We start from the raw sequence: 288,358 nt of genomic DNA, 5'->3' as shown, positions 1-288,358 counted from the left end.
CCAAGAGGAAATGTGCCAACTTAGAAACGGATGAAACATAGATGTTGCATGGACCAAAATTAACATTGTCTCTCTCACACACAGGTCAACGTCGTGGTTCACCCCCCAACACTGGGGGGGAAGACTCACAGGACCCGGATCTGCAGGAGCCCGATCCCACCGGCAGCGACCACTCTCACCACTCTGTGGACGACCCCGACCGACCTGGCCCCTCTGGTGTCCAACCACCTGCAGCACCTGCGTCAGGTACAACTGTGCCAACCACCACCCCCACTCCTGCCACATCCCAGGAGACACCCAGGATCCCTGCCCCACCACCACAATGCAGCCAAGCTGGCCAGGAGGGACACGGTGTCCCGGGCACCCAGGAGGAGGCAGGCGACAATGCCAATGCCACCCCTCAGGGGTCCCGGAGACCCGATGTACCCACAAGGGCAGGCCAGGTGCAAGTGGGCAGGGGTGGTGGGAGTGGAGGCCGGCAGAGGCGCCAGCCTGACCAGTTGGCTGGGGAACCGGTATTTTCCCATGTCCGTAACATCCTGGACACATACCGGCAGGACACCACGGGCCTGGCCCAGGTTGTGTCCGTCCTCGAGGGATCAAGACCCAGCAGGCCCAGCAACATGCGGAGCTACATGCCTGTCTACTGCAACACCAACGGAGGATGGAGGACGGACAGGCTGAGCTCGTGACGGCGTACACGGGAATTCACCATACACTCCGTCGGATGGCCGACAACATGGCCGACCCTCCCTGTGCCAGAAGGCGGAGAACATCACCACCCACAGGGAGGGAGCAGGAGGAGGAGGAGGAAACATCCGATGGAGCATCCCAGACGTCGTCACGGCCTGCTTCTGAGGGTCCCCGCAGGAGGGCGGGTCGTCCACGGAAAAGACCGTGAGGGTCGGCGCAACATCACCATCTCCCAGACACCTGGCCTGGCACCTGGCCCACTGGAGCAACAGCATCACAGCATCAAGAGACATTCTCTGCCACATGGCCCTGCTGGTCACTGTCTGACCAATGTTGACAAAGACTGTGGCATGGACTCTGAGGATTTCAAATGGCAAGGACACCAACTCCCCTACTGAACTTTGGATTCCAAACTCCCGGAAAGCCCCTCACTTTATCCCCCCCCCCCAAAATAAAATGTCACACCATGAAGAGAAGATGCCTGCTGGTTGCATTATTACCTTACACGTGTGTTGTAAAGACCAAACATGCCTGAGTTCTCTTTTGACTTCAACCATCCACATCCTGGGGCCTGAGTCTGGCACAGGACACACGGGTCACAGTGTATTAGGCAAGACAGACATGGAGCACCATACACACCCATGATGGGCCCAACCATCTGAGGGGAGGGCCGCACAACCGTGCTGACAGACACATTGAGTACAGAAACAGTCATGCGCAGAGGTCAGGGATCATGTGGAGTGTCCTGGGGGGCACCCAGGTATGTGTAGACAGGTGGCAGAACCATGTCCTGCAAGCTTGAGTCCGGTGGATGCAGAGAATGGGGGCCTGGCCAACGTTGGATGCATGGGGACGGCACATGTCACAATACCCACACAGTCATGGACATCATGCCCAATACACAGTCTCAGCCCACACACACAGCTTGCATCTTGCTACTCGACACATAGCCACTATCTGGGAAAACCATGCCAGACATGCTGGATGCACCGTGACAACACACCAGCATTGACTGAGAAGAGGCACCTTGGAGGCATAGGGACACCTTATTAGTCATGTTTTCGGGATTGCAGAGGCAACTTGAAGTACACATGAACACTTCTTGTGGAGTAACATGTGGGTCCAACACTGGCACCCCCCATCTGCAGCACAAATGCGTGATAGCCATGGAACTGGAACACAATTGTCGGCTAACAGCTAAACACCCACAGCTGCTCACGGAGAGACTGCCATACACCATAGATTCGCTGATGTGGAAGTCACACACCATGTCAAGCCAATGCTAACCGTATGTGTCCGATAGCAGTGTCACACACATTGATGCCATCATCACAATCCACTATCCCATCACTGATGACTGTCAACCAGTCAGACCATCTATTCAGGTGTACACAGCTGCATGTCGTGTCCCATGGTGATGCTACATGTCTGCAGAGGAACCAAACATCGACAGGGGCAGTGTGCATACATCATGAACAACTGCCACACCCAATACACCCCTGATGCATCCCTTACCCTAAGGAGACTTCCAAACGTGTCCGTGCCTGTAACGCTGAGTCAGCCCACGATGACGTGTCCATGAGGAATAGCAGTGCCACAACAATGCAAGCAGCAGACGGCATGCGCAAGTACCTGGGGAAGAGAGACACACAAGAAGTCAGCCACAAAAAGCACAGCCACTTGCATGTGCATGTACTCGACACATGTATGGATGACAACATGCTAGGTCACAATTATGACTGGGGAATTACAACCATCACTGGCACCATCACTCCAGTGACACACCCACACGCACCTCTGACTCACGTGCCATTCATGCAGGTGGAGACACACATCACAACACATGCCACACGGGGACCAATGCGTGCACACTCAGACACTGGTACTCACCACTAAGCGAAGAAGTCGCGTATGAGCCGAGTCCGGATGTCCTCTTGCGGCTCCACATCCTCCACATCACTAGCCCCATTGCCAAGCCCTTCGTCCTCCACGGGTGGATGGTCCTGGTCATCTTGATCCAGGATGAGTGGCACAGCTTTCTCAACTGCCATGTTGTGCAGCATACAGCAGATGTTGGACTTGGCCCTTCTGGCAGGTTCACCCCTGGACTTTTTGGCTTTTTATTGGTGACTTGGTGTGGTAATTTTTTTGGTTTCTGCGCACTTTCCCTGGGTGAACCTGCCAGAAGGGCCAAGTCCAACAGCAGACCATGAAGATTTTGCAGACCTTCGCAGGGGCATATGGGAGGGCGCCGCCGGTCTTGTGGAGGCACCGAAAGCGGCTCTTCAGCAGGCCAAACGTCCTCTCTATCACTCGCCTTGTCCGGCCATGGGCGGTGTTGTAGCGGAGCTGGGCCGGCGTGATGGGGTTGCGGAGAGGTGTGATCAGCCATGGCATGTTGGGATAGCCAGCGTCCCCTACATGGGAAGCACATGGACATCGTTAGAACAGGAGAAGCGGTCGTGCTGGAAGTCTACACAAAATACAGGACAGACAGACTGTACCCACCAACAACACATGCTCGTTCGTTGCGCAGCTGCATCATCATTTCAGGCATCCTGCTGCGCCTCATGATGTAGGCATCGTGTGCTGATCCTGGAAAACGAGCACAGACATGTGAAATCACCATGTTGGACAGACACACCACAAGGGCATTGATGGAGTGGTAGTGCTTCCGATTGCGGTACGCTACCTCCCGTGCGTGTGGTGGTACCAAAGCTACATATGTCCCATCTATGGACCCAATGACATGGTGTATCCCTCCCAGGGCATAGAAACCACGCTTGACCACAGTCATCTGTTCATGGGTTGGGAACTTGATGAAGTCATCCAGGTGAATCAACATGGCCTCTAAGAAATCATACAGCACACGGCAGAACATGCTCTGGGACATGCCACCAACATGAGCTATGGTATTTTGAAAGGTACCCGTGGCTAGAAAATGTAGGGCTGCCATTACCTTCAGCTTGGGTGTCAGTGCCGTAGGATACCTGTGCAGCGGTTGCAGGTGTGGTGCCAGTCTCGCCGTCAACTCCAGAATCAACCGTCGTGGGAAGCGGTAGCACCGGATCCGATCATTCTCCCGCATGGCAGCCAAGTCCGGCATTGCTCGGGGAAGAGGCGCCGCTCTGCAGTAATTTGGAAGTGACAAGGAAGAGTGAGTGCACCACAACAACAAATTATTTGTACTGAGCACATGTTATTCTGTCTATACACATATGCTACATACAGAGTGAGGTATGTGCCACATGCCCTGGACACGTATGCCTGCCAGGTGACACTCCTACCAAGAGCCAGCTACACACGGAGATTGAGAACCTCCCCATGCCATGGCATGGGATTAGCTGTGTCCCAGTGCAAGTGAACAGCCAGACGCAAGACAGGAGGGACATACACCCACACATCAGCAGAAGTAGGAGGCCGATTGCAGGGACTGGTAGCGGAACACTAGAGCCACAGGTCACATGACATTACACTAGGACAGCCCACACACCTTGCCATGAAGGTGCACATGTTATGACTCACCACACATTCATAGAGAGGATGCAGACATGTCCTTGTCACGCTACTCCGTGTCCCATGCATACATGCGCACCTCACATCCGAAACCACATGTGGCATGGTGTGCGGAACAGTGTGCAATGTCAATCTACACACAGACACATGTTGGTTGCTGCAACAGCTGCAGCTTTTGAGGGTGCTCCAACATCAACCAAATGGGAAGCCCCCACACATACATGACATAGTCACATCGTGCACCGCGGGTAGTGACAACTCAGGTGTGGTAAGCCCTGTTCCGGCCATCTGGGGACACTTGCGTGTGTTGGTGTCCGTGCCATGTCAGTGACGCTCATCCCAAGTGTGCAATCCGACATGCACACATGTCCAAGGAGTCAAGGGCATGCCTGGCACACATTGCACCGTCACACATCACATCTGTACACATCTCATCATACATCTGGTGCCTTCTCGACTCAGGAGTAATGTGCCACATCACAGCCTGTCACACGTGTGCCCCACACATGTAGTAATGCACAGACAATGCCTTGATGTCCATTCATGGACAAGTATGTCTGCCATATTCATTCCTGTGTGCTGCCTGTCACCACTGTGATGTGTGAAAACCATTACTGCTGCTAAGAGGGCCTGTGTACGTTCCCATATCACTATGGGAGTGCTGCCGTATGTGTACCCATCGTGATGGCGAGCGTACAGGCATGTGTACGGTCCGTACCACTACGAGTACGCATACGCAAGAACACCCATAGTGATATGGGAACGTACACAGGCCCTCTTAGCAGCAGTAATGGAGGCAGGAGGGGTGGGTGCAGAGTCCTCCCAGCAGTGCCCTGAGACAGGAGGGGTGTGTGCAGAGTCCTCCCAGCAGTGCCCTGAGACAGGAGGGGTGTGTGCAGAGTCCTCCCAGCAGTGCCCTGAGACAGGAGGGGTGGGGGCCTATCACTCCTAGCAGTGCCCTGAGACAGGAGGGGTGGGGGCCTATCACTCCTAGCAGTGCCCTGAGACAGGAGGGGTGGGTGCAGAGTCCTCCCAGCAGTGCCCTGAGACAGGAGGGGTGGGTGCACAGTCCTCCCAGCAGTGCCCTGAGACAGGAGGGGTGGGTGCAGAGTCCTCCCAGCAGTGCCCTGAGACAGGAGGGGTGTGTGCAGAGTCCTCCCAGCAGTGCCCTGAGACAGGAGGGGTGTGTGCAGAGTCCTCCCAGCAGTGCCCTGAGACAGGAGGGGTGGGGGCCTATCACTCCTAGCAGTGCCCTGAGACAGGAGGGGTGGGGGCCTATCACTCCTAGCAGTGCCCTGAGACAGGAGGGGTGGGTGCAGAGTCCTCCCAGCAGTGCCCTGAGACAGGAGGGGTGGGTGCACAGTCCTCCCAGCAGTGCCCTGAGACAGGAGGGGTGGGTGTGATGCACAGTGTGAGCCTGGAGCATTGCTTGTGTAGTTGCCCTCATTCCACCTGTGTCCTTTAAATGGCACGTACTGCTTCTGGCCTTCCCCCAGAGGATCATGTCCCTATGACAAAGGTGCAATGCGTTGGATGCATACTATGCCTTGTTGGAAACAGCAAATGTGTTATGATCTGTGTCCCTGTGACATGTGCCAGGTGTATTGAGGTAGTGTCACTTGTCCATCCTCACAGGTAGATGCCTCTGCCAAGGAGAAGATATGGCTGGACGCCGTCAGCGCCGTGAGGAGTGCGGATGGTCGAAAGCGGCGCCTGTCCCAGGTGAGGAAACGCTGGCAGGATATCCGGTGCTGGACGCGGAGGATCGCATGGGTCCTGCTGGGGGACTCACCTGAGAGCCATAAGAACCGCGGGCGCCGCCGTCTCTCCCACATCCAGAAACGTGTGCTGGCGGTGGTCTTTCCTGACTTGGACAGGCGCCTACAGGAGATGCAGCAGCCGGAAGGGGGTAGGTACATGTGTGTGTTTGTTGTGTTTCACCAGCATTTGTAAGTGCACTGTTCCATGGATACACTTCCATGGTTTATGGTGCTGTGCAGCTCCTGTTACCCACAGTGTTGCAGGCCTCTCCTGCCTGCCTTCCCCACCTTGCAATGTGTTCCCTGGTCTCTGTGTAGTCACTCCATCACAAAGGTATGTAGCCTGACACCTTCTCCAAGTGTACAATGCCTGCAGCATCATGTGTGGGGGTGGTGTGTAACAGGTTTAGTGACCTTGCCTGTGCCCTGTCCATTTCTGGACTTGTGGGTTCCACGTCAGTTGGCACTAATGCTGATTTCAGACATGGGAGTTAATCTCTTGAGTGCGAGGCCTTCCAGCAGGCATGTCCCATGTGGTGGCCTGTGACATGATGTGCATGAGTGTGCGTTACGCATAGTGCAGGGATGTTAGCGTGTGTTGCAGTCATTTCCATTCAGGAGCATGGAGTTGTGTGGCCACTACTGTCCCCAGGGGCATCTTTTCCTAGGTATCATGTGTGTAATCCGAGAATGTCGACAATCTCTGTGTACCACCTCGGTATTTTCCGATTCGGTAACTACCACCTCGGTATTTACCGATTCGGTAAATACCACCTCGGTATTTACCGATTCGGTGAATTCCGATTCGTGATTACCGAATGTTACCGAATCGGTAACTGTTACCGAATTTTTACCTACATATAACTTTCCGATTCTAATTTACCGATTCGGTACGGCTCGGTATTTAAGAAACGGTAAAAAATTTTTACCTACATGAGGCCCTCAGTGTGGGAGGGTATGCTCAGACGTGAGTCCCTTGCTCATTGCACCATCAGGATTCAGGCAAGCCGGGCCGACGAAGGCTGTGATGCCAGAAACCGGTCCCCGGAAGCTTGTTTCCTTCCCAGTATAAGAATTGGCTTGGTAGTTTGGTTTGCCCTGTTCCCATCATGCACTGGGACAGGTACAGACTAATTTGCATGTAGCCAGGTTCTGAGCTGGGATGGTGCAGTGAGCTAAAAAACGGTGATGGATTAAAACCATGATCTCTTGACTTGGTAAGAGTATTCTGCATCATTCAGAAACTCTGTCCATCACCACCCCCTTTTTCCCAAATCGATTTTATCCACACTCAGTGTGGGAGGGTATGCTCAGACGTGAGTCCCTTGCTCATTGCACCATCAGGATTCAGGCAAGCCGGGCCGACGAAGGCTGTGATGCCAGAAACCGGTCCCCGGATGCTTGTTTCCTTCCCAGTATAAGAATTGGCTTGGTAGTTTGGTTTGCCCTGTTCCCATCATGGACTGGGACAGGTACAGACTAATTTGCATGTAGCCTGGTTCTGAGCTGGGATGGTGCAGTGAGCTAAAAAACGGTGATGGATTAAAACCATGATCTCTTGACTTGGTAAGAGTATTCTGCATCATTCAGAAACTCTGTCCATCACCACCCCCTTTTTCCCAAATCGATTTTATCCACACTCAGTGTGGGAGGGTATGCTCAGACGTGAGTCCCTTGCTCATTGCACCATCAGGATTCAGGCAAGCCGGGCCGACGAAGGCTGTGATGCCAGAAACCGGTCCCCGGAAGCTTGTTTCCTTCCCAGTATAAGAATTGGCTTGGTAGTTTGGTTTGCCCTGTTCCCATCATGCACTGGGACAGGTACAGACTAATTTGCATGTAGCCTGGTTCTGAGCTGGGATGGTGCAGTGAGCTAAAAAACGGTGATGGATTAAAACCATGATCTCTTGACTTGGTAAGAGTATTCTGCATCATTCAGAAACTCTGTCCATCACCACCCCCTTTTTCCCAAATCGAATTTATCCACACTCAGTGTGGGAGGGTGTGCTCAGACGTGAGTCCCTTGCTCATTGCACCATCAGGATTCAGGCAAGCCGGGCCGACGAAGGCTGTGATGCCAGAAACCGGTCCCCGGAAGCTTGTTTCCATCCCAGTATAAGAATTGGCTTGGCAGTTTGGTTTGCCCTGTTCCCATCATGCACTGGGACAGGTACAGACTAATTTGCATGTAGCCAGGTTCTGAGCTGGGAGGGTGCAGTGAGCTAAAAAACGGTGATGGATTAAAACCATGATCTCTTGACTTGGTAAGAGTATTCTGCATCATTCAGAAACTCTGTCCATCACCACCCCCTTTTTCCCAAAAAGACAATCTCTGTGTCTACAGCATAGGTTGTGCTCTGTGCCATTGTCCCCTGGCACCATGTATATTGACGTGAGATGTATTACAAGTGTCCACTGTACAGCCTGACCTGATTTTCCTATTACATAATCACGGTGGCCATTGCCTTTGTGTCTAGTTGCAATCATCTGATGATGACCATTTGTACATGATCATTTGCACAGCCGCACCTTGGGTAGTTTGTGTGCAATATAGAAGTTTTGCATCCCATGTGTATTTCACCCTGACTAAGAGATGTACGTGCTTCCTGTGTCTCCATAGATTTGTCTCATGTAGGGGGTGGGTGGTGCGGGCATGTCCGATATGTCAAGGCCTGATATCTCCTTGCTAGGACTGGCCAGTGTGTGATGTTTGCCTGGACATACACTCAAGGTGCAGTGTGCCAGTCAGGGTGGGCATGTTATCAGTATTACCTATGCTGCATGTGCCTCTAGTTCCTGCCTATGGTCCCTGCTCATCCCTATTTGCTGCCACGCTGTGTGGTGCAGATGCAGTGCTGGATTGTCCCCAGGGCCTTGCTCCTCAGTCAAAATTCCATATCATCTCATTTGCTATTGTGTCATGCTCTCCATAGTTTTTCCATGGCATGGTGGGTCAAAAAACTGTGTCTTGCATGCCCTACATATGTACCTTGTTTTGTAGATGTAACTCTTCCTTTGTTTCAGGCTATGCACTGTAACCTACGTAGATTTGACTCATGTGACATATGTATACAGGTGTATGATTACTTTCTGTCTCTTCACCCTGCCCACAGCATCGTCGGGGGACACGGAGGGAGACATGGACACAGACGGCGCGGAGGGACCGAGCACCAGTGCCAGCGGTGACATCGGGGCTGGCACTTCGAGTGGGACTGAGGCGGTGGAGAGTGAACCCGGGGACCTGTCGACTGGCACAACAGAGTATGAAGCTGACGGGTCCGAGGATGATCTCTCCGAGTGGGCGGTGGCTGCACCACCATCTGACAGCAGCCCTACATCTGGCACCGCCCCCTCCATTGGCATCAGCCGCCTCCCACGTGCTCGTGTCCCTTCCCAACATGCCCGGTCACCACATGTCTCCTTCCTGCCAGGCACTGCACCCCCTGCCCCTGTCTCCACTGCTGCCGCCAATGCTGAGTCTGTGGACATCCAGCGGCAGTTGCAGATTGGTCAGACTGCGATCCTTAATGTCCTCCACGGCCACAGCCAGGTCCTCAACAACATGGAGGCATACTTGGAGGGCATTCATTCATCGCAGGCTGACCAACGCAACTTGCTGAGGTCCATAGACTCCACACTGACTGCAGCAGTGGGTCTCCTGCAGCGCTACGTCCCACCCCCTACCCCTGCTCCTTCCACAATTCCCACTCCCATGCCTGTCCCACATACACCCAGACGTAAGCATGCACCCACCACAACAGACACAGGCACCACACCAGCAGGGAAGGTCCGCCGCACACCTCCTGACACGCACACACAGGGTGCAGTAGGCACACCCACTGGGTCGGGGGGCAAACGTGTGACACGCAGCCAGAGTGGGAGTCCGCATTCCACCCAATCCACTCCCTCCAAATCCCCTCCCCTCAGCTCTCCTGGCCACATCTCCCCCAAAGACTCGTTCATGGCCGCTCTGTCCCTGAGCCCCACATTGACACCACCCCGCAAGCGGTCAAGGAGGTCCCCGGTCAGGGTGCTTGAGTCCCCCCCCCTGTCCACATCCTCCCCCAGTGGCGCTGCGACCCATCCCTCTGACCCCCCCCTCCTTGGGGCCTGTGGTTCCTTCGGGTGCAGGGGAGTCCCTGGAGGACCTTGCTAAGGTGTGCAGCGAGATCCTGGCCTCCGCCTTTGGCCCTGCCCCACCCCCTGTGGTGGAGTCCTCCATCCCTGCACCCACGACGCCTACCCTTCACCCTCCTGTCCCTGCGGTGCCTGTTTCTTCACCCCCACATGATGCCCTCACCCCTGTGGAAGACAACGGATTGTAACTGTGCAGGCAAGCTAGGGGACACGCATCCCACTGTGTCCCCCATCCAGCTGGGACTCCTGGACTGCCCTATGGCCTATGTTAATATTGGACTTACGTCATACTAGTTTTTTGCTCATGCTGAATAAAGCTATTTATTTTTTTCCCTTGGAACACTCCTGCATTGCTGGCATTGCTGTTGTTGGGGCTGCTACATGGTTGTGGGTGTTGGTCATGTGTTGGGTGTGTGGGAAATGTAGTAGTGTGCTGCTCATAGGGGGGACCCTGGGATCTGTGTGCCATCACACGGTGTTAGCTACCTTTCTCCATTCATGTAAGCAGTTGCTGCATGTTGCAATTGTCCCAAGGTGTAGTCCTTCCTCTGTGTACCCTGACAGCTTCCCTGCAGGGTGTTCCCAATATGTGGTGCTGAGCTGTGTCAACATCAGCTGGGTGTGTGAGGGACTCCTTCAACTTTGCACATGCATGCTGAGCGATGTCTCCACCTGCATCATTCGTGGCATCCTTGGTAGTCATTGTACTTGTGTATGTGGCCTATTGACATGACTTCATGTGTACATGTTTTCTTTTCTGCGCTATGCATGTGTATACTCCCAGCCTCGCACACATGTGGTACATCTACTGCAGGGTCTTTGTGCACCTGACTGACATTTGTGGGCATGGTATCTGTGGCTACTCCACCCTTTGCATTCCATGGGCACTGCTGGGAGTGATAGGCCCCCACCCCTCCTGTCTCAGGGCACTGCTGGGAGGACTCTGCACACACCCCTCCTGTCTCTGGGCACTGCTGGGAGGACTCTGCACACACCCCTCCTGTGTCTGGGCACTGCTGGGAGGACTCTGCACACACCCCTCTTGTGACTGGGCACTGCTGGGAGGACTCTGCACACACCCCTCCTGTGACTGGGCACTGCTGGGAGTGTTAGGCACCCACCCCTCCTGTGTCTGGGCACTGCTGGGAGGACTCTGCACACACCCCTCCTGTGTCTGGGCACTGCTGGGAGGACTCTGCACACACCCCTCTTGTGACTGGGCACTGCTGGGAGGCCTCTGCACCCACCCCTCCTCTGTCTGGGCACTGCTGGGAGGACTCTGCACACACCCCTCTTGTGCCTGGGCACTGCTGGGAGTGTTAGGCACCCACCCCTCCTGTGTCTGGGCACTGCTGGGAGGACTCTGCACACACCCCTCCTGTGACTGGACACTGCTGGGAATGATAGGCACACACCCCTCCTGCGTCTGGGCACTGCTGGGAGGACTCTGCACACACCCCTCCTATTTCACAATATGTACGCTCATGGCATACACGGATGTGGGTACGCTCCATGCATTCGAGGTGGGGGTACGGGTCGTACTTACACTGTTGGGGTGGGGGTACGCTCCATTCATACGCGGGTGGGGGTACGTGTCGTACTTACACTGTTGGGGTGGGGGTACGCTCCATACGTACGCGGGTGGGGGTAGGGGTCGTACTTACACTGTTGGGGTGGGGGTACGCTCCATACGTACGCGGGTGGGGGTACGTGTCGTACTTACACTGTTGGGGTGGGGGTACGCTCCATACGTACGCAGGTGGGGGTAGGGGTCGTACTTACACTGTTGGGGTACGCTCCATTCGTACGCGGGTGGGGGTACGTGTCGTACTTACACTGTTGGGGTGGGGGTACGCTCCATACGTACGCGGGTGGGGGTACGTGTCGTATTTACACTGTTGGGGTGGGGGTACGCTCCATACGTACGCGGGTGGGGGTAGGGGTCGTACTTACACTGTTGGGGTGGGGGTACGCTCCATTCGTACGCGGGTGGGGGTACGTGTCGTACTTACACTGTTGGGGTGGGGGTACGCTCCATTCGTACGCGGGTGGGGGTACGTGTCATACTTACACTGTTGGGGTGGGGGTACGCTCCATACGTATGCGGGTGGGGGTAGGGGTCGTACTTACACTGTTGGGGTGGGGGTACGCTCCATTCGTACGCGGGTGGGGGTACGTGTCGTACTTACACTGTTGGGGTGGGGGTACGCTCCATATGCACGCGGGTGGGGGTACGTGTCGTACTTACACTGTTGGGGTGGGGGTACGCTCCATTCGTACGAGGGTGGGGGTACAGTCCGTACATATCCATCCCCACGCTATGTGATGCTTGTGTGGCCCGTACCCAGGCCTTTGCCACGTGGGTACGAGCCGTCCCGCCATTGTTGGGGTGACGTAGGTGTGGGCGTGGTACGACTCATACCCACGCTCTTCAGGCGTGGGTACGGGACGTACCTGTCTGGTTGTGTTGCCGGTTCGCGTCGTGACGGACTTCCGTTGTGGCGGTCGCTGGCTTAGCTGGACACGCCCCCACCCCCTCGTAGTGACCAGGACCTGGGAGTCAGGTATGTCCAGGGCATGTGTGCTGTGTGGCTTTGGTGGGGGGTTTGTGGCCTTCCCTGGTCCTGCCACCCCCCCACCCCACTTTCCCCCCTCCCTTAGTTGTTCTGACCTTCTGCGGCGTCTGCGTCGGAACCTGTAGAGGAGGTCGACTGCTATGAGGGCCGGGATGACACGTAGGTTCGGGTCCATGTCTGTCCGTCGCGTACAGGTCCTCCTTGTTCGCGTCGTCCTGTATGTCCGTCGCGTACTGGTCCTCCTTGTTCGCGTCGTCCTGTGTGTCCGTCGCGTACTGGTCCTCCTTGTTCGCGTCGTCCTGTCTGTCCGTCGCGTACTGGTACTCCTTGTTCGCGTCGTCCTGTCTGTCCGTCGCGTACTGGTAGTCCTTGTTCGCGTCGTCCTGATTTCCCGGCAGTTTTTGGCTGCCGGAAAATATTCACCGTGCGGGATGACGTCGGTGCGAATCATAATTCCTGGTTCGTGAATGGCAGGCTGCGAGCGTCCCGACGTCAGGTCGGCGCTTTCCCGGATCGCATTTGTAGGTTTATTTTGTTCGGTCGGGGTTTTTTACGATTCGTACGGAAATGGTGTTCCCGTGCGAATCGTAATTCCATGTTTGTATATTTTGACGACCGGGTACGCGTACCCGGTTTTTACAGGATCGTGATCGGCGCCCTAGCTGTACACTTCTTCATTCAGTCAGGCACTACTCTTACATTCCTCCAATCACCCAGGCACTACTCATGCACTCCTCCAATCCCCCACATACTACCCATGCACTCCTCCAATCAACCAAGCACAACTCATCCACTCATGCAATAACACAGACACTACTCATACACCGCTCAAATCAGCCATGCACTACTCATGCACTTCCTCCAATCAGCCAGCCAGTAGCCATGCACTCATCCAATCACTCCACCACTACCCAAACACTCATAAAATCACCATACACTACCCTTCCCCTCCTCCAATCACCCAGGCACAACTCATCCACTCAAGGAATAACCCAGACACTACTCATGCACTGCTCCAATCACCCACGCACTACTCATGCACTCCTCCAATCAGCCAGCCAGTACCCATGCACTCATTCAATCACTCTACCACTACCCAAACATTCTTAAAATCGCCATGCACTACCCTTGCACTCCTCCAATTACCCACATAGTATCCTTGCTCTCATGCGATCACTCGGGTAATTTTTCTTTTTTTAACCAATAGATGTGGTTCCGTAAGAACCGTTTTTTCAAACAATTTTAATTTTTTTTGTATTTTTTTAACCCTTTTTGGGTTTTTTGTGCTTTTCAAGTTTTTTAAACAAAACAAAATTGAAAACTACAAATGAACTGTTTAAGAAAAAGAAAAGAAAACGAATTTTGGGAGCACATTATAAAAAGAAAATAACATTTATGTCCTTTGATGGCATTGGTGGCAACGTCCATGCACAGTTCCCCGATGCACAGTTTTGTATCACATTTCTTACAAACTATGGCCACTTCCAACCGCTCTGGAACAATATGAGGTATTGGTGCTGCAGAAACTGGTTGAGAGGATGTAGAAGGGGCATTCAGGTCTTGTTCTGCCGCTTGTTTAGCTGTCTTTGTCTCTCATCTCTGGCCAGGTGTACAGGATGGAGAGTTTCCAAATGTGTTTGCATGCTTGAAGTCCCGCATGAATATTTTTTATCTGAGCCCCTTGACAAAATTCTCTTGTAGATGGTACATGTGACTTTGCGCATGTTTACTTTTTTTTCGTCCTCTGGCACTGTAAAGAAGGCCCATACTACACTCTTCTTCCTTTTTTTGACTGGCTCCACAATGTCGTCATCCTCCAGATCCAATGGATCAATGTCTCCATGACTAGATGCCATAATATTAAAAGAAAGTGAAAACACACACAAAAATTGAAAAAAGGTAGAGAGGAACTACAAGCAGGTCTTGTCAGCAAGACACACAAATAATAAGAGGAATATAACAAGATGGATCCTCCCTCTTACAGAATGAAAATTATTTAAACCAATCAGATTTTTTCTTTTTCTGCTGACATGAAGTCACGTAGGGTACCCGCACCCATCGCTTATGCAACGCACACCCGTAAAATATTGTATACATAATTATAAACTATAAATAAATGTTTATACAATATTTAAAAAAGCATATTAGTGAAAGTGTTTATTCCAATATGATATTCTAACTTTCTATAGTGATATTTCAAACTTTGAAAATACGCTGAAGTCGCGACCCCGTAGCGATCCAGGCGCGACACCATAAATATGTGCAGGGAGGGGTCACGCCCCATACGCGCAGACGTCACACAGTCATAACATTTCGTATCGTTAATAGTAAACTCAAAAAACTGTTTATAAATAGTTTTCTAAATTCTATCAGTCAAACACCTTAACCAAAACTTTTATTTATAATTTCTTCAATGATATTTTATACTTTTGAAAGTATGCCGAAGTCGGGACTCCAATGCGACTTCTAAAATGCGCGCTAGCAGGGTGCGTGCACCCATCCAGTAGGTTTGCTTAGGGTGCGCAACTCCTTTGTAATAATTAAAAAAATAGAAAAAAGAAAGTATTATAATACAATAAAACATGATAGTAACTTGTACATATAAAAAACAGTGTTATGCTTGATGTTGATATTTTATATTTCGTGGATGTAACATTCTGGGCACTCAATAAAAATTAAAATTTCAAGAGAGAAGTGAGATTTAAGACATCTTCAGAGATAGATTACTGATTAGGGTACTTTGTATGACTGTGTTGTAAGATATAGTCAAAGTAGGCCCATTTCTGCACCTCTGTTGGTTCATTCTGCACAATGGTTGCTTATTTTTGCACTTTTTTAATCTTTCTGATCATCTGTTGCTTGTTTGTGCATTTCTTTTTATTCTTTCTGTACCTTTCTTTCAGTTTCTGCACATGTCCTACCTCTGTAAGCATAGTTTGTAAATAGCATTTAAAAAACTTTACAAATTTGCTAAAAAAAACTATAGGTTTCAGGGAGGTTATAGTTGGAAATTAGCATTTAAAAAACCTTAAAAATTCACTGAAAAAACCATAGGTTTCAGGGATGTTATAGTTATCAATTTGCATTTTAAAAACCTTTGAAATTCACTGAAAAAACCATAGGTTTCAGGGACGTTATAGTTAGTTTGACATTTCACTCGTTCAAAACCAGAGAAATTTGAATGTTATAGTTAGCTGAGCTAACTATAACTCTCACCCCCGCAATGCACTGCTGATTACATCACTCATGACATGGTCAGTGACCTCACTGATGACATCTTAACTGATATAACTGATGACATCACTGATGGCATCATCCCGTGAAAATCTGATGCACCTGAACACAGTCTAATATACCCTTTGATACACCCACTCTAAAATACAGACTGCCATTCTCGAAAGCATAGACACACCAATACCAGTTACTACATACCCACTCATTGATTCATTGGTCTACACACAGCTACTATCATACGTACTCATATACCCATACAGACACTCACACATTGACACTCACCCATAGAGTTACTCACACACCTAGTCAATCATGTAAAGAATCAATCACACTCCCATTTACTCACCTATACAGTTATATACACACACCACTTCACTTATTCATACACATACTAACACATAATTATTCTCTTCTACAATCACTGACACAAGCACACACGCAGCCATACAGCCACTTTCACAATCACTCACTCTCACACATAGTGATTTATATACTCCAACACTCACATATACTGCCTTTCACATATGTAGTTACTCACACATGTACCACTGATATATCCATTCATTCACCTACACACCCATACACACAATCACCAACCCATACAGCCCTTCACAGATGCACTCTTGAACCCATGCACCCAGTAAATCACCTACTCACACATCTATGCATAGAGTCACACACCCCACACCCACCCTCAGAGACACTCAGGTACCCATTCAGATACTCAGACAACCAATCAATAACCCATATAGACACTCATGTAGCTACTCACCAACCCATGCAGCCACTTACACACCAACTGACAGGCTACTACAGACATTCACACAGTTTAGTCACTAACCCATGCATTCAGTAAGACACGATTAATCACTCACTTATACAGTCAGTCACGCACCTAATAAATCATCTATTCAAACACTCATACACCCACTCATTATTCAATAAACCTTGGCATATATGTATAAAACATATTTATCCTTTTAGAAACACTCACTCACTGGATGATGTCATCAGTGATGTCACTGACCATGCAATGAGTGATGTAATATATGACATCATCAGCAGTGCATTGTAGGTACGTGAGTTATAGTTAGCTCAACTAACTATAACATCTGAATTGCTCTGATTTTGTACGAGTGAAATGTCCAACTAACTATAACGGCCCTGCAACCTATGTTTTTTTCTGTTTTTTGCATATATATATATATATATAGATAGGTAGATATACTTAGGACCTATTTTCCATAGGAAATCCGCAACATTCTATTTGGAATAACGTTGGCGCCGATTGACGAATTTTCGTAAAATTTTCCAAACTTTTGGCCAGCTCCAGTTCGCTCCTATCCTGAAAATTTCACGGTGATTCGTCAAGTGGGGGCCAAGAAAAAAGGGGAGTCCCAAAACACGTTTTCCCCATGCATTTTTCCCATAGGACCTTTTGACGCAGCTACAGCCCGAACTGCTGAACGGAATTACACCAAATTTGGCAAAGAGGTAGTCCTCAGTTTAGACTCGTGCCTTTTGCTTAAATGGTGTAAATCCGTTCAGTAGTTCCTGAGAAAATCAAAAGTAAAATCATAGATATATCTATGGCCTCGGAGGATCCGCGCACCCAATGCGCACCCAACGCGCACCCTGCCGTGCACGAGCTGTATTCTAATTGACTGTCAACATTCCAGATCAGGAAGTGTTGGCAGCCATCTTGTGCCTTGGGAGAACCGAGGCACAAGAAACCTATAAAACAAACTCGAAAAACGCAAAAAGTGGGCAGGGTAGAAACACCCTGACCCCCTAGGCCTGCTCAGGGGGTCCCACAAGGCGCATACTGGAGGAACCTGGTGGGCTAGTTGGCCCCTAGGGGACCTCTGGATTGAAGAAGAATTAATTCCCCAACTTAAAACGCGCCACAGGGCGTATTTGCACACGTCACCTCAGGCCCCGCCCCCTTCCTTCACCATTGTACAAATATTCCTCTAAAATCAGCTGGACTACGAATTCCAATTTACTCACCTGTTATCAGGAGAGGACCCAGGGCTGCATCTTTTAGCCCAGCACTGACCCTGAAAAGTAATTGTAAGTGTACTAACCAGTAACTTGTATTTCCTTCCATAGGAATCCATTGTGTGGTTTTCACCAGAAAAGTTTCAAAGTGTCCAATTTTGAAATGTACAAATATTCCTCTAAAATCAGCCGAACTACGAATTCCGTTTTACTCACCTGTTATCAGGAGAGAACCCAGGGCTGCATCTTTTAGCCCAGCACTGACCCTGAAAAGTAATTGTAAGTGTACTAACCAGTAACTTGTATTTCCTTCCATAGGAATCCATTGTGTGGTTTTCACCAGAAAAGTTTCAAAGTGTCCAATTTTGAAATGTACAAATATTCCTCTAAAATCAGCCGAACTACAAATTCCGATTTACACACCTGTTATCAGGAGAGAACCCAGGGCTGCATCTTTTAGCCCAGCACTGACCCTGAAAAGTAATTGTAAGCGTACTTACTAGTAACTTGTATTTCCTTCCATAGGAATCTATTGTGTGGTTTTCACCAGAAAAGTTTCTACGTGTCCATTTTTGAAACATACAAATATTCCTCTAAAATCAGCCGAACTACGAATTCCAATTTACTCACCTGTTATCAGGAGAGAACCCAGTGCTGCATCTTTTAGACCAGCACTGACCCTGACAAGTAATTCTAAGCGTACTTACCAGTAACTGGTATTTCCATCCATAGGAATCCATTGTGTGGTTTTGACCAGAAAAGTTTCTAAGTGTCCATTTTTGAAACGTACAAAAATTCCTCTAAAATCAGCCGAACTACGAATTCCGTTTTACTCACCTGTTATCAGGAGAGAACCCAGGGCTGCATCTGTTAGCCCAGCACTGACCCTGAAAAGTAATTCTAAGCGTACTTTCCAGTAACTTGTATTTCCTTCGATAGGAATCCATTGCGTGGGTTTCACCAGAAACGTTTCTAAGTGTCTATTTTCACAAACTAAAAATATTCCTAAAAAATCGTCTGTATGACTTAAACTCATTCTTTCAACTGTTTACAGGAGATTGCCCAGTGCTGGATCCAGGATCCACCACTGAGTAAGAAAAAGTAACGATAACACTACTTACCTGCTAAGTGAATTTTCTGCCATAGGATAACATTGGTGATTCTATGTGAAAAATGTTTCAACTTTTAAAATACAATAATATTCCTTAAAAATCACTACTGTAACCAAAAGGTTTTTTGCTAAACTGTTTACAGGAGATGTCCAAGGACTGAATCTAGGATCCAGTCCTCTGGTTAGAAAAGTAATCCATAAAGTAACTAATTGCATTTGACTATAAATTCACATTGAGCTCAATGTTGCATTGTGTTTGAAATTGTGTTGCCCATTGCAACAACTGTACCTACTGTACTTAAAAGTCTATTGCCTATTTGTAAAGTATTTAAACTAAAGTAATTCATTCTGAGAAAGTATATTTTGCATTGTAATGTACAATGTAATTAAAAAAATAAAATATCTAAAAGTAAACAGTTTACAAAATGTAGTAAATCAGTATCAAAATAATCAGTATAACAATTAATACATTAAAAATCGTCATTTACAAAATGTTTGAAATTCACTGAAAAAACCATAGGTTTCAGGCCTGATATAGTTAGGAATTAGCATTTAAAAAACTTTTGAAATTCACTGAAAAAACCATAGGTTTCAGGCCTGATATAGTTAGGAATTAGCATTTAAACAACCTTTGAAATTCACTGAAAAAAAACATAGGTTTCAGGCCTGATATAGTTAGGAATTTACATTTTAAAAACCTTAGAAATTCACTGAAAAAACAATAGGTTTTAGGGGTGTTATAGCTAGCTGGACATTTCACTCGAACAAAACCATTGAAATTCCTCCGATATAGTTAGTTGTACTAACTACATCTCGCGCGCCCGCAATCCACTGCTGATGTTGTCACATATTACATCATTCATGACATGGTCAGTGACATCACTGATGACATCTCAAATGACATCACTGATGACATCACTGATGACATTTGACATCATCCACGTGACAATCAGATACACCTCATCATACACTAGTATAACCTTTCATCACTCACTGTAAAATAGAGTGCCAGATTTAAAACCATTGACACACCAATACAAGTTTCTAAACAACCACTCAGTGATTCCTAGATCGATACACACATGTAATCACTTACCTATAGATTCACTCATACATGCTGTCAATGATCAATAGAACAGTATCAAATATACTTGTACACCTACATCGACATAACACACCAGCACACATCCTAATAACTTATGAAGTCATCCTACTCACTTATGCAAACAATGGATCATACTTACTTTTAATTACCTATACACTTATAAAAACACCACTTCATCTATTCATATAGATAATAACTCATACATAGTGTGTTATAAAAACACTATTACAAGTATACAGTTATCCATACAGTCACTCATACAATCACTGAGTCTTATGTATACTTATTTATATATAACAACTCACACATACACTGGCTTTTATTTTTCTAGTTTGTTGGACATGTACCATTGAGACATATATTTGCTCATTGCCACACAAATAAAGATATTCACTCACCCAAACAACTGTTATAACATGTAGTTTTAACTTCATATACCTACTGAATCAACTATTCACACATCTTTGGGCAGTTACACCCCCCCCCACCGAACCACACACATTCACTCTCCCATACAAATACTCAGTTAACTAATCAATACATTATATAGACTTTCACGTAGCTAGTAACCAACTAGTGCAGCAGTTTACACAACAACTGACAAAGTGATACAGATATTCATACAGTTTAGTCACTATCCAATATATTTAGTGAGACACTATAAATTAGTCAAGTAAACAGTCAATCACACTGCTACTAAATCCTCCATCCAGATATTTATATTTATATATCCACTCATTCTTCAATGCAAATTGCTAGATATATAATGCATATTTAAATAACGAACCAAACCACATTCACTGGATGATGTCATCAGTGATGTCATCAGTGATGTTATTTGAGATGTCATCAGTGATGTCACTGACCATGTCATGAATGATGTAATATGTGACATAATCAGCAGTGGATTGCAGGTGCGCGAGACAATGTTAGTACAACTAACTATATCGGAGGAATTTCAATGGTTTTGTTCGAGTTAAATTTCCAGCTAGCTATGACACCCCTAAAACCTATTGTTTTTTCATTGAATTTCAAAGGTTTTTTAAATGCCAATTCCTAACTATATCAGGCCTGAAACCTATGTTTTTTTCAGTGAATATATATATATATATGTATGGTAGCCACAATCCTGAAAACGATCCTTTTTCCGATCCAAAGCAGGTACGGACCACAACGTGGAGGTAAATCCTTTTTCTTTTGCAGATTCAAACGTGCAAGTGCATAGCAGTTTGCAAGCAAGTGCCCAGTCTGACGTGTTTTGACTGACCAGCAGCAGTCATGATCATATATATATATATATATTACCTACTGGCGGTCGCCAGTAGGTAGTTATAGTTAGGACCACGTTTCCATAGGAAAACCTCAACATTCTATTTTGAATAACTTTGGCGCCGGTCGACGAATCCTCGTGAATTTCTCAAAATAGGTGGGGCGCTACGCTCCGCTCCTACCCTGAAAGTCTCGGGGGGATCCGTCAAGCGGGGGATGAGATAAAAGGGGGGTCCCAAAACGCGTTTTTCCCATGCATTTTTCCATAGGACCTTTAGAACGAGCTACAGCCCGAACGGCTGAACAGAATTACTCAAAATTTGGCAGAGAGGTAGTCCCTAGGTCAAGGAAGTGCCTTTTGTAGGTTTGGTGTAAATCTGTTCAGTAGATTCTGAGAAAATAGCCTTTAAATCAATATATATATCTGAGCCCGCTTACGGTACGCTTACCGTACGCTTACGGTAAGCGTACGGCGGCGTGCGCGAGCGCGATTCTGATTGGCTGTTAGATCTTAGTAAACATTCGAATCGGCCGAAACCAGGAAGCGGCGGCCGCCATTTTGTGTATTTCACTCTGAAAAAAAAGAGTGAAAACAAGGAAAGGGGGCAATGAGGAGAGTTACAGACCCCCTAACATTTGTAAGGGGGTCAAAGAAGGACAGAAAAGTACAAAAAAAACATTTATTGATTTTAAAAAAAATCACGGGGTACACGTACGGTAAGCTTACGGTAAGCGTACGGTAAAAAAAATAAAAATAGATAAATGAAAAGCAGATTTAAGAGTTTAGAAATTAGGGAGCTCTAAAAAGAGCTGTTGTGTTTATGAAGTCATTTTTTTAGTGGTACCTACAAGTAAGTACCGATGCAGAGTCTAAGGTTCAAGAGGAAGACTCTGTTCCCTTCATCATTGAAGTGCACACCATCTCCTCTATAAATGTCTTGCATGTCATAACGCAAGTTGTTGTGGTAAATGGCACCCATACCATAGTCACGGAGGAAAGCAGAAACAGATTTGTTGACGTGCTTTCTTGCTTTGTCAATCTGTGGACAGAAATGATTGGACCAGTTCCATTTTTGCCTTTGGCATATGTTGGAAAACACAAAGGCAGTTTTAGGGAAAAGTGTAAACAGTTGTGCAAAGGTGTCCTTCATAAGCATTTCCAGACCTACCCCAGTCAAAGTGCCTAGGTCATTGCCACCACAGTGCACTATTATGAGGTCAGGGTGTTGGATTTGAATGAAGGATTTCACCAATGGCATCAATTGGTGCCACTTTAACCCTCTCTGACCAATCCATTTAATGTCTACATTTGGCAAAGCAAGGTCTCTCACCATATCTGTTTTCTCTGCAAACTTTTCACTCCAGAAGACATAGCTGTGCCCTACAATCCACACTGTGAACATCTTCAAAGGAGAACTGGATGCACTCAGGAGGTGTCTTTCAGTAGAATGGCAATATGAAAAGAAAGACAGTTTGGAAATGGAGGCATACATATTTTTTTAAAACAAAAAGAACTGATTGGCTGTTTCATACCATTCTAGAATAAAAACTAGGCTGTATGTGAAAATTAATAGAAGCATGTTTTGTATTGGTACAAAAAAATGTGTAACCAAAGAACAGTACTATGGATTTGCTGTAAGGTTTGAAAAGTCAAGCACTCTTGCTCTGTGGAATTGAAACATTGTGTGTCGAACTTCTGACCTAACTGCACACAGCAGTGTTCCATGAGCTGTTGCTATGGTAGCAGGCAGAAGTCAAGTTGGGGGAAGGGTACTAGGCAGAAGTCAAGTTGGGGGCAGGGTACTTTTGGAAAAGGGTTGGTTTTCAACCAATAGAAATGTGTGATTACATTTGAAAAAAAGGGGGAAGCACTGAGATTTGAAACTTACATGTATATGTGTGGAAAAATAGAGGGAAAGTTTGCCATTATCTGGTTCTGCTGAGAGGAGAGAGGTGAACACAACAGAGATCCTGGCTCTGATAATCTGCTGTTTGAGTGTCACATTTCTTTCACAACTAACTAATTTTAAAGGTGAGTTTAGAGTTTGAGAGGGGATGTATGTGGTAACTTAAGAAATGAATAATAGAAATGGGAATTGTTTTTGTTGTAGTTACACATGGTGGTTTCATAATGTGACAGTGTGTAAAAGTGATTTACACTTGCCCCGAAAAAAAAAAGAGCAGTAAGTGTGCTTTCAAATTGGCAAAGAAATTTCGTTTTGGGACTAATGTGAAAACATGACTCTGTGTGCATAGAAGAATTATAGGCAGAGATTTATTGCGTCTTGCTCTGGTGATTTCACAGTTGCATTAGATGGAAAGGGGGAGCGAATTTTTTGGGGAAGAAGCAGAGGCTTAGCACACACCCATGTGCTTGCCATGTATAGTCATGCACAGTATTTAGAAGCCAGTGGGGTTTTCAGGTTTAAGTCTGTAATGCAAATACATTCAGCATCACTAAGGCTGGTTGCCCTTGGTGGAGTGTAGGCAGTCACAGAGAATGCACATGGTGGTGGTCTGAAAAAAAAACAGCTTGGACACGTGCAATTAAATAAATCAAAAATAGTGGTTTCATAATGTGTCAGTCTGTAAAAGTGATTTCAAATTGTAAAAAGAGATTTTCACTTGGCCCGAAAAAAAAAGAGCAGTAAGTGTGCTTTCAAATTGGCAAAGAAATTTCGTTTTAGGTCTAATGTGAAAACATGACTCTGTGTGCATAGAGGAATTATAGGCAGAGATTTATTGCGTCTTGCTCTGGTGATTTCACAGTTGCATTAGATGGAAAGGGGGAGCGAATTTTTGGGGGAAGAAGCAGAGGCTTAGCACACACCCATGTGCTTGCCATGTATAGTCATGCACAGTATTTAGAAGCCACTGGGGTTTTCAGGTTTAAGTCTGTAATGCAAATACATTCAGCATCACTAAGGCTGGTTGCCCTTGGTGGAGTGTAGGCAGTCACAGAGAATGCACATGGTGGTGGTCTGAAAAAAAAACAGTTTGTACACGTGCAATTAAATAAATCAAAAATAGTGGTTTCATAATGTGTCAGTCTGTAAAAGTGATTTCAAATTGTAAAAAGAGATTTTCACTTGGCCCTAAAAAAAAAGAGCTGTAAGTGTGCTTTCAAATTGGCAAAGAAATTTCGTTTTAGGACTAATGTGAAAACATGACTCTGTGTGCATAGAGGAATTATAGGCAGAGATTTATTGCGTCTTGCTCTGGTGATTTCACAGTTGCATTAGATGGAAAGGGGGAGCGAATTTTTGGGGGAAGAAGCAGAGGCTTAGCACACACCCATGTGCTTGCCGTGTATAGTCATGCACAGTATTTAGAAGCCACTGGGGTTTTCAGGTTTAAGTCTGTAATGCAAATACATTCAGCATCACTAAGGCTGGTTGCCCTTGGTGGAGTGTAGGCAGTCACAGAGAATGCACATGGTGGTGGTCTGAAAAAAAAACAGTTTGTACACGTGCAATTAAATAAATCAAAAATAGTGGTTTCATAATGTGTCAGTCTGTAAAAGTGATTTCAAATTGTAAAAAGAGATTTTCACTTGGCCCTAAAAAAAAGAGCAGTAAGTGTGCTTTCAAATTGGCAAAGAAATTTCGTTTTAGGTCTAATGTGAAAACATGACTCTGTGTGCATAGAGGAATTATAGGCAGAGATTTATTGCGTCTTGCTCTGGTGATTTCACAGTTGCATTAGATGGAAAGGGGGAGCGAATTTTTGGGGGAAGAAGCAGAGGCTTAGCACACACCCATGTGCTTGCCATGTATAGTCATGCACAGTATTTAGAAGCCACTGGGGTTTTCAGGTTTAAGTCTGTAATGCAAATACATTCAGCATCACTAAGGCTGGTTGCCCTTGGTGGAGTGTAGGCAGTCACAGAGAATGCACATGGTGGTGGTCTGAAAAAAAAACAGTTTGTACACGTGCAATTAAATAAATCAAAAATAGTGGTTTCATAATGTGTCAGTCTGTAAAAGTGATTTGAAATTGTAAAAAGAGATTTTCACTTGGCCCTAAAAAAAAAGAGCTGTAAGTGTGCTTTCAAATTGGCAAAGAAATTTCGTTTTAGGACTAATGTGAAAACATGACTCTGTGTACATAGAGGAATTATAGGCAGAGATTTATTGCGTCTTGCTCTGGTGATTTCACAGTTGCATTAGATGGAAAGGGGGAGCGAATTTTTTGGGGAAGAAGCAGAGGCTTAGCACACACCCATGTGCTTGCCATGTATAGTCATGCACAGTATTTAGAAGCCAGTGGGGTTTTCAGGTTTAAGTCTGTAATGCAAATACATTCAGCATCACTAAGACTGGTTGCCCTTGCTGGAGTGTAGGCAGTCACAGAGAATGCACATGGTGGTGGTCTGAAAAAAAAACAGTTTGTACACGTGCAATTAAATAAATCAAAAATAGTGGTTTCATAATGTGTCAGTCTGTAAAAGTGATTTCAAATTGTAAAAAGAGATTTTCACTTGGCCCGAAAAAAAAAGAGCAGTAAGTGTGCTTTCAAATTGGCAAAGAAATTTCGTTTTAGGACTAATGTGAAAACATGACTCTGTGTGCATAGAGGAATTATAGGCAGAGATTTATTGCGTCTTGCTCTGGTGATTTCACAGTTGCATTAGATGGAAAGGGGGAGCGAATTTTTGGGGGAAGAAGCAGAGGCTTAGCACACACCCATGTGCTTGCCGTGTATAGTCATGCACAGTATTTAGAAGCCACTGGGGTTTTCAGGTTTAAGTCTGTAATGCAAATACATTCAGCATCACTAAGGCTGGTTGCCCTTGGTGGAGTGTAGGCAGTCACAGAGAATGCACATGGTGGTGGTCTGAAAAAAAAACAGTTTGTACACGTGCAATTAAATAAATCAAAAATAGTGGTTTCATAATGTGTCAGTCTGTAAAAGTGATTTCAAATTGTAAAAAGAGATTTTCACTTGGCCCTAAAAAAAAAGAGCAGTAAGTGTGCTTTCAAATTGGCAAAGAAATTTCGTTTTAGGTCTAATGTGAAAACATGACTCTGTGTGCATAGAGGAATTATAGGCAGAGATTTATTGCGTCTTGCTCTGGTGATTTCACAGTTGCATTAGATGGAAAGGGGGAGCGAATTTTTGGGGGAAGAAGCAGAGGCTTAGCACACACCCATGTGCTTGCCATGTATAGTCATGCACAGTATTTAGAAGCCACTGGGGTTTTCAGGTTTAAGTCTGTAATGCAAATACATTCAGCATCACTAAGGCTGGTTGCCCTTGGTGGAGTGTAGGCAGTCACAGAGAATGCACATGGTGGTGGTCTGAAAAAAAAACAGTTTGTACACGTGCAATTAAATAAATCAAAAATAGTGGTTTCATAATGTGTCAGTCTGTAAAAGTGATTTCAAATTGTAAAAAGAGATTTTCACTTGGCCCTAAAAAAAAAGAGCTGTAAGTGTGCTTTCAAATTGGCAAAGAAATTTCGTTTTAGGACTAATGTGAAAACATGACTCTGTGTGCATAGAGGAATTATAGGCAGAGATTTATTGCGTCTTGCTCTGGTGATTTCACAGTTGCATTAGATGGAAAGGGGGAGCGAATTTTTGGGGGAAGAAGCAGAGGCTTAGCACACACCCATGTGCTTGCCGTGTATAGTCATGCACAGTATTTAGAAGCCAGTGGGGTTTTCAGGTTTCAGTCTGTAATGCAAATACATTGAGCTTCACTAAGGCTGGTTGCCCTTGGTGGAGTGTAGCACTGTGGACATGGGCTTTTTAAAAAATCTGAAAAGTGGTTTCATAATGTGACAGTTTGTAAAAGAGATTTTCACTTGCCCAAAAAAAAGAGCAGTTTGTGTGCATTCAAATTGGCAAAGAAATTTTGTTTTATGACTATTGTGAAAACAAATGTAGTAATATATTTAAATACAATAAAGGATTTTTTTTTAGTTTTTTTCAGGTATTGCTGAAGAACAGTGAACAAAATTTAAGATGCCTACAAAATCTCGAGCTCAAAAAACGCTAAAAAAAAAACTATATTTGAAGACAACTGGAGGACCAAAGTTAGTAGAAGATGCTCATGTTGGGAAAAAGAAAAAATCTTCTGGTAAGCAGAAAAAACAATTTCTTAACAAAATATTCAAAACAAAGAAAAATGTACAAAATGTCTGTCCTCGGAAAAATGTAACAAAACATAGAGAACAGCAAAAAATTGAGAATTTAGTTAATGCAAATATACCTTCTGCAATTGAAAAGTTTAACATAAACAGAAAAACAGCGTTTAAAGAGATACGTAGAAAAATGTTTCAGAGAAGAGTTATGTCCAATTTGATAAAGGATGTAAAGAAATATAAGCAAAAGGCAAAATATTACAAGAGAAAAAAAGAAATTGAAGCCATTGCAGCAAAAGCATTAGAATTAAAAAGGAAACTATTCATATTAATTTTGAATAGGATGCGTACATTAGATAAAATGGTTAATGTACTGAAATCACAAAGCAAAAGCAAAAGAGTAGTGAACAGAACAAACTTTTGTAAAGTGTTTTTAGGAAAGTGGATGCATAGTTCAAGTAGTGAACCTTTTTTTAATGAAGAGAGCTATTTTCAAAGTAATAGTTTGCTGCATGCAGTTGACACCAGAGGTCGTTCATACGAAGTAAAAAATGGTTGCATAATGGAGAAGGAGATAATGGTTCCAAGAGATGAGGTACAAGTGATGGCAGATGAGGCAATGGGGAGACGTCCTAAAGCCCCAGTGTACACTTGGAATTGTAGTAGTATTTGCACTGTGCGTCAGGAATCTATTGACAGATTTCGAGAGTTTCTAAGAGAATATAGTAAAAAAAGTGTAAAACAAAAGATTAAGGTGCTTCAAAGTCTGGATCCATGCAGAGTGAGAGAGAATACTGGTTTGCAGGGTCATTCTCTTGCTTGTCTATCTAGAAAAGTGTGCAATAGTGTTTTCCATCATTTTAGGATGCTGGCTGTTCATCATACTGAAATGAGAAAGTTTGTGAGACGGTTGTATTTTGCCAAAAGTCCAGCAATAAAGTTAAATGAATTGAATAGGGCTCTGTTCCGAGGAACGGTATCAGATGTAGAGAAGGTTGTTGATGAAATTCAGTTTTGTTACTTTGGTCCTGAACAAAACAGTGCAGAGAAGGACACAGTAAATGAGGCAGAAGTGGAAGAGAATGTAGAACCCTCTGTAAGTAACACATTTAATGATCACATAACAAAATTTGCAATAGTCTCTAATGAAAGACCAAATGTTACTTGTATTTGTTGCCGCAGAACTCATTATAGAAAACAAACTAGGAATGTTGATCTCTACAGAAAGAGTGAAAATGAAGATAATTATAAGTGGATGGATTTTGCCACATATATATTTCTTGAAAATTGTTTTGAATTGGGTGAAGATCAGCGTATTTGTAAATACTGTTACAACAAGTTAGAGGAAAATAGAATGCCGACCAGAGCTGTACATAATAATTTAGAATTGGATGCTATTCCTGCTGAACTTTCTGAATTAAATACATATGAGTCTATACTCATTCAATGTGTTCATCCGTTCCAGACCATAGTACGTATGGAGCCCAAAACTGGTAAATTACCTCCTTCAGATTTACTGAGAGGTTTAAAAGGTAGAGTGGTGTATTTGCCCTTGGATTTGAAAAAAAATATGGAAACTATTGATGCGGATACTTTGGAAACTGAACCATTAATTATTCTGGTTAATGGTGTACCTACAAAGAATAAGAAGATTTGGCAGGAGCTGGTAGATGTGCGGAAAGTACAAAGAGCAAATTTGTATTTGAAAAAAAATAACAAATGGTATGAATCAATTTATATAGAAGAAGAAGAAGAAGAAGAAGATTTTCAAGAACACACAGAAACACCAACTGGACAAATTGAAAAAGTGGACAAGTCAAAGGAAGAAGAAATTTATGAACATTTTAGCATACATCCTCTCCATTCGAAAGAAGTTATGGGAGACAATATTGATCTCTTTCAGATGAAGAAAGCAAAAGGAAATCCCGTGAGTGTATGGGAGGAGAGCTTGGAAGCTCGATGTTTTCCCCAGCTGTTTCCTAAAGGAAAAGGAGGACGATACGATGAACGTCCAGAACAGATTCCAGCTTCAGAGTATCGGACTACAAGACTATATGCTGAAGATCCCAGATTTCGACAAAGTATTCCTTATTTGTTCCATCTTTTATTTGAAAGCGACTTGTCTGCACTGTCTTATGCAGTAAATCACATTTTAAAAAGTGGAGTACATTTACAAAATGTGTCTGCTAAGGATTTTATGGAGAAAGTGCAGCACCGAGATGATCATTTGGAAACACAACTGATCAATCTGATGGCTTGTCAGCGTGGGACAAATGAATATTGGTACCGACGCCATGGTGAACTAAAATGCATGTTACGCAATTTAGGAACACCAACATGGTTCCTTACCCTAAGCTGTGCCGAGTACGCTTGGGATGATTTACTGGATTTTCTACGAGAGGCCAATTCAAACATTAAAAACATCGAATACAAGACAGCAGGAGAACTGTGCTCATTGGATCCGGTTAATGTTTGCAGATATTTCAATCATAGATTTGAGGCTATGATGTCCTTCATCTGCAATAAAAAAAATCCACCCCTTGGAGAAGTAGTGGATTTCTTTTGGAGAAAAGAGTACCAGGCAAGAGGTGCTCCTCATATTCATATGCTGCTGTGGATCAAGGATGCCCCAAAGTTTGGAACAGATACTGATGAAGCAGTGTTATCTTACATTGAAGAATATGCAACATGTGGTATACCAAAAAGCAAAGAAGAGAACAAGTTAAAGGAGCAAGTTCTACGTTTCCAAAGTCATCGGTGTGGAAAATACTGTCGACGGAAATACAAGAGCAAAGAAAAATACTACACTAAATGTCGATTTGGATTTCCTAGACCTGTTCTTTCAAATGGAAGAGTCAACAGTTTTATGTCAGCTGTGAGACATACTATCACAAGAAAATCACCTAAGAATACCTACAACCTTAAAAGAAAAGAAGAATCAAAAAATATAAATGACTACAACCCAGTCATTTTATCCATGTGGAACGCTAACATGGATATACAGTATGTAGCTGACAATTCCATTGCTGTTGCACGATATGTAACGTCTTACATTACGAAATCAGAAAAAACAGAATTGAAGGAAATGTGGGAAGAGATTTCTCACGAGAAGACTGTCAGTAAGAAGCTGTACAGTTTCAGTTTGAAGATGTTATCGCATCGAGAAATTGGATCCTACGAATGTTCAGATAGGTTATCTTCTGCAAGTCTCTACTCGAAGTCAAGAAGAAGAATTTGGGCAAGTTTAGGCCTTGCAGCAATGAGAAATCGGGTACTGAAATCTGTTGGAGAAATTGAATATTTGGCCGAGAATGACCCAGAAAGTACAGATATATTGAAAACAAACATGTTGGACACATATTATCCCAAGAGAAGTCATCATCTGGAGAACATGTGTCTCTATGAAGTGCTGCAGAACTACATTTATTCACAGAAAGCTGCAGAAGACATCAACAGTGGAAAATATAAAGTTGTTGGTGAAGAAGGATGTTTGGTGAAGCAAACCAAAGGAAGTTTGATAAATCACCGGAAGCTGAGTTGCGACACAACCGACAAGAAAGAATTTTACTACTTGGCTCTTTTACAGTTGTTTAAACCATGGCGTACAGAGGATGAACTACTGGGAGAATTCCAGAGCTATGAAGATTCTTTTAATGCTTGCAAAGACAGCATACAATGCAGTACATTCTCAACTTATCTGCAAATGTTAAATGAAGAAATTGAACAGGAAACTACAATTGCAGCAGAAATAGCTAGAGACAGTTCTCAGGACAGCCAAAGTTCAGGAACATACAGTCAAGATCCCCTAGGACAACCAATCGTTGAAAATGAAGCATCAATAGCCATGAATGAAGTGGAAACGGCTATGAATCAAGCTCAAGAAGAATTTATAGACTTACAAAATTTGGAAAGACAACTGAATCAAGAGCAGCAACACATTTATGAAGAGATCAAAAACAAAATTGATCACGGATTTCTACATATAAAAAAAGAGTGCTCATGCACATCATTTCATCCAATCAGGATGTATGTAAGCGGACAAGCTGGCACTGGAAAAAGTTTCCTAATTAAAGTCATCAGAAGCTACCTAAAGCAAAAAACGGATTCTACTTTGTCTTGTGTGGTTACTGCTCCAACTGGGTTAGCAGCATATAACATAAAAGGAATCACCTTACATCGTTTGCTAATGTTACCAGTGGAGCATGAGAACAAAATACAATTCAACAAGCTAACTGGAGAAGCATCCTTGGAAGTTTCAAGAGTATTGAAGAAGATGCAAGTTCTCATTATTGATGAGGTGAGCATGGTATCAAACTTAATGCTTGCCTTTGTGCATTTAAGAATGCAGCAAATTTTGAAGACAGACTATGACGTGTTATTTGGTGGAAAACACGTCATAGTTTTTGGGGATCTTTTGCAACTTACTCCAGTTAAAGGACAACCAGTGTTTAATACTGTGACACATGAAGACACGAAGAAGTCATTGGGAAGCATTGGAAATACAAATATTTGGTCCTTCTTTGAGTACAAGGAACTTACAACTAATATGAGGCAAGCAAACGATGAAGAATATGGAAGTATTCTGAAAGATATCAGAATTGGACTACTCACAGAAGTTGGGAAAAAAGCATTACAGAGTCGGCTGCTACATAATTTATTTCCAAAGGAAGAAATAGTTGCAGAGAAAATATACAAGAATATTGCAGAAAACAAAAGTGTCATCTGCTTAATGCCAACTCTACGTGAATGCTCAATATTTAATGAGGAGCTTTTGAAATTGGAAAAGGAAGAGATCAGGAAATTGGAAGCAGTGGACAAAATTGAGGATGGAAGAATTACTGTCACAGTAACAGGCAAACTGAAAAATAAATTGGACTCACTAGAGAAGAACATCTCCAAAACAGCAGGATTAGAAAAAAATCTATATGTTTGCATGAACTGTAGAGTATTTTTAAGGAGAAATTTGGATGTTGAGAAAGGCTTAGTGAATGGAGCGATGGGAAGAGTTGTGGGTTTTATTAATTATCAGAAAAAAGAAGGAATTGAATGTTTACAGATAAAATTTGATCAGATAGATGAAGTTAAAGATATTTGTCGTTGTACAGTTCGTTTTATGCTTGTGAAAGACTTATATGTACGTAGGAAGCAGTTTCCGTTTTCTCTAGCATATGCTGTAACTATCCACAAGTCTCAAGGATTGACTGTAGATTGTGCATTTGTGAACATTGGTTCAACTGTGTTCAAAGAAGGTATGGCATATGTAGCTTTGTCACGAGTCAAAACATTATCAGGTTTATTCATGATAGACTTTGATGACTCAAAAGTTAGTGCTGATACAAACTGTGTAAAGGAGTATAATAGATTAAGAAGAAGCTATGCTCCTCATTTAGGTCAGTATCCTGTGTTGGAGAAACGTGTAGTTTCTCGTAAAAGGAGAAATGAGAATATCTGTAATGAAGATATAGAGAAGAGGAAAAAAAAGAGGAGTGATGTAATTGCAAGCAAAAAGAAAAAGGACAATGAAGAACAGGTTGTAGGATGTCATTTTGAAAATAGCTCTGGTGTCAACTGCTACGCTAATGTAGTGCTGAATGTTGCATTTTATCTGGAAAGTTTGCAAGAGCAGATAATAGTAAATCAGGGAAAAAGATTCTGTTCAGAGCTGAGTCTCCTTTTTCAAAAGCTGAGTAAAGATAAAACTCAAATAGAAAGTGCTACTGATATTAGAAAACTTTTAGATGTATGTTCAGGACGAACACAGTTTTCACAAAATGAACAGCAAGATGCACACGAATTTTTGATGTATTTTCTTCAGGTAGTGGAAGAAGAAGGAGTTCCCATTGACATTTTTTTTGGTCTCTCTTATAAATGGGAACATAGTTGTGATAATTGTTATAATATATGTGGCTCTATTGTTGATAATGAAAGGTTTATTTATTTGACATTGCCAGAGAGTAAAACAGTCACTTTTGCAAAATTAGTTAAAGATGCTAATCATAGCATGAAATGCGGTGAGTGTAAATCTGACATGTTTTCAACATTAATTTTAAGGGAATACGGACAGTATGTAATTTTAATGATGCAACGATGTAGAGCTGATGGTTCAAAATTGGATACTTTAATAAAGAAGTTTACAGGACAGCAATTATCAATTTCAGGAAAAACTTTTGTAACTGTTGCAATAATTTTCCATGATGGACCTACTGTTACTTCTGGACATTACACAGTTTATCTAAAATGTGAAAAAGGCTGGACACTGTGTAATGATTCCCAATTGATTTTCAAACAACGTTTGCCTTTTGATTTAGCAAATTCCTATCTAATCTTCCTGAAACCTAAATTTTAGAGAGACTTGGCAAGATCTGGACAAAATAATTTTACCATTTTACTGGATTACCATTGCAATTTTGTAGAAAAAATATTTTTAAAATTATCATTTGGCCTAAAGGAAAGATAACCAATTGTAATGTGGACTTTTTTAATTTTTAATGCAATTTTGAAAAACCAATAATTTATAGATAATCGGTAACTTCTGCACATTTTAAATTTTGGAATGCTATTGGACTGCCATTGGAAATTTTTTCAAAAATGATTAAAAAAATTACTATTTGGCCATGTGGAAAAGTAAGCAATTCTATTGTGGACTAAATAAATTATTCAAAAAATTTTCGTGAACCAAAATGTTACAGAGAATCGGTGAGATCTGGACAGATTAAACTTTAGAATTTTAATGGATTTCCCTTGGAAATTTATTCCAAAAAAAAAAAAAAAAATACTATTTGGCCTAAAGGAAATGAAATCAGATGTATTTTGGAGTTATTTGAGATATAATATTGTGATTATACTTCTGAAACAAACATATCAGACGGTATTTTAAAGAAATAAGTATTGTTTTTAGATGATATTTTTTTAGAATAATATGCATTTCTGTAATGATAAGTTTAAGTGAGAAGAGATTCTGGGCTTTTTTAATACAATCTTTGAGATTGTTATTTTTTTTTGCCCGCTGTAAAATGATGAATGCAATTGCTTTCACAATTTATAGTGAAATGCAATATATTCTGAAAACAGCAAAAATAAGGCAAAAATATTTTTTTGAAAAAAATGTAAATATGTATACTGTATTATAAATTGTTAAAAAAATATTAATACTTTTTTCTTTTTTTTCAGATCGATATAGAAAATTTTCGAAAACTACAACCATTTTTAAAACTATTTTTTAAAAAAACAAATGAATAAATATTTTTTTGAGTGAGTATGGTAAGTCAATAATAATAATTGTAGTCTCTCAAGGACCTTGTAATGTGATAATTGATTTTTAGTGTTTTTTTTAAAAAATAAAAAAAAGGTACGCGCACCGTACGCGTACGGTAAAAAAAAAAAAAAAAAGGTTTTAAAAAACATATGTAAAAAAAAGATGAAAGATAAGGTTGGCTCTTAAAAGAACCGTTGTGTTCATGCAGGGACAGAGGAAAGGAAGCATGGGAAAATCATTCAAAGCTACAAATGTGCTGATCTATTTTGTTGTTCACTAGGGAAACACTGGTCTCCCTATGACAAATTAGACCTTTACAAAATGTGCAATGAATATCAACCTTCCGAAATCGAAGGTTCATTTCCAGAGGGCCAGCAAAAGGAGATTCTCCCCCCACAGATGAAGGGCTCACCTGACCTGCAGAAGAAGGAGTCAGCCCTGCAGATGATGGTCCAGGCTGAGCTGCTGTGGATGTACTGGCTCGTCTTTCTGAAGAGTTACCTCCAAAAAGATGACCATGTGTCCTTCCGTGTACATCCTGGAGGTGCCTCTTCATGGTGTGATTCCCAAAGGAATACTTCCTGTTAGGATTACCTCTAGAAAGTACACGCTTACACAGACAGCAAGTAACTAAGGGTGCATTCACCTTTTGCTGGCCTTCTGGAAAAGTAAAATAATCCCAAACATAAGAAGGCTTTTGTTTCCTCAATCTCTGCCTCAAGACAGTGCTGCTGGTGCTAGGCTCACTCTCAGAAGAGCTCTGCTGTTCTGCCATCGTATCCCAAAGACAAACCAGCTCCTTCTCCCAAGGGATCACAAGCAGAAATGAGGGGAATGGGTGTGGTGTAGGAGAGTAATAGAACTGAAAGTAGTTTCAACCAATCAAAAGTTGTGTTTCATGATCACATGACCTACCGTACGCTTACGGTACGCTTACGGTACGCTTACGGCAAAAAGTACGCGTGCGCGTAAAAAAGACACGCGCTTCCGCGCATGCGCATAACAGTCACTCCCCGGCACTTCCGCGTAACGTGCGCGTGTGGCGTAAGCGCGCACGCGTCCCACGCGCAGTACGCGCGGCTACGCAAATTGCGTAACTATACGCAAGCAGCGTAGATAGATTACGGACGTTGCGTAAACCGTACGCTTACCGTGAGCTTACGGTACGCGTACTAAAAAAAAAAAAAAAAAAAAAAAAAAAAATCTGGTAATAAATTTTACATGTTTATTTTAAAAAATATATTAAAAAAAAATATTTAAGGATTTTAAAAATTTAAGCATAGTCTTTATAAAATGAAAGAAAATTAAATTAAAAATATGTTTGAAAAAAATGAAGAATAAAAAAAAAAATTAGAATTTAAAAAACCTTGCAAATTCACTGAAAAAACCATGGGTTACACACACGTTATAGTTAGGAATTAGCATTTAAAAAACCTTGCAAATTCACTGAAAAAACCATGGGTTTCACACACGTTATAGTTAGGAATTAGCATTTAAAAAACCTTAGAAATTCACTGAAAAAACCATAGGTTTCACACACGTTATAGTTAGGAATTAGCATTTAAAAAACCTTAGAAATTCAGTGAAAAAACCATAGGTTTCACACATGTTATAGTTAGCTGGACATTTTACTCGTAAAAAACCAATGAAATTGCCCCGTTATAGTTAGTTCAGCTAACTATAACTCACGCGCCCGCAATGCACTGCTGATGACGTCACATATTACATCACTCATGACATGGTCAGTGACATCACTCATGACATCACTGATGACATCTCAAATGACATCACTGATGACCTCACTTATGACATCATCCAGTGAATGTGTGTTTTTCTGAAAATTAAATATGTTTTATATATGTATATCTCAAGGTCGATGGAAGAATAAATGGGTATATAAGTGTCTAAATGGATGATTTGTTTTTAAAAAATTGATTGTGTAACTGACTGATTAAGTGTATCTCTCACTTTGTGTATAAGTGGCTGCATGGGTTGGTGAGTAGCTACATGGGTGTCTATATAGGTTAGTAGTTGTTTTTTTGAGTATCAGTCTGAGTGTCTGTATGGTTCGGTGGGGGGTATTACGTAGTGCATAGGTGCATGAATGAGTGACTCACTGTTTGTATGTGTTGAAGACAGCATGTGTGCAGGACTGTATGGGTGGATGAGTGTGTGTATGGGTGTGTTAGTGAGTGAATGACTGTCCCAATAGTGTCTTCAGGAGTAACTACATATGTTTTAAACTAGTATATGTGACTATTGGTGTATATATGTGAGTATATGTGAGAGGGACAGATTGAAAGAGTTCCTGTATGAATAAGTATGTGTTTCTATAAGTGATTGTTTAAAAGACTAAGTATGTGTAAGTTTCCGTAGAAGTAAGTGTGGTGGTGTGTGTATAACTGTATATGCAGGTGAATGTATGTTTGATTCTTTATTAGCATGAGTGACTATGTGTGTGAGTAACTCTATGGATGAGTGGCATTATGTAACAGGATGTATAGGTGTATGAGTACATATGATGAGTGAGTACATGTATGAGTGACTGTATAGGACTGTTGGTGAATGAGTGGATGTGTATGTGGATCTTAGAATTACTGAAGAGGTTGTTGTAACTGGTATTGGTATGTCCATTGTTTTGAAAATGTTAGTCTCTATTTTTGAATGTGTGTATCAAAGCTTATATTAAGGTGAGAGGAGGTCTGCCACTCTATCACAAGGATGATGTCATCAGTGAGGTCATCAGTGATGTCATTTGAGATGTCATCAGTGATGTCATGAGTGATGTCACTGACCATGTCATGAGTGATGTAATATGTGACGTCATCAGCAGTGCATTGCGGGCGCGTGAGTTATAGTTAGCTGAACTAACTATAACGGGGCAATTTCATTGTTTTTTTACGAGTAAAATGTCCAGCTAACTATAACATGTGTGAAACCTATGGTTTTTTCACTGAATTTCTAAGGTTTTTTAAATGCTAATTCCTAACTATAACGTGTGTGAAACCTATGGTTTTTTCAGTGAATTTCTAAGGTTTTTTAAATGCTAATTCCTAACTATAACGTGTGTGAAACCCATGGTTTTTTCAGTGAATATATATATATATATATGTATTACCTACTGGCGGTCGCCAGTGGGTAGTTATAGTTAGGACCTTGTTTCTATTCAAAAAGCGTTTTTTGTTTTTCCAATAAGTTTGGCGCCGGTTGACGAATCTTCATGAAATTTTCAAAACATATGGCCCGCTACAGTCAGCTCCTATCCTTAAAGTTTCGGAGTGATTCACCAAGTGGGGGCCAAGAAAAAAGGGGGGTCCCAAAACGCGTTTTCTCCATGTTATTTACCATAGGAAACTTTAGACACGACTACAGCCCAAACTGCTGAACGGAATTACACCAAATGTGGCAAAATGGTAGCCCTTGGTTCAGAAAGAGACCTTTTTTTTTTAAATGGTGTGAATCCATTCAGTAGTTGCTGAGAAATGCAAAAAATAAGAGTAAAAAAATCAATTTCCCATAGGAAACTTTATGCAAGGCTACAGCAAAAACTACTGAACAGATTTACCCCAATTTGGCAAAAAGGTACTGCTTGGCTCAGAAAGCGACCTTTTTAAAAATGGTGTAAATCCGTTCAGTAGTTGCTGAGAAAATAAAAAATAAAGTTTCGATATTTAGAGGCGCGGAGGATCCGTGGACCCACGCGGTGGATTCGCGCACCCTCCCGACCACGAGCTTTATTCTAATTGGCTGTCAATATTCCAAACCAGGAAGTGTTGGCAGCCATTTTGTGACTCTGTAAAACCAAGTCAGAAGAAAACAGGGAAACAAAGGTGACAAAGGGGCAGGGTAGAAACACCCTTAGCCCCTAGGCCTGCTCAGGGTGTTTAAGCGAGGGCTTCCTCGCTTCGTTACTTTTAACCCCCCGGGTGGGCCACGTCCCGGGGGGATTTGCACAATGAAAAGCTGGGACCACCACCTCCCCGGGGGCTCTAACTGTTAAAATGCGGGGGTGCTTTTTGGACCCCCATGCCCCGAGATCGCCACCTCCCCGGGGCTTTGGAATTCTTGGGAGGGGGGCTGCGCGGCCCACCTCCTGGAGCCTGTGATGGCACTGGGGACCACCAACCCCCAGGGCCGGTTCCTACAGTGTCCCGGGGTGCCCACTGTTGTTTGCTACGGTAGGGTGGGAGCATGGTCTCCCGCCCTATCCTAGCAAACTCTGGTTTGGATTTTGGAAGAGAGAGCAGGGAAACCTGCCCTCACTTCCAAAATCCAAAGCAGAATTGCTTTTCCACACGGGTAGCGGCATGTTACAGCTCCCCGTGTGAAAAAGCAATACCGTTGGGAGCCAGCCGGACAGTGGGGGCATTGGGGCTCCCCCCCGGTCCCCTACAAAGTGCATAGGCCCCAGGGGATGGGGTCCCCGGGGCGAATATAAATTACTGGTAGGAGCCGTTTTTAGTTATAGAAAAATTTGGAGTCGCAACCCTAGCGCGGTGCTCAGCACGGCCCCCTCGTGTGCACACGAGGGGAGTACGACTCCCAGCGTGGCCCCCTGGTGTGAACGCAAGGGATGCTTGACTCCCAGCCCGGCCCCCTGGTGTGAACGCAAGGGGTGCGTGACTTCTAGTGTGGCCCTCTGGTGTGAATGTGAGGGGTGCACGACTCCCAGCGCGGCCCCCTGGTTTGAAAGCGAGGGGTGCGAGACTCCTAATCGTGCTCGGTGCGCGACTCCTAATACAAAAAAATAAGATTTTTTTAATTAAAAAGCTATATTATATGTTTGCATCGTGGGTGGCTCTAAAAAAGAGCCCTTGTGTTTATTGGGAGATGTTTGTAGCTACATGTAAGTGCCGATGCAGAGTCTGAAGTTGTTGAGAAAGACTCATCTGTGAAATGTACACCATCTCTCCTGTATATGCCATCCATATTAAAACGCAGATTGTTGTTGTATATGGACCCCATACTATGGTCTCTGAGATAAGCAGAAACAGCTTTATTGACATTTTTTCTAGCTTTCTCAATCTGAGGACAAAATTGATTGGACCACTTCCATTTCTGTCTTTGGCATATGTTAGAGTAGACAAAGGCAGTTTGGGGGAAAAGCAACATCAATTCTGCAAAGGTGTCCTTCATTAGCATTTCCAGACCTACCCCAGTCAATGTGCCTAGATCATTGCCACTACAGTGCACACTCATGAGGTCAGGGGGTTGGAAGTGCATAAAGGATTTAACCAATGGCATCAATTGGTGCCACTTCAATCCATTTAATATCTACATGTTGTAAAGCTAGCTCTTTGTCAATACCTCTGCTTTCAGCATACCTTTTGCACCAGAAAACATAGCTGTGCCCAACAATCCACACTGAAAGCATCTTGAAAGGATCTCTGTATGTAATCAGAAGATGTCTGTACCTGAGGTGGCAGGTGGTAGAATGAAATCTATCTAAAATGGTGATCAAGATGCTGTTTTTAAGACAGTAGAGATTTGATTGGCTGTTTAAGAAAGCTCTACATTCTAGTTTAGGGGGCATTTTACTTTGTTTAGAAAGCAGGTTTCTTATTGGTTATTTTGAAATGCTTGAAAGGTACAGCAGAAAGGATAAGGGCATGCTTTGCAAAGCCAACCACACCTGTTGTTGTCATTTGCAGCATTGTGTGGTGAACTTGTGACCTGGCAACTAAGTTGAATGTTGCATGACCTGCTGCTATGTAAACTGATATTAAGGACAACGGGTGAAGATGTCAGTTGAAAAGTATTATTCTCTATGACCAATGGAAATTCGTTTTTCAATTTGAAAAACACTGGGAAGCAATGTCATTTGTGGGTTATGTGTATGTATGGAAAATTAGATGGAAGGTTTGCCATTACTGGTTTTACATTGGAGAGTGTGCTCATCTACATTCTCTGTGTGAAAAAGAAAATCCTGGTTGAGTGTGTGAGATTTTTGATTCAACAGATTTATTTAAAAGGTGAGTTATATTTTTAAGAGATTTATGTAATATAAATTTGACATTTTTATGAAACTTTGCTTGGTTAAACTAATTTATTAAATGTACAGATACATTTTGGGATAATTTCTATTGTACTTGAAGTTTGTTTAAAAAATAGTATGTGCACTAATATATATATTATTAAGTGTCTTGAAAGGTGTTGGACTTGGCCTTTTATTGGCAGGTTCACCACTAAACTTTTTGCCTTTCCTGTGACCTGGTATTGGTGGTCTAGTGTAAAGTGTGTGCGCTCTCTGAGTGCATGTGGTGAGATTGGCCTGCCCTCCCATAGGAATGCATGGGGGATATGTGTGTCCATGGTAATTCCTGGTGTGAGAGGAGTGCAGGGTCGAGTTTAGTATGTGCGAACTCGTGAGAATAAATGCTGCGCAATGGTGTGCGCAGATTTATTGTAACTGGTGGAGACGTGCCACTTTTAGAAGTTGCCATTTCTGTGTGCTGTGTGTCTGTCTGCCTGATGTGGAGTGCATGTCTGGCTTGTCATTGAGAGGTGTTGGATGGTGTGGGGAATTCCAGGAGCCAGGGTGAGTCAGCCCAGTGGTGCGTCTGATCCCTGAGCCCCCACCTGACAAAGGAGAGAGGAGCTGAGCAAAACAAAGTGCTCCAAAGCTCCCCCAAACCAGTTGTATCTGGTTTCCCAAGCCCTGTGCTGTGACAAAGGGATTTGTTGATATAAATATAGGGGCTGTGACCCCATGAAAATGTTCTCTGGTGTGCTTTTCTAACTTGAGGGGGGCCTGCTGCTGCTGGGCTCCAGGAGGAACCGCCACTAGGGACTGCCTCCCTGATGGAGGGCCCTGTGAGCTGGCCAGCCTGGGCCCAGCCCTTGCCCCCTTCCTCCTAAAGGACCTTTCTCTGGACTGAGCGCATACCTGGATTTTGGCTGAAAAGCGCTACGTCCTTACTGAGGAACACTGTGCTTCATAGTTCATTATTTTGTCCAGGTTTCCCCTCTGACCTTTTGCTGAATTGTGGGCCCTAGCGCTTTGAGGGTGCTTCTATTCGTAATTTGCAGCACGGAGAGGCTGCCTGGGGATTCCCCCGTATTCTATCGTCTGGCGGGAGCCCACCCCACATCTTGGCCGTTTGTTTTGTATATTTAAAACAGCGGGTGCCCACCCCGCTGTTTTCTGCCTCCAAGCGGGAGCCCACCCCGCTTGTGACTTATTTAATCAACGGGAGCCTACCCCGTATTGCCCACAAGGAAGAATCACCGGGTGCTGTGAAGGGTGAGACAGGAAGTCAGGCGCCCGATGTTGGAACATGTGCGGGGCCACAAGAAGACAGGAAGCAGACGGGAGCCTACCCCGTGCTCCTGTGTTTGTGAAGCCAGCCATAAGGTAGCGTGTGAGCCAGCAGGGCTCCCGTACTCGTGGAGAGCCCCGCCGACTGCCGAGCCTGACCCACTGATGAGGGAAGCCCTGAACATACCAGGCGAAGTCCCGGGTCCCAGGAGGGGGCCCAAGTGAAGCTGTGAAGCAGAGAAGTGCTTCCGATGTCAGAAGGACGCCCGGCGTGGAAGGAAGCACTTCAGCCCACCTCCAGCCAGCAAGAAGAACAGAGCTGCCTAAAGGACCGAGCAGACACAACGCGGGAGTCTCAGGTGAGTGGGACTCCACGTGGTTGGTGTTTGTGCCCGTTCTGCCTTTTGCTTCATAGCGGCGCCACAGTTGCGGGCCGCTGCAGCGTTCTGGGGGGCATTTCTTCAGTTAGAGTCCCCAAAGGGGGGGCTCCCCCAAGCCCCGTTGGTGGATGCGCAATTCTTCTACAGCTGTCCCACCAGACAGTGGGCAGCTGCAACGTTTGGGGCATAGTTGATCTTCAGAGTCCCAGAGCGGGACTCCCTCGCGCACAGTGCCCATGCTCATTTTCACAGCTGCCGAGTAATTAGTGGGCAGCTGCCATGTTTAGGCCTGATCTTTGCGCACTTTTACTCCACTGTATGCGCAGCCAACCCTGACATTCTGGACACAGGGCATTTGAGCCCCTGAGAGAGGCCAGTGGCCTGGGGCCAGTGTCAGTGCCTTGCGCCCCCGATTGGGGCACCCTGGCTTGATGCCCATTGTTTCCTAAAGTGTTTATGCTTGCGAGGCCTAAGGCCTCACATGATTATGGCATAATGTGTGATGTTAATATAGTTTCATGCTCAAGGTGATTTATGCCTCCTCTGTTTTACATTGCAGGATCTCATACTAAGTTCCTAACTTAATCAGTAGTTACTGGTTGTGCGCTACATTTACTATTTGTGCTACATTTACAATTGGTGATTTGGGATGGTTTTGACAGTGGCCCCATTGGCCCTATTGTGTGTAAATAATCCCCTGTGAATATTGCCTAGTGCCAATTGGCACAGTGTATATTATATGATTATGTTTCTAATGTATTTATGACAATACAAAAGCTATATTTATATAAAACCGTGTGTGGAGTTGCTTTTGTGGTGTACCTAGTGTGTTGCTGCTGTGTGTGTTGCGCAAACGCTTTACACATTGGCTCCGGGATAGGCCTGACTGTTCGTGCCAAGCTACCAAGGGGGTGAGCAGGGGTTATCTTTGGCCTGTAACTCCCTTGCCCTGACTAGAGTGGTGGTCTCTGCCTGGCTTTGGCGCAAGCCTTAGCCAACCAGAGATCCCATTTCTAACATTGGTGATCAGCTGTGGGATAGGACTTGCGTTTGCGCAGTACCACAGTGACAACTGGCTGCACTACAAAGCTCTGCATTTAGATAATCACGTGTTTGGGAATTATTGTTCTGAGATTTATTTTAATTCTTCTCCTAAAAGTGTCATTTTTGAATTGTGTACTTTTGCTTCAGCTCAGACACCTAGGTCCCTTGTGTTGCACATGTCCCTGAGCATCCTGCCAAAATGGAGTCAGCTTATAATTTTTGTGGTCTGTTTAGATACAGTATGTGGGAGTTGGTAGAGTTCTGTGAAGAGAGAGACATAGCAGTGAGTGGGTCAGACTCCCAGTCAAAACTTAGGGAGAACCTGATCCAATGGCAAAAGGATGAATGGGAACGTGAGCTCAATGAGGAGAAGAGGGCCCTGGCCGCACGCCAAGAGGGTGGTGGGTCTGAGAGGAGCCCTGAGGAGTCTGAAGAGGAGGAAGGAAGTGATAGGACAGGGACGCCAGTAGATAGGGAGGATCCCAGTGTCGGGGGCAGCGCCCCATCCCTTTCTCTGTCCCCAGAGGAGTGGGTAGATAGGAGGGAAGAAAGGGAGCATCAGCTGGATTTAAAGAAACTCCAGAAGGGGAGAAATGAGCATATGGAAGCTCAGAAATTGGAGTTGGGGCATAGGAAGTTAGCCTTAGAGGAGAAAAAGGCATTATTGACTCAGGAGTTGAGTCTCAAGGCGTTGAAGAGCAAAAGCTAGAGACTGAGAGGGTCCTAGCGCAGGAGAGGATGGCGGAGGCTGAGATTGCTTTCGCCAGGGAATAATTAGCTTTGGAGGGTAGATTATCCCCTGAGCGCAGTTGTGGGTTTCTGGATTCACCAGTGAGGGTGGGGTCCTGTGGTGGCAGCGATATAGAGTCCAGTGCAGGAAGTCCCATTCCCAGTTCCCAGAGTATGGTACCTGTTTCCCAAGAAGAGGAGTATAGGTTGAAGTTCAGGGGCAGTAACTGTCTCACCAGTCTTGGGCGCATTTTTCGGATGTATGTCATGATGTACTGGCTGATTGGGTGACGGTTAACACGGAACAGGATTATCACGAACTGTTCGATCTGATTATCAGAGAGCACCTGCTCAGTTGTTTTGTGCCAGGGTTGCGCCAACACCTGTTGGAGGGTGGGATTTCTGATCTATGGGAATTTATACTAGAAGCGGACCGCTGGGAGAGTGCCCGAGGTTATGAAGAGGCATTGGGGAGTGATCCCAAAAGAAGTGGCTCAGGTATCTTCCCGTCCTGTATTGGGGAAGAGGTTCAGAGTAGCCCAGCTAGGTCCCAGAGTAGTGAGAGGGGTGTAGGGGCTCACGCCCTGTCTCAGTGGAGTAGGATTGAGTGTCGGACTGAGTGTCCCCAGGTGCACGAAACCCAGTCTCAGAACCTGGATGGTTTCTTCAGGGAACACCAGGTTGGGAGCCTAGGCTGTCCTGTTAGTCCATTTGAGGAGGATCACCTAGTGTCTGGAGAACCTGGAGTATTGGTACATAGAGCTTCAGTGGTTCTGGTGTCTGGCGGTGCCGCTTCAGTTTGGAGGGTACAGAAGTTCAGAGAGAGGGGTGACATGGGGCTGTGTTCCCCAGTAGAAGAGCCAGTGGGTCAGGGACCAGCCAGAAGGGGTGAGACTCCTAGATGTGACCATGGTGACACCACGTCTGTCCTGGGAGATCTTCGCGCACTGTCAGATGGACAGGGGCCGGGAGATCTGTGCCAGGCAGACTGTCACACGACACATGAGTCATGTGTTACCCTCAGGGGGCTACTGTGTGAGTCCCGAGAAGTCCTAGCGTGCCTGGCAAATACTCAGCCAAAGGGTTTAGACCCAAGGTTGGGAGGCCAGGTTCAGGATCTGCCTGACCTGGAGGGAAGGACGCCTGTAACCAGTGTCCTGACCGGTTCATCTTTCAGGGGTACCCCTCCAGTTGGGAGGGTGCAGAACTCTGGAAGGGGGTGCAGAGGGAGGGAGTCCTCTCCTCTTACCCCGGTGCAACTTGAGGGGTTAAACCCTAGGTTGGGAGACCAGTTCTTGGATAGAGGTCCTGAACTGGTGGGAGAGTTGTGTTATGAGGGTGCCTCTCAGAGGAGGAGAGGGCGGAACCCTAGAAGAAGAGGTAGGGGGAGGAGTGCCTCGCCCGTGACTTTTGGTCAGCTTGAGGGTCCAGACCATAGGCTGGAGGATCAGTGGCAGCTTAGAACTGCCCTGATGAGGGGTAGAGTGGAGAATGGTTACTATCTGGCCAGGGGCTACTACCTCCCCACTCTGTGGATGGGCAAGGACCAGTGGCATCTGGATGGCTTAGGGCCTGGTCCTGGCCGCGGACAACTAAGGAGTACCAGTGGCGTAGCCCAGTTGGTTCAGTGAGCTTCTACAAAGGGAACCACATGGGTTCAGAGTGCCGTAAAACCAGAGGGTGTCCCTGCCGTTGCGGGCCCGCGTCCATGTTCTATCACCCAAAGCAGGGAAGCCCATCACAGTGGTGATTGGTCTACCCTACATTTTGGCTGGAAGGGGTTTGTGTTGGACTTGGCCTTTTTTTGTCAGGTTCACCCCTAAACATTTTGCCTTTCCTGTGACCTGGTATTGGTGGTCCAGTGTAAAATGAGTGCGCAGATTTATTGTAACTGGTGAAGAAGTGCCACTTTTAGAAGTTGGCATTTCTATGTGCTGTGTGTCTGCCTGCCTGATGTGGAGTGCATTTCTGGCTTGTGATTGACAGGTGCTGGATGGTGTGGGGAATTCCAGGAGCCAGGGTGAGTCAGCCCAGTGGTGAATAGAGAGATGTGCATCTAGATGGGAGGGAGGAGTTGCACCTGGAACCTGAATAGGGCTGTGCCTTCCCTCCACAATGCCGGCTCCGTTCCCTGTGGTGCGTCTGATCCCTGAGCCCCCACCTGACAAAGGAGAGAGGAGCTGAGCAAAACAAAGGGCTCCAAAGCTCCCCCAAACCAGTTGCATCTGGTTTCCCAAGCCCTGTGCTGTGACAAAGGGATTTGTTGACATAAATATAGGCCATACAACAAAACAAGACCTACCCCGGAAAAAGGTTCTAATTAAAATTTGTATATATTCTAGGTACCCAATATCTGTAGTGCCTATCTCGCTGTCACTCTCTGGTGTTTCTGCCACTAAAATGAAAAGATTGCTGTTAAGCACCGCCTGAATATATATTCACAGGGTGTGACAGCAGCAACACGACCCTAGGTGTCAAAGTGTTTCCCTACACTGTGGTGCTGTAAAAACCTGCTGGTAATCAGGCCAAAACCAAAAAAGGTGTGATAGGACGGCAGTGCCTCACGGAAGCAGCCCCACCGAGGTTTATGTAGACAGGTACTCGCCTACTACCTCCTGTTGTCATCATCGGTCACTGCCGCCCAAACAGAAACAGAAAAGGAGGAAAATGATAAAAAGTGCTGAAACCCTCGTGCTAGTCCTAATGACTGGTGTCTACAGGGTAAACTATATAGTGGGATGTGTCTGGTAATCTAAAGAAAAAAGAGGAAGTGTCGACCCAACTGCTGGGGAACTGAGTCTGATCAGGACTCGAGTCACTCCAATTAAAACCGAGCAGCACTACACTGGCTATGTGGAACTTTATTCTAAGCTGTGTCGCTGCTCATTAAAACCGACATGTTTCGTTGCCCAGTTCAATTTACCGGCAACTTCATCAGGGCTTGGGTCGACTGGTCTCTCTGCGACGCTAGTACAGACCAGCGATTACTTTTAGTCAGCACCTGGGGGAAACACAATTAAAAACACACATACTCAGTATCTCACCCATCCGGTCAAGACCAGTCCATCCGAGCATCTGCTCGTCATCCAAATTACCAGCTTCACACCTGACATGTATATTTACCGTCAAAGTGGCTATCTTTCAGCATACCTGCACCTTCAGTGTATCAGTATCTGTGATGTCTTAAAAAAACCCTTTGGCTGTTTCTTCAAAGGCTGCGGAACTGCGTTTCTATAAGTGCACACAAAAAATGTAACAGTTAATGGAATAGCATAGTGTATACACTGTTCAGTCCCCTCTGCTCGAGTATCGTGTGTCAACTCCTTCGTGAATGACTACAATGAAGTGTAAGCAGAGCCCTGCAATAATGCCTGTGTTCGAAAATCACCCTGGATTGCATTATTGCTGCTGTCTATTTTCATAAATGGTCAAATGTCAAATGGTATTTTAAACACTGCGCTGCGGGACGCTGTTGCCGCGGCTGCCTAAAGTTTGAAAACCATTGGCTACCCTGATGTTACGCGGCAATTCAGCAGGCGCTTGTCATGCGCTGGCACTGTGCTGAGAAAACTGCCCTCGTCGGCCTGTGTGAGAGAGTCACACTGCTCTGCTCGCTACAACGGGTCTTACCTCGTCAGCCTGTACGTCGGGAATTGACTCGTCCTCGATCACTAGGGAGAAGCCTGCTTCCTGTTTAAATGCGTCATGCGCGCGGCAACCGCGCATGTGCACTAGTTTACTGAGGAGATTGGCGGCCATGTTGTGTAAACCGCCGCTATTGGTTGCACTGTGCCTAATGTCTCCCTGATTATTTTAAAAGGGCATGGTATGGTGTGCCAACAACCTCCCTGGTTGATAAATATGTGGTCTACACATTCCATTAAGGAAATACGAAAAATCAATGTATTTAAATATTTAAACTGGTATAATCCTTATCTGGATAGTGCAGATTATGGAGGTGCTTATAGAGGCGCTAGAATCCCGCACCTAAGCTCGGCCCCGATCAGTTCATGTGGGTTTATAGGCATGCCTGACTCCGCTGGATTCTGTAGTTGATGATGCGAGGTCAGCAGCCTCATGTATTAATGCCTATCCCTGGCGATAGAAATCTTATATCACAGTGCCACCTTACCCTATTCAATGAAATCGTTGAGGCCCTGTTGGTCTGCTTTCTCCTGGTAAATCCAACGGGCCTCTTTAGTCGAGAGCCTTGCTTCCATATTATGGGAGTCACCAACCACCCGTTCTAGTACTACCCAGTGTAAATCTCTAGGGTTATGTCCGGTTGTCAGAAAATGCTGAACCAGCTTCGTTGTTAATTTACCCACCCTGATAGTACTAAGGTGTTCCTGTACTCTGATTTTTACCTTGCGTGTGGTAAGACCAATGTACTGCAAACCACATGGGCATGTTAGCCTGTAGATGACATTTTGTGTGTTGCAGTTGCTAAATGAGTTCAAGTACCAGGTCTTACCGTTTGTCAAGGTAACATTTTTAGTAGGGGTGGTAAGCTCACACACTGTGCATCCGCCACATTGGTAATGCCCCGGCGGGATGCCAGTGTCCCTGGACTTAGGCTGGGGTCGTGAGTGCACTAAACGGTCACGCAAGTTAGTGGACCGCTTAAAGGCAAATCGCGGATGTGGCATCGTCATGGTCGGAGTGTTGAGCAGGGGCCAGCGTCTTCTAATTACCTGTCTGATTTTGGTAGACAGGGGGCCAAAGGTGGTGACAACCGGAATACAATCTCCCTTGATTTTGGGTGTTCTTTCTAGCAGGGCAGCTCTGGGAGTGTTGAGGGCTCGTTTCCGTGCTTGTTTAATTATCTTTGTGGGATATGATCTTTCCTCCAGTTTGTTGGATAAGGCTTCAGCTTGTGTGATAAATTCCTCTGTGGAGGAACAGTTCCTGCGGTACCGCAAGAACTGCCCCACGGGCAGATTGTCTCTCAAGGCCCTAGGATGGTATGATCTGTAGTGCAGCAGGGAATTCTTGTCAGTAGGCTTTTGATGGACATTGGTGACAAGTTTACGATTTTCCGCCCTGATGTCCAAATCCAAATATGTGGCTGCCACATCACTGATGGTCCAAGTGAATTTCAGGCATTCATCCAAGTTGTTAAGCCACACGAGGAACTCGTCCAAATCGGTCCTGGGTCCCGTCCATATACACAGGACATCGTCTATATATCGCCTCCAGAGGGCAATGTTCCTCTGGAAGGGATTATCGTGATGTAGGACGTACCCGGTCTCGAATTGACCCACATAAATACAAGCTAAGCTTGGAGCAAATGTAGCTCCCATGGATGTCCCGGACACTTGCAAATATAGCTGGTCTTTGTAAGCAAAGAAGTTTTTTGTGAGAGCCAATTCAACACACTGGAGCACAAATGATTGAGGAACATCGTAGAACCATTCACAGGTCCCCAGGGCATGTGCTGCTGCCACCAGCGTGGCTGCCTGGGGAATGCTCGTGTATAACGATTCTATATCGATTGTCACCAGGAATTGATGTTGCGGGTCATACTCGATGTCATTGAGGATCCTCAGAACGTCGGTGGTGTCCTGGACGTATGATGGTTGCGTGATCACACATTCCCTGAGGAAGAAGTCGGCGTACTGGGACAATGGTTCCAGTACTGATTGAATGCCCGAGACTATCGGCCGCCCCGGAGGGGGCCTTTGTGCTTTGTGAATCTTCGGGACAATGTAGAAAGCCGGAACCCGAGGCTTCTCGTTGATAAGGAAATCAGCCTCCTTAGCCGTCAACCATTTCTTTTCTTTGGCCTCTGCGACCATTGAGTGAATGGTCGTCTGGAGGTTCTTGGTGGGGTCCCTCATCAAGGGTTGGTAATTTTGGCGAACACCCAGCAGCTTGGACACCTCGGTTTCGTAATCAGCTGTGTTGAGCACTACCACTGCTCCGCCCTTATCTGCAGGCTTGATAGTGATGGTGTTGTTCTGCTGGAGAGATTGTATGGCTAGCCAGTCAGCGTGTGTCATATTACTGCGGCTATAACTATGTTGCTGTTCCTCGAGGGCGGTGATGTCCTGCATCACCTTCTGTTCGAAAACCAGGACCTCGGGGCCGATGGAGTGCATGGGGGGGCAGAACAGTGAAGGACGTCTAAGGTTGGTTGAAAAAACCGAAGGGGCTTCGACCTCCTTTCCCTCAAAGAATTTTTTGAGTTTGATTTTCCTCATTAGGCCATGCAGTTCGCCCCTAAGCTTGAAGCTGTCATGTTTGGGTGTTGGCACGTATCCCAAGCCCTTGTTCAAAACCCTGTGTTCATCAGTTGTTAATACATGTGATGATAGATTGACCACAATGTCGTTTTCCTTTCTTATTAGAGTGGTGTTCTGCCCCTGCTGCGTGTGATCCTGGGTGAAGAATTCTGCCATTGTACATTGTTGTTGTGGCGTGCTCTGCCTCTGCCCCTGCCCCTGTGGCTGATCCCTCTCTGGTCCGGAGGGCGCTGTTCTAAAAAATTCCTCAGTAAGACACCAAGGTCTTCATTGGACCTGTCTGTGGTGTTAAACCTCACTCTTTGGTTGGTAGTTGGAATAGAGCCTGAGGTAAAAGGTTGTTCAGTGGTATCATCGTCCTCACTGCTCGTGTTGTCAAACGTCCAGTTGTTGAACGTACGTCTACCTTGGCGTCTGCCACCCCTGGACCCTCGTGAATAAAGTGGTGCTTCTGGAGGTTGCTGGTAATGGCTGTCCTCAACATAAGGGAAAGCCCATTCATGGCTGAACCTTTCAAGATTCCTTTTGAGTCCCTTGATCTTTTGGTTCACCATGTAGATCTGATATTCCGCCACATCATTCTGAATGATTGTAAGCTGCTCCTTGAGATCTTTTATGGTGGTATCGGCTTTCAGAGCTGTTTCTAGATCATATCCCACAAAGATAATTAAACAAGCACGGAAACGAGCCCTCAACACTCCCAGAGCTGCCCTGCTAGAAAGAACACCCAAAATCAAGGGAGATTGTATTCCGGTTGTCACCTACCAAAATCAGACAGGTAATTAGAAGACACTGGCCCCTGCTCAACACTCCGACCATGACGATGCCACATCCGCGATTTGCCTTTAAGCGGTCCACTAACTTGCGTGACTGTTTAGTGCACTCACGACCCCAGCCTAAGTCCAGGGACACTGGCATCCCGCCGGGGCATTACCAATGTGGCGGATGCACAGTGTGTGAGCTTACCACCCCTACTAAAAATGTTACCTTGACAAACGGTAAGACCTGGTACTTGAACTCATTTAGCAACTGCAACACACAAAATGTCATCTACAGGCTAACATGCCCATGTGGTTTGCAGTACATTGGTCTTACCACACGCAAGGTAAAAATCAGAGTACAGGAACACCTTAGTACTATCAGGGTGGGTAAATTAACAACGAAGCTGGTTCAGCATTTTCTGACAACCGGACATAACCCTAGAGATTTACACTGGGTAGTACTAGAACGGGTGGTTGGTGACTCCCATAATATGGAAGCAAGGCTCTCGACTAAAGAGGCCCGTTGGATTTACCAGGAGAAAGCAGACCAACAGGGCCTCAACGATTTCATTGAATGGGGTAAGGTGGCACTGTGATATAAGATTTCTATCGCCAGGGATAGGCATTAATACATGAGGCTGCTGACCTCGCATCATCAACTACAGAATCCAGCGGAGTCAGGCATGCCTATAAACCCACATGAACTGATCGGGGCCGAGCTTAGGTGCGGGATTCTAGCGCCTCTATAACCACCCCCATAATCTGCACTATCCAGATAAGGATTATACCAGTTTAAATATTTAAATACATTGATTTTTCGTATTTCCTTAATGAAATGTGTAGACCACATATTTATCAACCAGGGAGGTTGTTGGCACACCATACCATGCCCTTTTAAAATAATCAGGGAGACATTAGGCACAGTGCAACCAATAGCGGCGGTTTACACAACATGGCCGCCAATCTCCTCAGTAAACTAGTGCACATGCGCGGTTGCCGCGCGCATGACGCATTTAAACAGGAAGCAGGCTTCTCCCTAGTGATCGAGGACGAGTCAATTCCCGTCGTACAGGCTGACGAGGTAAGACCCGTTGTAGCGAGCAGAGCAGTGTGACTCTCTCACACAGGCCGACGAGGGCAGTTTTCTCAGCACAGTGCCAGCGCATGACAAGCGCCTGCTGAATTGCCGCGTAACATCAGGGTAGCCAATGGTTTTCAAACTTTAGGCAGCCGCGGCAACAGCGTCCCGCAGCGCAGTGTTTAAAATACCATTTGACATTTGACCATTTATGAAAATAGACAGCAGCAATAATGCAATCCAGGGTGATTTTCGAACACAGGCATTATTGCAGGGCTCTGCTTACACTTCATTGTAGTCATACGCGAAGGAGTTGACACACGATACTCGAGCAGAGGGGACTGAACAGTGTATACACTATGCTATTCCATTAACTGTTACATTTTTTGTGTGCACTTATAGAAACGCAGTTCCGCAGCCTTTGAAGAAACAGCCAAAGGTTTTTTTTAAGACATCACAGATACTGATACACTGAAGGTGCAGGTATGCTGAAAGACAGCCACTTTGACGGTAAATATACATGTCAGGTGTGAAGCTGGTAATTTGGATGACGAGCAGATGCTCGGATGGACTGGTCTTGACCGGATGGGTGAGATACTGAGTATGTGTGTTTTTAATTGTGTTTCCCCCAGGTGCTGACTAAAAGTAATCGCTGGTCTGTACTAGCGTCGCAGAGAGACCAGTCGACCCAAGCCCTGATGAAGTTGCCGGTAAATTGAACTGGGCAACGAAACATGTCGGTTTTAATGAGCAGCGACACAGCTTAGAATAAAGTTCAACATAGCCAGTGTAGTGCTGCTCGGTTTTAATTGGAGTGACTCGAGTCCTGATCAGACTCAGTTCCCCAGCAGTTGGGTCGACACTTCTCCTTTTTTCTTTAGATTACCAGACACATCCCACTATATAGTTTACCCTGTAGACACCAGTCATTAGGACTAGCACGAGGGTTTCAGCACTTTTTATCATTTTCCTCCTTTTCTGTTCCTGTTTGGGCGGCAGTGACCGATGATGACAACAGGAGGTAGTAGGCGAGTACCTGTCTACATAAACCTCGGTGGGGCTGCTTCCGTGAGGTACTGCCGTCCTATCACACCTTTTTTGGTTTTGGCCTGATCACCAGCAGGTTTTTACAGCACCACAGTGTAGGGAAACACTTTGACACCTAGGGTCGTGTTGCTGCTGTCACACCCTGTGAATATATATTCAGGCGGTGCTTAACAGCAATCTTTTCATTTTAGTGGCAGAAACACCAGAGAGTGACAGCGAGATAGGCACTACAGATATTGGGTACCTAGAATATATACAAATTTTAATTAGAACCTTTTTCCGGGGTAGGTCTTGTTTTGTTGTATGGTCTTGAGAGGGGGGCTTCCTACCCTTTAACCCCCTAGGCTCCTTTGTTTGAGAGATATAAATATAGGGGCTGTGACCCCATGAAAATGTTCTCTGGTGTGCTTTTCTAACTTGAGGGGGGCCTGCTGCTGCTGGGCTCCAGGAGGAACCGCCACTAGGGACTGCCTCCCTGATGGAGGGCCCTGTGAGCTGGCCAGCCTGGGCTCAGCCCTTGCCCCCTTCCTCCTAAAGGACCTTTCTCTGGACTGAGCGCCTACCTGGATTCTGGCTGAAAAGCACTACGTCCTTTCTGAGGAACACTGTGCTTCATGGGAGCAGTGCTTTTATTTTGTCCAGCTTGCCCCTCTGACCTTTTGCTGAATTGTGGGCCCTAGCGCTTAGAGGGGACTTCTATTTGTAATTTGCAGCATGGAGAGGCTGCCTGGGGATTCCCCCGTATTCTATCGTCTGGCGGGAGCCCACCCCACATCTTGGCCGTTTGTTTTGTATATTTAAAACAGCGGGTGCCCACCCCGCTGTTTTCTGCCTCCAAGCGGGAGCCCACCCCGCTTGTGACTTATTTAATCAATGGGAGCCTACCCCGTATTGTCCGCAAGGAAGAATCACCACCGCGACTCTGGTCCCGTGGTGCACAAAACAGGAAGTCAGGTGCCCGGTGTTGGGACATGTGCGGGGCCGCAAGAAGACAGGAAGCAGATGGGAGCCTAGCCCGTGCTCCTGTGCCTGTGAAGCCAGCCATAAGGTAGCGTGTGAGCCAGCAGGGCTCCCGTGCTCATGGAGAGCCCTGCCGACTGCCGAGCCTGACCCTCCGACGAGGGAAGCCCCACGCATACCAGGCGAAGTCCCGGGTCCCAGGAGGGGGCCCATGTGAAGCTGTGAAGTAGAGAAGTGCTTCCGATGTCAGCAGGGCTACCGGCGTGGAAGGGAGCCCCGCAGCCCGCCCCCAGCCAGCAAGAAGAGCAGAGCTGCCTAAAGGACCGAGCGGAGACAACGCGGGAGTCCCAGGTGAGTGGGACTCCACGTGGTTGGTGTTTGTGCCCATTCTGCCTTTTGCTTCACAGCGGCGCCGCAGTTGCAGGCCGCTGCAACGTTCTGGGGGCATTTATTCAGTTAGAGCCCCGTTGGTGCCTGTGCAATTCTTCTACAGCGGCCCCGCCTGACAGTGGGCAGATGCAATGTTTGGGGCATAGTTGATCTTCAGAGTCCCAGAGCGGGACTCCCATGCGCACAGCCCCATGCTCATTTTCACAGCTGCCCAGCACTTAGTGGGCAGCTGCCACGTTTAGGCTTGATCTTTGCGCACTTTTACTCCGCTGCATGCGCAGCCAACCCTGACATTCTGGACAGAGGGCATTTGAGTCCCTGAGAGAGGCCACTGGCCTGGGGCCAGTGTCAGTGCGTTGCGCCCCCGATTGGGGCACCCTGGCTTGATGTCCATTGTTTGCTAAAGTGTTTATGCTTGCGAGGCCTAAGGCCTCATATGATTATGGCATCATGTGTAATGTTAATGTAGTTTCATGCGCCATATGACTCATGCCTCCTCTGTTTTACATTGTAGGATCTCATGCTAAGTTCCTAACTTAACCAGTAGTTACTGATTGTGCGCTACATTTACTATTTGTGCTACATTTACAATTGGTGATTTGGGATGGTTTTGACAGTGGCCCCATTGGCACTGTCATGTATCTAAATAGTCCCCTGTGAATATTACATAGTGCCAGTTGGCACAGTGTAAATTATATGATTATGTTTCTAATGTATTTATGACAATACAAAGGCTGCGCAAATTCTTTACACATTGCCTCCGGGATAATCCGGACTGCTCGTGCCAAGCTATCAAGGGGGTGAGCAGGGGTTATCTTTGGCGTGTAACTCCCTTGTCCTGACTAGAGTGGTGGTCTCTGCCTGGCTTTGGTGCAAGCCTTAGCCAACCAGAGATCCCATTTCTAACAAAAGGTATAGTTGAATAATGCTTTTTATTTATTAATAATTGGTTTAATATGGATAAAGAATGTGTATTTTCAAAAAAGTTTATATAAGGTGCAGTTTATTAAGCATGCATATTTTGTTCTCAGTAAAAAAGGTACAGGTGAATAAAATGGCATTAGTATAGATAGTTTGGTAAAATGAGGTACAACTGTGCAGTTTGCAAGATGATCATATAAGGAGTTAATGAATACAATTCTGTTATTAGTTTGTAAAGTTTGTGTGGTTTTAGAAATCCTCATAAAAAAGGTGTTATTGATTACTTTTTTAACTTAAGTCTGTTGAGAGGTACAGTTTGATGATGTTGCATATTTCTAGTTCTAATGGGCAATATGTATTTCAAAAGAAAAACACTACATTTTACTCTTTCTGGTATGTAGTAGTTGTCTCCTTAAAGAGAATAGTACGTCATGAGTCATGTATTTGTTTAGATTACATTTACATAGTTGTAGCTATATTTAATGAATTAATGAGAGGTACCTGATAGATTACAGGAGTGCAAAGGTAGTGAATATGTGATTTTATAAGTGCATGAGAAGTGTTTTTGTGGTTCTATAATGTCTAATTTCGTAGTTAGTATGTAGGTAAATGTGCACTACCTATACAGTCCCATAACCTCCTGCAGTCTACTAATTCACTCCTGCAAAAAACACAAGAATTAGCCATGCAGTTTAGTAATCACAGTGTCAGTCTCTGCACACTCCTCCTATCATACTGACAGAAAGATATACTTATGTAATCTCTGTGCCAAAACAGAAGCTCTTATCAACTCTCCCTGCTTTCAACTACCAGCAGTCTACCTACCCAGTCACTGTCCATGCACTTGTACAATCACTCAGGCATAAAGAGACACTGTGCTACAGTCAAATGTGCACAATCTATGCAGGCCCCTAACCCCCTGTAGACTACTGATTCAGTCCTACAATAATACAGATAGTACTCATGCAGTGCCCCAATCACACTGCCACTCTCTGTCCACTCTTGCAATCACCCTGACAGAAACACGTCCTTATCTAATCTCTCTGCCAAAACACAAGCACTTATAAACTCACTCTGCTCTCAACTACCAGCATTCTATCTACCCAGTCACTGTGTATGCACTTGTAGAATGACTCTTGCATTAAGAGATACAGTGCTACAGTCAAATGTGCTCAATCTATGCAGGCCCATAAACCCCTGTAGACACCCCCTGTAGACTACTGATTCAGTTCTGCAATACTCCAGATAGTACTCATGCAGTGCCTCAATCACACTGTCACTCTCTGTCCACTCTTGTAATCATCCTGACAGAACCATGTCCTTATCTAATCTCTGTGCCGAAACATAGGGATTTATAAAATCACCCTTCTCTCAAATACCAGCACTCTATTGACCCAGTCACTGTGTTTGCACTTGTAGAATGAGTCAGGCATTAAGAGATACATTGCTACAGTCAAATGTGCACGAACTATGCAGGCCCCTAATCACTTATAGACTTCTGATTCAGTCCTGCAATAATCCAGATAGTACTCATGCAGTGCTCCAATGACACTGTCACTCTCTCACCACTCTAGCAATCATCCTAACAGAACCATGTCCTTATCTAATCTCTGTGCCAAAACACAAGCACTTATAAACTCACTCTGCTGTCAACTACCAGCACTCTAACTATCCAGTGACTGTCCATGCACTTGTAGAATGTCTTAGGCATTAAGAGATACAGTGCTACTGTCAAATGTGCACAATCTATGCAGGCCCCTAACCCCATGTAGACAACTGATTCACTCCTGTAATAATCTACGTAGTACTCATGCAGTGCCCCAATCCCACTGTCACTCTCTGTCCACTCTTGCAAGTATCCTGACAGAACCATGTCCTTATCTAATCTCTGTGCCGAAACACAAGCACTTATAAACTCACCCTGCTGTGAACTACCAGCACTCTAACTATCCAGTCACTGTCCATGCACTTGTAGAATGACTCAGGCATTAAGACACACAGTGTTACAGTCAAATGTGCACAATCTATGCAGGCCCCAAACCCCCTATAGACTACTGATTCACTCCTGTTAAAATCTAAGTAGTATTCATGTAGTGTCACAATCACTCTGTCATTCTCTCTCCACTCTTGCAATCATCCTCACAGAACCATGCCCTTATCTAATCTCTGTGCCGAAACACAAGCACTTATAAACTCACCCTGCTGTCAACTACCGGCACTCTGTCTACTCAGTCACTGTGCATGCACTTGTACAATGATTCAGGCATGAAGAGACACTGTGCTACAGTTAAATGTGCACAATCTATGTAGGCCTCTAACCCCCGGTAGACTTCTGATTCACACCTGTACTACGCATGCAGTGCTCCAATCACACTCTCACTCTCTCTTCACAGTTGCAATCTTCCTCATAGAACCATGCCCTTATCTAATCTCTATGCCGAAACACAAGCACTTATAAACTCACCCTACTGTCGACTACCAGCACCCTATCTACCCAATCACTGTCCATGCTCTTGTAGAATCATTGAGTCAGACATTGAGAGATACAGTGCTACAGATAAATGTGCACAATCTATGCAGGGCCCTAACCCCCTATAGACTACTGATTCACTCCTGTAATAATCTAAGTAGTACTCATGCAGTGCCCCAATCCCTCTGTCACTCTCTCTCCATCATCCTGACAGAACCGTGCCCTTATCTAATCTCTGTGCCGAAACACAAGCACTTATAAACTCACCCTGCTGTCAACTACCAGCACTCTATCTACTCAGCCACTATGGATGCACTTGGACAATGACTCAGGCATGAAGAGACACTGTGCTACAGTCAAATGTGCATAATCTATGCAGGCCCCTAACCCCCTGTAGACTACTGATTCACTCTTGCAATAATCTAGGTAGTACTCATGCAGTGCTCCAATCACACTGTCACTCTCTCTCCACTCTTGTAATTATCCTGACTAAAGATATACATATAGAGTGGCCTAGCTACTAACACAAGTACACCTACAGCATTCACTGCACTATGCATGCACACCTCTAACCACATACATAGTATTGGAACACTCCTGTAAATACTAAGGTACTACCCATGCAGTCTAGCAATCCTCCTGTTACTGCTATGCACTTCCTCAATCATCCATCCAGCACTATGTACTTATTGTATTACTCTGCCAATCCGTAAGCTCTTATGGAGCAGATTTACAAGCCCCCTGCGCCACTAGTATATCACTCTTTGTGACGTAGTGGTGGTGCTGGGGGCAGCTCCATATTTACAAGCAGAGGAAAAGCCACCCTGCATGGCTTTTCCTATCCTTGTAAATACAGCCCCTTCATTCGCAACACTTTCTGTTGAAGGGGCGTTCCATGGCTGTTGCTGTGTGTGTTCCCACACAACACCCATGGAACAAAATATATCTCTAGATTTACAAGAAATCATAAATCTAGACATGTTTGTGAATGCTGCACCACTCTAGAGGTGGTGTAGCAAGACACAACGAGGAGAAATGTTTTACTTTTGCCTCATTTTTTCCTCTTTCAATGCGTGCTGCATTCTACACCACACATTGAAGAATGAAAATGCCTTTAGTGATTGTTTTTGTACAAGAACGTGTCCCTTCCTGCACAAAAACAATCTCCCCATAATGCAGGCATCCTTGCACCATGGTGCAAGGGTGCCTGTGCCAGCACATGGCAACAGTTTCTGCACCAGTGCAGAGGGAAGCACCGAGTTGCGACATATTCATGTAAATATGTCGCATCTCTGTGCTTCAGAAGTGCTGCAGCGCAGTACAGCAAAAAGTCTTGCAGTGCGACACTACAGCACTTCCTCATACATCTGCCCCTATACATTCACCATACATGACTAATGCATTCTTTCAGTCAATCATGCTCTACACATTTATTCAACCCAACTTTCACACATTACCATGCAAATATAGTTCTTTTTTTTTAACCAGATAAGGTAGTTCAGACAAGAACTTTTTTTTTCTTGTATTTTTTTAACAATTTTGTATTATTTTGAGGTGTTTTTTCAAAAACTGAACAAAAAAGGAACAATGTAAACAGGTAACTTTTGGAATTAGTTTTCATTCCAAAAACAACGACAACAAAAAAATTAACAGCGGTGGTTGCGTTGGGCAGCACAAACTGCATCCACCGACTGCTCGCCGTAGCAGATAATTTTCTTGCACTTCACACAGTGCTGTTCCAAAAAAGAAAATTCTGCCCTAATGTCCATAGGAGGTGTTGGTTAAGATGCTCCTGTGGTGCTTGCAACCGCTGGTACAGGATTTTCCGCAGCTCGCCTCATTTCCTCCCGAGCAAGATTCCGTGGGTGAATGGTGCGCAAATGTTTGTATATACTTGCTGTACCACAGGAGTATTTTTTCTCACTGCCTCGTGACAGGACCCTCCCACACAGCAAGCACATCACCTTTCTGGCATTCACCTTCTTCTCTCCATCTGTAAAAGTGAAGAATTTCCAGACAACATACTCTGGTCTCTTCTTGGGTGGGACTTCCTCCAACACTTCTTCTTCAGAAAGTAGTACTACCTGCTGCTCTCCAGATGCCATTTTTTAACAGACTTCAGAAAGAAACACCCAAAAAAAACAAAAAGGTTCAAGTTGGAGAGGAGATGCTTCTCTGAAGATGGTCCAAGAAGAATGATTAAATAGGTGGGGTCCTTCAATACTTACAGTGGGAAATGTTATAAACCAATCAAATCTTTTTTTTTAAGGTCACATGGGAGTCGCGCACCCTGCACTTATGAAGAACGCACCCGACGCGACTCCGCGAAAATATATTTAAAAATAATATTTGTTTATTACAAGTACAAATATATTATTTTTATGAATACCTTAGATAATCTCTTGCCCTAATATGTACATTAAAGACACTTACATATCATTTTAATATATAAAAAAAGTGTGGGAACCGCGCACCCAGCGCCCCACATATGACATTACATGGGGCCTGCCATCGTGCAAGCGTCGCGTACGGTAATGCGCATGTGTTGAGAATTAGTGGGAGCAGGAGTTGCGCATCGGTCGCATACCTATCGTGCACAACACGTAATATTATATGTAGATCACGTAACTGGAAAACACGCACCTGGCGCACACCACACGCGGATCCTTCATGACTTTTCCAATATGGCGGATATAATACACACATCCGTCGCGTTAGGTACGCTTTGGGTGCGCGACTCCAAAATTTCTTTTTTTTTTTTAAAGAAAATAATATAAATATATTAGAATAAAAAAATAAATAATAATTACAGTATATTTCAGTTTTAATTTTAAAAAACAATTTTCTGAAAAGTATATAATATTGTTTAATAAATAATATATTTACATATTAACAGTTTAAAAAAATCTTCAAATGCAGTACAAAAAAATAGGTATAACTACTTTTATATTTAAAAATTAGCATTTAAAAAACCATTGAAATTCACTGAAAAAAACATAGGTTTCAGGCACGTTATAGTTAGAAATTTGCATTTAAAAAACCTTTGAAATTTACTGAAAAAGCCATAGGTTTCAGGTACGTTATAGTTAGAAATTAGTATTTAAAAAACCTTATTAATTCAGTGAAAACACCATAGGTTTTACGGAAAGTTATAGTTAGTTGGACATTTCACTTGTATAAAACCCTAGAAATTCCTCTGTTATAGTTAGTTCAGCTAACTATAACTCGCGCCCCCGCAATGCACTGCTGATGATGTCACATATTACATCACTCATGAAATGGTCAGTGACATCACTGATGACATCACTGATGACATCTCAAATGACATCACTGATGACATCACTGATGACATCATCCATTTGATAATTTGATGCATCTTCTCACACCCTAATATTACCTTTGATACACCCACTCTAAATTACAGACTGCCATTCTCAAAACCATAGACATACCAACAGCAATAACTACATACACACTCACTGATTGTTAGTTTTACATACACATCCACTCACTCACCCGTACAGTCACTCATACTTATGGTCACTCAGTACAGGACTATCATATGCACTCATACACCTATATAGAAACTCACACACCACCACTCATCCATAGAGGTACTCACACACCTAGTCAGTCATGCAAATAATGAATCACACTTCCATGTACTCACCTATACAGTTATACACACACCAGCTCATTTACTCATACAAATACTAGCACATACTTACACTCTTATACAATCACTGATACAAGCACAGACTCATCCATATAGTCACTCTCACAATCACTCACTCTCACTTATAGCCATTTATATACTCTAACACATACATACTGCCTTTCACATATGTAGTTACCCACACATATACAACTGAGATATACATTCACTCACTAACACACCCATACACACACTCACCCACCCATACAGTCCATCACAGATGCACTCTTGAAACCATGTACCCAGTGAATCACCCACCCACACAAACACTCAGGCACCCATACAGATACTCAGACAAGCAATCAATAACCCATATAGACACTCATGTAGCTATTCACAAACCCATGCAGCCGCTTACACACCAACAGACCGACAGATACAGACATTCACACAGTTTACTCACTAACCCATGCATTCAGTAAGATACGTTTAATTACTCACTTATAGACTCAGTCACGCACCTACTAAATCATCCATTCAGATACTTATACACCCACTCATTCTTCAATACGCCTTTCCCTATATATATTAAACATATTTAAACTTTACAGAAACACACAGTCACTGGATGATGTCATCACTGATGTCATCAGTGATGTCATTTGAGATGTCATCAGTGATGTCATCAGTGATGTCACTGACCATGTCATGAGTGATGTAATATGTGACATCATCAGCAGTGCATTGCGGGAACGCGAGTTAAAGTTAGCTTAACTAACTATAACAGGGGAATTTCTATGGTTTTATATGAGTGAAATGTCCAACTAACTTTAACTTTCCCTAAAACCTATGGTTTTTTTCACTGAATTTCTAAGGTTTTTTAAATGCTAATTTCTAACTATAATGTACCTGAAACCTATGTTTTTTCAGTAAATATATATATATACACAAACACATATATATATAATACTTATTTATACATATATATGTTTATAAATGTGTGTAATTTGAAAGATATTTTTAGTAAAACGTATCTTTATATATTGTAAACTTTTTATGTATCATTAAAATGGAAATATTTTATTTTCTTAGTACTTTATTTGTAGCACTTTTTGATTTTTTATGTGTATATAAATATATATTCGCATAAAATAATGTACATTAAATATAGTTATATATTTTAAAATATATATAAATATACACTAGTTTAAACAAATACACACACTTAAAGTTTGTATGTGCATATACACATATATAATGTACAACTATTTCACAAAATATGAATTCTAACTTATAATATTATTTTATAATTGTTTCTAAATTTACCAATATAACAATTATATTTATATGTGTGTATATATATACATATATATATATATATATATATATATATATATATATATATATATATATATATATATATATATATATTATCTACTGGCGGTCGCCAGTAGATAGTTATAGTTAGGACCGTGTTTCCATAGGAAATCCGCAACATTCTATTTGGAATAACTTTGGCGCCGGTTGACAAATCCTCGCGAAATTTTCAAAACTAATGGGGCGCTACGCTCCGCTCCTACCCTGAAAGTCTCGGGGGGATTCGTCAAGCGGGGGCTGAGAAAAAAGGGGGGTCCCAAAACGCGTTTTCCCCATGCATTTTTCCATAGGACCTTTAGACACAGCTACAGCTCGAACGGCTGAACAGAATTACTTGAAATTTGGCAGAGAGGTAGTCCTCAGGTCAAGGATGTGCCTTTTGTAGGTCTGGTGTAAATCTGTTCAGTAGGTCCTGAGAAAATAGCATTTAAATCAATATATATATCTGTAAGCGCGCTCCGTGCGCTTACCGTAAGCTTACCGTACGCGTACGGTGCCGTGCGCGAGCTCAATTCTGATTGGTGGTTACATGACTGTGAACATTCGAATCGGTCGAAATCAGGAAGTGTCGGCCGCCATTTTCTGTCTCTCGCACTGAGAAAAAAAGGTGGGGAACGTGAAACGGGGGCAACGAAGAGAGTTGCAGACCCCCTAGTGTTTGTCAGGGGGTCCAAGAAGGACCCAAAAGTACGAAAAATAAATTTAATAATTTCAAAAAAAAATCGCGGGGTACGCGTTCGGTAAGCTTACCGTACGCGCACGGCAAAAAAAATAAAAAAAAATAAATAAAGAAGTAACAATCACATTTATTAAATAAATTAAAGGACCCACAAGGGAGAAAAAAACAAATGTTACTGCGTAAAAAAGGCGAGGTGCGCACGGCATTGACTGCTTAATATGGGCGCTCGGTGCACGCAGGCAACCGAGCGCCCACAGCGCGCGCACGGTGCGCGAAGTGCACCTTGCGCGCAGGGTGTGCGCATAGTGAAAAACCAGAAAAAAAAATAAAATATAAAAACATAACTTAGCATTTAAAAAACCGTACAAATTCACTGAAAAAACCATAGGTTTCACACACGTTATAGTTAGGAATTATCATTTACAAAACCTTGCAAATTCACTTAAAAAACCATTGGTTTCACCCATGTTATAGTTAGCTGTACATTTCACTCGTAAAAAACAATGAAATTCCACGTTATAGTTAGATCAGGTAACTATAACTTGCGCGACCGCAATCCACAATGTGTAATTTCAGATGTCATCAGTGATGTCACTGACCATGTCATGAGTGATGTACTATGTGACGTCATCAGCAGTTTATTGTGGGCGCGCAAGTTATAGTTACCTGATCTAACTATAACGTGGAATTTCATTGGTTGTTTACGAGTGAAATGTACAGCTAACTATACCATGTGTGAAACCTATGGTTTTTTAAGTGAATATATATATATATATATATATATATATATATATATGTGTAAACACATGGTAACTCACATGAGAGGCACTCGAGAAAAACGACAGGTTACCAGCCTATTATTTCAGGTACAGTTGTGCGATGAATGCTGGTACATTGAAGCAGCTTTCCAACCAGCCTGACGCGTTTCAGGTTTCCTCTTTCTCGAAGGCTTGTGGTAAGTTCGTGCTGTGGCGTGCAGCAACTCCCATAAATGCGATAATGTCACGCCCCTTAATTTGGCAAATTTAAGACCTCTGGGAGTTGTAGTGCACAAATATTCACTCCACGTTTGCAGTAGGTATCTAACATCTGCATTTTACTGGTATAAACCAGGACGACTACCTACAATGTGAAAGGGATTGCAGCCCAGAATCACATCTGAAGCGCTACATATGTCATAGAGTTATTGATCACGCAGCTCAAACACCCATGAAGGCCACAGCACTCACTGGCACCAGCCTCAGGACATCCCCCCCGGATCACCCCCATCCCTACTACCACTGAGGCAGCACAGAACAGGACAGCGGACCTTCCAAATACGGCATGGTCCCTCGGCCACACAATACTTGAATGTTGGCGGATATGGCAAGCAAATATGTGTGAAGAACACAACTCATCCATCAATAATAATAATGCACACAATACCAAGTGTAGCGGTGATGTGCTGGACAGACCTCACTATACAGATCATAAACCCCTCCATCTGTACATATACTGCTGGTGCTTGTAATGTTGTGTACAATAGACGCAACCATGTTACCTCAGGCAGTGGGGAAGATCTCGGACATGTAGCTGTGTTGTCCTCCCCTGGAAGCGGAAGCGCAGTGGGCTGGTCCAACGTACGCCACTCCAGCATAGGAGTATGAATAAATAAGCCGGGGCTCTGGGCGTGGTTCACTTGTGAACTGTGAAGACCAACAAATCTGCCAGAGCGGCGGGCCTCACCCTGCCACGTGGCTGCTGCCATGACCGCGGGTCTCCTCGACACCGGCCCCATGCAAACCCAGCGGCACAGCACCGCAGACTTATGTCTGTATAGACTACTGCCTTTGATCTCCACTGCGGACAGCAGGCATCACAATTCAGATGGAGTAGCGATTGCAGATGACACAGTCCAGTACACAAGATACATTGCTCCAAGTGCGGCCCTCTCGGACCACGAATCATCGCGGGGTGCATACACGCTAAGTGCTTCAGGTGCCACTAACTCAGTGCACCACAAGTCATCACCATGTGGCCCTATTAAGGCAGAATTCAAAAGACATTGGTCCGAGTGAGGCCCCCCGGACCATGCATCATCGCAGGATACGTGCACGCTGAGCGCCAAAGGTACTACTAACTCAGTGCACCATAAGTCATTGCCACGTGGCCTTATTGAGGCAGAATTCAATAGACAAAAGATATTGGTCCGAGTGCGGCCCCCCCGGACCACGCATCATCTCAGGGTATGTACACGCTGAGTGCCAAAGGTAGTACTAACTCACTGCACCATAAGTCATCGCAAGGAAGAGTGAACTGTTTTATGTCAGGAGTGAGGCATACTATCACTCGAAAATCACCCAAAAATACTTATAATATAAAAAGAACAGAAGTACATTAATGATTACAATCCGGTGATTTTGAAGATGTGGAATGCAAATATGGACATACAATATGTTGCAGATAACTCAATTGCTGTTTCTCGCTATGTAAGAAATTTCACAGGAGAAGACACTTAGCAAGAAATTGTACAGCTTTAGCTTAAAGATGCTTTCACATCGAGAAATTAAATTGTATGAATGTTCAGATTGATTGACATCTGCAAGTTTATATTCAAAGTCAAGAGGAATCATCCGGATAAGTCTAGGTCTTGCTGCAACACGAAATCGTGTTTTGAAATCGGTCCAAGAAATTGAATACTTGGCACTGAATGAACCGGAAAGTACAGATTTTCTGAAAACAAATATGTTGGATACGTTGTATTCAAATAGAAGTCCACACCTGGAAAAGATATGTCTATCTGAAATACTGCAACATTATAGTTTAAAAAAAACATGTTACGGAAAAGTTACATGAAGGAAAATACGCTGTAATTGGATCTGGAGGATGTTTTTTAAAGCATGCCAAAGGAAATCTGATTAATCACAAGAAACTAAGTTGCGATACTCCAGACAAAACAGAGTTTTTCTATTTAGCTCTTCTACAACTCTTCAAACCTTGGCGGACTTAAATGGAGTTATTTGGAGATTGTGATTGCTATGAAGATTCTTTCAATGCATGTAAAGATAGCATTGAATGTACAATTTTTCAAAAATATCTCCAAATGTTGAACGAAGAAATTAATCAAGAAAGTACTATTGCAGCTGAAATAGCTAGAGATGGCTCTCAAGATAGTCAGAGAATTTCCTGCTTATCTGATGGTTGAAGCTCGTTTTAAGTTACATACTGTACAATGTATTTGTAAATATTGTTACAATGAATTAAAACAAAACAAAATGCCAGCTAGAGCTATCCATAATGGCTTATAATTAGTTGCTATACCTCCCAAACTTACAGATTTAAATACATATAAGGCCATGTTTATACAATCTGTGCACCCTTTTCAGGCTATAATTCGTATGCAGCCTAAAACAGGAAAGCTGCCTTCTACAGATCTATAAAGAGGTTTAAATGGAAGAGTTGTGTATTTACCTTTAGATTTTAAGAACAATGTTGAAACTGTTAGTGTAGAAAAAGACGATACAGAACCTGTAGTCATTCTTGTTAATGGTGCACCCACAAAGAGTAGGAAAATATGGCAAGAGTTAGTACATAAGCTAAACAAAAAAGGGCGAACCCACTATGTGGATGTGGTACAATCACTAGTCTGGTTAGTACATGGACCCATTAGGTTTATTTAACAGACGCCTCACACACCAACCTAGTTGGCGTCATGCTTCATCATTGGGGTCCCAACCGGGTGGCCGAATGCCCCCTGGTTATGCTACGACACCTGATTACAGCGGAGCTGATGTGGTGTGAATGTGTGATGTGATGTGAATTATGCTTAAAAATACCTCTGAGAATCCTTGCCTGTAAACTTTATCAGTGGCGGCTCAGGATATGGTTAAAATAAGTGTATTGCAACTAGATGGGAGTTATTGTCTTTAGTTCACTATGTGAATGGTCTACATGTTTCAGCCCGCAAAAGTATATGTTGGGGGCTTTCTTCAGGACCGTATAGTGAAACTGTGAGTGGCACAGTGGAAAGTGCCACGTGAAAAAAAGAGTGAAGTACCTACACACGCGCTAAGGTGTGTGGACTGAGTGTCAACGTACTTACGGACACTTGAAATAAACACTATGTATGTATTTTGGCAGCTGGTCGGGGCTCGGGTGGGGTCTCATCCGATGTCAGAATTTGGACTCGGTGTGGAACCCGTCAGTAAACCTACTGTGGTCTCCCATCGTCCCAGCTGGGATACATACATACATAGTGTTTTTTTCAAGCTTATCATTATACTGGGGATACAGACGCACCCCATATTTCCCTTGTTCTCCCATTCTTTTGCTATAAGAGTTAGTAAATGACATGAAAGTCCAAAAGGCTACATTATATCTGGTGCAAAACAATATTTACTATTAAATTGTAAATGTAGAAGGAGAAGAAATGACTTTAGAAGATGAAACACATATTTCAAGTGGACAATTCAAGAAATAAGAAATTTATGAACATTATACTATACATCCTCTATATTCAAAAGAACTGATAGGACATACTATTGAATTGTTCCATATGTAAAAAGCAAAACGAACTCCCAAGAGTGTGTCGGAAACAAGTTTGGAAGCTCGTTGTTTTCCACAGCTCTTCCCTGCTGAAAAAGGTAGACGATATGATGAACGACCAGTTCAGATTCTAGCTTCAGAATATCAGAATACCGTACTTTACAACTGTACTCAGAACTACCAAGATTTCCTCAGTGTATTCCATAAATGTTTCATCTTTTGTTCCATACACCTACACTGCAGTCAGCAGAGCTCACAATTTAAATTGAAACATTAATTATTTATTAGAGAGAATTGTACCCTATGTCCTCGAACTTTGTCAAGAGGAAGTGACTAAAAACATTCCTCGATGTCTGTGCTGACTACTGCCTTCGATGTACACTAGCGATAGCAGGGCTCACAATTCACATCAAGTTGCAATTCTGTGGCTCGCCCGCACCACGCATCATCGCTGGCTGCACAGACGCTAAATGCTTCTGATGCCCCTATCTCAGTGCAGCACAACTCATGCACCCTTTCTGATACAATATTTTGTGTATAATTTCACATCTGCTGTCCTACCTCAGTGTATCACAAGTCATGAACCCTTTACGATAGAATCTTTTATGGATGATTTCCTATCTGGTACCCGTAACTTAGTGCAGCACAAATCATTGACCCTTTATGATTGAATATCTGTGTCTGATCCAATTATTACTGTTGTACTTGTTGCCAGCACCAACCATTCCCGGAGGGTTGGCTTACAATCACCCCACACACATCCACCACAGACGTCACTGGACATGTGACCCTGGTAATAAAAAGGAGTTGAGCGCACATGCCCGTTCCCAGTTCCACTATCTATCTGTGTCCATGTGCTCATTATGTATGCAACATGCTGCCCCTAGGCCCTACATACATTACATAGTGCTCTGGACAGCATATGCAACCATCTTACCTTTGACAGTGGGGAAAAACTTTAGGTATGTAACTTTGTCTCGGTCATTGTACAAGTGCGTTCGTAGAGACTGCATCATTAGAGTACTGCAAGCAGAGTGTATAGTGAATTTATAAGTGCGTGAGGATCGTTGCAGTGATTGTATTAGTACATAGGTTGGCATAGCCTAACTCCGACAACAAGCTTGTCTCTAATTGGCTGCCCTCCATGTGCCAAAAACTGAAACTTCAACTTTCCATGCACCTGTATTGCTACAGCTGCAACACTCCACTGAATGTGCAATAAACATTCATATCGACACAGATGTCTCATGTCCACCATCTTTCTTGTGTGGAACTATGGATGAATGTAGGGTCAGTAATTCCCCTTCCCTTCCATGTTGGCCATATTGTTGGACTTGGCTCACAGAGTGACCCTTTGGCTTTTGCAACCAGGGTGACGGTAGCACTACAACACTGACAGCCGTATCCAGTGTTGTCAGATTTGTAAGCTTTCTATAGCCCAAAGCCAACCAAAAGGTAGCACAAAGTAGCCCAATATTGCTACTTTAGGGAAGGAGGGGCAGGGACAGCGTCAAAGTAAATATTTGTCTAATAAAGCTTTTTAACATACTTCTTTGCTGGAGCGCTGTATATATATTTATAATCTGGCAACTAGCACAAACCAAAATTTTACCACACAACCGGCAAAATATAGCCCAATTGTGCGTGATCTAGCCCAATTTGGAAACACTGATGCCACAGCCACTCCCTCACGGCTGGTATACACCTACACCGCACCCATCCAGCACAGGCATCACATGACACGTGACCCTACTAATAAAAAAGATTGGGCGCACGTGCTCTACACCATTTTAGAGTTGCTCGCAATGCATGCACTGCGGCTGGCACAGTCACACTGCCACGGTGATGGCCCGTCCCGGTGGGCCGGACACTTGATGTTTTGTGTGCTCTGCTGCACAGCAGTGTAAGCTTGAGCCCAACAGCGAGGCCCTACTGCCATGTGCGTGGCCTCACATCTCACTGAGTTAGTAGCACCGCAAGCACCGAGCGGGTGTGCAACCTGCAATCAATCAATCAGGGTACTTGTAAAGCGCGCTACTTACCCGTGAGGGTCTCAAGGCGCTGAGGGGTGGGTGGGGGGTGCTGCTACTGCTCGAAGAGCCAGGTCTTGAGGAGTCTTCTGAAGGTGAGTAGGTCTTGGGTCTGGCGTAGGTGGGTTGGGAGGGTGTTCCAGGTTTTGGCGGCGAGGTAAGAGAAAGATCTGCCACCAGCGGTCGTACGTTGGATGCGGGGAACATCTGCGAGGGCGAGGTTGGCAAAGCGGAGCTGGCGGGTGAGGGTGTAGAAGCCGTGTCTGCTGTTCAGGTAGGCTGGTCTGGCTTTGTGGAGTGCTTTGTGTGCTTGGGTGAGGAGCTTGAAAGTTATCCTCTTGTCGATGGGTAGCCAGTGCAGGTCTCTCAGGGCGGGGGGGGGGTTGACGATCAGTCGGGCGGAGGCGTTTTGGATGCATTGTAGCCGCCATTGGTGTTTGGCTGGGATTCCTGTGTAGAGTGCGTTGCTGTAGTCCAGTCTGCTGCTGACGAGGGCCTGTGTCACTGTTCTTCTTGTTTCGGTCGGGATCCGTTTGTAGATTCCGTGGAGCATGCGTACGGTGTTGCAGCATGAGGAGGAGACGGGGTTGACTTGCTTTTACATGGAGAGGGAGGAGTCGAGGATGAATCCTAGGTTGCATGCATGGTCGGTTGGTGTCGGTGCTGTCCCCAGAGCGGTCGGCCACCAGGAGTCATCCGAGGCTAAGGGGGTGGGTCCGAGGATGAGGACCTCCGTCTTGTCCGAGTTCAGTTTCAGACGGTTGCTCCTTATCCAGTCGGCGATGACCTTCATGCCCTCATGAATGTTTGTTTTGGGGGTGTGAGGGTCCTTGGTGAGGGAGAGGATGAGCTGGTTGTCGTCGGCGTAGGAGATGATGTTGAGGTTGTGGTGGCGGGCCACTTGTGCGAAGGGGGCCATGTAGATGTTGAACAGCGTCGGGCTGAGGGATGAGCCCTGGGGGATGCCGCAGATGATGTCGGTGGCTTCTGACCAGAAAGGTGGGAGGCAGACGCTCTGGGTTCTGCCGGAGAGGAAGTACGAGGTCCGGTCAAGGGCCTTCTCTTGGATTCCGGCTTCTTGGAGGCGTGTCTTCAGGGTGCGGTGGCAGACCTGACAGGTCCAGGAGGATGAGGGCTGATGCTTCGCCGTTGTCCAGTTGGCTTCTGATGTCGTCTGTGGCGTCGATGAGGGCTGTCTCGGTGCTGTGGTTACGTCTGAATCCGGATTGGGACGGGTCCAGGATGTTGTTGCCTTCGAGGTGGAGGGTCAGTTGAATGTTGACGATTTTCTCGATGACCTTTGCCGGGAACGGGAGCAGGGAGATGGGTCGGAAGTTCTTGAGGTCCTTGGGGTCCGCCTTGGGCTTTTTGAGGAGGGCGTTAATTTCGGCGTGCTTCCAGCTCTCCGGAAATGACGCTTTTTCGAAGGAGATGTTGATGACCTTCCGTAGCTGGGGTGCGATGGCCGCGTCTGCTTTGTTGAATACGTGGTGTGGGCATGGGTCTGACGGAGATCCTGATTGGATGGAGTTCATGATCTTGCGTGTCTTGTCATTGTTGGTGTTGGCCCAGGAAGTCAGGCGGTTGGCGCTGTTGGTGATCACGGGGCGGGTGGAGTCGTGCGTCGTTGGTGCGGTCGTGGAGTTGAAGCTGTCGTGGATGTCAGCGATCTTGCAGTGGAAGAAGGTGGCCAGTGAGTTGCACAGTTCTTGTGAGGGCGGGATGTCATTGGCGCTGGCGTCGGGATTGGAGAGTTCTTTCACGATGCGGAAGAGCTCTTTGCTGTCGTGTGCGTTGTTATCCAGGCGGTCTTTGAAGTAGGATCTCTTGGCAAGTCTGATTAGGTGGTGATGTCTGCGGGTGGCATCCTTGTGGGCTGCGTGGTTTTCTGGCGTTCGTTTGTGGAGCCATTTCTTCTCCAGCTTACGGCAGGCGCGTTAAGAGGTCAGGAGCTCGTCGGTGAACCAGGTGGCTCTCCTGCTGGCGTGGCTGTTAGATGGTCTCTTGAGTGGGGCGAGGGTGTTGGCGCAGTCGTCGATCCACTGTCTGAGGTTGTGGGCTGCGGCGTAAGGGCAGGTGGGGTTGATAGGTGGGTTCTGGGCGAGGGTGGTGGTCAGCTGGTCTTCGGTTACTTTGTTCCAGCAGCGGCGCGGAAGCTGTTGGGTGCGGTGGTGTGTGGTTGCAGCGGTGGTCGGTCCAGTAGGGTTCGGAGGTGTGGCAATGATGATAGGTACACTTGTATGTCCACTGCCATGCCGATATCAAGACTCAGTAACAAATGTGAGACCTATTAGCTTGCAGAACGGAGCTGCATGATGTGGAGGGTGCCGTGACCGCGAAAAGGTGAGCAGTGAGGCCTTGGTGCGCAGCGTCGGGCAGATACCTCTGGGCGGCGGGAGTGGATGGGGTACAGCAGCCTGAATGCAGAAAGACAGTAGAGCGATTTAGGCGTACACACTCGTATATACTCTGCCACAGCATTAGATTGGTAACGCGGGCACTGATGTAATGTCTGAAGGAGCTGGTGCCGAGTTCCAACTGTGGGCTGCTTTTTGAAGCTGTCTGGGGGCAGATTTGGGCAGTGTCACCTGTTGTTTGCATACAGCCAGCGGCCCAGTGGGTCTCTGAATGGCCTTTCTGGAGGCAGATGGGCATCATTACCTCACGTTTAGCAGCAGGGAAAGGTGTCACTTTCTTTCTCTCGCAGGGCCGCCCATTAATGTATGCATGCCTAGCAGGATAGGGGGCCTGCGTAAAAGTGGCCTCACTTGTTTTTAAGTCACCAGGATAAACAAATCTGTGCATTTTTTGCATCTCCCCCCGCCCCCTTTTTTTTAAATAAAATTTCGCCGAAGCAGTATTTTGAGGAAAGGCAATATGCAAATGTGGCCACTTTTTTTTTTTAGCGTGCCCGGGCCAATTTTGAATCCTCATCCAACCCTGCTCTGCCATTACTAATTATGTACTACCTTTCATATGTGGGAGCTTGAGAGTTCCACTAGGTTGCGGCACATGGTTGGAGACAGAGCGGTGGCGTAAAGGTAAGCTGTGATGGTTTTGTACACAGTGTGGTCTCCAGTGTCCCTCCTCATCTCTTCCTTTCGCTCCCTTAAACTCATTCTATCTCCCTCTTCCTGTTACACTGTTTGTCTCTTTCTCTCTCTCTCTTCCTCTCTCTCTCTGTTTCTCTCTCTCTCACTCATACTCTGTTTCTCTGTTTCTCTGTCCCTCTTTCTCACACTCTTCCTCTCTCGCTTCCTCTCTCTCACTGTTTCTCTCTCTCTCTTCGTCTTTCTCACTCTTTCTCTCTGTCTTCTTCTCACTTTCTTTCTTTTTCTCTCTCTCTTTCTCTCACTCTCACTGTTTCTCTCTTTCTCTCTGTCTTCTGCTCACTCTTTCTCTCTCTCTTCCTCTCTCCTTTGATGGACGCATGACGCACAATCTTATCTTGCTTTTTATCTAACAGGCTGTAAATCATGAATCAACGTTCACCCCCCCAAAACCAACATAGCTGAACGCGTGAAAAATCTGCGATGATGCATGGCCATCCTGAACGCATGACAAAGTTGCTTCGGCACGTGGTGGACCCTCTTACACACACGCCCGTGGCAGAAGGTGAGCAGAGAGACTTCTTTCCGCAGCAGCGGGCAGTCACCTCTGGGCGGTGGAAGTGGATAGTGTGCAGCAGTCTGGGTGCACAAGAGCGCACAGACACCTCTGAGCAGTGGGAGTGGATGGGGTGCACCAGCCTCATTGCGCATTAGCAAAACAGAGAATTACGTGTGTGCAGTTGTATTTACTCTGCAATTACTAATTCTATACTATCTTTCAGATCACTAAACTTGAGGGCTGCACTATCTCCCAGCACGTGGTTAGAAACACACCGGTGGCATAAAGGTGAGCTGTGAAGATTTTCTCCAGTGTCAACACTCCCTCTCCATCTCTTCCTTTCTCTCTCTCACACTTTCTCTCTTTCTCTTTCTCCTACTCTCTCTCTCATTCTTTCATTCTCTCTTCCTCTCTCTCACTCTTTATCTCTCTCTTCCTCTCTCTCACACTGTTTCTCTCTTTCTATCTTTGTTGTATCTTACTCTTTCTCTCTTTTTCTCTCACTCTTTCTCCTCTTCTCTCTCTCACTCCTTCTCTCTTTGTCTGTCTTCCTCTCTCTCACTCTTTCTGTCTTCTTCTCTCACTTTCTCTCTCTCTTCCTCACTCTCACTCTTTCTCTCTCTCTCTCTCACACTGTTTCTCTCTTTCTCTCTTCCTTTAAACATAGCTCACTAAACTTGCTGCTGCACTATGTCCCGGCACGTGGTTGGAGACACACCGGCCTCCCCTCTCTCACTTTCTCTCTCTCTCTTCCTCTCTCTCAGACCTTTTCTCTCTTTATCTCTTTCTCTTCCTCTCTCTCACACTGTTTCCCTCGTTGTCTTCCTCTCTGTCTCACTCGTTCTCTCTTTGTCTGGCTTCCTCTCTCTCACTCTTTCTCTCTTCAACTCTCACTCTTTCTCTCTCTATTCCTCTCTCTCACACTGATTCTCTCTTTCTCTCTTCCTCGTATCTCACTCTTTCTCTCATTCTCTCTCTTTCTCTGTCTTCCTCTCTCTCACACTGTTTCTCTCTTCCTTGTAGCTCACTCTTTCTCTCTTCCTCTCTATCACTCTTTCTCTCTCTCTCTTCATCTCTATCACTCTTTCTCTCTCTGTCTTCCTCTCTCTCACACTGTTTCTCTCTCTCTCTCTTCCTTGTATCTTACTCTTTCTCTCTCTTACTCTATTTCTCTTTCTCTGTCTCTCTCTCTCTCACTCCTTTCTCTGTCTTCCTCGCTCTCTCACTCTTTATCTCTTCCTCTCTCTCTTCCTCTCTCTCACTCTTTCTCTCTATCTCTTTTGCTGCACGCATGATGCACCAACTTATCTTTCTTTTTGGCTTGCAGGCTGTGAATCACAAATGGACCAGCGATGACACGCCACGGATGTACGTAGTTTTATTTGTTGTTATTTTGTTTTAATAAAATGTTTTATATGTAAATCTATACATGACTAAGATTCTTATTTCTCCAACCTCACAAGCATCTTTTTTTTTGTAAGTTCGTAGAGGGACACTTCCAGGCCCAAGAAGGTTGTTGGGGGTATGCTGGTGATGTGGGAAGAGGGTGTGTTACCTGCTAATGTAGGGAGACGCAGCATGAAAGGGGTATCTCTCACAGACAGAGCTCTGGTATGTTTTCAGAAATGCTTCGAACAGATGCCAGCTGACAAACTGAATCACAAAATGGCTTTTCAATGCTCATATAGTGTGACTTATAAACAGTTCGTCCCCAGGCTCTCAGAGTGACAACTGCGGACCGTCCGCTCGACTCACAGAGGCAGAACTACAAGCCGTCTGCTCCCAAAGGAAAAGCAGCGTAGTAGCTCACAGAGGTAGAGGCACAGCAGCGTAGTAGCTCGCAAAGGTAGACAGCTGTGAGCCGACGGACTGGCTTCTAAAGGCATAGCTGCGAAGTGGTGATGTTGGGCACAGGAAGCGTGAAAGGGTAATCTTCCTACTGGTGTCCTGGAGGGGAAGTTGTGCTGCCTGATGCTCACCTGTTTCTTCTTTATTGTTAAAAAATCTTGAACCTTCACTTTGTCCAAATCATCATTACACAGAGGTCCGCTATATTAAATTGCCCCCGGAACCTTTCTTTTATATTTTCACTCGATGCAAGGCACAAGATGGCTGCTAACAGTTCCTGGTTTTAAGTGTTAGCAGCTAATCAGAGGACTCTTCCTGCTTTGAAGTGTTAGCAGCCAATCAGAGGCAAACTCGTGCTTGGGAGTTAGGCACCGACCAGATATATATATATATTTTCCTTTAATATCTCAAAAACTATAGAACAGATTTACACCATTTCTACAAAACCGCGCTTTCTGGACCAAGACCTTTCTCCCCGCCAAATTTGGCATAATTCCGTTCAGCAGTTTGACCTGTAGCCTTGTCTAAAGTTTCCTATGGAAAATGCATTGAGAAAACACGTTTTGACACACCCCTTTTTTCTCAGCCCTCCCTTGACCAATCATCTCTTAACTTTCAAGATAGAAGCTGATCAAAAAAAGAGAAACTTTTTGTAAAATTTTGTAAAGAATTGTCAAACAACACCAAAGTTATAAGCAGATGGATGGCTCCAGGAGGGGGGCCGCGCAACCCACTTCCCGACATGAGTGAAGCCCCAAGCCTGCGGGGACCCCAGCGGGCCCCCGCAGCCCCAGCGAGCCCCCACTACTATTTTTTTTTAAATGCCCTGGGTCCTAGCCCACCCCGGGATCTCATTAAAATAAAACACGGGAAGCCGCGACACCAGCGCCAATTGCGCCGATTTAAAAAATAAAAAAATGTTTTTTTGGGCCCTGGGGGTCCTTCTGGGACTCCCTGAGCAGGCCTCGGGGTAAGGGTGTTTCTACCATGCCCCCTTCTCTTGTTTTCTACCTTTGTTTCTATGTTTTCTAGCGACTCGCTTCTACCGAGCCACAAGCTGGCTGCTAACACTTCCTGGTTTGGAGTTTTGGCAGCCAATCACAGTGAAGCTCGTGCACGGGACTTAGGCTCCGCCCAGATACCGAAACTTTTATTTTTCTAATCTCTCAGCAACTACTGAACGGATTTACAACATTTAAAAAAAAGGTCGCCTTCTAACCCACGCACTACCTTTCTGCCAAATTTGGGCTAATTCCGTTCAGTTGTTTCAGCTGTAGCCTTGCACAAAGTTTACCATGGGAAATTAATTTTTTAACTCTTATTTTTTGCATTTTTCAAAAACTACTGAATGGATTTACACCATTTAAAAAAAAGTTGCTTTCTGAACCAAGCTCTACCTTTCTGCCAAATTTGGGGTAATTGTTTTCAGCAGTTTGTGCTGTAACTCGTCGCAAAATTTCCTATGGAAATTAACATGGGGAAAACGCGTTTTTAGGACCCCCCTTTTTTCTCAGCCCCCCCTTCACGAATCACCCCCAAAATTTCAGGATAGGAACTGACCTGGATAGACATTTTTGGGGCGAATTTCACAAAGATTCGTCTAACGACACCAAAGTTATTAGCATATCAAAAAATGTTTTCCTATGAAAACTAGGTAGTATCTATAACTACCTACTGGTGGTCGCTTAGGTAGTTATCTCTCTGCTCACCTTCCGCCACCGGCATGTGTGTAAGAGGGTCCACCACGTGCTGAAGCAACCTCCTCAACCGGAGCGTGCACATGGTCCAACTGAACTCACAATTCAGATTAGGTGTTGATTGTCAGGATGGCCACGCATCATCACAGATTTTTTACGCGTACAGCTCTGGTGGTGTTGGGGGGTGAACATTGATTCGTGATTCACAGCCTGTTAGATAAAAAGTGAGATAAGATTGTGTGTCATGCGTCCCTAAAAGGAGAGAGGAAGAGAGAGAGAAAGAGAGAAATAGTGAGAGGAAGAGAGAGAGAAAAGAAAGAAAGTGAGAGGAAACAGAGAGAAAGAGTGAGAAAGAGGAAGCGAGAGAGAGAGAGAGAGAAACAGTGTGAGAGAGAGAGAGAAATAGTGAGAGAGAGAAGAAAAGAGAGAGAGAGAAAGAGGGAAACAGTGTGAGAAAGAGGAACATAAAAAGAAAGGAAGAGTGAGAGAGAGAAACAGAGAGAGAGGAAGAGAGAGAGAGAAAGAGACAAATAGTGTAAGAGGGAGATAGAAAGAGTGTGAGGGAGAGAAATGAAGAGATGACGAGGGATACTGAGAGCGCACACTGTGTACAAAATCGTAACAGCTCACCTTTTATGCCACCGCTGTGTCTTCAACCATGTGCCGTGACCTAGTGGTATTCTCAAGCTCCCACATCTAAAAGATAGTACAGAATTAGTAATGGCAGGGTTGGTTTAGGATTCAAAATCAATCCGGGCACGCAAAAAAAATGGCCCACATTTGCATATTGCCTTTCCTCAAAACACTGCTTTGGAGAAATTTTATTTTAAAAAAATGGGGGGTGGGGGAGATACAAAAAAATGCACACATTGGTTTGCACTGGTGACTAAAAAACAAGTGAGGCCACTTCTGCTCAGGCCCCCTGCTCTGGTAGGTATGTATACATTAATGGGCCGGCCCTGCGAGAGAAAGAAAGCGACACCTCTGCCATGAGGTGATGACGCCCATCTGCCTCCAGAAAGGGCATTTAGACATCCAGTGGGCCGCTGGCTGTATCTGAATAACAGCGATATTGCCCAAATCTGCTCCCACAGACTGCTCCAAAAAGCAGCCCACAGTTGGAACTGGCCAGCGGCCCCTCGGGCATTGCAGACTTAATTATAAAGGCTTAATTTTAATTGTGAGCCCTGATGACCGCAGTGTAGGCCAGAGGTAGTGGTCAGCAAGAGCCCATAGCCACGTGGCATTGAGTTGAGGTGCACAGTTAGTGGCACCAGAAGTATTGAGGGTGTATGAGCCTGTGATGATGCGTGGTACAGACAGGGCGCACTGGAGCAATGTCTCTTGTCTACTGGACTACGTCATTTGTAATCGCAACTCTATCTGAATTGTGAGCCCTGCTGATCGCAATGTAGGCCAGAGGTAGCGGTGAGCAAGGGCCCACAGCCCTGTGCATTGGCTGGTGGCCCCACCGGCCTGCGCAGGTCAGGTTCAGTGGCACCACCATGTATCGCCGGCCTTCCATATGCAAATACGCCTCACTAATCGAAGGGAGTCTGGTGCTGTGGTCACTGCCACGAAGTTGGGGTCACTGCCATTCAGGACTCAGGACACAGTTCCACATGTGGGATCGGTTTGTGTTGAACAGGGTTAGTGGCACCACGTGTCGCGCCTTGTGTTGTACAGGGTTAGTGGCACCACATGTTGCCGGCCTTGCATATGGAAATATGCCTCACTGATCGAAGGGAGTCTGGTGCTGTGGTCACTGCCACCGACTTGGGGTCATTGCCATTCAGGTCTCAGGACACGGTTCCACATGTGGGATCGGCTTGTGTTGTACAGAGTTAGTGGCACCACGTGTTGCCGGCTTGTGTTAAACAGGGTTAGTGGCACCACGTGTCCAAAATTCGAATTGCGAGCTCTGCTGCCCGCAGTGTAGACTGCTATTGAGTGTTCGTTTGCACTTGAAGATGAATTTGGTGATTTTACTAAAGCTTTAACTGATATAAAAAAAGTTCTTGAAGCAAGGATACTAAAAGGATATTATGTAGGTTTTAGGCCTGTGATAGTTACTTGCCCAGTGGACTCTGTAATGAATGAATCAAGACTTAATTTTAATTGTGAGCCCTACTGACCCCAGTGTAGGCGTATCATGAAAAGATGAAATATGTATATAATACACTGTTGAAGTGTTGTATTTTCTGAGTACAATCTTGTTGTTAGAAACTAGCATTTAAAATTCGAATCTCGAGCTCTGCTGCCCGCAGTGTAGACTGCTATTGAGTGTTCATTTGCAATTGAAGATGAATTTGTTCATTGTACTAAAGCTATAACTGATATAAAAAAAAGTTCTTGAAGCAAGGGTACTAAAAGGAAATTATGTAGGGTTTGGGACTGTGATAGTTACTTGCCTGCTGGACTCTGTAATTAATGAATCAAGACTTAATTTTAATTGAGAGCCCTGATGACTGCAGTGTAGGCCAGAGGTAGCGGTCAGCAAGGGCCCATAGCCAGGTGGCTTTGAGTTGAGGTGCACAGTTAGTTGCACCGGAAGCATTGAGAGTGTATGAGCCTGTGATGATGCTTGGTGCGGACGGGGCGCACTGGAGCAATGTGTCTTGTCAACTGGACTGCGTCATCTGCAATCGCTACTCTATCTGAATTGTGAGATCTGCTGACCGCAGTGTAGGCCAGAGGTAGCGGTGAGTAAGGGCCCACAGCCACGTGCATTAGTTAGTGGCCCCACCGGCCTGCATAGTTCAGGTTCAGTGGCACCACGTGTCGCTGGTCTTCCATATGCAAATACGCCTCACTAATTGAAGGGAGTCTGGTGCTGCCACGAAGTTGGGGTCACTGCCATTCAGGACTCAGGACACAGTTCCACATGTGGGATCAGCTTGTGTTGAACAGGATTAGTGGCACCACGTGTCGCCAGCTTGTGTTGAACAGGGTTAGCGGCAGCATGTGTTGCGGCTTGCGTTGTTCAGGGTTAGTGGCACCACGTGTCGCCGGCTTGTGTTGAACAGGGTTAGTGGCACCACGTGTCGCCGGTCTTCCATATGGAAATAAGACTCACTGATCGAAGGGAGTCTGGTACTGTTGTCGCTGCAACGGACTTGGGGTCACTGCCATTCAGGACTCAGGACACAGTTCCACATGTGGGATCGGCTTGTATTGAACAGGGTTAGTGGCACCACATGTCGCTGGCCTTCCATATGGAAATACACCTCACTGATCGAATGGAGTCTGGTGCTGTGGTCGCTGCCACGGATTTGGGGTCACTGCCATTCAGGACTCAGGACACAGTTCCACATGTGAGATCTACTGTGCCAATGATGCGTCATCCGGGCAGGCCGTACCGGTAACAATGTCTGTTGCCTACTAGACTGCGTCATATGCAATCGTGAGTCGCTCTGCATTGTGAGCCCTACTCACTGCAGTGGAGGCAGGAGGCAGCGGTGAGGAAGGGCCACAGGCACGTGGCATTGACTTGAGCAATGTCTGTTGCCTACTGGACTGCGTCATCTTGAATCGCGACTCGATCTGAATTGTGAGCCCTACTCACTGCAGTGTAGGCCGGAGGCAGTGATCAGGAAGGGCACACAGCCATGTGGTGTTGACTTAAGCAATGTCTCTTGCCTACTGAACTGCGTCATCTGCAATCTCGACTCCATCTGTATTGTGAGCCCTACTGACCGCAGTGTAGGCCGGAGGCAGCGGTTAGGAAGGGCCCGCAGCCACGTGGTGTTGACTTGAGCAATGTCTGTTGCCTACTGGACTGTGTCATTTGCAATCGCGCCTCGATCTGAATTGAAAGCCCTACTCACCGCAGTGTAGGCCAGAGGCAGCGGTCAGGAAGGGCACACAGCCACGTCGTGTTGACTTAAGCAATGCCTGTTGCCTACTGGATTGCGTCATCTTGAATCGTGACTTGATCTGAATTGTGAGCCCTACTCACCGCAGTGTAGGCCGGAGTCAGCGGTCAGGAAGGGCCCACAGCCACGTGTTGTTGACTTGAGCAATGTCTGTTGCCTACTCGACTGCGTCATCTGCAATCGCGACTCAATCTGAATTGTGAGCCTTGCTGTCCGCAGTGTATATCGAAGGCAGTAGTTTGTACAGACATATGTCTGCGGTGCTGTGCCGCTGGGGGCCTGTGTGGCGGAAGCCAGTGATCGGCTGAGGAGGCTGGCAGTCACAACGGCGGCCTCATGGCAGGGTGAGGGGGTCCGCCCTGGCACGCTTTGGCCTTCCCACAAGTGAACCACGCCCAGAGCTCTGTCCCATTTCTTCACACTCCTACGCTGAAGTGGCGTACGTCGGACCAGCCCACTTCGGATACGCTTATGCTTACAGGGGGGAACGACACAGCTACATGACTGAGATCTTCCCTAGTGGTTGACGTAACATGGTTGGGTCCACTGTCCACAACACTACAAGCACCAGTAGTATTTGTGCACAAGGAGAGGTGTGTGTTCTGCATACTTAGATGTGTCCAGCACATCACCGCTACACTTTGCATTGTGTGCATTGTTATTCATGGGTGAATTGCTTCCTTCACATATAGTTTGTTCACACCTGTCCCAATATTCAGCTATTGTGTGGCTGAGGGGCCATGCCGTTTTCAGAAAGTTCGCTGTCTTGTACTGTGCTGCCTCAGTGGTAGGGGGGGTCCTGAGGGTCGTGGTGGGTGTTGTGGCGTTCTTGGGTGTCGGAGCTGCTTGATCATTAGGTCTATAACATGTGTTGGTCTTCAGATATGGCTCTGGGCTGGGCTCCCTTTCATACAAAAACTATTTTTAGGATACTAAAGGTACAAAATATCACTTTTTTTAAAATTACTGAGAAATTCAAAAGTTTTATGAACATTTTAATTAGCAATTAGTATTTAAATAACCTTTGAAATTCTTTGAAAAAACCATAGGTTACAGGCATGTTATAGTTAGAAATTAGCATTTAAAAAACCTTAGAAATTCACTGAAAAAACCATAGGTTTCAGACATGTTATAGTTAGTTGGACATTTCACTCGTACAAAACCATAGAAATTCCCCTGTTACAGTTAGTTCAGCTAACTATAACTCGCGCCCCTGCAATGCACTCCTGATGACGTCAAATATTACATCATTCATGACATGGTCAGTGACATCACTGATGACATCACTGATGACATCTCAAATGACATCACTGTTGACATCACTGATGACATCATCCACGTGAAAATCTGATGCACCTCTCACACTCTAATATAACCTTTGATACATCCACTCTAAAATATAGAGTATCATTTTCAAAACCATCGACACACCAATACCAGTTACTACATACGCACTCACTGATTCCTAGGTCTAGACACACATTCACTCATTCACCCATACACGCAGTCACTCATGAATACAACACTATCATATGCACTCATACACCTATACAGACACTCACACAGCACCAATCATTCATGGATTTACTCACACACCTAGTCAGTCATGCAAAGAATCAATCACACTTCCATTTACTGACCTATAGAGTTATACACACAACAGATCACTTATTCAAAGAGAAACAAACACTTAATTAATCTCTTATATAATCACTGATACAAGTAAACACTCATCTATACATCCACTCTCACAATCACTGACTCTCACATATAGTCATTTATATACTCCAACTCTCACATACACTGCCTTTTACATATGTAGTTACTTGGACATGTACCACTGAGACATCCATTCACTCGGTAACACACCCATACACGCACTTACCCACCCATACAACTGTTTTCACATGCACTATTGAACCCATACAGCCAGTGAAACAATCAATCAAATATGTATGCACAGAGTCACACACCTCCCACGCACACACACACACACACACTCAGGCACCCATACAAATACTCTGGCAACCAATCATGACTTTGTTTCAACACCAATTTCATCTAATCTCGCCGTGGATCGGGATAACTCTAGAGGGAGTACTAGCAACCTCGTATAGGAGGTTGCTAATTGCCGATCCACGGCGAGATTAGATGAAATTGGTGTTGAAACAAAGTCAGGATTGATTCAGTTATATACTGTATAATGAAATGTGAATTTATCGTAATCAATGATTTAAAAACATGATATTTGTGTACAACAGCATTAAATGGTCAAAGAATGTAAACCATTACAAAATGGCGTGCACGATAAGCTGGCCGCCATCCCTCTTTTGTTTCAATGCCCAATTATGTGACGTTTAAAAACATGGCGCCTCTCAGTGCAATATGTAAAACACTGACGAAGGATTGATTTAGAAACGTGTTTGTTTAGCCACGCTAAGAAATACATCGAAAACTGCTGTAACTTAACCCCGTGAGTGCTGGTATCCTTTCTTGACAAGAGAGGAACTTTGGAGCGAGAATAGTTTGCGGAGCACTGCCGCGTAAGAGCACCCGCCCTAAGAGAGACCCACTACATCGGTGCATGGGAGCAGAATATATATATATAAATATATATATATATATATATATATTTATTATCTACTGGCGGTCGCCAGTAGATAGTTATAGTTAGGACCGTGTTTCCATAGGAAATCCGCAACATTCTATTTGGAATAACTTTGGCGCCGGTTGGCGAATCCTCGTGAAATTTTCAAAATAGGTGGGGCGCTCCGCTCTGCTCCTACCCTGAAAGTCTCGAGGAGATTCGTCAAGCGGGGGCTGAGAAAAAAGGGGGGTCCCAAAACACGTTTTCCCCATTTAATTGTCCATAGGGACCTTTAGTCCAAGGTACAGCCCGAACGGCTGAACAGAATTACTTGAAATTTGGCAGAGAGGAGGCCCTCAGGTCAGGAAGTGCCTTTTGCAGGTCTGGTGTCAATCTGTTCAGTAGTTCCTGAGAAAATCAAAAGTAAAATCATACACATATGTGGGCAGAGCCTAACCACACATCTCATCCTGAGATCTGATTGGCTGTCAGCACTTCATCCAAGAAGTGTTGGCAGCCATCTTGGGACCAATATACATGATAGCACCTCATTAAAAAGCATTGCAGTTAATAGAAGGTTTTAAGACTTTAGTTACATTATAAATCATTTGTTGATGGTACCATACTCATTTTAGGAATTGTGGTATGTTCTAAGGTGATTTCACCATGTGAAAAAGCCTTCTGCTGGGATATCATGATTGAGAGAAAAATATTTTCTCATGCTTTTCCCACAGAGGTTTGGAAGGTGATCTATAAGCTAAACTGCGAGCTTCTTTTCTGTAAATTCACATTATCTTTCTCGGTCATGTGAGAATGAAGTCTGACATTCTCAGTAAAACATGTACATCCAACAAGGGCAGAGACTGTCAGTTGATTCCTTTGTGTTCTACTGCAGCTTCCCAGAGTGTTCCAAAGAACAACTAGAGCGCTAACAGTCCTACTTATGATAAACATATGGCACACCTGAAGCCATCTTGCTTGGATTAAAGTGGTAACTCTTAAAACATTTAATTTAAAAAGGAACAAAATGAGGGGGTTCATTTTTCCATAAAAAGTATGATTAGTGCTGCAGAAAGAAAAATTAGGGCACATTTTGAGTGACTTCTCAAATCCTCTTCTATTTCATTAAAAAATTCTGACATGCAGACTGAAACATGCACTTTCAATACCAGCAGCAGTTTTCCCTGGTGAGCAGTAGCTTTACTACAGTGATTTAATGAGCAAAAAGAGTGCTAACATTCTGAATTTATGGCAAATGTGTGACACATCTGAATGCCTACTTGATGGAATCAAAGTAAAAAACTGAAAGTATTTCCTACTGAGGAGACTGCAGTAAATGAGGAAATTAGGAAACTTCATAACAAATAAGTCTCCCAAGATGGCCACCAGAGACAAAAGAGCCCAAATGTAGCTCAAATATCACCCAGATGTAGCCCAAGTATAGCCCAATGACAGAATGTTGCAGAGTGTTCTTAAAAACAACTAGAGCGCTTACTGTCTTCATTATGACAAAAGTATGGCACACCTGAAGCCATCTTGATTGGAATAAACTGGTAACACTTAAAACATTTAATTTAAAAAGGAACACAATGAGGGGGTTCATTTTGCCATAGAAATTATGATTAATGCTGAAGAAAGAAAATGAGGGCACATTTTGAGTGACTTCTCAAATCCTCTTCTATTTCATTAAAAAATTCTGACATGCAGACTGAAACATGCACTTTTAATACCAGGAGCAGACTTCCATGGTGAACAGTAGTTTTACTACAGTGATCTAATGAGCAACTAGAGTGCTAACATTCAAAATTTATGGCAAATGTGTGACATATCTGAATACCTTCATGATGGAATCAAAGTAAAAAACTGAAAGCATTTCCTACTGAGGAGACTGCAGTACATTAGGAAATTAGGAAACTTCATAACAAATAAATCTCCCAAGATGGCCACCGGAGACAAAAGAGCCTAAATGTAGCCCAAAATCACCCAGATGTAGCCCAAATATAGCCCAATGACAGAAGTGGGCAAAACACTTATTATTTTGTGTTTTTGCAGTGTTATAAAGTGCAGACTTGTCAGGTATTGGAGTGCTTTACATGAGCATTGGTTACATCACACAAGAACAAATTCATTTTGGTTGTAGACATGGGGAGACTAAGTGATTTGACCAGAATCACAGAATGTCGAGCTGAAGCAGAAACTCCAACCTGGTTCCCCAGTTGCAAAGTCTGCAGTTCTTGAACTAACACCACATCCTGTCCCCTAAGTGCAACATTTAATCAAGTGGTCAACTGGATAAAAAAACATAAAGATAACAAATAATTTAAAAGTGCTTTGTCGCTATTTGAAAACTCAGAAAATATGTCCTTATTTTCGTCTTTTAGAGCACTAACCATAATTTTGATGCCAATAAGACCCTCTCATATATGTAATTTCTAAAGGAAATGCTCTAGGTATTACAGTTTTGATTACATCAAGATGACGTCAGGCGTTCCACACTTTTGTAATAAATATAGAATGTTAGCAATCTAGTTGTTCATTAGGATACTGTTGAGAGGCAGAGGCCAGGGGCACGGACTCTGAAAATTGAAGGCAGGTTGGAGGGTGCAAAGGCAACAATTTAACCACACTGAGCAGGCAGGAAGGGCCGTGGCAGCACAACAGACTATGGAGGGCAGTGGAAAGGGGGGCAGGGGCAACAAACCAACAATACAGGACTTGCAAGAGAGGCTGTGGCAATGTAATAGACCATTGTGGGCAGAAGGAAGAGGCAATGGTAGTACAACCATACATAGCAACAGACCCGATTCAGCCAGGAAACGTCCAATGTTTTTAAGCTCAAATGGGCTTTATTTGATCTGTCTCCTGTCTACAATCTCCTCTTTTTCAATGTAACTCAAAGGGGAAAATCAATACCCCAGTTTTTTTTCAAAATCTCCCTCTTATCAAGTTCAAAATGTTCGCAAGTATGGTACATTGGATCATGGAAGTAAATGGGGTAGGGACATGGACTTGGATAACAGAGGGCAGGAGGGACATGGAAAGGTGCACCAAACTGACCCTGCAGGGCAGGCATCAGGGTTTGCAGCAGCACAATACACCACACAGGGCATGCGGGACGGGAGTGCAGCACAACAATCCATAGAAAGCAAGAGGGAGGGGACAGGACCATGCACATGGACAACAGAGAACAGAGGGGCAAGAGGCAATGGTAGCTAGCTGACCATAATGGACAGACAGGAGAGAAAGCTGCAGCATAACCATAAAGACCATAAAGGGCAGGAGGGACGGTTCAGGGGCATTACAATGGAACCGACAAGCCAGGAAGGAGGGAATAGGGGTCTGCATATGGAAACAGAGGGCTGGGGGCCAGGGGGCAGGGCAGGCGCAGCAAGATGACCATGGAGGTCAGGCAGGATGGGCACTAGAAACAATACACACCATGGAGAGCAACAGTGAGACTATGATGGCATACACACAGACCATGGAGGGAAGGTGGGAGGGGGTCAGGAGCAGCTAGCTGACCACACAGGGAACACTTTTATTCAGGAAGAAGAGGACGTTTGTGACTGTGACTCCGGGCTCACTTGGAAGAAACACCCCCTGACCCACCACCCCCTATCGCAAAATGTAATGCCCGTGAAAAGGGTAGGTGAACACAGTGTTATATAGAACATAGTCCTGAGAGCACGATAGAAAATGAAAACTAGATATAGTGTATGGTATAAACTATGCACCAAAAAGTGTGATATAAGATGAACCATGCGTGAAATATAATATGCAATACATTGTGCGCAGTTACAGATTCATTGGAGAGCGCAAGATAGCACAGGCACTAGCGCATGCTATGCGATATGCGCCTTGGAGTGTAATATGCACAGGGCAGTGTTGTGTAACCTAACTAGTCTCTAAAGCTGTAATATAAAATATGTGCTGGGGAGTGTAACGTTGCATATGCACTGTGACAAAGATATGGATCCCAGATTGTAATATGTATGGCATAGCACTGTGCGTTATGACATAGGCATCGAGGAAGGCACGTTAGATAGGGCAATATAACCCGTGTGAAGACAAGTGTGGCATGACATATTCACGGGGTGGTGTTACAGTGCACATGGGCTAGAGAGTGTCATAGCATATGCACTAGCTAGTGGAATACAACACAGAGGTGTGTGGCACTCAGCAGGCAATGGTGGGTGTAACACAGCATTGGGCTCTGCCAGGAGCGCGCTGTGACTCTCAAGTGATGTTCGTCCCCTTTCCAGAGAGTAAAATAAAAAGTATTACACATCCGGCAGTGGATGTGTGTTTTATTAACCGTGAGGGGGGTTTCTTGCATAGTTTTGGTCGAATTTTTGTCGAATCTCCTTTGAATGGCTTGCTGTGCATGTGTATTAAATGTGCCCGTCAAAAGCTACCCATGTTTGTATAAATAAACGACAAGGGTGTCTACCGGGATTAGGCACGGTAGGGCATCAGACATGTCAGAGCTTCACTAGTGGTGTAAATACATTCCACGTGGATTCATTGTATGCATAGTCGCCTTTTAATGAATATCACGCAAATCGTCATGGTGATAGGTACGTACGGTTTGTCCAGCATGTCCTAGGTGTCTATAAATATATATTTTTTTAAAATAATAAAAAACAGTGGCTGGCCCTGGGGATTGGGGTCAAAAAAATATAATTAGGAGACAGGCCCTGGGGGATGGGGTCATCAGGGCCAATACATTAGAATAAGAAGGGGAACCACACAGCCCCACTTCTTAAAAAATTTAAATAAATAAAAGACTGGCATCGTGCCGGAGGCCACGCCCCCTCCTTGCAGCACTCTGCAAACGCGCCCCCTGGCGAATTGTAAGTTGGGGAATTAATTCCTCTTCAATACTGAGGGTCCCTGAGGGCCAACTAGCCCAACAGGCATCTCCAGTATGCGCCAGGGAGCTGCGCTGCAGACAGGTGTTCTGAGGCCAAGCCCCTTTTTACACCTCTCTGCAACGTAGCTCTGTGGCGCTTACTGGAGGTACCTAGTGGTCTAGTTTGACCCTAGGGACCCTTAGGATTCAAGGGGACTTAATTTCTCAACTTAGAACAGCCACAGGGCGCGTTTACACAGTGGTGAAGGGAGGGGACGGGGCCTGAGGTGACGTGTGCAAACACGCACTATGGCACGTTTTAAATTGGGGATATAATTTCCCTTCAATACTGAGGGCCCCTGGGGGCTAACTAGCCCACCAAGTGCTTCCAGTAAGCGCCACTGAGCTGCATTGCAGAGAGGTGGTCCAGGCCGTGCCACTTTTTACACCTCTCTGCAACGCAGCTCTGTGGCACTTACTGGAGGTACCTAGTGGGTTAGTTGGACCCTAGGGACCCTCAGGATTCAAATGAACTTAATCTCCCAACTAAAAACGGACACAGGGCGTGTTTACACAGTGGTGAAGGGAGGGGACGGGGCCTGAGTTAACGTGTGCAAAAACGCCCTGTGGCCTGTTTTAAGAGGTAGTTTTAATCCCCCTGCCCTATTATATACTAGGGGCTTACAGAGGAGGTCATGCTAATCACAGGGGGACCCCAATGCATAATGTTCCCTAGTGTATGTAGGTGTTTTCACTGTATTCTAAGTGTCTTTTAACATAGCACTGGCTCTAGGACTGGTTAGTCAGACTCGGTTACCACCAGTATCCGTCTGAAAAAGTTGAGGGTACAGGATGATTTTGCAACAAGGCTTCTTTCTGCTCTTCTTTTTGTTCTTTCTGCACGTTATCCTTCTTCCTGCACTTTTCTTCGTCTTTGAGGACTTCTGTTGTTTCTTTCTGCACTTCTTTTTTTTCTTTCTGTGCATTTTTTCTTCTTTCTTCACATGTCCTATCTCTGTAGGCATAGTTAGAAATTAGCATTTAAAAAACCTTTGAAATTCACAGAAAAAACCATAGGTTTCAGGCACGTTATAGTTAGGAATTAGCATTTAAAAAACCTCAGAAATTCACTGAAAAAAACATAGGTTTCAGGGGTGTTATAGTTAGCTGGACTTTTCACTTGTACAAAACCATTGAAATTCCCCCGTTATAGTTAGTTCAGCTAACTATAACTCGCGCGCCCGCAATGCACTGCTGATGACGTCACATATTACATCACTCATGACATGGTCAGTGACATCACTCATGACATCACTGATGACATCTCAAATGACAAAAAACTATGGTTTTTTCTGTGAATATATATATATATATACACACACACACATATAAAAATAATTGTTATATTGGTAAATTTAAAAACAATTATAAAATAATATTATAAGTGAAAATTCATATTTTGTTAAATAGTAGTACATTATATATATACACATACATACTTTAATAATATGTATGTGTGTGTGTTTGTTTAAACTAGTAAATGTATATATATTTTTAATATTTAACTACATTTAATTTACATTATATTAATGTTATGTGTTAAAATATTTATGTTTTACTAATTTAAACTACATATATAGTAAAAAATGATAAAAAAATATTTTTACACTTACCATTATGTGTATAGAAAAACAATATTTTTGTGATTGATATTTTTGACATGATATTTTTGTATCACGATATTTATGGTTTCGATATTGTGTCAGGGAACCATAGTATAGAGCTGGAGCAACACTGAGGGCCTTATTACAAATTTGTTGGTCCTGTGGACCGCTGTATCTGGGGTAGCAGTCCGAGCGCGGTGAGATCTGTGGTCCGGCCTCCATAGTACAAGTTGAGTGGATCAGCTTTGAGAAGACTACCACTCGACCACCTCGACTGCCAGCAGGCCGCCGACCGCCGGGTTTGTGGTCAAGGAAAGGCAGCCACCATAGGGTGGTACAGGGGAGCTGCACTGCCGCCCGTATTACAAGTTGCCTGTTTCACGAGCGGACCACAGGATCCGACTGCCTGCTTCAAGGTGGCAGTGGCAGGCAATTTAGGTTGCATACTCATCCCTTTCTTCTTCTTCTAGGCAGATTCCAACGTGGATCATTTTGCAGGTCCCCCTTCACAGCAGGATTTTCACACTGAGGATAACAACCCTATTTGCGGCGATCTACAGGTGAACCCTTTTGAAATCCTATACCCATTGCCAGGACTGCCCACATATGGGCTGGACCCAGGTAATGGGTATATAGTATTTTTCTACATATATCATGCATATGTGTGCATACATCACATCTGCAGTCGAAATGCACACAAAGGCATCAATAGATTTGTGAAAAATACTCACCACCACTGCACCACGGACCAGTGGTCAACTTGTGATATAGTGGTCTTGGGATCATAAATGCAGTGGCCTGCTGGCGGGAACAGACACAGTCCTATAGCGGGCGGACAACAAAACTCGTAATTTGGTCCTAAGTCTAAAAGACCAGTAAAAAGCTGCCAACTAGAGCCCTGGTGTGCTAGGAAGCCAGTGTCCAGTCTAGCTAGCAAGGAAACCTAAAGGCATGTTGCCGTCCAAGCGTGCTGGTGACAGAAGTGAATAGAAATATAAAAATTCATGAGCAGGTCCATGGAAGTGTTGCAGGCAGGTTTGTAGAGAAGGCCAACAATTTGTGGTTTTGAGAATGGCTATATGGTTCAAGCCCAGACTATAGCATGAGCTTGGGAAAATATCCATATCAAGAGGAGCTGTGGCAACAAACAGGTTGACACGGAAGTAAAATCAAAATTAGATTACAAGAGTGTGCGTACAGGAATATCATGCTATAGATCCCTAAAAAAGTCATGCTATTTGACAGGGGAAACGTTGGAGCTATGGACGTTTTATAGACATCAATTCTAACATATTGGGAGCCCCCTGACATATCTACAAAGGAATCCTGTAGCCCTAGTATATCACGTTCAAAAACAATATAAAAAACCTAAGCAAATAGCAGCATCTACGAGGAACGTGGTGAACATACTGCAACACTAACTGCTTTATTAAATGGAAGTGAGTGGAGCAGAGCTCAAGGGTCCAGCTGCAGCAAATAATCGAAGACTTGTCCCCTGCCAAACCACCAGCCACCATTAACTAGGACCACACTTTCACACAAAGAGCATAAATAAGCAATTGCTGGTTTGCATAAATAAAAGATTGTTTATTTATTAAATTACATTTGTAAAGCTAAAATAAAGAACGAACAGTTTATGAATATTTTTATTTAGCTTGGCTCTGCATGGTTGCTCTCAAGGAAAACCAGAAATGACCCGTTATAGAGAGAGCACCTTGTGTACAAAACGGGCCTCTACGCAAGGTACTATTTTATCACTCATGTAAAGGACGTTTATAACACTAATTAATGCTGCTCTGTTGGCACCCTGAGCTGCTAGACATTTTAGTCAAGGATAAACAGAGGACTGAGCCTAAATCACAGATATCCCCTACACATCTATGGTCTCCATATTCAAATGCAGATCTGCTGCCAATTTCACAACAGTTCATCACCAAAGTGAAGGTATTGATTGATTTTCGATCATTCTGAGAGTGCTTTCTCATCGGAGATCAAGTTTTTGGGCCAAGTTTTATTGACTGGGTGTTCCATTTTCCTCATCCCAAGAATGTTGGACACTGCAGTGTGTAAAAAACCCTGAAAGGAGAATCATGGTTGTCCAATTTAAGGCATCAACAATTCTCAAGCATTTTTCTCTGATGATATAAAGTTGATCACATTGCTACACGTCGTATCTGCTAGGCCACTTCATGATTTAAGTGCATCTAAATCAATATAGTACATTCAGTTCGCGTATTTTTGAGTTAATCTAATCTCAAATCCCAAATTCCTAACTAAACAACTATAAAGAAGGGTATACTGAACTCATGCTGTGAGTGGTTGCGTTGCATCCCTTTGAGTCCATGTAGTCATATGTAAAACTGTTCACATAACCTATTGTATTTAACTTCAAAATAATTTTTCAAAACAACTATGATTTTTAGATGGAGAGTTTCTTTATTATTATACATACAAACAGAAACATTGCCTCACCACTGGGTTAAAAAAAATAGCCGAAAAATAAGGCTCTAGAATTTACACGCTTTTAGGAACTGACATTATCAATCCCTATTTCTAAAGCATTTTCAATGGGCAACCAAATTATATTGTTAATCCAATAATAAACCATCAGAAGCCTTCTTCTCACTTGAAAATCAAAAATACAAATATTGATCGGAGAGCTTGACACATTTTGCATAATGGAAGGATATTTACGAGCACACCGATGACAAAGTAATTCGCATTTTTTTTTAAATGGCAGATTATGGTTTTGAATAATATCGCTGGCATGAATTTCCATTTTGGCAAGCCCACATATAGCTGCCATCAAAATATAAAAGCTGTTCTGTGTGTGGCACGGGAGAATCCGTGAAATGTGTAATACAGTGTGGTACTCAGGACAATGGTACAATCAATTGGGCTCCCTGGGATTCCATTGAGACTCATCACTCGTCTCCGAGTTCCGGTTTCAGCCTACAGCTTGGAGTGCTTGCACTTGGGGGTGCGGAAATGGGAGGGGAAGGGGCCCATCCTCAGCGACGTTGAAACGGCATTCAACTTTAGAGTTTGAATAAAAAATGTTCATTCAAAATGATCAAGAACATAAACATATGAGGTCATAAATACAGTCATCTGCGTGTCCCTTTGTGGGAAGCAAAATGGAACCCCTTCTACTTTTAGGTTTTCCCTTGTCACCCATCCTTCACATTCACAGCTCACCATAGCCCTTCTTTTTACCCACTGATCGCTTTTCAACAGGCATTGTCCAGACTCAATTTATGAGGGCACAGTAAGCCTGGGCAAAGCACTACGCTATGCTCGCGTAGTTTACGAAGTTTGCGCTACTTCGCACTACGCGAATTGCACGTAGCACAGTGCAAATACGCGTAGCGTAGCGTAGAGCAGCGGTCATTTTTTGCTTGCTCGCAGTCCTCAACGTCAAGTTGGCGACCGCGAGAAAGCAAAATGACATCCCGGCGAGACTTTTTCCTCATTCGCGATCAGCAACATCAAGTTGCCGATCGCGAGCATGGAAAATAAACCTCCAGGCAGGATTCTCAACGCGGGGAGGTCAGGTTTCTCAATGCGAGCGGTCGCATATGCTCGCGACCGCTCATGATGAGAAACTACCAGTCCGCGTTGAGAAAGCTGCCGCTCAAGTAAAATTCTACTCGAGCGGCAGAAAACTATAGCTCGCACTATGCAAGATGCCTTTTTCAATGATTGCACAGTGCCGGATGCTTGTCAGCACTGTGCAATCATTGAAAACGGCATCTTGCACAGTGCGAACAGGGTACTACGCAGTTCGCGAAGTGCGACGCGTAGCTCGCGAAGTGCACTTTGCGTAGCTACACGTAGCGCTACTTCGCGAACTACGCCCAGGGTTAGGGCACAGCGACAATGCAATGGAAGAATTCAAGGCTATCACCACTCCTGAAACAACCATCCTTTTCCACTGTATTGAAGGAAGCCATAGATGCAACAGTAATATCTAAATTCCAGGGAAATATGTTAGAAAGAGGTTATTTTTGTAAGTTTACAAAAATAGATCAATAGTAATGTATATTATGCAGTATTTGTGTAGCAAACAAAAGCCACATGTGTGGCACTGTGGCACTTAACAGTCTGGAGCAATTACAGGGTACATTCTACATTTGTTTGGAGAGCTTCAAGTTATAAATACTGACGTTTGCCATATTTCCTGCTCATGTTAACATCTGCTCACTGGGTGTAAACATCTTTGAAGAAAGTTGAGATGCTTCTAGTGAGAAATTAGGTTACTGCTTGACTGGGGTGTGAGCCCTTGTCAAGCTGCAACCATAATTCTCATCAGAGTAAGGCACAAGCCAACCCTAAATGCTCAACCCTCCGGTAGCTGAGCACAGAGAAATCAGGCTTAACTTAGAGACAATGTGTAAAGTATTTGTGCAACACGTCAAACAGAAATAAAGTTAAAAAAACACACAAGAAGGAACCCACAACAGGTTAGACTAACAGAACAAACTTTAATAAATAAAACAATACCAGAATGGCAAAAATCCAAACAGTAGATCTGGAGATATTAAATTTTAAAGATTTGGGTTAAAACAGCACATATGAGTACAGTGGTTATCTGGTCAGGCTGGACCAGTAAAAAGTCATAAGGTCAGGCCGACCACGATGCAGCACAGGTTTGCTGTGGGGACCCAACTATGTCTGCTGAACACAGTACATTAAATCCTGGTGCACAGTGAGTGCGGCGCTGCTTTGTGAGACTTCGCATCATCTGGCGGCAGTTCCATGGAAGCTGTGCAGTGAAGTTTGGCAGGGCCTTGTGCTGCTTAGCAATGGTTCTGAGGAAATTGTGTGGTGAAGCTTTGCGAGGTTTGGCATTGCTTCGTGTCAATTCCAGGGAGCTGTGTGGCAAAGCTTGGTAGGGCCTTGCATTGCTTTGCATCAGTTCGGTTGAGCTGGCATCTCTGAGGTGAGGCTTTACGGGGCTTGGAGTCGCTCTGTGCCGATTCTGATGAGGCTCACATCTGTGCGGCGAGGCTCTGCAGGGCCTCGCTTTGCTTCACATTAGTTCTGATGAGGACCACAGCTGGGTTTGCCAGGAGCACTTTCAGTCCCATTGTCACGGGTTTAGGACCGAGCTTGCACACGCTGCAGAGTAAACTCACCGATGGCAGTGTCCAACTGCAGATGCAATGTTGTTGGAAGCCTGTTGCGTCCCTGAGACTTCAGATCAGGAGGCCAGGAAACGAGTCAGTCTGGGTTCTGGGTTCAAGAGAAGCAGGTCCAGTCCTTCACACCCAGGCAAGATTGCAGCAGGCAGGATGACAGAAAAGCATAGTAATAGTTCCTTCAGACCATCAGTCCATCAGAGAGGCAGGCCTTTCAGCAGCACTGCAGTCCTTCCTGGCAGAGTATCCACAGGTCCAAAAGTGTACTGAAGAGTTGGTGTCTGAGGTCCAGTATGCATACAGAGTTGCACCTTTGAAGTGGGGAGAAGCTTTTAGAGGCTTGCCTTTGAAGTGCACAGATGCCATGCCTTCCTGGTCCTGTCTTAAGACTAACTACAAAGGGTTATTAAGCCCTTTGTTTGGAGACAGGACAGAGCCTATTCAAGTGTAAGTAGGGCTGGCCCCCCCTCTTCCTCCCATCCTGCCAGTGATGACCAATTCAGTCACACCTAAGCTCCCGATTGTGTGTGGTTGTATAGCAGGAGTACACAAAATCCAACTGCCAAGCACACCTAGTCATGTGACCCAGACACAGGCACCAAATGGCTACGGCAAGAAAATTCCAACTTTCTAAAAGTTAGCAAGTATGTGTGCCTACAAGCACACTTATTAAATCATGCATTAGTAAGAATTAATTCTGCATTCAATGTTGGCAAGCTCTATCCAGTAGCTCACACTTTAATCTTTTCAAAGTTTGAATGAATCAGATTCATTTAAATTGAAATAAGTGAATTTGATTTTGAAATGATTAAAGTGTGAGCTACTGGATAGAGCTTGCCAACACTGAATGCAGAATTAATGCTTACTAATGCATAATTTAATAAATCCCTTGTAGGCACACTTACTTGATAATATTTAGATTGCCCAAGCCTCTAAGGGTATATTGGGTTCCCCACTCTTTTTTACATTAACTTTGTAAAGTGGCGTTTTCAAAATTGAAATTTAAAATACAACTTCACCATAAGTTGGGATTTTAGATTCCAAGTCCAGAAACTCCAAACATGAACGGATCGCCTGTTCCCATTTAGAAATTACACTTATAAAATGTAAAAAGGCAACTACAATGTTATCCTATGGAGAGGTAGGCCTTGCAGTAGTAGGACACGCAAAACTTAAATGTCTATGTTCTACTTTATAAATACATTGCACCCTGCCCTCTGAGCTGTCCAAGGCTTAGCCTATGGGTGACGTATATATATTAAAAATGAAGGCTTGGACCTAGCAATGGGTTTACTCTGCCAGGTCAAAATGGCATTTGAAAACTGCACACACAAGATGCAATGGCATTTAAAGTGCTACTTAAGTGGATGGCACAACCAGTGCTGCTATTTTACAGGCCCTGGGCACAGGTAGTGTAAATTTACTAGGGACTTATACCTAAATATGCCAATTGAGTATAAGCCAATTAGATGATGTTTTAAGGAGAGAGCACAAGCACTGTAGCACTGGTTAGCAAAGGTAAAGTCGCAGAGTCCTAAAAGCCAACAAAAACAGGTTCAGAATACAGGAGGGTGAAGGCAAACAATTTAGGGATGACTGCAGAAAGAGCCAAGTCCAACACCCCTTGGTACCCAAGACATAAGATTAGCAAAAATATAGTGCTAAAGTGAAACTATTTACATTGTTCCTACTCTTGAAACTCATCTACTAGCTCTCTCATGAACTTAGCAAGGCACCAACTTATGTTCTTTGATGAGACTTCATGGTCATATTTAGATTCTGGTGGGTTCTACTACACCATATTTAGAGATCTTCGCTTGTCCCAGTGATTACCATTTTGGTCAGTCAGGATGGGTGTCTTGGACAGGGTGTGGGAGAGTGCAGTGCAGCTTGATACTAATGCTGCCCTCTCATAACCAAGTGCTCAGCTACTCAAAGGCAATATCGCTTTTGGGCCTAAATAGTCATGTTAGCCTGTTTGCATGATGACAAAACAAGCTGGGCCTAGGGCAGCCTGTGTAGCTGTTTCCATGATAATCATGACATCTAATCAGCCACAGGCCCGGCTTTCTGACTGCTTGGGGCTCCGGTGAAAAGCTTGAGTTGTGCTGGGCCTTGAATGATTGAACAATGTATTTGCCTGTGTAGACCTGGCACCATTGGTGTGGGTTTCCCCTATATTTCTGCCTTTGCCTTCTGCGTTTTTGCTGTGTGTTGGACTTCGTTTTTGCTGGTCTAGATGCTTTGGGCACTTTGCCACTGCTGTTCAGTGCCAAAGTGCAAGTGCTCCCTTTGTAAATTATTGTTATGTATTGGTGTTTCTATGATTGGCATGTTTGATTTACTAGTCAGTCCCTAGTACAGTGCACTGTGTGTGCCGAGGGCCTGTAAATCAAATGCTGCTAAAGGGCTTGCAGCACTGATTGTGCTACCCACATAAGCAGCCTAAAATGTAACTCAGGCCAGCAATTGCAGAGCCTGTCGGCAATCTAGGGCTGCTTTGTTGACTTGGCAAGTGCACCCACTTGCCAGGCCCTAATCTTCTGTTTTCTTACATGTTAGTCACCCCTAAGGTAGGCCCAATGTACCCCTGTGGGCAGGGTGCAGTGTATGTGAAAGGTAGGACATACCCTGATGTGTGTGGAATGTCCTGATAGTGAAATCCTCCCTATTTCTTTTTTCACTATTGCAAGGCTGTCTGTTCCCATAGGATAGAACGGGGAGGTTGCTTATAACATCTTATAAACATAACTACCCCTGGGAACCAGGTAGGAAGATGAAATTTAGTATGCCTGGACTCAGAATGTTAAAATGCATCTTTTAGTGAAGCTGATTTTTACGTTCTGTGTTGGAAAATACCACTTTTAGAAAGTAGGTATTTTCTTGCTTAGCCATTCAGTGTGCCTCTGCTAGGATGTGTATTGACTGTCTGGCTTTCGATTGACAGGGGCTGGGGATGAGCAGTGGCTTCTTAAAAAGTCTAGATGAGTCTAGGCTGGGCTGTATAGACCTGGGCTGCATTTAGAGTAGGGGAGGAGATTTCCTTTCACCTTAATGGGCCAGGTCTGCCTGTCACAATGCTGTCTCCACCTCCTGCCAGGAAGATGCACCAGAAAGGACAGAGCTAGTTTTGACTAAGCACAGGGCTTCTCTGCCTTCAGAAAACAGGATTTTTCTGTATAAAAAGAGGGGCCCAGACCCTAGATTTTTAGATTACTTTTGGACTGCAAGAGGAACCTTTGCCAAGGAGAAGAGCTGGAGAAACTGGAGGAGGAATACTGCCCCTTTGCTGTGTGCTGTCTGGGGTTGGCCTGTCGTAGCTGTTTCTGCCCAGGAGAGGAACTGTGTGTGTTGCAAAGTGTCTCCAGGGGCTTGAAATGGAACTTGCCCCCTGTTCAAGAGGTCTCAGGAACGCAAACACCTCACTAAGCTTCTGGGCACCCTCTCAGGAACCACTGGTTTCAGTTGCCATAGAAGAAAAGGGTAACCGACTCTGTCACTGAGTCCTTCGCAGGATTCCATGTCCTGAAGGACCGTATAGAGCACCATTTCATTTTGCAATGCAACCTTGGTCTCACCGACTTCGTCAACGAGCCGCTGCTTACACAACGTCCTGTGGGCATCGCACTCCGCACCGCTTTGCTACATGCTGCACTGACGTCATCGACTCCGTCGCTGCAGGTCTCGAACATCAACCGGCTCCTTCGCTGCATCGTGACCTGCCAGCACCGCATCGGGAACCAACTCACCCTGCAATGCATGCCTTGGTCTCACCGACTCCGTCAATGAGCCGATGCCTGCACTGAGTTGTGAGGACACCGCACGCTGCAACGCTTCCATTTCACCTCGCAACCGTGACGGTTGCCCCAGACTGGCTGGTACCATTGTGTTGGCCACAACAACAAAAGGCACTGTCTCCGAGTCTGTCGACGCTTTTGCTAACCCGTATCAATGTGGTTGGCTGGAATTGTTAGACTCTGTTGTATACAGTATCGCAGTAGCCCCAGACGTAGCTACAAAGTCGTAGGAAGTGTATTTTCATGTTTTTCCAGTAATTTAAAGGTTATTTTGCACAGTAACTATTTTCAAAACTATTGTATGTTGGATTTTTGTCATTGTTGGTTTAGATAAAGATTACTTATTTTTCTAAACCGGTGTGATGTCTATTTGTAGTGTTTTCATTGTGTTACTGTGTGCATGCACAAATGCTTTACACACTGCCTCTGAGATAAGATTGTCTGCTCAAGCCAAGCTACCAAGGGGGTGAGCAAGGGTTATTTTAGGAGTGTATCCCCCTTACCCTGACTAGAAACAAGATCCCTAGTTGGACAAAGGTACCTACCCCTTCCAACTAGAGAACCCCATTTCTAACAGTCTGTAATTCTGATATTGGGAATACTGCTGAAACTACACAGGAGGCAGTGGTGGCAGCTTCTGTTTAAGGTTTGTTACAGAAAGTACAAGAACAGACGAGAATGATAAGAATGAATTGACACAGTAAGAATTTGCCTGAATTGTTTTCAGTGGCTAGTCATTGGGGGGCTGTTCAGAAAATAAAATAGAACCTATCAAAACAAAATTGATGCCTTTGCAAGCCTTTCTACGAACATTCAGAGGGTCAGTAGAAGAGGCCAAGGAGGCATAATGACTGTGAGGGACCACGGGCGGGATTGGGGAGGGTTTGCGCCACCTGGTAATTTAACCTTCTATTTAAATTCTGGTCAACTGGCAATTTAGAAACGGAACTTCTCAAATTAATCCTAGAGGGTCCATGATACATACAAACAGCCCAAATAGACTCCCTCCTCCTCCAAAAAGGTGCCAGACATTTTAGGAGAAGCATTATACAGTTTGATCTTTGCAGAAAAGAATATGCCATTTGTTTGCCATCCCATTAATGAAAAGCCCGCTTCATCCCTTATTGATATTGGTGTTAACCGACCAGGTTTGAAAACCTCTTAGTTCCCCTCTCTTCATCTACTGGAGAAAACAATGAATGAAGTTGGCATTACAAACACACATGTTCCTCACCCTGTTATTCCTTGGGTTCGATTACAGACTAACACAGCTGTATTCTGAACCTCACCTATCGGGCAGACCTGTTGGATAGCGGCAGAAAAGTGGGTTTCTGTTGCAGTACACCCCCACACTTTTTGCCTGGCTCTTAATGCAACATTTACTGTAGAGTAGAGGGTCCCTGCTAACCAGATTCCCAGTACCAGTTTGATTTCCCTAAAACTGTACCAAGATTGGCACAACTTCAGACTGGCCAGTAAGTCCCTAGTAAGTGGTATCCCTGGTACTTAGGACATTGGCACTGAAGAGGGTCCCCTGGGGACCCCTCACCAAGGCCATGCAAACTGCCACTGCATCCTGAATGCCTTGGTTTGTCCCTGCAGAGCACAGAGGTCTGTTGGGAGAATACCATTTCAAGGACTGTCTGAGGAACTGAGTTCCAGTGTCATATAAGCCTTGTAGGTGATACACAGGGCCTTAAATCTGATGCGGCTTCTTACCGGAAGCCAGTGCAATTTCTGAATTTCCTTTGCTACAAATTGGATTTTGGGAATGCCTAGAAGGAGCATCACTGCTGCTTTCTGAACTGTCTGGAGCGTGTTAAGATGTTTTTTTCCTGAATATTCAAGTAAAAGACATCACATTAGTCTAACTTAGATACAATTATGGTGGTAATCATAGTCTTTTCGGTGTGCCTAAGAATGTAGGGCAAGATTTGTTTTATTGATTTGAGCAGATAAAAACTAGGGGAGGTGATAGCGCTGACCTGCTTCCTGAAGTTCAATTTTTCATCAATTAACACTCCTATGTTTTCTGCCTTGGTCACCGGGATGGGTAGGGGGCCTAGATCGTTCGGCCACCAGGCGGGGGACCAGGCTGGGAAGATGTTTCTAAACAGAACCACCTCCGTTCTACCTGAGTTTAACTTCAGGCAGTGCTTAGTCACCAAGTACTGACAGCTAGCATGCAGTCATGGAATTGAGCCGGGATTTTGGTGCCATTATTGATGGCTAATAAGCAGCTTGAGGTTGACAGTGTTGGATGCTGCTGACAAATCAAGAAGGAAAAGTGCTGTCACTCCACCGCTATCCATTGCAGTCCTAATTTCCTTGGTGGCTTTGATCAAGGCCATTTCAGTGCTGTGCCCTGACCTAAAGCCACATTTAGTCTCATCAAGAAGTTGATTGTCTTGTACATAATTGGCTAATTGAGTATTCATAACTTTCTCAATTATTTTAGCAGGAAGTGGGAGGCATGAGATTGGGTGGTAGTTGTTAGGTTCTGCCGGCTTCAGGTTGTGTTTCTTTAAAAGAGGTGGTACAGAGGCCTTTTTACAAAGGGAAGGGAAGACTCCTGTACTAAACATGGGAGTTAAAAAAAGTAGGGATGCCTATAAGTTCAGGGGCCTATTTAAGAACTGAAGTAGGACAAGGGTCATGTGGAGAGCCGGACTTGGCGAGGTTAGTCATTGTGGCTATCTGATGCACGGTTACTGGAGAAAATTCTGTGAAAGAGGATTGAATGGAGTTGGTCTGAAAGCTATTCATACTAGCAACAGATGAGGTAAATAACTTGAATTTAGAATGTAGTCCTTTACAAGGTTTTTGCAATACTAATGTAGAAAATGAGAAGCACCATAACCATCATTGCAAAAGCCTTGTGATTGTGGAAAGGTTACACTGCCCAATAGGAGGTGTGCTGTTTTTCTGAATAACCAAAATCTGAATTTATCAATATTCTCTGTAATTAGATACCGTAAAGACTCCCTGATTGACAGTAAGTCCTTGATTACAAGGTGTGCCTAATATACTGGGAGAGTTATCACACCTGGTAAATACGAATACCCCGGTGAAGTACTTCAACTTGGAAATCGGCATAACATGCAGAACGGATTTTATCCTTCAGTTTTTAAACAAGGACTAAAGCGTAAAGAGGATTATGAAGGATGTTCCTAGAGTACAAATAATTGATAATGCAAGGACTATTTTAAATAAATGTGTAAACATTTACCGAGGGCAAGAGAGTCTGTGGTGGACGGCCGCCATTGCACCTTCCTTTGGTTCAGGGAAACATGTTGATTCTTCTCAAATGCACCCTGGTGAAACTTTCACTGATGATCTGAGTTGAAATTGCAACAGTAACAGTATATAGCAAACCTACACCTCCCTCCCCATCCTCGCCCTCACCATTTCCATTTATTTATCAAGAGACTTTGGTGAACTTATGTTTCAAAAAGAACACTCAGCTGTGCTGAAATATGGCAATATTGTCTACTATTTCATAGACTGCAGAGGGGATGCACACCATCGTTCCCAGTAACCTGCGAGCTTGTGCGCGCATGCGCAGAGCATTTCACCAGCGCACACAGACTATTGCAAAGCGCGCACTTAGTGGATTAACCACGGCCACGGCCTTTAACTTTGAGCGCCGTGAAAGGTGTGGTATTCTTCTTAACTTTGCAGTGATATTACGGCACAGGCTACTCAGGTTACTCTTGCCATCGGCCTGTGGTGTGGAATGTCTCAGGAGGGGTGGAGGAGCGGGGGGCCTAATTCTTCTAGCCATAGGTGGAGTGGGGATGCAGGGGATCTAAGAAGCGGAGAAAAAACAACAAAGCCTCATTAACACGAGAATGGCCTAGTAAAGACCTGTGAAGTACTCGGTGTGGCTGGCAGCTCAAGAACGTTCTTTGTACCCGGGAAGCTGGCTCAGCCCGGGCTAGCACACACGACGGGGAGGGGGGGGGGCGTTTAGGGGCTAGGGGCAGAAGCACTTTGAGCACTATGGGTGTTGCTCGCCTGCTCACAATGCAGGATCAGGGCTGCTTTTCACTTACATTTTTGAAAGTGTGCTGTACAAATGCCTCTCTCTGGTCGATACTGCTACAAATAAATAATAAAATTGTTATGTTTCCCATCGGACTGGGAGCTGGTTCCATGCACTGACCAGCAGGAAGACGTTGGTGAATAGTGCGGTTATTCAAAAGCTCACAACTGATTTTTTTAATGTTTTCTTTGGTTCACATTACACAGGATGGATTAATGCCGTTGCTGTGTGTGTGTGTTCAATCAGTGCCAGCTTTAGGACGTTAGTGCAGTCACCCCTGGCACTGACCTTGTGAGGTGTGTGGGGTGGGGGTCACTGTGTTTTTACTATAACTTTTGAGTTTGAAAGCAGGTGCTGCTAGTTTCCTTGGGTGGCCATCAGTAATGAGGCAACATTAAAAATTTCAAGATAATGACAGTGATGAATGCTCCTGCTGGAACTCTCAAAGGTTCATGTGCCTGCTGCAAAGAACGTGTGACTGACGCACCATGATCAGAGAACTGACTGTGAATGAACAATGAGTGAGTGAACAATGAGTAGACCTATAAAAAAAAATGTATGCCAAAGATAAGTTTTGGAGATGTGAAGGGTACTGTTAAAGGATGGTAGTAAGGGAATTCAAGGAGAAGGTGGTCAGTTGGGGGCTGACAAAACGATTGTCACACTGGGTTCCAGCAGTGCTAAAGCCTACCTGTTTTTCAGCCTCATCCAATAATCCCTGCATTACATAACCCACCACCATTTGCAGAAGAATGAATAGCTCTTACCATAGTTTTCAGGGTAGCAGGCATATTTTCCCATATTCTTTCATTCTTTTAATGGGAAACCGTGTTGTGACACATTACGTCATCAGACTAGAAGGTCTGCTTGTTCCTAAGCACATGGCATATTGCAGCATCACAAGTATAAGGTATTACCAGGGCCACTGGAATTATGCTTTATATTTGCATAATTATGGATATGCCACATAATCCATCATCTGAAACAGAAATCTGTAGATTTAAACCAAATAAAAATAGTTTCTAGTTTAAACAAATCAAAAGATCAAAAGTTACTAAACAAAGTTGAGACATATGTTTGCGTGTATGGAAGGCTCCTCGCAAAGGTTGGCTGGGCATCTTTCAGTTGCTTACGTCTGTATTTGGTTTCTAAACCGGTCCTAAGGAGGTGAAATATTCACGCAGACAGGATTACCATGCATAAAAAAATGTATAAAAGAATGAAGTAACACTAAGAAAGCATGTCCTCTAGTATCACACGTAATTTACCTATTCTTATTCCATAATTTAGCCAACGCTGCTGCATAATTTGGTGCTTTCCTCTGCTGCAGAATTCTAGTGGCCCTGGGTATTTTTGTTCAGCTTTTGTACAGTACACAATGTGCCATTACTATAGTTTCATTGAATGTATAGACACTGACAAATGTTCTCTCACTCATTTTCAATCACCTTCTCCTACAGTCTTGCATCACATACACACACCTTCAGGTCATATATTGACTGTGTCCTGAAATGCACCCTGCATTCAGACAACTCACTCCTCATTCTCGCCCTTCACTTTCCCACTCACCCTGAACTCACAGCGATCACAATACACTCACAGCGATCACAATGCACTCACACTGATCACCATGCACTCACACCATTCACTCGCTCACCCAGCGCTCACATTGATCACTCTGCACTCACAATACACTTGTGCTGTTCACCCTGTATATCACCCTGCAGTCACAGGAACACACTACTCACCATGCACTCATGTGATACTTCACTCACCTGTGCCTCTCACTGCTCAATCTGCAATCTCACTCAAACAAGCCCTTCACGAGCAATGCATTCATTTGTCCCACTCTGCACTTACATCCACACCCAAATTCATATGATCTCCTCACTCACCCTGCAGTCACTCCTCTTACCCTACCTACTCTTACACTGTTGCATCACTCACCGTGCATTCACATGGGCATGTCTGCCACCCACGCAGCGCAGAGGGTTAATATGCCTGCTACAAAGAACGTGTACCATGCAGATCACAGACCTGAGTGTGAGTAAACTAGGAACAGCGTTATTAAAAAATTTAATGTTTGTTAGAAAGGTGCTATAGAGAGATGAGGTGCATTGTTGGTGAGTGGTAGTGAGCTAATTCATGAAGGATGAGGGAATGGGTGTCAAAAACAAAAAAAGACTGTTGCACAGTGTGCGACCAATGCAGCCCTGGCTGGGAGTGTTAGCCACCGAAGTTCAGGACTAGTTGCTCCCCTACTCACAGCGTCCGTCATGGGCTGCATTTAACATAAATTCTTTCAAAAAGCAAACCATCAGCCCCACAATTAGAAAAGAAATGCAGCAATTTTTATATAGTGCAAACTCAATCCAAAAGTATTGGAGCGATTTAAATGATTTATTTATTTTTGTATGCATGGGGTGATTAATTGATTTGCTGAGAATCACAGGATGTTAATCTGACCGAGACTCAAAACCCATCTCCTAAATTAGCAGCTCGAGCATTAAGCCGCAACCTCTACCACAAGAGCTGAAGCATTTTCAATATTATATACAATTTTATGCAACAAACAACCATTGCCAAGGCCAATAGTCCTGGCATCTTGTAGGTGTAATGTTACTTGTATTATATATTTGGGTGCAATGACAGAAGAAGCAAAACATCAGTCAGGTGTCACACTATGCTAAACACAGATTTTTTGCTTAATTGCTTTAAAGCCATGCCCTTAATTGCACCAGGCACGCCCCTTTGAGAGACCCCCCTCCCCCCCCCCCTAGTTGTTTCATCCCACTTAAAGCCCTGGTCTACATGTGCGGTCGAGTTCTTGGCGCACGCACATAGCCTTGGCTGCAGCGCACAGAGACCTTACTCTGCCGCACACAGAGGAAAAAAATTAGAGGGAACATTGATGCACACACATGACAGGTCGTCTTGCTCTACTGACCATGTATACCTATTTTGGCCTGAATCAGAAGGCAAACGAACCAAATACGAGTCACGAACTATTGTCAGTAATTAAATATACCATGTTTTATTTCTTCATTCCATATCAATTCCAGTTCACCTGCATGCAGGGGTGTAAGGCAGGCTCCTGCAAACCTTTCGGCGCGGGGAGGGGGGAATGGGAATTCTCTTGTTTCATGTGGCCCTAATTCAGGTCAATTAACATCTGTGAGACATTGAAGACTCAGGGGCCCCACTCCACATTTCACAGGAGAGGCCCATCATTTTTGCGTTGTGCTACTGCCTGCAGTATACTGCTTTCCTCCCGTGTCCCAGCGAAGCTCTTTCCAGGAATGCATATGGAAAGAAATGTGCTCCTTCCCAGAATCCTCAGTAAGTGGCTACAGGACGTCTGGAACGGAGCAGGGTTTTGTCCGCTTCCCCACTACGCCGCGAAATGAGTCTGGCCTGAAACCAAGTGTTGTACCAGACCGTCTCTGGAAACAGTGTTCACAGGACGTCAGACCTCGGGGATTTGGCTAGGAGAGCTCGGATTATGTCATTTTTCAGGGACGTCAGCCCCTGTACCTTGATCCAATAATCTGTTTAAATCATTCACTTCTGCTTTCCTTCTGTGTATTGTAAGGCCCTTAGCGGCGTCGTGCACAGAATTCGCCTCACGCCGATATTTCCTTCTTCAGGGGCCATATCTTTCTCGATGGCATCCAGTGGAAAGAAGGGCGCTTTTGTTCTACCTGTCACTGTGCAAGCAGTGAGCCTTCTGACTGCGAAGGGCTGGCCAAGTGAAATCGGAGTAGAGCCAAAAACCTGAAATCTTTTTTTACCCAGCATCCGCACCTTTCAAGAACATGAATGTGCATTTGTTCCTACAATGGAATATATTATACCCCATCTGCTCTCTTAAAGTGTATGATTTTATGAAGAGGACCATAAAATTCTAGTAGAGAGCCATTTAGTAAGGATATAATCTGACCCTTACACAGCTCCAGCTGTTCTTGTAAAGACTAAGTATAAGAAGCCTATACAAAGAGCGACATTCACTTTCGCCGGGCAGGAAACACCCAGGGAGGTGAATTTGTGTGTTATTCATTGGAGGGAGATGGGTGATTCGAGCTATCGCTGCCTTATTCATTGATGGATCTGTAAGAATTATAAAAGAATTCCAAGTGAACTCTGAGGGCCTGCTTGCGAGTGTTTCCTGTGGGATGTGATAGTGATCGCATCTGATAAAAATCTGACACCGAGGTTGTCGTGTTGGGCCTTAGGCCCCCATTGCGGCAATCATGGACACAGACACTGGGAGAGGTATAGTGGTAAACTGGCCACGAGCATGTGCACCCGGGCCTTTTTATTAGCAGGGCCACGTCACTCGTGACACCCGTGATGGATGGGTGTGGGGTGCCGTGTGACCAGCCCTCCAGGGAGTGGCTGGAAGTGCAACTTCCTGCGGGACACTAGACCGTGTCTCGCAGGACACTACATTCCTCCCCAACTTTATTGAAGGACAAACAAAGTGTCAGTCCAACCTGTGGGGAAGAAAACACACAGTTGATTAAATACCACAGGGTCCATCAGCTTCTCGAGTCAGGTGGCAGGACGACATCAGACGTGGGCTGGTGAACTTGGCTTGCAGTAGGACCTTCTCGGCGGGCACCCGTAATTTAACCTGAGGGACTCAGGACACGACCACTGGCTTGGAGACGCCCGCTGCGTACCGTCCGTTCGCTGACAATGCCATGTCTGGCAGTCTTGCCGGGCTTCATCTTGACTGACGTCGGTGATGGTCTGTGGTGGGTTCTAACAGTTCTTATTTGTGTGCTGCGTTGTGACCATGGATGGAGTCTCACATGAGGATTCACAAAGGGTGTTGCTGGACCGACTGTCCCTGTTGAAGCGGTTGGCTGTGACCGGTACCCTGATGGTGGGGCAAAGTCTCTCCTCACTCTCCCACCTGGGGAGGCCCGTCGTCGGGGTTGCTGCGGGACTGTAGGAAGGCTGCGCTGGAGCCGCTGCTTGTGTGCCATCTAGTGGCAGCTGCAGGACCGCCGAGGAGCCGTTGCTTGGTTGCACGCACAACCCTCACAGGTGGATGATTGTTGGTCAAGACTTGCACTCGCTGACGCGGTTCCGGTGTAGGCCAGGTTCACAGATGGCTTCTGATTTTGTTTAGTCGGCTTGTGTGGCAACGGTTTCAGACTCCGGTCCATGGGTACTCGGGGAGTGATGTTTGACGCATGTGCTGATGGCTGGCATGGTGATGGTTGCCAGCCAGGTGGCGAGTCAGAATGACAGGTGGTGGTGACTTGCTGGTATAGTTCGGATGTCAGGATAGACCTGGGCAGCCACGTGCCTCCGCCTTGCCGATGTTGAGTGTTTGTGGCGGCTTAACACGTAGAGTGCGTTGACCCTCTCTTGCCGGATTTGGGGCCACTGCCGACTCCATCTTGAGGCGGTGTGAGGAAGGACACTCAGAGCTGATCTTCACCCGTGGCATCTGCGGACAGGAGCAGGGATGCCACTTGACTTGGACTGCCGACGCTTGGGGATGGACGGTCGCCTGGGGAAACGTAGGGACGAGACGCGGCTTGCGCTTGCTGCGGCTTATGTTCGGTTCACCCGTGGGATTTGTATCCGGGGACGTCGGTCCGCCTCGGTGGCCGTCTGGTGTGTCAGGGTGTGCTCTTGGCTACTAGGCGAGTCCTTGGTCTACTCCTGTTGCTGGTCTGTTCGGTCTACCTGTGTCTTCCGCGTTTCAGGGTGACAGGGCTGTCACTCTTCTTTCTTGGAGGGCGTTGCGCTTGGACCTCGAAGCGGCGCCGTCATAGCGCTGGTTTCTGCCTTCGCTTCGGTGCGCTCCTTGCTTGCTGGGCGACGTGACGTCCAGTCGCGTGTCGCTTGCGTTGGAGCGTCTGTTGCTGTGGCGGCCTGCCACATGGTGTGTGCGACTCCTCTCTTGCCTGTCGTGGGTCACCGCCGACTCCATCTTGAGGCAGTGCTGAGGATGACACTGTGTGGCTTTCGGGCCGCTGCAGGAGCAACTCCTCTCTTGCCTGTTGTGGGTCACCGCCGACTCCATCTTGAGGCAGTGTTGAGGAGGACCCTGTGTTGCTTTCGGCCCTCTGCGGGGCTTCGCTGGTGCAGTGGGGACATGGTCGCTCTCTGTGCTGCGCTCAGCTGTGTTCCTTTGTGGAGACGTCTCGTTCTTGGACGCTGTCTTCTGGCACTTGGGGTGCCTGTGGTGTGGTTGGCGGTTGTGCCTGTTCACAAGTGGGGGTGGGTGATGTAACCTCTTCACTGGCAGTGGCGTCGGGCAGCCACGTGTGGTGCGTGTTCTGCACTATTCGCTTCTAGCACTGGCGTTAGCTCCCCGCCGACTCTTGGCAACACCTGTAGCCGTGATCAGTTTGGCTTTCTCTAGTTCTTTGCTGTGTGGGCGTTCGGAGTTTCTCCCCTTTTAACCATTTGGCAGCGCCTTGAGCCCATCTCTGCTGTGGAGTTGGGATCCGTGCTCGGTCTCTTTGGCTTAGCGTGACTGCAGGCACTTGCCACGACCATGCTTTTACTTCCTGTTACTCTAGTGAGCTGATGAGGGTGGTTGTAGCATGCAGCAAAGTCATGCTGGCTGTGGCTTGGAGCTTGACTGGCTGTGGTTCTACTACTTAGGCTGGGCTTCAAGATTTCTGAGGGCTAGGCAGCCTGGGGCTCTCTCTGTGGGCTTCTAGTCTCTTCCTGTTGTCGTACAGTAGGTTGTTCCAACAGGGACATTGCAGCCTGTGATTTCCTTTTGCTTTACCGGTGCAGCTGACGCTTTTGGAGTTGACTTCTGGACGGTAGTTTCTTTTATCCCCTGTTGTGCTTGTCTTGCCAGTCCAGCTGAATGATGCTGGTCTGAATGATGCTGGTAGTAGGGGAGTGGCTCTGTAGTTGCCGTGCTACCTTTGTCTGCTGAGGCTGTTGGCACTTCGCATTGGAAAGTATTCCCTTTCTCTTCTCAGACGTTTACACTCGGTAGGCCTTTGCTGGGGGAGAACAGATCGATGGCTGTAGGCTGCGACAGTGTTGCTTGCTGTCTCTCGCTGTCTCTGTAGATGCGCTCTAATTTCCTCTGGGGATTGGGGCAGCCTTGCTGAGGTTGTGTAAGGCGGCGTTTATGTAGTTAGGAACCGTACGGTGTCTATTCCACTGGGGTTGGGATAGGTGTATTGCTCTCGCAGGGAGTGCGCACTTTGCCTTGGATTGTCCTTTACAACTGTGTCTGGCATACAGGGAGCAGCTCACTCTGTGCCGAGATTGGTGCCTGCGCAGCTTTCCTCTTCATTGTGACTGCTGTGGTCCGTGGCAAGGCTCTTGCAGGTGTAGCCTTAGGTTAGTTATGTGCTGCCGTTCCCCTGCTGCTCAGACCTTGGCAGCCTTTATGTGTTTTGCTGGGGCGTGGCTCCTCTTGATGACCAGGGGGGTCTCTTGTGCAGTTGCCAGTCTGCAGGGTATTTTCTCGTGCTTCTGCCGGCAGTGTACACTGGCGTTGGCGCGGTTTGTTTCATTGGCCCCCAAGTGGTGCTCCAGCCGGGGCCTTGCAGTGCTCACGTTAGGCTGGGCGACTTTTCTATGTCTTTTACCTCTTCTCTCTCTTTCTGCCGTGGTGACAAGGGGCCATTAGGTGGATTTAGCCCGACTGTTCTTCTGGGAGCTGGCCTTCTCCAGCATCCTTTTCCCCTTGCTGGGAGTTTCACAGCTTTGTGGCAAGTAGATGCAACACAGCAACCTGCCACCAGGTGGCACCTTGTTCGCTGCTCTTGGGCCGCTGCCAGTCAGTAGTTTCACTTGACCAAGGAGTGCACGGGGGATTGCCTTGCGTGATTGACTGTCCTTAACCTGCGCCGTTCCAGTTCCCCGCGTATGGGTGAGTGTCCTCCTCAGCTGCTCAGACGCTGTCGGCAGGGAGGTGCTGACGGCCGTCCCGTCTCCTCAGGATATGCGTATCCCTGCGTTACTTTGGTGGGGTTCTGTGGCTCTGCCACTAGGAGGCGCTGCAGCAGTCTCGCGTGTGCTGCGACGATGTTCTGTAGTGGCAGGAAGGCCGAGAACCGGAGCGCTTCCTGTCCTCGCTAGGCCACGGTACAGTGTCGCATGTCATCTGCACTCCGAGGAGAGTGCAAAGGTGAGTGCTGGTTGGTGTGCCTCAGTGGTCCACCAGGCTGCACCGGGCTGGTATTGCCGGTGTGGGCTTCACAGTGCTGGGGTTAGCGTGATCTGTAGTGCGGGCCGGTATAGCCACTTCGCTGGGGGCAGCAGTTTCCTTGCTTGTGCCTGTACATCTGGTCCGCCTCGAGCCGGTGTGGGAGCGTGGGGCATACGCGTGTGGGCTGCTATCTATGGACGAGTTGCGGCCGTGCTATGCCTGGACAGGGGACTCCGCCTCACTGCGAGGGGGCACCAGGATGTTTCCTCTCCTTTCTCGGTGCAGAGCAGGCCGGCAGGGGCAGCCCATGAAGGCCTCAGGGCTGCGTGCTTTGCGGACCAGAAGCACAGCTGCCTCGGCGCAGCGCTAGCAGAGGCGCTTCCTCTTGCGCCTGTTCGGTATCTTTCACTGACCTCTCACGGCAGAGCTGGCTGGTGATAGGGCTGCAGCGAAGGTAGTACGGCTGCGGCACTGATGTGCACACTGGGTGACCCTTGTCTGCTCCAGCACGGCCTCAGCTGTCGAGCCAGCAATATGTCCGTAGAGACCTTCCGGCGGGCTGCGATGACGCCTCAGGGTCTATAAGGTGGCGATGTCGGGCTCATGCTCATTCCTTCCCCCTGAGGGACGATGCTGCGCGAGTGGCAGGTACGCGGGGTCAGACCCGCCTCGTCGCCATTGTCGTGTTGGGCCTTAGGCCCCCATTGCGGCAATCATGGACACAGACACTGGGAGAGGTATAGTGGTAAACTGGCCACGAGCACGTGCACCCGGGCCTTTTTATTAGCGGGGCCACGTCACTCATGACACCCGTGATGGATGGGTGTGGGGTGCCATGTGACCAGCCCTCCTGGGAGTGGCTGGAAGTGCAACTTCCTGCGGGACACTAGACCGTGTCTCGCAGGACACTACAGAGGTGTTTGAAATCTATCAATGATCCTGGTAGTTGCAAACCAGGGCTGAACTGGGAACCCAAAGCAGCACTGGCAATTTTCTTGGACCAGCCTTTGCTGAAGCATGGCCTGGCCCGGGAGGCTGGAAATGCTTGCTGGCTGCTTTTGTTACTGGGGTCCGTTATTGCATTACTGCTGCAAGACCGCCCCCCTCACCCAGTAACAAAACAGGCCCCCAGCACTGCAAAACCGTCCCCCAGTCTCCCAGAGAAACGCCCGATGCCCAGTAGAGCCAGTACGGCCCTGGTTGCAACCCCCATTCGGGCCTACCATGCTCCTATCAAGTCAGGCAAGCCCCAGTGCTGCAGCGAGAGATAGTGCAAGGTGCAAATTCAGGCAGCAGATAGGTTGCCAGGAGGGCAGGAAGTGGGGTAGAAGCAAGGGGAACTGAACAGTCACATGAACACTTTTGGTCCTGGTGTGCAACAAAGTCTTATATACTGGAGAACAGCTTTGCAAAGTTTTGAGGCAGAGACTTAGGGCCTCATTTATGAGAAGTGTTGCATCGCTGCGTGGAAGCTGTGATGTGACATTTCTCAGTGCGCCCTCCTTGCGACACCATTGATAGTATGACGCATCATGTCACAAGGAATGACAGATTCGTCAGTATTACTGACATATCTGTCGGCGCAAAAGTGGTGCATTGCTGGAGTTGTGTTGGAAGCTTGACGCAACTCTAGCCATATTCCTTTCACATAGGGCAAGCCCCATGTGTAAGGGCCTGTGTCACCCCTACACCTGCCATGAGGCAGGCATAAGATATTGACGCAGTTCTGTCCTAGAAGAGGCACACTGAAATCTGATAGATTTCACTGCACCACTTCTATGAGGCTTGGATGTGGAAAAACGCCCACCGTGCATACATTATACCTGACGTAGTTATAATGTTGGGCAGGGGGTTATGTAGTGACACATCTGCCTAGATGTGTCACTCTGTAAATACGGCGCATTATTTAAGTCACTGCTGCGTCACTAAAAGTGACGCAACAGCGGCACAAAAGTGATGCAGGGGCTCATAAATAAGCCCCTTAATGTCTCTCGGCAGACACATGAAGGGGCGGACCTCTTGGGATGAGTTACAAAATTGTAGGACCCCTGAGCCGTCACTGGTAGTATGGACAAAAAGAAAACACTTACTTGTTCAGTAGTCATTTCTGCATTGTTGCTGAGTCAGCGAGAGTGATGCAGTGAGAAACTGATAACTTCAAGTTTCCCAGTGCTGATACAGTCATACAGTATGACATAATCAAGAGTTAGTTTCTCCGAAGGGAACCTCTTAGGTGATGCGGTCATCAGCACTAGGTGCGGCCTAGCCATTCTGTGCAGATAACTGGAGATAGGGATACCTTTAGAAATTCAATGAGGCTTTTCACTATCAAGCAGCTTCGGATTAGTCTTCCTGGGAATTGCCATTTGGTGAATGGTAGGGGTGAGAGGTTGGAAGTGCAGTTTCTATTGAGAGGTGAGAAAGCAGGATCTCTGCACAAGTCTTCACTCCAGGTACATCAACAAAAAAAAGAGGAAACTCTTAACAATAGAGACCCCTTATACCTTCCTTGCTCCGGAGATGACTGTCAACCAGAAAAAAACAGCCTCAAGGAAAGGCAGGCATTTACAATCCAATTGCATTCGGAATACCACACATGAACTCACACCCTCTGTACCAAAAAACTACAATGTGATCAGAAGATGGTTGGGTTCCAGGGTTGGTTGACCAACTGTTCTAGAGGATGCTAAAAACCTGCCACTAGTGTCATGATACGTGGTCCTGTCTAAACAATTTTCAAGATTTTATGTGCAGAAGACCCCAAATTCCCCCAAAATGACAGATCTCATGATCAATTATTGCCTCAGGATGATTTGCTGAAAGGAAAAATAATGCATATATAATAGACAATAGCGTAAGCAATGCTCCCAATGGAATTCGAGAATATGAGGTCTGAAAATTGGGGCCTGATCTCCAAGAAAAAAACGACACAGCACGGTGTCGCAGGCCATTTAGCTGTGCTTTGCTGTGTCATTTTCAAAGCACCGGGATGTGTCATATTAACAACAATAGAACGCATCTCTTAGTGATTCCCTTGCGCTTGCACTCAATGGGCTGCCATACCCATCTCACATAGAATGAATAATGCAAACAAATGATGGACTGAATGCTGAACAAATCAAACATTCACCGAGTCAAAAGATATAGCTTGAATCAATCGTTCTTTTGCTCACCATGCCACTGCAGCTTGGACCCATCAATATGTAAATCAGTCTTAACCCTGCTTCCCATGGGCACAGTGCAGCTCGAACTGCCAGGCCAGGTCTTCCCAGGGCCCGAAAAAGGCATCCTGGGACCTATTCAGCGGTATAACCCCTCATCAGCCAAGCGGAGCAGCGTCAAGACGGATTTGCATATGGCTGGTCCCAAACCGGGGTGACGCAGTGAGCCAAAAAACAATGGAACTAGGCCTAAGATCTCTGTACTGGGGTGAGTGTTCCGCATTCCATCCATCAATTGTTCTTTTTGCATTGTCACCCTGAGTGGGACTAGTATGCCCAGACGTGGGTCCCGTGCTCGCCTTGCCACTGGATTCAAGCTATCCTGACTGATAAGGGGTGATACCCCAAAATCGTCCCAGGATGCTTGTTTCTGGTCCAGGATGACCTGGCCGGGCAGTTAGGGCTGGACTTTTCCCATGGGGAGCAGGGTCAAGACTGGCTGGGTCCAAGCTTGGGTGGCATGGTGAGCAAAAGAACAATGGCTTTAACCCAGATCTCTTGACTCAGGGTGAATGTTTGATTAGTTTATCATATCGTACAACATTTGTTTGCACAGCATTTTTTGCCCTAAGTGGGATTGGTATTCGCAGACGTGGGTCCCTTGCTTGATGTGCCACTCTATTCAGGCAATCCTGGCTGATACCCCAAAACTGGTCCCAGGATGCTTATTTCTGGTCCAGGGAGGACATGGCCTGGAAGTGTAGGCTTAACTGTACCCAGGGGGAACAGGGTTAAGACTGATTTGCTTATGGCTGGGTGTAAGCTGGGGTGGCATGGTGAGCAAAAGAAAAATTGATTTAATCAAGATCTCTTGACTGGAGGTTAATGTTTGATTTGTTCAGCAATTCCTTCATAATTTGTTTGTGCAGCTTTTTTCCCTTTAAGTGTATGTACACGTGGGTCCCTAGCTCTCTGTGCCACCGGATTCAAGCTAGCCTGGTTGATAGGAGTTGGTACCCCAAGACCTGTCTTAGGATGCTTGTTTCTGGTCAAGGGAGGACCTAGCCTGGTGTTAAGGATGAACTGTTCCCCGGGGGAGCAGGGTCAAGACTGATTTGCACATGGCTGGGTCCAAGCTAGCCTGGCGTGGTGAACAAAAGAACAATAGATTTAACCCAGATCTCTTGTCTGGGTGTGAATGTTTGATTTGTTCAGCATCTTGTCCATCATCTGTTTGCACAGCATCTTTCTAAAAGTGGCATTTTTTTAAAGGCTAGTGATAAATTCATCTTTACCAGTAAAGAGGATTTATCATTACCATTCCAGTGATATGAAACACAGCAGATCTACTCCTTCTCAATCAGGAATTACAGCTTATAAGTGTAATAAGGAATCCCCAAAGTTAACCTATGAGAGGGGTGTTGGAAAGTGGGTAATAGAAAGTGGTAGGTAGGCACCTAACACCAGCAATAAGGCCACCAACATTTTACTGCGTCCTAAAAAGGGTCTCTATCAATGAGTCCCTTGCTCAATTCTTGGTAGCTGACACCAAACAATAAGGCTTAACGTAGGAGACAGACATGAAAGGAATTTAAAAGCACCAATTTTTAAAAATAGGAAATAGTTTTATCTCTAAAATGACACCAACATGATGACAATCCAATGTAGGGAGCCAGAGATATTAATTAGTGAAGAATAAACACGTTCTGGTGCTGAGAAACCAATGGCGCCACTTCTGGACATCTGTTCTTGCATGACCGGGACAAAGCCTACGTTTGAGACTGACTGCGATGGAGTCCTGCTTGGTTACCCCACACGGTAGGCCTCAGTCAAAAATGTACCTTCAAACTTAAAAATGTATCTGGAGCTTTTTCCACCAAGGGTTCTTGCTGCTCTCCACCAGCCCAGATCCGGTGAGGGTTCACTAGCTTGACTTTCAAGGAGCTTCTCGTGAAATTCTGGAAGTTGAGTCTCCAGAGCTGTTCAACAGGACAAACCTAGAATCCGGACCAGATCTTGGTTGAAGGTGGCTGGCTTTTGCAGTCAGGTAGGGGTGGGTGGCAAACTCGGCTCCGCCGGCTGACTTTTTGCAACTTTGCGTTCTGCTTGGAGCACAGAGTAGGGGTGGGTGGAGTTCACAGAGTCCCACTATGTGGAATTCTGCAAAATTGCAAAATAACTACACCACGCTACGCAGAGTTCCGTGTTGAGGTGGAGTTTGCTGGCGCTCTCGTTAGCTTTAAAACCGCACAGGAATGGCACTACGCGGTCCTGAAGTGTGCTTGTGTTCTAAATCACGCAGGAACAACACCACGTGGTCAGCATGGGTGCGGCCATCTTGTTTTTCTGCTGTCTGTTATAGTGCTGGGCCTAATTTTTAATCTCTTGTTAATGTTTGTCATCCTCCTCTTTTATTTACTTTTTTACCCCTAATTTTTACTTTTTACAATAGTGTGCATCTTTGTGTTTGTGTATTTTACGTTTTTGTTTACATTTCTTCTTGTTTATTTCCCCTTCTTTCCTAATGTCTTTCTTCTTTACTTTCCCTTACTTTCCCTTCTTAGTTAATTATTTCCCCATGGCAAAGGGACGGCTTCCATGCGTGTAGCGCCGCCTCCCAAGTGTGCAGCCCTAGTGATATTTGGAGGGGAGGAGGTGGCAGCACTAGTTTTTTTTGTTGCAATGCCACCTCCCCTCTCTGCTGGCAGCAGGCGGCAGGCCCGGTAGCGGCAACACCCTGCGGGTGCGTTGGTGGTGCTGGGGGGCAGTGCACCAGTACGTGTGGCTCCACAGTGAGGTTCGGCACACCGCCAAGCAGCTAAGGCACCGCTGGGCTGACATTCTTGACAGGGAACAGGACCTGCTCGACTTGCTAGGCATTGAGATTCCAGGGCTCGGTGACTATTAATTTTTTGTTGTGTTTGTGTTCTACAATACTAAAAAACTAATTTCAATAGCATGCTGCTCATACTCAGAGGTAAGTTATGTGTTTAGTAAAGTTCACGCTGGTATATATTGTGTGATCCAGTTTTTAGTTTCTGCTAGCAGGTGTTGCTACCTAATCACATTTATCAGGCCCTCGCTTTGGCTGATTAATTAAGAAGCCATTGCAGACTGTTTCTTCTGTCACAAAAGTGAATCACTGAGTAGCACATTCTCTCTGTGACTTTGTTCATGTAGCTTGTACAAGTACAGATTATTTAATGGAATACACAGTGATGATGTGAAGTGTGCATCTATGCATTGCAAAAAAAGGGAGACTGAGTTGGCTCATCAAGGGTGTTGAGAAATGGGAATAGAATAAAATCAAAGATCATTAACTGCAATATGTAGTTTTTGCTAAGGAGATTTGGAATATGGATTTAACAACAGTCGATAGACTAGAGTAAAAAAAAACTGGTAGTAGTGTAGGTGATCTGTTTTAGCAACTGCGTTTGCTTTTCATAAAACATTTTGTGGAGATTAATATCAGCATCACTAATTTAATTTGTATTTATCTTCTTAATTCTTTTATCAGCACCCAAGGGGAAGAAGAGGAACAACTCTGAGGGTTCTGGACAGGCTGTTCAGCCGGTGCCGATGTCAAGGGCTTTGCAGAAACCAGTAAGTCCTTTCATGATTGTTGTGGACTTCTTAGGGTAGAACCGTAGAATCTTGGAGTACTGTGTCTACTGGAATGTTGGTGCTATCTATCCTGATTTGTGAAGATTCAGATAGAAGGCCCAAGCAAGCTAGTATTTTAAATTTTTAAAAATCCCCACGTATATTTGTTCAGAAGGCTTAACTGGGATCTAAATTATGTGTAATGTTTTATATTCAAGCCACACAAAACATTGGTGATGCAGGCTCCAGTGCTGGTGCAGGAAGAGACGGCGTCAGCGGCAGCATGGACGGGCACTTGAAGTCACATATTTCTTGCAATTACTATGCTCATTATCTTTTGCCATGGTGTCGCTCGTCGTCATTATCAAAAATGACTGTGAGGTGAAACCTCCCCGCCCCAGCTTTACCAGCCACAGCAGAGGCTGAGTTATTATGGACTCTTCTATCTGCAATGCAGCAAAACCTCACATAATGCGCTTTGATGGCTTGAGGGAGACAACTGCTGACATCCACCACCAGAATGGCAACAGGCCATTGCTGTGCCACACCCTACAGCGGCTGGACACTATCGAGTGCCAGCTCACCTCGATGGAGCAGAGCATGGACCAGCTCTAGACCGACATCCATAATGCCCTTTTCTAACCATTTTAAAAATATTTTGTTTTGGTGGGAGGGATTAGTTGTTTATTGGGGATGGGTGGAGATGTTGAAAAGAGAGTTGGGAGTGAAACTAAAGAGACTTTCATGAACATTTTGAGTTTTGGGACATGGGTCAGTTTTGTTTGGGAAAGGGGTGGGCATGTTGTTTGGGTGGAGAGTGTTTTTTATTTCTTCCTTCAAGTGGTTTTACGCAGCCTGTTTATATGCCTGTAGCTTTAGACTAGAGCTAGCTTAGCACTTAGTTATAGAGTCTAGGCTTATACTTCTCTACCTATCTTGACCTTTATGGGGAATGCTGCCATGATGAGATGACATAGACTATATTGTGTCGAGGGTCTATCAAGATAAAAAACAGTAGCAGGTAATTTATTTCTTACTAAGTTAAATTACATCCATACTAGTTGTCTTACCTGAATATACGTGCAGCAATAACAGGGGAGGCATCAAAATTCACAAGTGAGGTCCCACTTCCAGTTCCACCTAATTGTACTCCAACAGTAGGATTGTTATGAATGGTTGATTGATGATTATCTATCGTAGGCAACTATATGGAAGTAGAAAGACTGTGTGAGTGGATCATATATATTTGTCATATAATTACAAACAATTGACATCACCTGAGTACTAGGTAATGATGAGGACACAATGAGAATGCCTGATAGTGTTAAAAAAGAAAAATAGCAATACAAGTAATTTTTGCCTAATGTGGAGCTAGCAGTATTATTTGTGAAATCCACAAATTATCAAAAATGTACTCAAAGTCCGAAGTTGACAAGCTTAGTTTAGGCATTTACGGTTAGGAAACACAAAGCTTTAATGATGATGCGGACGACTGATGTTCTTCATTCTATATCTAAAAAATGATGGATAATTTTTAATGTGCGGGTTGGTAATGGGCTGGTGTGGGCTACTGCTTCAAAGATTCTACAATAAGTTGGTGTGGCTTTCACCACTTCTGCCCAACCAAGTGTGTGATGTAAGCCACAGCTCAATAAATCACACAGGAAGAGGGTTATGGGTTTGATGAATGGATGGGTAATTGGATTTGGGAAAAGGTTTTACAAAGACAAACACTACAGCACAAGGCCACTATTCATCTGGGGAAATAAGCAGCAGCACATCATTCACCATCAATCTGTTGTTAGAAGGAAACAAAGAAATGAGTATGCCAGAGTACAGATACATGCATTGCAAACAGTACTTTTGCCCCCGAGACCTAATTTACCATCCATCCAAATGTTCTGTCTTCTAGATTAGGAAGTGAACCCACCCACCCACTTCTCTTAGTTAATATGACTGTTAAATGAAAAATACTGTATTGCAAATTTGGGTGGTGCGTCTGCATTCTCCTTCCGAATGACCACTTTTTATGGCCTTTCTGCACTGGTACGGTAGGTAAGCAGGAGTGTTGTTGAGCTCAGCTAGCTTTCACCTTTTATTCGAGAAGGAGACTTCAATAAATCCTGCGGATTGTAAAAGAGAAACAGTATTTTTTAGTTGAGAAGGACAGAAGGAAGGTAAGCTTCATGAGGGTATATCAAGTTATGAAGTGTCAGAGACAGAGCAAAAAAAAACAAGAGGGGGTCTCAGAGTTTCACTTTTGCCACAAGTCCAACACACACACACACATGCACACACACACGCACACGCACACACAAACACACACACACACACACATAGAGCAGCATTTCACAAACACACCTCTCTAAAAATAGCTGAGTAGTACTAGTCCTCAGACTCTTGGTTTACCTTTGAGCTGAAGCCGATACTTGAGAACTTCTGCTTCGTTTTGTGGATGAGGTAGTCCTGCCACTCCCAGTCCTGCCCGGAGCTCTTCCATGATACTCCTCCAGTCCTGAGTGCCTCCGAGTAACTCCGTACCAAACCAGTCATCATCATCAGCATAAATTGCGAGGACCCAAGCAAGATAGACGTGGAGTGCAGTACAGTGCTGTTGAAGAACAAGTAGAGATTTAAACAGAATTGCAGTATTTTGCCTAGGCTTTTGTTACGCCCCAGATCGAAATTCACCCCAACAACATATCATCGTAATATCGATATATTCACCAAACGTATCAGTGAGGGCATGTATCAATTAGAGAAACAGAACAGGTGTAAATACAATGTACGATACAACCTTACATTTGGAGAGAGACAAGCACTCAAGAGACTTAAAAATGATAGAGAAATTGTCATAAGGGAAGCAGACAAGGGCGGAAACATCGTTGTCATGAATACTACCGATTACAAGAGGGAAATTGAACGACAAATAGGAGATACCCAATGTTATGCTAAACTAGATTACAATCCCACACAAGAACTGACCATTGAGATTAATTTGAAGCTAAGAGAGTGGAGGGAAATTGGTCTACTCAGTGAGCAGGAATTCAGATACCTTAAAGTAGAAAACCCTAGATTTCCACGCATTTTTATCCTCCTAAAAATTCATAAAAAGGGGGATTTTCCCCCTGGAAGACCTATTATTTCAGGGATAGGTTCAGCTACTGAAAAACTATCTGAATTTATTGACCTCAAATTAAACAAACATGTCCTGGATTCGCCATCTTATATCCAGGACAGTAAGGACATTTTGGCAAAATTTTATGATTTTGACTGGTCAGATGAGTTGCTCTTTGTGACACTGGATGTCACAAGTCTATACACGTGCATCCAACATGAATTTGGTCTTAAAGCTTCTCAATTTTACTTAGATAGGGATGGGGCAGATCACTTGGAGCAAAACCGGATGGTTATTGAAATGATGAAACTGGTTCTTAACAGAAACAATTTTTTGCATGATGGAATGTGGTACCACCAGAGAAAAGGTACGGCCATGGGATCCAGGTTCGCCCTCTCTTGTGTCTGCCTCTTTATGGGGTGGTATGAGAGGGGGCACGCATGGAGCAGATGTGCCTTCCCCTGGACAGAACACATTGTGTTCTGGGAGAGGTACATCGACGATATTATTTGCCATTGGTCTGGTACTATTTGATTACCTGGAATATCTTAACAACAACCCCTATAATGTTAAGTTGGCAATGGACTATAACAAGGATAGTATCAACTTTTTAGATCTTAATTTTTATGTGAAGGATGGGCAATTACACAGTGCCTTGTATCGCAAACAAACCGCCTGCAATGCGGTTCTACATGCCGACAGCGCGCACGCTAGCTCAACCATTAAAAACATACCTTATGGAGAAATGGTGCATGTTAGACGCAATTGAAGTGAAGAGAGCAATTTTAATAACAATATCCGACTTGTCAAAAATAGATTCCTGAAAAGAAGGTACAACAAAAAGATTGTCAATACAGCAGAAACGAGGGCACGGGCATTAACAAGAGAATCCACTCTGAGCAAAGGAAGAAGAGCACTAGTCAGGAAGGATGAAAAAGACATTAGATTCACTACCCAATACACTATGTACAGTGATACCATCTTCAAACTATTGAAGCAAAACTGGAACCTATTGGTAGAAATGCCCAGTTTACAAAAAATGATTTGAAATGATCCTTCAATCACTTACAGAAGAGGGAGAACATTGAGAAATGATCTCTGCCCAAGCTATGTAGTCACTGATACAAAAAATAATACCATGTGGTTACCAACGAAACCTAAAGGTTTCTATACATGCAGAACTTGTAACATCTGTGACTTAGGGGTTGACAAAATTAAGATCTTTGCATACAATGGGTCGGTGAACTACAACATCATTAGGTTCATCAACTGTAACATCACGTATATGGTATATGGTTAATCTATATGGGCAGCACCAAATGAAGTCTCAAAATACGAATTCAGGAACATAGAAGGGCTATCCTAAAGAAGGACTTGAGGTACCCCTTACAGAACTTTTTATAAAGAATCATAATGATGATGGTAAGAGGTGGTGATCGAGAGTTACAGCTAAGGCAATGTGAATCCCAATCTGCAAACTACGGTGGATTACTAATGGCTTTAATGTTGATCACGAAATGCACTATTTCTTAGAAAATGGCTGATTAGATATAGGCTGGGATCAGTTTTTGCTTTTCACCTTGTGGACATATTTGATATCGAACATGTGTATTCAATAACGGGTCCCCTCTAATACTAAATTGTGGTGCCTCCGCCTGTGTACGTTTGTTTTGTTTGAACTGTCCCTCCCCCCCTTTTTTAGTTTAGGTCGCTCTTTTTCAAATGACTAGGTAAGCGAGGGGTAAATAAGAAAAAAATATCTCATTTGTGTCTCTGAATCCCTGCTGTAATGAGATTGGTGCTTTGGGGAATACATTATTGGTAAGGTTCACATTGGGAATAATACATCCTTGCTAATGTTTTTGGGTAATTATGAATTTCCCATGTTTTTAATATGGGGTAATCCCCCCTTCTGCGTATGGTACATGTGTTGCCTGCTCATTGACACATATCACTTGTCTTTCTTTTCTTTCATATAGCCTTGAGGTAAAAGTCCCTTCTTTATGTCCACAAATATCAACTCAAAACGGCGTATGCGCAGTGGGATCAGACAGAATAGCACAGCTCCTTTTAGGTCTCGCCTGACCCAGCGCATGCGCTGGGCTGGCGAGACCTATTGAGAGGGCTCCAAAGAGTGCTACCAGGCCAGCCTAGAGCTACAGTGCATGTGTGTGGGCGCGCGCGCCGCGCTTGACCGCAATTACTTTCACTTTCACGCTGGTCCGCAATTACTTTCACTTTCGCGGCCGCTTTGATGTTTGATCGCGATCACTTTCGCGGCCGCACGGTCGCTTGGCATAGCCAATAGGTCTCACTTTTGGGACCTTCTAAGTATTTAGTTATGCAACTGTTGCATGGCTAAACACTTATAAGGTCCCAAAGGCGAGACCTATTGGCTATGACAATGCTTGTTGTGGATGAATGTAGTTCATTATATGACTCAAACACCGGAGTTTGTGCTATGTACATGTGTCAGCCTATCTTTTGAACTACAAATGTACATTTAAAAAAAAACTCTTTTCTGATTCTGAATCTAATAATTACAACAATAAGGAAAATCACGGGGACAGTCAAAATATTATTTTCACCAAATTTTATATTTCCCCCTTATTTCAAATACGGTGTATATATATCAGGTACTTGTAGTCACTTATGGCTAATCAGTTGATTTGTCTGCTTATATATGGCGGCGATTTTGTAATAAAACTTCTGCTACTTCCGTGTTTTAAGGGCTGATTAAGGGCTGAACTATAGAACAGCAATGATTGGCTGCCCAAAATCTATTGGGGATTGAGCTCCGTGTATTTGTAGTAATGGCGGAACACACACCCGCATGGACGGGTAGAAACAGTAACGAATCGTTGGAAATACGACTGAGGTAAGGAGTTTTGATCATGGAACAGCAGCGGGTGGTATCAGAATTTAACACCAGTAGCACTCGGGCACCTCGGCGGCAATATGTACTCTGAGCTGGAGTAAGGATGGAGCGTTTTCTTAAAATATCTTTCCGCTCCTTACCTGAGTTTTTTGTTTACTTCAAAAATATGTGATCTTCTGTGGGGAGAGATACCTATCTGCATTCACTCCCCTTAGCTGACACACAGCATTTATGTTAAAAAATTGAAATGGTTACTATTGAGGACATCGCTTAATGAACTACTTTCTGGTGACTGCTGGGACGTGTAGTTTCTTGTAATGCTGCAAGCAATATGCTTGGAATCAAAACGGGGTTATGTTGTCTGCTGTGTCAAATGTATAAATCAGAGTGGGGCAAGGGCATTTGCGCTCCTCCCTGCATTTTTTAATTATTTTGAAAGAATGTGATTCCGTGTAGGGTGAGACATCTATCTGCACCCACTCCCTTTAGCCGATACATAACGCTTTCTTAAAGGAAGTTGAATGGTTACTATTGAGGACATCATTTTATGAACTGTGACTACTGGGATATGCAATTCCTTGCTAACAATGCTGTAAGTTACTTGTATGGAATCAGAACGGGGTCATGTTAACTGTTGCCTCATATGTACAAATCAGAGTGAGGCAATGGCAATTGCTGTCTGAAATGGATGGTGTCCTTTATAATTCTTTATAACCATTGGTGATGTCTAAGGCACAGCCTTTTTGCTAAAAACCTTGTTTTCTGACATGGGATACTATATTTATCAACTGGATATGGGGTTTAAGTGTAATACACTTAATTCTTTGAATTATTGGAAACCTTGCAAGAGATGTATAGAGAACATAAAAGGTACGATCTTTAATACATATCTTCTTTTAGCTATAGAGTTACAAACATATATTTTCTGATAATCTTAGATATGTGGACTGGTTCTTGTGTGTGGGTCAGTCCCAACTTCTGGCTTATAAAATGAGGAATCAAATATTTCTTTTTATCTAAATGTACTGGACGGGATCATCATCATTCAGATCTATTGACAGCGCATGCTGTTTGCAATATAACATTAACTGATTTTCTGCAATGAGATTGTAGCGAAATAGCCATTAGTACGGTACATTCGAAGTTATACACAGATTTTTAAAAATCTTTTGTACACTCAGTGTATACAGGAATGTTGTATGCTTAAAAATCTTTGGTCTCAATTTTTATATACTGTTCATACTATGGTGGAATAATAATGAGCTCAGGGATTCCACTCCTGGCAGATTATCACAGTCGGTTTAACTCAAAAAAACTTGTGCTTCTCCGCAATTATAATGTATAGTGATCACCTGTCGTATCTATGTCTCTCTGAACCTGCATACTGTCATACATAGCAATGCTATATTATCTTTTCTTTGATATAGTGTCATTGTGTCCTTTCGGAAGAATTCTGCTAATTTAATAACATGGATCCTTAAAATTGTGTAGTATAATGAATACTGCCACAACGTACATATTTCTTGGTAAGATTTGTTGTATACTACTACCGATGCCTTTTAGAGTATGTCTATTTATACACTGATTGTTTATTTATTGTTCTATACTTAGTGTTACTTTTGGCCTTTACTTGAGAAGCACTGTTTTACCTATATTTAATTCTACTGTAGATACAAGCTAGAAGGACAGTGAATAAAATATCACCATTAGGCTTTCCTAAATTCCTTTGAATTTATTGCTCACTGGCATTAGAGATTATATATATGAATGACGCGATATAGAAATGGTGCTGCTTTTTGGTTGTCAATGTTATTGTTAATGCAATATTTATATGGTGTCCCCCTTTTTCTCTTTCTTTTTCGTTTTCTCTTTTTTCTTTTTTTTTTTTCTGATGTTTACATATTTTTTCATACATGTCTGTGGTTTTAAGTCCTGTGCCGTAAAATTTTAATGTAATATTTATGTTGTTTTGTCATGTTTACAGCCTTGATGAAGTTCCCAATAAGAGAATGAAACGCGTTGGCTGGACGGTTTTATAACTAGGGGTGGGCGGAATTTGCGAAATTCACTTTCGCAAATTATCGCGAAAATGTTAAAAATCTAAGCAAACACGGGGAAATATCGCGAAGATGCGGAAGTTTTTTCCCGCCTGTTCTTTGTATTTTCTGCGTGGTCGCGACTCTCCAACTTACCCATGCGGTTGCTCGTGGGCGCGGCCCTCTTGTTTTCACTTGTCTCGCGGTGCATGATCGCAAGAAGAAAGACGTGATCGCGCGACGAATGACGTTACTGCGGGCGCGAACTGTCGCGAGACAGCGCAAATGGCTACCAACAATCAAACATCTCGTGGAGAACGCGACCGGATCGGGAAAACTTGTCGGCGATCGCTGGGATTCAGGTAAGGCGATCGCGCGCACGCGAGAATGTATTATTTTACAGCGCGAGCAAGCAAAAAAGTTCCGGTAAAATGCAGGTTGCGGAAATTTTGACATTTTCGTGCTCTCCGCGGAACGCGAAAATGTCAAATTATCGCAATTTCCGCGAGCGGAATGGAATTTTAGCCCAGGCCTATTTATAACAGATGATTTTTGCAATATTGGAATAAAGAACTTACTTTTCTACTTATATTTGCTTATTGAACTCTTTGAACTGTGCAACCCCATCTAACCCAATTTTTTTTTGCGTGATCTGCAACACAGTGACACCAAGTAACGGCTGGCGTTGGGGTTGACTGCATGGCGAATTAAATTACTGGAACTGGTGTGAGGTGCTGCATTGGATATTTAATTAAAGGGACTGTTCTGGTGTCTGAAGACCCAGAAAAAAAGGAGAACACCCCTGCAATTAATTAAATCTGGCAAATTGTGAAGGTTTTTGTTAATCTTTATTTTCAATGCAGAATAATCCCTAAATTATCCTTCTTAGTTATAAAAATTCTCTTTATCTTTAGGTATTTAAATAAAGTGCATATAGACTTCTGAATTCATAAAGGCAGGAGATCTATTAACATGAAAAGTGCATCAAAGTTCATACAAAGTTCATAATATTAATAATAATAGGTAGTAACATGCTAAAAGCATTTTATCGAATTCATACATCATAAATCATTTTAACTCACGACTGATGTAATTCAATTCCAATTCTTCCATATTCCTTTCAGCTTCACTACCGACCCCACCCGTTTTGAATATAAACATTCCCACCTGAAGATTTTCTGCATTTTAATCAGCCATTGGGAGATTTTCGATATCGTCTCGGATTTCCAATTGGCAAAGAATTATGATCTTGCTACCAAGGTGGCGATGAAGACGAACTGTTGTTGGCCATTAGTGAGCTCGTCCCGTACCTGTATTCTGCCTGAAAGGACAACTAAGACATTGGGAAAGAGATCAAGTGACAGACTTCTTCCAATTTCTGCATAGACATTCTGCCCAAAATTCGTTAGCTGGGTGCACGTGAAAACTACATGCATCCATGCATCTAAAACACCTGGGATTGTAGTGAAGACAGGGTTTTGCCTGCACACATTGCTAGGTTAGCATAAGCGTTTTAGAAGTTAAACGCCATCTTGCCACTTTGCTGCTTTTGCACACAACACTACAGGTAGATGTTATTATAAGTAAAACTACTTGCTTGCTTTTCTTCACGGAGAACGGTCTATTTTTCACATCCGTAGATGTGCACCACGACCTTAGTCTGAACACTGCATGCAGAAGCCGTCATGAATAAATTACAATGTATGCTGTTGACTTCAGGTTGATCGGCCCACGCTCTAGACACAACAAGCACACAGCTGCAAATATGTGAAACTCGGGTGCCTTTAATATAGCATTGCATGAACGATGCTGACACACTTGGAGAAAAACTTTTCCAGACACAGAGAGCAGTGCTGATCCTGTGATGTGATTCACCTAAGCTGATCTTTGAGGTATGGGGTTCCCCATTCAAACCTAGAGACCTTGTATTATAATAAAACTAGCTTATTAGCCAGGGGAGGGTGGTACACAAGGTATTATAGGACCTGTTTCCACTATCAGTGTAATAAGATTTCTCCCTTAGAATTTTTATGGAATTATAACAATGCTGATGGTTTTATTTCTAATCGTTTGTTTGCTTATGTTAGCCAAAGTACTGCATCTTAGAGCACGTAGTTAAAAATAAACATTTTAAACTTTTCTGTGTCTCTGATTACTCACCTTGTGGACTGATATGAGAATAACAATGAAAAGGTGTTTCTGATTCCCACCATTCCCGAGAGTATCCTAAGTAGCTTATTCTGGGTTACCTAATCATTGGTAGCTTCGATATGATACGGAGAACGAATGAGACACTGATGCTTGTCGGATTAGGGTTCTAGGTTCTGAGGTGAGTTTTTTGGTACACCACAATTCACTGAGGTCCTGGTTTCCTGCGCATAGTTCTGTACATGAGCAGATTCCCTGCAATATGGCGCCCAACATTTTGGTCTTATGATTGAGATGCCTTAGTAATGCTTATATTTGTCCATAGCACCCTCACTCTTGTTTCCGGTTGACGAGAGTGACGTTTTAAACCTACCTATATAGTTGACTTATAGGTTCATTCAAGCTTGACAATTAAAAAGGTTTCATTTTGAATTGCTCACCCTTTTTGTACTACGGTTGAATATAGATTGTTTTTCTTTTCTGTGTCCTTATGGCTGACGTTGCTATTGCAGCACAAAGTCGCGCACCTCTTCGGCGTCATTTGACGCAGTTCAGGGTGCCAGACAATGGAATGTCTATTATATTTGTAGTGAGTGCCGATGCATCGTTCCCCTATGAGCTGTTTTACTCTTGGGTTACTTTTCCCGGAGGTGAATGCGGATGATAAAAGTTTCACTCATGCACTCCAACGGCAGTTCCAGCGAATTATATAGGATGCAGGAAATTCCGATTTCTGCTTGGCAGCATTGTATTTGGTTCAATGGCACCCTCCCACACACCGTAACTTCGGTTCGGTTAGGTCCCTTGTCCATTCCTGGGGCCACTTGGCCAGTCTTGGCCGGGTTCACACCTCATCCACGATATTTGCAAGCCCCGGTGGATGAATTGCCTCATCTACAAACCGCCTTGATTGCTGTGCATAAGGTTTTTGTAATACGTCTCACGCAATGTCCAGGTGGGGGCACCTGGGGATGCGATGCAACCAGTTGGACCGGCCGGGATCACTATTAGTCCTGTCATGGTTAATTCGGTAATGGGCAAGCGCCCCCATAATAAGGACGATATGCCTTATTGGCTTGCTGAAAAATTTGACCAGCTGGAAGCAGTATTCTTAATTCTACTCCTCTGGAGAAACACAAGATTCTTACAAAAAGTTTGCAGAAAGACTTAGTCCCAGGGGTAACAGATTGTGAGAACTGGGGTAAAGTGTTTGCAGCGGTCTATGCGAAGGGCTTCGGCATACCGTCTATGACTGAACGGCCCTCCGTGATTAAGCATGTTCAGGATGACATGGTCCGGAGGCAGTGGTCGAGCTGGGAATGAGGCTTGTCAGTGTGCAACTTTCAAGTGTTGAATGAACTGCGCCTCATCGCCGACATCGATAACCCCGGCAGTTACTGAAAATTATTGCAGAGGCTTATAAGACCATTGGCCGCAATAGTTTGGGGGTTAAGCCTTTTGCTAAAACAACAGTGCAACCCCAAACTCAGACGGTTAAGTCTACTAAAGACGACTGTCCTGTTTTTCCTAAACAAAATTGGAAAGGTAAAAAACAGGGGAAGCAGCAACACAAACAGGGGTTGTGTCCCGCATCGCCAATACCAGTGGCTACTGAACGCACATATGAATTGCGCGATCGCACAAGAATTAGGTCTCCTGATAGATTTCAGGTTCCTGATCAACGTTCTCCTCGTTCTTCACAGGAAACATTGGTCTCACAGTCCGGTAAAGGTGAACGTGGCAGAGGTCGGCGTGCCACTCAAGGACATGAGCAGCCCTGCCGGGCTGATGGTAAAGGCAAGCAGGACGACTTTGCACGTCAACGACCTCCGGTTCAGAAAAAGAAAGTTGCTGCACTAACAGCGAGGTATGCCACAGATAGTGAGAACACATCTTTGGAACCTGACATGGGCACTAACGCTGCTAGAAAGTGCAGCGGAGGTTACAATAGTGCGGCAAGCACTGCATCCATATCTGAAGGCGACAGCAACTGACACATTTATTACTGTAGAAACTGCTGATACTAAAGTGGCTCCCCCTGACAGACTATATGACATAGTCCTTTTAATTGAAGGTGACATACAACATACCATAAAAGGGATTTTTTGGGGAAAATCTGACCTCTGCACCTGACATTTTTTTAGCAGAAGCGGACTGGCCCCCATCTTTTGTTTTGGCCGCTCCCAGAGGGGAGGAGGTAATCCTTCCATCTTTCACGCACACAGTGCAGAAGGAGCAAGCTCAGAACTTTGCAAAAGAGTGGGCTCAAGTGCTTGCTCCAGCGTTGTACCGTACTCAGGTTGGGTAGGATAGATTATCGCAGAGCCATGAGATTCCGTTACGGTCTATGCCACAGCCACAACCCCAATATCCCATGCGCCGAGAAGCTAGATCTCACGTCGCAGAAATCCTTGAACAATTGGAGTATCAAGGTGTTATTGAAACATGTGTGTCACCCATGAATAATCCTCTTTTCACTGTAACCATGATGGGTCGTATCGCCTAGTTTTGCATTATCGGCAATTGAACTCTCATTGTCGGACGTGTGCAGCACAAAACACCCACAGTTCTTCCCTCGTTGATAGTCTCATGAGAAAAAGGTTTAAGACCACTCTTGACATCTCCAATGGCTTTTACAGTCAAACCTGTCCTCTGTTAGTAGTCAATGGACAGCCTATACTTCAGGCAGCAAACAAAAACAGTTTAAAAGATTAGCCATGGGCTACAAAAACAGTCCAGGTGTCTTTGCCGCATGTGTAGTCTCTCTGTTAGAGAGCATTTACCCTGATGCGCACTCGTATGTTGATCATATTTATCTCACAGATGACGAATTATGGCTGCATCTGTGTCGTGTTGACTGCATCATTGCCATGTTTGCGGACTTCGGTTACAAATTTAACTTTGCAAAATCACACATTGCAGAGTATACAGTGTTGTTTTTGGGCTATGAACTCAACAACGAAGGTTGAGGTTTAGCACCTCACTGAAAAAATGACAATGTTTGCTGGGTTTTTTGAATTTCGGGCGTACTTATATTCCCGATTATGCCCAGCATATCAAGCTGCTAAATGCCTTGGTACAACCTACTTTTATCAAATCTTGCTGGCTGCCTGAACATTCAGCTATCCTGCACTCTTTGCAGGCTCATCTTCTTGCCTCTAAATACTTATTGACACGTGATAACCACACAAACCTCGTAATCAGAATTGTGCCTGGCGCAGTGGGTTTCACGTACTTGACATTTAATGAGGGGGACACTGTCCCTATTGCTTACAAGTCACACTTGTATACGTCGGCTGAAATGCACTTTTCCACCGTCAAAAAAGTTTTGACTGCACTGCAGATGGCGATTCTAAAAGAGAGAGCGCTGTAGTAAGGGAAACGCATGTTGGTTGTCACACCGTATCCTGCCCTTGAGGCAAAGACGAAGGCCAGGGTACCTAATTCTAAAGCTTTGCATCCACGTTGGATACAATGGGCCACTTCTTTGACATCTCCGGATGTCACTTTCATCTTTGATGCCTCATTGCAGACTTCGGAGTATTTGCAGTATGATTTTTTTCATCCAGCTCCTCTGTCCTTGCGCCCGCTTGAGGATTGCCATTGTATCATTTACACTGACGGTTCGGCACAACCAGCGACAGGATCTAAGCATGCTTTTTCAGCGGCCTGCGCAATAGTGGCTGGTACTTTTGTGAATGGAGAATTCAAGTCTGATGTTGTGCATACGCAGACATTGGGTGATTGTACCGCCCAGTTGGCAGTGCTACGTGCTCTGGTGCTTGCACTGGAGTTTGCTGATCCTCGATTTACTACTCTTATTGTGAGTGACTTACTACTGTGTTCAATCTTTCAACGACAATTTATTCTTTTGGTCTGAAAATGAATATCGTGATTCCAAAGGTAGCACACTCAAACATAAAATGCTTTGGGTTCTAGTCGCAGAACTTAAACAACGTCTGCGGCTCGTGAATGTAATTCATACTCTTGGTCACCAGCGCGTAGGGGTACACGCTGTTGGCAACAGTTTAGCTGACGAAGTAGCGAAAACGGCAATGGCAACATATCTAGTAGTGGCAGTTACAAGATCCAAAAGTAAGATTGATGATGACATCTTGGCAGCCATTGCTGCAACAGAGAAGGGTGATAATTACCCTAGAGGTTTCCCTTCTAAATACTCTTATCATTTAAGTCCTGATAAAGTTCCCTATGTGAGAATTAATGACGTTGGTGACAGATTGATTACCAACGCGGACCTCAGACTTACGTTGATAACAGCCGCTCACAAAGGTATGGCTTCAGCCCATGCAGGCATCTCAGCGACTGTTACTATCTTACAACAACGCTACTGGTGGCGCGGATTATATAAATAGACTCGTGATTATGTCCTTAATTGTGACATTTGCCAGCAGATTAAACCTTTGACTACTGCATGTCCACCTCAAACACAGTTGTATAGATCTAATAAACCACTTGGGTGTGTTTATTTGGATCACTGCGGTCCTTTCTCCTCTGATACTGCGTATAAGTACATCTTAGTTGCAGTGGATTTGTGCACACGTTTTCTGTGGGTCTGGCTACAAAGGAGTGCTGGTGCTCAAACTGTCATTAGGGATTTGCGTGTCTTTCTGGGAATTTTTGCGTGTGGTACCCTCCATTCAGACCAGGGTCCGGCATTCGCCTCTAAGGCATACAAGGATGCAATGCGGTCTTTGCAGGTCCAAGTCAAATTTTCGTCTCGATACCAGCATGCGGGCAATAGTGTTGTGGAACGAATGAACCGTGAGCAATCCTTAACAGCTAGGGTTTTAGGCACTGGCAGGAACTGGTTGGCCCATTTGTATAGCGTTCAATGTGCACTTAATAATCTCGCTAGAAGGTCTCTGGGTGTGCGGACCCCATACGAAATGCTCTTTGGCATAAAAATGTTTTTCCCGGACCTTGATGGTCTAGACATGGCAGCGTCGGCCGCACCCTTTGATGTAGATGATCATTCTGCTGTATTACAGAATCTACAAGCGGCTCAAAACAGTCTTGCAAAGGAAAACTTGCCCTCCACAACTGATGCTGCACTTCAGATTCCGGTACTTGGCTGGCTACCTCGAGTTGGTGATCTGGTCCGTAAGAAGGCGGAGAACAAGAAGGAGTCCAGCCCCTCTTATCATGCACCTGTTCCAGTGCTTGGCGTGCTGGGTACAAGAACAGTCATTTTACCTCCACTTCCTGGTCGCAAGTATAACAGGTACATCTCCAATGACAATTTCAAACTACAACTAGTGGCCGATTCCTCTTAGTATGACTCCAGCGTTCTCTTGTCCAGTGATGCTGAGAAATTCTGTTTTGGCTCCGGCAAATACGAACAGGCCTGACATTGCCATCGATATGCATACAGTTACTAATCCTTTATTGACTCCACCGGCTGGTGGTCCCCATGAAGATACTGAGTATACCTATCCCACAGATGTGTCGTTGCCTAGTGTGCAATCAAGTGCAGTTGACAAGTCACATTTTTCGTTTGACACTAACTCTACAACATCGAATGCTCCATCGAAAATTTCTATTTTTGCTGTTTGGTTTAAAATACATTTTTTAATTCCCCCTTGGATTTACATTTGCCTGGTGCTCATATCTATTTTCTTGTTTATGTCGATTGGATTTGTGGTTGTATTTTTTTGTCTAATAAATGGACATTATCTTACCGAAAGATCTGCAATTAGATTAATTGATGGAACTTTGGCACCCTACTCCTCATCACACATCATGAAGAGGGACCAGACTTTTGTTAATATTACTGCCTGGCCTGTGTTAGATGGGATTGTATGGGATGCTGTAAAATGTCAAATTCATGGCCCCACAGAGGTGATTAATGTCCCCAATGTGCCTTGTGTTTCTATGGGGGATGTTGTGAAACAAAACATACGCTCTGATGATTGGGATGTCCAAGCATAGAGGCTCTTTTTTCTGATTTGAAATATTATGCCGCTTTTGATGCTGAAGATTTGTATTTAGACTCAGCGAAATATGGAGAGTTGTTTTGCTGCCAACACTATGGCGATCATTTCCTGCATAAAGCGAATACATTTAGTAATATTGTTAATTATACACAATGGGAACATTGTCCAGCTCCCATTGAAGGTAGTTCCAAAACTCTAGTGAAAACATTTACATATTTTACTGATTTCAGTGTATCCAAACCTGAAGCCTTTTATTTTAAAATGTCTGCTGAGTCAGCTTCCAAAGATAGACTGACACATACTAAATTACTGTATTCAAAATCCTTTATGGATGAATTAGCTATAGGGGGGCTATGAGCTGTGGAAAGATACCATTGATCTTAAATCTGTTTGGGGTTCTAAAACCTGGCAGGTGCTAGGCTCTGAGGCTTTGCATTGTGCGTGCCTTATCCCGAATCATATGTTATTTTTGAATTCTACTATTTTTCAGACCACTTGCTTTGGATTGGCCACTTCTAAAAAGATGAATGCCTCTACTGTTCCTGATCTAGGCGATTATCCAACCTGGGCTAATCACACAGATATGTCTCTTGATGAATTGCAGTGTCTAATTAATAATACATCTTTTAAAATGTCCACCCTTCATCCTCAAGGATGGTTATTGTGGCAGAAAAGTTCAAATTCCTGTCAACATCGTTTTCGGGGTCCGATCCCTGGATGTACACAAGTTAGATTAGACCCCCGATTTGAATCTTCCCATTCTGTTGCTACCTATTCGGTAGGTAAATTATGTCAAAGCTGGCTTAAACATTCCACCTTGGCGTCAGTTAAACTTTGTTTGTCCAAACTAACTGACGATGTAGATCTGAATGCGTTTTTGTTAAGGGCCCTGTGGGTGGCAGGTCCAAAAGATGGGTGTATGCTGTTTACAATGAAGTTTGGAAATTATCTCAAATTGAAGCTGCTTCTAGGTTAAGAGCTATTGATCAAGCACATTTGAAAAAAGTGCTTGCTGTCATTGATAATAGCATTAACACTCTTTCTTCCAGAATTTACACATTAGATAATATTGTTTCATCTGTTGTGGATATTGTACAGGATGACATGTCTGTCTTATACCATGGTCAGAATCAATTGCGTTCTATAATGCAGTTTGCATGGACTTTACAAACATTGAAGGCTGGGAAAGTTCCCTGGGACTACATGAATACATCATCTTTATTCCTACCGTTTAATCTGACAGATAAACAATAGTTCATGTCCATGAAGGATGTGACATATTCACTATTGCATACCATTCTCTGTAGCCAAATTGAATTCAGCTGTGTGGCTTATCCATGGGTTAATCACTTTACCTTTTCCATTGTTTAAGTTCAGTTCATGTATGAAACACTATGCCTTAGGCAGATATGAACCACTAGGTACCGCTTTCCTACGTGAAGTTTGGTCAATCCCATTTACATACAGGTGCATGAGAGAGGGTACAGATGTTTATTTAAAAGGAGAGGATTGCACTTCAATGCCTGATCACTCAGCAGTTTGCAGGAACATCCAATTGCATGGCGCTTGCAATGTTCAAATCCCGAATTTAGCTTGCATTTTGAAGGGAAATCCTGTGCCAGCAATTATTCCAACTTTCACGTTATTAGCTAACGGTAAGTATTTGCTTTTAAATAATGAGGCGTGTTGCGGGATGCTAGCAGGGATTCTGTACATTGTAACTGTCTCCCAACGAGTAGTCTGTTGTAAGAATGTACTTTTCCCACCCCCGCATGGGAGACTCGATGTATCCATCTGACCTTCCGTACCAACCTTGAAAGCAGAGTTCAAAAAGATGAGCAGAATAAGGGCTCTATTGTCTCAAAAAGAAGTCGCCCTAACTTCCTCTTGTGAAACATTTGTCCTTCACGTAGCCAACACCCGCATCGAGGTGCATGCTCTTTTGAATACTGATCTCCCACTTCATTTCAGTGCTCTGATTTACACTATATTCAATGTCTCGTCAACAAGTGGCTAGGTGCATTTTTTCAAAGTTGTGGGCTCCGGCCTTGTGACCTCATTCCAAACAATATTTGGTGCGATACCGGCATTTTTTCATTCTATTTTTTCAAGCGTCTTTGGCGGGCTTCCATTAATCCTCGCCTTGACTGCTGGTGTGCTCCTGTTGGTTCGTTTGCTCCACAATGGCTGCATGATCTGTATCACGCGACAGCTTGCCACGGCTGCTCCAACTTCGCAACCGGATCCTTGAATACTATAGAACGCTACCTCTGGCCACTTTGAGCGTAGCCTATGGATTGTCTTTCCGGTTCTCATACTTCAATTGCGTGCAACCTATTTTCCATTGCCTTGATTGTTCATTTGAATGGGCTCTGGATTTGTGCCTATCGAACACGGCGTCTCCTGCCCTGGATTATGATCGACTAATGAGTCCCTTAGTGGCTCATGAGTTGGACTGTTTTGTATCGGGATTATGGCCTGTGCAGCTGCGCACAGAATCCTAGGAAATTGGGATATATATGCAGCAGCTCATGACTTCCTGGCGTGAAGTTATCTCGAAGAACACGCAAGCTGTCCTCTGATGAGAGGCTCCGGTAATCGAAGAACATGTATGTTCGTTTACTTTATTAGATTGGATGGCTGAATCATTTACTGACCATTACAATGACTTCCTCCTAGAGGCTGTTGCAACATACTGTGCCTATACGTTGATGGATTAAATTGGCAGTTCTCCATCTTCCGCACGTACTAACTCAATATTTTTTTTACTTTTATTTTTTTACCCCATAATGGGCAGTATACTGCCCCTGATTGAATTTTTGTTTTTTTATTTTTTCCGGACAAACTTTTTGAACTTTTCACAACCAATTATGCGGATTGGCAATATATGAACTTGGTTCTGTCTCACTCGAACTTGAACTCTGCGTTCCTACATTGCTTACCTATTTTGTTTATGATCCGATCATGAGAGGGTGTAGTGAAGACAGGGTTTTGCCTGTATACATTGTTATGTTAGCATGAGCGTTTTAGAAGTTAAACGCCATCTTGCCACTTTGCTGCTTTTGCACACAACACTACAGGTAGCTAGTATTATAAGTAAAACTGCTTGCTTGCTTTTCTTCACATGAGAACGCTCTGTTTTTCTCATCCCTAGACGTGCACCGTGACCTTAGTCTGAACACTGTGTGCAGAAGCCGTCAAGGTCAAATAACAATGTATGCTGTTGAATTCAGGATGATCGGTCCACGCTCACAGCTGCAAATATCTGAAACTCAGGTGCCTTTAATATTGCATTGCATGCATGATGCTGACACATTTGGAGAAAAACTTTTCCAGACACAGAGAGCAGTGCTGATCCTGTGATGTGATTCACCTAAACTGATCTTTGAGGTATGGGGTTCCCCATTCAAACCTAGAGACCTTCTATTATTATAATAAAACTAGCTTATTAGCCAGGGGAGGGTGGTACACAAGGTATTATAGGACCTGTTTCCACTATCATTGTAGTACGATTTCTCCCTTAGCTTTTTATGGAATTGTAACAATGCTGATGGTTTTATTTCTAATCGTTTGTTTGCTTATGTTAGCCAAAGTATGCATCTTAGAACACGTAGTTAAAAATAAACATTTTAAACTTTTCCGTGTCTCTGATTACTCACGTTGTGGACTGATATGAAAAGGGGTTTCTGATTCCCACCATTCCTGAGAGTATCCTAAGTCGCTTATTCTGGGTTGTCTAATCATTGGTAGCTTCGATATGATACAGAGAACGAATGAGACACTGATGCTAGTCGGATAGGGGTTCTAGGTACTGAGGTGAGTTTTCTGGTACACCACAATTCACTGAGGTCCTGGTTTCCTGCACATAGTTCTGTGCATGAGCAGAATCCCCGCTACAGGATCTACTACCGTATAGATTTTATGGAGTCTGGCAGGGGTATAAAAAATAATCCATTTACTAACATAAGCCATCCTTTTTAAATTTGCTACTCTTACTGCTTTGCAACTGATTCTGTTAAATGCCTGCATTGTTGAAAGTTAAGGTGGCAGCCAGTAGATGTGAATATTTTTTTCTTTATTTTTCTTAGTGATCCAAAATGATTTGCTTTATCTCCACATATTTAAATAGCTTATACCAGTTCCTCAGCCCTTTAGTTCTAAGTATTAAATGGGCTTTTTCAAGTTGAGAACCATTACAATTTGCTGAGGTTCTTAAGCCTGAGCAGAACTTCTTTATCTGAATATAACTGAAGAGGAAAAGCATGTCTGTTTTGGTGTTCTGCTCACTGATTCCCTGCCAAGATAAGAAATTATCTTTTTTTTAAAAATGTCTTGTATTTTATGTAACCCAAGTTTAGCCCACTGACCACAATTCTGAGTAGACCACTGGAGCCCCAAGGGGATGCATTCTACTAAAGTCAGTTGAGGATGCAGCCAGGGTATTCCGTGGGCTTCCCAAATCTTTTGAAAGTGAGACGTTATAACTTTGGGAATCTTATAATGTGATTTGTTCGGTAATTTTGGAATACGTAAAAAAGGAGCAAGACCAATCTCAGATTCCTTAGGCTTTAGAGTCGTTATAATTCAGCCAATTAATAAGTGAAGGTTAATGGTTTGGACGAAAATTAGGTAAAGCGAGACCACCATCTTTAACATCAAATTGTAAAATTTGTAGTTTCAATCTAGGTCTTTTTGCATGCCATATGAAACATCTTATTTCTGAATTTAACTGATCAAAAAAAGATTGAGGAACTTTCACCAGTATATTGGAAAAAAAGGAATAGAAGCAAAGGGAGAACATTCATTTTAATAAGAGAAACTCATCCCTTAATTGTTAAGGGAAGATCCTTATATTACTTAAAAAGATTCTGCATCTTATTAAGTATAGAGATACATTTTAGCGAAAATAAGTCCTCCAAGCGAGAGGGTATAAATATCCCTAAATACCTTATGGGCTGAATCGCTGAGTAATGTCCCTCATCAGGAGGGACAATATATCAGGAGAGCAGTTAAAAAGTAGTGCTTCTGACTCTGCGTGATTCATTTTATACCCCCCACTTGCCGTAAATTCATCTATTTTAGAAAAAGTTCTCGTTATGTTGTCTACAATGGCAGCCAAATACATGGCCATATCATCCGCAAACAACTTACGTTTTGCAGATCCAGGGACTCGAGCTATGATGGTATGGTCTTGCCTAATGACACAAGCCAATGGTTCAATAAACAGGTAATAATGCTTTGGAGATAGGGGCCAGCCTTGTCGCATCCCTGAGCTAATAGAAGTAGAGCCGGCAATATTCCCATTAACAATTATGGAGGGCTTGGCATCACAGTATGGATTTTTCACTACTTGACAGAATTTAAATGGAATCACAAATGTATTCATAATAGTGAAAAGCACATTCCACTACACTCTGTCGAAAGCTTTTTCGGCATCCAACATTATTATTGCTGCTTTGATCTCATTAGTGCCGAAACCGTCAGTTGATTGAAGTAAGTAGTGAGTATTAAAAGCCAAGAGCCTACCTTACACAATGCCATTTTGGTCACAATGTATAAGAGAGGAAATAACGTGCTAATTGATTTGCAAGAATTAAAAAACAAATATATTGTAGTCAACATTCAGAAAGCTTATTGGTCGATAAGAGTTTACCTCTTCCTCTGGTTTCCCCTTAATAGCAAAGCTAATCACCGCAGCTTGAGTAAAAGTGTCGGACACTGCATCTCCTTTTATAATCCCATTAAATAATGATCTCAAAAAGGTATTCACTTGGAAAGAGCATATCTTATAGACCTCAATTGGGATCCCATCAAGCCTGCATGCTTTGGCAGATGGTGATGTATCCACTGCCTGATTGACTTCTTCAGATGTAATATCAGCAAGTAGGGATCCTCTCTGTTCAGTAGATAATGTGGGGCAATTAATCCAATTTAACTAGCTTACAGCTTGCTCTGAACACACACACAGAACACACACACAACACACAAACTACACAAGTGTGAGAGGGTTGATCATCACCTAGAGGGGAAATAAATCAGTGCCCATCACTCAAGCCCTAAACAACACAAATCAATAATTATCTTAAGACATTTCTCATATTACAGTTCAACACACACCTCCCAGAATGTCTGCCACCACATGACTCATCAATCAACTTAAATCATCACTCATGCAAACAGTCCCTGACCGTTGCAAAAGTGGAAGTTACCTCATCCAATTCAAGGCAAGCATGGATAGTTCTGGTATTGGGTTTTCAATCATCTTTGATGCAGGCAACACATTGGAATTTGGTATTGGGAGGCAATCCTGTACATAATAAATGATTTGATGGAGCAGCCGTTCTCATACTAAGTAATGCAAAAAGGGATAGGCATTAAGCATAGGCATGCAAGGGGGGCAGGCATTGTCCCCAATGTCATGAAGGAATTGTGGAGTCTTCTTCAATGCACACTGGTCCAACTGCATTCCTGCAATATGTATGTGACTCATAAAAAAATGTCAGGCAGTATAAATCTAACACAAAAATAATAATGTTCCTCTAGCATTTAAAAAAATATATTTTTTTGTATAAAGAAAACATTTAGTTAAATGAGAAAATTGTAAAAGTTCTATGGGGGCACTGGCATACTCGGGTGGTTTACCCAGAAGTCGGTCAGCTAACTCATTTGATTCAATTTCGGATCAATTACCCTCTTCCTCCTCCAGTGCTGCTGTTTCAGGAATGGTGTAATTGTGTGGTATAAAATGTAGTTTCATTTTGATCATAGCTAATCTCTCAACATTTTGAGGCAAGCGGCTGATCCTTCTCACTGTGACGACAACACCAGCTTCACTGAACACACGTCCAGCAGATACACTGGCGACAGGACAAGCCAGATACTTTAATGCCAGTCTGCTGATCTCTGGCCATTGGTGCATCTTCTTTATACCAATAAATCAATGGATTTTGGTCCACATAAACCTCTTTTGGACCATTTAGATACTTCTGGAACATCCTGTGGATGGTCATTGGTGCTGCCACTTGTTCTACATGTTTTGCCAACACCTCTGCACTATACTAGAGCCCTGTTAATTGAAACCAATACAATGCAGAGGTTGGGTTCGGTCCTTCTTTTGCTGTTGTTGCCAGTGTTCTGGTTGATGGTGTTGTTGACTGCTGTGAGATAAGACTGCCCTCTGGAGGTTGAAGGCAGCACCCCAGAACTGTGAGGTGGGACTCAAAGTTCCAGCCATTCTTCTTCCAAGTCTCTATCTTGCTTTTCAATCCACCTCTTATATTTTAAAATATCCTCTTCAGAAAATGGGATGAAAGTTGTCAGAATGTTTTTGTACCGTGGATCAAGTAGTGTGACATACATGTACTCTTTGGACTAGATGATGTCATGTTGCAGCCTTATTTTAGAAGCCAAGCGCAGGACTAAGCTCTCAACCAAGGCATGTGCTTCTGTATTTGCATTCAAATCAGCAGGGGCGAACCTTTCAGATGTCTTCTTTACCTGGTCTTGTAGGAGATTCAGCAATGGATAGCTTGGCCCATCATACTGTCCTCCTTACTAACTTCCTGCGTGAAAACCTTAAAAGGGAGTAGCATCTATTTCAGACATTTGACTAGGCCCTATTTGTCCCAATCCATGGTCATAGCTTTCCCAACTGCATCCCCTCCTCTTTAGAAGACATAGCCATTGATCTGTTTGTACTTCTCAAACAGATGTTGCAGTATGTAAAAGGTGGAGTTATAATGTGTTGGCACCTCCTGTTTCAAGGCTTTAACTGGTGCTCTATTATTATGCTGACTTAACGGCTGCTGCTTATGGGTTTTAAAAGAATGGCTGGTATGGGTGCAGATTCTTCTGCAGGTGGTCAGTATGATGCTGACTATATCTTCCTTTAGAGGAAGTGTTGCACCACCAGGTTGATGCACTGGGCCATGACCCTGAAATAGCCACCGTCTGATATGGCCTTGACTATGTTACTGCCATTGTCAGTGGCAACAAATCCAAATCTAAGACCTTTGGGTCACAGCCATTCATACACCTTGCTGTTAAATTTCTCAAAGATGTCTACATCTGTATGTGATTTCTCCATGGCGTACTTGGCCATTGTTGCATGCCGCTGAACGCTTTTAAAACTTACTTCAGGGCCAATACATGAAGATATCTTTTGCTTTACCCTGCAAAAGAGATCCAGCGTGCAAAGATGCACATGTAATCAGTTGCCTGACAACTGATCCACATGTTTGTCATCAGGTGGATGGTGTGAACAACACTTTTCTGAAAAGCTTGTCCAACCAACTGCAGCACATCGTGATGCAGTGCTGGAACAGCCACTCTGGCATGATAGGTCCTACTTGATTTTTTCTAGCTTCCCATTGTACAAACGTGCGTTTGGGAGGTTTCTCTCATAGGGCCCCTCCTGTCTAAACATGCCCCTAATAGTAGTCTGGATTTTCATATTTTCTTGGGCCTCTGACACAGGCTTTTTTGGAGAAGTAGATGATAGTGGTAGACTCAATGTGCGTCGTGGTGGTTGACCAGTCACTGTATGCTGCGGTGTCTCCATCATCTCACTCTAAGTCTGGTGGGTGATTCTGCTGGTGCACTGCTGGGGACCAAGCTGCTTTGCATGATGATGTCACCCTCTTCTTCCCCATCATCACCTTCTGCCATGATTGGGCCTGTAGCTGATGAGCTGATGTTCCCCGGCTCTCCCTACCACCACAACCATGTTCATCAATATTTTAAAGGTGCTTCTCTCACTTGATTGTGTGTTTTTTTTTCATATGGATCATCTGGCCTCAGTACCAGAATGTGTACTAGGCTTACCTCGATGAACATTTGTGTGGCAAAAGTGTGCTCCCCCCTCTTTGCTAACTGTAAAAAAGTCCCAAACTGAGGAGGAGTACTTTTTTACCGGGCCACTGCCAATGCCTGAAAACAAACTGGAGGTAGGTGTGCATGTTGTCGATTGCCTTTCTGCTTCTCCTGAGGCAAGGGTTGCTGCAGGTCTCAGCTGGGGCTTTGCAAATATGGAAGCTGATGGCGGTGCTACCTGTGCCATATACCTTGGAGTTGGTTGAATAGCAATGTCAGATTCCTCTGTGTCACCTTCCACCATGACTACCTCATCATCGCCATCCTCCTCTTTATCCCCTTCCATAAGTCTAAGTCTTTCTGGAACTTCTTTTCCCTTGCCTCTCCTGTTTTCTCCTGTTCTGTGTCGGGATCCACTCCATGTCCCTATCATCATCATCAGCAGTGGTGCTTGGAGAAAAGGGTGCTTTAGTACCCTTCCTTTTCCTTTCTGGAAATGTGGGAGACAATGATTCTAAAAGAGAAAGTTCAACTTCTTGTTCTGAAGGAAGCTCAACCTCCTTTTGTGCTCCAACATCAGACAAATCAATTGCTGGCGGTGGCTGCTGACTACTTTGCTGTTTTTGCCTAAAAAATATTGTGTACTACTTTGCAAAAGAGACAAATCCAATTCAACATCATTACTCATCGGCATGATTGCACTGGCTGCCTCATTGACAGACATGTGCCTGGGCTTAGGTTCGCAAGGTGGTGCTGTTGATGGAGGAGTGCTGCTCTCAGCTTTCTAACCGGAGGCCGGTGCGGCAGGCACAACATTACTGAAAAAGGTTGCAGCCAGCACTCCAGTGGTGGAAATCTGCTTCTTCTGCTCCACACTAGCTACTTTTTTGGCAGCACCTTTTTTTTGGGCCATCATGAAGCTGTCAGTTGGCAGTGGCACTTAGCTTCACAACAAGCTGAAGAGATGACCGTGTTGTGTAGTCATTCAAGCGCCATGTTGTGCCTTCTGTCTGGCAGTACTGTGGGTGATGTTTCTTCTCTTGTGAAACTGAAAGCAAATAAGCAAGAAAAATATCTGGGAAACATGGCATTGTTGCAGTTTCAGTAGTAGTACAAACAAACAATAACATTTAATGTGGTTACTTAAGTTATCAATAATTCACAACAGTATACAGTGTTCATTCGTAAAACGGAAATCTACACCAACATAAACTGTCATGGTGACTGTACACTCAGGAAGGATTAGAAAGAGCTACAACAAAACAAAACAATACAGCTGTAACTGTTTGCTTTATGCGCAATGTATCAGGTGGGATTTGGCACTCAGGGAGGTGCAGCTGGCAAATGCATTGACATTGACAATCGAATAATCCTTACACAATGATTGCTGTTGAACACCTATAGCAGACATGGGATTGATTCATTAATGCCAGATGTTATGAAAATGGTAAAAATAATATATTCTCCCCAAAAAATTACAAAATTTAAAAATAAGACATAAATAAAAAAAATAAACTAAAGATGAAAAAAGGTAAAATGTAAACAATTATATATAAATGACATTATTCTCAGGCATATAATTTTTTTCTTATTTATTAAACTGCTTTCTCATTGCTCAACCATCCATGCAAGCATATGGCAAAGGGCACTGGCTGGACACACAAAATGGCTACCTGCCATTGCCACATGCTCATCAACAACAACAACACAGAGCAGAAAGTCATTGAAACCAAGAGAAGATATGCAGGTCTATGGCAAAATCACACAAGTTACCTACACAAAATGGCCACCGACCAACCACATGGTGAACCAGCAAGCAAGGTGGCATGGTCGCAACATAATGATAGAAGAACTACACATGCAAGCCTATGGCAAAAGCACACTGGATGCCTATGCAAAATGGCCACCAGCCACATGTTCAAACAGCAAGCAAGGAGGCATAGGGAACAAAGAGAAGACAAGGCAACAACAACAACCAGCAAGATGGCATGGCCACAAACAAAGACAGGCTAACCTATGGGGAAAGTACACTGGCTGGCTACTCAAAATGGCCACCAGGCACATGGCACTACAACATCAACCAGCAAGGAGGCATGGCTACTAATAAAAAAGACATGCAGGCCTATGGGGAAAGCACACTGTCAGGCTACTCAAAATGCCGACCAGCCACAAGGTCAGACAACAACAACCAGCAAGGGGCAAGGGCCACAAACAAAGAAGAAATGCAAGCCTATGGGGAAAGCACACTGCCTGAATACACAACAATGGCCGCCAGCCTCATGGCCTCAACAGCAATCAGTAATGGGGCATGGCCACACACAATGAAGAAACACAGGCCTATGGGGCAAGAACACTGGCTGGATCAACAAAATGGCCACCAGCCAGAGTGTCAAAACAACAACAATAACCAGCCAGGGGGCATGGCACAAACAAAGAAGAAATGAGGGCTTATAGGGAAAGCACACTGGCTGGCTACACAAAATGGCAGCCAGCCACGTGGTCACAACATCAAGCAGGTGGCCTGGAAAACAAAGAACACATGCAGGCCTAGGGTGGACACCGACTGTTCAAAATGGCCCCTGGCCACATGGCATAATGATTCTTGAACAACAAAGGCAAATGGTGGCCTATGCCATACACACATACACACACACAGTGGCCAGACAAAAGAGGCATGTTAACACAGAGAACACAGCATTAATTTAGCAATGCCAAAAACAAAAATGTACAGGGTAAAATTGTTTAGCAACAACACTCATCCTCCAAAGACATTACCCCACCTAAACACTGTTTGCAGTGAAAAACACCATGAAATACCACAAAAAACACTTTTTGTATTTTAATCCAATGACATCCATGGCCTAAATGATGTTTCAATTCTGCAGACACCACAGAAACAGTTGTTTCATGCACCCATGAATAGTACAGGGCCTTCCAGCTGGAAGGCCCAATGGCAGACTAGGCCACATAGTGATTTAAATCAATCAATATTGCAAACGTATTAAAAAACATGGAGAAGAAAATGTGCTGAATGGTGCAAAATGTTTCCTTCACAAAAGAAGATACATTTCATGCACAAAAAACCAGGCCCCTACTAAAACTGCTGGCCACCCACCAGAAATTTTTTTTTTAAACTGAATAAAAGTACAAATAATTCCAGATGCATGCACCCAGCACAATTATATGCCAGTTTTTCAACTTAATTGTGATATCTCAGAAACAAAGTCCTTAAATCCAAAGGTATATATGCAGCAGACAAGGAGAGTGATCCTTCCAGCTCCATATCCCAATGCCAATGAAAAGTGACCAGGAGAGGGACAAAGCACTGGGAGGAGCCTGCTGGAGCCTCTAGGACACTTCCTCCTGGTTTGAAAAAAAAGAGTTTAAAAACAATGGATTCTTGCACATACTCCAATGGCCAGTTTGAGGAGAAAGTCAACTCCAAATGCCTGCATTCTCAAGCAGAAAAGCTGCTCAACCACTCTTTTTGCAATCACGATCGGCTATTAAAATGCTAGATTGGTGCTGTCATTGGCCGGAAGCCATGCAAGTGAGCGCAGAGTCTTGTGGGAGCTCTCTAGCGGTGTGAGAAGTCTTGAGTATGCTCACAAGCGGCCTGAGAGTTTTGGCGCTCGTGGTTGAGCACCAAAAGAAGACTCAAGCGGACGAAAAGAAAAAAAAACATTCGCTTTGTGTCTGAATGTTGGAATTCAGGAATTCCGTGTTCTCTGCAAAGAGCAGAGTACCCGAATTTTGCAAACTCCGCAAACAGAGCGGAGTTTACCTCCTGAGGTTAGCGCCAAGTTCAGCTAAAGCTCTGCCTCTGCCACTGGGTGGACATACCTGCGCCAATATTACAGAAAGACCACTTCAAGTTTACTCCCAACATGGCTGCTGTGCAATTGCCTATTCTTTTAGCGGTCTAGTGTTACTTACTGCCATTCTGTACAGTGGGAACTTAGGATGCACTAGGTTAGAGAGTGCAGTGAGAGTGAGTAAGGACTGTGAGAGTGACTCAGACCAGCACCAGAGCTCTATCGTGGTGTGGCTCATATGATGATCCCACAGCTAATTGCATTCACAAACATGAACGAGCAAGAGGGGTGGGAGTTTGGATACCGTTGACAGAATGAGATGCCTCAATTTTGCTGTGAGGAGGGCGTAGGAGGGGTCAGTAATAGCATAAAACCAGCATACCAGGTGCTGCTTGTCTGCTGCATACCCAAGCTTTCGGTTGCTTTGCCAAAACCCCACCACTTACTGGAAAGCTAGAGGAACGCGGGGCCTTAAATGCTCAAGAACAAAGAGAGCTGGAAATGCCAAGTGGGGGCCTTCTGCTGGACCGGTTGCTGCATACTCTCAGTATGAAGAAGCAAGACACCTACCTGAGCTTCAAGCTTTCATTGAGAGCACCAAGCCCAGGGTACTTAGAGTGCTGCAGCAGCAGGAGGCAGAGCAGGCGGAAGGGGAAAGAGGTAAGTAAAATGTGCTGGTTACAGTGTCGTCTTAAATGTTGGGCACTGGCTCTCTCTGATGGGAGTCACAGTGCATCTGTGTCTGAGCCTCCGACTCATACGGATACTTGCTGGCAGGCTGCTCAGCAGTGCATGCTTTTCTGCTGCCATGTCAGGCGATGTAACATGAAACTTTCTCAGTCCACTCTATTTTTTCTGCTTACGGTGCCGAGCTCGGCCTCATCTTGAAACCGCTCACTACTACAGTTCTGCAAACCTCGAAATCAGTTATTCACACTTTGCTATATTTTGTGCACTAGAGCACGTCTTTATTTGACACTTATAGAGTGGGCTGAACTCTGCAAAATTTCACAGAATTTCCATGCAACTCTGTGGAATTCCATAGAGTAAAGCTTTGTGAATTCCGCCCACCCCTACGGTCCATCGCTCACCTCCTGGAGTGTTTTCCAAAGATTTTCCCAAACTTTCCCAAATTTCTTCCTGGTGGGTTCCCAGTGTCCAAAATACAAATCCAAGGGTCTGGAATCTCCTAGATGATCCTTGGCAGGCCTGGAATTCACTTCTCACAATGCACATGGTCAACCCCATAAAGCGCCTCAGTTCAGCCTTGTTAACCTGTAGCTGCAGGGAGTCCACTCCTTACTCCTTCTTGAAGCAAGGCAAAGTACTCAGAGCTGCAGTCCCGGATAGTGCAGTAGGCGAAGTGTTCACCAGGAAGGCCCTTGGGTGCAGATCAGCATTCCGGCAGGATAATCCTCCTTCTTTTTGCAGTTTCAGGCAGCAGAACTGAGAGGCTCTGCAGCTCTCACATATTTATCCAGTGTTTTCCAGCGACAAGGAGGGGAGCACCCCTGTCTAATGAGGTGCAGGGCAACACCCCAAAGCATGCCAACTTCCTCCAAAGTGTGGCAGAGTCTTGTCACAGAAATCCCTATTCTATCAAAATCCATCATGGCCAGAATTTCAGCAGAGCAGCAAGATCTAACTAAATCCAATTCAGAGTATGGCATATTTCCATATATTTTCCCCACTCACATCTGTGAATTCCTTCCTTAATCCTCCCATACGGCAGGGAAATGAGGTGGTTCTGGCTGACAGGCTTGCTTGACCTGTTCTTCCTTTTGAAGCTGATGCTTTATGGCCAAACACCCTGCTCTGGCATTCTTGTGCCCCACAGAGCTCTCTCCATCAGATAGCCTCTGCCCGACCAGGCCACTTATTACCTAATCAAGGCAGCCTGGCTAATCCCCTCAGGGCTGACCAATTAGTTTAGAGAGTACTAGAGGCTGGATTTTGGCTAACAGAAAGGAATGTCTTATAACTTCTTTTCTGTACAAGTTATGATAAATTCAACAATGCCAGGTTGCTGGATTTATCAATACCACTATGTTCTTTGAATAATATTTTGCACACTCTCATAGCAATTGGTGTGCATCCAAAACATACTGCCATGTTAGCCTATGAGGCCAACTAACTTGAAGGGGAAAAATGAAATGTGCAATTTCTTCCTCACCAGGGCTTATAAAACCTGGAATACCTAGGGAAAACCGGGGGGTTCCTAAGATGCAAAAATAATTGTGGTTATTATTTCACAGAGCCCACAGCACCAACGTCTAATTTGTAGTGAATGTCCTACACTGGCTTAAAAATAGAATGGGCAGCTTTCACTCACCAGCGTTTATAAAAATTATTTTATAGAAACCCTGCTTAAAGTTACATACCCCCTAGCCCTGGAACACATAGGGGAGACCTTGAGGGGAACCAAAAATGTATAAGTAAGGTAGACTATCACTTTTAAAGTGTTCATATCACTTCAATAGCTTGGAATTCTCCCCTTATCTACATGAGCCACCTGAGAGGTCTGTGGTCAGTTGGAACATGAAAGTGAGTATCAAACAGGTATGGGCTCAGAAGCTTTTTCAGGGACCACACCACAGCAAAGGCTTCCCTCTCAATGGCACGCTATCTTTGTTCTCCGGGGAGAAGTCACCTGCTAAAGAAGGCAACTGGCTGATCAAGGCTCTCTTCATTTGCATGTGCCAACACTGCCCCAGACTCTTGTTCTGAAGCATCTGTCTGAACGACAAATTATTTGGTGTAGTCAGGGGCTAGCAACACTGGGGCTGAACACATGCCCTATTTTAGAGTGTCAAAAGTCTTCTGGCACTCTTGGGTCCACATAAGTTTCTTTTGCCTCTTCTTAGAAGTGAGTTCTGTCAGGGGAGCCACAAAGGTCCCATAGTTCTGAACAAACCTTCTGTAGTACTAAGTCAGTCCAAGGAAGGCCTTGACACGTGTCTTGGTATTGGGAGCTGCCCAATACAAAATGGTTTGACTTTTGGCCTGGAGGTGTTGTACATGGGGGCCCAGGTACACAATAAAACTCTGCCCTTGTTGGCACTTGCTGGTCTTTATTGTCAGGCCTGCCTGCTACATGGTCTGAGGCAATTCCCTCAAGTGGTTTAAGTTATCCTCCCAGGTAGAACTGTATACAGCTAAATCATCCAGGTAAGCTACTCTGAACTGCTCCCACCCACACAGGACCCTGTTCACTAGCTTTCGGAAGCTGGCAGGGGCATGCTTTACATCAAAGGGCATTACTTTGAACTGGTAATGTCCCTCTGGTGTGGAGAAGGCTGACCTCCTTTAGTGAGGGCAATCTGCCAGTAGCCGGAAGTCAAATCAAATGTACTCAGATATGTAGCAGCCTCTAACATATCAATGAGCTTATCAGCTCTAGGTATAGAATGAGCATCAGTCTTTGTGACTGCATTGAGTTCTCTGTAGTCCAAACAGAATCTTAACTCCTTCTTTCCCCCTGGGTAGTAGGTTTGAGTACCAGCACCACTCGGCTAATTCATGGACTGTCAGAGGGCTCAGTCCAACATCTTTGCTAACTTAGCCTTGATGCTGTTTACGAAATGGTCAGCCAACCTGCACATTTTATTTATGACTGGTAGGCTCTCACCAGTGTCAACGTGGTGCACACACCAATCAGTGACACCTGGGGTCAAAGAACAAGCCAGCAAACAACCCCAGCACCACCTTGCATTCTCTGTGCTGCTGGTCTGTCAGTTTAGAAGAGAGTAAAACTCCCTCCACTGACCCATCTTGCATATTGTTGGAAAGGAGGTTGGTCATTGGCTCAGTCTCCTCCTCTCCAACCTCATCAGTGGCCAACAACATGGTCATATCTGCCCTGTCATGGTATGGTTTCAATCAGTTGACATGTGTGAAAAAACATTTAGGAAATACAATAACAAAGTGGGCCTATAGATGTACAGAATTAAATAAGTGAACAGACAATTGTAATATAGTATCAAAAATATATATTTATTTATATCAATTTTTTCAAATATTATATTCTTTGATAAAACAAAATAGATAACTATATATAATAAAAACACAGTTACTTAGTCATGTGCAATATGGTTATACAATGATTGGCACATTTATTAAGCCATGGTCACTTCTTTAGGTATGCAGGCATGCTGACACTCTCATACTCTACCTCTAGCTGCCTACATATTTGGTAAAATTCTTATAGACAGTTTATGTCAGTAGTGACACAACAGGGGGGAAAACAATGAAGTAACTATACACCAATTATCATTATAGCAGTTTCATGATTGTGAAATATACATATATATCATGGCTGAACTTTTTCATGTCCTACGCGCTTCGGCATTGTGCCTTCATCAGTTAGCCATGTGTGTAAAGAAATGTTATAAGAAATGCGGTGAGGGCCAGCCCGAAGGGAACAAATGGACAGATAGTTCTGGTGCTGGCATATAAAATACACCTATGGAAGCGGTGTGTGACCACACTCAATAGGCTTGTGGATAGTATGGCAGTGCAAGGCAAAATTCGGTTACGCTCAATTTGGAAGGATCCAAGTGATGAACTCACTAAGGTGTAAGCATTGGGATAAAGTGCATACAGCTAGGCAGGCTTTGTTATTGTGTTTCCTAAATGTTTTTTCACAGATGTATTTAGACCCTGATTTAGGGAATATAGTCAGGGGTACCCCTATTGTTGCAAACACATTCAATCTTTTGACATGCAGGACCCTGTGAAGTTTCCCAGGGGTGTTATGGTCTACCATATAGGTAACCTCACCCTTCTTTGCAAGGATTGGATAGGGCCAAGTCCACTTGTGGAGGGGCCCCAGGAGCTATAGGCTCCAACACCCATTCCAACTAACCTGGAGCATACTCAGGCAATGCAGGCTTGTTATCTGTTCCACAATGGTCGGGGCCTGGTGGGACCTCGACAGGGGTAGAGAGGCCTCAAGACGGGGGTGGGAAGGGATATGTCCTCCTTGTGAATAACTAGTTTTACAAAAAGATATTCCTCCTGGAAAGGTCCTATGGTAGAAAAGGTAAAGGAAGGGCAGAACCACTGTTAATGATGTAGAAGGGGGTGTGCTGAAGATGAACAGAACACCTATAAGAGTCTGCACCTAACTGATTCAGTATTGTCCCTGGGTTTTAAGGTGGGAAGGGAGGGAGACCCTTTTGTTATTATAGCTCTCACTCACTCTAATAGTGACATGCTTCATCATCAGGTTCACCCTGGCTCCTAAAGGTCAGGGTGGGCTCAACCATATTCCAGGGAGCACTTGTGGAGATTTTGGGTATGGGGGTGTAATGTTAAAGATAATATCCTCTCCCACACCTAAAGTATCCTTTATTCGTGGAGTAGTGGGGGTTAAAAAAGACTAAGTAAGGTTTGGAGGATATGATGGTTCTTTGACCCTAACTGAACACCAACATGTTTCAGCCCTGTCTCTGGCCTATTTATGGTCCAGGGATTTTGTCAGCGTGGGATGCAAAGAGGTCACTCAACCCAGAGACATGAGTGCTGTGTGATCATGCAATTAACATGCAACACATTTTATAAATAAGGGACAAGTCTAATACCTGTCACTGTTCTCTTCGAGGAATTTCCTGAAATACAGAGTGAGAAAACAGACAAACACATAAAGGACATGTAGTGACCTATGTGCGGTCAGGTCTGATGTTGCTCATCACAAAAGAAGCTAGACCGTTGTCGTTCCCCTTAGTGATGTACCATGAGGGTGACTGGTATCATGTGCAAGGCACCAGAGGGTGATAGTGTCTGGTGTACACCATTCAGAGTTTGTAACAGTGGCACGCATTCACAGGTTTATTGTTTAACCATCTATTAATGGAGAAAAATGCATGCAGTAATACTGTTTCATTCGTGTCTCATGCAAATAATTGTTGCTGCTTAGTGTCATACATGCATACATACATACACATTGTTACCCATACTGTGAATATTATTGAGTTACTAATAATAGATAGGTAAGGTAAAAACCAGTAGTCGATGACTGTAAGTTCAGGGCACTCACCCCGGTAGGACAAGGCAAAACTTCCAAACGAGGGGCTAGGAGGGGGAGGCCTTGTAGTCACGCTCTGTAGGTAAATGAAATAGAAAAACGGCAAGGTAGGTAAGTGTAATAAATACGCCATGGAGATCAAGGTTCGAAGGCTCCGTTTAGCATAATGGATTGCCGGTAGTATTCTGGGGGGAATCACCTACTGTGCTCTGCTCCTCTGCTTGTCTGTGAAGGGAGTGGGGCGTCATGGTGAAATACAGAGGATTGGGGTATGCGCTCCATTTCTGCATTGCGTCCGTGTCCCTAGGCGATTGGGTAGAGAGTGGGGGCTCGAAGTGGCATCACATGTTGCCTGGTTGAACACATGTAGCTTGTGGCGTAGGTCCCGGTTGCCAGGTGAGCAGCAGAGACGCTGCTCGTTCTCTCTTGTGTGGACACAAGTATGGCTTTCTATGCTCTTGATAATGTTAGGAGTAAAAGGGGAAAAAACTTTGTTGCTAAACATAAGCGAAAATAGTTGCTATGGGATCATACCATGTTTATATAGTATACTGTATCAAGTGAAAATGGTTGGAAACAGCTTTATTGCCAACCATAACCGAAAAACATTGCCATGGAGAACATACCATGCTAAATTGCATGCCCCATCTGGGAACCTTATTTCTGATTATGTATATAATTCACACGTCCTACCTGGGGGCATATTTTATGAGAAAAAGGCGTGTGAAGAGAATTAGCCGTATCTCATTGAAACACATGGGTGAGCCTGTCTGCGATGTTAGTGACAGGACGTCGCGGATAGGTAGCAGCGCCTGAATGTTGAATAAGCCGCAAATTATGTGGTATGTAATTCGCAAACCACCCATGGTGTGGATAATGGTTGGTGTCTGTATTGGCGTTTCATTTGTGAAGAGTAAACATATAGTGGTTTGTTGGGGTGTGATAGAGACGGATCTCCATGTAGGATCATATTCAGGGGGGTCAATCTGTGTGTACCCTAGGTCTCGGCATGGTAGCCATAAGTCTCGGCATGGAAGCCATAGGTTCATCTATTAAGATTGTTGTGTTGGTTCCATGGGATGTCGCCATTGAGGCCAATTTTGTTTGTCTGTAAGCGATGCACTCATTTCTGTTCTGGGGCTATAGTGTGTCTTGGACTCTGTTTTGTGCAAATAATTTTTCTATAATAGTCTATTTCAGATCATTTTCTGTGTGATTGGATTCCAGGAAGTGGGTCCTGAGCTTGGTCATAGTTTTCTTGCAGCGAATGGTGCTTTTGTGTTCGCTGATTCTTGCTTTGATTTTCTCATGCCTATATATATGAGAATACAAGGGTAGGGGATCATGTATATGACATTAGTTTGTTGAGTGTGAGTATCCACCAGTGCTTGTTGATGTTTTTTTATTAGATTGGACCCGGAGTTATATGTAGTGACACATATTAGTTTTTGTGTTTCGGGGTTATTTGTTTTTCCTAGGAGGCTTTCTCTGGGGATGTTTTGCACTCTTTTTTTACTTTGTTTACTATTTGTGTTGGGTACATCCGGTCTTGGAGTTTTGGGGTGAGTTTTGCTGCCTCTTTGTTGTAGTCTTCCTTTTTGGAGCAGTTGCGTTTGATGTGCATACATTCTCGGACTGGTAGATTTTCCCTGAGGGCCCTGGGATGTGCACTTTTGAAATGGAGGAGGCTATTACGGTTGGTGGGTTTAGTCTAAAGCGAGGTGCTGAGTTTTCCTTCTTCAACGGTGATGTTCACATCCAGGAAGGACACCTGCTTGTTGTCGTGTATCATGCTGAATTTGAGGAATGGGTTCCTGCTGCTGATCCATTCATTGAAGTGCTCTATGTTGGTATTGTCATCTTGCCGTATTACCAAGATGTCATCAATGTACCTGATCCATAGGACCTATGGTGTAGGGGTTGTTCATCCATATGTTGTGGTCCTCAAACCAACCCTTGTACAGGCAGCCTACACTGGGCCAAAATGTTCTGTGGCAATGTAGGTAGATTTTATCTTCGAAGCTGAAGAAGTTTTCCATGAGTGCAATTTTGGCCAGTTCCATGATTCAGTCTATGTGGGCTTGCCATAGCCACTCCTGTTTTTAGTAGTTCCTAGATCACTCTGAGGCTGTCTTCCTGGGGGATGCTGGTGTAGAGTGCCTCTACATCAAGAAACATGAGTGTCTCTCTCTGTGGATCAAAAGTCATATCTCTGAGGATCGTGAGGAGGTGGGTGGGGTCCTTGACATAGGGTTTGACCCTGGTTACGAGTGGTCTCAAGTACCAGTCTACCAATTGTGATAGTGTTTTAAGGACTGATCTAATTTCTGAGACGATTGGTCTTCCTGGAGGTGGAGTTTGTCCTTTGCGGATTTTGGGGACCGTGTAGAACCTGGGGGTTCTGGGTTCTGTGGTGGTAAGGAACTCTCTCTCCTTTTTGTTGATCCATCCTTTCTCATCTGCTTCCTTGAGAAGTAATTTGTATGTCATGTTGGATCCTAGTGGTGGGATCGGTTTGTAGTTTCTGTGGTCTTGCAAAAGTGAGAGGCATGTCCTTCTGTAATCCTCCTTGTTTTGTATAACTATTGCTACGCCCTTAGCTGCGGGTTTTATAACACTGTTTTCTTTTTTGCAGAGGGAATTGAGGGCAATAGTTTCGCATTCAAAGAGGTTTTGGAAGGTGTTTTGTTTCGGTCTGTGATGTTCGATGTCCTTTGTGACCGCCTATTCAAAGGCTAGAATTTCCGGAGGGATGGATGAAGAGGGGAAGCGAAAAAACTGACTTTTTAGGTCTGTGTGTCAGTTCTCTATTTGGGGGGGCTGGTTGGTCATGAAGAATGCCTTTAGCTGGATTTTTCTGAAGAATTCTGCAAGTTCCCATCGGGTTTTGAATTTGTCTATTTCTGTAGTGGGAACAAAGCCTAGTCCTTTGTTGAGGTCCGTGCGTTCATCTTCTGAGATTGGTTCATTGGATAGGTTAACTACTATGTTCCCTAGTTGCTTGGGCTTGGTTGTCCCTGCTCCCTGGTTCTGCTCCTTGTGGTAGCCCCTTCTATTGTGTTGTTGTTCCATTGTATATGTTGTCCTCCTCTCCATCCTCTTCTCCCCTTTCGGCCACCAAACCCTAAAAAATGCTGGTTAGGGTGGTTGGCTTGGTAAAAAGGCATGGGTGGTGGCATTGGTGGTCTTTGGTAGGGTGGAGGGTCAAAGCAGCCTGGCCAGAACATCATCTGTTGATATTGGGGAATTGGGTTAAACTAATTGCCTTTTTGTTGTCTGTGCTATACTCTCCGTGATCTGCTTGTTGTTGAATTGTCCCTAGACCATTCGTCTATGTCTGAGTTGGTTGAGCCTGTGTCGCTCTTTCCTGATGTTTCTACATCAGATTTGTCTTTCTTGTTGTAGTCATCTCTAATATACGGATATGTACGTGCATGGGAGAATTTTTTAAGGTCTTTCTGGAGTCTGTTGATCTTGCTTTACAGTAGGAAGTCCTTGTGTTCTGAGAGTTCCTTGTTAACTTCTTTCAGTTTTTTCTTCTATAGGGTGATCTTGATTTGCGTGCTGAGAATGTCTTCTCTGGCTTTGATCTTAATAAGCATTGTCTCCAAGTTCTGTTTTGCTGTGTTTATTAGGAGGATAAGCTAGTCGCGGCTGCAGCGCCACGCAATTAGTGGCCATTCTTTCATGAATTGGGCTTGTCCTGGAGAAAAATCTGAGGTTTGTTTGTTACAATAAGTCCGGTGGGTGCTGCATTGCCCCGTAGGTACTCAGTCATGATGACTCTGTGTAGCAGTGTCTTCATCTGTTCCTTCTTTAGTTCTTTCATCTCATCCCAGTTTTGGGCTTGTGCCAGATTGTGGGTGATGTTGCTGTCTGGCAGCAGGGAGGGTGCTGCTAGGATGAATGAAGCCATTACATCTGTATAGGCTTGTGCAGGCTTGTGAACATACCAGTGCTTCATGGCCTCCTGGCTGGCGTCAAGCTTCTTGCTTGCCTTGTAAATGTTTTCTGTCATGCAAGATCTCAAGCCTAGTACATTGTCAAGCATATTGTCCTTAGCTTCCTTGAGATGCTTCTCCAAAGATTCTCTCAGCAAGCGCAATGGCCCACTGACAGAGTGCCCAAACAACAGCTAAAATGGACTCAAACTAGCACCTTTTGTGGGACCTCCTTGTAGGTAAACAGTAGGCATGAGAGGAGAACACCCCATTTCTTCCTGAGTTCGTCAGACAACCTATCGATCATGCCCTTCAGGCTCTAGTTGATCCTCTCCACCAGACTATTAGTCTGAGAGTGATATGGGGTGGTGAAATTATAGGTAACCCCACATTCATCCTACATCCCTTTCAGATAGCTGGACAGGAAGTTTGTGCCCCTAAATGAAAAATCTCTTTTGGGAACCTCACTCTGGTGAACACCCCCATTAGGGCCCTAGCCAATGCAGGAGCAGTGACTGTTCTGAAGAGTATTGCTTCAGGGTATCTTGTGACATGGTCCACTACCACCAAGATACACTTATTCCCTGATACAGTAGGTGGCTTTAGAGGACCAACAATATCCAACCCTACTTTCTCAAAGGGGTCCCAACCACTGGCAGTGGTATCACAGGAGCCTATGTCTTGTCCCCTGCCTTGCCTTTAGCCTGACAGGTGACACAGGAGCTACAGAACTCCTTTACCTTCTCAGAGATTCAGGCCTTTAGAAATCATTCACTAACAGGTTAAAAGTCTTAGTCTGCCCGAAATGTCTTGCCAAGGGGATATCAAGACTTAAAGTCAGGATAAACTCTCCGTACTTTTTGGGCACCACCACTCTCCTAGTGGCCCCTTCCTTGAGGTTTCTGGCCTCAGTATAGAGCAGTCCATCTTGCCAGTAGATTCTATGAAATTCACTGTAATCCTCCTCCTCTTGCTTCAAGGCAATCCCCCTAAGGCTCTCAAGAGTGGGACAGTCTTTCTGTCCTTGACAAAATTACTCTCTGGAGGGTCTACATGGTCCTGTCGGTTCTGCCAAATCTGACAGCTCTGGCAGGGATGGAGTCCCTTCATCAGAGGCCAGATCCTCTCCCTCGGTGTCAGATTTCTGCTGCACCTCTGGGGGTCCCTGGGCTGGCTCACCGGACCCATTGCCCTTATGCCAGAAGGCTTGGCTCCTTTTTCCAGAGTCCAAGCATCCCCCATTTCCTTATGGATAGTCTGTGACCTGGCCACAGTACTTACCCACTCAGGGAGCTCTAATAGTCTCATATGGAGCCCTCTCACCACCTCCGACCACTCAGAAGCGTCAATATCCTTTCCCAACAAACACTGTACCAGGAGCACAGGAGACACAGCCACACTCTTAGAGCCCGATTCACAGAACTAACTTAAGACAAAATCCTAAACTTACTACCATTTTCGTATTCACAGAAGGCACTTACTCATTTTGGTATTCACAGAAGACACTTACTCATTTCGGTATTCACAGAAGTTAGGAGTCCTAACTTTAGGACACCTAAATGCCTTCTGTGAATACCGAAAGTCTTAAAATTAGGATTTTTCTCAGTTTAGGAGTCCTAAAGTTAGGCCTCCTAACTTTACTACTACTAAACTGAGAAAAATCCTAATTTTAAGACTTTCGGCATTCACAGAAGGCATTTAGGAGCCCTAAAGTTAGGAGTCCTAACTTTACTACTACTAAATTGAGAAAAATCCTAATTTTAGGACTTTCGGTATTCACAGAAGGCATTTAGGAGTCCTAAAGTTAGGAGTCCTAACTATACTACTACTAAACTGAGAAAAATCCTAATTTTAAGGCTTTCGGTATTCACAGAAGGCATTTAGGAGTCCTAAAGTTAGGAGTCCTAACTTTACTACTACTAAATTGAGAAAAATCCTAATTTTAAGACTTTCGGTATTCACAGAAGGCATTTAGGAGTCCTAAAGTTAGGAGTCCTAACTATACTACTACTAAACAGAGAAAAATCCTAATTTTAAGACTTTCGGTATTCACAGAAGGCATTTAGGAGTCTTAAAGTTAGGACTCCTACATTCTGTGAATACTGAAATGAGTAAGTACCTTCTGTGAATACCAAAATGGTAGTAAGTTTAGGATTTTGTCTTAAGTTAGTTCTGTGAATCGGGCCCACAGGGCCTATCACACCTGCCTATTCCAAATCCACCATAGCCAGAAATGGACCTTGGTCCTGATGTCTGCTTAGGTCACCTAGTGAAATTCACCAGGTAGGACCTTGAGGTTCTGTAGCGATCCGAACCCGTGAATTCGGTATCATAGTACTGACACGATTTTGGTATCAATGAACCGCAAATGATCCATTATATACATGACAGTGTTTTCGCTGCGCAACTGGCATGAATTCACTGGAAAATAGGGCATTCTGTCAGTAAAGTCATGGCACCCATTTTAGTTACGGCATCCATTTTGTTTCTTGCCCTCACATAGCCAATGAACGGACGATGACCCCGGCAGGATCACCTTGTTAAGGACACGTAAGCTCGAGCCCCGAGAAAGGCTGACGCTACATGACTAGGCAGAACCAAGCTGCCTCCCTTGCCTGAGGCCAGTCCTGCTATACTGGTTCTCGTGTCCGTTGTCCTGACTGAAGGCCGAAGACGATTGCCCTGCCCGTTTATGATCCATAAACACCTCTTATCCTACATTTCAATCCTTTGCACCTGGCTCTGCTCCTTTCTTTCTGGGCTTTTACAATGGGGAGGTTACGATTTTTATGATGGGGAGGATCAAGTAGAGAATGAAGAACTGACAAGAGAGCCTGATCGAATACCGAAAACCTACAACTAATCATTGTTTGATGTTTATTTATTATCTGTTTGGGATACCGGGTTGGGCATGAGAAATATTCGTGTAATGTTGCCCCAAGACATTTTTCTTGTATTTAAGAAACAACCCACTTAATGCAATTCGAACAGTCTCCTAGATTCTGCCTCTGTGTGGTTCCTATGATTTCTGTATCCCTGCAGTAAATAAACCTTGGTCTTTGACGCCGCCATCGAGAAGCCCGTGTCTCTGTTTGTTTGTGCACCGGGACAGGGGGAACTCAGGGGTCTTCGGGTGTTGTTTCCATGACACCTCTGGACTCTTAAAAGTCCAGAACCTCAATTTGGCGCCCAACGTGGGGCGACGTCATCCGGTACCGGTCCAAAGCCTGAAAAGTTCGAGAAGTTTCGTGTGAAGATTCCGGAGGGAGGTTCCCCGCTTCATCGATCCCTGCATGTCGTAAAAGTGGCCCGACGATCTCTTCCACGAGGGTTCCCGTTCCCAGACGGCTACAGAGGACCGCTGCCTTGACTGTCGCCCTGTCTTGGACCCGAGGTGCAGACCTTAGTACGGCGAGACGAAGACGGGTTCTCCTTGGTGACGTCTTCCGCATTTCAGTTAAGTATTAAGTGGGTTGTGCTTAGTTTGGTTATTCGGATACGTTTTGGATTTGTAGATTATCATTGGTTGCTCTTGTTAAGATAATCTTGGTATTCGGTATTGGTTCATTTTGGTAGGCCTAAGTTCTCTGCGCATTTTGGTTGGAATTTGTCTTTGTAGTCATGACTAGGGGTAACAATTGTTTTTTGTCCTGGTTACGTTGCAATGGGGATTCACGGTTGGAGGACTCGTGTTTGGTTCCTCCGATTGGGACTCCTACATGTGAGCTCTATTGTAAACATGGTGTGGGTCCTATTACGTATAATGAAGTATGGGTCCGTTATACCAAGAAAGATGGTGTCCTTAGTTGGCCACCGCATGGTAGTTTCGAAACGGAAATTCTAGATAATTTAGAAATGAAGTTGTTTAAGAGAAAAGCCCGGCCGGCGATGTTTGATTCTTTTCGCGTATGGCGCAAAGAAGCCAAACAGAGAGAAATTAGGAAAACAAAGAAAGAACAGAAAGAGAAAGGGTTGACTTTAATGGAGTCTGCTAGGCAGCTGCATGTCAACGAGACCGAGAAAGCAATGGAGATGGCGAGTAGAAAACATAATTTGGCAATTGATAAATGTTACCCTGTATTGCCATCTTGTCCTGCTAAGCCGATAGAGGACCCTGAAAAGGATCCCCTGTTGTCTTACCTGTTGAGTTCACCTCCACCGTATGCACAGGGTATTACAGTACCACAGTTACTACCTGTTGTACAGCCAGCTGTTGGTCAGCCTGGGATAGGTGCTCCACTCCCTTTGAATCCAGCTCCTGTCTTTCCCGTGGTCAATGATCCTACGGCACCCCCTCTTCCTGGGTCGCCTATTCCGCCTTTGCCTATCGTTTCGCAAACTGCTTTACCTACTACTCCTACCCTTACTACTTCATCTGCTTCAGCTGCCCTGTCCCCAAGCCCTGTCATTCTGACTCCGCTTTCCGTTCGTCGGAAAATAACCAACTCTGTAACTAATATATTAACCCCTCTTTACAGGTCCTTAATTGGGATCCCCGTTTCTGACTCTTTACAGAGACGTAGCCAGATTCCTGGTCCCGAGGAACGAGAGACGTTAGATTCGACAGCTCTTAGGTGGATGTCGAAAGCTGTGAAGTATGATGCACGAAGAGTATTAGACACATTTATGCAGTGGAATGAACCAACTCAACGTTATGTTTTTGACGTGATGTGTTCTCTTGTGCGTGAGGAATGGGAAGATGATGACTTAGATTCCGTCCCTTCTGATTTAATAAATATTCAGCAGAAATTTGCCGCAGGAATGGTGATAGGTTCAGAAGTAGGGAGAGCGATAGAATTAATTTTAGCTTATAGGGATGAGTCCCCTTTTCGGGCGACAAGAGACCCTGATGGTACACCGATAACTAGGAAAAGACGAGGTCAGTATCCGATGAGAGAAGTTCCGCCCATATGGCGCGAAGCAGTTGCCGCTGATGCGAACTTGGGTATTGCAGCTGCTCCAGCACAATTCCAGAGAGTGTGGATACACATTCCTTGGAAACGGGCTGAAGTATTAGCAGTAAAACAAGCATTACCAGACCCTCGTAAGAATCCTGCTGGTTATTACAAAGAATTAACACAGACAGTCCAAGCGTGTATCATGAATTTGGCAGACATTGAAATGCTGTTTGGTAATGTAGTACCACAACCTATATGGGCCAAGATTCGGCAAGAGAACCACCCAGTCGCCTTAGGAGGTGATTGGCCAGCTATCATAGCGGCAGACGCACAGCAGGTTGGTGGAGCTAAACCTGAACCTCTGATTGCTGACTTACCTGGCAGAATAATTAACCTGATGAAAACGCTGATGCCAGCGTTACGAGTAAATTGGGATAAACTATCAGCATGCAAGCAAAAGAAGGACGAAAGCGTCTCTGACTTCTTCACTAGATTTGAAGAGACCTTCGTAGATCACAGTGGGCAAGATATGTGTACCGAGGGAGGTCAGAGATTGTTTGTTGATAAGTTCGTGTTTAATTTACTACCTGAGCTTAGTAACAAGTTAAAGGATTCTGAAAGTGCATGGGCAGTGTCGACGACAGCACAGATACTTGCAACTGCACAGTATTACGAGAATAGAGATAAAGAAGAGAAGGAAAAGTCAGAAAAGAAAACGAAAGATTTAAAAACCAAAGTTCTTTTGCAACAGGCATATCCGCCTCGTTCGAATCAGTCAGACTCACAGCAGCGACCCCAGTTTCAGCAGCAGCCACAATTCCAGCAAGGGACGGCCCAGAGATTTAATTATAGTTTTCCCCGACAACAGTTAGCATGGAATCAGTGTGCCTATTGTAAAAAGGAGGGTCATTATAAGAATGAGTGTCCAGTACTACACCCACAAACTAGTGGTGTCCCAGCTCAGAGAGGTAATGTTGGATTTATGCAAGCTCCTAGAGGTAGAGGGCGTGGTACGATGACACCACAGGCTGATCGCCAATCGAATTATTTCGACCAGCGAAATGTACAACCTACGCAGCCAGGTAGATCTCCACAGTATCATGTTGAAGATTACTATGATCATAATGAAGAGATTCAAAGAAACGAACAATAGGACAGCCGCAGGCAGAGAGAGGGAGTAGTATCAGTTCCAGTTGATCAGAGTGGACCTTATGTCACAGTAGTTACCTCAGGCGTGGTCGAACTGTTTCTGTTGGATACTGGTGCGGCAAAAAGTTCAATCATGCGTGCGAAACTCCCTGGCGCACCTTTGTCCGGCTTAACGAACACTTCAGTAGGTTTCTCAGGCGCCCCTGTTCACAATCCTGTGTCCAGTCCTTTATCTATCACTGTTGGGCCATGCGAGCTAGAAGCACCCCTCATTTTAACAACCGGTTGTAATGAGAATCTGCTTGGTTTAGACCTGTTGAAACGCCTGCATGCGACGTTGTACTGTTCTCCTTCGGGAGTACAGCTCACATTAGGTAAAGGAGTCATCTCCCCGATGTACATGTCGATGGACAAGCTCCCACCGGAGTTGCGTTCTCTCCCTGATACTCTTTGGGCAACTGGTCCCAACAATGTAGGCCTCTTGGAAATTCCCCCTTACGTGGTAAGTCTAAAAGCGAATGTTAAATTTCCACGAATCCCACAGTATCGGATTTCAAACGAAGGTGAACAAGCACTCTTACTAATTGTAAAAGACTTGATACAGAAAGATGTGATAGAGGAAACTAGAGGAAACGTCTGCAATAGTCCTGTTCTGCCAATTCTGAAACGTACTGACCCTTCTAAACCACCAATTTACAGATTTGTGATTGACCTCAGAGAAGTTAACAAAATAGTGATTCCACAGTTTCCTGTAGTCCCAGATATCACTGCATTATTGACGTTGATTCCTGCATCGGCATCATGGTTTACGGTGATCGACTTGAAAAATGCATTTTTCAGCATTCCCATAGCAGAAGAAAGTAGAGACATTTTTGGTTTCTCATTAGGAGGACGCAGTTTCAGATTCAAACGCGCTCCACAAGGTTATTGTGAAAGCCCTTCAATTTATAGCCAAGCATTAAAAAGTCAATTAGACGCTCTTGTACTTCCTCATGGTGTTGCTCTGATCCAATACGTAGACGATCTTTTACTGGCTGCTGATGACAAGGAAACTTGCAAAGCAGCTACAATTTCTTTATTGCGTCATTTGTCAGACTTACATCACAAGGTGTCACCTTCTAAACTACAATATTGTTGCCAAGAAGTGACCTATTTAGGTCATCTTTTGTCAAAGGAGGGAAGAAGGTTGACCCCAGAGAGAATCAAAGCAATTTCACAGATGACTGTACCAAGCACACAAAGAGAAGTGCGTGCGTTTTTGGGTATTACGTCATACTGTAGGCAATGGATCCCAAATTTTTCTCTCATGGCAAAACCGTTGGTAGCCCTGACTGGAAAAGGTGTTCCGAGCCCTTTGCCATGGTCTGATGAATGTCAACAGAGCTTCTCTGACTTACGTGATGCGCTGTGTTCAGCTCCTGTGTTGGGTACTCCTGACTACAGTAAGCCGTTTACACTATATGTCCATGAAAGAGAAGGTTGTGCATTGAGTATATTAACACAACAATTCGGCGACAAACAACAGCCTTGTGCATATTTTTCATCCACATTAGATCCGGTAGCCAGAGCATTGCCAAGTTGTTTAAGAGCCACGGCAGCAGCCGCAGTGTCTATTCGACAGTCTGCTGGACTAGTCATGAACAACATGTTAGTAGTCATGGTTCCACATGCTGTGGATACACTCATGAATAGAACGAAAACTCAGCACCTCACCAGTGCTAGATTATCAGGCTATGAGCTGACGCTTTTGGCAAGTCACATTCAGATCAAGCGATGCAACATATTGAATCCAGCAACACTGTTGCCGACTACTCAGGAGTCGAGTGATTCAGAGCCCCATGATTGTTGTTTCAGAACTGAGGAAGAGACAAAAGGTAGAATTGATTTGAAAGATACTCCGTTATCAGACCCAGACGGCACGTTATATGTCGATGGGTCCTGTTTTAAACTACAGAATGGTGATGTGACGGCCGCGTATGCAGTTACGACTTTGAGTACGATTGTTGAGACTGCAAGAGTGAGTCAGAATTCTGCCCAAGCAGCAGAATTAATTGCATTGACAAGAGCGTGTGTTTTAGCTGAGGGAAAGAGAGTGACTGTGTTTACTGATAGCCAGTACGCCTTTGGCGTCGCACACAATTTTGGGCGTCTCTGGAGAGAAAGAGGTTTTCTCACGTCCCACGGAACTAAGATCCAACATGGACAATTAGTCAACGATCTATTAGAATCCCTAACCCTACCGAATGAAGTTGCGATTGTGAGGTGCAGTGCACATCGAAAGATTACGGATAATGTTGGCCGAGGGAATGCGTTTGCTGATGAGGTCGCTAAAGAAACGGCCAAGAACATGACGAGTCGAATGTATGTTGCAACGTCTGCAAGATGGATTGCTGAATCAGGAATGTGTGAGAATACGATTGACAGTGTGAAAGCAATCCAAAATGAGGCAACTGAAAATGAGAAGAATGAATGGAAGGAGAAAACGGGTAAAATGGATCCAAGTGGATGTTGGATTGATCTGTCTGATGTTACCTGACGCGTATGTACTTGCGGTAGTCATGATGGCGCATGGAGCAGCGCACATCAGTTCGAAAGGGATCTGTAAAATGTTAGCTCCAGTATGGAAGAACGATGGAATTACTAAGTGTGCGGAAAGAGTGGTGAAAAACTGCATGGTATGCCTGATGCATAATCCTGGCAAGGGAACCCCAACCCCAACTGGTCATTTTGCTCCCCCTTCTTGTCCCTTTGAAGTGATTCAATTGGACTATATCCACATGGACAGGTGTAACAATCTTAAGTATGTCCTAGTGGTAGTATGTGCCTTTTCAAGATGGATTGAGGCATACCCATTAAAGGATAACACTGCCATGTCCACTGCCAAAATCCTCCTCAAAGAATACTTCCCTAGGTATGGTATGCCACGGATTGTTTGGTCAGACAACGGAAGTGAGTTTGTAGGGAAAGTTATGAAGAGTGTGTGTGCAGGTCTAGGAATTGTACAAAAATTCCACAGTGCGAACCATCCACAGTCAGCAGGTTTGGTGGAACGGTACAATGGCACCCTGAAGCTGAAGCTTGCGAAAATTCAAGCTTCCACTGGTCTCTCTTGGCCAGACGCACTGCCTCTAGCTTTACTGTCCACCAGAGCGACTGTACATTCTCGAGTAGGGCTTAGCCCATATGAGATTGTGTTCGGCCGCCCTGCTAATGTTTGGGGAGTCCCTAGGCCAAAGGAATTCAGACAGATAGAATACCCAATGTTGATTGATTACCTTCATGATCTGACTGCTAAACTGAGCCTTATTCATCAACAGGTATTCGAATCCTTGCCTAAACTCCGGAGAGTCCAGGTCATACGTTGAAACCCGGCGACCAGGTTGTAGTGCGGAACTTTGAACGCACTCGAAACCTTCAGCCAAGATTCGTGGGCCCGTTCCAGGTCCTCCTCGTAACCAGAACTGCAGTACGCCTAGCTGGCAGGGAAAATTGGGTGCACGCCAGCCACACGAAGCGTGTCCCTCTCCCACTCCCCTATGACAATTGGGTTAGACAGGGAATTGGTGTATCCGAGACAGAACCTGTTCCTAGGCACATCCCTTTCAGCGATGCAGAGTACCTAACGGACCATCCACGAACTAAAACGCAGAACTTTGGCACCTCAGCAGAAACCACTCCTTTGAATCCTGAACCGAGCATTGTACAAAGTGAACACTTGTCGCCTGTGGAATCGAACATTTCTGCACCTGTGGACCAGCTATTTCAAGACCAAACAAGACCTGGAAAATACAGATATAATCTACGTTCTCATGTGATGAACTGATGACATTGCATTATTACATTTCCGTTTGATAACTGTAAAACTGTTTTGATCGTATTTGCATCCCGTACAGTCAGGAAGTTTGCTTTTATTTTTTGCTATCCTCTTGCCTTGCCGTCTGGGTTACCGTAGGGTCGTAACGTGTGCCTTGTTTTAATTTACAGGGAATCAGACATTAGGTCGGTTTCTTCTGTTTGTCTTGGGAACTCCCAGGATAAACAGAGGTAAGTTTTTAACAGGTACAAACCATCCGTTGCGAACGGTTGTAGAAGATGGAGCTTCCTGAATCACGACGGGTTAAAGTCATAAAGGTGCACAAGACAAAATTATATGACATATTGTATAGTAAATGTTTCCTAATGCAATGTGCCCTAACACTTCTGATTGTTTTTATAACTCTGATAGGCGGAATTATTTTTGGTATTCAATTGATCTTTGCACCTGTTACGTCTACAGTATCTCCCCATATTTCTGTTTCCCCGACTATTGGTTCTATTCATTCTTTTCATCCTTTTCCTGCCCATGAGCAAGCTCGACGCTCTGAGTTTATAAATAACACTTTCATTCAGCTCTTGCACCAACATCAACTAGTGGTTAACACAACAAACTGCTGGGTATGTGGCCTGATACCACATACCATGGACAAGGGCATCCCTTATTTGGTTCTGCCTTTCAGTTATAATGGATCATTCTGGGCATTTCAAACCATGTTCGCCTATGCTCTAGAGACCTACCCTCCACGACCTCCGCGTTCCACCCGGTATAACTCTGCTAATAGAGCCTTGGTAAAAGGAATCACTGATATGGTGAGAGATGTCACTAATACTCCGTACATTCCCAAGGATGAGTTGCGAGTTTACATGGGGTGGAACATTACAGAATATGGCATCACTCTGGGTGAGAACAAACGTAAGAGCTCAACTCCGATCTGGGTCGTACCCCACCAAGGTCAGGTCTGTTTGCAAGGAAATGGGAGGAATCCGAAAGCTCGACTAGGGAAGAGTGACTGTATTGAAACGTACGTGTTCCCGTCACAATCTTCCCCTGCATTCTTAGCCGCTAAGGGTACCTATTTTGTTTGTCAAGACAGAGCATATACATGGCTGCCCGCTGACTTCTCAGGCTCATGTTATATCGCTCAACTGTTACCTCCGACATACACTGCTGCACCGGATTATCACAAAACGAGAGTTGTGAGAGGTGTATTCAGTAAAGAGGATACTGCTGGCCAAGAAGCAGGAGACTTTTTCAAAGGTTTCCTCCCGTTCTGGGGGCCTATGGTCAACAGTAGAAACCTGCGTCAACTAACACGAGTAGTTGAATCCACCATTATCGAAACTACAGGTGCCCTTAGTAACCTGACAGCTGAGCTTCAAGCGGATCGCCTCATGACGTTACAGAACCGTATGGTTCTTGACGTGTTACTTGCAGATCGAGGTGGGGTATGCAAAATGATCCAATCAAGTTGCTGCGTTTTTATCCCAGATAATGCGCCAACAGTATACAAGGCCATCTCTAAGTTACACAAAATCTCCGACTCCATTCACGTAGAGGAAGGTGACTGGTCACTAATGGAATGGTTCTGGAATCTGTTATCTGCATGGGGGTGGAAGGTTCTAATGGTCATCGGTGTTACGTTAGTATTTTTATTTTCGTGCTGTCTCATTATTCAGTGTGGCCCTGCCTTAGCCCTAGCGTTTGTGTTTCATCGTGCGTAAGGAGACCACCTGTTTTCGGAGATGCATCACGAGATAAAGTAATGCTACAACAACATATCAGTGACCTAATGAACATAGAAATGGACTCTGACATAGAGTGAGTTATTGCCTATGTAAGGGCAAAAGGACGGTCTGAGGTTCTGTAGCGATCCGAACCCGTGAATTCGGTATCATAGTACTGACACGATTTTGGTATCAATGAACCGCAAATGATCCATTATATACATGACAGTGTTTTCGCTGCGCAACTGGCATGAATTCACTGGAAAATAGGGCATTCTGTCAGTAAAGTCATGGCACCCATTTTAGTTACGGCATCCATTTTGTTTCTTGCCCTCACATAGCCAATGAACGGACGATGACCCCGGCAGGATCACCTTGTTAAGGACACGTAAGCTCGAGCCCCGAGAAAGGCTGACGCTACATGACTAGGCAGAACCAAGCTGCCTCCCTTGCCTGAGGCCAGTCCTGCTATACTGGTTCTCGTGTCCGTTGTCCTGACTGAAGGCCGAAGACGATTGCCCTGCCCGTTTATGATCCATAAACACCTCTTATCCTACATTTCAATCCTTTGCACCTGGCTCTGCTCCTTTCTTTCTGGGCTTTTACAATGGGGAGGTTACGATTTTTATGATGGGGAGGATCAAGTAGAGAATGAAGAACTGACAAGAGAGCCTGATCGAATACCGAAAACCTACAACTAATCATTGTTTGATGTTTATTTATTATCTGTTTGGGATACCGGGTTGGGCATGAGAAATATTCGTGTAATGTTGCCCCAAGACATTTTTCTTGTATTTAAGAAACAACCCACTTAATGCAATTCGAACAGTCTCCTAGATTCTGCCTCTGTGTGGTTCCTATGATTTCTGTATCCCTGCAGTAAATAAACCTTGGTCTTTGACGCCGCCATCGAGAAGCCCGTGTCTCTGTTTGTTTGTGCACCGGGACAGGGGGAACTCAGGGGTCTTCGGGTGTTGTTTCCCTGACACCTCTGGACTCTTAAAAGTCCAGAACCTCAACCTGCTCTTGAGACACCAGTGTTTCCATAACCATAGTAACTCTGGCCCCTGTGTCTCTAAGGGCGTCCCCCTCAGCTCCATTGATGTTAGGCCTCTGCCTGTACTTATCCATGCTTGAAGGTAAGGCAACCAGGGTTGCAATATCCACCCCTCCCAGGGACATTATGGATGCCTCTGTCCCTTCGCTATCCATCTCTGGGGCACTCTCCACCCCACACTTACACTAGCAACCCCTGTGGGCTGCCAACCAGTGGGGGTACAGTGGTAGAGACAGAATATCCCTTCTTGTGCCCTAACTGGTTATAGTCAAAGCACTTTCCCACCGTTGAAGGGTCAAATAACCTACCATTCATTCTCTGGCGCCTCCTCCTTTTGAATTGGGTTAGCTTGGGCCCCCCTCCTTGTTCAGGTTGTGTGGATCTTTAGAGGACTCCTTCTCTTTTTGACCTTCTTTTCCCAGGCCTATCCCTGGGGGCAGATAAGCTGTCCTCCCTTCTTTGAGGAACACCCTGGTGCTGACTGGAAAACGGGTTCTCACCCACTCATCAGCTGTCCTGGCTAGTTCCCTAGGACTAGACAGCTCAGAGTCCACACAGAACTGGTGTAACTTCTCTTGCACACGATGAGTCAAACTATGTTCTTTCATAAACAAAATATACAACCCCTCATATGTGTCTACTTGGTTACCATGAATATCAGCCTTCTGGTGCGTTTTTTGAGAGATGCACATAGTCCACCCAGTACTGGGTGTTCACTTTCTGAGTGTCCCTGATTTTCACCCTGTACTGTTCTGGGGCCAAACAAAATTTCTCAACTACGCATTACCTTATGTGAGAGTAGGATTTTGCTTCATCCTCCTGCAGGGTCAGGAGCCTATCCCTCCCAGCTACTGGAATCAGTTCCCACAAGAGGGAACCCTAATACTTGGGGCAGACTCCCTACATCTAAAGGGACCTCTCAAATGCTGTCTTCCATTTTGGTAGTGTGTACCTGGACACTATTCCCTTGGGGATTTTATGGTTAAACTCACCCCGGGACACCTCAACTTCTTCATCGCTATCACTGCCACCATTTGTTCTGTCTCTCTCTTCCCTCTCCCACTTATGAGCTAGGATCAACTCCCTGTCTGTTAGGGCTAGCTCCCTTTCTTTAAGTTCCCACAGAGATCCCTGCACAGGGGAGCCCATCCACCCCTAATCTACAGAAGCATGAACCTGGTGCTAGAGGAAAGGGAAATATATCATCATCCACCTCCTGGAGGTGCTTGGAGGGGTCATTTTCCCATCAGGTTCTTGAGCTGGTCTTCCCCAGGCCTACTCAATGCTGCCTTCCCAATCTTGTGAGTAGCAGGTAGCCCCCCTAGCCTTCCAAAGAACCCTAAGCTCAGCCACTTTGAGTTTAACCAGTTTAGTCAGATCCAGCTCCATGGTATTCCTAGTTTTGGGTCACAACAAATACTAGTCAGACTTACAACCAATCAATCAATCAATGGATCAGAGATTTGTAAAGCATGCTACTCGCCCGTGAAGGTATCAAGGTGCTGAGGGGAGGTTATTTTTAGCAGATCCATCTCGTCCAAAGAGCCAGGTCTTGAGGCTCTTCCTGAATGCTTGTAGAGTAGGGGATCGTCTGATGTTGAAGGGGAGTTTGTTCCAGGTTTTGGCTGCGATGTAGGAGTAGGCTCTTCCTCCTGTTCTGTCTCTGCGGATGCTTGGGGTATCCACCAGGGCGAGGTCAACAGAGTGGAAGCTTCTCTTGGGTGCATAGAAGGAGACTCTTTTGTTGAGGTAATGGGGTCCGGTGTTGTGGAGAAATTTCTAGGCATGAGTGAGCAGCTTGAAGGTCACTCCCTTTTTGACGGGGAGCCAATGGAGGTCTTGTGGTGTTGAGTGATGTGGTCTTGTCGTGGGATGCCGAGTCTGGCTGAGGTATTCTGGCGTTTGCAGAGTAAAGATGTGTTGATCTCAGCATAGAGAGCATTTCCGTAGTCCAGGCTGCTGGTTATGGGCGCGTAGGTGACAGCTTTTCTGGATTCGGGGGTATCCTTTTGAAGGTCTTCATGGAAGCTGCGTCTGGTTCCTTGGTGAGGGAGAGGCTGAGCTGGGTGTTGTCAGCATAGGATACAATGCTGAATCCATGCTTTCTGAAAATGACAGCAAGGGGGGCCATGTTAGATGTTGAAGAGTGTGGGGCTGAGTGAAGATCCTTGGAGTACTCTGCAGCTGATCTCTGTGGGTTCAGAGAGGAAGGCCTGGATTTTTTGGGTTCGTCCAGTGAGGAAAGAGCGGATCCAGTCTAGGGCAGTTCCCTATATGCTGGCGTCATGGAGTCTCACAGTGTGTTTGCTTTGGGAGACGGTGTTGAAGGCTGAAAAGAAGTCTAGTAGGATGAGGGCCGCCGTGTTGCCTTGGTCGTGTAGAGTGGGTGGGAGATGTTGTCTGAGGTGGCTAGGAGGGTGGTCTTGGTGCTGTGGTTGCTGCAGAACCCAGATTGTGAGGAGTCAAGGATCGAGTTAGCTTCTATGAAGTTCGTGAGCTGGATGTTGCCGATCTTCTCAGTATGAGGAAAGTAACTCCTAGGCAATCAAGTTAATTTAAACAAACTTAATAAACATCATAATATAAGGAGCAACAGAAGGAAAGAAGAATATGTACGAAATATATTTCCACTTTAATAATCATTTGTTAAAAACCTCATATAATTTTTTTTTAAACATTGCACAATACATCAATATTTGTTATGAAAACATATACAAAAACAAATTAAAAAGTGGCAGTGTCTTAAACTTTCAATCTCAGTGACTTTGGCTGCGAAGGGGAGGAGAGAGATCGGTCTGTAGTTCTTGAGGTCTGTCAGTTCTGCGGAGGGCTTCTTGAAGAGGGGCTTGACTTCTGCACATTTCCAGTTGTCGAGGAATGTGCCAGTTTCAAAAGTGGAGTTGATGGTGGATCGCAGTTCGGGTGCTATGGTGGTGGTGGCTCTATCGAAGATGTGTGGTGAGCAAGGGTCAGTGGGTTCTCCTGAGTGTATGCTCTTCATGGTCTTGTAGGTATCTTCTGAGGTGACAGGGGTCCAGGCGGTGATGGTAGGCTGGCTGTTGATGTCAGTGCCTTGTTTCTCTTTGTTGAAGTTGTTGTAGAGGGACTTGATCTTGTGATGGAAGTAAGAGCCAAGTTTGTTGCTGAGGTCCTGGGAGCGGGGGCATCTGAGGTTTCACTGGGGGGTTTGGTGAATTCTTGTATGATGCTGAAAAGTTCCTTTCAGTTGCGGGAGTTGGAGAGGATTCTGTCTTGGATAAAGTTCCTCTTTGTGGATCAGATGTGTTGGTGGTATTCTGTCACAGTGGTGTTGTAGTAGGTGTGTGCTTCTGGGGTTTCGCTGTTTCTCCATGCTTTCTAAACATGTCTGCACATGCATCTGGATTCTAGGAGGTCGGTGGTGAGCCAGGTGGCTTTCATAGTGTGTTGTCTGTTTGTGCATTAGGTGATCCATCTGTGGAGTTCGTTGGCTGCAGAGTTGGCATTGGTCATGATGGGTGAGGGTGTGGTTGAGGGCAGAGTTGAGGTACTCTTCAGTGACCTTGCTCCAGTTCCTACGTGGGGGGCGTGGTGTAGGCTTATGTGCAGTGGGTTTTGATAAGAAGAAATGTATGCAGTGGTGGAACATCCAGAGGGGTTGCGTGGTGTGGCTGAAGTGGATGTTTTTTCCTCCTGCAAAGATGGGATTGAGGGTGTGTCCTGCCTTGTAGGTGGGGTGGTGACAAGCTGTTTCAGTCCAATGTTGACAAGGTTGTCCAGGAGGGCGGTGGAGTTTGGGTCACTGAGGTTGTCGAGGTGGAAATTCAGGTCTCTGAGCAGTACATAGTCCATGGAGGCGAAGGCATGGGGTGTGATGAGGTCTGGGATGGTTGAGGTGAACGCAGTGCTCGGTCTGGGCAGTCTGTAGAGAGTCCTCCTCTAGGGTGGTTGAGGCGGTCCTTCCTCTGGATTTTGTATCCATCGGGGATGGTGGTTGCTATATCGGGTGCGGAGGTGGTCCTCGTCTCTGTGAGGAAGGCGATGTCAGGCAACAGGGTGTCGTGGGGGTCCTATATTTCTACTGCATGTCTGAGCAGGGAGCATATGTTGAGGAGTATGAAGTTCGGGGTTTTTGTGGGATGGTTTCTGGTGGGTGGGCAGCAGCCACTCACCCACCTTGGGGTCCATTGATGGGTGAAGGTGCTGTGGCAGTGTCTGCAGGAGAACTGGCCATAGGTGGAGTTTGGTGTCGACAGCTAGCAGTAGTTGTTTCTTCCGGGGTTGAGTTCATGGAGGGCCATTGAGTCGCAGCAGTAGGTGGTCGGAGGACCACAAGGACCCTGGCGCTGGTCGCAGTCAGGTCGCAGACCAGCACAGATGAGCTTGCCTTAGGCGTGGCACACCAGTGGCACGGCCGCACCACGGCCGCCATTAAGTAGGGGATGGGAGTGCTGCTGGGAGGCGGGTGCAGGAACTGGCAGGGGCCACAGGTGCAGCAGCAGTGGGAAGGGAGTGAACAATTGCAAACAATGAAGAGGCAACAAAGAGAGAAATAGGCACAGAAAAGGCACAAGGAGACATACAGGCAGAAAATAAGCAGAAGGTGACAAAACAGGCAGAAGAAAAAGCACAACGAGACAGACAGGCACAAAGAAGGTATAAACAGCACAATGAGGCACAGAAAAGGCAGAAACTACAAAAAGGTTGGCAAAACGGACCAAGGGAAGAGCAAGGCTCGCCCACTGTACCACCAGGGATGAGGTGCAGGCAGGAGCGTGTGGGTGGAGGAGGGGCTCAAACACCTACCGGCAAGCAGAGAGGTGCTGGGAGACAGCGGCACAACAATGGAGCTGCACGAGTGGAGAGCAGATTTTCCTGACCAGAAGGTCAGAGGTCTTGCTTCTCTAGAAAATCTAGAAAAATCAAACAATGTATTAACATTCATTATAGTCCAAATCTCAAAAATCCAAAAGTCAAAAGTTTTGTTCTAAGTCAAGTTAGAGGATTTTTAAAGATCTCACTCAGCTTACTGTAAGCTGTAATTTAAATACAATTCCTCATCCACACTGCTGGACACCAAATGTTGTAAGGTATGTTATAGAGAGTGGGCGGTAGATACCTAACACCACCAACATGGTCACCAAGACAGTACTGGGTCCTAAATAGGATCTCTATAAATTAGTCCCTTGCTCAACCCTTGGTAGGTGACAATGAGCAATAAGGCTCAACTTAGAGAAAGGCATGTAAAACATTTAGAAAATACCAATACAGTGAATAAGTAAGACCCAACACACATTAAAAACGCCACACCACTTATTAAAAAGTAGGAAATATTTTTATCTTTAAAATGCCACCAAAACCATGAAAATCCAATGTAGGAAACCGGAGATATGATTTTTAAAAATAAATAAACACTTTCTAGTGCTTAAAAACCAATAGCTCCACTTCTAAACATCTTTTCATGCTTGATCAGGACAAATTCAAAGTTTGAGAACGGCACCCGATGCGGTAGGCCTCGGTCAAAATGTTACCTTCAGGCTTCGAAACTTTTCTGGAGCCTTTTCCTCTGATGGCCCGTGCTGCTCTCCGCCAGTCCGTATTCAGTGAAAGTTTGCCTGATTGACTTTGAGGGAGCTTCAGGTCAAACTCTGGAAATTGGACCTCCGGAGCTCTTCAGCCGGTTGAACCTGGAATCAGAGCTGGGTCGCGGTTGAAGTTGCCCGGCTTGACTCGTGTGGTCAGATCGGTCACCAAAAAACTTCCCAAACTTTCTGAAACTTCTGGAGGTCCTTCCGGAAGGTCTCCTGGTGGGTTCCAAGTGTCCAAAAAACAAATCCAAGAGTCTGGAAACTCATAGATGGTCCATGGCAGGACTAAACTTCACTTCCCACAATAAGCTTGGTCAACCCCTTAAAACTCCACTGGACGCACTCCAGGAGGGGGCTCTGGCTGGAAAAGTGTCAGTTAATCTCTGTTAACCTGTAGCTACAGAAAGGACACTCCTTACTCCTTCTTCAAGCAAGGCTAAAACGTCTCAGATAGTGCAGCAGGCAAAGTCTTAACCTGGTAGGCCCTTAGGTGCAGATCAGGATTCCATCACGACAGTCTTCCTTCATCTTGTAGTTTCAGGCAGAAGGACTGAGAGGCTCTACACCTCTCATATATTTATCCCGTGTTCTCTGGTGAAAAGAAGGCGAGCACCCCTGTCCAACGACGTGCATGGCATGTTTGGCCTGTTCTTACTTTCAAGCTGATGCTTTATGTCTCAAACCTCTTCTCTGGTATTCCTGTGCCCCACGCAGCTCACTCTTTCAGATAGCCTATGCCAGTCCAGGACACTATTTCACCTAATCAAGGTAGCCTGGCTAATTCCCCAGGGCTGGCCAATCAGGGAAGAGTGCTAGAGGCTGGATTTGGCTTACAGAAAAGAAAGTCTTTTCTAACTTATTTTCTGTGCAAGTTATGATACATTCAACAATGTCAAGTTGCTGGATTTATGAAAAACATTCTGTTCAGTCTTTGAATGATATTTTTAACACTCTCCTAGCAAAAGTTATGCATCCATATCATATTGCCATGCTAGCCTATGAGGCCAGCTATCTTCTAAGAGGAAAAAATGAAATGCACAATTTCTTCTTCACCAGGGTTATGAAACATCTTTTGTAAATGCCCTGCTCATAATTACAGCACCCCCACACATGGAACACCTAGGGGAGACCTCGGGGGTTCCTAATATCCGATAATAATTGTGATCATTATTTCAAAGTGCCCACAGCACCAAAGTCAAATTTGTAGTGTATTTCATACAATGCGGAAAAATAAAATGGGCAGCTTTCACTCACCAGAGTTTATAAAAGCTCTTTTATAGGGACTCTGTGTATAGTTACACAACTCCAAACCCCTGTAACACCTAGGGGTGGCCTTAGCGGTACCCACAATGTTAAAATAAGGTATAATATCACTTTTAAAGGGCCCATACTGCCAAAGCCGAGTTTTAAGTGAATTTTACATTTAAAAACAGTGCTGCAACAGAGGGCTGCTTTTAAAATGGCCTCAGGCTCCCAGCAGTATACACATGCAAGTGCAACAAAGACTGCCATGCCCTATTATATTCTATGGACATATAGGCAGTTTTTATCCGGTGTCCCTATAATCTACTAATAGGTAAAGGCATGCCAATTATAAGTGTAGCTCAATGTATGAGAAAGGCACATTTGTTTCAGTGTCAAAAGTGTCAAATTCAAAATAGTAATCTAACATCCATCTTGATGATTAAGTTGAACTTTTAAATTACCATTCAAATGTGTCCTTAAATTATTTTTCTAGCTATTCCCAAACTGATGTTAAGCATTGTAAGATGTTATACTAACCCTGTGCTTTCCTAAGCAAGAGCCAACCTTACCACAGTGAAATAGACTTTGGGGATTTTTCACTGACAGAGCTCAAAAACATTTGACACATCTCTCCCCACCTCAAAGCTCTGAACTGGCATCCCCTAGAGGCCAGAATACAATTTAAACTGGCCTGCATTACTCACAAAGCTCTGTACTCGAAGTCCCCTACATTTCTCGCCCAAAATCTGGTGATATCCGGAGGAGCCAGAAACTCCCGACCTGCCAAAGACCTGCTGCTGCAACCAGCACGCTTCCGGAAGAAACAAACCTACAATCGGGCCTTCTCTGGGGCAGCTCCAAGAATCTGGAACTCTCTGACCTCCACGCCACCTCTAGGTATCAGCGGTTCCCTGGTGGCAAGGGTGGTCTAAGGGCAGTCCGACAGCCCAGCTCGTAATGGGTGGTCATACTGCCTGTGCAGCAGTGGCTGGACTGCTACAGCAGCGCCCGGACGAGTCTTGCGGTCCTCAGACAGACAGATTTGTAATTAGGGCCTCAGTCTTTAGGGGAGGGCTGGAGACATTTGCATTGTCCCTTTAGTGGGGGCACAATATGTGCTGCAGTTCACTTGAGGCATTTAACTTACAGGCCCTGGGTACCACATATTAGGAACTTATAGATAAGTAACATATGTCAATCAGGCATAAAACAATTTGCCATACTTTTATGTGTCAGAGCACATACACTGGGCACTGGACAGGAGTGGCTGCCCAGTTTGCAGCCCAAAAAACTGCAGAACCACCAAGCAAATGGTAGAGGTAACCATGAAAAAAGGGGGCATTTTCCTACAGGATGTATATCTATTAACTCACACCCTGGCAGTTTTGTCTGTGTATAACAGTTATAGTCAAATCTAGGATGTTGGTGGCCATGCCCATTCTCTGCACTATGGTGAAGCTGAAGGGGCAGTCAAGCGAGTCAAACACCCTCTCCACATCTAATAGTAGAGAGAGAACTTCAACTTCAGGCCTTATCTGGTGCATTGTAACAAACAGGGGGGCTGTTTACTAAGTTTTAGGGCCATGCTCCCCTCAACAAAGTGACGCAAAATGATGCTAAATCTTTTTTCACAAATTTATTTTCCAGCGCTAAACTTATATAGAGCAGCTTTGCATTACTTAATGCCAAGGGACAAAGGTTGACAACACTAAGGTCTATTTAGCGGACAGGATTTAGTGTGAGAAAATACCGCCCATTTAAAAAAGGCACAATGAAGGAGAAATGGTTTAATTTCTCCTTTCTTTTTCAACTTTTTATGAGTGTTGCACTGTACAGCCCCGCAATGGGAAAAGGTTTCAAGTTAGTCTGAGAATAGTATTTTGTACTGGAAGGGCTTCCTTCCAGTACAAAACCTATGCTAGACTCACGGTGCAAAGGTGTGTTTATGGCTCACGGCAGAATATTTCTGCAGTGGCACTAAGGAGAGGGGAGAAGAGTGCCATATTTCTGTAAATATGGCACTCTCCTGCTCTCGCTTACTCACTCAGCGCAGCATTTGTGGCTGCTGTACTGTGCTCCTTGAAATTCAAGTAAATCTGCCCCAGGGTGTGCACATTATTGGAAGTGGCATTTCTTGCTATTAACCATGACTGCTTTGGCAAGACGAGGGTAGGAATGAGTGGACTAAGTCTTTTAGCTTTGACACAGGCCCTGATTTTATTATCTAGGTTCAAAACAGCCCTTGATTCTTATAAGAAAGGTTCCACAGGAGAGACAGCATCACGTCAACAATATCCTGTCCCACAAGGCGTTCGTTGTAGGCTCAAGCCCGCATCATACAGTCATAAGCCACGTAGCTGTTTCTGTCAGAAAAATACGTTTTGTAGCAGTCCATATTCATTGTTTCATAGATGACAGACTGCATGCTTTAACTGTGTTGTGGAGTAGCAGATTATTCAAGGTGATCAGAAACTTCCATTGAATGCCATAGGACCAGGTACTTTATGTACTGATCAACAAAGATCTGTGATGGTGCCTCATGCTTCTTACTGATATACCTTTGATTCTTTTTCACAGTTTGTGATGCCAGTAGCAGATACTTTTAATAACCCTGGGTGTAAAACTCCGCTTCACTCGCGGAGTTTTGGCAACTCTTTGTTCCACGTAGAACGCCGAGTTGCCGAAAAACTCCGCGCTCCCCACCCTGCAACGGAGAGGAGTTTTTCTTTGCTGGCATGCCAGAAATGCATTTTCACATGCGCGGGAGCAACTTACTGGGTGCCTGCGATCCCCAATGAGATTTTCCTAGCCGTTTGCGAGCGCATGAGATTTGGTAGGTAGCAACATGGTCCCACGAGAGTTTGCGGTCGCCAACACGTCATTCGAGCGACCCAGTGGACTTCCGGTGTTTTTTTTTTTGAAGAACCCGTTCACGAACGTGCATAATCAACCGCGACTGCAATCTGGAGAAGGTTTTCTCCCCAAGCCACATCAAATCCTTTTATAAAATGATGATTTGGAGTAAAAAACTCCTCAAATTGACATTTGGCCATTCATGTTTGTGCATGGAGTCCTTTTTCTTTTTTTACTTTTTTTTTCAAGACAGAGGAAGTGCCCCACAGCCTCCAACTTCCTGTTCCTGTCCAGCAGGCTCCTCCCAGTGCTTAGTCCATCTCCTGGTCACTTGTCATCTGGATTTGAAGCTGAAAGGATCACTCTTTGTGTCTGCTGCATAATATATCATTGGATTTGAGGACTTTCGATTTGAGATTTCACAAGTAAGTTGAAAAACTGGTGTTATTTGTTTGATGGGGCCATGTACCTAGATTTATTTGTACTTTTCATCAATTTTTTAAAATGTATTGTGTTGGGTGGCCTGTAGCTTTAGTAGGGGCCTAGTTGTTTCTTTGTAAGTAATTTTTCTTCTTTTATAAAGGAAATATGTTGCACAGTTCACTACATTTTCTCCATGTTTTTAAATCAATTTGCAATATTTATTTAATTCACTATGTAGCCCAGTAGTCTGCCACTAGGCCTTTCTCAGCCAGTAGGCCCATAGATACTCATGGGTGCATGAAAGAACAACTGTTGCCGCGGTGTCTTTTGAAATTAAAATATCATTAAGGCATGGATGGCATTGGATTGAAATACAAAATGTGTTTTTTTGTGGTGTTTCACTTTTTTTCATGAAGTGTTTTGTTTAGCTTTGTCTGGCCAATGTCATGGTTTACCTGTTCTGCCCCTGCTAGGTCACATGTGTGTGTGCCTGTGTTCCGAGACGGAACAAAACCCTCACTTCCGGTCTCGGCCGCTAGCGGTCTAGTCTCTGTGTGGGACCACCGCTAACGTCATCAGCGCTTCCGTGGGAATCCGCGTATCAGAAGCGGCTATTCCCCCGGGTCGGCGCTTCGGATCCTGGTTCAACTGCCGATGCAGTCGGGACGGCTGATGCCGCTGCCCCTGCCTGAATACTCGTTGAGACGCCACCCGCTCCTCTGAAAAACGTTATTCCTACAAGGTACCTCACGAGAAAGCACGCTGCGCGGGAGCGCATTTCAGTGATCTCCTTCTCCGCGCTGGAGCGCTTATCAACCGGATTGCCCAACACTGGAGCAAACCTGGTACCTCCCAGATGCCCTTATTCTCTTTAGTCGAGTAAGGGTGCAAACCGAAGGGGGGTGCAATATCTATCCTCACGTTCCGCCGAGGGCCAGCCTCTCTCCCTGCATTGTACCTTGCCTTACAGTGGAAATCTTTTTCTTTTACTCATGTCACAGCGCCGGTGCGCTTCTTCTTGGTTCTCTTCCACGTACTTTCATTCAGCGCATGAGCACTTCTTCTTGGTTTCTTCCACGTACTTGATTCAGCGCAGGAGCGCTTCTTCTTGATTTTCTTCCACGTACTTTGATTCAGCGCAGGAGCGCTTCTTCTTGGTTTTCTTTCACGTACTTGGTTTCAGCGCAGGAGCGCTTCTTCTGGCAAGACTAATCTCTACCCTTGGTAACGACCTACCCTTCAGAGGTAATCCTCGTTTTCCATTAAAGTGCATGTAGTTGAATGGGCATCAGTATATTGTTGTTGTGGTAACCAGTGTGCCCTTGTCTTCCTGTACAGCTGGTGTCCATCCACTCCGAGGGACGCCCCGCCTTTCCATCCTTGGGTCTTCTGGTCCTTGATTAGCTGCCATCCCTTCTCCCATTTTTATCCTAGTTTGTTACCATTCCAGAGTAGGGTGAGGTGGGCGTAGGGGTAGTGGCTCCTGTTGTCTCTGTGAGATCTCTCCACAGGTAACAGGTACCTTATGGGGAACCTGACAGCCAATGTGTGAGGGTGTTTATAAGAATAGGCCCCAGCATTTGCCTTGGCCCCCCCATGTGGCCAGGGGCCATTTTGTAAAGTCTCTGTCCATAGGCCTGCTTGTATTCATTGTTTTCAAGGCCTCCTGCTTGTTGTTGTGAGCATTTGGCTGGTGGCCATTTTGTGGAGGCAGCCAGTGTGCTTTTGCCATAGGCCTGCATTGTCTTCCCTTTGTAGGCTTAATGCTTCTTGTGGTGGCCTGGCCATGTGGCTGGGGCCCATTTTGTGAAGGCAGCCAGTGTGCTTCTGCCATAAGCCTGCATGCCTTCTTTTTCGTAGCTATGTCTTCTTGCTGGTTGTTGTTTTGCATGCAATTTCTTCTTCTTTTATTCAGGAAAAATATAGCACAGTTCACTACATTTTCTCCATGATTTTATAAATTTGAAATATTAATTTGAATTGATTCACTATGTGGCCTAGTCTGTCAATTGGATTTCCAGGCAGTAGACCTAGAGCTACTCATGGATGCATGAAACAACTGTTTATGTGGTGTCTGTTTAGATTTAAACATCATTTTGGCCATGGATGTCATTGGATTCAAATATAAAATACTTTTTTTGTGTGGTTGCAACTTGCAAACCAGTTTTTAGCCCTTTGGATTTTCGTTTTTGGCATTGTTGCATTAAAGATGTGTTGTTTAGCAAGCATTGTCTGGCCAGTGTAGGAGTGTGTTTGCAAGTAGGCCAGCAATGCATTTGCCTTGGTTGCCCAGGAACATGTGTCCGGGGCCATTTTGAAAAGTCTGTGTCCTCCTTAGGCCTGCTTGTGTTCATAGTTTTCCGGTCGTCCTGCTTGTTGTTTTTGTGATGTGACAGTGTGACTGGCAACCATTTTGTGCAGGCAGTCAGTGTGCTTTTGCCTCAGGCCTGCATGTCTTCCATTTGTTCCTCTTGGCTTATTGCTTCTTGTTGTGGTGGTCTGCCTGGCCATGTGCTTTGACAGCTATTTTGTGAAGGCAGTTAGTGTGCTTTTGCCATAGGCCTGCATGCCTTCCCTTTGCTCCCCTAGGCTTATTGCTTCTAGTTGTGGCCTGGCTATGTGGCTTTACAACAAACAAATGATGGACGGAATGCTGACAATGTAGACATTCTCCCCCAGTCAAGAGATCTGGGTTAAATCCATCGTTCTTTTGCCCACTACGCCACCCCAGTTTAGACATGGCCATATGCAAATCAGTCTTGACCCTGTGCCTCATGGGAACAGTCCAGCCCGAACTGCCAAGCCATGTCTTCCCTGGACCGGAATCAAGCATCCTAGGACCGGTTTCTGGCTATCAGCCGTCATCAGCCAGGATAGCTTGACTCCAGTGGCGTAGTGAGCACGGGTCCCACGTCTGGGAATACCCATCCCACTTAGGGCGAAAAGCGTTACAACAAACAAATGATGGACGGAATGCTGACAATGCAGACATTCTCCCCCAGTCAAGAGATCTGGGTTAAATCCATCGTTCTTTTGCCCACTACGCCACCCCAGTTTAGACATGGCCATATGCAAATCAGTCTTGACCCTGTGCCTCATGGGAACAGTCCAGCCCGAACTGCCAAGCCATGTCTTCCCTGGACAGGAATCAAGCATTCTAGGACCGGTTTCTGGCTATCAGCCGTCATCAGCCAGGATAGCTTGACTCCAGTGGCGTAGTGAGCACGGGTCCCACGTCTGGGAATACCCATCCCACTTAGGGCGAAAAGCGTTACAACAAACAAATGATGGACGGAATGCTGACAATGCAGACATTCTCCCCCAGTCAAGAGATCTGGGTTAAATCCATCGTTCTTTTGCCCACTACGCCACCCCAGTTTAGACATGGCCATATGCAAATCAGTCTTGACCCTGTGCCTCATGGGAACAGTCCAGCCCGAACTGCCAAGCCATGTCTTCCCTGGACCGGAATCAAGCATCCTAGGACCGGTTTCTGGCTATCAGCCGTCATCAGCCAGGATAGCTTGACTCCAGTGGCGTAGTGAGCACGGGTCCCACGTCTGGGAATACCCATCCCACTTAGGGCGAAAAGCGTTACAACAAACAAATGATGGACGGAATGCTGACAATGCAGACATTCTCCCCCAGTCAAGAGATCTGGGTTAAATCCATCGTTCTTTTGCCCACTACGCCACCCCAGTTTAGACATGGCCATATGCAAATTAGTCTTGACCCTGTGCCTCATGGGAACAGTCCAGCCCGAACTGCCAAGCCATGTCTTCCCTGGACCGGAATCAAGCATCCTAGGACCGGTTTCTGGCTATCAGCCGTCATCAGCCAGGATAGCTTGACTCCAGTGGCGTAGTGAGCACGGGTCCCACGTCTGGGAATACCCATCCCACTTAGGGCGAAAAGCGTTACAACAAACAAATGATGGACGGAATGCTGACAATGCAGACATTCTCCCCCAGTCAAGAGATCTGGGTTAAATCCATCGTTCTTTTGCCCACTACGCCACCCCAGTTTAGACATGGCCATATGCAAATCAGTCTTGACCCTGTGCCTCATGGGAACAGTCCAGCCCGAACTGCCAAGCCATGTCTTCCCTGGACCGGAATCAAGCATCCTAGGACCGGTTTCTGGCTATCAGCCGTCATCAGCCAGGATAGCTTGACTCCAGTGTCGTAGTGAGCACGGGTTCCACGTCTGGGAATACCCATCCCACTTAGGGCGAAAAGCGTTACAACAAACAAATGATGGACGGAATGCTGACAATGCAGACATTCTTCCCCAGTCAAGAGATCTGGGTTAAATCCATCGTTCTTTTGCCCACTACGCCACCCCAGTTTAGACATGGCCATATGCAAATCAGTCTTGACCCTGTGCCTCATGGGAACAGTCCAGCCCGAACTGCCAAGCCATGTCTTCCCTGGACCGAAATCAAGCATCCTAGGACCGGTTTCTGGCTATCAGCCGTCATCAGCCAGGATAGCTTGACTCCAGTGGCATAGTGAGCACGGGTCCCACGTCTGGGAATACCCATCCCACTTAGGGCGAAAAGCGTTACAACATACAAATGATGGACGGAATGCTGACAATGCAGACATTCTCCCCCAGTCAAGAGATCTGGGTTAAATCCATCGTTCTTTTGCCCACTACGCCACCCCAGTTTAGACATGGCTATATGCAAATCAGTCTTGACCCTGTGCCTCATGGGAACAGTCCAGCCCGAACTGCCAAGCCATGTCTTCCCTGGACCGGAATCAAGCATCCTAGGACCGGTTTCTGGCTATCAGCCGTCATCAGCCAGGATAGCTTGACTCCAGTGGCGTAGTGAGCACGGGTCCCATGTCTGGGAATACCCATCCCACTTAGGGTGAAAAGCGCTCCAACAAACAAATGATGGACGGAATGCTGACAATGCAGACATTCTCCCCCAGTCAAGAGATCTGGGTTAAATCCATCGTTCTTTTGCCCACTACGCCACCCCAGTTTAGACATGGCCATATGCAAATCAGTCTTGACCCTGTGCCTCATGGGAACAGTCCAGCCCGAACTGCCAAGCCATGTCTTCCCTGGACCGGAATCAAGCATCCTAGGACCGGTTTCTGGCTATCAGCCGTCATCAGCCAGGATAGCTTGACTCCAGTGGCGTAGTGAGCACGGGTCCCATGTCTGGGAATACCCATCCCACTTAGGGCTAAAAGCGTTACAACAAACAAATGATGGACGGAATGCTGACAATGCAGACATTCTCCCCCAGTCAAGAGATCTGGGTTAAATCCATCGTTCTTTTGCCCACTACGCCACCCCAGTTTAGACATGGCCATATGCAAATCAGTCTTGACCCTGTGCCTCATGGGAACAGTCCAGCCCGAACTGCCAAGCCATGTCTTCCCTGGACCGGAATCAAGCATCCTAGGACCGGTTTCTGGCTATCAGCCGTCATCAGCCAGGATAGCTTGACTCCAGTGGCGTAGTGAGCACGGGTCCCACGTCTGGGAATACCCATCCCACTTAGGGCGAAAAGCGTTACAACAAACAAATGATGGACGGATGGCTATGTGGAAGCCATTTTTGCGTTTAGCCAATGTGCCCCTTTGCCATATGCTTGCATGGATAGTTGATCAATTTGATAAGCAACTTAATAAATTAATAATTAGATGATTGAGAGTAATTTTTATTTTTTATTTATTTATAAATATTTATTTATTTTAACTTCTTTTTTTCCCATTTTTATGTTTTTTATTTTTCAATTTTTCCAATTTCAGTTTCAAAGTAACATGACGTGGCATCAATGAACCATTAACATTAATCCCTTGTCTGCTATGTGACGTGCACAACAGTATTCATGGTCTAGGGATTGTTCCATTCCATTGTCATTTGTCGGATGCAGACCCCTGAGTGCCGCATCCATTCCGTGACACCTTCTTATTTCCTATCCTTCCTGAGTGTACTGGACTGAACAGTACACCATGAAAGCCCTTGTTATTGTCAAAGTCTCACAAATGGTTACACTGTATTGTTAATTTTTTTAATAACTGAGGTAACACTAACAAGTGTGACTACACACTAAATAATATATTATAATATTTGTTTGTACTAGTAGTTATTGAACTACAATAATGCCACATTTCACTGATGTTTTTTTTGCTTATTTGCTTTTCAGTGCAAGAGAGGAGGAGGAGACAACATCACCCATTGTACTGCCAGGCAGAAGGCCTGTGCTCTGCTCACGACGTCACATGATGTGTGACCACAAAAATCTCTTCAACTTGTGAATCGAAAACAAATGCTGCTGCATGCAAACTGACAGTTGGCCTCTAAAGAAAGGTACCAGTACCAAGAAAGTCAAATTTGCCAGTGGGAAGAAGTAGGCACTGCCACTTACCACCACGAGTATGTTACCCAGTACCTTTTTTGGGAAACCAAAAATTGCTCCTACAGCAGCGGTGTCCAGGGAGTAAGCTGGGAGCAACACCCCTGTATCAGCAGACCCACCCCACCAACCTAGGCCAAGCCCTATGTCTGTCTCAGAGGCAGCCAGTCTAATCACTGCAACCCCAACAAGCAGTGACTTTGAAATTGACTTATCGTTATCACAAAGTGGTACCCAATCACTGCAGGAAACTCTGATAAGTGGGCACAAACAGCCACAAACACCACCAATAGTAGTAGTTACTCCTTAAATAGGGGCAGCTCAGGAGATGAAGCGAGCCTCCTGCTGAGGAAGAAGAGCAAGCCACTCTTTCAGAAGATCCATTGTCTTCCAGATCCCCAGTAAGTTAAAGGAAGGTTAGTCCATCAACTTTTTCTCCAAGCCCCCCTTCTGATGATCTAGAAACCACTTGGATCCCGCCTCAGTCTTAGAGTGAGACAGGCCGCGCCCACAAGACAAGGCTAGGGAAAAGGAAGTTTTCGGAAAGCCTTAATGTTATGGTGGTAGATGTAGAAGAGGAGGATGATAACGAACAAGTCATCTTGGATGTTAACCCTGCCCTAGTGGAGACCGACATTATTTTATCCCAAATGGCTGTGAGGGATGTGGCCCGGATACCACCAACACAGATACCAACAACACCACCTCCAGCAGCTGTATTTACAAAGACCCAGCAGTGACCTACATCCACCACAACCACCTCAGGAGAAGTAGGTACTGCAGAGAGTAAAATGTCACGCCCACTTACCAGCTCATTTGATATTTCAAGTGGCACCAGCAGCGTCAGTAAGTTGACCTCCCCGGTTTGGGACTTCTTTTCAGTTAGCCAGAAGGAGGTGAACATTGCTATATGCTCCATTTGTGAAGTAGCTGTTAGTCGAGGTAAGCAACGACAAACATGTGGACCAGTTGCCAAGCTACTGATTAAATGTGCATCACTGCACACTGGATCTCTTTTGTGGGGGTTAGAGAAATATATCTGCAGGTGTTGACACTGCTGATATTTTTAATGGCATTCAGAAGCATAATTCAGTAGTCATGTTCACCATGGAGAAATCCTATACTGTTGCAAACATTTTGGAAGACTTTAACACTAAGGGGCAGATTTATGTTCCCTGGCGCATCCCTGCAAATCAGCATGGATGCGCCAGGGAAGATGCGTCACGCAAGTTTACCCTTGCGCCACAATATATGCACTGCATTTACAATGCAGCGCATCGTGGCGCAAGAATAAACAGATGCGTGACGCATCTGATGGCGGAAGGGCGGCGCATTGCTGGAGTTGCGTCGCAAGCGCGATGCAGCTCCAGCAAGGCTCGGGGGTGCCCTATCGGTACAATGCTGCGTCAATCCTTACGCCTGCTTCAAGCAGGCGCAGGGATTTGACGCAGCATGGCCGGAAAAGTGACTGAGTGAAATCTTGTAGATTTCACTCAGCCACTTTTCGGAGGCGTTCCTGCGCCGGAACGCCCCCCCCCTGTGAAGGTACGCCCACATGTGGCACAAGCTTTACAACGTGACACATCTCCCTAGATGCGTCACATTGTAAATCTGCCGTAGCATGGCGCTGGCTTTGCGCCGCCGCTGCGTCACAAAAGTGACGCAACGGCGGCGCAAAAGTGACGCACAGGGCTTATAAATCTGCCCCTTAGTTCTTTGAGTGTCTGTGACCAAGAGGGCTTAACATTGGTTTTGTTGCCACAGGGAACAGCAGTTATATAGTTAAGGCCGTGGCCGATGGTGGCTATTTCAGGGTCCCGTGTTTGGTGACTGCATTAACATCATTGTACAAGACTTTCTGAAAAAATAACCCAGAGTCATCAACTTACTGACCACCTGCAGAAGAATATGCACACATTTCAGACATTCTTTTAAAGCCCGGAAGCAGCTGAGGATCATTGGACATGATAATAGAATTCCAGAAAGCACTTATCCAGGAGGTCCCAACACGTTGGAACTCATCTGATTACATGCTTGAACGCCTGTTTGAGCAGTACAGACCAATCAATGAATATGTCGTGCAAATAGGGGGATGCAACTGTGAAAGGCATGATTATTGAGATGGACCAATAGGGCCTAGGTAAATGCCCGACAGAGATGCTGCTTCCTTTTGAGGTCTTCACACGTGAAGTCAGCAAGGAGAACTGTACCACGGGCCAAGCTATCCCATTGTTGCACATACTACAGGAATAGCCATAGAAGGTGTCTGCAATGTACGTGGGTATGGAGAAATTAATAATAATAATAATATTAATAATAATATTAGCATTTGTAAAGCGCAACAGCTACCTCAAGCAGAGGTGTTCCCGTGCTTCACTGTCACAGCAGGTGAGGTCAAACATTGGTGCTAGCATTGACTGGAAAGCCAAGTCTTCAAGGTCTTCCTGAACTCACGTTTGGGCTTGATCAAGCACATATTTGAAGCCAGGGAGTTTCGCAGTCTAGCCGTCTCCACTGTGAAGGACCTGCCTCCTAATCGAGACTTAGCATAATTAGGTATGCAGAGCAGGTGCTGGGAGTTGGATCTCAGAGTGTGTTTTTGTTTATATAGGCAAAGCCTACATCTGAGATATACCAGGCTGCTGTCCTGCAAAGCACAAAATGCCAGAGTCAGGGACTTGAGCTCTATCCTTTTAGCTACAGGTATCCAGTGGAGTCGTCTGATGTGAGGAGAGCTGGGGTGGCAAAATGTGACTTGACAAATTATTCTTGCTGCCGTATTCTGTACTATCTATAATCTATTGATCAGATAGGAGGGCAGCCCCAGGTACAGACAGTTTGCGTAGTCCAGCCGAGATGTCACTGTAGCGCGGACTACGTCCTTTTCGACTATCTTTTTGCAATAGAAGCAATAATTTCCTTAAACTTCTCAGCTTCCCAAAGCATGAGGCTGATACCTGATGGACCTGGGCAGAGAAAGAGAGATCCGTTTCCCATTTGATGCAAATGTTTTTTGCCGTGTTTACTGGTAAAGGTGGCAAACCCAATTTAACTGGCCACCAAATTCCAGCGGGGGAGGAGATGCCTGGCTGAAGAACAGGACCTCCGTCTTGTCTGCATTAAGATTTAAGCTGTTATTGTTCATCCAGCTTGAAATGTCCTTCAGACACCCTTTAAATCTAGCAAAAGAATCAACAGAGTGATCCTTCAAAGAGAACACCAGCTGGCTGTTGTCCACATAGGAGACTGCCTTCACTTCCCAAGAACCAATGAGAGTGAAAAGTGGCACCAGACACTTGATGAAGAGCAATGGACTCAAGGCAGAGCCCTGAGGCAACCCGCACCACAGTAGCTTAGGTTCCGATTGATGAGGTTGGAGAAAGACCCTTTGAGAGTGATCTTGAAGGTAAGATTGGATCCAGGAGAGTATTACCCCCGCAAGCCCAGCTATTTGAGTCTGTCCAGTAGGATTGGGTGTGCAAATGTGTCGAATGCTGCAGACAGATCCAAAAGGACCAGCATCGCTGACCCCCCTGCATCTACAGTCATTCTTACAGAATTGGCCACCTCCACAAGTGTATCCTCGTGCAGGATTTCATGACCTTCTAAGAAAATGGCGAGTTGGGGTTGCAGCAGTTTTTCCAGCATCTTTGTGGGTGCTGGCAGTTGTGAGATCGGGCAGAAGTTGCTAAGCTCCGTAGGCTCAGAGTTCGTCTTTTTTAATAGGGTCAGTAGCAGAGCATGTTTCCAAATATCAGGAACAATGCTGATGGATAGCGGGGTATTCCAAACGTGATTTAAAATAGGGTATAACAAGTGAGCCAAAGTCCTCAAAAGCTTCGGGGACATGGATCCTCCAGAGAGTCAGACTTTAATCTCAGAATTTCAGCAAATGATACCTGCAGGAAGATAGCGAGAAAATCTGAAGGGTGCCCTTGGCATTAAGGATTCCCTGTAATTGTGGCTCTACCATCACAGCCCCTGCTGTAAATGAGGCATATCCCTTCTGTATTTTCTCCTCGAAGAAGTCCGATAACTTCATGCACAGGGAGTGGGAAGGCTGTATATTGCACTCCATCGCAGAATGATTGGTAAAGGATCTAACTATCCTGAAGATCTCTTTATCAGAGTTCTCCGCGCTATCAATACACTTCACAAAGTATTCCCTTCTAGACTCCCTCATCTATTTGCAGAGCTTTTTCAAGGCTTCGTTATAAGCCAGTTTGGCCACCGGACTATAATATTTCCTCCAGAGACGCTCCAGCCGTTTAAACCTGCTCTTTTCTGCTCTGCGGTCAGTCGAGAACCAATGGGACAAATGGGGATTCTCTCAGGGTCCTAACTGATCTCCGATGTTCTACTGTACCCAGGGTGGTAAAGATCCATGTGTTAAGTGCGGATGAATCGTCATTGGGATTTCTAGTTAACTGTGGCCATCTCACGAATAACACCGGACCTAGATTATCAGCTGTTAGCTTTTTCCAGTTCCTTTTTAAGATATGGTGAATACCTCCACTTGGTTGTATTTTCACCAGGCTGAATCAGATGGGGACCAGGCAGTGGTCAGTCCAGACCAAGCACCGGGAGGCCTCTGCTGCCATGGATGGAATTTTTGAAAAGATTAGATCTAGAATATGACCTGGTCCGTGAGTAGGAGTATTCACGTGCTGTGTAAGGTTGGCTCTGTTAAGTGACATAGTTAGCTGAGAGGCTTGGAGGCAGCTGGGATCATCTATGTGAAGATTGAAATCTCCTAATGCTGTAAAGTTGGCATATTGTAATGATCTCTGAGCGATGAGATTGCATAGTTCAGGGGTACAACTGTGTGGGCTGTCAGGTGGACAATATATCAATAACCCAGCGAAGCAGAGCTCTTTATGCAGAAATTTAGGCACTCCATATTGCCCATATTTCTCAATTCCATTGTGGAGATCTCCCACTATGTCTTCATAATAATGGCAACCACCCCTCTTTTATCGCAATTCCTGTTAGCACAGATAATGCGAAAGCCAGGGGGAATAACCAGAGTCACGGCCAGAATAGGTTCATACCTAAGCCACGTTTCTGTAAGGAAAGTAGTAAAAGAAGCATATGAGTGAGAGCTAATCCTTCGCTTACCTGAGAATACAAGGGTGCAAAGAGGCATTGTGTCGTCCAACCATTACATTTGATCCACTGTACAAACCATTACTGGACACTTTAATTCCTTTTTCTGACAGGTATGTTGCCAAATACAAAACTTGGATAGCTGTGCAAGCCAGCCAGCCATTAAAAGAAAGGCCGGGAATTAGTGGCCCACTCTTCTAGGGCTCAGCAAGTACTGCAGGGCAGCCCTCAAGTTCAACCTGAGGGCAGTGCAGTTGACTAACAGCAGCCAGAAACACCAACAACAGCAAGAACAACATCAACGACCCCAAAATCGGCAAATTAATGGTTTCTACTGGCATAGCTTAAGTCCAGTGATGAAGCAAAGACAAAAGAGGCCGAGCAAAGCGGAGCACCCATGACCATTAAGTGGATGGTCCAGGCCTTTCTGAATGACTCAACTGAGGTCTATTTTGATCAACACCCATTGGTGTATTGGTATGGGAAAAGGTGCCAGTGCTGCTGGTGCCGTTCTGGCAGTGAGAAGGACCAGTCTCTTGCCCCAAAACGTTAAGAGGTTAACCATGATCAAAATGAATCAGCAATTTATACCACCGGATTACACCATACCTGAAGTACCACAAGATGAAGATGATGACGGGGACTCAGATCATGGAAGCAGTGTGTTAGGTGACCCACTTCTGGGCAAACCACCAGAGTTTGCTGATGAACTTTACTTCCCTAACAACTAGGCTTTAGTTTCTAGTTACATTCTTTTTTTGATATCCCAAAAAACCCCCCAAAGATATAGCTAAGAAACATTATTTGCTGTATTATTTGTGTGTGTTGAAGCGTGGAATTTTAAAACCTCCCTTCGGCACAGATCAAATATCACACTAGCAAATTCACTCAATACATTCGTTGGTGGGGCCCATAACACCAACACTCACACTTCATTGATCCGTTCTCACGGGAGAGATAGATTATCCAAACAGTGACATGAAAGGAATATCTTTCAATTAAAAGAACCTAATTTACCTGAACATACATTAAGTGCTTTTATTAAACTCAGAACCTCGAGACATTCCCCTCATTTAGTCGACAGATCAGTTAGTTGTTTTGGGGTATTTGGTGTCTCAATTCTTTAATCTACATTTAATCTTATTCTAATTTCTCTAAATAAATCACCCGACACATTTGTTTGTTAGAATAATAATTTTGTTTATCTAATCAATTTCAATTTCAATAAGTCATAAACCAAATCACCGAACATCATAGTTACCTAATCTGGCTATTAGTCATCCTCTAAGTCAATCAAGTCGTGGAAAAGTTTTTTATTCATCAAAGTCAGACAGCAATTCAGTCTTTCAAAGTTTCAGGATAACAGCTGTCCAGCAGTGTCACCGTCCTCTCCGTCAGCATAACTTCAAGAAAATGAAAGTTCGCTCAAAAGGAAGGAATCTCTATTCGCTTTGTCTACCCACTTTTATAATGAAACTAATGTCAAAATGTAACAAAAATCAGTTTTAGAAAATCCTGATTGGCTGGTTTGGGGTCATTCGGTAAAGTTCTCACATAGTCCGTTAGGTTAAGTCATCACACTTGCTGGTTCCGGTTTTAAAGACAGTCCTTTGTTTCGTGATTTCGGCGAAGCTCCCAGGGTGTCCTTGATGAGTACATCTTGCCTGGGGTCAGGACGAGGCCACTGTTGCTGGTGGTGGCGCAGGCGCACTTCACCCAAAATCTCGTGAAATAGTAGCAGTCACGTCTTGTGTCTCAGTCAGTCATATTTTCTTAGGCCCAAATGGTCAACTTAAGTAAAACAAACACAAAACGTAATTAAAACATTGAAATGGCTAATAAAATGTTAAACCCTCACTAATTCCACTATGTGTAAGTAATTATCTAGCATGCTAGCAACATTCAAAGTATTTATATTCACCCAGTGATGTCATCTGGTCCAACTTACAATTACTTCACAAAAGCAACATATATTATGCAATATTCTAATTTTGTACCATTAGTATGCGTACATATATTAGTATACAGTTAATTTAGCCATGCGAAATGGAAATCCCACGTGTAATTCTTTTGTTAATATAATTGGTGAGTTATCACTTCAAACAGATTAATAATATTACAGTTAATAGATTATTTGGATTAATATAAACATGCAGAAATGGGGGGGTATACAAAATGTTGTACTACCCACTCCAGCATGTGGGTCTGGTTGACTAATCCATCCCTACCGCCTTACTCTTAGACACACTTTTGCCAGATTGGAGTTGCAACTGTGTGCAGTGAAGAAGTATTGACTTGTCCTAAAGCCATTTCCCTCAAGCCAGACATTCGATGGACAAACAAATGTGTGCCTGCCACTGCCTCCAAACCTGGGCCCTGACTATCTATTTATCCTTCCCTCCTAGCCTAGAGGGACTGCCCGACATTTGACATTATTAATAATTCGATTTACAGCAAAGCAATTGATGATCTGCATTCTGCAATGTGCCACCAATCGATCACATTGAGCACACCAGAAGAACAGGTGAATGATGGCATGCAGTGCACATTGAGTGATTGTTGTTTGTTTTGATGTCAAATTGTGAATGATGATATGTCATCATCATCAACAATCATGTGTCTGTCAACTTGAGTTGAGACTTGAGAAGAAGAGATAATTCATGTGGAGGCAGCAGACAGTGTGAGACTGGGTGATTGTTTGTTATGCTTAATGTTTTAGTGATGATGATAACTGAGATTCACAATGTTGTGGTGGCCTACTGACGGCTGATCACTAATTTTACCCTGAAGGTTATTTTTTTTCTTTCCCTCTGAAAGATCAGATATTGAGATTCCTTCACCAGGTCCATTCTAACTGTTCACACAGTTTAAAAAAAAATTGCTTTATGCTTACTTATACTCCTCAAAGACTCAGGACTGGCATTTGACCAGTCCCTTAGTTAATGCAAAGCTTGCAAACACAAATGTAGTCTACTCTACACACAAAAAGTGACTATGCCAAGTCAATCTTTCCCTTCTTGTTGTTCATTAACAAAATTGTACTACTACAGGCCGATCCATTGTATTGAGTCGGGACTCACTTGGGACACTGTTGGTATGGAGTTGGACATCATACTCGGAGTCAGAGTCAGGAGAATCAGAGATGATGGAATTACTCAGGGTGTGAGAGTGACTACTTCGAGAACTGCCACCAGAAGAAGATGGAAGTTTTCAAATTCACTGAAACCAACTGATTTGGAGGATGATGACTGTAGTGGCCTAAAGGTTAACAACAACAACACCAGACCTACACATCTCTGTTTAGTGGTAACGTTAGGGAGACTGACTGATTGTGGTGCATTGATTTTTTGCTTAACTGGGAAAATGCTATGCTGCTGTGTGTGTCTGTGCTCAGTGCTGCCTGGATTACACTTGAAGTTAAGTGGAGGTTGGCTGGGGGGCCTGTTGTAGGAGGTAACTACCGGAAACAGGCATTTAGCCATGCTGCCTCTGAAACAAAGTCTTCTTGTTGCACTCATTTATGCAGTTTACCTTTCCCCCTTGATTTTGCAATATAATTTTTTAGTTCCATCTACAGGCCCTTATCCAGCGCCATACTGGACAAACAACTCACACTTACCTTCCTGAACTGCATCCGCCAGGGACCCAAGATTAACGGACAGTCCAAGAGGAATGTAGTGCAGAGTTGCAACTCCCAATTTGGCAATACAGTACAATTTTTTCTCTTCAATCATTACAACTGTGTGTGTTATTTATGTTTGTTTACTTGACTCCCATAGATATTTTAATTGTATTTGCTATCTTTCAAAGCCCTCTACAAGACAATAATGTAACTTGGGTCTCTCTGGGGGCAGACGGAAAATTAATTTACCAGTACTAGTCTAGTACTCATCATCATGCAAGCATTTCCTTTTCCTCCCATAACAGATTTATGGTGGTCGGCCACCAAGATGAATGTGTTGTCCTTGTGTAGTAGTGTTTGTCATTGTCAAAAAATTCCCTCAAATCCCCCTTCCTATCCATTCATCGAACCCCTAACCCTCTCCCCCCATGCTGTGTGATTTATTGGTGTGACTAAATTAAATGTACAATGAAAATGTGTAGTGCCTGCACTCCTGTTATTAAGTGAGAATCAATGATATAAGAGCAAATAGGTTAGTTATAGCTGTTATCAGCGTGCTGTCATGTATAAGGGTTTCAGCCCTGACCCTATCTGTATATATGAACATGAAGAGGTGTGGAGTGATCCACACCTACATGACGCACAGCAATCGCACTCCGAAGAGTTTTCAAAAGGTAGTATACATTTTTAATCAACCAATATTTTAAAGTAACATGAATGTTTGATATTCAAATAAATGACATAGATCAAACGCGTATTATTAAACATACGTTGTGGGTGAAACATAATTCATGGTTGAAATATTTGGTAAACAAAAAGAATCTGTTAAACAATGTAATTCCTTAGACTTCAAAATACATCGATATTTTCAACATTTATCCCAATGCATTTCGGGTTATTAACCCTTCTTCAGGGGATCAGTTTGTGTGCTTCAGTAAACAGTTCCACGTTTATAACACTACAAAAAATTGAAACAATCACACTTAGTTCACATCAGTAATATTAGGATTTGCACTCATAACCAGAAGTGTGTGAATAAACAAGAAGCCCGGTGTTGTTGAGAGGCAAAGAGAACGTGTTCGTAGCGAAAGAAAAGTTTTAGGGAATATCGTGCAGAGAACGGGTAGTAGGATCAACGCAACCTCTGTCCAAAGAAAAATCCAAGTGAATATCGTGCAGAGAACAACCGAAAGAAGAGGACAGACCCCAAATCGAATCGCACTAATCGAAAACACCCTGAATGTTGATATGTAGTACTCACATTCAAGGGTCCAAACAAGTTTATAGGGACCGTGATCATATGGCAACATCCGGCTATTGAAAAGGTACGAGAATCTTATTAGTGCGTGGACGACTGTGTGAGAACAGTGACTGTCAAGGGAAAGTAGTGAAATCTTACCCTTCCGTGTTCTGGATGTAATCCTATTCAAGTGTTGGACATGTCTGTAAGGATAAAAAGGGCTACATTGAGTACGGTGTATGTCCGACACAGAACTGGTCGGTTAACCAGGGTTCAAAGGAAGCGAAAGTTCAAAGGTGTCGTGGCTTACCCGTCAAAGGTCAAAGAACGCGAGACGTGGGAATCCTGATGCGTACGTAACAGCAACGCGTCATCATTGTGAGACGTGAAAAAAGGCTGAGTTGTAAAACTTTATTGAGTCCTAGGTTGAAACACGGGTCGCTGTGAACAACCGTGTATGTTAATGAGTGTAGTGTAAAGAAAAAATGAAATCATGAATTGAATAGTGTGGTGGTTTCCGGACGTGATTAAAGTAATTAGTCACTCCAATAAGTTGAGTCGGAGATATACGCACGTGAGTGTCAATAGAAAAAAGAAAATAATAAATCTGAATGAGTGTGTCTTCAAGTTTTGCTGATGAACCCATAGGTCATGCCAGTGACATAGAATTATGTGAGACGAGTGCAAATCCTTTACAAAGCTGTAATTCTGCGGGATGAGCGTGAATCTACCATGCAGAGATGGAGAGCATATTCTAAACATGAATCATAGGAAACAAGAAAATTCAATATGATCATTAAGCCCCCCCCGGGATCAAAGTACCCAATTTTTTTATCCAGAACGTTTCTTTTCTTGCTAGCGTGTTATGAAGGTCAATGCAAGATGTGGTACTGATTTTCTCTAAAATGGTGAAACGTAGCTGGGGTATGGTGTGTGCTGTTTTTATCCAATGTGTGGCCAGACAGGATTTAAAATTCTTATTACGAATTGTACTCTTGTGTTCTATTATCCTCGTTTTTATCTTTCTCGAGGTTCTGCCTACATACACGAGTCCGCATGGACATCGTATCGCGTATATAACAGTTTCTGTGTTACAGTCTGATGAATGTCGCAAGGAAATTTTTTCTCCTGTCTGAGGGTGGTTAAAAGTCTGACCCACCATTACATTTCCACATTGGCCACAGTTGTGGCATTTTTGCATGCCTTTATGCTTGAGTTGTTTGTTTGTGGGTTTGAATTTTAGGATTTCTCTTAAATTATTAGACCTCGTATGTGCAAATATCGGCGGGCCTTGAAAAAGATTTGTAAAATCGGGTTCTGTTGTGACAAGTTCCCAATGTTTATTGATTATTTTCTTAATGTGAGATGCCTGGGTGGAATATTTCAAGACACATACTTCGCGATGTGATGTAGTGTTATCTGCTGGAAGTAATAGGTCTTCTCTGTTTCTATTGCAAATTTTTCTCTCGGCTTCATTTAGAATGTCATCTGGGTATCCTCTTTGTTTATACCTTTGCTTTTGTTCACTGATCAGTTGTGTACTTTCTGCATCATTTGACGTGATCCTCTTTATTCTGATAAATTGTGAGATCGGTAAGTGTTTTTTCAAAGAGAATGGATGTCCGCGGGAGAAGTGTAATGCATTATTAACATCCGTTGGTTTTCTGTAAACTGAGGTTTGTATACCTTCCTGGGTCTTACGAAGTTCTATGTCCAAAAAATGTATTTTTTCCGATTGTATGTCATACGTGAATTGTATTCTGGGGTTACAGAGATTTAACTGTTGGATGCAGGTTTCAAGAACTTGTTGTGGACCCTTCCAGAGGCACAGAATGCCGTCAATGTATCGAAGAAACAGTATCGTATGTTGTTGCCATAAAGGATTTTGAAGAATGTGATGAGATTCAAAGTGCGCCATGAAGGTATTCGCGTATGCGGGTGCTCCGGGAAATCCCATTGATGTTCCTGTCTTTTGTAAATAATATTCATCTTGCCAAAGAAAGTAGCTGTGATAAAGCGAAAAATTTAAGAGTTCAAGTAGAAACACGCTCAAATCCCGCTCTAGGGGAGAGTCTAAAAGTCGCCATTCAATGGCTTCAAGTCCCTCGTTATGAGGTATTGAAGTGTAGAGTGCTACCACATCTATTGTGCGACATTCATCAGACTGTAACACAGAAACTGTTATATACGCGATACGATGTCCATGCGGTCTCGTGTATGTAGGCAGAACCTCGAGAAAGATAAAAACGAGGATAATAGAACACAAGAGTACAATTCGTAATAAGAATTTTAAATCCTGTCTGGCCACACATTGGATAAAAACAGCACACACCATACCCCAGCTACGTTTCACCATTTTAGAGAAAATCAGTACCACATCTTGCATTGACCTTCATAACACGCTAGCAAGAAAAGAAACGTTCTGGATAAAAAAATTGGGTACTTTGATCCCGGGGGGGCTTAATGATCATATTGAATTTTCTTGTTTCTTATGATTCATATTTAGAATATGCTCTCCATCTCTGCATGGTAGATTCACGCTCATCCCGCAGAATTACAGCTTTGTAAAGGATTTGCACTCGTCTCACATAATTCTATGTCACTGGCATGACCTATGGGTTCATCAGCAAAACTTGAAGACACACTCATTCAGATTTATTATTTTCTTTTTTCTATTGACACTCACGTGCGTATATCTCCGACTCAACTTATTGGAGTGACTAATTACTTTAATCACGTCCGGAAACCACCACACTATTCAATTCATGATTTCATTTTTTCTTTACACTACACTCATTAACATACACGGTTGTTCACAGCGACCCGTGTTTCAACCTAGGACTCAATAAAGTTTTACAACTCACGCCGTCTATAAAAACAGCCTTTTTTCACGTCTCACAATGATGACGCGTTGCTGTTACGTACGCATCAGGATTCCCACGTCTCGCGTTCTTTGACCTTTGACGGGTAAGCCATGACACCTTTGAACTTTCGCTTCCTTTGAACCCTGGTTAACCGACCAGTTCTGTGTCGGACATACACCGTACTCAATGTAGCCCTTTTTATCCTTACAGACATGTCCAACACTTGAATAGGATTACATCCAGAACACGGAAGGGTAAGATTTCACTACTTTCCCTTGACAGTCACTGTTCTCACACAGTCGTCCACGCACTAATAAGATTCTCGTACCTTTTCAATAGCCGGATGTTGCCATATGATCACGGTCCCTATAAACTTGTTTGGACCCTTGAATGTGAGTACGACATATCAACATTCGGGGTGTTTTCGATTAGTGCGATTCGATTTGGGGTCTGTCCTCTTCTTTCGGTTGTTCTCTGCACGATATTCACTTGGATTTTTCTTTGGACAGAGGTTGCGTTGATCCTACTACCCGTTCTCTGCACGATATTCCCTAAAACTTTTCTTTCGCTACGAACACGTTCTCTTTGCCTCTCAACAACACCGGGCTTCTTGTTTATTCACATACTTCTGGTTATGAGTGCAAATCCTAATATTACTGATGTGAACTAAGTGTGATTGTTTCAATTTTTTGTAGTGTTATAAACGTGGAACTGTTTACTGAAGCACACAAACTGATCCCCTGAAGAAGGGTTAATAACCCGAAATGCATTGGGATAAATGTTGAAAATATCGATGTATTTTGAAGTCTAAGGAATTACATTGTTTAACAGATTCTTTTTGTTTACCAAATATTTCAACCATGAATTATGTTTCACCCACAACGTATGTTTAATAATACGCGTTTGATCTATGTCATTTATTTGAATATCAAACATTCATGTTACTTTAAAATATTGGTTGATTAAAAATGTATACTACCTTTTGAAAACTCTTCGGAGTGCGATTGCTGTGCGTCAGGTAGGTGTGGATCACTCCACACCTCTTCATGTTCTTTTAAATTAAATGTACACCATTAATTGATCACATACTTGGTGGGGTGGATGTGGTGAAAGCAACACCAACTCAAGGGCAGGCAGGGCAAGGATCTTAAGCTCTGCTCTAGGTATAACTATAGCCCACACTGACAATATATATATTAGATTGCCTACCCATGCACAGACAGTATTTGATATTCAATTTTTCTCATAGAAACACAATCCATCATATTTGCCAGCATCATGATCCTTCCAGCACTATAAGCGTGCCCACTCCACTTCATAGCTCGAGTCGACTTCAGTTTGTAATAGCCCACCATTTTGATTAATTTTTATTTTACTTTAGCATTGCTCATCATGTTTTCTCGTTTGGCAGTCTTCTTCTTGTGTACTGCTATTTGTACTCTTCTCAGCCTATCTAGTCTCCCTCAGGTGACTGTCTCATATTTTTGCAAAGTTTGCATATCAAACGGCATTAACTCAGTTTGTAAATTTAGTTATTTCGTTCCCTGTGATTAATATTCCTCATCCTACAGTTTGAGTTTTTCTAGGAGGGAGTGGAACCTCACTGCAGAATCAGGTGCTTCTAGTATTCGAATAGTCCGCTAGCATGCTCATACTGTCTACTACTACCACCACCATGGCACCTTGGGAAACCATCAGCAGCATGCAGCCATCACTGTGCCTAATCACAGGTAAGAGAGAAGAAGTATGGGGGAATCATTCAAGATGCAATAATCTATATACTATGGAAATTAATTCACACATCCACACCCCTTCAGAGTCCACAAGGGTTAGTTGAAGACTGCATAGACTAGGAGGAGGGACTGACAGTGATAGGACAAGTGAGGGTACCACCTGTATCTGTTGGTGTGTTACACTATCAGCAGATTTTTTAAAAATGGTTGGGACTGCAGCAAAGGAAACAGTGCGAAGTAAAAGAGTAACCCCCTAACAATAATTTACACCATATGTAAAACTATAAATGTATTACCCTAACAAATAACCTAGAATGAAAGAAACCCACAACACCTTACCCACCCCTCTCCCCAACCCCAACCAATGTCCAGTAAAAAGTCCAGTTGTCCATACAAATTCAAATGTCCATAAAAAAAGAACACCCACGTTTTCCCCAAATCCCACATACCCACCCTCTCCCCAAAAAGTTCCACCCACTAAAAAAAAGATAAAAAACAGGGTGAGAGGTCTATCATCGAGTGGCGGGATTGGAGCCAGATCTTTCTTTTAAGCTGGTTGAAATGCTCCTCCATCCTGGCCTCTAGGCGCGCCATGTGGAGGAGGATGCTGCACTGGAAGGTTTTACATGAATGGGGGAGTAGCAGTGGTTGACTTGTGGCGGGTGGTGCCGTACCATGGCGCTGTACCACCGGAGGCACTGGGGGGGCTTTGCTTGGGCCCAGGGCATTGGAGGCTGCAGTTGCTGCCTCTTCCACAAGAGCAACCAGCCGTCAATATTCTACCCTGATGGCCTCCAGCTTCCATTGCTTGGTTTTGGCCGCTATCTCCTGCCTGGTGGATTCAGAAGGAGTAGCTATATCAAGACAGAAAAAAGACAATTATAACCAATCCTCTTAGCAAAATAGTAACAGGTAAAATTATACACATAAAATTATAGTGGCACAGTGGCACTAACAGTACATAACATTTGTGGTGTCCTCAATTCCTTGGCCCCTAAGATTTGTATGTGATTAGAGTTTCAGGTATTAGGCACTATGGAGTACACAAGTGTTCTTTTTCTCTCTCTTTAGCTAAATTAATCTTGTAGGCATGCTAGCTCAGCTTGCGCCCTAGACAGACATACTTGTGTCATGGACTTGCATTTCTTTACTTCTGTCTACAGGTGGGGCAGCTGTACTACACAATTATCTCTTTTTCTAATATGACCATACTGTTAAATCAATGGCAAATGCTCAATTTCACTTTCACCCTGACTACTATAACAAGGCAGATAATATGATTGATTACTAATATGAATGATTGATGATATAAGGCACGACGTCACATGACGTGAGGTTCTACTATTGTATCAACCATGCAGCCAATAGGCCACCCATGGCTGACACTGTCGAAATTACATCGGTAAGGAGTAAGTGGGTCTCAGACTCAGAGGTAGGCGATTGATGATGGGTGGGTACATACATAAATAATATATATGTTGTGCTTGCAAACTACTGTCAGTCAAGGGAGTAGACTGATATACAACCTAAAACCTTTGAATCAAAAACTTTGAATAAAATACCATTCCTTGTTTATTCTTCTTCCCAGGGATTTTTTAATTTATCATTGCATTGTTCTTCTAGACTATTTTTATTTTTCACCCTTGGCTTTGCTACTTTGGCACGGTTTACTTTTCTTTTACATTCTCTTCATCCTGTCTTCACCCATGATTGAATACCATCCAGGCACCCATCCATCAAAACATGTCTATTATTCTCAACAAACCTTACACCAACATACATTTGTCATTTAACCACCCATGCACCCTTGCTTGCGTTTGAGTTTGACCCATCAAACCCCCTGGAGGATTCCTTTCACCCATACAGTTTCACCCACCCAGGAAGGCATCTTTTTTCTTCACCTCTTACCTATCCTTCAACCACCCATGCATCCTACTAGCCACCTGTAGGCATCCCAGGCATCCTTCTCTGCCAATCATATATTCCTTCCATCCTTCTTTCCCTTTTCCATCAACCCATCAAGGTCTGGCTCTTAGTCTTCTTCATAAAACTTTCTCTCCTGAGTTGAAGAGAAGAGGCCATTAGTTACTCAACTCCTGCTAATGTTAATGCTAAGTGAAGGGTGTCTTCTTCAACTGTTCACAACTTAGGGGCCGATTCCGATCTCGGTTGGAAGGGCACCGAATCGGGTTCGGCCGGAAAAACTACGAGCCGTACGCGTGTTTTCCGGCCGACTCGTACAGCTGTACAAGCGAGTAAGTACGATGCGAGCTACATGAAATTCACCGAGCGACTTGTTTCCGGGTCCGAACCGCTCCGTATGTCCCGGTCGGAAGCCAACCGTGGCATGCAATGGATGCGATTTACAACCGAGCCAGTACGATGCACGCGTCGGACAGCCTGTGTGAGCCGGAGTGTCCGGCTCGCAAAAGCTCCCGGAGTCAGACTTTGGGGATCCGCGTCGGACCCCTTGACACCCGCAACCCTACGACTCGGACACAGGGGGAGACCCATGGGTTTCCCCAACACAGGCATGTACGGTGGGGGTGGCACCGACGCGTACCCATAGTAGGGGGCGCACTTGTTCGAGAAGTACCCATTCAGTCAATGGGAGCCCATGTACGCGTCGTACGAACGGCTCCCATTGACTTTTATGGGAGTTCGACCGAACCGAGTCCGACAGCATACGTGCACATCGTACTCACTTGGTCAGACTGTAGGGGTCCAGCTCGGTCAGAAAACACTCCGGATCCGACTCGGTCGGAGTGCTTTCCGACCCAGATCGGAATCGGCCCCCATGTCTTAACAGTACAGTGTACACCCTTGCAGAGAGTGTATAACTTTGATTGTCAATAAGCAAGGAATATGACTTAACACTGCCCGCCACTGCTGCTGGCTCACCCCATTGCAGCTGCTGCATCTGCTCCCTCCCTCCTGACGTCGCCTTCCCTGCTGGCCGCGCCACTGGTGGTCAGTACCCCTAGAAAAAACATTATACATTTTTTAAATGCCATATACGCCACCCAGACTGGAGTGGACAGTATGTCCAATCAAAAATAATCAAATATCCGGTTGGGTATTTTGTTGGTGGCAATATTTGAAAAGCCTCTCCAGAAGAGGACATCCCAAAGGACTGGACTCAGTGGATAGAGCTATTGGTTTTTGAAAAGAGTGGCCAATTGGGTGGACAATCGGACATAAGGTCTTCTTGGTTGGAAAATGTAACGGTAATGTCCTCGCCCTCCTCCTTAAGCTTCCTTCCGACCATGGTGAATGGAAATCATTTTATCAACAACTGCTGCTAATAATAATAATAGGCCTAGACAAGCAGGAGACACAATTTTGGGGTATCCAACGTGACTATCATTTACCGATTGAGCATAAGAAAGTAAAATAAATCCTTCTCATCTCAACAAACATGAATAGAATACCTTACCTGGGCATGCAATCTGCACAGCAGAGTAGTAGTATTAGTACTAGTAGTAGTAAACACCAATGGGTTCTCTGAGTCTTATGGTACCACCACTAGGCAGTCCACAAAATATATAAGGGGAGAGGGAAAGCTGACTGAAAAACCAGAAAAAGCAAGCTATAGACAGACTAATACAGAGTCAGAGGCAGTTTGAGGTAGAAAAAAAAGATACTAGAAATATAAATAACTAAGTTAGTAGGTAATGCAGGGATAACAAGAATTTAGACACAGATAAATCAAAGAGGATTTGGGAAAAAATAAAATTAGGTAATGGAAATAATATAGTTCAAAATAAGGAGTGGTAAACGTTAGGGAAATATATATTAATATTAACAACAGGAGGACTTAATGGGTCCGGCAGAGCCATCTGATGAGGAGCATTCCTGGCCCTGGGAGGCACCTCCAGCTCCCGCACCTGCCTCGGAAGACCTGGCGTTCTTGCCCCTGGATGCTGATGATCATGTAAGACATAATTAAATAGATTAAAAAAATTATTGGTGTTAATTAAATATTAAATAATCACTCCAAAATATTTTTGGACAGGAAACAGCAATAACACTGACATTTCCTAAATCAGATCGACTAATAGTATTAGTAGACTAGTATAGCGGTTGCAGACCATCCTGTCTTTATTATTTCACAGTTCCATTCTGATTCCTGAATCCTAAACCTATCTTGCCCACCTATTCCAAAGACTTTGGACTGAATTGCAAAAAAATTATGTTTGCTTTTAAGTTCTGATTTCATTCACAATCATCTCAACTTTATTTGACAGGCCAATTCACTAAGTCTGCATTTAGCCTAAATGCATAGATGGACGCATGCATATTGCATACACCAAATTTGTTGGTTGCTATTCACTCACTATACGAACTACAAAAAACATTCTACCAAGGAGTCAAGGACTAAAGTGAGATGACGCGGACCGCTAATTTACTAAGTAATACTAAGTAACTAACTACCACTATCTCAGTGACAAGACAAAAGAAAGGAGTCTCTCTGGTCTGCATTACCTAACTTAAGTTTGCTTACATAATCAGCCCAAGCAAGCGCAAAGTTGCAAACAAGTACGATTAGGTAGCACTAAACACTTGTCAAAAATAAAGATCACATAATAAAGGATTTTTAAACGTAACTTATCTGCATGTGAGCAGCAGCATTATTGATATTTGGGTAAAAAATTATATATTCGCAATTACATAGAACACGCAATAATAATTATAATTAGCTACTCACCAAGCCCGTGACCTCAACACCTAGCAGGTCTAGCAGGTCCTGCTCTCGGTCCAGGATATCGAACCACCGGTGCATCACTTGGTTATGGGTGCGTCGGACCCCAGAGCAGCGATACACTGCCCGGCGCTCCCATGCCCACTGCTGCTGGCGCTCCCGGAGCCTGTACCCGGACCCAGGCCTGCTGCCTACAGCCAGGATGGAAAAGAGGTGGCACTGCACACAAAAAAACAAGTGCTGCCACCTCTACCATCGAAAACAAGCCTGGGGCTGCATCCCATCTGGGCACCGCCTTCCGCAAGAAAGGAAGCTCCTCTTTGCCCAGGTCGCACTCTCTGCCGTGATGCTGGGGAAGGCGGGTGGAAACGAAAATGTAGAAAGTGAAAAATTAAGGGAGGAGAAGAAAATAAGTAAAAAAAATTAGAAAGCAAGTCATATAGAAAACCAGCACAAAACACAAAAAAAGCAGAAAACATCACAAAATATACACTTAAGAAGACACAGGGAAAGATAATAAATAAAAAAGCTTGGAGAAAGAAGGATTGAAAAGATTAAGTCAGGATTGAAGTAGGCCCCAGCATCATAACAGAGAGGAGAAAACAAGATGGCTGCGCCCATGTGCAACCGTGTGGTGCAGTTTGCGCAATTTTTCCCTCTGAACACGCAATCCGTGTCGCCGTACGCCAGAAACATCACACGAATGGGCGGAACAAGCAACTCCGCCCTCTCACGCAACTCCACGTAGCGCGGCAGATTTTTTACTGCTTCACGGAGTTCCGCGGAGTTCAACATAGCACAGCTACGGGAACTCCACCCAGGCTTACTTTTTAAGCCATGGGCAAAGTCAGCTCTGGCCCACGGCCCCAGCCTTGCACAGGGCCCCCAGATAGAGCTAGTTCAGTTCTGCAGAGAGTCTTGCCCTGCTGACCTTGACTAATTCTTGAAACAGATTATTTTAAATACAGTTTTCCTTTAATTAATTTTAATGTGGTTGATGCATGAGAGCCTATTACAGACATTTTGCTGAGAATCTTTGTGTTTATGTTTACATGAGGTAAATTGCAGTGTTTCCATTGCATTTACAGATCAAGTGGGAAAACCCAAGTATGAGCAGACCTGAACCTTGCTTTTAAGAGTTGGGGCATGTGTTTCACTTGCATATTGCATTTCAGTGCATTTCACCTGGGTACTTTCTGCCACACCATTTTCAAATTTCACAAGCCGCTACTGGTGTCAAGTATATTTTGCATAGCTTTGAAAGACTCCCCATGGTTAGTGTGTCATTGGTTATCACCATCTAAAGCAGGTTTAATGGTGAGATGAAAATCGCCACCTTAGAAAATATTCCAGGCTTGATGCTGTCTACACAAAGAGACAACCTGCTTGAAGAAAAAGTCTGGGGAGTTGGTATTTGGTGCATATGTATTGATCAGTATGACCAGAGTGTCGTGTAGTGTTCGCACAAGAAAAATCAATCTGCCTCGTGGGTCTTGATAGAGGTAAGAGAGTTTAACACAAATAAAACATTTTATTAAGGGTGACATCCCACAAGAGTATGAGCTATAAGAGGCAAAGTATCTTTTAGATGCAATGTCATTCAAATGAGTATGCAAGTGCAAGCTTCTTTTTCTTTGTGTTCCCCAGCCCTCCAGGTGATCATCTTGAGTTGTCTCATAAGCTAAATTCTATTGTGTTTACATATAAGACGGGGGCACCTCATGAGTGTGCCTGAATGTAATCAAAATATTAGCAGTATCAAGTTGGACAGAGCCTTCATAGAAAATTCAAAGACAACCCTGTTTATCACCTTCCCTCCAAAACACACTGTAAACCACAAGTGACGCTGCACCTTCTCCACCCTAAACTTAGAAACCCATACTAATTTGTAGTGCCTTCTCGCATAGGGGCTGACTAAGCCTCCCACCCCGGGCTCCATATCAAGAAATATATTTATGAAAACAGTAAGTACTTTAATCCAGAGTTGTGATAAGCAATTGAGTTATACATTTCAGTTATATCCTATTTAAAGAGGAATTAGACAGCATTCCGAATTCACATCAGACCATTTGTCTATAATGGGCCTAACTGACAACAAGTAAATAGTTGTATCCCTTTGAAATATGCATCAAGGTAGAGGAGAATTTAAAGTGTAAACACTTAGTGGCAACATATCTGGTTGACATCACTTTCTTATGCTCTCAGGCCCTATTATCTGATTCTGTTTCAGAAGAGCCTGACTGGAGGACCCCACCTCTGGATTCTATGAGCATCACCTTACTATATTTCACGCAGTGCTAAACTTGCAAAAAGCTTAAGTGCCAGGTCGCTTATCAGGAAGCCACTGCAGCTTTCACCACACACTGACACTGCCATGCTGCCAATGATAGTAACAACACAACTACTAACCATCACACTCCTACAAGTGTGACAATTCGTACTATTTCAGGCACCCAAAGCTATAAGAATGGTTTGGAAGGCAGGTAATAGTCATTTTATTGTATATTCAATTAATAATTAACTGTTGTTGTGGTCATCTCTAAATTGGCCAGACACCGCCACCTTGCGGTAGGACTTCACAAACTCCAGAGTTGAAAATTAAGTGGCCGTGCCAATCACCGGAAACCACTGTTTCAAATTAAGCACTGAATTTTAATGGCATCTGTCAGGTTTATGAAGACCCACATCTTATCACTGTGATGGACGTGGAAACAGACCAGGAAGAGCATAGCATCTTTTACATTTTTGGATATTTATTTCTAAAACATATTTATTATGTTTTTCAAACAAGAAATACAACAGTTGTAATGACAGATATATGACACAGTTCCATCTATCAAAGCTGAAAATTCATAGAATAGACATTTAGGTGCAAAGCATATCAGGCACATAGTGAAATAAACATAGTAGAATGCATATCTACACAGTCTTTCTGCTTCATGATTTTACAATGCATTTACCTGACAGGGTAGACAAGGCATACAATGAAGTCAACAGCTAGCTATGTTGCAACATAGAGGTTCTGAGTGGCTCAAAAAAATTACATTGTTGGCCATAGGGTGCAGTTCTGCAGTATAATGCCCTTATTGCTCTGCACAATATAGAAGACCCCAGCTTTACTAAGCCCTTGTGTTGCCCTTTTGTCACACAAGGTGACATAAGACAACAAAAGGTCTTAATTGAGAATTACTAAGCCATGCAGGAGCTTGCATGAATTTTTTTGTGGGGCTTGTGCTGTGCAAATGCTGTGATGCAGAAATTAATTTATGCAAGGTTGGTGTTCTCATGCAAATCTCAACGCAACAGTAACGTAGTGGGATTTACAAAGACATTACTGCATGACACGTCATCACACAGTGTAATGCCTACATGGAAAAACCTCAGGATCCTTGCATGGCCAACTCAAATACATGTAATGACGCAGGGCCATCAGTATAAAAAGATCTCCCACCCAATACACTCTGTTTGGCACTTCTAAGCCATGGAGGTAGTTATTTTGCAACTGGTAGTTGGTGCGGGACAATAACAATGTCAGCGAAGAAGGAAGGAGCGGATATTCAGACAAAGGATCACCCTTATTGATCTCAGGGAGGGAGGGTTATTTAGCTATACAAACTGAAGAACAACAGCATCCTGGAGTTGTTGGAGAATATTACCTCTAGTCTTGATCCAGCAACAGGACGGTTTAATGCTATCCCACCACATGTGAAACTGATGGCCATAGTACATGTTGGGCTCTGGCTCTTTTCAGAAGACATCTGTAATGTTGGCTGGAATATCATAGATTGCATTTTCTGCTAGATGCAATTATCCCGCTAGCTCCACAATACCTGCTGTTTCCTAAAACCAGCTAACAACAATTCCTCATAAAAAAGGTTACTATGCAATTGCGGGTTTACCTCGTGTTAATGGAGCAATTAATTGCACCTATGTGCAATTGATGCCACATGCTGCTACACACATTTATCATAATCAGAAGCATAACCATTCCATCAATGTGCAGGCAATAGTCAACCATAAAGGATTATTCACCAATGTGGTGTCCAAATTCCCAGGAAGTGCATATTATTGATACATTTTAATAAATTGTACCACAACTGGAGCATCCAGAGGGGAACATATGGAAATAGACTACTTATTGGTAAGTATAAATGTTCACCTATTCATTTCTAAACAGATGTGAAATACAAAGGCCAATAACTAAATATAAGATCAATAAGGTATTCCTTTTATCCACTGTGGGTGTAATGAAATAAAACAGATAAATAATTGTCTGCCATTGGTGTTTATATGTACTATTATCTCACGCATGTAATGCAGGACACCAAGCAAAGTTGAGGCACTCCGTTGTGTAAAAGGGAACGAGCAAAAATGCTCCATGTGTCCAAAGAAATGTGCTTAGTACTTACGCTGGGGGCACTGTGTGCAGCCTAGCACCAGCTCAGGTACCCCTGCACTATAGTGCTAGGGTATCTATGTTTATAGTGCTTGGGTGGCTGCATTACAGGATGGATAGGTAACGGCTTACTCTTTTTTCAAGCAGTGCTTCACAATGCAGTTCACATTTAAAAATACTTGTTGCTTTTTTTTAACCTGCGTGTTTTGCACTGTGAATACTGCTATTTTGCACAGTACCTACCCTCTGCCTATAACGCTTTGTTCTGCAGTGTCCTGAGGCGGAAAGCCGGGTCCTGCTTTTCAAAATCTATCTGCTTTCCTATCCTAAGCTATCCCTGCTCTCTGGTCACTGACCTCGAGGTAGGACTATTAGCGGCGGCCATATTAGATGAGGAGAAGGCTGGGGGACTAAGAAGCAAGCACTTAGCCACGCCCACCCTCCCGCCCTCGTGGGCATAAAAGAATCGATTCCTTCATTCTCCTCACTGATTGAGAGTGAGTGAGTACTACGATTTGTGCGCGAAAGCGTTTGGTTATTTTTAACAAATTTTAAAAATACTTGTTGCTTTTTTTTAACCTGCGTGTTTTGCACTGTGAATACTGCTATTTTGCACAGTACCTACCCTCTGCCTATAACGCTTTGTTCTGCAGTGTCCTGAGGCGGAAAGCCGGGTCCTGCTTTTCAAAATCTATCTGCTTTCCTATCCTAAGCTATCCCTGCTCTCTGGTCACTGACCTCGAGGTAGGACTATTAGCGGCGGCCATATTAGATGAGGAGAAGGCTGGGGGACTAAGAAGCAAGCACTTAGCCACGCCCACCCTCCCGCCCTCGTGGGCATAAAAGAATCGATTCCTTCATTCTCCTCACTGATTGAGAGTGAGTGAGTACTACGATTTGTGCGCGAAAGCGTTTGGTTATTTTTAACAAATTTTAAAAATACTTGTTGCTTTTTTTTAACCTGCGTGTTTTGCACTGTGAATACTGCTATTTTGCACAGTACCTACCCTCTGCCTATAACGCTTTGTTCTGCAGTGTCCTGAGGCGGAAAGCCGGGTCCTGCTTTTCAAAATCTATCTGCTTTCCTATCCTAAGCTATCCCTGCTCTCTGGTCACTGACCTCGAGGTAGGACTATTAGCGGCGGCCATATTAGATGAGGAGAAGGCTGGGGGACTAAGAAGCAAGCACTTAGCCACGCCCACCCTCCCGCCCTCGTGGGCATAAAATGGAACCCTCATACAGGCAGCGCAGCGGACGGGTGCAGCGGGGGCGCCGGCGGGGCGCCGAAGGCGCACCAAAGGCAAGCCCGTCTGCGCCCGTCCGCGACCGGCCGGGACCAGGGGCCAGGACCCTTGGCTCAGCGCCGTGGTATTCCAAGGAAAACCTAATTGCGCTTAATAGTACTACCTATTCCATCAGCCAACCTACACAGCAGATTCTGAGGCGGGAGAACATACTGAAACCCGCAGCTGAAACAGCCAAAAAAAAAACCAATCAGAGAAGGAGAGCAACGGTAACGTCATTGAGCGTCAGCTTGCTGAACACTCGTTCGCTCCAAAAACACCATCTAGAGGTATTCTCCCTGCTCCAGGAGGGGAATATAGATATTCTTGGAGTCACGGAGACATGGTTGGATGACTCTTCCGCACCCGACCTAGCGGCCGCCCTCCCACCCAACTTTGGGGCTATCTCCCATAACAGAAAAGATGGCAGAAAAGGGGGAGGAGTCGCGCTGCTATATAATAATGCCTTTAAAGCAGAAACTATCTGTGCTGAATGCATTGAGGGAGCTGACATCCTAGGCGTCAAGTTCTGCTCTCCCACAAACTGCCTCACGATAATCATCGTATATCGCCCGCCCAAAACCCCCCCAACATTTTTAGAACCTTTCTTGGGTCTGGTCCACGACCTCCGTACAAGATATGAGGGTCTTGTGGTAATGGGCGATTTTAACCTCCACTGGGAGGAGCCCATTAGAGACATTACGTCTAAACAGCTTGAAGACGCAATGACCGCACTAGAATTAACCCAGATTGTGACAGGCCCAACACACATGAAGGGCCATACCTTGGACCTGATATGGACCTCTGTTCCTGCCCTGCGCCCAGTCACTTCATTGCCCTGCATTTGGTCAGACCATTACCTCTTACAGGGTAGCTTAGCTTTCCCGAAACAAGAAAGCATCTCAGCCGACAAATGGCGGGTAGTGAGAAGATGGAACTCCATTAATCCGGATACTTTGCTATCTACTTTACTGCAACCCTCCCACCTAAACAGACTACCTGAAGATGACCTAGAGAAGGCCAGTCAAAAGCTATCGCAAAAACTAGAATCTGCAATTGAGGTGGTAGCCCCAGCTCGTAAGATAAAAATCAGGGAAAAAGGCAAAGGCGCTCCTTGGTTCAATGACGATTTGAGACTCCTAAAACGGGCCCTGCGTCAGTGCGAGAGAGCCTGGCGGAAGGGGTATGATCTCAACTGCCAGACTTTATACAAGGAAAAGCTTGCCTTGTATAAACAAGCCATCAGAACTAGAAAAAGTGAGTTCTACGAGAGCAGAATTGCCACAGCACCTAACCCTCAGAAGGAAATCTTCCAAGTACTTACTGAACTGAGGAAAAAGAAGGAACAACCGCCTTCTTTTACGCAGGAGGACTGCCATAAATTTCAATCCTTCTTTACCTCAAAGATATCTGACCTCCTGATAGAGATCGAAAGCACCCCTAGATTCGACTGCCCGGAAACTCCGCTAACTCTCCCGCCCGCAATCACAGAGCCTTTAACCTCCCTACCCCTATTTACCAAGGACTCCCTGACAAAAGTGATGAACCAAGTTAAATCAGGCTCCCCAGCGGACCCTTGCCCCCCGCAGATATTTAAACAAGCATGGCCAGGCCTTGAGGAGGACATTTTATCGCTCCTAAATAGTTCCCTTACCTCGGGACTAGTCCCATCTACTCTCAAAGAAGCGAGACTGATCCCCCTGCTAAAAAAGGCTGGTGCCGATTCCAAGATTTTAAAGAATTACAGGCCCATATCTCAATTACCTTTTTTAGCAAAAATACTGGAACATCATGTGCTGTCCGCCCTCTCGCACCACCTGGAGAGTAACGCACTACTCGAACCCAACCAAGCAGGGTTTAGAGCCCACAACAGCACGGAACTAGTCATGTTATCAGTACTAGATGACCTACGTCTTAAAACAGATAATAAAGATCCCTGTGCCCTGGTGCTACTCGACCTCTCCGCGGCATTCGATACGGTCAATCATGACCTTCTTTTGTCGCGGTTGGGGGAGTTTGGCATCAAGGGCACGGCCCACGCCTGGCTGACCTCGTTCCTTGGTGGACGGGTTCAGAAAGTACAACTGGATGACATGGTGTCAGAGGCTGCTAAAATCACATGCGGCGTCCCGCAGGGCTCTGCCTTGTCCCCCTTGATGTTTAACACATATCTGCAGCCCCTCATTTCATCTCTGAATCAGATGGACTGCAACATATATAATTATGCCGACGACACCCAGATCATCATTCAGATAGGCGATTCCCCTATGGCTGATCAAAAATTGAAGAATATTCTAAAATTTACAGTCAACTGGATGACGGCAAATTTTTTGAAGATCAACCCGGACAAGACGGAGGTTCTACCTATCACAACGTCATCTAGCCCTTGGTGCGACCTCCTTTGGCCATCCGAATTAGGTAACGCCCCAATACCGGCAACAGCAGTAAAAAGCCTGGGCATAATCATCGACACAAATCTTACTATGTCAGCCCAGGTCTCGGCGGTGGTGGGCACTTGTGTAGGCCTCCTGAGACAACTGCGCAAGCTAGCTCCCATCCTAAAGGCAGACACTCTCAGACGAGCAGTGTCAGCCTTAATTCTGGCCCGACTGGATTATGGTAATGCCATGTACTTCGGCATTCCGAAAAAACTCACCAAGAGACTCCAGATCGTCATGAATGACGCGGCCAGACTTATATATAACAAACCAAGAAGGACACCGGCCACCCCCCTCCTCCGGGAGCTACACTGGTTGCCAGTGAATCAACGAGCCAAGTTCAAGGGCCTATGCATTACGCAGAAAGCCTTATATGGGCAAGCCCCAAAATACATCAAAAAACGCCTTGTCCCATATGCTCCTAACAGGAACCTACGCTCAGCCAACGCCGCCCTATTGATCTGCCCTAGGATCAAACGATCCACCATCGGTGGTCGGACATTTTCCCACACAATGCCCAAAGCTTGGAACCAACTGCCTGAAAATCTGCGCAAAGAAACCAGACTCCTGCCTTTTAGGAAAGAGCTAAAAACTGTGCTCTTTCAAGAGGCATGGGGTAACATCTAGTCGGTTTTCTTCCTGCCAGTACTCACTCGTCTGCTAAGCGCTTAGAGACCCCGGGGTGATAAGGCGCTCTACAAGTTAAAAATACAAATACAAATACAAATACAAATACATTGACAGAGGGAATGCAGAGCTGAACAACATATCTATGCACTGGTCATGGCTGGGAGAAGTACTATTTAGATGCATGTCCAGGTTTACTAGCTGTAGTAGTCTGCCAGTCCAGTTAAGCAAGGCCACACAAAACATGACTTGTGTGGTGTTATGATAATCATTGAAGCCTTTGCATTGTTCTTGGCTCACCTTGAGTGACACAAGAACAATGTAAAGCCTTCTCTGTGTATAGTGTATGGTAAAGGGTGAAAAATAAATACTGAGCAGCATAACAAAATTGAATGGAGTAAACAAATGCCTGTTTATTGTGAGTCATTGTGACAAAGAATTATGGAAGATCAAGATATGTTTTTTTACAATGCAAATCTACATTTGTGGCTGCCTTCCATTCATCCCAAGTACAATCAGACTACCCAAAGAAAAAAATTTAAGTATACCATTTTGTGTACAGGTTATCAATAACTATTCTCCATGCAACATGAATATGTATGTTGGAAACAACTCCCAATCTGTATTTCAACTTCTCTCTTCAGGTGATCAGGGCTATGGGCTGCAAGCATAGCTGATGACCCAATTTAGCCAAACTCAGACTGAACCCAAAGAAATGCAACACAGCATTGAGGAAGACAAAAAATGTGGCTGAAAGGATATTTGGAGTTTTTAAGTCATGATTTGGGTGCTTGATCAGTCTGGTGAGAGACGACTATACTCACCATCCTTGGTGTGCAAAATCATTGTGCCACTATGCACAATATATGTGCAAGAAAAAATTTAGAATGGGACTCTCTGAGCCCGATTCACAGAACTAACTTAAGACAAAATCCTAAACTTACTACCATTTTGGTATTCACAGAAGGCACTTACTCATTTCGGTATTCACAGAAGTTAGGAGTCCTAACTTTAGGACTCCTAAATGCCTTCTGTGAATACCGAAAGTCTTAAAATTAGGATTTTTCTCAGTTTAGTAGTAGTATAGTTAGGACTCCTAACTTTAGGACTCCTAAATGCCTTCTGTGAATACCGAAAGTCTTAAAATTAGGATTTTTCTCAATTTAGTAGTCCTAACTTTAGGACTCCTAACTTTAGGACTCCTAAATGCCTTCTGTGAATACCGACAGCCTTAAAATTAGGTTTTTCTCAGTTTAGTAGTAGTATAGTTAGTACTCCTAACTTTAGGACTCCTAAATGCCTTCTGTGAATACCGAAAGTCTTAAAATTAGGATTTTTCTCAATTTAGTAGTCCTAACTTTAGACTTAGGACTACTAAATTGAGAAAAATCCTAATTTTAAGACTTTCGGTATTCACAGAAGGCATTTAGGAGTCCTAAAGTTAGGAGTCCTAACTATACTACTACTAAACTGAGAAAAATCCTAATTTTAAGACTTTTGGTATTCACAGAAGGCATTTAGGAGTCCTAAAGTTAGGACTCCTAACTTCTGTGAATACCGAAATGAGTAAGTGCCTTCTGTGAATACCAAAATGAGTAAGTGCCTTCTGTGAATACCAAAATGGTAGTAAGTTTAGGATTTTGTCTTAAGTTAGTTCTATGAATCGGGCCCACTGTGTCCACTACCAATTGAGGACGATCAAGAGGTGGACTCATTGTTTTCATTAAACATTTTTGGCTGACTTGTTTATGTGCATGTAAATCTACACGTTTCCTGTAAATAAAGATTTATTGTTTAAAAAATTCAGTCAAAGTACTGTTGTTCTCTTTTGTTACTTGAAATAATGAAATGTGTAAATGGTGTTGATCAACCCGTAAAGTGATCACTTGTTAAAAATGTATTAAAGCATGTTGCTTAAACATGAAATACCATGACAAAACAAGAGACAAGAGGCATTTGGCAAAACAGGAACAGTTTGTTTTATTAAACAATGTGGCCGGGAGCACAGCCACAGGCATAGGGTCTGAGGACTGTCTCAATTTACAATCAGTCTAACGCAAACATTTATACAGTTCATTTAATGCATTAAAATGTTTCCAGTGATCCTTTTTTGGTAAGGAATGTGTAACGCAGTCTTTGGAGCCACAAATTATGGTATTGGATGAGGAATTTAGTTAGACCTCAACCTTGCATGGACACAATGTGGCCAGTGGGTAACATGTCCAGATGTCCGGCATGGGAAGCACATGATCACTGTGTGTGCTGTGTCTTGATTGACTAAGTGTTCCTAACTTCATGAGGCATCTGAATTTATGGCGTTGTGGGAATGCTTTCGGTCAGCCCTCCCCTACGAGACCCATTTCCCTTCATATCACCAAACTGGATGGCCCTACACAGGAACTACATGCCAAAGGCCCACTTGTTGTTAAAGAAAACTGCCCCAGATACTCTAAGGACTACCCTTGGACCACAAATGGAGGCAGGAGTGGAAGTGTTTGGCATTGAGTTAGGGGTCTTGCTACTGCCAAGAAACTCATCTCTTGAAAATTGTGGGGCCAAACGGTATCCTCCCTTATGGTGCCCTTTCTGCCCATCCTGTCTAGCTCTGTTTGCATAACGCTAGTCTTGGTCAAAAGGAATAGAGCCATTGGGTTGGTCTTGTAACAGATCAGATTCACTACTACTCTGTGGGGTTCTGCTTTGTTTGGGTTGGATTTTGGCCCTGATTCTGCATAGGTATAAGTGGAGAAGGGATTTTGCTTTTTCAGGGGCTACTTCTTGGAACAAGTAAAATCTATCTGTGGCTACTGCATGTGGTATCAGTAAAAAGACGTAACACGACCTGGCTGATCCCATGGCGGTCATGAACTGATACCACATGTTGTGTAAAAAGGCACAGTGAGTGCATGTGCGATGCAGTGTTTGGGATGGTGTAAATACAAGTGACATGGGAGAGTTCCCTACGCAAGCGATGTGATCGTTTCTGAACAGATTCCTTGTAGCCAGGCGGCTCTTTGGCAGCGAAAAGGTGCGGCAGCCATTTTGGAGAGTGAGGGCTATGCTGGTGGATTTCTCAGATTGTAGCCCCCACGCGACAGCAGCACTGAGGAGCAGGGGTGATTGCTGCCCCAAGACGGTAGGCAAGAGCTGGGGGACAGCTGCCACCACCAAAACTTGTACCATCCAGGGCAAACCAGCACTTCCCGCCCCACCCTTGCTACACTGCTGTTGGTCCATTCAGGTCACGGTGCAGGCAGCAGCATTGGTGACGGCATTAGACACAGCATTGGTGCTTTTTCTTCTGTTGCAGCATGAACACGGAGTCCTCAGTGCTGGTAAGCAGATGAAGTCGAAGTCTTTGATGTGCCTGAGACTTCCATCAGAAGGCAAGCTCTACCTCAAGCCCTTGGAGAAACTTAAACAGCAGGATCAAGAAAAGTTCATTCCAGTCCTTTCTCTACCCAAACAGTAGCAGCCGACAGTAGGCCAACACAGCAAAGCATGCAGCTAAGTGGTAGTCTCTCCTGACATGCCCTAATTGTGGCATCAAAAATGAATTATCTTAAACATAAATTCTATCAAATCAACAGTGAATAAATCTCAACAAAGCTAGGCCAAATTAAGGGTACAAGCTTTTCTCATGTGCAAAAGTGACAGAAATCCACAATCACTTAAAACAATGTGTCCTTGCTAGCAATGTATTGTGACCCATTTCAAATAATGATCTTCATGGAAACTAGCTTATACATAGAATATAGATTTCCTACAAACAAAATTTCTTCCACAAAATAGAAAATGATGCGTCAACGTTTCGGTCTTTTATGTTGTCCATCTATAAGACCATATTCAGAACATAACATTCACATGAAGAACAAAGACCCTCCTGTAAAAAACATTTTAACAATGATTTTGTCAGCTTAAGACTGATGAAATTAAACAAAATAGATGGACACCAGGGATGTAGAGAGAAAAATATTATTTCAAAGAATAATTGTAGACGAACCCTTGAATTGCAATTCTACCAATCATGAAAGAAGAAGAAAGATCAATAGATCTCAAATTATAGAAATTAAAAAATGAACCTTCACCTCAATATCTGTGTATTAATCAAAAGTCTTAAAATCTTACTGATAAGCTGATCAATCAAAACTTTTGTGATCTTGTTGTAAATTGATACTTGGGCCTGAAATAGTCCGAAATGCAAAGCATTGTTTTTAACCCCTTCAGTGCCCGCCCCTTTCCCCGCCCTGTGCCGGCCGTTGCATTAGCGGGCGGGGTCTATGACGAGCTGGACTCGTCATGGGCACAGCGCAACCGCGGCCCATGACGAGTCCAGCTCGTCATGGGCACTGAAGGGGTTAAGATATATAATTTTATTCTGAGTCTTTTATTAATTGTCAACATTTGTTAATTCTGTTACTGGGACACAAAAACGACCTGAAATGATCAAATCTAGGTTATATATAACCCAAATAAAGGGGGAACAAAACTCTGTAAATTCAGTGTTTTCCCATGACCTTTTTTGTCTTGTTGGATAAAGTACCGAAAGTGGGTACACAAACCAAACATGATTCAGTTGGTCATTTTCTCACTTCAAGAAGAGTTTCCCTATCATCATACTGTGCTCGTTGCAGTGCTTTTTTAAAGAGTTACAAGGGATAATCTAGAGCTTTTCATTTCTCCTTCAGTGTGTGTGCTTCCAAAAAATAATCTTCCTTTTTTGAACAATTTCCTCAAAGATGAGGAAATTGCCCAAAGGGCAAACCATTTTTCAGAGCCTGTGGAGGATGACTGTTGTTCTTTAAAAGTGTGTTTCTTGCTGTTGGTTTGGTGTAAACTGTAGTGTAAAGTTTATTATCCTCTACCTTCACTGTAATAGCCAAAAAGTTTATTTTGATACTGGTCATGTTCAATTGTGTACTTCAGATTGGGGTTCAATGAGTTAATCCACCTATGAAAAGTGAGTAAGCTTTCAGTGCTTCCTATCCATACCATAAGGATGTTGTCTACCTACCTCATCCATTTAATACTCTTTGCTCTGTATGGATTGATGATACAATCTATAAGTTCTGCCTCAAAGCATGACGCACAGATATTATAAATATCTAAAGCAAAAATAGCACCCATTGAGACACCTTTCACTTGCTCATCAAATTGCTTTCAAACAGAGAAAGGTTTTTCCACAATGATATTCCTGTACACTCCAGTACAAATGCCGTAGGTACATTGTGCGGCTGTGGTCTAGAGTCAAGAAGTTCAGCCAATAATCTCAACACATCTTGTTGAGGTATATAAGTATAAAGACTCCCTATGGCCATACTGACCTGCAGTTCTTCCTCAGGGTTAAGTTTATAATTTTCAATGGCATTGATTACTGCTGTAGATTATCTGATATATGCTGGGTTACTAATAGCAAATGGCCTTATAAAGAAATCTGCATATTGTGCCAGCAGCTTCAAGATATAATTGCAGCCAGAGACAATTGGTCGACCCGGTGGGTTTGCAGACTTTTTGTAAACTTTTGTCAAAAAATATATCACTGGAATCATTGAACCTGTATTGATCAAAAAAGCAGCCTCTTTTTCGATTAGCCAAACACCTTCAAAACCAATCTTGCTAAATTGTAGAATAAACGTGATTAGTTCACCAGCTGCATTCTAGGCTGCTTCCTATAGTGATCCAAGAATGACAGTTCTTTCAATAACTCATCCCTATAGAAAGTTCTGTTCCATAGGACAATTCCCCAGTACTTATCAGCGGGCTATATGATTGTATCGGGAAGTGTCTGGAGAACTTTGTGTTATTCTTTTGATAGATTATATTCTGTAAACTTTGGATTTTTAAGCAGATTTTCAACTTCCATTTGATTGGCATTCTCAAATGTTAGCAATCATGACGATGGGCGGTCAAAAATTGGAGGCATTGTGTAGACCAGATTGTTGTACAGGTTCTTGCGATGCAAAAAAGTTTTTAAGTCGCACATTTTGAAAAGAGTTACATTTTTGTTTGAGAAAGGTAATTTCTATGTGTTGGCAAAAAAAAAGCCCTGATTTTAAAACTGAAATTTCTGCCTCTGAAAGTATATGAGAGGATTGTTTGGTTTGGCCGCCGGTGCAGGTAAGAGCGGTGGGACGGCTGAGGGGATTTCGAGATATGACCACGTCACAGCATCATCATAGGGTTCTATTTGGTATGCAGACCTCCACCTGGAGGATAACCACTGGTATTGCAGTAGTGTCCAGAGACCAACCTTTCTTAAAATGTGCTAGCAGTGAAGTGAAATTAAAATTCTTTAAACATCCTCATTTGCGTGCAATTATTTATTGGTGAATGGGAGTTTAAAGAAATTAAAATAGGGAGTGTGCATTTTTAGACCGTGTTACTAGATCTAAAAAAAGTCCATACGTAAGGTCGACATGTTTCAGCCCCATTTGCCCAACCGGGTCTAGGGGGCTTTCTTCAGGACCAGAATAATGTGTGTGTTCTTTCACCCCATAAGTAGTCCTCATGCAAACCCCCATGATAACTACCTTCATAGCTTCCCATTCCATGGATCTAGTGGTCGTTGATTCCCAATTTTCCCTGAAATAATGTTGTAAGGCCTCTGATACTGTGTTTGCATATTTTGGGTCCGAGAGTGCTGCTACCCTGAGTCTCCATAGCAGAATGGCCGGTCGGCCCAGTCTGATCTACAGTGGGAGCAACAGTGGTGCATGGTCAGAGTGATATCTAGGCAGATAAGAGACTCCCTCTGTGTTAGCAGAGAGGCCCGGTGTAAGACAGCAGTGATCAATACGACTAAAGGTATTGGCCGACGGGGTGTTGCAGGAAAACACTCTCTGCAAGGGATTTCTAGCTCTCTATTCATCTTTGAGGGGCATGCCCTGTAGCAGGACTTTCAGTGACCTTGTCATGGTTGGCTTAGTGCCCTCTCTGGGGGGTTCCCTATCTGACACTGAGTCAAAGACACAATTAAAATCTGAGAAGAGGATAATCTCCACTCCCGGGTATGGTGTTGCTGCTTTTAGGATACACAGGAAGAAGTCGGGGCAATCCGTCTTAGGGGCATTTATGCGTTTATGATGCATATGTCCCTGTCCTCCCATGTCCAGTGTAAAATGACATACCTTCCCTCAGAGTCTAGAACATGATGAAGGCGCCGCAAGGGGATTCTGGGTGTCACACATATTAGGGCCCCCGCGCAAAGCCTGAATATGAAGTGGCATATAGCTGCCCTCTCCATCTTTTCCGTATGCTTGTGATGGTGTTCCCCAATATATGTGTCTCCTGTAATCCAGCAATTGCCACTCTGTATCGTTTTAAAAATGCATGCACTCTGAGGCGTTTTTCAAGGCCTGCCATCACACGGATATTTCAACTAAGCAATTTCAAACTTGTGTAGCCATGGTTGTCTTTTTCCTCAAGCACCTTACTCGTGACCCCCCTGTACGTGTCTGTCCTCTGCTCCCACCTTTTGTGTTGGATGCACATGTTTTCCCAGCCATAACCTTGGAGTTTCTCCTGTAACCAATGTAACATATGTAACAAAACAAACCTCTGATTCCCCCTCCCTTAGGCAGCTGAGTGGGTTTCTTTGCACATAGTAGAGCTAGCACAACAAGCAGCACATACTGCCCCATTCCACCCGAACACTTCATATGTAACTGTAGATTCGTAACATTAATATCTGAGGCCCAGAGAGTGACCCAGTCGCACTTAATTTAAGTGCTGTACTAGAGAACTGGCTTCACCTGGGTGCGAGATTGCTCTTAAACAACACGGGCAGGCTTGAACTCTGGTGGGGGAGTCGCTTCCCCGCAGCCGCTCGTCTGCCTTTATTTACAGTATTTTCATCTTAGTGGTCACAAATACCTTGCCCAGAAATAACATCGCTTATGGACTGTAAAAGTTCCACACCAATATGGAGTTACTCAATGGTCACTTATCTGTGTCTCTATTTCATGGAGTCTTAATTTTACAGATGCATACATCTTCGCTGTCTCAATTTACAGTATCAGACTCAGGATCTTGCGATACGTCGATCAACTCCAGCACTGTCTCTGTGTCAGAGGTCTGCAATGTTCCATCTCGAAGGACCGTAATCCGACCCACTCCTAGTGTCCGTTCTTTTTGCTGGAGGCGCTTGGGCTGCTGGTGTTTCTGTGTTGCATTTTTCATTATCGAGTTGCCAGTGGAGCCCGCAGGCGAGGCCAGGCGTCGTTCCCCCAACCCCCTGGTATCCAGCCTCTCGCGTGTGTCTCCGGCTGAGAAAAAAAACAATGTGCGACCTTCATTTTCAACCCTGAGCTTAGCTGGGAACATGGGGATATTTCAAGTTCAGGTCACGCAGCCGTCGCTTGACAACAATGAACGACTTCCTCTGTTCCTGTACTCTCTGGGTGGAATCTTGATATATTGAGATGCAGTGGCCCTAGAGGAAAGAACCGCCGCCCACCACGGGACATCTGGAGGAGATGGTCTCCATCTCTATAATTGATGAATTTTGCAATGATGGTCCAGGGGGCGCCCCCGGTCTGGGCGGCGCCACAAGAGCCCTTTGTGCTCTTTCGATATTGAAAAAACTGGACAGTTTTTTAGGGGCTATTTCTCGGGTTATCCAGTCTTCTAAAAACAATTCCATTGAGAGGCCTTCCGCTTTTTCAGGAAATCCAACAAATCTCAGGTTGCTGCATTCCTTCGGCATCTTCTGCTCTCTCATCCAGTTTTATAACCTGTTTCTTTAGGTCAGCTACTGTGGCACTGAGACTTTTAATTTCCTTTTGCAAGGTGCCTACATCTTGATCAGTCACAGACACCCTTTCTGAGACCTTCCACAAATCACAGTGCAGCACATTTACATTTATGGCCACTGCGTCTATCTTTTGGATTCGGGTTTGTATGGCCTGCATCATGTCTGTTAGTGTGGGAGGGTCCTCCGCTCCCTGTTCAGGTGGCTCTTTCCCACCTTGAGCATCTTCTTCCTTATTTTCCGGGCCGTGGCTCAGGGGCTGAGCGTAGTTGGAAATTTTATTGGCCTGTGTCTTGGATGTCTTCTGTTTCACCATGGTGATAGATGTTTTCGTTGCCTCCTCTGCTTTGTAGGTTTGTGCCACCTCCGTAAGGTCCAACCTTCCTAACCACTGGTTCCACTGCCTGCCCTCTCACAATTCACTGGGGTCCAGTTGTGTTTAGGCGAAACTGCACCACTCAGTTCTCAGCGCTTATTGCATCTGTTGCTGGGTTCCCCCATTTGTATTATTCATTTTCCCTTAGTATGCTGTGTAGGTCTTATTTCTTCAATCCTATATAGGTGTCCCATCTCACGTGGGGGTTCAACTCGCCTCTGCTACCACAGATTTGTGTTTGTCCCACAAAGTTTTATCAGGGCAACGAAATCGAGCTCAGGAGCTGCATGAACCCTACGGTCCCCCAGCGCAGTTGGTTGAAGTTTGCCACAGTTTTTTGTGTGTTTTTTTATACACTAAGGGAGTCTGCTTGTTCCCAACATGCCACCTTGGTATCCTGTGTTGCGCCCACAATTCAGTCTCTCAGGGGCCGCCAGAGGGATTCAGGCGCCAGCAACTGTCCTTTTCTTTGCTCTGACCTCTGCTCAGGAGATTCCTCTGTATTTTAGGTGTTCCCCAGGCCGGGCGATGCCACTCCTTCCCCCGGGGCCCCGAGCAGGTACATGCCGGCAGTCGGATGAGCAATGCCGGGTCTCCCACTCTCTACCTCCGGCAGGTCCCAGGCCCATCCGCCACAGACGTTGGCCCTTCTGTGCAGTGCCTCACACTACAGCTCTGCACCATGGCGGGATCAGAGACTCACCCGTTCCCTAATGGAGGCATCCTCTGCTGCTATGCCACGGCGGCCCGCTGATAACGCGGCCTCCGCTCACTCCTGATCTCGGGATCATCGCCGCTGAGCCCCTGATTCACTTTCTTCACCCCCAGTTGATCGCTTATCGGTCTTCCCCTCCAGGCCTGTTTGTCAGCTTCCTGCGAGGCATGATGGAGCCGCTGTGCCGCAGGGACACCGATGTAATGTTGTGACATGTGCTGGGCGCTAGGACCAGCACATGAGAAGAGGATATGGAAGGAGAGCGAGGGGCAGCAGAAGAGGAGGAGCGACGAAAGGGCAGAGTAGAATAGGGTCAGCGAGACGAAGGAAGCAGGGAAATAAAGATCCTCAAATGAATATAGTGTCTGTGTCTTCTACAATATAAGGGCGGCACTACAACTGGCGACGAGGGTGACCACAACTTGTGTGCAACGCTTACCTGCTTCCTGTTGTGCCTGCTGTCGCGCCGCTGCCTCGGAGCTGAGGACGCTGTGGAAGCTGTATTGCGCGCCCTGGGAGGCCACCCCAGCCGCGTGCAGCTGTCCCGGTGAGGTCGCTGGTCGGATCGCGATCCGGGAGCCCACCCCGGTCGCGTGTGGCGGATTGCCTGTTGTTTCGTCGCGAACCGGGAGCCCACCCCGGTCGCGTGTGGAGAAGAGCCTGCCGGTGTGTGCGCGATCCGGGAGCTCACCCCGGTCGCGTGTGGCGGATTGCCTGTTGTTTCATCGCGAACCAGGAGCCCACCCCGGTCGCGTGTGGAGAAGAGCCTGCCGGTGTGTGCGTGATCCGGGAGCCCACCCCGGTCGCGTGTGGTGGAGAGGCTGCTGTCCCGGACTCCTGCTGCCCGTGTATGCCTGCATGGCTGCCCTTCCCAGGAATAAGGTCTAAATCTCGCGAGGAGCGAGATCTCACCGGCGGCCATCTTAAAGTCAGGCGCCTTAACCAATCCCCTGCGAGGAGGACCCGGCGGCCATTTTAAGGTCAGACGTTTTGCTGTAAGTGGAAACAAGCATTGGCAAATGAGGGGAACAACCTTTACAACGCAACTTTTACAACGCACTACCATTACAACGCATTTTTTACAACGCATAATCCATTACAACGCATGATATTACAACGCATGACACTACAACGCATTTTTAAAAACTACCATTACAACGCATTCCATTACAACGCATACTACCATTACAACGCATACCATTACAACGCATAATATTACACTATACTATCCAACACTTACCCTACTGATGCACCCCTGGAGTCAGAATAGTAATTTTTACCCCTATACTATCCAACACTTACCCTACTGATGCACCCCCTGGAGTTAGAATAGTAATTTTTACCCCTATACTATCCAACACTTACCCTACTGATGCACCCCCTGGAGTTAGAATAGTAATTTTTACCCCTATACTATCCAACACTTACCCTACTGATGCACCCCCTGGAGTTAGAATAGTAATTTTTACCCCTATACTATCCAACACTTACCCTACTGATGCACCCCCTGGAGTTAGAATAGTAATTTTTACCCCTATACTATCCAACACTTACCCTACTGATGCACCCCCTGGAGTTAGAATAGTAATTTTTACCCCTATACTATCCAACACTTTCCCTACTGATGCACCCCCTGGAGTTAGAATAGTAATTTTTACCCCTATACTATCCAACACTTTCCCTACTGATGCACCCCCTGGAGTTAGAATAGTAATTTTTACCCCTATACTATCCAACACTTACCCTACTGATGCACCCCCTGGAGTTAGAATAGTAATTTTTACCCCTATACTATCCAACACTTACCCTACTGATGCACCCCCTGGAGTTAGAATAGTAATTTTTACCCCTATACTATCCAACACTTTCCCTACTGTTGCACCCCCTGGAGTTAGAATAGTAATTTTTACCCCTACACTATCCAACACTTACCCTACTGTTGCACCCCCTGGAGTTAGAATAGTAATTTTTACCCCTACACTATCCAACACTTACCCTACTGTTGCACCCCCTGGAGTTAGAATAGTAATTTTTACCCCTACACTATCCAACACTTACCCTACTTTTGCACCCCCTGGAGTTAGAATAGTAATTTTTACCCCTATACTATCTAATACTTACCTTAAATGTAATTTAATATTATGCGTTGTAATGGTATGCGTTGTAAAGGTAGTATGCGTTGTAATGGTAGTGCGTTGTAAAGGTATTTTTTAAAATGCGTTGTAGTGTCATGCGTTGTAATGTCATGCGTTGTAATGGATTATGCGTTGTAAAAAATGCGTTGTAAGTGCATGCGTTGTAATAGTGTGCGTTGTAACGTCATACATCCGGCAAATGACCAAGAAAGAGATTTCTGATGCATCCAAGTAAATTTTAAGGCCCTGTAACGAACGAATGGGACTGCAGGCATATCTAGGTGCATACCCTCAATGTTCGGTAGTGCAAGGGACCAGTCATTTCTGTCCAGTGGCTGGTGGACTGTTTGTTGCACCATAAGCGTCTTCATACTGATCCTACACAGGAGAGACACTAAAGTGCGGCGGTGACGGTGCCAGTATAGCCTGAGCGGCAATCGCTTGGAGGACCCCTGTGACTTGCACATGTCACACAGCATCTGCCTCACCAGTTTCACAGGCCATGTCGGGATCGCCAACGTCACGACAAGGGCTTGCCTCTGCCGGCGCCAGCACCAGCACCAGGCCGGACTCCCCTACTTCCACCGGGCACATGGCTGGACCCGGACTTGGCGCTACAGGAGTCTCCTTTCTACGCACACCGGAACCCCTGGCCCTCATATCGGGGGGAGGTATGGGCCTTCGCTGGCAGGAGTGGCTAGAAGACTTCAAAGACTTCATGAAGGGGTCTCGTTTAACCGAGGAAGACCAACAACTGATTGCGTTACGCAATTTCATAGGGAAAGACGTTGGTCAGATTATAAAGGAGCTTGCGGCCGCGGATGCTTCGTCCTATGTCAATGTGCGCGACGCACTAAACAGAAAATTTCTTCACAAACAGAATGTTGACTATGAAAGGTATACATTCAATTTGGCCTCGCAAGAAAAAGATGAACCCATGAACACTTTCATCACACGACTCCGACGTTTGGCCCGCTACTGTGAATTTGATTCTTTCTCGATGGAAGACGCACTTCGCCTGCGAATCATAGCAGGATGTCAGTCTGAGTCGTTAGGTAGACGTCTTCTAAAGAAGAGCTACACACTGGATGAGATCGAGGAAATGACGCGAGTACATGATCAGGCTGAAGAACATGCCAAGAAAATGGAGGCTGGAAGAGGCGAAAAACGTGAGCAAGCATTTCGGCTCCAATCCCGTACCACCAACAGGTCTTCCCCTACGAAGCAAAGATCTTCTAGATCCAAAGTTCAATCACATTATGCAAATTGCCGGCGTCGCAGTTCGAGCCGGACTGATAAGCGACAGGCACGCCAACTTAAATGTTATCGCTGTGGATATGACTTCCCTCACACGGATACATGCCCTGCCTTAGGCCAAAAATGCAGGAAGTGTGGTCGGGATAACCACTTTGAAAATGTGTGCGGAACGTCTCGCAAAGATACCCACAGAGACAATTACAGACAATCCAGACAACCTAACACTCGCCATCATGCTAAAGCAGTGTGGGACTACAGAGACTCCTCCACTGGGTCGTCACAGTCCAGTCGTCAGTCTCATGGGACATATCAAGCTCGTTGATCGCCATCTCGTGAGTCAAGGTCACTGTCACCAATATCTCAGGACAGTGATGAGTACGTCTGCATGATGGCGGACCCAGACCGGCTAAAGAAATATCCGCGACTAGATATTAAAATGGACACACACTGGGCTAAGTTTGTTCTGGATAGTGGAGCGTCTCTCAACTACATTTCAGTTTCAGAATACAAAAAAATTAATCCATCACCACACCTGCATAAAGCCAACGTGCGAGTGTACACCTGGATGTCAAAGAAACCTCTTCCGTGTTTAGGACAATTCCCGACTAATCTTACCTACAAGGACAGAACTATTCCAGCTCACATACATGTAATTGATGGTCCAGAAGCAGATTGTCTTCTCAGTCTGCCCACGGGAGAACGACTTAGACTAGTGGACATTTTGTATAAAGTAGATGATGCACCGGACATAGTCCACAAGTTTCCAAAGTTATTCACCGGCCTTGGAAAGATGGCTCACTGCCAAGTTCGACTGCACATAAACGAACGAGTGACTCCCATAGCGCAACACCACCGGAAAATTCCATTTCATTTGCAACAGTCCGTAGAGGAGGAACTACAGGATATTCTCCAAGCTGACATTATAGCGAGAACGTCAGGACCCACGCCCTGGGTCTCTCCGGTGGTCGTCGTGCCTAAGAAGGGCTCTCCTGGCAAAGTACGCCTCTGTGTTGATATGAGGGTACCCAACACTGCCATCGAACGTGAAAGACATCCGGGACCCCAAATCAGCGACATGATTGCGTCACTCAATGGTGCGTAAATGTTTTCCAAATTAGATCTCAACAAGGGCTATCATCAATTGGAACTTCATGAAAAATCGAGATATATTACCACCTTCTCGACACACCAAGATCTATTTAGATATAAAAGGCTCAGCTTTCGGGGTCTCCTCGGCCGCTGAGATATTCCAGGAGGCCATCAGAAAGGTAATCCATCACATTCCCAACACCCTAAATTACAGTGACGACATCCTGGTATATGGTGCAACCATGCAAGAACACGACACAGCGCTGGACCGAGTTTGCCATGCTCTACTGGAGGCCAATCTGACTTTAAACAAGGACATGTGAATTCCATAAGTCCACTTTGAAATTCTTTGGACACATTTTCTCAGGCGCAGGGATGAAACCAGATCCAGAAAATATTGCTGCGCTAAATGACACTCCCAGGCCACGCGATGCGGGGGATGTACATTCCTTCCTAGGCATGGCAAGCTACTGTGCACGATATGTCAAGGACTATGCCACCATTAGTTACCCTCTGCGAAAGTTGACCAAACAAGGTCACCCATATCAATGGACCACAAGATGTGATCAAGCATTTCGTGAAATCAAAACTGCGGTTGAATCTGCTAACAATCTGGCATATATCAATCCGAGAAGAAAAACCGAAATCACGGTAGATGCAAGTCCCGTAGGATTAGGGGCGATATTAGCTCCATATGACAATGAGAGTGATCAACGGTATATTGTCGCATATGCCAGTAGGAGCCTCACGGACACAGAGAGAGCCTACTCCCAGCTAGAAAAGGAAAGCCTGGCGGTAGTCTGGTCCTGCAAGCACTTCCACATCTTCATCTATGGGAAGCAATTCACTCTTATCACGGACCACCAGGCACTGATAACCATCTTCGGAAGTCCCCGAGCCAAAATGCCACCCAGAATAGAGCACTGGGGGATCCGCCTTCAGGAATACACGTATACCATAATCCACAAGCCAGGAAAAGCTGCAAACCCTGCTGACTACATGTATCGACATCCTAAGGCGACGTCCAAATACAATCCATCACTGGCTGAGGAGTATATTCACTTGGTAGTGGCTCAAGCCAAACTGCCTGCAGTTCCCTTAGAGGCCATACTGGAAGCTACAAAAGAAGATGTTACACTTCAAGATGTCAAACATCGCATTCGGGCAAACAGCTGGAGGCACTTGGAAGAAGTAGGGCAGGGTGGACGAATCGACAAGCAAGAAATGACTTCTTTCAAACACGTGAGGGAGGAACTGTCCATCACCGCTGACGGCCTCATACTAAGGGACAAGCGGATTATCGTTTCGAAACAGCTGCGTCAAGGAGTAGTCAACTTAGCGCACGAAGGACACAGAGGCATCGTAGCCACGAAGCGAGCGCTGCGGGAACGGGTCTGGTTCCCTATGCTGGATCAAATGGTGGAACTTACACTCAAGGACTGTCCACAATGTCAGCTAGATCCCCCTGCGCCGCTTCAGATGTTCGAACTGCCGGATGGTGTGTGGCATCATGTTGCCGTGGACTTCTTTGGACCGCTACAATCCAGCAAGTATGTCCTAGTCATCATGGACGAATACTCACGCTTCCCTATTGCGCATCTCATAGCGTCCACCAAGCGGCCACTGTTATACCGGTACTTGATGAGGTATTCGCAGCATGGGGCATACCGAAGGTCGTAAAATCAGATAACGGCCCTCCCTTCAATGGACAAGACTTCGCTGAATTTGCCAGACATTTCAACTTCAAACACCGGAAGATCACGCCTCTGTGGCCCCAGGCCAATGGAATGGTAGAAAGATTTATGGCCACTTTAAAGACCACAATACAGCAGGCCGAACTCTCAAAGCGTGAGGTACAAGTAGCCCTAAATGAAGTATTACACGCTTACCGAACCACACCGCACATGACCACAGGCAAGTGTCCAGCAACCTTAATGTTGGGTCGCACTGTGCGCACCAGAATACCAACGTGGGAAGATGCAACCAGTGATTTGTCTCAAGACTCTGAGCACGAAGAATTAGCAGCCACAGACAAAATGAAAAAGGAGAAGATGAAGGAATATGCAGACCGACGGAGAAAAGCTGCACAGCCGTCTATCCATGAAGGGGACTGGGTATTGGTGAAACAAGAACAACAGAGAAAAGCGGACTGTCGATATCAAGCCTGCCCACTCCTGGTGACAAAACAAAAGGGAACCATGATTACGGATGAGGCAGAGAACAAGAGGGTCACGAGGAACGTGACGCATTTTCAGAAATGCACGCCCAATATCCGAGAAGCGTTGACTGCGCCCCTCAGTGTAGAGCCAGGAAAGGCATCTGGGTCAGTAAGTGATCATCTAACATCCATGCCTCCTGACGAAAGAGAACAGGTGGATCGGAATGGTCATCTCCGGCCACAACGAACTCATAGAAGACCAGCTCGTCTAATTGAAGAACTGTAACTATATTAGTCCATATTACATTGTACCTCTGACATGCATAGATTCAGGTAACACAGTTAAAAGTGTTTAAGAAGGGGGGAGATGTAATGTTGTGACATGTGCTGGGCGCTAGGACCAGCATATGAGAAGAGGATATGGGAGGAGAGCGAGGGGCGGCAGAAGAGGAGGAGCGACGAATGGGCAGAGTAGAGTAGGGTCAGCGAGACGAAGGAAGCAGGGAAATAAAGATCCTCAAATGAATATAGTGTCTGTGTCTTCTACAATATAAGGGTGACACTACAACCACTACTTCCTTGGCGTCCGCAACGTTTTTTTTTCCTCCATGACTTCCGCCTGTAGCAGTCCGCGGTAGCTCTGGAAGCAATCTGGGCTTATTTTAGGGCTAGGATTGTGAAGGATATCTGATTTGTTTCAGGCGACCGCGCGGAGCTCAACTAAAACACGTCTAGGCGGCCATGTTGGCAAGCCCCGCCCCCAATTTCCCTATGAAAAAATCATTATTGCTCTGCAATGATTTACATAGCCACTGAACTGTGGTGAATATATGATACTATATAAATATGTACAAAGAGACACGCGGAAACTTATCAATAAAAATGTATATGTGTATTACACTTGTTATGTACTCTTGAGTGAGAATGGGATAGTAAAAATCATTGAACCACATTATTAATTTGTTACATGATTTAGTATGTTGAACAATACAAATATCTCACTATGTAGAGTATGTGTAGATTTATGTTTCTAATCAGACATAGCGAAAGGATGCAAGCATTACAAAGTTGTCAACTTTTCATTTATTCTCTCCTAATATATATTGTGATCATCATTTTGCAAACATTGCAAGATATATGCAGACTGTACACACTCGGATAGTCACAAAATATACACATACTGCACACTACTCTGTTGACTTTGGCCTGCAGTGATTCATGGCTCTACACATGTCCTAAAATATCACTGCCTGTCTGCAAGTAAAATGGATCCTAAAGCCATGATCTGTGGCATTCAAAACGTAGATCGATGTGTAAAGTATGTTATATAGTGAGACATCATTAATTTGATAGTTTTGCCTTCACTGTGATCATGACAACAATCCATAATGTGCTATGTGGCAAATTGTAACTACTCTGTCATATCATATCGTTCAGATGGTCACAAGCCGTACAAAACCAAAGGTGTGTGTCAGTACTGCACTACTATTAGATCTTACTACATGAGCTTGTGCTAGGGAACTTAACATGCATAGTTACTAACTAAGAAAGTTTTGGGGAATATTTGGCAAGGATATTTTTTCTGGGAAGGATGGCCATGATGGTTTCCTCAGTTTATTCCCACACAGCTGGATTAATGAGGGATCTTTGGTGGCCACGCCCTGTTTTCCCTCACTCTGCAAATATGCCTCCTGGTGCATTACTGGTTGGGGGATGAAGTCCACTCTACTCCTCAGGGTCCTTAGGGCCAACTACCCCTTCTGCTACCTGCAGTAAGCCCCACACAGCTGGATTGCTAAGTGGTTGTGGTGGCCACGCCGCCTTCCTCCACTACTCTGCAAACGCGCCTCCTGGCACACTACTGGTTGGGGGAAGAAGACCACAAAAGTCCTGTGGCCCTCAGAAGCCAAGGGGAATTAATCCCCCAAACAGTAGTGTACCAGGAGGGGTAATGCAGAGTGGTGCAGGAAGGAGGCAGGGCCTTCGGTGTTGTGCAGGTAGCTTTTTCTTTTTTCTTTTTAAATTATAAGGGAAGGGTGGGCCATGTGGGTCCCCCTTCCCTGGGCTGATTTTGGCCCCTGGAACCCCATCCCCTCGGGCCAGGCTTTTTTTTTTTTTAATTAAAGGAAGGGGGACCACGTGGTCCCCTCTTCCCTGGGCCGATTTTGGCCATGAGAACCCCAACCCCCAGGGGCCTGCCCTTAATTAATTTATTTTCTAAAACATGAGGGGAGGCCACGTGGCCCCTCTCTCAGTCCAATTTTGGCCCTGGGAACCCCATCTCCTGGGCCTGGCCACAATACTGGGTGCCCTGGGTTTCTCACATTGGGTACCGTGGGGGGGAGCCTGAAGGCTCCCGTGGTCCCTGTCGGCTCCCTGCATCCTGGGTAGCCAGCATTGCTTTTAGTCAGGGGCAGCAGCTAAACATGCAGCTCCCTCAGTCCAAAAGCATTTTTTCTCGGCTTCATGCAAGTGAGAGCATTTTACATGCTCTCGCTTGTACGAAGTGAATCAGAGTTTGCTATTGCTTGGCAGGAGTGGTGCTTCTACCTAGCCATAGGAAACAGCAATGTCTCGGGGGTGGGCACTGAAGGACATTGCAGGTGCCGGCCCTGGTGGGTGGTGGTCACCAGGGTGATTATTGGCTCCTGGATGGGGGCCGCTCGGGCTTCTGCTTTTCAGTTATTCAATAGTGACCTGGGGAGGTGGAGGTCCCTAGGACAGCAGGGGGCCACCCAGCCCCCTGCATTAATTTTATAAAAAGCCCCGGGGAGGTGACAGTCCCCAGTGCTTGGGGACCACCACTCCCCCCCAGGCAGCAGATGGTAATTTCTGCCCCAGGGAGGTGGCACGTCCCCGGGGCTTCTTTTAGCACGGGGAGGGGGGCCACATGTGGGATTTAGTACACCTGCGGGTTAATTATGAACGAAGCGCGGAAGTCAGCGATTCTTCTTAATTAATTTCTTTGTCAGGAGTCATGGATCCTATGCGACTCCCACCGAATATTTTTATGAAAATGCTTTTTAAAACCTGCGGGGTCCCAGAGAAACCCCAGGGGCAGGTCAAGAGGGTCAGGGTACTTCTACCCTGCCCCCTTTCGTTATTTAAAAAATTGAATTCTGGAAATCGGCTTCAAGCCGAGTCCCAAGATGGCTCCCTTTTTGAAGTGTTGGCAGTCAATCACATTGCTGCACAGGGACGATTGGATCCTCAGAGGGTCCGTGTTCAGTATATATCTAAATTTCGTTTTTTTCTTATATTTTGGAAACTGCTGAAGGGATTTACACCAAATCATAAAAAGGCACTTCCTTGGATCATTACCTACCTTCCTGCAAAATTTGGTATAATGCCATTCAGCGTTCGGGCTGTAGCCATGTCTAAAGGTCCTATGGGAATTAACATGGGGAAAACGTGCTTTTAAGCACCACCAGGTTTTCGGCCCCCACTTGCCTGATCACCCCTAAACTTTAAAGACAGCAGCTGAAGTGAGTGTCTTATCAGTTCTGAAACGTTTGTGAAGGTTCGTCAAACGGTGCCAAAGTTATTCCTGTGGAAACTAGGCCCTAACTCTTACTCACTACTGGCAACCGCCAGTAAGTAATATAGTGTATTAAACATTAGTGGAATTTATTTGTAATTTACATTATATTAAATTTAGGCATTCAAATATTTAATATTTAATACTTTAAACTTTATGTTAAAAAAACAACTATATTTTTGTATATATTTGTACAATATTAGTGTCAATGACATTTCTTTTCAATATTTTGATAATTATCATTATAAGCAAAATATTGTGTCAGTGATCCTACAGGTAGCATATCGTCATCTCCCAGAAGGTACTGCGTAATCCCCATAATCATGGTGCTCTTATCTCCTCAAGCATCGTGCATTATTTCCATGTTAAGCCTAATTATGTCTTCGACATCCACCTGTACAACGTCACATGCATCATATGAAGAGAACCCTCACACTCCTTCTGTAGCAGCACAGTACACTTGTCTCACCTTGTCCCACCCAAAAAACACTTACTAGGCACATTATGATCTCCCTTATGAATACCTGCATGTAAATTCCCAGCCTTACATAAAGAGAATGTTTCATCCGACAGATTGAAATGTAAAAATGTCATACTTAGTATGTATCAAGTAGAGTGGTCAGTAACCCACACAAAATGCATTTACATGGCTGTGTAGCAGGCTACTACAAAGAATGATTTTTTTTAAACAAATGTTTATTAGCCTTTTATGCTAATGAACACACTTAAGTCATTACTTGTCAGAATATAAGCATAATTTCAGAGAACATGGCACATCCAGGAGAACCAACCAGTGTCAAACAATGGTCCAGTAGAGGATGCCTTGTAACCGGAGTGGGGTGCTGTCCAGTAGTCTAGTACAGGTGTGATAACTGAATCATGCCTCCTCGTTCTTCTTATTTAGAGCCCCATAACAAATATGGCGGTCCACAGGACCACCGTACATGCAGTGGCAGTCCAACCACCACCACCACTGTGGGCCCTCCCAAAGTATTCTGAGAATGGCTGTTGGACACCGGCACAGGACACCCACGTCCAGCAGGATCCCGCAGTGTTGGAACAGCGGTCAGGAGCAGTAATATGCTGACGGCACTGCTGCGGCACCACAGAGCATATTATGAGTTGCCTGTCTACCACCCATTTCATGGCAGTGCACCAACCATGAAAATGTTGGCAGAGAGGCAACCTAGGGGGCCCTAACGCTCTTGGGGCTGAGGGTGCATGCAGAGGGAGACATGTTGTGCCCCCTGGAATTGCAGCCCCATTCCTGCGCGGTGTGGCATGCACAACATGGTACATGCTACACTGTGCAGGAACCTTTTGTCGGCGCTCTCAAAGCGGCGGTTTCTATGTTATGCTCCCTAATGAGGCTAACATACCACCGTAGTGACACCGCCACAGCATTGCCCACTTGACCTGGACTCAACTCTGAATCCAGTGGGGGGCGCCCAACGGCCTTGGTGGTCCTCCTGCTGACAGACCGGCGGCAGTGCCGAAGGAACCCCGCCAAAGTCATATTAAGGCCCTTAATGTCCCACCCAATATGTGACCCCTAGCTCAGGATATGCGAGGCCTCAAAGGGATACCTGTTAATTTCAGGCTTTATTGTCATATAGACTAAAACTCAAGAGCAAGGAAAGGTGAATCGCAGAAGCCAATATATGAAAAATCAAGTCAGTCAATAAAGAGTAAACTAACACAACAGAGAGGGAGACGTAGGATAGCTTCATGTTGGCCAATGAGGGATCCAGAGAGACAAGAAGAGCATGTAGGAATTTCAGAGGGGGTGTGTACGTCAATAAGGACTACAACAAAAGGAGGCAACACTGCACCCCAGGGGGCAGCAGACAGCAACACCTTGTGCCTAGTCAGCTCCTCATCATTGACTCCAGAGGAGTCTTCCCTGACCTCCTGTACCAGCCCATCCTTTTCATCAGGGCCCTCCTCCGCGTCACCCTCTGGGTGTTCTCTGGCCTCCAACACCTCCGTCCACAACCACTCAGTCGGTTGTCTCTGTAACCCCGAGCATTTTCTCGGATCAGGGCCCACTCCTCTGGCCTGACCCACATAGTGATATCCTTCATCCATGTACCTACCACCAGCCACTTTGTGAACTCCCAGGCCATTGCTATCCTTCTCTTAGTTCTCACTATGGCCCTAGAGCCCACCTTCAGCTTCTGAGGTCTATGAAACAATCCCAATAGACCGACCTCCAAAGTGCAAGTGAGAGCACTGCCTATGCTGGCATTCAGGGCACAGATCACTGCATCCCACTATGGCCATAAATGGGGACAGCTCCAGGTCATGTGGCAGAAATCTGCATCCAGAGGTGTACATCGAGGAATACCATGTGGTTAACCGCCATATATGGCCTGGAATCTGTGGGGTGTTAGGTAAGGAATATGAACAAATTTAAATTGAGTATATTTCAGTCTCATATATCTGGAGACCTTCTTGGATATGCCAAAACCCTGCACAGTATCCCTCCTCGGCTATGCCGAAGTCCCAACAGGGGTTTCCGGACCATTTCGGTCAGCGACCTATAAAACCTCATCACCAAATGCCTTGCCATGCCAATGGCCACCAGTAGCTGTGTACCGCATGTGTCATTGTTTCATCCCACCCTGCAGCCCTCATGTCTCAAATGTCCATGTCAAGGCCTCATAGGTTAGAAATTGGTCCAGGGGTTGGTCGTATTGGGCCACTAAATCTTTAGTGGAAGCAAGGCTTCCAGTTGAAAATAGTTGCCAGTTGTCACAAGGCCAGCGTCTGCCCAGGCAGACAACTGCACAGCCATGAAAAAAGAGAGAGGGTCACCATGTGGAAGACCCACTAACAAGAGGGCATGGGCATAAAGGGGGTCTCCGCAGTCTTCCGCACACAGCACATCCAACATTTCAAGGCCATCGCTAATAACACTCCTGCTCTGATAATAACCATTGCTGGGCAGACCAGCTTTGCCAGCAGTGCGATCTGATGGTGAGCCAGCCCCATTGGGCAAAGTTCACGCTGTCAGGCCCCATCAATACACTGGGTGACCCACTGGAATGGCACTGCTAAAAAATACAGCTTAAAGTCTGGGGAGCCCAGGCCCCCTCATAAGGCGAATGCCAAAGAACCTCCAGGGACACCCTATGGCAGGCTCCATTCCATGCCAGCTCTCTAAGCAGTGTGTCTAGCTGCCAAAACCAAGAAGCAAATGCAAAAAAAGGTTTATGGACGGAATGCTGAACAATGTCAAACAATCACCCCCAGTCAGAAATCTGGGCCTAAATACATCTTTTTTTTTCTCACCACACCATTCCAGTTTGCAAATCAGTCTTAATCCTGCTCCCCATGGAAACAGTGGAGCCCAAACTGCCAGGCTAGGTCCTACCAGGACCGAAAACAAGCATCTAAGGGCTGGTTTTGGGGTATCATCCCTCATCAGTCAGGATAGACTGAATCCATTGGCATGGCAAGCACGGGAGCCACGTCTGGGCATACCCTTCCCTTCGGGGTGACAAATGCAAACAAAACAATTGATGGATGGAATGCTGAACAATGTCAAACACTCACCTTCAGTCAGAGATCTGGACCCAAATGCCTTGTTTTTTTTTTCTTTACCACACCATTCCAGTTTGGACCAAGCCATATGCATATCAGTATTTACCCTGATTCCCATGGAAACGGTCCAGCTGAACAGCCAGGCCAGGTCCTCTCTGGACCAAAAATAAGCATCCTAGGACCGGTTTTAGGGCAAAACCCCTCATCAGCAAGAATAGTCTGAATCCAGTGGTATGGCAAACACGAGACCCACATCTGGGCATAACTGTCCCACTTGGTGTGACAAGTGCAAACAGAACAATTGATAACGGAATGCTGAACAGTGTCAAAAACTCACCACAACCAGAGATCTGAGTTTAAATCCATAATTGTTTTGCTCACCATGCCATTCCAGTTTGGCCCCATCCATATGCAAATCAACCTTACCCCTGGTCTCCATGGAAACTATCTAGCCCGAACAGCCAGGCAAGGTCCTCCCTGGATAGAAAACAAGCATCCTAGAGCCAGTTGTGGGGTATCAGCCCTCATCAGCCAGGCAGCCAGGATAGCCTTAATCCAGGGGCAAGGCAAACACAGGACTCACGTCTGGGCGTACAAGTCCCTCTCGGGGTGACAAAAGCACAAAAAAAAATTGATGACCCCCAGTCAGAGATCTAGGCCTAAATACATTTTTCTTTTACTCATTACGCCATTTCAGTTTGAAACCAGCCATATGCAAATCAGTCTTAACCAGTTCAGCATGAACTGCTAGGCCGGGTCCTCCCTTGACCAAAAACAAGGATCCTAGGGCCAGTTTCGGGGTAGCACCCCTCATCAGCCAGGATAGTGTGAATCCAGTTTGCATGGCAAGCATGGGACACATGTCAAGGTATACACGTCCCACACAGGGTGACAAATGCAACAAGAACAATTGATGAATGGAATGCTGAACAATGTCAAGCACTCACCCCCAGTCAGAGATCTGGTTCTAAATCCCTCATTTGTTTGCTTACCATGCCATTCCAGTTTGGACACAGTCATAGACAAATCAGTCTTAAACCAGCTCCCCATGGAAACAGTCGAAAAACAAGCATCCTAGGTCAGGTTTTGCTGACTGGGGGTGAGTGTTTGACATTGTTTGGATAATATACTGATGTGTCATCTTCTGTTAGGAGTTTTGTGATAGGGCCTCTTGGGACTCCGGCCTAATGAGCCAAGCTAGGATCCTACCCGGCTGCCCCTTTTCATTGTGCGCCTTAGAGATATAGTTCTTATAATCATGACACTGCAGGCATTTTAAAATGGAATTATACCGTTCTTGAGCCTCCGAGTGTCTGGGTAATGCAGCCTCGTCTGTTCCCAGAGCATTGTCCAACTCATACAGCCTGTTATACAGCTCCCTTTAAACTCTTACCGAGTGACTTAGACAGGTACTACGAACCACCACCTTAAAGGCTTCCCAGTTGACCAGGCCAGAGGATGCGGAACCCTGGTTACATTCAAAGTACCCGGTAATAGTCTCCCCCAAGGAGTCCCGAAAGCAGGCATCCTCCAGGGACAATGGGTTAAGATGCCAAGTAGGAATCTCCAGGTGCTCCTCAACCATCCAGAAACCTAATAACAAAAGACTGTGGTCTGAGAGGGAAGACCCCAGGTATTCGGTGTGTATCACATACTGGCTGAGCCTGACTGAACACACAAATTTGTCTAACCAAGTGTGGAGCCGGTAAATATGGAAATATTATGAGTAATGCCACGTTACTTCATGCTGGTTCTTCACTGATCTGACAGCTCCCAACAATCCAGCCAGTCCCTGCGGTCAGCTTCTGTCTTGTATGCGTTTGCGCCGGGGAAGAGGGAGGGGGGGGGTAGAACGGTCAAGTATGAGATTGCCTACACAATTAGAATTCTCACCTAACAAGAGATCATCTGTCACCAAAGGCGCTAGTGGAGGCAAGAGTGAGAGAAAGAAGGCCACCTTGTCCTGGTTTGCAGCATAAATACTCTCTAAAGTGATATCTGTACCTAGCAACCTATTCTTAAGTAGGACATAATGTTCCTCCTTGTCAATGGTGGAGTGGTTAAGCTCAAAGGGAGTCCCTGCTTTAATTTAGATTAGAACCCCTCGCTAATAGGTAGAATAGAAGGTAGCAACTGGCCGCGCAGTCTGTGAGAGGCTGGCCTGGTATATGACGCACACTGCACTAGTCCAGACAACCCTTACAGTGGTTTTAGTGGTCTTAGACAACCTTAGAAAGCTCTCTCAGTGGTAGCTGTGGAGAGCAGCCTTCAGGCTTAGTCCAGAAGGAGAGTAAAGCAACTTGTTTCACAGTAACATAATCTAATAGGTATAGATTAGGTGAAAAAGAACCACACAGTGTATTAATAAAAATATGTATTTATTATAAGACACTCACTAACACATACAGTTATCTCCTAGCCGGAGATATACAAAATGCACACAATACTTTACGATAGAAATAGGTAAGTAGCAAATATTACACAGTGGTCACCAGGGGGAGCAAACCATACACTAAAATAGTGCTATGCAAACCATGACTTGAGTCAAAACTATACCCAGAAGACTTAGAAGTGCCGGGGACCCAAACAACCACCCAAGGTAAGTAACCAGGAGCCCAAAGGAGGCCGTGTGCAGAGTGGGAACACGACTGCTGGATCAATGCAAGTCAATGGGTAAGTCGCGGTTGCAATTTTAAGGAAGAAGGATCCTTCCCAGTGGACCATGAAGAAATCCCTTGGAGGACAGAAGGTTGGAGAGCCACCCCACCGGTGGATACCTTAGGAACCAGGATACCTGCACCAGAGAAGCCTAGTGCATAGGTGTGAAGTGGCGTCAGAAACCTCCTTTGAACTCAATAGAGGACTTTAGGAAGAAGTTGCTGCTGGGGAAGGTGAAAGTGTCCAGTGGAATTCAAAGGTGGGTTCAAGATGTGAAGAATATACAAGCAGAGGAGACAAAGTCTATGCCACTCAGGAGTGACTAGGAGGCAAAGAAGACGAATGCCCACCGATGCCGGGTGTTGCAGGAGAGCTGACGGTGACCTTGAAACTGCAGCTGTGTGGACCAGGTGATGCTGTGGAAGACCAGGAGCCGTACACAAACTGTCCCACGTCAGAGTTCAAGATTTGAGGGGTCGTTGTCCCGCAGGAGCACCAACAAGCCTTGGCAACTGCAACCAATGAGGAATAGAAAAAAAGGTGCAATGTCGGTCTCAGCAAGGTCCAGGAGTCTCACCACAAGCAGGGGAGTCAGGGCAGGCCCAAGCAATCAGGGGGGGCCAAAAGAGTGAAAAGGTGACCCTCTACAGGTCCCAGAGGTACTGGAGTCATAGAGGACCTCAAGCAGCTCAACAAAGATGCAGGCTCACGGTGCAAGTGATGCTATGATGACAACGATCTTAGTCACTGGAGGTGCTGGAGGTTGGGGCTACTTGGAGCCAGAAGATCTTGATGGAAGAAAGCCAACAAACCTTTGCAACAGCAAGTCGGCGCGGTGCACAGGGGTTTGTCTCCAGCAGCTAGGCATTCTGGCCATAAACTTTATGAGAGAAAAGAGCAGGCCTCGAGGGATGTGAAGAACTACCACCTGAGTTGCTGAGCCACTCAGAGTCCGCGGGAGCCCGGGATCAGCAGACCGGTCAGCTTAGTTGCGGTGTCTGCAGATGCAGGGAAGTGACTCCTTTACTTCAAGGGAGTTTCCTTCAGGTGTCTTGGATGCCCACAGGCCTTGTATGGAGCACAGGCATGGACGTTGTAGCAGACGAGCAGGGCAAAGTGATCAAGAGCAGCAGGAGTCTTCCCCGGATGCAGCCTTGATACCAAGAGCGCAGTCCAGAGTGCCCAAACGGTCGAAGTTGAAGTGGTGTCTGAATTGGATCATGTCCCATGATGAATCTAGGAACCCACTCTCAGGCATACCCTAAGGAACAGGTTGGTACGATTCAGGTGTTCCTCCCTAAGGAGGGGCTGGACAAGGGGGAGGATACTTCCCTGTCCTTTGTCCAGTTTCACTCCAGAGCGGGTGCCAAAGGCTCCCTAAACTGGTTTGAACTGGACCATGCATGGAGGGCACCAAATGTGCCCTGCACGCAGACTATGTGGTGCTGACAAGCGCTCCCACCCGGCCCCAATACGCGAAAGCCTGTCTGGGAGGTGCTCACACCTCCCTGTGACAAGATGCCTATTGTTCTGCCTTCCCCTGCTCGAGCTTGGCTCAGCAGCAACAGGGCAGATTCATGTCTCTGGTCGGCAGCAGCCATGTTGTGCTGTACGGGTCTAGAAGACTGGTACCGGTAGCACTGAGGACCTAACAGAGGGCCTTTACAGTGCTTAGAATCATACCCCCACACTGTTTATGGTGTTACGGTATGATTCCAACATGTTTGATACCAAATGCGTTAGGTTTTTTCCATTGTAGCCAGTTTTGAGATGGTCATTGCATAATGACGCGTTGCCCCTCTATAAGCTATATGGCTCTCTCACTTACAACCTGGGAATGGACTCTGAAGTATGTAGGGGTGTCCTGCTCATGCAGGGGCACCCTCACATTTAGAATGGAGCACTCTACCTTCAGGATTGGAAAGTCCTGCTGTAGGGGTGACTAATAGGTTTTAAGTGCAGTGACCCTAGATATAGGGCACCAATATCTGTCATAAGTGGTGTTAGCACCGGCTTACACAGGCTGCAATCGCAGGCCTGTAGTGGCAGTTTGAATGGTCTCACTTAGGTGGCATAATACAGGCTTCAGCCTATGGGAGACTTCTCGGGTACCTATGTCCTGGGTACCTTAGTACCATATACTAGGAACTTATAAGGGTACCCCAGTATCCAATCTGGGGTGTACCTAAGTACTTACCATAACAATTTAGAGGAGAAAGCAGAGAGACTGGGGTCCTGATTAGCAGGATCCCAGTAAGACTAGTCAAAAACAGCATTACATCAAGAAAAAAGTGGGGGTAACCATAGAAGCAGATCCTACTTTCCTACACAAGACCCCCCAAACATAAGGAGATGAGACTAACCATGCCCAGTTAAGTCTTCATTTTGTAAGTGAAAATATCTGGAGAGTCCATCTGCATTGGCATGGTTCCTCCCAGGTCTATGTTCTGCTGTTATAGTCTATCCATGTAGGGAAATGGGCCACAACAAATACAAAAGAGAGAAGGGGTCCTGGGGAAGTTTAAGAGACCAGTGAGGATTGAGTCCCCAACCATTAATGAACAAACAAAAGAAAATCTCAGGTCTGAGTACAAGAACATGCAAGAAAAGAGACAGCAGAGATTATCTCTATGTGCTTCTTAGAGGAGACCCTTAATTAGGATGAAATCCCATCACCCACCGAAGTGGTATGTTTAATCATCTGGGATTCTCCTCTTGATTGGGATGCCTAGCCCCGCCAAGGGCTACAACCTCCTTACTGTGAGGAGGGAGCTCAGGGATGTTTTTACTCCTGCTCTATCAAGGATGTACTAAATCCATAAAATGAGAAGGCACGAGATTAGTTGGGTAATAGGCACAATGCAAAAAAACAATTTTAAAAAGTGAGGAAAGTGATACTAAAACTAGCTACCAGGACCAACAGGAACATTATTGACTCGTTCCTAGTGCTAGGATTAAAAACAGAGCAGCTGCAGTGTGAATTATTAACTGCATGTGACAAAGGAAACCAGGTCTACCTGTTTTAGATTAAACGACCCCTATTGGTGTCACGGCAATCGTCAAGACCCTAAGGAAAGTGTTACTGCGAAGAATTCAGAGTGAATGGTGAGAATTGTTTTTCTTTACATTCTCACCACTTACGTAAAATTCTTCGCAGTAGCACTTCCCTTAGAGTTCTGACGAAAGCAGTGACACCAGTATGGGTCATTTAGGCTGAAACATCTACTGATCCATCATCAAGGTTCTGAGAGAGGAGATCAGGGACAGGGTCACCCTCTTCCTCCTGTCCCTCATCAGTTGCCATGAACAAGCCCATATGAGCCCTGTCAACAAAAGGTTTCAGGTGGTTCATATGAAGTACCCTATGGGACTTATTGGAGTACCTAGGTCCACCAAGTAGGTGACCTCACATATTACTTCAAGGCCACACCACTTGTCTTGGAGAGCTGCTAGGGCCACTGGCTCCAACACCCACACTTTCTGGACTGGCTGGTAAACAGTCAAGACAGCCTTTTGGTCATGCCAAGCTTTCTGACGTTCTTGGCTGGCCTCCAAGTTTTTGCTGGCCGTCTTCTGGTACTCAGCCATGCGCGACCGCAGGCCAAGGAAATAGTCCAAAATGTCCTGTTTAGGAGGTTTGAGAGGTTGCTCCCAGCCCTCCTTCTCTAGACACAGTGGACCCCTAACTGAATGTCCAAACAGAAGCTCAAATGGGTTGTAGCCAAGCCCCTTCTGAGGAACCTCTCTGTAGGCAAAGAGAAGGCAGGGTAGTAAGGAGTAGTGGCTCCTCAATGGAGTGCTGCGGGCGGTGCGGTGGGGCGGGGGAGGGGCAGTGTGGGGGGGTAGTAAACTCCAGCATATGGCCAACCAGAGTTGAGTAAATAAATAAATAAAACGAAAAACATTGCGCGTGCTGCAACGCCAAATCGGCAATGCAGCGCACAATGTAATTCATTTTATTTTTTTATTTCTTTACTCAACTCCGGTCGGCCGTATGCCAGAGTTTACCACCCACCAGCCGGCCCCTCCCCGCCCCACCACCCCACGGCACTCCCTCGAGGAGCCGCTACTGATAGTAAGACATCCCTTTTTAGCCTAAGCTTGTCTGGGATTCCCATGATCATACCCTTGAAGGTATTATTGTTGAACCTTTCAACAAGCCCATTGCATTGTGGATGGTAGGGTGTTGTAAACTTATAGTTTACTCCACACTCTTATGTTATGTAACTTGCCATGAAGTTGGTACCTCTGTCACTCAAGACCACCTTAGGGAAGCCTACTCTGGAAAATATTTCCATGAGGGCCCGAGCCACCACAGGAGCTGTGGTGGTCCTAAGGGGAATAGCCTCTGGGCACCTAGTGGCATGGTCTACCACCACTAGTATGTAACTGTGCCCAGATGCAGTTGAAGGGTTTAAGGGACCAACAATGTCAATCCCTACCCTCTCAAAGGAGACCCCAACCACTGGAAGTGGGATTGAGGGGGCCTTTGTGTTGGATTTGCCACTGGCTTGGCAAGTGTCACAAGAGCGACAAAACTCATTTGTGTTTTCAGACATATGGGGCCAGTGAAACTGAGGGAGAAGCCTGTCCCAAGTCTTGCTTTGCCCTAGGTGTCCTGCAAGAGGATTATCATGTGCTAGGGAGAGTAGGAAACCTTTGAATATCTGAAGTATTACCAACCTCCTGGTGGCACCAGGCTTGCAGTCTCTAACCTCAGAGTAAAGAAGTCCATCCTCCCAATAGATCCAATGGGACCCACTGATATTCCCTGCTTCCTCAGCAGCAGCTAGCTGTCTGAGGGGTTCAGGAGAGGGACAGGACTGCTGCTCCAAACTCAGGACTGCCCCGGAAGGGCCCCCAAGAACTCTGCCTGATCAGGCCCAAGCTCCCCTGGGACAATTACTTCACAGGGGCTAAAATCATCATGAGACTGATCTTCACTGAGAGTTTGTGAGGAGGGCAATTCCTTATCCTCTGCATGAGTCCTGAACTCCACTTCAGGCCAGGTTGAAGTTTCTCGATCATTGCCCAACAAACAACCTACAGCTAGCTCTAGTGACACCACAGCCCTCTTAGGTCCAGTTACCCCTCCCCAGCTGAGAATCACAACTGCCAAGGAATGGGCAGTCCTGACATTGCTAGCGTAAGTGACTTGGTACGCTTGTCCAAGTATGACCTGTTCAGGGGATATAAGTTTCTCTGTCACCATAGTGACACTGGCTCCTGTATCCCTATAGGCCATTGCTTCTTTTCTATTGATTAAAGACTGTTGCCTGTAATTGCCGAAGTTAGTTGGACTTATCAGTAAGGTGGAAAGATCCATACCACGATCACAGACTAAAACAGCCTGAGCTGGAGTTCTGACTGAGTCAGAACCCATCTCAGTACCCAAGGGTAACCTCACTAATCCCTTGTTTGCTGTACTATCACTTGTACTTCTTCTAGGGGAAGCAGGTGCCTTAGGGGCAGTGGTAGTAGGAGACGTTTCCTTGGCCTTTGGACAATCAGAATTTTTTGTTCAATGGGTCTTCACTTCATAGAAGTAACACCAAGGTCTCTTTTTGCCTTTCTTGACATTTTTTGACTCATCCCCGGATGTAGGTTTTTGGGGCCCTTGGCTTTATCCCCACCATTAGCCTGAGTTTTAGAAGAATTTTGCTTCTTCCGGTCACCTCCATTACCATTTTTTCTGCTTAACCCTGGTGTGAACCCATTTGTCTGCCTTCTTTCCCAATTCTTGGGGAGAGGTCAGATCAAAGTCCACCAAGTACTCATGCAAAACCTGGTTCTGACAATTATTAAGGATCTGCTCCCTCATAATCAAATTGTACAATCCTTGGTAGTCCTGAAGCCAACCTTCCACAGCCTTAATAGCACTGTCTACAAAATCTACTCAGTCCTGGGTTTGTTCCTTCTGGGTGACTCTGAACTTAATCCTATACTGTTCAGTGGTTAAGGCAAACCTATCTATGAGAGCACTCTTCGGTACTGATTAATTGTCAGCATCCTCTTCTCCAATAGTGAGGAGCTTATCTCTATCTTTATTAGCAAGAAGAGCCACAAGATAGCTGCCCACTGCAATTGAGGGACCCTCTGAATTTTACAGGCCCTCTCCAAAGCAGTGATCCATTTATGGATGTCTTCCCCCTCCTGGTAAGGAAGGGCTATCTTGTTCAGGTTCCTATGGTAAAAAGAGGTTTCCTGAACGCTAGGGACACTGTTGCTGACACCATGGGACTCTAGTTCCAATTTCTTCCTAGCTTTCTGGATTTCTAGGGACTCCATGTCAAGGACCAACTGGTCTTGCCTGAGCCTAAGCCTTGCTTTCTCAAGTTCACGCAGTTGGTTTTCCTTGTCAAAAGTGTTGTCCCTCCTACTAGATATGGAGGTCTTTAATGAATGCCCTGATTCTCTAGAGGAGGATTTAGACTTTCTTGGTCTACTCTTGACCCTTCCAGGATGAGCAAAGGGAGAACCACATCTGGGGGCACTCTCTGTGCCATTGGCACTATCCTCTGGGGGATCTGAGTTCTTCAGGTGGGAGTCATGAGACTCCTCCTGGTCAGGGCCAGAATTAAGGCCAACAAGTGGTTCCCCTTCTCACCCACCTTCTGCCCCTTGCCCACCCACTCTGTCCTGTTCATCTGACCCACTAGCTTTCTGTAGGTCAGCCAACAGTAACACCTCTAGGAGGTGTTGAGTATTAGGGCCTTTCCCTGTCTTAATCTTCCTAGAGGAACACAGGGCCCTCATGTTCCATTGAGTGGCCTGACCAGGAGGAGTCTCATGACTCCCACCTGGAGAACTCAGATCCCCCAGAGGATAGTTAAGGGTCTAGCGCAACCCTTTCTCCAACCTCAGAGAGTTAAGTTCCCACTAGGATAGCTAGGTGCAACACCTCACTACACCCAGTATGTCTTCTAAAGGAGATGCCAGCGTCTCTCTGCCTTTTAGATATGTATAGTATATCTAAAAGGCAGAGAGACACTGATAAATATAATTGAAGTCCCAACATTCACACACATTTCAGAACGTTACTCACACAGCCTCACAGATTTCCCAATATATCCTTCATTTACCATTCTTCACACCCCAGTGATGTATCATGATGGATGAGAGGCATTAGAACATTTGCAAAATATTATGCTAACTTAAGCTCCACAAACTTTCCTGCACTGCAGCACCACAATTCACATGAAGATTCTCCTTCAAGTTTTTGTCTTATAGTTGAACTGAGAGGTCATGTTCCCCCCCTTCTTATATATAAAATTGGCATACCATTATGATCCTAGGCCTGGCAAACAATATGTACCAAGTAGGTGACCTCACATATTACTTCAAGGCCACACCACTTGTCTTGGAGAGCTGCTAGGGCAACTGGCTCCAACACCCACACTTTCTGGACTGGCTGGTAAACAGTCAAGACAGCCTTTTGGTCATGCCAAGCTTTCTGACGTTCTTGGCTGGCCTCCAAGTTTTTGCTGGCCGTCTTCTGGTACTCAGCCATGCGCGACCGCAGGCCAAGGAAATAGTCCAAAATGTCCTGTTTAGGAGGTATGAGAGGTTGCTTCCAGCCCTCCTTCTCTAGACACAGTAGACCCCTAACTGAATGTCCAAACAGAAGCTCAAATGGGTTGTAGCCAAGCCCCTTCTGAGGAACCTCTCTGTAGGCAAAGAGAAGGCAGGGTAGTAAGGAGTAGTGGCTCCTCAATGGAGTGCTGCGGGCGGTGCGGTGGGGCGGGGGAGGGGCAGGGTGGGGGGGTAGTAAACTCCAGCAAATGGCCAACCAGAGTTGAGTAAATAAATAAATAAAACGAAAAACATTGCGCGTGCTGCAACGCCAAATCGGCAATGCAGCGCGCAATGTAATTCATTTTATTTTTTTATTTCTTTACTCAACTCCGGTCGGCCGTATGCCAGAGTTTACCACCCACCAGCCGGCCCCTCCCCCGCCCCACCGCCCCACGGCACTCCCTCGAGGAGCCGCTACTGATAGTAAGACATCCCTTTTTAGCCTAAGCTTGTCTGGGATTCCCATGATCATACCCTTGAAGGTATTATTGTTGAACCTTTCAACAAGCCCATTGCATTGTGGATGGTAGGGTGTTGTAAACTTATAGTTTACTCCACACTCTTATGTTATGTAACTTGCCATGAAGTTGGTACCTCTGTCACTCAAGACCACCTTAGGGAAGCCTACTCTGGAAAATATTTCCATGAGGGCCCGAGCCACCACAGGAGCTGTGGTGGTCCTAAGGGGAATAGCCTCTGGGTACCTAGTGGCATGGTCTACCACCACTAGTATGTAACTGTGCCCAGATGCAGTTGAAGGGTTTAAGGGACCAACAATGACAATCCCTACCCTCTCAAAGGAGACCCCAACCACTGGAAGTGGGATTGAGGGGGCCTTTGTGTTGGATTTGCCACTGGCTTGGCAAGTGTCACAAGAGCGACAAAACTCATTTGTGTTTTCAGACATATGGGGCCAGTGAAACTGAGGGAGAAGCCTGTCCCAAGTCTTGCTTTGCCCTAGGTGTCCTGCAAGAGGATTATCATGTGCTAGGGAGAGTAGGAAACCTTTGAATATCTGAAGTATTACCAACCTCCTGGTGGCACCAGGCTTGCAGTCTCTAACCTCAGAGTAAAGAAGTCCATCCTCCCAATAGATCCAATGGGACCCACTGATATTCCCTGCTTCCTCAGCAGCAGCTAGCTCTCTGAGGGGTTCAGGAGAGGGACAGGACTGCTGCTCCAAACTCAGGACTGCCCCGGAAGGGCCCCCAAGAACTCTGCCTGATCAGGCCCAAGCTCCCCTGGGACAATTACTTCACAGGGGCTAAAATCATCATGAGACTGATCTTCACTGAGAGTTTGTGAGGAGGGCAATTCCTTATCCTCTGCATGAGTCCTGAACTCCACTTCAGGCCAGGTTGAAGTTTCTCGATCATTGCCCAACAAACAATCTACAGCTAGCTCTAGTGACACCACAGCCCTCTTAGGTCCAGTTACCCCTCCCCAGCTGAGAATCACAACTGCCAAGGAATGGGCAGTCCTGACATTGCTAGCGTAAGTGACTTGGTACGCTTGTCCAAGTATGACCTGTTCAGGGGATATAAGTTTCTCTGTCACCATAGTGACACTGGCCCCTGTATCCCTATAGGCCATTGCTTCTTTTCTATTGATTAAAGACTGTTGCCTGTAATTGCCGAAGTTAGTTGGACTTATCAGTAAGGTGGAAAGATCCATACCACGATCACAGACTAAAACAGCCTGAGCTGGAGTTCTGTCTAAGTCAGAACCCATCTCAGTACCCAAGGGTAACCTCACTAATCCCTTGTTTGCTGTACTATCACTTGTACTTCTTCTAGGGGAAGCAGGTGTCTTAGGGGCAGTGGTAGTAGGAGACGTTTCCTTGGCCTTTGGACAATCAGAATTTTTTGTTCAATGGGTCTTCACTTCATAGAAGTAACACCAAGGTCTCTTTTTGCCTTTCTTGACATTTTTGGACTCATCCCCGGATGTAGGTTTTTGGGGCCCTTGCCTTTATCCCCACCATTGGCCTGAGATTTAGAAGAATTTTGCTTCTTCCGGTCACCTCCATTACCATTTTTTCTGCTTAACCCTGGTATGAACCCATTTGTCTGCCTTCTTTCCCAATTCTTGGGGAGAGGTCAGATCAAAGTCCACCAAGTACTCATGCAAAACCTGGTTCTGACAATTATTAAGGATCTGCTCCCTCATAATCAAATTGTACAATCCTTGGTAGTCCTGAAGCCAACCTTCCACAGCCTTAATAGCACTGTCTACAAAATCTACTCAGTCCTGGGTTTGTTCCTTCTGGGTGACTCTGAACTTAATCCTATACTGTTCAGTGGTTAAGGCAAACCTATCTATGAGAGCACTCTTCGGTACTGATTAATTGTCAGCATCCTCTTCTCCAATAGTGAGGAGCTTATCTCTATCTTTATTAGCAAGAAGAGCCACAAGATAGCTGCCCACTGCTCTTGAGGGACCCTCTGAATTTTACAGGCCCTCTCCAAAGCAGTGATCCATTTATGGATGTCTTCCCCCTCCTGGTAAGGAAGGGCTATCTTGTTCAGGTTCCTATGGTAAAAAGAGGTTTCCTGAACCCTAGGGACACTGTTGCTGACACCATGGGACTCTAGTTCCAATTTCTTCCTAGCTTTCTGGATTTCTAGGGACTCCATGTCAAGGACCAACTGGTCTTGCCTGAGCCTAAGCCTTGCTTTCTCAAGTTCAAGCAGTTGGTATTCCTTGTCAAAAGTGTTGTCCCTCCTACTAGATATGGAGGTCTTTAATGAATGCCCTGATTCTCTAGAGGAGGATTTAGACTTTCTTGGTCTACTCTTGACCCTTCCAGGATGAGCAAAGGGAGAACCACATCTGGGGGCACTCTCTGTGCCATTGGCACTATCCTCTGGGGGATCTGAGTTCTTCAGGTGGGAGTCATGAGACTCCTCCTGGTCAGAGCCAGAATTAAGGCCAACAAGTGGTTCCCCTTCTCACCCACCTTCTGCCCCTTGCCCACCCACTCTGTCCTGTTCATCTGACCCACTAGCTTTCTGTAGGTCATCCAACAGTAACACCTCTAGGAGGTGTTGAGTATTAGGGCCTTTCCCTGTCTTAATCTTCCTAGAGGAACACAGGGCCCTCATGTTCCATTGAGGGCCCTGACCAGGAGGAGTCTCATGACTCCCACCTGGAGAACTCAGATCTCCCAGAGGATAGTTAAGGGTCTAGCACAACCCTTTCTCCAACCTCAGAGAGTTAAGTTCCCACTAGGATAGCTAGGTGCAACACCTCACTACACCCAGTATGTCTTCTAAAGGAGATGCCAGCGTCTCTCTGCCTTTTAGATATGTATAGTATATCTAAAAGGCAGAGAGACACTGATAAATATAATTGAAGTCCCAACATTCACACACATTTCAGAACGTTACTCACACAGCCTCACAGATTTCCCAACATATCCTTCATTTACCATTCTTCACACCCCAGTGATGTATCATGATGGATGAGAGGCATTAGAACATTTGCAAAATATTATGCTAACTTAAGCTCCACAAACTTTCCAGCACTGCAGCACCACAATTCACATGAAGATTCTCCTTCAAGTTTTTGTCTTATAGTTGAACTGAGAGGTCATGTTCCCCCCCTTCTTATATATAAAATTGGCATACCATTATGATCCTAGGCCTGGCAAACAATATGTTTGTTCTTTAAAACACAGCCATACTATTGCCTTTGTGGACATGTGACACATATCTAGGTATTGAAGTGTCTTGTATCATTAGTGAGGAAAAGCAAACCCATCTCTCGGATCTTACTCTCAGGAAATCTATGAATGTTTCATACATGTGGCATTTGTGAAGGGATAACACAATCCCACACACACAAGTAAGCCTGAAGTGTGGGCACCCATGCAATTTGGGGTATGGGTAAAACATGTCAACGTAGACAGCACACAATGCACTACAGATAACTGGTATACGGATTGTGTACATGTATCATAGATTTTTATATACTAATGTTCACTCCCTTTCTAAATACACAAAGTTGTCTTGCAGGCTACATTGCATGGCAGTTAGAACCTAGGCCTTATGCTTGTGTCAAGCCAGATTTGTGTGCTTCACAGATGACCTGGTGGCAGCCGCGGTCGGTAGTAGGAGTAACTGCAGGGCGGTGACGTGGGGAGGGGGAGGGGCAGGGTGGGGGGTAGTGAACTATGGATTACGGTGGTTTACAGGTAAGTTAACATATAAATTAATAAAACTAATTTCGTTGCGTGCACTGCATCGCATTTGGGGAGGCAGTGCACGCAACGAAATTCGTTTTATTAATTTATATGTATGTAGAAATGTACCAAAGTCCTGTGTTTTAGAGGTACCACTACACATAGACACATCTTGATCCATGATTACACTTCTACAATTAGTTCCAGGAAATCTAGCTTTACCTGCACTATATAATTATGTGGCGTCAAATATGTAACTTACACTATTGCCCTGTGTGTTTTTTCATCAAAGGCTCCTTTTACTATGTTTGTAAATACTCAGATTAGTAAATTAAAATATATATTTCATGCATTATGTTATAACTTACCCTATACAGTTCGTTGGTCCTAAATGTCAGCACTGTCCATGCACTCGACGCCAGTAACCAACTCTGTTGAAACGAGTGGTGCCACCTGCTCCTCTAATGGGTTCCATTCCTCCTGGACATCCGGTCCCCCTCCAGTCCTCATTGCAGCTATAAGGTTCCTAGACAGTTTCTCTTTTGTCCTGTGTGTGTGATCATACCACCTTTCTTACATTCAACTACAGTCCCTTTTGTTGTGGCTCATGTCCACTTTTGCTTGCCATTAAGCATTCTTCTTGGCTGATGGTAATTTTGAGGTAACACATAAATGTTTATAATTTATTCTCACCTCATTGATCAAAATCTAGCTTTCCTCTTCTGTAAAATGTATTTTTCTCTTTATTTGGTCTTCATGGTAGCCCCATCATCTGTGTTGGGGCCCTTTTGCCTTCCTGACACCCCTCTCTTCCATGCCTACAAAATGGTAGTGTGTTAGAACAAACAATTGTGTGCCACAGAGTTTGGTGGGATGCAACTTTGCTTTGCGTCACACAGGTACCATTGCAATACGGCAGTTTGTGCTGGAACTATAGGCTTGTGTTACACTATGTGATGCATCTTTTGTACCTGCGTGGTGCACCACTTAATAAATAAGTTGCATCCATGACACACAAAAGTAGAGTAACCCAGCACAACACATTCTGATGCAATGCAACACAATGTTGCTTGAGTCTTAGTATATCTGGGCCCAGGTCTTTTAGTCTGCATCCCATTTTGGGGGCTTTGCTTCTTATACAGGCTGTTGACACCATCCTTTTGGCCAGAATCAGTGTTATTGACATAAAGCACTGTGCTGCCTTAGGTACATTGGCAGTGGCACCCAGCAGTGCCAATAGTGGTGATTGGGGCATGGGGATATCTACCATAACATTTAAAATCTCAAATATTTGAGTCCAGTATTCTGTTACCTTGGTGCCGGCTACATTGAAGGATATGTTTCACATATGATAGGCTCTTCTGGCCTCCTAAACAGCTAATGTAAAGTCCAGAAAGATTGCTATATTTGATTCTTGATATTGAAGTGGACCCTTTTCTTGAGCCAAGTGCAAGACCAAATACTGGTCTCAATAGATTAATAGTCTGAGGGAGGTTATCTGGGGGGCCATGGCCCCATTGAGCTATGCACTCTCTAAAGTAGTCAGAAAAGACAGACCCCTCAAATAGACTTGTAGGAAGGGATTCAACAAAAGTTTCAGTTTTACCCGCATTCATGGATTCTGGGAATCCAGTGATACAAATGTTGTTCCTCACGGACTGAGATTTAGAATCTTTGTTTTTGAGCTGACAAAACAGGTGCCATTTGTCAGTTAGTGGTCTGGAGGGCTGGCTTATATCTTTCAAAGTTGAAATTCTGTGCTCAGCATCATTGATACGTTCACCATGACTATGGATTTGCTCCTTCATTAAGTCTATTTTAATGGTGAGATTTATCAATGGGTATATGTTGCCCGTCTCCATGTCATCTCTAGTGTTATTCAGGGCTTGTTCCATAGTAGGCAAGGCAGGCGTGGAGTGAGGGCTGGCTGGCTGTCTCTGATTGAAGGAAAGTTTTGCTTGCTTTGCATCCACCTTCCACATGTTATTAGCCTAGTGAAGAAGGTAGGGTAATGTGACTGATTAGGGACTAAGCTTCAACACCACACCCGGAGAGGCAGTTGTAGCATCTATTGTTTCAGTGGCAACTCACAGACAGATAATTAAGCCCCTTGCAAACAAGGCCCAGCACAGCAGATGCTAATATTGCCCATCAGTTGTCCACACCACTCAGCACGCCTGACTCCAAAGGAAAACTGTTTGGTCCTATCAGGGTATTTATTAAAATGTAAAAACACACCTGGTTGCGCTCAGTGGGGCAGTAATAAGCATAGGGGAGCAGTAGTGGGGTCCATCATTGAGGCCAAACCAAGTCCACCCCCAGTGTGTGAGAACAAGCAGAGACAAGCTAATATTATCCTAACAGTCCTCATGTCCATGATGCTGAGAGACATGGCTACCTTCTTATTTTAAGCCATAGCACAACGTTATTTACTCCTCACTCCGTAGTAGCAATTCTTTCACCAGGCCCAGTTTCCTCTGTCCTGGGCATACCTAGGATGGGAGATTATGCAACTCACAGCCCACACCAGGAATTTCAGGGCCCATGATCATAGGCCGGCATCCCCTGAAGAGTAGGCACAGTTCCAAGTCAACAGCCATGGCCCAGCCCACCTACCAATTCAGGCAGGAGACAGACACTTAAGACCCTAGCGTGTTGCTCAACCAGGTCACTGAAACCCCACGTGCAGTTGCAAGCCTCAAACTCAGCAGCTCTCAGCAATTCAGCCATCGCAGCACACAAATCCATTATGTTCACGTTAGGATTATATGTAATTATTGCTGGGCTTTTCCGAATTGGGAGCCAGTGGCTAAAAGCTCCACAATCATGTGACCATGTCTTGTGGTGGTTAGCCACACCCCCTATTGTTCATTTCTTGGAAGAAATATAGTAGTTACTTAGAAGGATCGGTCACAGATTTTCATCTGCTGGTGATTGTTAGAAATTGAGTTTCTGGTTGGCAGAGGTATGCAGGAACCACAATCCTAATCAGAGTGGGTCAGATACACACCATACATTAACCGTTGCTTACCCTCTGGTAGCTTGGCACAGGGTTGCCGGGCTTAACTTAAGAGGGTATGTTTAAAGTATTTGTGCAGCACTTCAAACAGTAAAACTGTGAAACCACTACAAAAAAAGATACTAAATCTGGTTAAAAAAATAGAGCTTAATTTATCATACATACCAAGACCAAAACTACAAACATCCTATAAATAGTACCAGCATTATGAATTTTTAAAAAATATCCTGAAATACAGTGCTTAACTGTTTAAAGCGCCAATCGAGGCTATCTGGTTGAGCTGGACCAGGCCAGTTCTGAACGTTCAGACCAACCGTGGTGGAGCACGGGTTGCATATATGAACCAAGTTGGTCCTGCTAAAAAGTACCTTGGTTGCGCAGTCGATGGAGCTGAGATGCGTGGAGCTGGTGGCGACGATTAGGCTCTAAAGTACAGGATTCCACTTAAAAGATACCACAACTAGTTAGGGAAGTAGAGCTTAATTTATTGAACAAAACAAGAGCAAAACAACAAACGTTCAATATGTAGAACCGGAGTTATGAATTTATAAAGAATATCTTGAAATGCAGTGCTTGATATCATAACGCTCCAGCCAGGGCCATATGGTTGCCCGGACCGGGTCAAATCCAAAAGTTCTGGCCGATCGCAATGGAGAACGGGTCAGATACAGGTACCAGCCTTGGCCCACTGAATACAGTTTCTTGGTTTGCGGTTGGGTCAACGTCGAGAATGGGATGCAAGGAAGAAAGGAGGCAATGTATCAGTGTCGATCCTTGGGATCTAGGTGATAAATCGGCTCTGATCTGCACAAAGTCGAAGATGCGTCAGGAATGGAGGCAATACGCGGCACAGTCTTTAATGCAATGCACTTTATCCTTGCGGCAGTGGCAGTGCATTGTCATCAATGGAGATGCGCTGGTTGCAAGCAACCCAAAAGCGTGGATGTGTGGATTTCTGCTGGAGCAGCAATTTATACCCACTTCCAAGGGCCCAGTACTGTATTGGCACCACATGGCAGGGGGAGACTCACAGATGGCAGAGTCTAGGTGCTGTAGCAGGGTTGATGGAAGTCTTTGATGTCCCTGAGACTTCAGAACAGGAGTCAAGCAGAGTCACTCTGGTTTTAAGTGGTGCAGGTCCAGTCCTTCTCACCCCTACAAGGAGAGCAACAGGCAGGTCAGCACAGTAGAAAAGCATTTCATCCAGAGCAGAAGCACAGCAGAGTGTCAATCCTTTAGTAGTAAAGCATTCCTTCCTGGCACAGTATCCACTGGTCCAGAAATGAACTGAGTTGGTACTGTCAGGTCCAGTCCTTATACCAAGTTGTGCCTTTGAAGTGGGGGAGACTTCAAAGAGACGCCTTTAAAGTGTACAAAGTTGCTCTCCTTCCTGCCTGGTTCCAGACTCACCACAGGGGTATAGGCTGCCCCTTCTGCGGGAACAGATCACAGCCTATTCAGGTGTTGCTGGTAACATCTCCCTCCCATTCTGCCTCGGATACCATACCATGGTTAAGTAATAAAATGCCCACTTTCTAAAAAGTGTAATTTTCAACATTACAATTTAAAATCTAACTCCACCATAAGTTGGAATTTTAAATTGTGATTCCAAAAACACCAAACTTGGGGCTTCCATATCTTCTAAATTGAAAATTACACTTAAGAAGATGCAATAAGGTAATCTAAAAGTACATGTTCTTCTTTTTAAATACACTGCACACTGTCCTTGAATTATCCTGGGCCTACCTTAGGGGTGACTGATATGCATTAAAAAGGAAAATATATTTGTGCCTGGCAAGGGGGTTAACTTGCCAAGTTGACACAGCAGTTTTAAACTGCACACACAGGCTCTGCAATGGAAGCCTGAGACATGTTTAAATGGCTACTTAAGTGAGTGGCACAATCACTGCTATAGACTCACTGGTAGCATTTAATTTAAAGGCCCTGGGCACATGTAGTGCAAATTACTGGGGTCTTACAAGTATATTAAATATGACAATTGTGGATAATCCAATGTTACGATGTTTTAAGTAGAAGGTACATGCACTTAATCACTGGTTAGCAGTGATAAAGTGCACAGAGTCCTAGGACCAACAAAAACAAATTCAGCAAAAAGGGGAGGAGTACGGCAAAAAGTTTGGGGGAGACCCTGCAGAAAGGGCCATTACCAACAGTGTTGAAGGGGTGTGCGATGGCCTTTTTTTATATATAAAAGGGAGCCACAAGTGTATGGTATTTGATGTGCATTTTATGACCTAAATCATTACTCCCTGATTGAAGTTTTCACACTACAGTACTGTCCCTGTTCAGTTTTGACACTTCTTTAGTATATTAGGGATAGAGTTGCTTTCATTATTTTAGTTACCTGCAATATTAGAATTTATTTTAGCTAGCCTACTACTAGAGATGGAGTAAAGTTGGTCAAATATATAACCCAGTCAACTGTGTTAGTTTTAGACATCATGTTCATATTTTAATAGGCATTTTATCTTTGACTGTGAAGGCTAACAAGGTCCAGGCCATGTTTATCTCCTCACATTGGGAAGTACAGAAAGTTCCCACCTACACAAGATTCTAGAGGATATTGGAGCAGTATACCTACGCTTTCATGAATATTCATGTAACCTCGGTGTCATTGTCTAAGTAAGCAATGAACGCCAAAGAAAAAAATGTAGGTACTTTTAAAAATATTTCCCAAGTAGCCTTAAAGAGAGCCTTGGCCAGGATTTCTAAACAATGTACACATTCTAAATATAGTGTGCATACATTCATGCTACCAGTACCTAAAGACACTTTCTTTAGCTTCCTAGCATCAACCCACACCATCAATTAACAACCATCCAACAATAATCAATATCTTGATTTTAACCATCAAAACCCTCATTGTTGATTTGTCTCTGCCCAACAACATTTATATTGCCTCTGACTGTGTGTGAATGGCACATTGTATGCTGTGGATTAGGTAAGCTGTCCATGCTGCTGCTGCAGTGATTAGGCCTGTGGCTTGTGGGACTAACATCAATGGTCTTCATTCATTCCTAGCCTAAAGCCAGGTGAGGACAGTACTGTATTTGTTAAACTAAACTAAAGTATTGTACAGGCGCGGTTGCCTCTCACCTCTTCTCCTGCCTCCCATCTATTTCACAGCCAAGACATGAAAATAAGAAACCTGTTCTGTGTTGGCTTTGGGTACCGTTAGACCGTCCCTAATTCATATACAAGGAACATTTGACCTGGACTTTTACATTATGCCAGTGCTTCAAGTCTCTTTCCCGAAAGGTGAGAGTAAAACGTGCAAGAAGGCAGAAGTCATGAGCTGAGTTTTCTGTGCTGCATATATTAGTATAATTACAACATTTATGCCCTCATTACAAATTAGATAAAAAAGAGTGGGGTATTGACCTTGTGTAGTAAATACTTCACATTTAAAGATTTCGGGCCTCATGTAGGTAGCCAAATACCGGTCGGTAACGGCTGAAAATCGGTAAATATCCCGTTACCGACCGGCATTGAGGCACTTGAGATGCAGGTGGCTGATTTCTGGATTCGGTATTTACCGAATCGGAATTTTAAGAAATCGGTAAAATACCGATTCGATAAATACCGAATCCAGAAATGCAATGTAGGGGGCACTCAAGTGAGTGCATTATTGGTATCTGGATTCGTTATTTACCACCAACTACAAGTTGATGGTAAATGACGAATACCTTTCAAAAAGCATTTTTGTGCTATTTGTAAAGTGCCATGTGGTAGACATACATGTCCTTAGGGCATGTATGTGCGCCACATGTGCACACATGCACGAATCAGGGGTGCAACAGGGTGTCAATGTGACACCCTGCCACCCATGATAATGCCTTCCCTATTACCGATTCGGTATTTACCGAATCGGTAATAGTAACTGGCTTCCCATTCATTCCTATGGGCCCCCAGGCCCATAGGAATGAATGGGAAGGGATGCATTATTACCGATTCGGTAAATACCGATTCATAAATACCGATATTTACCGAATCGGTAATAATTACCGATTATTTACCTACATACTATTTACCGATTCATAAATACCGAATCGGTAAACTTCGGTATTTATGATTCGGTAAATAGTATGTTATCTACATATGGCCCTTCGACTTTAAAATAAGGCATAACATGCAGAATTGATATTTAGTACACTGAATTATGCTTGTTTTGCCTTATTAAAGGCCTCTACCAATGCATTATCACACAAATCGTAATTCCTAACCCTGTGCAAATTTTCATTTGCACAAGGATTGGAGTTTAAACATTAACCTGTAATAAGGACAATAAAGGGTAATTTAAATGTGATTTAAAATTAGCTAAGAGATTCCGTTCTAGTCTTGGTGACCTCACAATATTATACCCTTTCTGAAAGATTACACAAAGTACATTATATGTTTCTCAGTATGAATTCAGAAACATTTGCTATGTCAATGGTTGACCCACATTTTCACCTTCTTGAAGTGAGAGGGAAGTTTTGAGTAGTGTTTATTTCTTTCAGGTACTTTAGCCCTCATTAGAAGTTGAGTGGAATAGGGAAGGTATTTACCACTTAGGGTGAATTCCATAACCCCAGAATGAGATGTTTACCAAATGTATTTAATACCTCCTATTCCATATTTTTATCTTGCAAATGAAGCATAGCATGCAGAATTAGTATTTAACGTACCAAAGTCTGTGTGGTTTGTCTTTTTCACAGCACTCCCCTCTCCCAATACATTTTGACAAGTTTGATATAACTCGAAATTCCGATCCCTGTGTAAACATGGAGCATATCTACAAGGCAGCGATATAAAATTTTCGCCGCTTTTGCGGCCATTTTCGGCCGAAAAGTGGCGATAATTGTATCGCTATATTAGCAAGGTCACGCTTTCGCGTGAACCCTTGCCTTAGCGCCTGAATTCCTAACGCCCATCTTTGCATCTCTAATGAGATGCAAAGTGGGCATTCCTCCCCAGGATAACGGGAGAAATGTCGCTAAGCGACATTTCTCCTTTTATCAAGCCTCACGCAAAACAACATAGCGACAAAAAAAGTAGCGATGACCTCTGTTATCGCTACTTTCCTTACGCCTGCTTTGAAACTGACTTAGCCATGATATCCTATGTAAGGTGGATATCATGGCTAAGTATGTGAGGCCCTATCAGCAAGCTATATCACCAAACTTCCTGGGATTATCGCTGGGTTTCCAGTGATAATCTCACGTTTGGCAGTTAGCGCTAGGATTTTTATCGCTTTTGAGATAACGTTGCTAATAGCACGCTATCTCAGCGATAAAAATCCACGCTAGCCGGCGATAGTTACCCTAGCACTAAGTGCGCTTAGCGATAATTATCGCCGCTTGTTGCTGATATGCCCCCACGTGTTTGTGTAGGAATTGTAATTTGGCCTTGCATTTGTAATCAGGGCCTAAGGGGTATATTTATGAGGATATAATGGCGTTGTAGCGTAAATTTTTTGATGTCATGGTGGCTTTTTTTCCCACCATGTTTTGCCGCAAAGTCCAGTTAGCTGCATTTTTCCAGCGTTAACATGAATCTTTCACAGCTTCAATTCTGTTAGCATGACTCACTAGAAAAGAGAATCAAGGTGGGTGTCCCTGCGTAATAACTCCTTCAAAACACACAAAGCAATATTTACAAGGATTTCCTAGTATGTCACTAAAAAAAGACAAACTGCTGCTAAGTCCCCTTATCAGCAGTTTTTTAACATCAGAAATTACCTGGTCTTAACGCCTTCCATGTGTCGGACGCACGGGAGCCGTCCGACGCATAAGTGGTTACGTGCGTTGGACAGCTCCCGCGCGTCAGACTCCATGACACAGGAACTCCCTCTGGTGCGGGCACCAGAGGGATTCCCTTTACCCCCCCAACAGCCTCAGGAGCTGGGGAAGAGCTTCCCCAGCTCCGAGGCCCTCCCCTGGTTTCCCTGATATGACAATCAGCGCGCACGTTGCACAGACGTCATTTCAGTGAAACTGAAACTGAAATGAGCCAAGAGGCACATTTCAGTTTTGCTTTCTATGTGCTCAGGGGGCTATCTCAGCCTCCTGAGCATGTTGAAAGACAGGAGAGGTATCACTAGAAAGGGGAGGATCACCCCTTTCCAATGGCAACCCTCCCCAGTGGATACCTGCTTGGAGATCGCCCCAGGAGGGCAATCTCCAAGCAGAGACCAGGGAGGGGGGAGCAGCCCCTTGGGCAACGGCCTTTGCTCCCCCCAACAATTGGCCAAATGTAGTCTTTCTGCCCCCCCTGGGGGGCATATGAGGGCAGTAGCGCCCAATCTAAAGCGCACTAGATGCCAGGGATTTTTTGGGGGACAATTTTAGTTAGGATGGGGGCTGCCCAAAATGGGTATCCCAATGCCCCTACCCCTGCAAAAATTACAGCCTTTCTACCCCCCAGGAGGCAGATAGGGACAATAGCCCCCAATCTGCACCCCCTGGGGGGGCAAAAAGCCCACTAGACGCCAGGGATTTTTTTTGCCAATTTGAATTAGGGGCGGGGGTTGCCCAAAACAGCCATGCCAATGCCCTCACCCCGCAAAAATTACAGTTTTGTCTGCCCCCCCGGGGTGGGGGGGAGGAAGCCAATTAGAAACTAGGGATTTTATGGGGCAATTACAATCCAGTGTGGGGGCTGCTAAATACGGGCATGCCAATGCCCCGCCCACGAAAATTCCAGTCAAAAATTCCAGTCTTTCTGCCCTCCCCTGGCAGTAGCCCCAATCTGCCACCCCCTGGGGGGGGGGGGCAGAAAGCTCACTAGAAACCAGGAATTACAATGGCTTTTTTAATGCTTGGGGGCTGCCCAGAATAGGCATACCAATGCCCTCACCCCCCAAGAAATAGCCACAGTCTTTCTGCCCCCCTTGGGGGCATATCGGGGCATACCCCGTCCCCCAATTCCCCCCAGGGCACAGAAATCCCACAAGGCACAGACTTTTTTTTAACAATGTGCCTACCTGTGGATTTTGGGCCATTGCGCAGCCGGCCCATAGGGAAACCCAGCAAACCTATACATTTTTGAAAACTAGACACCCAGGGTAATCTAGGATGGGGTGACTGGTCTGACTCTTACCAGGTTCTGCTACCCAGAATCCCTTGCAAACCTCAAAATGTGTCTAAAAAAACACATTTCCAAAGTTCTGGAAGCTATGTTGATCCACAAAATTCCACCCACCCCGCATTTCCAAGAAGTCTTCTGAGAAAAATGATACCTCACTTGTGTGGCTAGGCTTAGTGCCCGCAACAGGAAACGGCCCAAAACGCAACGTGAACACACCACATTTTCATAGAGAAAACGGACACTTTCTTTGCAAAGTTCCTAGATATAGATTTTGAAGCCTAGTTCTGCCGGCCCCTAGGGAATTCTAGCAAACCTATACCTTTTTGAAATCTAGACACCCAGAGTATTCCCGGATGGGGTGACTTGTCTGCCTCTCACCAGGTTCTGTTACCCATAATCCCTTGCAAACCTCAAACTCTGTAAAAAGACACATTTTCCCCAAATTTCCTTGGTGGAAAGTTCTGGAATCTGTGTGGATCCACAAAATTCCACCCACCCTGCGTTCCCCGAAGTCTTCAGACAAAAATGGTACCTCACTTGTGTGGGTAGGTCTAGTGCCGGCAACAGGAAACTGCCCAAAACGCAATGTAGACACACCACATTTTTACAGTGAAAACTGACCCTTTTTTGCAAAGTGCCCAGCTGTAGATTTTGAACCCTAGCCCTGCCGGCACCTAGGGAAACCTAGCAAACTTTAACATTTTTTAAAACGAGGCACCCAGGGGAATCCAGAATGAGGTGACTTGTCTGGATCTCACCAGGTTCTGTTACCCAGAATGCCCTGCAAACCTCAAAATGTGTAAAAAGAACACATTTTCCTCACATTTCTGTGGTGGAAAGTTCTGGAATCTGCATGGACCACAAAATTCCACCCACCCCACATTCCCCAAAGTGTTCCGAGAAAAATGGTACCTCACTTGTGTGGGTAGGCCTAGTGCCTGCGACAGGAAACGGCCCAAAACTCAAGGTGGACACACCACATTTTCACAGTAAAACTGGACCCTTTTTTTGCAAAGAGCCTAGCTATAGATTTTGACACCAAGCTCTGCCGGCACCTAGGGAAATCTAGCAAACCTATAAATTTTTTTAAACTATACACCCAGGGGAATTCAGGATGGTGTGACTTGTCTGGCTCTCACCAGGTTCTGTTACCCAGACTCCCTTACAAACCTCAAAATGTGTGAAGAAAAACACATTTTCCTCACATTTCTGTGGTGGAAAGTTCTGGAATCTGCGTGGATCCACAAAATTCCACCCACTCCACTTTCCCCAAAGTCTTCCAAGAAAAATGGTACCTCACTTTTGTGGGTTGACCTAGTGCCCACAACAGGAAACGTCCCAAAGCGCAACGTAGACACACCGCATTTTCACAGTGAAAACTGACCCTTTTTTTGCAAAGTGCCTAGCTGTAGATTTTGAACCCAAACTCTGCCAGCGCCTAGGGAAACCTAACAAGCCAATACATTTTTGAAAACTAAGCACCCAGGGAAATCCAAGATGGGGCAGCCTAGCAGCGAAGGGGTTAATAATGATACAAACACACTTGAGGCCTCATTTAAGAGGTTTTGGTGCAGGACAGTGCCGTAAGGAATCTTTCTGCGCAGCCCTGCAACAAAATAAAAGGGCAGGAATAAGCCGTAACAATAAGATATGGCACATTCCTATCTTTTTCCCCAACGTTGGCGCACAAATGCTCCCATGCGCTAAAGCAGGCAATCTTGCGCTGATACAAAGGTACATGTGTTGTGGGGCGCATTGATTTTGTGTAGGAAATGCCAACTTCCAGCAAAAAAATAATCTGGATAGGGAAATTGCCTCATCCATGTTTAAATTGCTTTATTGTTATTTTTGCAAAACATAGTTGCCATACAGTTACAAGCATCATTTCAGCTCAGGCACGGAGGTGCTTACATCACAGGCAATAATAATTAATTTCATAGTTCAGTGCATGGCCTGGAGCATAGGCCGCTGTGATTAACAAGGGGGCACTCGCCAATATGCATTACAGGGCACACAGGGATTGGAAGCTGTGTCTTACGCCACTAATAGGAGGTGACAAGTACGGCACTTTGAAGGGAGGGGAGAAGAACCCAGGTCTAGGGAATAATAGGATTAACTGATGCCCAACGCAGGTCTACACTACTACTCTTCTCTTCCACACCGCCTGCAAGACCCGCACAACCATAGGATCAATGGGTTCCAGATCTAGTTGCATCCCTGGAAGATGATGAGGGAGGTGGGGAATGTACGACGGGGAAGGAGACAAGACAGGGTGCCAGCACATTCGTGAAGTATCCCCGACTTATGTGCTACTGTGTCACCGCTACCGCTGCTACCGCCGCTACCGCCACTACATCTGTGCATGTACCGAGGGCCTGGGGCTCACCCTCTTACCGCAAACTGCGTTGTACGTCCTGCAATATAACATCCCAGACGTCTGCCATTGTAACTTCACGTAACCCCACTGTGTCTTTGCGGCACAAGGCGATATTTTCAGCTTGCATCCAAACTGTTGGTGAGCAGGACCACACCAGTGCATGGGGAGGTTACGAACATTTACATCTCTTTGTGATTAAGCACTTATCTGCAAGTAGCCCCAGATCTATAAACCTGGAATCCACCCTGTGCCTAGTCAATCTATGGAAGAGCCCCAGGAGACCTACATCTCAGGTGAACGCCACTGTCTGCCGAGTGCAGCTAGCTAAGTGTGCTGTGACACTATGCCAGTACTCGTAGAGCGCAGGGCAGGCCCAGAGTATATGACTGAGATCCACGTCAATCAGCTTACATTGGGGACAACAAGCATCCGAACACCGGAAGTACCCGCTGATCCTAGCTGGTGTCAAATAGGCTCTGTGCAATACTTAGCATTTAATGAGAAGGAATCTTACATTTTTAGGAATATGGGTAGGTCCCTCAAGTATAGTCACCCATCCGTAGTCTGTGCATGGGTGAGTCAGGTCAGCATCCCAGAGATGTCGAGCCGACTTTAACGGGTGTGCATGCGCAGCGAGCTAGCAAACCACTTTGTAAGATGCCACCGTGTGCCCATCATGTGTATGTATTGAATTATGATATGCGTGTCAGGCTCCTGGGACACATCCCCCCATAGTGTCCATAGTGCTGTAAATTACGAGGTACAAAGTAAAAACTGACCTTGCGGCAGTCCTGCATCCTCTACTAAGGCGTGGCAGGGCACCAGCAACACATCTTGGTATAGGCCGCCCGGAGTCTGTAGGTCAACCAGCTTCCAGGCAGAAAGTTCTGCCCTAGTTGTGGCACAGCCACCCCTCGCCATGCTTCGCAGCAGTAATGCCTGCGCATATGGGATGGCAGAGCGCGTGAGACGCAAGCAACGGTGAAAGCATTTATCCCCCACCTCCAGCATTATCTGGACGGGCACCCCACCTTTTCTCCCAAGATAAAAGAGTGCCAGGACTGATGAGTGCGTCCACGCTGGTGAGAGTGCAGTTATGTCCTCAAGATTTAGTCCACTGGCCCATCTGGCCACCCACTGCAATTGCGCCGCCAGGTAGTAGTGCTCCATATTGGGTACTGTGAGGTCTCCCTGGCCAACTGGTAAGTATAGCTTGAGCAATGCAACCCTGCACCTCGATCCGTTCCATATGAACTCACGCATGACACATTTAAAGGAGCGGAAGACAGGAGGACGAATTTACACTGGCAAGTTAGAGAAGAAATACAGTAACCGGGGAAGCACCACCGTTTTAAGAAGAGCTATGCAGCCCGTGACGGTCAGAGGCAGACTCCACCAGAAGAGCATTTGCGACTTCCATGAGCAGGCGGAGTTTCTTGTCTCATCCGTTTGTGTGACATCTCTGCCGTACGGCAATGCGAGTTGCCTGTTCGGGGGGAAATATATCGCAAACAGCACCACGCAGTAGCGCATGGGCACGCCCATCTTTTCTTCTCTGCTATGGTGCTGGGGCCTACTTTTTTAATCCTCCCAAAATCTTTTCAATCCTTGTTTACAAAAACTTTATATTCTACCTTTTTTACTTATTATCTTTCCCTCAGTCTTTTTAAGTGTATATTTTGTGTTTTTTTCAACTTTTTGTGTTTTTTAGTTTATTTTGTACTATTTTTGTCTCTACTTCCTTCCTAATTTGCTTTACTTCCTTTCTTCTTCTCCCTGTTATGTTTTTTATACTTTCTACATTTTATTTTCTGCCCCACCAGCATGATGGCAGAGACCCATGCCATGAAAAAGGCAGCAAAGAGGAAGGCGGCACCCAGTAAGGGTGCAGCCCCGGGCCTTGTTTTCAGAAGTTGAGGTGGCAGCGCTGTTTTTTTTTTATGCAGCGCCACCTCATCTCTACCCTGACAGCAGGCAGCAGGCATGGGTCGGGGTACAGGCTCCAGGAGTGCCAGCAGCACTGGGCAAAGTGCTCTGGGCAGTGTATCGCTGTTCCGGGGTCGGCGCACCCATAATGAGCTGATGTACCGGTGGCCCGACATCCTGGACCAAGAGCAGGACATGCTGGAACTGCTAGGGGTTGAGGTCATGGGCTTGGTGAGTAGCTAATTATTTACATTATTATTACTTGTGTGTTCTGTTATTGCAAAAATCTTTTTACCAAATAGCAAGTATGCTGCTCACATGCAGGTAAGTTACATTTACAAATCTTATATTATGTGAACGTTAGTCTAGACAGGTGCTCGGTGCTACCTAATTATACTTGTTTATGACATTGTGCTTGCTTGGGCTGATTATGTAAGCCCTTAAGTAATACAGACTAGAGAGAGACTCCTTTCACTAAGATAGTGGTAGTTAGCATTACTAATTAATGGCAGGCATCCTGTCACTTCAGTTGTTAGAACCTTTTTTGTAGCTTTTACAGTGACAAGCAACCAACAATTTGGTGTCTGCATGCGTCCATTAAAGACAAAATGCGGACTTAGTGAATTGGCCCGTCAAAGGTGGTTGAGAATGTTTGCAAATGAGATTGGAAATTAGAAGCAAATATCATTTGTTGCAATTTATTCTAGTCCATGATACTAGTCTACTACTAGTTGATCTGATTTAGGAAAGTTCAATATCATTGCAATTGCTGTTTCCTGTTCAAATGTTTTTTTTTAAAGATTATGTATTTACTACCAATTAATTTTTGTCTGTCTTACATCAGCATCCAGGGGCAAAATGTTGTCCGAGGCGGGTGCGAGAGCTGGAGGTGCCTCCCAGGACGAATGCTCCTCGACCGATGGCTCTGCTGACCCCAGTAAGTCCTCCCGTTGAGAATCTTATTATATATTTCCCTGACATTTACTTCTCCTTAAGTTGAACTACCTGTTTCCTAATTTTTTTCCCAAATACTCTTCTATCTATCCATTTCAAATATCTTGTTGCCCCTGCATTATCCTCCTAAGTTTTTTTATATTTCTAGTGTCTGTATTTTACCTCAAACTGCCTCTGTCTGTACTAGTCTGTCTGTTGCTTACTTTCTTCTAGTTTTTCAGTCAGCTTTCCATCTCCCTTTATATATTTTATGGACTGCGTAGTGGGGGTACTGCAAGACTCAGAGAACCCATTGGTCATGGTCACTTAATACTACTAGTACTAGCACTACGACTCTGCCAGGCAGGTTGCATGCCCAAGTAAGGTATTGTACGCTTGTTTGTTGAGATGAGAAGGCTTTCTTTTACGTTCTCATGCTCAATCAGTAGAACGAGAGAGTGGCCATGGTCATGTTGGACACATCAAAGTTGTCTTTTTCTTATCTAGGCCTAGTATTATTAGTAGCAGTTGATGGTGAACTGATTACCGTGCACCATGGCTGGAAGGAAGTATGAGGAGGATGAGGGTGGTACCATTACATTTGCCAACCAAGAAGACCGTATATGTAAAATGAAAGGGCCATATTACGAGTTTGGTGGTCTGTGGAACGCCTGGCTATCTGACCTCCGTGAGCTCGGCGGTCCGACCACCGTATTATGGGTTGTGCGGATTGGCTTTGCGAAGACCGCTGCCGATCCGCTGTCAATGCTAGCCAACTCCAACCGTGGTGGCTGCGTAATAGGCCTATGAGGCAGTGAGAGGCTCGGAACGCCAGGGAAACCGCTGGCCTAATTACGAGTTGCTTTACATCCGGCGTGACTATGGCGATCCAACCACCACATATGAGATGGTGGAAAGGGAGGGATATAAGACCTATACTCACCTCTACTCACCTCTACTCAACCTCTACCATCATGAAGCCCATTGGACACGTCCTGCCGTTGTTCTACCAGTTTGACCACATTCAAAACCCGCTCTGTCATGGACAAAATCGGCAGTAAGTCATAGAGCTACCTGATGCCATCGACTCCTCTGCAAAACTATGCACCCACATGGACCAGGCAAGTGAGTTGGTGTACCTAAGTAATTGACACGTATACAAGGACACTGTCTGGGATTATTTCAAAACAATAATCAAAAATACAGTAGGCCTAAACACTGGTACTGCACAAATACACGCTACACAAATGGACATGTGTTTGCAAATTATATACAGTGATAGTGATGTGTGCATTATTGCAAAATTAGACATTCAACAGAGGGACTGTCACCAGAGGGAGACTAAAGTACGACTAGTAGTGCACAAAAAGAAGAGAGCCAAACGAGAAAACATGATAAACAATGCTAAAGTAAAATAAATAATCAGAATGATGAGCTAGTAAAAGTTACAAAATGTAGTCGACTCGAGGTATAAATTAGACAAGCTTAACCTTTAACGCTGGAAGGATGATGATGCTGGCAACCATGAATTATGTTCCACTGAAAAAAAATTAGATATTGAATACTGTGAATGGGTGGGTAATCTAATATATATAATATTGCCAGTGTGGGCTATATACCTAGAGAAGAAAAAGATCCTCGCCCTACATTGATTTGGTGTTGGTTTCACCAAATCTGCCCTGCAAAAGTGCGTGATCAGTTAACGGTGTAAATTTAACTTAGTCACACCTCAATAAATCACACAGCCAGGGGGAAGAGGGTTAAGAGTTCGATGAATAGATGGGAAGCGGGATTTAAGGGAAAGGTTTGACAAAGACAAACACTGCACAAGGGCAATATTCATCTTGGCAGCCGACCATCATAAATCTGATATGGGAGGAAAGGGAAATGCATGCATGATGATGAGTACTAGCACAGGTAAACCAAATCAAATTGTCCGTCTGCACCCAGAGAGACCCAAGTTACATTATGTTCTGTTGTACCGAGCTGTGAGAGATACTTAGAAAATAAAATTAAAATATCTGTAGGAGTCAAGTAAACAAACATAAACAACACACCCAGTTCTAATGATTAAAGAGAAAAAATGATACTGTATTGCCAAATTAGAAGTTGCATCTGCATTCCCCTTGGACTGTCCATCAATCTTGGGGGCCTGGTGGATAGGGTTTAGTAAGGTAAGTGTGAGTATGTCACATTGTTTTTCCAGTATGGCACAGAGTAAAGGGCCTGTAAGATAAAAATGATATTGAAGAATTAAGGAGAAAAGATAAACTGCAAAGCAGTGCAGCAAGAAGACTCAGAGGTAGCGTGGCTAAATGTCTGTTTCTGGCAGTTACCTTCAACAACAGGTCCCCCACCCAACCACTGCTTGGCTTGGAATTTGAGTCAGACAGCACTGAGCACACACACAGCCAGCAACGTAGCATTTTCTCAATCAAGTAAAAAAATCAACGCACCATTGTCAGTCACACCACTCACCACCACTACACAGACTTTTGTAGGTCTGGTGTTGTTTACCATTAGGCCACTTCAAAGACATCATCATCCAAATCAGTTGGTTTTAGTGAATTTGAAAACTTCCACCTTCTTCTGGTGGCAGTTCTCGTAGTAGTCACTCTAATGCCCTCTACCCAACCCTGAGTCATTCCATCATCTCTGATCCTCTGAAATCATACTTCGAGTATGGTGTACAACTCCGTACCAAATGTGTCCCGAGTCCCGACTCAAATGCAATAGATCGGCCTGTAGCAGTACAATTTTGCTGTTCAACAACAAAAAGGGAAAGACTGAGTACATTTTTGTGTGGACTAGATTTGTGTTTTCAAACTTTGCATTATCTAAGGGACTAGTCTGGTCTGAGTCTTTGAGGTGTTTAAAGCATAAAACAATAAAACCAAGCAGTATGACCTGTGGAGTGGACCTGGTGAAGGAATCTCGCTATCCTATCTCTCAAAGAGGAAGGAAAAAAATAACCTTCGGGGGAATGTTATTGATCAGCATTCAGTAGGCCACCAAAATTGTGAATCTCAATCATCACTAACACATTAAGCGTAACGAACAAACACCCAGTCTCACACTGCCTGCCACCACATGAATTATCTCTTCTCAACACACATGATGATGACACATCACAACAAGTTCACATCACATTAATCACTCAGCGTGTAATGCATGCCAGCATTTACCTGTTCTTCCGTTGTGCTCACCATGATGGATTGGTGATACATTGCAGAATGCAGATCCTCCATTTGTACGCAAAGCAGAGAATTGCCAATGTAAATCGAATTACAATTATGTCACATGTGGGGCAATCCCTCTAGGGTAGGAAAGGTTAGAGTGTCAGAGCCCAGGGATAGAGGCAGGCACACAATTGTTTTTATTCTCTCCATCTAATGTCCTTGAGGGAAATGGGTGTCGGGGGAATCAGGACATCTTCAGTGTACATAGTTGCAACTCCAATCTGGCAATAAATTGTGTCTAAGAGTAACACGGTGGGGATGAATTGATCAACAAGACACACACAAATAATAAAGTAAATAATGTTCCCTAGCTATATATTTTTTTGGAGTGGGGGTTTGGTGTCAAAGAAAGCAAGAATGCCTAGTAGTCAGGGAAGTATAGCTTGTCCTCAAACTCTGGTGGTTCGCCCAGAAGTACGTCATCGAACACACTACTTCCATGACCTGAGTCTTCCTCATCTTCCTCCTGTGGTACTTGAGGTATGGTGTAATCCGTTGGTAAAAAGTGCTCATCATTTTGATCATGGTTAGTCTGTATACATTTTGGGGCAAGAGACTGGTCATGCTCACTGTGAGAATGGAACCAGCAGCACTGAAAACACGCGCAGCTTAAACTCTGGCCACATGGCTGAGCACTGGCCATTGGCGCCTCTTCCCATACCAATACACTAATGGGGTTTGATCAAGAAAGACCTCTGTTGCATCATCCAGATAGGCCTGGACCATTCAATCAATGCTCACTGATGGTGCTCCACTTTGCTTAACCGCTTTTGTGTTTGCCTCTGCATTGGACTTAAGCTCTTCCAGGAGAAACCACTCAATTGCAGATTTGGGAGCTGAGGCTCCTGGTCTAGTTGTTGATGGTGTTCTTGTTGTCGGTTTTAGCTGCTGTGAGCCAACTCCCCTCAGACTCTGAACTTGAAGGTTGTTCCACAGGACTTATGCCATGGAGGAGAGGGTTTCTAATACCCTACTATTCTTTTTCTAGCACACTGCCTTGTTCAGCTATCCATATTTTGTATTTTCTAACATCCCCGTCTGAAAAAGGAATGAAAGTAGAGAGTAAGGGTTTGTACGTGGATCAAGAATTGTGGCACAGATGTAATGTTTGGAGGACATAATGTCTCTTTGCACCCATGTATTCGCAGACGAGCAAAGGATTAAGCTCTCCACCAAGTCATACACATCCTATTTCCTCCACACCTGTGTACATTGCAGACACCTACTTTAACTGTTCATGTAGCATGTGCAACAATAGGGTAGCTTGACCTATGATACTGTCCTCTTTGCTCACTTCCTGTGTAAACTCCTCAAAAGGAAGCAGCATCTCTGTCAGGCATTTGACTAGGCCCCATTGGTCCATCTCAATGATGATGCCTTTCACAGTTGAATCCCCTCTTTGCATGGCATATTCATCGATAGATCTGTAATGCTCAAACAGGCATTCAAGCATGTAATAAAATGAATTCCAACATGTTGGCACCCCCTTTTTTGAGTGCTTAACTGGCATTCTATTATTACGCTGAATGACTCTCAGCTGTTTCCAGGTTTTAATTGAATGGCTGAAATGAGTGCTGATTCTTCTGCAGGTTGGCAGTAAGTTGCTTACGTGGTCTTCTTTTTTGAGAAAGTCCTGTAAAATGATGTCTATGCAGTGTGCCAAACACAAAACCCTGAAATAACCATTATCGGCCATGGCCTTAACTATATTGGTGCCATTGTCCATGGCAACAAATCCAATCTTAAGCCCGCTTGGTAATAGCCATTCAGAGACCTTGTTTTTAAAGTCCTCCAACATATTTGCAGCTGACTGGGATTTTTCCATGGCTAACATGGCTACTGTTGCATGCTTCTGAGCACTGCAGATATTTTTTCTCTAGCCCCCACAAAAAAAGATCCAGTGTGCAGTGATGCATATGTGATCAGCGGCTTGGCAACTGGTCCACATGTCTATTGTCAGGTGGATACTGTGAACAGCACTCTGCTGCAAAGGTTGTCCATGCAATTGCAGTACATCGTGATGTAGCCCTGGAACAGCAATTTTGGCAAAATAAGGCTGGCTGGGAACCTTCCATTTCGGGCAGGTGACTGTCACAAATTCAAGAAACGTTACCCCTTCCACAAAAGGAAAAAGGAGGAGGTCCATCGATAACATTTTAGCCAGCTTTGCGTTATACAAACGTTCAGTTGGGTGGTTGCATTCATGCTGCCCCTCCGGCATAAACATGGTAGGAATAGTAGCCAGAATGTTTTCCTTTCGTAATTCCACTGATGCAGGTGACTTCTTGAGAGCAGGTTTTGTTAGGCTTAAAGTGTTTTTTAGTGGGGCAGCCACTGTCACTGTCCTCTGTTGTCTTGGTGTCTCAACCTGAGTCTTGTGCCATTGCGATGTTGCTGATATGAGCAATACTACTGCACTGCTGGGGAGAAGGCTGCTTTGCGTAACAAAGATGTCCTCCTTTTCTTCACCTTCCACCATGATCGGATTGGATTTAAATTCCCTGCTCAGCCGGCTTTCACCCCCTTCACCAACAACACTTGCAGTTTTTGGGGCGCTAAGGTGCGCCTCCCAACGAATCGTTTGGTGCTTTCTCAATTGGGTTTTTTGGCCCCGGTACTATAGTTTGTACTAAGTTTACCCTGATTAACACTTGCTCCGCAAAGGAAACATATGGCAGTGTTCACCTCTTTCTGGCTAACCGAAAAGAAGCCCCAAACTGGGGAGCTCAACTCTCTGACGCTGGTGCCACTGCCAATGTCAGATGAACTGGCGGTAGGTGGGCGTTTTGACTTTTGACTCTCTGCAGTATCTACTTCTACTGAGGTGGTTTGGGATGTAGGTTCCCTAACTGGACTTTGCAAATATGACAGTTGGTGTGGTTGGATCTCTGGTACCACTGCCACATCCCCCATGGAATGGGGTAACGTTAGTCCCCACTGGGGCTGGGCTAACATCCATGATGACTGGCTTGCCATTATCCTTCTCTTCTACCTTTGCCACCATAACTCTAAGGCTTTCTGGAACCTTTCTTTTCCCTAGCCTCATCTCTTGGCGAGTCTCAATCTCAGACTGAGGCGGGATCTAAGTGGGCATGGGCTTGTCCCTATATTGGGGTGTGTCCTTTGATGTTGGGGTGCTGCTCCTAGCTTCCTCCCTAGAGGCCGGTGTGGCAGGCACAGTTTCTTTTTCTCCAAAAAAGATCTGTGGTTATATACCAGTGGTGGTGGTGGTAAGCTCCTATTTTGTCTCACTGGCCACTTTCTTGGTAACATCTTTCCTTGGGGCCATCTTAAAGCTGTCAGTTAGCAGTGGCACTTAGCTTCTATTGAAGAGATTTCTCTGATGTGTGGGTCAATCACGTATCATGCCGTGCACTGGCCTTCTTTCTGGCAGTACTGTGGGTGAAGTTATCTGTTGTGCTCCTAAAATAAAAGAAGCAAGAAGGACATCAGTGAAACGTGGAATTGTTGCAGTTCAATTAGTGGTACAAACAAACACAATATCTTTTAGTGTGGTCACTGGTTTCACTTATTATAAATAATTAAAAGTGTATCCAATTTGTAAAACAGAAAACCACACCAACATAAACTTTCATGGTGAATGACTGTACAGTTAGTAGGATACGAGAGAAAAAACAACATACAGATACAACTGTTTCTTTATGTGCATCATGTGATGTCACTCATGTGTAATGTGGCACTCAGGGAGGTGCAGCTGATAAATGACAGTGGAAGGAATAATCCCAAGACAATGAATGCTGTTGTTCATCTATAGCTGACATGGGGTTGATTGATGCCAGATGCAGTGGAAAACTGTATGAACAAATAAAAATAATTGCATTAAAATAAAAAATATTTAAAAAATAAAAAAAACTAATATATTTTACCTATTAATACATCAAATGGAAAAAATTATAATTAAAAAATTTAAGCATAAGTGAAGTTATCCTCACAGATATAATAATAATTTATTAAACTGCTAGCTCATTGCTCAAACATCCATGCAGCCTATGGCAAAGGGCCACACTGGCTGGATACACAAGATGGCTGTTGGCCAGTGCTACATCTGCAACAGCACTGAGCAGGAAGGCATTTGGAACAAAGAGAACATGTGCAGGCCTATGGGGAAAGCACACTGGCTGCCTATACAAAATGGCCACCGACCACATGGTCACAAGAGAACACATGCAGGCCTATGGGAAAAGCACACTGGCTGGCTAGTGGTATCACAAAATGGCAGATAATCACATGGTCACAACAACTAGAGGCAGGAGGCCGAGGCCTGGAAAACAAAGAACACCTGAAGGCTCATGGACACTGACTGTATAAAAAATGGCTCCTGTCCACATCGCATGTGGAACAAAGCCAAATGGTTGCCTATGGAAAACACACACACTGGCCAGGCAAAGGAGACATGGTAAAACAGAGAAAACAGCATTAATGCAGTAATGGCAAAAACGAAAATTAACAGGGCTAATAGTGTTTACACTGTGTGCATGTAAAAAAGTGAAATACCACTGAAAAAAAACACATTTTATGTTTCAATCTAAATCCATCTATGGCCTAAAAAAGCTGTTTCATCCAACAGACAACACAGAAAAAGTTGTTTCATGCACTGAAGCCTAGTTCTGGGGCTACTGGAAGGCCCATTGGTCGACTAGGCCACATAGTGAATTAAACTAAAAGAATATTGCACATGTTATGTATTAGAAAACATAGAGAAAATGTACTAAACTGTGCAATATTATTCCTGGGCAAAATAAGAAAAATTACATATACAACAACAAAAACAACCAGCAAGGAGGCATGGCCACAAATAAAGAACACATTCAGGGCTATGGCAAATGCACACTGACTGCCTTCACAAAATGGTCACCAGCCACATGGTCACAACAAGAAGCAGGAGGCCTAGAAAACAAAGACGCATGCAGGTCTATGGCAAAAGCACATGCATGCAGGCCTATGGAAAAAAAAGGAACACTGGCTGCCTACACAAAATTGCAGCCTGCCACATGGTCACAACAAGAGCGCACATGCAGGCCTATGGACAGTCTACTGACTATACAAAATGACCCTTGGCAGTGGCCACATGGCATGTGGAAGACGGGCAAATGGTGGCTCGTGGCAAACACACACACACACACACACACTGGCCAGACAAAGGAGGCATGGTAATACAGAGAACACGGCATTAATTCAGCAATTCCAAAAATAAAAATTAATAGGTCTAAAAGAAATGTTTACAACAACATACATGCTTCAAAGGCATTACCTCACCTAGCCCTATACACTGTTTGCAGAAAACAAAATGTGAAATTCCAAAAGAAAAACACATTTTGTATTTTAGTTAAAAATCCTTCCATGACCGAAATACTGTTTCAAATTCAACAGACACAACAGAAACAGTTGTTTTATGCATCCATGACTAGCACTGGGACAACTCCCTGGAAGGCCAATTAGCAGACTAGGCCACATAGTGAATAAATTCAATATTACAAATGTATTAAAAAGAACATGGAGAAAATGTAGTAAACTCAGAGAAATGTTTTCCTTTACAATAGAAGAAAAATGAAAGGCAAAGAAATCGCCCGGTCCCTATTGAAACAACAGGCCACCCACCATAATAACGTTAAAAAACCCATTAAAAGTACAAATAAATCCAGGTGCATGGCCCCAATGATACAAAACACTAACCCTGTGCAGGTAACTCCGCTCTGCTAGCGGAGTTTGGGGCGATTTGCCTAGTCCGCACCCCATCTCGCACACGGAGGTAGGCAAAACTCTGATTCCGTTTTGGAGCAATGTAATCCAGCCACTCCACACTCCCAAATTATTTAAAATTTAAAAAAGAAGTCTCTTACCTGCGTGGCTGCTGCCTCCCCGGCCTGACTGCTTTCCTTACTGCTCCTCACGTCCTTCTTCAATGAAAAAACTCCTACGTTGTACGTCTTGCATGTGCTCATGCGCAAGATGTACAAGGTAGGAGCGGAGCGAAGCGGAGCTCCACAGAGTATTTTTCAAACTCCGTGGAGCTCCGCGTAGAGGCACTACGCCAGCACAGCCCACCCATACAAAACACCAGTTGTTCAACTTACTTGTGAATTCTCAAATACAAAGTCCTTAAATCCAATGGAATATGTAGCAGACACAGTGGGGGGGTTTTGAAAAAATCCGCGCAGCCCCCGCAAGGCTGCACTGCTTTGCGCGACAGGGAGGGAGAAGGAGAGCACCATATCTTCAGAAATATGGCTCTCCCCTCCACTTTCCCTTGTGTCATTACTGATTTCAGCTGCCATGCGCCAGGCACACATCTTAGTGCCATATCTCCAGTGTGTGTGCATGAGTCTAGCATAGGTTTTGTGAAGGAAGGATACCCTTCTTGTACAAAATACTATGATTGGCACGAAGCAAAACTTTTCCCACTTTGTATATGTGCTGCACAGAGCAGAATGCATGCAAAGTTGGAAAAGCGCGGACAAATGAAAGCATTAATCCTGTTAGCGCCTCCTTTGAAGAAGCGTTAACATTTGGCGCAAAACCATGTCTACAAATCTTTGTAAATATGATTTTGCTTCAAAAGGCATAGGTGGTTGCATGGGAAAGCCTATGTATCACCCATGTAACGCCTCCTTGGTGCTGCTTTGCGCTACTTTGAGGGTGCTCTCCAGCGCAAAACAAGTTTTGCACTGGAAAGTAAATAGCAAAAAAAATATTTTGCACTGGTTAACGTCACTTTTGTGGTGCTAACCCAGCGCAAAATGTTTGTACATTTCCCCGCAAGAGCAATCCTTCCAGCTCCATATCCAAATGAAAAGTGACCCTGGAGTTGGGCAAAGCACTGAGAGGAGCCTGCTGGACTGGAAGAGGAAGTTGGAGACTCTTTGGCACTTCCTTCCAGTTAGACAAAAGTAAAGGAAAAAAAGGACTCCTCGCACAAAAAACCAATGCCAAATGTCAATTCGAGGTGGTTTTTAACTCCAAATCATAATTTTCAATGAGGTTTTTGATGCTTCTCGAGGAGAGAATCTTTCCCCATATTGCAGCCATGGTGAGTCCTGCAAGTTCAGGATCACGTATGGCAGAAAACATCCACGGGAGGTCACTAGCGTGCCCGAATTACATGTTGGCGACCACAAAACCTCACCAGAGCATGCGGCTGGCTAGCAAATCTCCTTGTGCTTGTGAACGGCCCTGAAAATCTTGTGGGTGAATGCAAGTGCCCAGCAAGTTATGTGCACGCAAAATTACATTTCAAGCATGCTAACCCAAAAAAAACCTCGACTCCATTGCGTAGTGCGGAGTTTAACGAAAACTCTGCGTTCTCTGCGGAACACAGAGTTGCTGAATTCCGCAAACAAAGCTGAGTTTTACGTCTGGGCTTAGTTGTAGTTGATATATATCAGTCCCATGTCAGCAACAGTGTTGAAAGTGAGTAGACATTTGATGAAGTACCTTGGAGGACATGAATTGGTGCTTTTTTAAAACAAACTTTATTGGCATTTCAAAAAGAAAACACAAGTACGTGTATCATTTTGATGAGCATAGACCTTCTATACTCTCTTATAGCTGGAACGTCCTCCGCCAACCTTTTTACATAATGGTACAGTTTTCAGGTTACTGCTTTATATTTTGACAGTTCCTATTTTTTTATCTTGTTTTTCCAGCATATAGCGTCATAGTGCCAACTTAACCCTGCAACTCCTCCCCCTCCCCCCTGTCGGATAACTGTCGGGCCACTGTATTCCTTGCCGTCTATGTGAAGTGTCTGCGTAATGAGTCATATCATGTTCCATTAACCTACGGTCGTGTGGTCCCCAAAGTCTGTGAACTGTCTGTTCCAGTCTGTGAATTCGCTCCTATTGGGGGTTGTAGCTCGTTTATCATCACCGACCATGCCTGGAGGTCATCAGCTAGTTTTTTGTCTCTCCTAACTTGCGCCATTCTCACTCTCTTGCCAATTGCTCATTCACATATGTCTTTCAGCCATCTGTCAAGCTTCGGGGGTGTCGGTTTTTGCCATTCGATTGCAATGCGTCTCTTTGTGATTATTAAGCCCAGAATCACAAATTTCCTGCTCAACTTTTTGTTTTTTGGTGTTGGGAGAAGACCCAATATTACTGTCCGCACCTCTTTGGAGACTTCCCAACCCGAGGCAACCCTTATTTTTTGTAGTACTTCCTCCCAGAACACTGCCACTGGTGGACATGTCCATACCACGTGTAGGAAGTCGGCCTCTGGTTCTCCGCATCTGGGGCACGCATTGGAGTGCTCTGGATAAATCTTACTGAGAATTTTCGAAGTGAGATAGGCTTGATGGACATAATTACATTGTATTAATTTATAGCGGGCGTTGGAGCACCCCTGTTTTACCCCTTCATGAATCCTACCCCAGTCTTTCTCTGTTATGTGTTCACCTGTCACTTCTTCCCATCTTGCCTGTACTGGGAGTGTTTTCCTTGGTTGATCCTAGCAGATCGCTTCGTAGAGGTGGGTTATCATATGCCATCCTTGCACCATATATAGCATCACCTGTAGAGCTCTTGTTTCTGGTGGTTCCTCTGGGAATGTTGGCCATCTCTCCCTGGCCACCTGCGATATTTTTGCATATCCGGTTTAGGCAAAGAGGACAATTAGGTGACCATCACCACCCCTCCAATGGACCAATAGAAATTAATCACAACCCCTAAAAAGTTTCAATTCTGGGTATAGCAAGTTAGTGAAATGGTATAAAAATTAGTGCCTATGATGATGTTGTGGCAATTGCTTACTTTCTATTCAACATGACACGCTGTCTGTTGAGACAATTTATTTCCCTGATGCTGAAAAGACTTTAACAGATTTTGAACTTCGAACTTTGATGAGAGAAAGGAACGAGACCGTCGCGGGATTTAATCCTGGGACGGAATACATCTGAGAAGGTTAGAGGGACAGTCAGACAGTTTGGGAACCTATCCTATGATCTGCGGTTCATGTTCTGGTGAACCATTCTCGTCATCGCACTAAGGCCAAGAGTAATGAGTATTTTTCAGTTTCTTTTGAATCTTTACTTGAAACGCATATGAAACTAATGATTATAAATTGTCTAATAACATTTTACTTATTCAATTTATTCAAAGAATCTAGATAACATGTCATGCTAACTCAAACTGAGTCTGTGGTTATTAAAATTAAAGATGATCTGTAAAGGTTAAAGGTTTAGTTGTGATTCAGCTGGACTTAATTGCTTTCAGCTGATTCCTACTAGTTGGTCCTTCTACCCAAAATAACTGAGTACCTTGATGTTTAAACCGGAAAACTCCAGAGTTAATTGTATATAATGTATATAGATATTATTGTAGAGAAATAATAGTAATAAGGTACCCCGTGTTGTCTTGCGGCTGGTCAGCTTGTTACTTATCCGGAAAACTGAGTGACTGTGCGTTTTTGGTGTTATGGGCCCCACCGATGAATAAGTGGTGTGTGAGTTTTCCTGGGTTGAGTGACGTTTGTAAAGGGTATGTATTAGGCACACCGCATCACACCATCGAGTCTCTAAGTTGCTCGGACCTCCTGCTGCATAGTCTCCACATTTTGCTCCATGGCGGTTACCCTATCAGAAACCTTGTGGTGATAGCATCTCAGTAGATTCACCACTATTGCAGCTGCATCAATGCTATGTACCACCTCTTCTCTAGATGACTGGATCACTTCCATGATTTCCGCCAGTGATGGGGTCGTATCCGGCAGGCATCGAGGTCCGTCTTCTTGTTTTTCCAGATGCGCTGCTGCTCCTGCCAGTTCTGCAGGGCACGGCTGTGCATAATTAGAGTTTTTATTAGATTGGACCTTGTTGGCTTTCTCCTTCACCATCCTGCCTTGTTAGTTCAGGACCCCAGGGCCCAGCCAATGTCCAATATTCGCACCACCATATGTCTACTCCACTATAGGGTACTTGCTCTCTCTCCCTTCAGGGCACATACCATCCATCTGCATCACACACTCACAAAAACATGTCTCACAGATCCAACATTCACCCACTCCCATTCATCCCAAATATAGCTACCAACATAACCATGAGGGCATGTGTACAGGCAGACATCACTACAACTCCCACCAGGCCCCCTGGCCCACAGCCTAGCAAGATGGATCCCTCCCACCACCCCACCCAGAAGCATGTGTCAGCCATTACATCACCCTCATCAAAATTACAGGTAGGTAGCCATCTGCACAGTGAGGGTGTTTCTGGGTGGGAGGCCTGCACCACTACTCCCACCATGCCCCCTGTCCCACACTTGTGCAGGATGTAGCACTCCCCCACCGAGAAGCAATTGGACACCATTGCAGTACACCACAAAAACTTACAGGTAGGTAGCCAACTTCACAGTGAGGGTGTTTCTGGGTGGGAGGCCTGCACTACTACTCCCAACATTCCCTCTGTCCCACACTTGAGCAGGATGGAGCACTCCTCCCCAGCAGCAGTTGGAAGCCATTGCAGTACACCAAAAGAACCTACAGGTAAGTAGCCATCTTCACAGCGACGGTGTTTCTGGGTGGGAGGCCTGCACCACTACTCCCACCATGACCCCTGTCCCACACCTGAGCAGGATGGAGCCCTCCCCCCCCAGCAGTTGGAAGCCATTACATCACCCTCATCAAACTTACAGGTAGGTAGCCATCTACACAGTGAGGGTGTTTCTGGGTGGGAGGCCTGCACTTCTACTCCCAATATTCCCTCTGTCCCACACCTGAGCAGGATGGAGCACTCCCCCCAGCAGCAGTAGGAAGCCATTGCAGTACACCAAAAAACGTACAGGTAGGTAGCCATCTTCACAGTGAGGGTGTTTCTGGGTGGGAGGCCTGCACCACTACTCCCACCATGCCCCCGTCCCACACCTGAGCAGGTTAGAGCCCTCCCCCCCAGCAGTTGGAAGCCATTACATCACCTTAATCAAACTTACAGGTAGGTAGCCATCTTCACAGTGAGGGTGTTTCTTGGTGGGAGGCCTGCACTACTACTCCCAACATATCCCCCTGTCCCACACCTGAGCAGGATGTAGCACTCCCCCACCCAGAAGCAGTTGGAAGCCATTGCAGTACACCAAACAAACTTACAGGTAGATAGCCATCTTCACAGTGAGGGTGTTTGTGGGTGGGAAGCCTGCACTACTACTCCCACCATGCCCCCTGTCCCACACCTGAGCAGGATGTAGCACTCCCCCACCCAGAAGCAGTTGGAAGCCATTGCAGTATACCAAAAAAACTAACAGTTAAGTAGCCAGTACGTGCACCCACCCATTTGTCACAAATGAAATGGTGCCATATGACAACACCATCCCTCTCATTGCACAAAGAGGCATAGCTACCCCATTGCCAAGCATAGTGTGCACACAGGTAAGCTAAGGAAGCTGTCACAGCTACCAAAGTGTGACACACCAATGCACAAGAAGAAGAAAGTCAGGGCACAATCATGCACAGCACCTAGTTACATGTGCATCGCCATGGGGCATTCAAAAAATAGGAAAGCATGTGTGGTGGTACAAATGAAGAGATGCACATGACAGAACAAAGGGATGCAGGAGATGACAATGGCCAGTCCATGGCCAGATGTGACATCTGCCGAGTCAGACAAATAAACAATGAGTTCTCAATTAAACACATGTTGTGCCAGGCCCTAGATGGCAACAAGTCCCTGTAATCCTTAATTGTGCACGGGTCGCATTGTATGCCTTGACAGCTCACACAATGGACAAGTAATGCCTGTACCACTGCATCATGTCAGGAAGCACAGTAGTGCACATAGTCAACAATGTGATGATCTGTCAATTGAGCAGTGTACAAAAAGTGAATAACACACAGCTAACACAAAGCTTGCCGGGTGCACTACAATGACCATTTCCCATCTGACCCACAGGTGACCAAGAACTCACTGCAGAGGACAACACCAGCAACCTGCAGAGCCAGTCTCCCCCCCCGGTACATGGACTCTCGGATGTTGACTCCCAGGATTCCATGGACGATGAGCTCAAGGCCGGCCCATCTGGTGTGCCAGGGAGCAACAGGTCCCAGGACCCCATTATCCCCCCACCACATCTGCGGCAACAACAACTTCACAGCAGACCCCTGCTGTCACGGCCTGTGTGGCCACCTCCACCACCACCACCACCAGTGCTGCCTGCAACACCCTCCCTGTCCCAGAGGATGACCAGCACACACCACCGACAGAGGAGGGCAGTGAGAGGATGCGGGTGCCCACAGTGGTGAGGCAACAGGTCAGTGGCAGTAGGGCAGGTGGGAGGGGCAGGGTCACCCACGGACACCAGGAGGCTGGGACCCAATCCCTGGAATACATCACCAGAGTCCTGGGCGCATACGAACAGGCCCAGGGACGAACGGGCAGGTTGGACGAACTGTTGCACAAGCTCATCCTGCTGATGAGGTCCATCGACACCCGCATGGGACAAATCGTGGACCTCTTGGGTCAGCAAGTGGCAGTACTGAGGGACAGGCATGCATCACAGACAACACCTCCACCTCCCTCTGGTGGGCCGCACGATGACAGTTCACCATCCTCCCCTGTGCCCATAGAGAGGGGTGAGTCCTCAGACCCCACTGGCCCTGCAGCAGGGCCCCCCCTGCCAAACGGAGAAGGGGCTGTCCCAAGAAGACCCTGGGAGTATCTGGAGGCCAAGCACCTGCCAGACGCCAGTCACAGAGCCAGCCATGATGGCAACCCTCTCCACCACTGCATTGACTGTTTTGGACTGTACTTCCCCACACTGCCTTGTGAATGGCATCTGTCTGTTGGACTGGGTCACCACAGCTATGTGGTGACTACTCAATTATCTCATCTACCACAACTGTCAACTCACTGCTCCACCCCACCGCCCAATGGAAATGTACACCCCCCTCGCATCTCACCATTGCAAATAAAATATCCTTACACACATGTTATCCTGTCTTTATTGCAGGATGTACAGTTTTCAACATGATCACAATGTACCAGGAGCAGGGGCTGTATGTAGGCAAGGAGAAGTCGAAGGCACCTAGGGAAAGACAAGAGAACTACTTTCACTGGTCTGGGTGTGGCATCACAGACATCCCACAACCCCTGCCATCACGATAATCCAACATGCACATGTCACAATGGCCAACAAGTGTCAACATACATGTCCTGTTGATGTTCCCAAATGACATGTACCAGAAACATTTCCAACCACCACTGAGTCTACAACTGGCTGTTGCTACAATTCTCACATGCCCCTTCACGACAACAGCAATATCAGCAGACAATCGGTATGTTCCACATTGACACCCACCTTCAATTTAAGTAGCGGGTGATGAGCTGTTCACCAGGTCAACACCTTCCTCCTCTCCACTGTCCTCATCACTGGACACGGCTTGGTTTGCAGGCTGGGGCCTTGGTTCCTCACCATCATCCAGGAGCAGGGGAATCTCCTTGCGAATGGCTAGGTTGTGGAGCATGCAGCAAGCCACCACAATCTGTCACACCTTCCTGGGCGAGTATGCCAGTGCACCTCCGGTCTTGTCCAGGCAGCGGAAACGTGACTTGAGCAGACCAAAAGTACGCTCCACAACACGACATGTCCTCCCATAGGCCTCATTTTAGCGGACTTCAGCTGGGGACCTGGGATTCCGCAGTGGGCTCAGCAACCAGGGATGGTTGGGATATGCAGAGTCACCTAGGTATGACAAACACAAATCGACATTGCAAGGTAGTAGAGGCTGAGGGCAGCAGGTCACACACCCAGCACGCCACACGATTCGGCATACTCACCCACAATCCTTGCACGCTCAGGAAGAAGATTAGCCATCAGCTGGGGCACAATGCTGTTCTGCAAGATGTAGGAGTCATGGGCCGATCCTGGGAATTTGGCACACACATGCGCGATGGTCATATCTGCCAGGCACACCACCTGCACATTGATGGAGTGGTAATGCTTGCGATTTTGGTAAATGTGCTCACTTGCCTGTGGTGGCACAAGCCCGACATGGGTGCAATAAGTGTCCCCAACAACATTGGGGATGTGTCCAAGGGGATAGAAGTCTCCCTTCACAGCTGGCAATTCAGCACCCCTGGGGAAATAGATGTATCTGTCCTTGTATAGTATCATGGCAGACAGTACATCACGCAGCACCATGTTGAACATCGGTTGTGACATCCCACCAGCGCTGGCTACTGTCTCTTGGAACGATCCAGTGACAAAAAAATGCAGGGCTGCCATCACCTTATAAGTATGGGTGAAGGCTGTTGGATATGTCCTGCGGGGCTGCAGGTGGGGCTCCAACAGATCACAAAGGGTTTTCCGTATGATCGCAACATCCTCCATGTCCTCCAGCACCATCAAGTGATGAATCAAATTTGGCCTCCTCCTAGTGGAGATGATAGTGAACACATGTCAATGCAATACATCATGAGATGTGCACAGCACATCACGTTCTGGATGACACGACAACAACAATGACTGACATCAACCTTGACTGACAGACCAGCTCACATGTAGGGACACCTTCATGTGCACAAAGGCCACACCTGTCAACTTACACAAGACAAGTACCTCAAACACCACCTTGGTCAATGGGAATGCACAAAGGGATACGGCCACATTTCAAATGGGCACCCCTGGGAGTATAGCATCCATCAAATGTGTAACTAATCTAATCCACTGTCTCATATCTGGCTGATGTACCTGTCACACCTCAATGCGTCATTACAACCTGGCACACATCCACCGCACAATGCCCACAGTCGGCGCTGGAATGACGAATGTGTGCATGAGCAGACATGAGAGGCAATACAACATAGTTCAACATTCATTGGGACGAGCATCGCTGTGATTGTCACTGCACCTCAACACATTGACATGGGTACACATTGTAGAGTGCAGAACAGCACTGTCCTGCCTACACCAACATCACATCCATAAGTGACATGTGAGTGGGTACAGGCCAATCTATGAAACACACACACAAACATGGCATGTGTAGCCATCAGTGGAGTAAATGGGAGATTGGCCTCGTGTGCACGGTGATGGTCCATTGACCATCTTGGCACTGTGCCCTGTTGATGTTTGACAGATGAGCATTGTGATTGAAAGACACCCATATCACGGTAGCTACCTCCTAGCCCCGGCGGTGTGTCACCAGCACCCCCATTCACACAATTGCGGTAGTCATAGGCATGGAGACATGCCCATATGGTGGTGGGCATGCTCCGCCATCCATATCGCGGTAGCTACCGCCTGGCCCTGGTGGCGTGTCACCAGCAACCCCATTTACACAAGTGCGGTAGTCATAGGCATGGAGACATGCCCATATGGCGGTGGGCATGCTCCGCCACCCAAATTGCGGTGCCTCATGTCAATGCATGGCACCCATATTGCGGTAGCTACCACCTGGCCCCGGCGGTGTGTCACCAGCACCCCCATTCAAGCAAGTGCGGTAGTCATAGGCATGGAGACATGCCCATATGGCGGTGGGCATACTCCGCCATCCATATCGCGGTAGCTACCACCTGGCCCCGGCGGTGTGTCACCAGCACCCCCCATTCACACAAGTGCGGTAGTGAAAGGCATAGAGACATGGGGAAATGGCGGTTGGCATGCTCCGCCATACATATCGCGGTAGCTACCGCCAGGCCCCGGAGGTGTGTCACCAGTACCCCCCATTCACACACGTGCGGTAGTGATAGGCATGGAGACATGGGGAAATGGCGGTTGGCATGCTCCGCCACTGAAATCGCTGTAGCACACACCGGGCCCCTGCGGTGTGTCACCGCCATGGAGCTTGCCCTAGAGCCAATGCGAAGCTCGATAGTGGTGGCATGATGCAATTTTGAAGATCACGGTAGGCGTGCTCCGCTACTGCGGAGGCGGACATTGGCTGCATTTGAAAGATATACCATCGCGGTAGCGCACCCCAGGCCCCAGCGATGCATCACCACCATGGAGCCAGCCCTTACAGCCAATGGGAACCATGATTGTGGTGACATGATGCAATTTTGAAGATCGCGGTAGGCGTGCTCCGCCACCGCAGAGGCGGACATTGGCTGCATTTGAAAGATGCACCATCGCGGTAGCGCACTCCGGGCCTCAGTGTTGTATCACCGCCATGGAGCCAGCCCTTACAGCCAATGGGAGCCATGATTGTGGTGACATGATGCAATTTTGAAGATCGCGGTAGGCGTGCTGTGCCACCACAGAGGTGGACATTGGCTGCATTTGAAAGATGCACCATCGCGGTAGCGCACCCCGGCCCCCAGCGTTGTATCACCGCCATGGAGCCAGCCCTTACAGCCAATGGGAGCCATGATTGTGGTGACATGATGCAATTTTGAAGATCGCGGTAGGCATGCTCCGCCACCGTGGAGGCAGTCATTGGATGCATTTGAAAGAGGCAGACCTGGACCACCAATTGCTGCAGCTTGGCACCTTTGAAATGACCCCAGGGGGCTATATATGTGTGGGAGTGAGCCTCACATTGCCACTGCTCCCAGAGTCTGCTGCCTGAGACCCCTCACCTGCTGCTACCTCCAGGGACTGCTGCCTGAGACCCCTCACCTGCTGCTGACTCCAGGGACTGCTGCCTGAGACCCCTCACCTTCTGCTGCCTCCAGGGACAGCTGCCTGAGACCCCTCACCACCCAAATCCGCTGCTGTTGTTTCATGTCCACAGTGATGGCAAGGACAGAGAAGATCCGTGCAAGTCCCTTCAAGAGCGAGGAGCTGGAGGTCCTGGTGGATGAGGTGCTCACACAGTAACCAGGGCTATATGGTGCCCCAAATGTCGTAGTAAGTCTTCAAAAGTGGTGGGTAGGGCAGGGGGGCCACACATGTAGTTGGACTGATGCAGTATGTGCCTGAGAGTGTGGGGTAGTGTCATGCTCTGCCTGACATGCTGTCTCCAGGGAGAGGGTGTGTGTACCAAATGCCACAGGTTTGCCTCCCTGTACATATATGTATGAGTGACCTGTGTTGTGTTGTCAGCTATACAGTGACACAGAAGGTTGTTCATGCTGTAGTCAGGACAGTGATTACTTGGCTGAATGGCTGTGTGTGCCCAAGTAGTCCATCTCAGTGTGAGCCCAGCTGGCCTGCACAGTCCCTGCCTACAAAGACAAGGACAACTCACTTAACTTACAGAGTATGACATCAGTCTTTGCACATTGCATTCCAGCTATGGGCCATCTCAGCACTGTAGTTTGCACACAACTGCCCTTGTGAATGGCATTTTGTATTTGAGAGATCATGTCCCTCTATGTGACCACCATGACACATTCATCTATTCATAGGACAGGGACATTGATGGCTGCGCAGTCTTGGACACAATGAGTCCACCCCCAAACATAGGTTAACATGTGATGTATGTGTTGCTCAAGCCAACAATGGACTGGAGATGTGGGCAGGCTATATGGGTGGTTCAGTGCTGGCATCCTGCATGTGTCTGAGATGTGCAGGGACTGTGTTCCCCCTCATACCTGCATGCTTTAACATCAGCTTTTCCCATGCAGGTGTCCCATGTGAGCTGTACTATAGTCTCTGATTGACCTATCATTGGATATTTGATGATTTTGTATCTTGCTGCTATACTGATAGATGTCGGTACATGACACTGTGTCACTGATAATTTCCC

Source organism: Triturus cristatus, chromosome 3_1 (assembly GCF_964204655.1).
Source record: "Triturus cristatus chromosome 3_1, aTriCri1.1, whole genome shotgun sequence".
Taxonomy (NCBI): Eukaryota; Metazoa; Chordata; class Amphibia; order Caudata; family Salamandridae; genus Triturus; species Triturus cristatus.
Note: the sequence above shows the minus strand (reverse complement) of the source record.